This window comes from Bos taurus, chromosome 17, assembly GCF_002263795.3.
Source record: "Bos taurus isolate L1 Dominette 01449 registration number 42190680 breed Hereford chromosome 17, ARS-UCD2.0, whole genome shotgun sequence".
NCBI lineage: Eukaryota > Metazoa > Chordata > Mammalia > Artiodactyla > Bovidae > Bos > Bos taurus.
The window spans coordinates 53,965,410-54,201,548 of NC_037344.1; the positions used below are offsets into that span (position 1 = coordinate 53,965,410).

The window sequence follows — 236,139 nt, forward strand, 5'->3', positions numbered from 1 at the left end:
GTATTGATTAATATAATTGGTGTAAGTAGTAGCTTTAATGTTTGTAACCTTGGACCCTTGAGTTAACTCTTTTTTGTTGTAGCCCACCACACCTTTGCCCTATAGGAATGCAACTTTAATGCTTTTGGAGGGTGGCGCCTGCCTAATCACCTTTAGAGAAAAATAAGTTTTCTGAAGAAAGGGTCTTAAAATGTTAACAGGCCTCCGGGCCAGAAGATGATGCAAATCACCTAAACTTTTGCATATGATAAGTTTGCAGGAAGAAAGCCTGGCTTACTGTATGACTCTACCCCTTCCCCCATTATCCTCTATGCATAACTTAAGGTATAAAAACTACTTTGAAAAATAAAGTGCGGGCCTTGTTCACGGAAACTTGGTCTCCCCATGTCGTTCTTTCTCTCACCTTCTGGCTGAGTTATTTCAGCCTCTTTTCTCCACTGAATTTCCTCACTGAGCTATCCTTATTTCAGCCGCTTTTCTCCACTGAATTTCCTCACTGAGCTATCCTTATTTAACCACTCTTTATATCTTTAATTAACGCTTAATTGATCTATTGTTTCCTGATGATCCGCGATGCCGTCTCTCCTTCGAATACCCTGGATCAGCCGGGGCTGGACCCCGGCAAATGCCTAAAAGAAAACTCCTGTTTACGTGTAGTCTGCTCATAGCACTTCTGACACCAAATGTGTGTGAGGTTTTCCAACACAAGCAATTCTCCAAAACTCTCTAGACACCAACTGGGTGTCTTGCAATTCAGTTATGACATGAATTACCTGGAGTTAGCCTAAACCTCACAGGTTAAGGGCTCAGTGCCACAAGATTGTCCCCCACTTCAGACATCCAAGGCTGTCACCTGTATTTCTGACCAACTTGTTATAAATTGGGGGTTCCTATAACCCCCTCCTCAGGTTCAATAGTGGCTCATAGAACTCAGGAAAACACATTTACTCACTTATTATAAAAGATATAATAAAAGATACAAATGAATAGCCAGATGAAGAGTTACATAGAGTGAGGGCCAGAAGGGTCCTTAGTATAGAAGCTTTTGTCCTTGTGGAGTTGGGGGTGTACCACTCTCCCCAAATGTGGATGTGTTCTTCAATATGAAAGGTTTCTTAATCCCATAAGGTAGGGATTTTTACAGAACCTTCATTACATAGTCAAAATCAGTGACTAACTGAATTTCCATCCCACCCCTCTCCCCCACTCTGGAGGATAAGGGAATAGGACTGAAAGTTCCAAGCTTCTAATCATGGCTTGGTCTTTTGGTGACCAGCCCCCTTCCTGAAGTTATCCAGGAGCCCACCAAGACTGGCCTCATTAGAATGCAAGACAGCTCTATCTCCAGGAAATTCTGGGGGATTTAGGAGATCTGTGTCAGGAACTGGGGGCAGAGACTAAAATACATCTTTGTGTCATAGTGCTTCAGGGTGTATATGTTGAATGAATGTGTCAGTGAATAAGACTGCTGATTTGGGGATCTTTTGAGAAAAGAAAGTAAAAGGAATACTTCAATAAATACAAATTGCACATTTTTTTTTTTATTATTATCAAAACAGTTAAGACATCTGCATTGCCAAGCTAGAATTAGGAAGGGTTTTAAGAAGGATTCCCTCTAAAGAGAGGAATACAAGTCTATAACCAATGCTACATGAAGTCAGGCAGGGTTACAAGAAAGCAGATCTCTGATACAGAGATGAAGCAGTGAATACTGTGCAATTACTATAACAGAAGAATGGATTTAAGTACAAAAACCAGACCCTATAAAATGTGACTTTAATTAGGATGCCTTTGGCGATGACACTGTTTTCTACAGTAGACTAAAAATAATATAAATGTGATGCATGTTATTCTAGGAAGTGTCAGACATGCAGTTGACGTAACACTTCACCCTCTCACCCAGAGCATCTGGGAAAGGTGAAGGAAAACAGTAGGTGGATCCAGTGATTATTTGTCATTCCAAATTCTGACTCCATCTGGGGCCTCCACAAGGTGAGAGAAACACACTAGGAATAAGGCACCAAAAAATTTCATGTGAAGGCTCAGAGGCTATCAGAATGTAAATCTGTAGCAGGTACATAGAATTCTTGGAGTAAAAAAGTTCAGTTCTGAAGAAGTCATATATAATTCACTTTTCAAAAATATCTCTGAAAGGTAGTAAAAATGAGAGTTAAATCTGGCCCAATTAACTTGATTCCTGAGTTTAAAGCCAGATAAAATGCTAGGTCAAAAAAGGAAGGTTTTTGTTCATATTATTTTACATTAATACAGTAGAAAGCTGGTGATTTTTAAAAAGTATCAAAACGCTAAATATTAAAGAGTATGTATAAAAACTCACACACCATTTATTAGTCACAGTTTTGAATAGTGCTCTGTATTTATTGTTTAAAATAGTTGTCATTTAGAAACAGTCTGTTCTAGTGCTAAAACCTTGAAAAGGAAATCCTGAGGAGGATCCTAAAACCTGCTATTCATTTTTATACTCTCAGTGGTTGATGGATAGAAATGGTAAGAGCTTTGAGTGTCAATTGCTTTTTAAGTAGCAATCAGACTGTATCCATTATAACTGGTTGCAAAGTACAGGATGTTAAAGGCATAAAGGTGGCTTTTATTTCTTCCAGTTTTTAACAGCAATAGTTACTTCCAGTCATAGAAATGTGATGTGGATTGCAATGTACTGGGTAGCTCAGCAGTTAGATTTGATGGATTCCAGAGCTGGTCTGGTGAGTTACCTGCTTTGGTCTGCAGTCACATATATATTGCTGAAGATATATATGGTGCATATATATACACACACATATATATTGCTGGCTTAAAACTCAACATTCAAAGAATGAAGATCATGGCATCCAGTCCCATCACTCCATGGAAAGTAGATAAGGAAACAATGGAAACAGTGACAGATTTTATTTTCTTAGGCTCCAAAATCATCGCAGATGGTGACTGCAACCACGAAATTAAAAGATGCTTGCTCCTTGGAGGAAAAGCTATGACAAACCTAGACAGTGTATTAAAAAGCAGAGACATTACTTTGCCAACAAAGGTCCATCTAGTCAAAGCTATGATTTTTCCAGGAGTCATGTATGGATGTGAGAGTTGCACCATAAAGAAGACTGAGCACTGAAGAATTGATGCTTTTGAACTGTGGTGTTGAAGAAGACTCTTGAGAGTCCCTTGGGCTGTAAGGAGATCAAACCAGTCAATCCTAAAGGAAATCAGTCCTGAATATTCATTGGAAGGACTGATGCTGAAGCTGAAGCTCCAATACTTCAGCCACCTGATGTGAAGAGCCAACTCATTAGAAAAGATCCTGATGTGGGGAAAGATTGAAGGCAGGAGAAAGGGAAGACAGAGGATGAGATGGTTGGATGGCATCACTGACTCAATGGACATGAGTTTGAGCAAGCTCTGGGAGATGGTGAAGGACAGGGAAGCCTGGCCTGCTGCAGTCCATGGGGTCACTAAAAGTCAGACACGACTGAGGAACTGAACAGTAACAATACATATATATATATATGTTATGGCTGATTCGCATTGTTTTACAGTAGAAACCAACACAACTTTGTAAAGCAAATATCCTCCAATTAAAATAAAAGGAAACCTAAGCCCTCGAGGGGCTCCAGGGATGTCTAGGCTGCCTAAGAACCTTAGAACCAGAGAGGGTGTAGGCTGAGTCTACATCCTATGAGTCGGGCTTGCTGTCTGTCCCAGTTATCTGTTGCTGTATAACAGACAACCCCAAACATAGTTTAAGATAACAATTCTGTTCTGTGGGTTCACTGGGAAACTCTCACTTAGGGTGTCTGTGCAGCTGCAGTCATATGTTAGCAGGATCTGAAATAGTCTAGAGGCTTCTTCTCTCCCATGTCTTGTGACAGGCTCAGATGTCTTGAGTGCTGGGCGCTGGTCAGGCATCTCTCCTCTCCACGTGACTGCTTGGGCTTCCTCACAGCAAGGTGGCCTCCAAATGGCCACGTTTTTACATGAGAGCTGGTTTTCTTTGCAGCAAGAGTTTCAAGGGACAGGAAATGGAAGCTATCAGCATCTTAGGACCAAGACCCTGAATCAGATACAGTATCACTTTATCATTGGATAAAGTGAGCAAAGCTGTCAAGACCCAAGGGGAGGAGATATAACCCTCAGGTCCTGTGTAACAGATGTCAAAAAAATTTGTGGCCACTTGTATCCCTCCTCATTCTTTAACCAGGACCCAAAGGGTTGGGCATTATCCTAGTCTCACCTCAAAATGATCTGCTTCGTATTCATCTAGTTAAAAAAAAAAAAAACATTATTTTTTAAAAAATTCATTTTTGGCTGTTCTGGGGTCTTCATTGCTATGCATGCACGGGCTTTCTCTAGTTGCAGAGAGCAGGGGCTACTCTTTGTTGCAGTATGCGGGCTTCTCATTGCGGTGGCTTCTCGTTGCGGAGCATGGGCTCTAGGGCATGGGCTTCAGTAGTTGTGGTGCATGGGCTTAGTTGCTCTGCAGCATGTGGGGTCTTCCTGAATCAGGGATTGAACCCATATCCCCTGCATTGGCAGGTGGATTCTTAACCACTTGGCCACCAGGGAAGCCCATATTTATGTAGCTTTTATGCATTAATAAGAAAATTTGTGTACACTGTCTCAATTTGCTCTCCTAATTGTGAAACAGTAGCTTGGCTAATAAGGCAACTAAGGCACAGAGGTTAAAGGCCTGGGATCGCAACCTCCTAGGGATAGAATGGAGAAATGAATCTGAATCTCTTGACTTTCATCCATGCTGAGGGATTCTGGTTTATCTGTTGTTTGTTTACCCCGTCACTTTGCTCTCTGACACACGAAGAGCTGGGGGAGAGGAAAGCCCATTTCCCTTTGGCTGACAATCTGGACATACATCCTTGCAGGTGAAGCTCAAGGTGCAAGCAAAGGCAATGTTCTGTGACTGCTCAGCGCATCAGTAAGGACTCTTGAAGCCGCTGTACTGGCCTTCACTCTTGGGGAACTCTCTCCGGATCCTCCAGCGGCAGCAACTGGGCAGGATGGCAAAGTCAGCCAGGTCCTGGGAGCCAAAGCGCCAGGCAGTGTAGCTCCTGTAGGCACAGTGCCGCAGCCGGCTGTTGGCAGAATCTGCATCCAGCACCAGCAAGGGCTCCTGGTACTGCAGTAGGAACTGCAAGGCCCGCCTGGACAGCACAAGGTCCCTGAAGAGCTCTGAGGTGGTGATACAGGCACCCGGCTTTTTCCGGCAGCACAGCTCCTCCAGGCATCTTTGGTTCTCAGGGAGTTGCGATGGAAGGCAGTTCCCGCACTGGCACCAATCCGGGCAGTCCCTGGATTTAAGGTGCACCTCTTCACTGAGCAGCTGGATCTCCTCTGGTTGTCCGGGAATGGGGGGTGAGTCGTGAAGAGACAGATGCAGCCAGGACAAGTCTGCAAAGTCCAGCTGGGGTCTCTGAAAAAGGCAAGTTTCCAAACCCATCAGCAGTGACAACCCCTAGGGTCCTGGGTTCTTTAATTTTCTTATGAACTTATAAAATTACATTTAATACTACATTAATACTAGTAGCTCTCTTTTTTTTTTCTTTTGTACCGTTTATTTTATTATTTTTTTAGGTTTATTTTAATTTTATTTATTATTATTATTATTTTTTACTTTACAATATTGTATCGGTTTTGCCATACATCAATATGCATCCGCCATGGGTGTGCACGTGTTCCCAATCCTGAACCCCCCTCCCACCTCCCTCCCCATACCATCTCTCTGGGTCATTCCAGTGCACCAGCCCCAAGCTTCCTGTATCCTGCATCGAACCTGGACTGGCGATTCATTTCTTATGTGATATTATACATGTTTTAATGCCATTCTCCCAAATCATCCCCCCTCCCTCTCCCACAGAGTCCAAAAGACATACAGATGGCTAACAAACACATGAAAAGATGCTCAACATCACTCATTATCAGAGAAATACAAATCAAAACCACAATGAGGTACCATTTCACGCCAGTCAGAATGGCTGTGATCCACAAGTCTACAAGCAATAAATGCTGGAGAGGATGTGGAGAAAAGGGAACCCTCTTACACTGTTGGTGGGAATGCAAACTAGTACAGCCACTATGGAGAACAGTGTGGAGATTCCTTAAAAAACTGAAAATAGAACTGCCATATGACCCAGCAATCCCACTGCTGGGCATACACACCGAGGAAACCAGAATTGAAAGAGACACGTGTATCCCAATGTTCATCGCAGCACTGTTTATAATAGCCAGGACATGGAAGCAACCTAGATGTCCATCAGCAGATGAATAGATAGGAAAGCTGTGGTACATATACACAATGGAGTATTACTCAGCCATTAAAAAGAATACATTTGAATCAGTTCTAATGAGGTGGATGAAACTGGAGCCTATTATACAGAGTGAAGTAAGCCAGAAAGAAAAACACCAATACAGTATACTAACGCATATATATGGAATTTTAAAAGATGGTAATGACAACCCTGAATGCAAGACAGCAAAAGAGACACACATATATAGCTCTCATTTATTAAATGTACACGTCAAGTCTGTGTTTTGCAAGCATCGCCTCATTTAAGCTTTCGAAAAACCGCATGAGGGCTTCCCTGGTAGGGCAGTGGGTGAGAATCTGCCTGCCGATGCAAGGGACAAGGTTTGATTCCTGGTCTGTGAAGATTCCACATGCCACGGAGCAACTAAAGCCCGTGAGCCCCAACTTCTGAGCCCATGTGCCTGGAGCCTGTGCTCCGAAACAGGAGAAGCCACTGCAGTGAGAGGCCGGTGCACCTCGGCGAAGAGTGGCCCCTGTTCACTGAAACTGCAGAGGGCCAGCATGTAGCAACGAAGGCCCAGAGCAACCAAAAATAAATAAGTAAATTTTTTTTTAAAAAAAGGAAAACCTCATGAGCTATGTGTCCTGATCTCTATTTTACAGGTTTGGAAAGTGAAATTCAGAAAAGCCAGGGCTTAGTGCCTATATCCTCTGTCAGAGACCTCTGGGCCCTGCCCACCTGATCTAGGCAGTTCCCCTCCTCTCAGGTCCTTCTCTTACCACATGATGATGTTCTATGCTCTTCATTAGTACTTACCACCATCTGAAATGATCTTATGAACTGGTATGTTTCCTGGATGATTCTTCTTCCACAGGAAAACAGGGGCCCTGTTTGCTTTGTTTATTGCCTGTGTCCCCAGTGCCTAGGACAGTGCCCAGCACATGGTAGACAATAAATATTTGCTGACTTAGCTCTCCTTTCTCACCATGCTCCCTTTTCTGAAAAGTCCCTTTGTTATCCTCCAAGGGAATTTGCCATAATTGCCATCATTTATGTCTATGTGACATATACCTTCATTCACCAGACAGAGTGTGAGTTGAGTACATTAAAACTAAATGGTTCATGTACATGACTGTACACAGCACCAGTATTATAATAGCCAAAGGGTGAAAATAACCCATGTCCGTCAGTGAATGAATGGATAAAAAACTGTTATGTTCAGGACTTCCCTGGTGGTACAGTGGTTGAGAATCCACCTGCCAGTGCAGGGGACGTGGGTTTGATCCCTGGTCTGGGAAGATCTCATATGCCACAGGGCAACTAAGCCTGAGCACCACAACTACTGAACCCATGCTCTGCAACAAGAGAAGCCACCACAGTGAGAAGCCCACACGCCACAAGAGAGTAGCCCTTGCTTGCCACAGCTAGAGAAAGCCCACATGCAGCAACAAGACCTACACAGACAAAAAAAAAAATTGTGTTCATACAGCTGTGAAAAGGAATAAATTACTGACACATACTAAACGTGGCTGTTTAGCTAAACATAGATGTAACCTTGAAGACATTATGCTAAATGAAAGGAACCAGACATAAGGAGACAAGTAAGATTCAATTTACATGAAATGTCCAAAATAGGCAAATTCATGGATACAGAAAGCAGATTAGTGGTTGCACAGGGCCTGGGGAGAAGTGAGTGGGAGTGGCTGCTGAATGGATTCAAAGTTTCCTTTTGGGGTGATGAAAAAGTTCTGGAGCAAGGCAGTGGTGATGGTTGCTCAGCATTGTGATATATTAATGTCACTGAATTGTACTCTGTAAAATGGTTTAAAAGGTAAATTTTATGTTGTGTGTCTTTTACTGCCCTTCCCCAGTATATGAGAGTTCACTTTATACCCAGACCTGATAAAAACATTACAAGAATGGAAAAATTTTGGCCAGTCTCTCTCAAGAAGAGATGTGAAGTTCTTAAATATTAGTGAATTGAATTCAGCAGTAAATACAAAGAATAATACATTGCATTCAATGTATTTTATTGCAGCAATGAAAGGTTGGCTTAATCTTTGAAAACCAATCAGTGTAATGTACTAAAAAACAACAAAAAAAGAAAACTCATTATTTGAAAAGCCTGAAAAAATACATTATTTAAAACTCAGGATTCAGTCATGATAAAAATTCTTAGTGAACTAGGAGCAGAGGGGAATTTTCTTAATCTGATAGGGTATTCTTTAAAAACCCACAACAGGGAATTGCTGGGACTCAGCACTTTAACTGCAGTGGGCCAGGTTCAACCCCTGGTCAGGGAACTAGGATCCCTGCAAGCCATGAGGGAAGCCAAAAAACAAAAACCCTACAGCAAATACAATAGTAAAATAAAAAAAAAACTTTATTCCTGAGATAGGAAATGAGACAAAGATGCCTGCTCTTATCATTTCTGATCAGTATCCTGCTGGACATCCTAACAGGTGAAATAAGCATCTGGAGCTGGAATAAACAAGAAAGGAGCCTCCCCTAGAGCCTTCAGAGAGAGTACAGCCCTTCTGACACCTTATTTCAGACTTCTAACCTCCAGAACTGTGAGAGAATACACTTCTGTTGTTCTAGGCTCCCTAGTTTGTGGTAATGTATTACAGCAGCTGGAGAAAACTAATGCAGTCAGTGAAGATGTCCAGCAGCCAGAACTGCTGGGGAGAGTGTGAATGAGAACACCCCCTTTAGAGAACTTATAAGCAGTAACTATGAAAGCTGCACACAGGCCTGCCTCATGACTTGGCAGTTCCGTTCTCAGGTGCCATATGTTTACTGTAGCGGCAGCATTGGCATGAACCCCAAAGTGGAAACTAACCAAATGGGTAGTTCATTCAACAATTGAATGGATAAATAAATTGAATGTTTATAAAACAAAAAATTATACAACAATGAGAATGAACCACTGCTACACACAACATCATGGATGACTCTCACAAAAATAATGTTGAGTGAGGGAAGCCGCTCAACAGGGTATGTACTGAATACATACTATAGGATTCAAATTTTGTAAAATTCTATAAGAGGTAAAATGTTTGAATGCAGGGTAACGTCTACTTTTAAGGGAAGATAGTAATTGGGTAGAGGCATTAAAGGGCCTTCTGCTAGTAATATTCACTTTTAAAGTCTGGGTGCTGGTACCATGTGTTGCATGGTGTTTACTTTGTCATCAGTTATGATTTATACACATTTCTAGATATATTTACATTTAATAGTAAGTATTCTTTTAAAAAGACTTGGATTTCCCTGGTTGTCTAGTGGTTAAGAATCCACCTTGCAATGCAGGAGACACAGGTTCGATACCTGGTCGGAGAGCTAAGATCCCATATGCGGCGGGGCAGCTAAGCCCACACACTGCAACTGCTGAAGCCAGAGCACCACAACTAGAGAGGCCGTGAGCCTTGACGAAAGATCCCACATGACGCAAGGAAGATCCTGTGTGCCACAGCTAGACCCCACACAACCAAATTAATCAATTAATTAGTTTGAAAAGACTAATGAGAATTCCCTGGGGGTCCAGTGGTTAGGACTCCAGGCCTCCACTGCAGGGCGTGTGGGTTCCATCAGGGAACTTAAAATCCCGCAGGCTGTGCTGCGCAGCCGAAAAACAAAAAGCAAGCACTAAACAACTTACCAGGACTTTTTCACCTTTGACAGCTTGCAGACTTGTCCCAAGCAGTCTTTCATTTACCATCCTAATACAGGGTTCATCCACAAAGGACACATATTTTAATGTCTAGAAGATAAAAATTAAAGGGTTAGCCATTTTAGTACAGCGTTACACCTACTGTGTATCTGAACATATCTAAAGGCAACTGTTATTCCTACTTGCCAAATGACAACCCGTTAAACAAGCTAACCAGAAACTCTTGCTAACTAAGAAAGAATTGATTATGAGTATCAGAAATGGAGCCCCCGCCACCTTAATTTGTAGACTTAGAGGATCCACAGCTTACTGCCTATTATCTCCAGGTACCCCAAGTGCTATATAAAAATTCCTTTGTTATGTTCCCTCAATTTCAGTTATGCTAAGGTTGAATATCTCCTGAAAGTTATACTATTGCAACTTAAATTATTTATATCTTCGTTAAATTGCCTCCCATCTTGGGCCGTGAAATGGTGATTAATTTTAGTTGCAAAGATGAACTTTGATTTTAATTGCAAATACATGTACAATGAACAATGAATTGTGCATTCAGCCGCTACAAAAGGACAGCAGTGTTCTTGGTCAAGGGAAAGAAACCCTCTTTATTGTTTTTAAAGTACCAGAAATTTCTCTTTGATTGGAGGAAATCATGGATTCCAAAATTAATCAAATTCCAAATGAATCAAATCAAAACCATACAGGTGAACTAAAATTTCCTTTGACTACTCCCCTATCCGAGGCTCCTTTCCGTAAGCAATCACTGTGAGTGATTTGTGAGTGTCCCAACCTTTTTGTATACATTTATTACTTCCCCACACACATTTACATGTGTGTGTATAATGCACATAAAAATATACAGAATATATATGTATATATATAAATAGACATATATACGTGTAGAAAATACATTAAATAGTTTTTGTGTATAGTTGCTTTTTAGCCTATATATCATACCACAGATATTGTTCCATAGTTTGCTTTTTCACTTTCAGCAATCTTGGATATTTGCTCATGTCAGTACCTCTAACATAATAGTTATCAACATGGATTCTGAAACCAGCCTGCCTGAGTTAGAATTCGATCTCTGCCAACTATATGACTTTGGGCAAATAATTTATCCTTCCTGTGCCTCAGTTTCCTCATCTGCAGAAAGATAACAGTAGTACCTATCTAGAATTCTACTGATGATCACACAATCCTATAAACCCACCTATAAGGCTGTGTGAAGGTTCAGTGAGTTAACGTATACATAGCACTGGCAACTCTATATGAGCATTTGCTTTTATAATTATCTGCGTCATGTTTTAAAACTGGTGCCAGGCATTCCCTACTATGGACTTATCATAGTTCATTTCACCATTCACCTGTTGGGCATTTGGGCAGATGCTCTTCATCACCGTCACACATAGCACTGTGATAGACATCTTGTACACGTGCACCACTTGGGTACCCATGTGAGTGTTTCTCTAGGGCAGGTATGGAGAAGTAGAAATGCCAGGGTGTAAAGAATATCCTGTTTAAATGTTACTAGATTAACAAATTGTTCTCCAAAGTTATTATACTTTTATTGCACAACCAGTTTAATAAATCTGACCAAACTGACAAATCCTGGAACACAAACATTTGTTTTCCCTATATCATGCTTCTCCATTTTTGCCTCTTTTCTTCACTACAATGAAAGGATTCATCTGACGGAGAATGTGGATTGGGGTAGGGTCCTGATACTTATCCACCACGGGATTGACTGCACCTGTGATCGTGGCCTTGTTTCTGCACTCTCCTCAGTGATCCAATAGGCCCTTCAGGTGTTTTGATTTTGATATCCCGTAGACATATCGAGTCTTACCCGTGTTGGCTCCACAATGGATTCATACTTCTTCTTGTAGTAGTATTCATTGACTGCGCAGGGTTGACAGCACTTGCACCAGGGATAAACATGCGATCGGCAGTATTTACTTGAATAAGTGTTGATGAGCATGTCAATGAACACGGTGGCCTGGAAAGAACCAGACAAGCACCTTGTCAGTGAAACTTTCTTTAGCCACATCATTTTCATAAAGTGTGAGAAAAAGAATCTCTTACCAAACCAAAGTAGGAGAGGGTTGAACCAATGTACACGATCAGCTGGATGATGTCAAATTTCCCCCCCTTGAAAACAGAGTACAAAAGATTACTTGGTTGAAATTCAGAATCATGCTTTTCTGCTCTAACATGTAATTGTAAGTTCCAGCAGAGGAGGGAGTCTAGTGCCATGAATTTGACAACTGCATCCAGTGTGTTCACAGCAACAAAGATTAAGGAGACTGAAAAATGAATCCTATTCCTTCTGCTTCTGTCTCTCAGGATGTGCTTGAAAACAGGGGTGTTTTAAACTAAGAAGTGTTTTAAACTAAGAAGTTTTAAACTAAGAAACACTGAGAGGAGAGCCACTGAAAGTTTATTTTTCCATTCGAGGTGAGGGTTTCAGGAGAGCTTTCCCTAAAAGTGATTTGAAATTACTTTGGAAACAGAGGGAAGGAATGTCTGCACAAAGTCTCCCCTTAGATGTCCTTGTGATTTTTATTCTCAGTATCTTTGTATCTTCTCACTATATCTCATTGATTCTTGTGGGGCTTATTACCACGTTAGGTAAATAATATGCTGTCAGACAAGATATGTGGGCATCCATTGGTTTTTGCATCTCTCCTCCTTCTGGAGACAGCATGCCAGTTTTCCTTTGGAGAACCATCTCTGTGCATACTCAGTCCCTGTAGTTTGCAGGGAAGAGGCTGGTTCCGGGCTGGTCTAGGACCGTTGGGAGTGACCCTAGTCATAGTGATTAGTTCATCAGTGAGTATGTGGCTCATACTGGGCCAGTCAAAGCCAGTGGCATCTGCTGAGGCTTTTGCTGAGATGTTCTCTTTCCATAGAGGTTGCTAAATTGCAAAGATATAAGTAGCTGCTGACACTACCACCTAGAGATGACCCACCGGGAATGACGCCAGAACAGAGGAGAAAAATGTAAGAGATGGAGGCGGGCAGGTTCCTCATGATGTTATTAAAACATCTGGATTCAGCAATATCTGAAGCCTGAAAATTGCCTCTGGATTTATCAGTTATATGAACTAAAAAAAAAAGGACTTTTTTCCTAACCCAATTTGAACTGGGTTCTGTTCCTTACAAACTGTTTTACAGAGGGATCTCTCTCTCCTTTTTTAAAAAATTATTTTTAATGAAAGGATAATTGTTTTACAGTATTGAGTTTGTTTCTGCAACCCATCAGCATGAATCAGCCATAGGTATACATACGTCCCCTCCCTCCTGAATCTCCCTCCCACGTCCCGCCCCTTCCCACCCTTCTGGGTTGTTGCAGAGCTCCAATGTGAGCTCCCTGCGTCATGCAGCAAATTCCCACTGGCTACCTGTTTTACATATGGCAGTGTATGTGTTTCCATGCTTCTCTCCCCATCCATCCTGCCATCTCCTTCCTCCCCCCTCCACGTCCATAAGTCTGTTGTCTATGAATGTGTCTCCATTCAGTTCAGTTCAGTTGTTCAGTCGTGTCCGACTCTTTGCGACCCCATGAACCACAGCCCGCCAGGCCTCCCTGTCTCCATCGCTGCCCTATAAATAGGTTCGTCACTACCATCTTTCTAGATTCCGTATATATGCATTAATATATGATTTCTCTCTCCTTTTTAAGCATCAGAGTATTTTTAAAGTTGAGTTATTAGGTTTTTTCCCCAAGCCCACTCTTGTACTCATTAGATGACTTGTCCAGGAACAAGGACATTTCTTCCCCTTTTATATCCCACATGCAAAGTGCATAGTGCCAGCTAATGACTATGACCAAAGCATTCACCCTTTGAGATACTATGGCAGTAATTTAAGACACAGTCATAGGAATGGAGATGCCAGTGGCTGAGAGCGGAGAAGAGACTTACGGTGCCGAAAACCAGGATGTCAAATCGGATCCCGTAAGCTTTTATTAGGGTCCGCTTTTCAGTGTTATTTTCCTTATAGTACTTGGCATATCTGTAGGAGGAAAAAGATCCATATTTATAAAGACCTATCTGAAACTGCTGGTATTTTATGAAAAGAAAAACCAAAACAGTAGCCGATCTAGTCTTCTAGTCTTCTTTCAGCTCTGCTGTTGTTAGCAAAGGGAAGAACACAAATTTCTCTCTCTCTTCACCTGGAACCAAAGCACCACCTCCCCACATCACCTCCTCTGCTTTTGGCAAAACAGAGTGATGGAAAGTCTGCTTTAAAAAAAAAATTATTTTTGTATATTTATTTAGCTTCCTTTGTGGCTCAGCTGGTAAAGAATCTGCCTGCAATGCAGGAGACCTGGGTTCGATCCCTGGGTTGGGAAGAGACCCTGGAGAAGGGAAGGGCTACCCATTCCAGTATTCTGGCCTGGAGAATTCCATGGACTGTATAGTCCATGGGGTCATAAAGAGTCCAACACAACTGAATGACTTTCACTTGGCTGCTCCAGATCTTAGTTGCAGCATGCAGGATCGCTAGTTGTGATCTTCGAACTCTTAGTTGTGGCATATGGGATCTAGTTCCCTGACCAGAGAGACTGAAGCCAGGCCATCTGCGTTGGGAGTTCAGAGTGTTACAGACATTTACAGCAAAGATATAAGTAGCTACTGACACCACTGCATAGAGATGACCCACTAAAGATGGACCACCAGGGAAGTCCCAGGACATTTTTTTTTTTTTTAGTTTTCTGAATGTTGAGTTTTATTTATTTTTTATTTTTTTTCTTTGAGTTATTAACTCATAATCTACTTATAGGTGTGGGGAGAGAAGAAAACAAAAAAATGAATGCTCTGCCAAAATATAGTATGGAACATCTGAAATTCTTATTTTTATCTTTTTTTAAGCTCTCCGGATCTGACATAGAGATGAATTAGATGTTCTCAGCACTTTCCGTGCCTGTTTCTGGCCAAAGAGGTTTCAGTTTCTTTGCATCTGAATGTTCTCATTTAATGACAGCACTTTCTTTTGCTCTATTAACTGATTTGCTTTTTAAAATGCAAAGCAAGCATGCATCACCACTCCATGCCCCAGGGTTGCATAATCTCTCCATGCAAGCTGTTTTTCCTGGAAGGTTAACACTAGTAAATACTTGAATTTCAGTTTTCAGGGGCTTGGTATGGTGGTTCTCATACTGAGGGCAAGAATCACTTGGGAAGCATTTTCAAAAGGCAGATTCCAGGGCCTCACCCCCAAAGGGTGGTTTCAAATGGTGTGAAATGTTTCTGGGAACCTGTATGTCTAGGAAAGGGACCAGCTGGTTCTGATACAGGTGAACAGTGGACCACACTCAGAAATACCAGGCCCTCATGGGCAAGGATGCTTTTGCGTGCTGTAGTGGGTTGAATAATGCCCCCGCCAAAGGCAAGTCTCAAGTGCTTAACCCCTGCACCTGCGAATGTGACCTTATTTGGAAATAGGATCTTTGCAAGTGCAGATGAGTTAAGGATCTCAAGATGAGATCATCCTGGATTTAGGGTGGGCCTTAAATGCAATGACTGTATCCTTATAAGAGGAAAGAGAGGGAGAGTTGAAACAGAAACACAGAGGGGAAGCCCATGTAAAGAGGGAGGCAGATACTGGAGGGAGGCAGCCACGAGTTAAAAACTAAGCAGTTTCATCTCGTTGGAATTGGCTTGAAACAATGTTTTGGGTCAATCAAGTTTTCTGTCTTAGGAATTTGAAATTAAAAAAACCACTAGAATTGGCCTATTTAAAAAAAAAATTGAAGTTCTAGATGTAGTGCTGGTGCTAGAAAGGCTATGGAGTTAACTTTTGAACAGCACAGGGGTTGGGGTGCCCACCCTCTGCCCAGTGGAAAATCCACTTTAACTTACAGTTGGCCCTTCATATCCATACTCCCTCTGCATCTGTGCATTCAACCAACTGCAGATTGTATAGTACTATAGTATTAATATTTATTATTTAAAATAGTGTGTGTGAATGGACCCATGCAATTCAAACTCATATTGTTCGAGGGTCAGTTGTATATTGCAAGCTGATATCCTTGATAAGCAGAAAAAATAAGCATTAGTCACATTAAAAGCAGAGTACCAGTGAAGATCTGTAATTCCCTGGTGGCTCAGTGGTAAAGAATCTGCTTGCCAGTGCAGGGAACTCGGATTCCATTCCTGAGTCAGGAAGATCCCTTGGAGTCGAAGATGGCTGCCTACTCCAGTATTCTTGCCTGGAGAATCTCATGGACAGAGGAGTCTGGCGGGTTACAGTCCATGGAGTCGCAGAGTCGGACGCGACTAAGTACAACAAGAGCCATCGGAAGCCAGAAGAAGCAAGGAGAGATCCTCCCCTGGGGCCTTTATAGAGAGTATGTCCCTGCTGACACCTTGATTTTGGACTTCTGGCCTCCAGAACTGTGAAGTTTCTGTTGTTTAAAGCCACCAAGTTTGTGGTAATTTGTTAAAGCAGCCACAGGAAATGAATATACATATATACCTGTTCTGAGAGCAGAGAAGCCCATCAGGCATTCTGTCCTGCTTTACACGTCTTGTAAATAAACTGAATCATTGCCTAAGGACCTTTGGCCACAGATCTTTAAAGGATGAAATTTCTGCAACGTGATCAATTCCTTCAACTTCCTGTATTTTAGAAAGCTTATATTTTCTCATATACCTCATATAACCTCTAATTTCCTTCTCTTTTCTGTGGCTATTTGAAAATAAAGTTACCCATCAGGTCTCCACAATTTATTTTTGGTTACAGATTTCTTCTGGTGCTTGATTCCAGAGAACAAATGCTCTAATACTTTGAGCTGAAAGATCAACCAGTTCTTCAGAAAGCTCAGATCTCTCCAGGAGCTAATGTTCTTAGGCTCAGCTCAGAGACTTGAAGGACATTTGCTAACATCTGATGGGTACATTGCCCTGCATGCGTCTGCTGGCCGCTGGAAAAACAGCCTGTGAGGGCAGTCGGGGACCACTGACCCAGGCCTTGCTTCCTACTAATGGCCACAAGCCTATTCAGTAGAGCAGCAGGGAATGATCAAAACATTACCTAAACTAGGAGCTGGTTTCAGGGCCCTGGATGAGACTCCATGGCCCCAGAGAAGGCAAAAAGCCTCTTATGGGACTTCCCTGGTGGTCCAGTGGTTAAGATTCCAAGCTCCTGATGAAGGGGGCTCATGTTCGATCTTTGGTCAGGGGACTAGATCCTACATACTATAACTAAAAAGATCCCACATGCTGCAACGATGTTTCCGCTTGCAGCAACTAAGACTCAGGGCAGGAGGGGGAGAAGCCATATAAATAAATATGAAAAAAATAAAGTCATTGGAGCAAAGACAGTGTTCTTTAAAAATGCCTCTTGTGTGTTGATCTCAGCCAGCTCTTAGTCAGGAGTTTCAAACTCAGATGCCTGTAGGGGCCAGACAGATGAGTGAAATGAGTGATGCAGCCAGATATGAGGCAATAAAGAGTGGTGAGGACTGTGGCAAACCAAGAGGGGACCACTGATACTCAGCTCCAGCTGCGTGCTCTCCTGTGGGATACGAAGCCAGTGTTACATGGTTTGATTTTTTTCCAAATAGTTTAATTTTTCAGAAAAAGCAGGAAGTCCATACTTCTATGTAGAATATCTCAACATTCAAAACATTGTACAGGCAACAACAATAACAACAACAACAAAAAAGTTTGAAGTCTGCTTGCCAGTTAATCATGCTGCTTTACCTAAAATATGAATAGATCCATTTGCTTGAGTGGATAACAAAAAGTCAATAAGAATGCTAGCAGAAGGGTTAGGAGGCAGTGAATGAGTGTGTGTGTGTGTTTGTACATGTACTTTGGCCTGTATTTGCATGCTCAGATTAACTATAGACACCTCATTTTATTCATTCTCCTGGGCAACTAGCAACCTGGTTGTAAGAAACAAAATATAGTCAAACAAAACATCAAAGAAGAAAGCATGTTTGGGATGCTAGATGACATAGCCTAGACCAGTGCTTCTCAAATTTTAATGTGCACATGAATCTTTTGGGAATCATAAGATGTAGATTCTAGGCACTAATGGTAAAGAAACTGCCTGCCAATGCAGGAGACATAAGAGAGTAAATTAAGAGTGGAAGCTGAGATTTTTACATCATAACAAGCTCCCATGTTGAGGCAAGGCCCATGTTCCTGGTAACAGGATCACATTTTGAGTATCGAGGGTCTAGATTAGTGATTCTCAAATGAGTTTGCGTACAAATAACCTGGGAGGGACAATCCCCAGTGTCTAATTCAGTAGGTCTGAGGAGAGCCTGAGAATCTGCATTTCTAACAAGGTCCCATGTGATGCTGATGTGGGGACTCCCACTTTCAGAGTCCAGACCATTAGTAGTAAAAGTATTCAGGGAAGCTAATATGTTTGCAAGTTGATTCCCTAAGATGGACTCCTATGTGTGCAGTTTCCCTTCTTAACTAGGAAAGCTCACTCTTCAGGAAAGTGCACAGTGCCTATGGGGGGTTCCTATCCCGTCCTTGGAGAGGCCTTTTCTGGTTGCATTCCCGCTCCCCACCCTATCAAACTATCTTGTTTGATTTTCTTTGAAGCATGTATCATCATGTGAAATGGTCTTATTGGATTTCTTTGTTTGTTCTATTGAGATATAATAAACATATCATAAAATGCACGTAAAACGCTTACTCCTTGGAAGAAAAGTTATGACCAACCTAGAGAGCATATTAAAAAGCAGAGACGTTACTTTGCCAACATAGGTCCATCTAGTCAAGGCTATGGTTTTTCCAGTATTCATGTGTGAATGTGAGAGTTGGACCATAAGGAAAGCTAAGCCCTGAAGAATTGATGCTTTTGAACTGTGGTGTTGAAGAAGACTCTCTAGAGTCCCCTGGGCTGTAAGGAGATCCAATCAGTCTATCCTAAAGGAAATTAGTCGTGAATATTCATTGGAAGGACTGATGCTGAAGCTGAAACGCCAATACCTTGGCCACCTGTTGCGAAGAGCTGACTCATTTCAAAAGACACTAATGCTGGGGAAGATTGAAGGCAGGGGGAGAAGGGGATGAAAGAAGATGAGATGGTTGGATGGCATCACCGACTCAGTGGACATGAGTTGGGTAAACTCCAGGAGTTGGTGATGGACAGGGAGGCCTGGCGTGCTGCGGTCCATGGGGTCGCAAAGAGTCGGACACGACTGAGCGACTGAACTGAACTGAACTGGTATATGAAGACACCTCACAGAATACCAGGTTATACATATATGATCTCATATAAGCCTCACAAGTGTTGGTTAGACAAAGGAAATTTCACCAGAAGGTTATCTTCAGTTATCTCAGGATAGAGGAATTATGGGTGATTTTTATCCTCTTTTCTATGGTTATCTCTGTTTCCCAAGTTTTGCTTTTTATCTTACAAAGAGAGTGCAGTTCTTTAATAATTCATACAAAAATTCAGTCACTGCCTAGCTCTCAGAGGAAGTGTTTTACATTCATCTTGTTGCCTTGGGAAACAAAACTAGTCTTACTGGCTGCTGGGGATACAACTCAGCAGGGTCTGGGAGGTCCCTGGGAGCCAAGGGCTAGTTACTGGGCAAATCTGACCTGGAGCACTGTTACCTGAAGTTGTAGCCAGGGTACAAGGACTCCTTGGCGGTCTTGTCATCAAGGCGACGGAAACTGTATTTTGGACGGCAGTGATGGAACCATCTGTCCAGGTTGCAGTCCCAGTAGATCTCAATGCCCATGATTCCTCCCTGGGGAAGAAAACAAGAGATAATCTCTAAGCCTCGCTGGACGTGGGTTATGCAGCTATCAGACATCTCCCTGCATAGTGATGATCACTGAAGGAAAAGTTTGCTTTTGAGGGTAAAAAATGCTGATAAAAAATTTCAGAGCTCTAAGTACCATCCAATTTAACTCATACAACGACTACTTTGGCAACTACAAATGCATCTCCCTGCTCCTCCTCCCGCCTGGAACATACTACCATTAAATTTACTTTCCTGAAATAGAACTTTCAACAAGTAGTAGTAATGTTAGTCGCTCAGTCGTGTCTGATTCTTTGCGACCCCATGGACTGTAGCCCACTAGGCTCCTCTGTCCATGGGATTCTCCAGGCAAGAATACTGGAGTAGGTTGCCATTCTCTTCTCCAGGGGATCTTCCTGATCCAGGGATCGAACCCAGGTCTGTGGTATTGTAGGCAGATCCTTTACCATCAGAGCCATCAGGGAAGCCCAACTTTCAACAAACCCCTCCTGTAATCAGACATTATTAATGCTTCCACCCCCATTAAAGATTATATGAAACGAGTTGCCAGTCCAGGTTCGATGCACGATACTGGATGCTTGGGGCTGGTGCGCTGGGACGACCCAGAGGGATGGTATGGGGAGGGAGGAGGGAGAAGGGTTCAGGATGGGGAACACATGTATACCTGTGGTGGATTCATTTTGATATATGGCAAAACCAATACAATATTGTAAAGTTTAAAAAAAAAAAGATTAAGTTGAAGCTTATCATACTGGAATTCAGCATGCTCCATCACTTCCTCTCTGCTTTTCTCCAAATTCTCCCTTGGAGAAAGCTGTTATGCCAGACTATGCTTTTCCCAGACACACTTTGCATTTTCACTTCTTTTTTTATTTTAAAATAAAGCTGTATCTCAACAGCTTTATTGAGATACAATTCACATACAATTCGCCCACCTAACATGTACAATTCCACACTTACATTCATGTATATGTGCAACTGCTACCACAGTCAATTTTACAGCATTTTCACTACCTCCAAAAAAGAAAAACCATATAAACTTTAATTACCCCTCTCAACACTAAGCAACCACTAATCTACTTTTTGTCTCTGCAGAGTTCCTTATACTGAACTTTCACATGAATGAAATCATGTAATACATGATCTTTTATGTCTGGCTTCTTTCGCTTAGCATAATGCTTTTAAAGTTCATCCATGTTGTAGCAAGTGTCAGTACTTCATTCCTTTCTGTGGTGAAAGAATATTCCATTGTATGAATACACTACAGTTTGTTGATCCGTTCATCCTTTGATGGACACTTGGGTCGTTTCTATCTTTTGACTATAATGAACAATACTGCTGTGAATGTTTACGTACAAGTTTTTGTGTGAATATAAGGTGTCATTTTTTGGGGGTACATACTTCGGAGTGGAATTGCTGGGTATACTTTGCATCTTTTAATCTTGGCCCTTGACCTTTTCTCCCAGTGAAACATTTCTCCCACCCACTTCTCTAGCTAAATTCTGCTCGTCCTCCAAGACCCAGCCAACATCCTTCCCCATCCACGCAAGCACGCCTATACTCCTCAATTCATGGTGACCTTTCTCTCCTCTAAACTTCTAAAGAATCTGCTCATCTCTTACCTATACTTGGTACTTCTTTTTTTTTTCTACAGACATTTTTTGAGCACTGGCCATCATATTTCACTGAAGCTTAGACACCATTGCTTGTAAGACACACAGGGTGTTTTTTTTGTTTGTTTGTTTTTTTTTAATGTTCCTCCAAGGAAAAAACTGGTGTCAATTAAACTGTGAGATTCCATCAACTGAAAGCACTTACTGATTTCAAAATTATTAAAAGTGAAAAAGATATCTCTTTGAATCGATGAAATTAGGCATTTCAAGACAGTATGCTAGATGTAGTATTCTGAGGATACAGAAATGAGTAACAAAGAGGTTCTGACTTGGAGAGAGGAGAAATAACACAGAAAAATCACAACTGCCTTTTTTGGGGGGTCAGGCACTAAGCCAAGCACTCTACTTACTATAGTGAATGTATTAATACCTTTGTCACTTGGCATCCATTTTGCTGGCTTCTGGGAAATCTACCTGAAATTCCCTTTGGGAAACACCTTTCCTAACTCTCCGTGGTTTGAATGGGGCTGTGACCTCTCCCAGGAGAGGGCACCTGACTCAGTCCTGGCCAATCAGGACAGTGCTTCCCTCTGGACCTGATGATGAGTTCAGATAGATTATGTGGCCCAAGGTAGGGTTAATCAGAACTCTCCTTGAGACATTTTGCCAGAACCATAGGGGAAAAGGTCCTCTATTGGTTGAGACCACTAGCTGTGGAGTGTGAAAGTCTAAAGCAGCACTATCTAATAGGATTTTCTCTGCTGATGGATATAGTCTGTATTCATGCCCTATAAGGCAGTAGCCAGTGGTTATTGAAATGAGGCTAGTATGATCAAGGAAATAAATTTTTAATTTCAATTAAGTTTAAGTTGCTGCATGTGACTTGTGGCTACCATATTGGATAGCAGAGTGCTAGAGCTTTGGTGGCTTTGACTTGACATGTGGAGAATATCATCATTAAGGAAACAGTCAAAAAATGAAAGGAGTCGGATTTCTGAAGACATCATTTGAGTTCTGGGATGCAGCTATGCCTAAATCTATAATACTCTTCATTCAGCCAACAAATATTTATTGACTGTCCATTATGTGCTGAATGTTATACAAAAATGAACCAAAAAAAAAAAAGAGCTACCTTCATGGAACTTACATTCTAGTCAGAGAAAATAGACAACAGACAAATGGATATGATGTAAAATATATAGTATGTCAGATAATGCTTGGTACCAGGGATAAAAATAAACCTGAAAAGGGCCTGCTGGGATAGAGGTGGGAATTGTCATTGTAAATGTAGCAGTAAGGGAAAGCTTCACTGGGCTGTATTTGAGTGAATACTGGAAGTAAGTGTAGAAGGCAGTTAATACTATGTCTGGGGATAGACTATTTCAGGCAGAGGGGACAGCAAGGGAAAACTCAAGGTAGGAAGATGCTTTGGGTATACTAGAATGTTCATTCCACCTGGTCTTTCTACGCAAGTTAATATGGTTCCTTTTTGGTTAAGTCACTTGAATTTTGTTTCTGTTATTTGCCTCTAAATTACTTTTTATTTTTTGCTTAAATCACTTGAGTTGGATTTCTATAATTTGCTACTGGAATAATCCTAAGTAACCAAAGTGTGGTAGTCTGGATAATTGTTGTTGTTAGTCTCTAAGTTGTGTCTGACTCTTTGCGACCCCATGTGCTGTAGCCTGCCAGGCTCTTCTATCTGTGGGATTTCCCAGGCAAGGATACTGGAGTAGGTTGCCATTTCCTTCTCCAGGGGATCTTCCTGACTCAAGGGTTGAACCCACATCTCCTGTATTGGCAGGCAGATTCTTTTCCACTGAGCCACCAGGGGAGCCCAGCCTGAGTAGTAGCCCCCCAGATATACCTAATCCTAGGTCCTAATCCCTGCATCTCTGAACATGTTACCTTAAATGGCCAAAGAGACTGCATGTGTGCACACTCAGTTGCTTCAGTCGTGTCCGACTCTTTGTGACTCTATGGACTGCAGCCCACCAGGCACCTCTGTCCTTTGGATTTTCCAGGCAAGAATTCTCCTGGAGTGGGTTGCCATGCCCTCCTCCAGGGGATCTTCCTGACCCAAGGATCAAACCCACATCTCCTGCTTTGCAGGCAGATGTTTTAGCACTGAGCCACTAGGGAACCCCCCAAAGAGATTCCCGCTGCTGCTGCTGCTAAGTTGCTTCAGTTGTGTCCGACTCTGTGCAACCTCATAGACAGCAGCCCACAAGGCTTCCCCGTCCCTGGGGATTCTCCAGGCAAGAACACTGGAGTGGGTTGCCATTTCCTTCTCCAATGCATGAAAGTGAAAAGTGAAAGTGAAGTCGCTCACTCGTGCCTGACTCATAGCGACTCCATGGACTGCAGCCCACCAGGCTCCTCCGTCCATGGGATTTTCTAGGCAAAAGTACTGGAGTGGGTTGCCATTGCTTTCTCCAAAGAGACTGCAGGTGTGATTAAAAAAAGATCTTGAGAAGAGGAAATCTGGATTATCTGGGTGGACCCTGTAAAGACATACTGATCTTTATGAACAGAGAGGCAGAGGGAGATTTAACACAGGATAAGAAATCAATGTAGGGGACTTCCCTGGTGGTCCAGTGGTTAAGACTCCATGCTTCCAGTGCAGGGGGCACAGGTTTGATCCCTGGTCAGGGAACTAAGATCCCACATGCCACATAGCAAATAGGCTTGCAGGCCACAGCAAAGGATCTCATGTGTTGCAACAAGGACCCAGTGCAGCCAAATAAACAAATATAAAAATATTTTTTTAAAGAAAAGAAAAATGAAATCAATGTGACCACTGAAGCAAGATGCTATGCTGGTGGCTTTGAAGCAGGAAGAAGGGGCTATGAGCTAAGAAATGCAAGGAATGCAGTTTTAAAAGGTGGAAAAGGCAAGGAAATGGATTCTCCCCTGGGGCCTCCAGAGAGAGCATGGCTCTGCCGGTATCTTTATTTCGGCCCAGTGATACTCATTTTGGACTTCTGACCTCCAGAAGTATAAAAAATGTGTTGTTTTAAGCCACAAAGTTTGTGTTAATTTGTTACAGCAGCCACAGGAAACTAATAGATGAATGGTCTCACACATAGGGTTGTTGTGGGATTAGATGTGGTGATGCAGGAAAAGTCCTTGTCATTGAACATGGATTTACAAAATCCTCCATAAATATGAGCATATTATTAAGACCCAGTGGTCCAGCCTCTTGGCCATTTGTCATCCTCCATCCCTTGACCCACCCTCCCCACATTCCACTTTACAAACAGGCATCACCAACCTGAATGGCCACTTCTGAAAAATTATCTCCTGTTTCTTGGAAGATATCTCCTAGTCGGAAAATGGGACACTGTGGATCCCGAGTCTTGTGAAAGGTGCAAGTGGTGTTTAAACCCGGCAAGATGTTTCTCCTGCACATGATGAAAAGCAAACAAGCATCTCAATTGAAAACTGGGATCCTTCTCTTTCATGGGAGTGAACCAGTGTGGCCCCTGGCACCGTGAGGGCCTCCAACGATCCTGCCTTCTGGATTCACACCCTTGTGTATTCCCCTCTTACACTGTCCATTGGTCTGTGTGGCCAGTAATATATGACAGAAGTGATGGTGTGTCACTTCTGAGATTAGATTATAAAATACAGTGGCTTCTCTCCTGGTTACTATCTGGCATGCTTGCTCTTTGGCTTGGATCACTTGCTCTGGGGAAGCCAGCCACCATGTCCCAAGGGGACTCAAGCAGTCTGAAGGAGAAGTCCACATGGTGAAGAACTGAGTTCTCCTGATGACAGTCACTTGAGTGAGCTTGGAAGAGGATTTTCCAGCCCCAGTCAAGTCTGGTGATGGCTGCAGCCCCTTTTGACAGCTTGACTGTATCCTGAAAGACCCCGAGCCAGAACCACCCAATGAAGTCATTCCCAGATGTCACTCTGGGATGCCCAGAAACTATGTGAGAAAATTAAAGTTTGTTGTTTTTAGCTTCTAAATGTTGGGGTGAATTGTTATGCAACAGTAGATAACAAATACAGCCAAACATTCTGGGCACTTACGTGGTGTAATTGTGGCCAGGGAAGTCGATATTATTCTTGATGAGTACAGTAAAGTTTTCAGCACTGACCAAGAGCGCAGGCCTGAGAGAGAGAAATGCAAAATGGGGATCAGTGACTACAGGGACCAAGGGAGTCAGTGAGCCAGTGACCAGAGGCTCTGATTTCTTGCTTGGGTCAATATGATGGTTGGAGAGAAATGCAATTCAGTGGGCAAAACCTTCCAAAATTCTCCAGCTTCTCCAGGAAGAATTTCTCCCTTCTTAAGACCCCATGGAAGGAGTTCCCGGGTGGTCCAGTGGTTGATAATCTTTGCTTCCACTGCAGGGGCATGGGTTTGATCCCTGGTTGGGGAACTAAGGTCCCACAGCTGTGTGAGGTGGCATAAAAAAAGACTTCGTGGCATTTACTGTAATACTTCTCACTCTGATATAATGGTATGTTTAGGTATGCACAGTGGTGTGTTGGTAAATGTTTAAAAACCAGCTCTCCAAGAAAACAATAAGCCCTGATACTGTAGCAGTTACTGACTATTGTGGTATAAATACCCCCACCATCACTGATTTCAAGCTACCAGTAGAACATCACTGAATTGGAACTGGGAAGGGATGAGCATAAATGGCTCAGAGCTGGTATAAGCCAGCTCCAGCACACTCCTGTTTGTATTTTCCACAATAAACTTGGTGATCCTGCAGGGCTGAGACAATAATTTTCTCATCTTGGCATCCTCAGCCTTTGGCACAGGGCCACACATACATACTTGACTCTATCATTCGCTCTCTAGAGGCTCTGAGTGGTATAAAATCCTCCATGAGTGAGAGGAGCCCAAATTCTAGACTGCCGGAAGGTCCACCCACCATCCATGCATTCATTCATTCAACAAATATTTATTGTACCGGGAATGGGGCTGGGCCCTTGGGATGCAGTGATGAAAAAGACAGTCGAGATTTTTGTCCTGGTGAGGTTGAGAATCTGTTAAAGATGGAGAGAACAGGCTCCACAAAATGATGCCACTGGTATCCTGTTGCCTGGCACACCTGAGTAGGTGGCAAATATACATTGGGAGAAGCACAGGCTAAAGGTGGAAAGTATTCGGAAGGGAACATCAAGAATAATCTGCTCTGGGGGCTTCCCCGGTGATCCAGTGGTTAAGACTCCATCTTCCAGGGCAGGGGACATGGGTTCCTTCCCTGGATGGGGAGCTAAGATTCCATATACCACAGAGCAACTAAGCTTGGGCGCTGCAACTACTGAGCCCACACACTGTGGAGCCCATGCTGTCACAAAGATCCCATGTACCGCAACTAAAATCCAATACAATCAAAAAATTTTTTAAAAAAGAATGATCTGCTTTTTATTTCAGGACTTCCAGAGCCCAACTTTGGCTCTACTGGGGATGTAATTATAGAGAACACTGTAATTTTTGCCTTTCCACATCAATTCCCCCCCTCTAGCAGTAGCACCTCAATTTTTTCCCTTTGGGAAAGCCAGGTCTCTTCCACTCTCAGTCCACTCTCATCTCCTGCCCATCCCTTACAGCTCCCAGGGTGGGCATATGACCTGGAGCTGGTTTAACAGTGTAATCCACAGTGTCCAAAAGTCTGTTTTTTACATCTGTGTCTCTTTTTCTGTCTTGCATATAGGGTCATCTCTGTGGGAGAAGGTGAGGGTGGGATGATTTGAGAGAATAGCATTGAAACATGTATATTATCATATGTGAAATAGATCACCAGTCCAGGTTCGATGCATGAGACAGGGCTTTCATGGCTGGTGCACTGGGATCACCCTGAGGGATGGGATGTGGAGGGAGGTGGGAGGAGGGCTCAGGATAGGGGACACATGTACACCCATGGCTGATTCATGTCAATGTATGGCAAAAACCACTACAATACTGCAAAGTAATTAGCCTCCAATTAAAATAAATTAATTAATTTTAAAAATCACATCCCAAATGAAGAAGCTTGAATTTCATGGTAGTCTTAATATAGTCTACATTTTTAATAAATCATCAATTAAAAAATATTTAATCAACCAGCTTTGTGATGAGCCATCTTGACAGAGATAAAATACCATTTTCACCTCAAAGAGTCCCTAATCTGATTAGAAAACACTAACATAAAAGCAATAATAAAACTATACAATAATGACAGAAAAAAACCAAGCCGTGTAATCTAATCCCCTTGGCTTCAGTGATTGATTCTTTGACTGTCACATGCCTTAGGCCATTGAGAACACCGCAGGATTATTGTGGGAACTATTGGGAAAGAAACACTTGTTTTCTCTAGGATTATTAGTAGCAAGGACAAGGTAAACCTGCAGTGCCCCAGACCACAGTGTGAGGCAAGCCAGCATGGAAGAAAAGAAGAGCTAGAGGCTGGGGAGAGGAGAAAGGTAGAGGAAGAGAGAGAGAGAATCTTAAGACATCATTTAAAGCCTTGATCAAGCCTTGCCCGAAACTAGTGTTTCTGGACTTCTCATTGACGTGAGTCAAAAACACAAGCCCAAAATTAACAGTCCCTTTTTTTTTTTTCTGAAGCCAGTTGAAGTTATATTGTCACTTGCACACACACAAAATCTTGTTTACAACAGATGCCTGCTATTTGCCAGACCCTTTGCCTTTAGAAGATTTCAAACTTCTGGGCAACATGCTCAGAATCAAAGGACTAAATGGTCCCCTTTACTTCTCTTTCATGACACTTAAAAATTTCATTTTCGGAATGACAGCCCTCTGTGCATGTGTCTTATCTCTTCTATTAGATTGCAAAACCCTTGGGACCTGCTCCATATCTGGGTCTTCTTGTATTTTACAAAAAAAAAAAAAGCACAGTTCTCCCTACTATCTGATAATGGATGTGCTGGAGAAACAATTAAATGAATCATCTTAGTAATGCTTTTGTATAACATATGAGAAACTGAAGGTAAGGGAGTTACTTGTCCAGGGTCATGTAAAATTGCAGCCCAGGTCACAAAACATCAGAGATACCCGGTATTTATGTGATGAATGAGTTGCTGGCAGAGCCAGGACTGAAAACCACAGGCAATCAAGAAGCCTCTTGCCTTGAACCAGGGCCTTCTTGAATGTAGGCTCATGTCCCCCCGGGTCTTGTATAATTTCTTCTGGGACCTACAAATGAACCTGCGCGGTGCCGTTAGCGAGTGAGAGCCGGACAAGCTGGCACTGCCTGGTGCTTCCCACTCTGACATCAGAAACTTTTGCCTGAAGCTTCTAAGAAGTTAGTTTGGGGAAGTTTTCTCTTTGCCCCACAGATGCTGATGGTGTGGCCCTGAGTCACATTTCTCTAGAACTACACTGTCCAACATCCCCTAGGCATGTGTGGTGTGTGTGACTATTTAAATTGTGTCTGTGTGTGCTCAGTCTCTCAGTCGTGTCCGACACTTTGTGACCCCGTGGACAGTAGTCCGCCAGGCTCCTCTGTCCATGGAATTCTCCAGGCAGGAATACTAAGTGGGTGGCCATTTCCTCCTCCAGGGGATCTTTCCGACCCAGGGATTGGACCCATGTCTCCTATGTCTCCTGCACTGGAGGCAGATTCTTTACCACTGAGCCACTGGGGAAGCCCGACTATTGAAATTAAATTAAACTCAAAATTCAGTTCAGTTGTGGTAACCACATTTCGCGTGCTAAATAGCCACATGTAGCTAGTGGCTACCAGATTGGATGGTGGAGGTACAGAATCTTTCTGCATTGCAGAAGGTTCCACTGGACAAGTCTGGTCTAGAACCACCACACGTCGAGGGGCAGATCCTGTGTGCATTTGTGTTATTGGGCACTTTACAGTGTGCCAAGCACAGGGTTCACTGTGCAATCACCATGCAATTATCATCTCATTTAATTCTCACCACAGCCCAGGAAGGTTGGTGCAGTTATTATCCTCATTTTATTTTTAACTGAAAAAAATATATTTTGGCCACGCTGCTTGTGGAATCTTAGTTCTCTGACCAGGGATGGAACCTGCGCCTCCTGCGTGGCAAGTGCAGAGTCTGAATCACTGGGCCTGCTGGGGAAGGCCTGTTATTCTCATTTTAAAGACAAGGAAACTGAAACCCAAAGGGCTTAAGGCACTTGTTCAAGGCCACATAGCAAGGGTGCATTAAAGCCCGGATTTGAATCCAGCTCTCCTTATCTTCTGCTGAAATGCAGCCCTCCCAGTGTTTTCTGAGGTTTAACATCAAGTTCTGCCTTCTGGGCCTGACCTTGAGAAGAATCAACACAGGGGAACACCAAATGTATACGTCACTGTGAACATTTAAGAAAACTTCCTTTGCCTTCCCTTCCTTCTCTCCTCCCTTCCCTTCTTCTTCCTTTTTCCTATTTCCCCTCCCACCTTCTCTTCCTTAATCACTCAGTACAGACACTGACAGAATGGACCCTGCTATAGCACTGGAGGTGGTGTCTGGAGGTGCCCTGGAAAGTGCTGGAACACTCAAGGGGCAGGGGACACCCACAGGTGCTCAAGGTAGTAGCTATTTATCAGCTGGTCCAGAATTATGTCAATATTTTGACCACAAGCAAGGCCCTCCCAGAGACCGCTAGTGTGTCTGGCCTGGGAGTCACTAAGCCAGTAGGACCCGGGACTTGGGGAGGGAGGGTGGTGCTGAGAAGGGAAGCTGGGGCAGTGCCTCGCAGGGCTTCATCTGCTTGAAGCTGCGGGCCACTGTGTCTGTCCCCTCTCTACAACTCACTCCGGAGCCTTTTCCTCTGCCTCGACAGGACACCAGGTGAAGACTTCACAGGTCTTCTGCTTCTCATTATAATGTATACACCTGCCGGTCTGGATTCCTGTGAAGGGTCAAGGGGTTGTAGAAGCACAGGTGTGAAAGAACCGTGGGAGGAAACTCCACTCCACTCAAGCAAGAGGCTGTTTCTCAATCCAAGCAGTTTTAGTTTCTGTGTAACCTCATCCAAACCACAGGCTTACATAAGAAAAACCAAGCAAGCAACACATCGAACGGTAAGGTTTTCAAAGAAGGATCAAAGAGAAGACATAAAGACCACAGATGCTGTTAGGTTTTTGCTTGCTTGTTTGTTTCTTCACAAGAAAAGATGCCTGAGAGGGAGGCAGAACAGGGTGTATTATTTTGCCTGGTACAAATGGACTAGCACATGGCTTCTGAACAGACAGCAGAGTTCCTCTAGGTGTGTACAGCATGGACCAGGATGGACAGGGCCATGCAGTAAGCGTGGCGCATCTTCCTGGAGTGTCAGTGTCACTAACGGATATTTAAGGGGAAAGGTAAATAGTAAATAGTGTTAGTTAACTCTCCTCCAACTCAAATGCACAAGCATTATGGAATGGAATTGAATGTTAATATGCCTTTCTGTGTACATGTATGTTATAAACTGGCTTTTAAGGCAATGGCACCCCACTCCAGTACTCTTGCCTGGAAAATCCCATGGATGGAGGAGCCTGGTGGGCTGCAGTCCATGGGGTCGCGAAAAGTCAGACACAATTAAGTGACTTCACTTTCACTTTTCACTTTCATGCATTGGAGAAGGAAATGGCAACTCACTCCAGTGTTCTTGCCTGGAGAACCCCAGGGACGGGGGAGCCTGGTGGGCTGCCGTCTATGGGGTCGCACAGAGTCGGACACGACTGAAGCGACTTAGTGGCAGCAGCAGCAGCAGCAGCAGTGATAAAGAACCCACCTGCCAACGCAGGAGACATAAGAAACATGGGTTCGATCCCTGGGTTGGGAAGACCCCCTGGAGGAGAGCATGGCAACCCACTCCAGTAGTCTTGCCTGGAAAATCCCCATGGATAGAGGAGCCTGGAAGGCTACAGTCCATAGGGTTGCAAAGAGTTGGACACAACTAAAGTGACTTAGCACATGTTATAAACACTGATGGCTGGAGAGGATGTGGAGGAAAGGGAACCCTCCTACACTGTTGCTGGGAATGTAAACTGATATAACCATTATGGACAACATACAACCATTATGGGGAACAGTGTGAGATTCCTTAAAAAACTAGGAATAAATCTATCATATGACCCAGCAATCCCAGTACTGGGCATATGCCCTGAGAAAGTCACAGTTCTAAAAGACATGTGCACCCCAGTGTTCATTGCAGCACTGTTTAGAATAGCCAAGGTATAGAAGCAACCTAGATGTCCATCTACAGATGAATGGATAAAGAAGATGTATATACACAATGGAATATTACTCAGCCATATAAAAGAACAAATGAGTCAGGTCTACTGAGCTGGGTGAACCTAGAGCCTGTTATACAGAGTGAAGTAAGTCAGAAAGAGAAAAACAAATATCATATATTAACTCACATATATGGAATCTAGAAAAATGATATCAATGAACCTATTTGAAGGGAAGGAATGGAGAAGCAGATGTAGAAAATGGACTTGTGGACACAGTGGGCTAAAGAGAGAGTGGGACGAATGGAGTAAGTAGCACTGACATATCTACACTGTCATGTGTGAAATAGATAGCTGATGAAAAGTTGCTGTATAACACAGGGAGCCCAGCCGGGTGCTGTGTGATGACCTAGAGGGATGTAAAGGAGGGAGGGGAGAGAGGCTCAGGAGGGAGAGGATATATGTATATCATGGCTGATTCAAGTTGTTATACGACAGAAACTAACACAACATTGTAAAGCAGTTTTCCTCCACTTAAAACAATGATATTTTACTTTTTCTTGTTCTTTTTTGGGAAATTTGTTTTAATTTTATGTGCCTTTTTAAGTTAAAACAAGATCTCTGGAAACTCTGAAGGTTGATTTTGCCTCCAGGGGCCCTGGGCGGGGTACACATTCATGCTTCTCAACCTTTGGGGAAATTCAAGAGGAAACGTGTAGAATACTCAGATGATGCTACTGGGCCGTTCAAATTTTCTATCAGTGAGAACCCTGAAGGGGCTAATTCTGTGAGGTTTTCAGGAGCTGCCCTCACTGGGAATTAGAGTCACATTCATAGTCAGCAGTTGGTCCTCTGGGTTCAGAGTCGAGGCATGGGGCAGGCACAGGCTCATCCATGGCCCAAGGAAGGTGGAAGAAGCCAGCTGAGAGCCAGAAGCTAAAGAGCTGGGCTTCTCAAACATCACCAGGATCCCAGACCATCCCCCTGCAGGTCTCAGAAAAAGAAACAGAACATACCTTTGCTCCGCGGGCCCAACCATCCCTTTTTACAACCCCGATCAGAGGAACAGAGCGTCCTGGGGGTGGGGTACTGCAGAAAGAAGGACAAAATAGTGGGGAATTAGTTGTGCCTCTAAGATATAGGAGAAGGCAATGGCACCCCACTCCAGTACTCTTGACTGGAAAATCCCGTGGATGGAGGAGCCTGGTAGGCTGCAGTCCATGGGGTCTCGAAGAGTCAGACACGACTGAGCGACTTCACTTTCACTTTTCACTTTCATGCATTGGAGGAGGAAATGGCAACCCACTCCAGTATTCTTGCCTGGAGAATCCCAGGGATGGGGGAGCCTGGTGGGCTGCCGTCTATGGGGTCGCATAGAGTCGGACATGACTGAAGCGACTTAGCAGCAGCAGCAGCGGCAGATATAGGAGAGCAGATGTCTATGTTCACACAAACATTTGTGTGAAGATAATGCCCCAAAATCCAAACAGCCCAAACAGCCACCAATAGATGAACGGATAACTAAAATCTAGGACATTCATGCAATGGAAAGGAATGAATGAGTACTGATACCTGCTACAGTGTAGATGAAACTTGAAACATGATGCTAAGTGAAAGAAGCCAGACAGGAAAGACCACGTATTGTATGATTCTGTGTATATGAAATGTTCTGAACAGGCAAGTCCATAGACAGAAGGGTGATCGGTGGTTGCCAGAAGCTAAGGGAAGTAGGGTACTGAGAGTGACTGCTAGTGGGTATGATGTTCCTTTTTGGAATGATGAAAATGTTCTGAAAACTGACTGAGATGATGTTTGCCCAATTCGGTGAATATACTAAAAACCACTGAGCTAAACGCTTGAAAATAGTGTGTTTTATGGTACATGACTTATATCTCAATAAAAAATAAAAATAGGGACTTCCTTGGTGGTCAAGTGGCTAAGACTCCGCACTCCCAATACAGGAGGCCAGGGTTCGATCCCTGGTAAGGAAACTAAATCCCTCTCACTGCTACAAAGATTTCACATGCAGCAATGAAGATCCTGCATGCTGCAACTAAGACCTGATGCAGCCAAATAAATGAATATTTTTTAAATTAATAAATATATAAAAATAAGTAAAAGTCTAAGAAGCATATGCCAGGGACCACTTTCAGGGAACAGCCTTTGGTTTGGAGAGCGGGGTCCTGGATCATGCAGCCTTGTGGCTGAGGAACCAAGTGAAGCAGACAGGTGCAATGGCTCAGCAGGAAATGTGGAAATAAAGGACTCCAGCCAGCTCTCTCTCCTGGCCTGAGAAAAATGAGGTCAGTCAGCTTCCAAGACTAAGAGCTGAGGGCAGAATGAGGAAAAGAAAAGTGAGATGGCTTGGTTTATGCATTCTCGACTTCCCGATTTCTGAGGACCAGGTTTAATGGCCAGTCTTAGGGAGACCAGGAGTTTCGTGAAAATAGGCTGTTACAGAAATTCAGGGGAGGGTCCAGGCTTGGGCGCAGGTGCAACCAGGTCTGGCAATAGCTGCACCATTTTCTGGCTGAGTCGCCTCAGCCAGGTTACTTTGCCTCTCTGCACCTCAGTTTCCTCACCCGTAGAAGGGAAATTGTCTTATATGGTTTTAGTGAAGATTAAATGAGTTATGATGAGAAAGGGGTTAGCCCATGGCTTTTGCTTAGTGAATGTTTCCTGTAGTTTTCAATCTCTTTCACTTTCATGTTCTCTCTTCTTCCCAAGTTACCTTCTTCCTGTCACCCAGTATGTCCTTGGTTTGCTGCTCTTGTGATCCCCGACTATACTGTGAACCCTTTGAACAAAAAGCCTGGGTTGTGTCTTTGTAGTCTGAGTGCCTGACACATAGTCGGTCTGGATAAACGTGGAAAGAATGAATGAATGATCATTCACTGTGGCTCATGGGAAGTTACGTTATTTTGATTATCAACTGGAAAGAAATCTCAGGAAAGAAGATAAACCGACTCTATCTTACTCTCAAGGTGAAATTCCAAAATTAAAAAAAAAAGAAAAAACAATAGACATTCGAATCATCTCTTTTGTGATTGTCACATGCATCAACGATGGCCTCAAATTCTTTGTCACTCTTGCTGCTGGGAGGCAGAGCATCTTCCCTTCCCTTTGAAGCTAGGTCTGACGCTGAGTGAATAACCAACAGAAGGCAGTGGGAGTAACGCTGTGTCAGCTCTAGTCCTGAGCCTGGGAGGCCTGGAAGCTTCTTTTGGTCTGGCGGATCCTGAGCTGCTGTGAGGAAGTTTGGAAAGACTACATGGAGAGACCCTGAAAGGAGGAGAAGCCTTAAGAGTCCCCAGAGAGGAAGAGAAGGCCAGCCAAGCCCAGGCCATGAGAGCCCCCACACAGATCCCAAGATCAGCAGAACTGCCCAGCAGAGCTCTGTCAACCACTGAACTATGAGAGTCCCTAAAATGCTCATGGCTTTAGGGACTTCCCTAATGGTTGAGTGGTTGAGACTTCACCTTCTAATGCAAGGGGTACAGGTTCCATGCCTGGTCAGGGAGCTAAAATCCCATATATCTCACTGCCAGAAACACAAAACATAAAACAGAAGCAATATTGTAACAAATTCAGAAAAGACTTTTTTAAAAATGGTCCACATCAAAAAAAAAAATTAAAAAAAAGAAATGCTTATGGCTTTAAGTCCAGCAGGTTCAGGGCAGTTTGTTATGCAGCAATAGATTATTAGGACCAGTGTCTCTTCATTTTGGTGTACACCTGGGGCTTGGCCATATTTACTGCAGACAGATGTCAAGCCATATCCTTGACTTCCACCTTCTGGTAAGGGTTGCGGGGCCGGGGCTGCGAAGAGGGGACTGTGGGGGGGGGTGGCTGTCGATATGCAAAGAGAGGAGGCAAATTTCCCATTAGAGCAACCCAAATGCAAAGAGAGGAGGCAAATTTCCCATTAGAGCAACCCAAACCACCTCAGATCGCAGATAAAAATCTCAAGAGTTACATAGTATTTTCCAGGCTGGCACTGCCTCCACAGAGCTCAGTCTGAGGGACATCCTGTCTGAGAAGGAGTAACTTGTCATTTGGGTCATAATGGCTCGAATTGGAGTGCTTTTTACAATGTATCATGCTTTGTTTCCAGCCTGTCACAGAGATGTGCTCATTTGTTTCAATAATCCCAAGACCTAGGTTTTGCAATCAGCCCCGTCTTGCAAATGAATACACCAGCTCACAGAGACATGAAGTTACCTGCCCAGAGTCACAAAGGTTATAAGTCAAGCTTTGAACCATTTGCAGTCTAGCTCCTAAAACCCAGGCTCTTAATCTCTGCGCTATCCTGACTCTCTTCCTTGACTTCTTTTACAAGTCTCTGTATTGATTTCTTGTAAGTCTCAATAACTTGAAAAGTATCTGTGAAAAGTGCCCTGGCGCGGGGGTGGGGGTGGGGGTGGGGAGGAGTGTGAGTAGCAATTTCAGAGTATGGGACAGGAGGGAACCAAAGGCCCCAAATTGGATTCAACTTCAGATGCTGCTGGGTAGGGAGATGGAAGGGAATATTTAGTTGGACAGGCACCTGGCTACTTCATTAGAGTAGCAGGGACATTTAAGGGGAAATGGAGGCAAAATAAACGTAGAGAGGTCTCTTTTTAGGGGTGCATTATTGAGACAGACCTGAAGGGAATGTTCGCTTATTTCCAAATTTAGGTAGAAATGATGGCAAGGACTGTAGTGCAAGAGAGCATATCCACACTGAGTTCTCAGACACTCAGAAATCTAGGCCTTGTTACCAGAGAGGGCCGATGAGCAAGACCCACAGGCAAGGCTGGTCTTCCCCACAGGCGCTGCACCTCACCTCTCAGTGTTGGGACAGTCCCTGGTAAAACACAGGTGTCTTACTTGAGAGGGGAACAACAGGAGGGTGTTGCCTAGGAAGACATCACTATAGACAAACTTATCAGAATAGCTAGTTTTCATTTTACAGAGCAGTGAACAAGACTGGGGTGGGACAGAATAAGATACACATGTTTTTATAGGGAAGAAAGTTTTCCAGAAGAAGGCAGAAGGTTGAGAGAGAGTACGGAGAGGGCAAAGCAAGGTGGGGAGAGTGAGTGGATGGTGGTAGTGAGGGTGGGAGATGTCAGGGCTTCCCCACTTCACGTAGAGCCTAAAACTAAAGAAGTGCAATGAAATATCAAACTTGCACTGTCTGACATCTGCCCTGGCTGGCCCTGCAGGCAGTTCACAGTGAACAGTGGGAGAAGTTGTGAATGAGGACAGCTGGATTCTAAGTCTGGCTCTGCCTCCAGCAAGCTGTGTGATATTGGGAAGGTCCCTGATCCCAATATGAGTGCTGATCTTTGTGCTGACCTGTAAAATAAGGCTGGGAGGGCTGTTACCCCCCTAAAGTTGTTGTGAGGCTCTGTTAAAACATGAGACACTATGCAAACGCCAAGGTTCCACGCTGTCCCAAGCTGCTCCGGGAGCAAGCAACGGAGAAAGCAGGCCTTGAGCTGCACAGGCTCCTAGTGCTACAGCTGGAGACTCAGGGCAACAGAGATCTGGTGGTTACAGAGCGAGAAATGCAGGGTCTTCTCACCCTTTCCAGCCAGCCCAGATCTACACCCCTGCTCTGTAACAAGCAGAGGCTCAGTCAGTATTTGTGGGCTCCACAACATCCCTGGTCCCAATTTCCATTTCCTCTGACCTACGCTGCCTCCAGGATCTCTTATCACCCATCCCTCTCTCCTTACCTCGGGACACAACCCTTGCTCTTGGCCTTCTGTCTTGAGAAAGTTTGTCATCATAAAAAAGGAGTTCCCCTGTAGAGAAAAAGGAGAGAAGGCAAAATGGCAAGCCCTTTGAGAACACAACTACTTAATCATAGTAATCCAACTGGCTAAGTGCCTGGGGGCGAACCTTTCCACTCTTCTAAGCTTCAGTCTAGAAATCTGGGTCTGGAAGCAAATCGACTACCCAGAGCGCTTAATATCCAAGCTGGATGAGCTGCCCTGCTGAGCTGAGGGAGAGCGGAGGAACATTCAAATTGATTGAGCATTCATTTTCCATTCCAGCCTCAAAAGCAGCCTTTTCATTTTGGGGGACACAGTAAGTCCCATTACGTTGAAAACCAAAAGATGTGGGGAGGCAGAGGTGGAGGTGTTACCTCCATCAGAACGCTGTTCAGATTATCCAGGACTTTAATGAAAGGGTCATCGGGCATCCCACCACCTGGGCAATAGGTGGAGATTTTAATGACCCTCTGTTAGAAACAAATGGATAGCAGCTTGGCTTTTATGGTTTTTCAAAGCTTTCCAGCTTCCAGGGGCTGCCAATGGGCCCTTTTGTCCCTCTTACCACCCCCCTCCATCTGTTCTTTGGTGTTCTCAACTCCACTTCAATCTTTCCTTTTTGAGAATTCTACGTTCGTTTTATCCTTTTGCAGATTGAGACAATGTCAAGCCCTTTCGCTATGGTCCAGACCTTTCCATTCTTTGTCATCTATAGCCTTCCCTTCTGCAAAACTGTAGCCAAGAGTTTTCCTGGAGACATTTTTGTTGATAAAATGCTGCACAAACAATATAGAAGGGCTGGTCCCCTCAAGGTAGAAAGTTCTTTGCCTTTCTGGATCTAGGCAAAACTTGCTGACTTGATGGCCCTGCTTCTGAAAAGCTATGTATAAATAAAGTTTGAGTGAATCAAATCATGTTTTCAATGCACCAGGACACACTGCTATTTTGAGAAACCCTGTAGGAATTGATAAAGCAAAGTGTCATCTCCTTTGAGTTGCTGCATCTGACCCAATTTTGCAATTTTTAGGTTTTCTCAGTTGAGATTTTCACAGAGCTTTTTAAATGGGGCCAGTGTTTTTCTGGAGCGAGTCTCTAGGTCCCAGGGGAGGAGGAAGAGGCCCTGGGGACAGTGACCGGGGACAAGTCCTGGGAGGATGCTGACAGGTGCTCACCTGCAAGGGGAAGGTGTAATCCGCCATATCAAAGACACTCTGCACAACCTTCGTCTGCCCGTTCTCCATAATCTCCTTTTTCACCTCTGCTATCCCTTTTATCTTGCTGTGCACAGAACTGATGACAGGCTCTTTCCGTTGGTACCGCTTGTCACTCACCAAAGCAAAGCTAAATGACAGACACAGAAAAGCATCAGTGATTTTCTCATGGGAGACACAGTGCCATGGTTTAGGATGCAGGAACTGAGAGCCAGCTCCATTAAAATCCAGGCTTTGCTGGGTGACTTTGGGCAAGTGACTCACCTTCTCTGTGACTCATTTTCCTTACCTGTAAAATGGGAAGAATAGTCATACCTACCTCATGGGGTTGTTTTGAGGATGAACTGAGATACCCATGCAAACTCCTCAGCAGTGTATCTGGCTCATAGTGAGCTTTCACCATGTGGAAACTGTTGTCCCCAATACCAGTCTCTAATATCACGTAATATAGGCCTTAATTTATAGATTGCCTTCTCAAATAGCGAAGTCCACCCCAGGTCAGTCCACCAGCTTTGTTCTGGGACTCAGCAACACATTAGCATCTACCTAAGGGTTTGTTGTTTGGAGAAGGAAATGGCAACCCACTCCAGTGTTCTTGCCTGGAGAATCCCAGGGACGGGGGAGCCTGGTGGGCTGCTGTCTATGGGGTTGCACAGAGTCGGACACAACTGAAGCGACTTAGCAGCAGCAGCAGCAAGAGTTTGTTCCAGGTTTCCCAGATGGCGCTAGTGGTAGAGAACCTGCCTGCCTAATGCAGGAGACCTAAGAGACCTGGGTTCAATCCCTGGGTCAGGAAGATCCTCTGGAGGAGAGCATGGCAACCCACTCTAGTATTCTTGCCTGGAGAATCCCATGGACAGAGGAGCCTGACAAGCTACAGTCCATAGTGTCACAAAGAGTCAGACACGACTGAAGTGACTTAACATGCACACACATATGTAAGGGTCTATCCAGCAGGTCAGCTTCCTGTTTTCCAGAAACACCTGCCTAGTTTAAAATAGCATTGGTAATAGCAGCTTACCCTTTATTGAGTACTTAGTACATGTTCTAAATGCATCACCTCCTTTAGTGCTCACAACAGTGATAGGAAACAGTTCCCGAAATCATCCCCTTTTGTAGATGAGAGAATGGGCTCAAAGAGGTGAAGGAACTTGCCCAAGATCGCACAGGTCATCAGTGGCAGGCCTGAGGTCTTTGACTGGTCTACTGTAGAGCCCAGAGCAAGATCTCTTAATCATGTGCTATATTTGTTCATACATGATGTGGCTTTGCCTCTGGTTTCCTGCCTTCTGATCTATTCATAAGCTATTAAGGCCTTCTTTAGAATATGACTCTAAGTGATTATGGTGAGGGGAAGAGAGGGAAAAAGTAGAATTGATAACTAAAAATGGTAGATTCCATCTCCATTTATCCATTTCCTGTTTCCCATTGCCCTGAATAATTGAATTGAATTTATTTTATTTATTTATTTTTTGCTGTCCCGTGCATCATATGGGATCCTAGTTCCCAGACCAGGGATCAAACACATACCTCCCCTGCAGTAGAAGTATGGAGTCTTAACCACTGGACCACCAAGGAAATCCCTTAAGAGTTTGTTTTAAATGCTTTGTTTATTCATTGGGCATGTATCTATTTGGTCTCTTCCCTCTGCTCAGCCTCTAATATCTGAATGTTGTTAGGCAGTCAGTAGCTGTCCTCTATGAGCTGACCTTGGGAAACCGAGATACTGTGGGCCAAGGCTTGGTCCCAGCTGTTCTCAACCTTGGCTGTACAGTGTAATTACTTAGGGAGCTTTCAAAATTGCAGCTCCCTGGTCTCATCCCTGGAAACTCTGATTCAATAGGTCTGGGGAGTTATCCAGGTGCCTATATATTTTTCTAAAATTGATTCTAATACACAGTCAGGGTTGAAAACCCCTAAGAGACTCATGGAAAAACAGCTCACATTTGGCAATATGAAGTACTGCACATTTGAGGTGCATTCCCCACGCCCCAGCGATTTCACTCTTAGGTGTATGCCCCAGAGGAACCCCTCAAAGATGGTGCCCAACAAGTTATGTACAGGAAATTGTAAAGCTGCACTATTTATAATAGGGAAAACTGGAAATCATGGAAATATCCTCGAACACTGAATGGGTGAATAAATTGTTGGATTTATTTGCTGGAATGTTCTGTAAGAGTGAAAGTGAATGGAGAACTGCTTGCATCAATGTGGAAATAACATAACATTGAGTAAGGAAAGCATGCCACAGAACGAGATACAGGTTAAAGAAATTAAAAATGACATTATATGCTTAAACAAATACCTGTTCACACATATTCATGGCAGCACTATTCACAATAGTCAAAAGGTGGAAACAACCCACACATTCATTAAAAGATGATGGACAATCATCTACCCATGAAAAGGAATGAAATGAGACACATGCTGTACTGTGGAAGAACCTCAAAAAACTTTGTGCTAAGTGAAAAAAGACAGACACAAAAGACCATGTAGTGTATGACCCCACTTATGTGAAACATCCAGAATAGGCAAATCCACCGAGACAGTAGACTGATGGCTCCCTGGGGCTGGCGGAAGGGGTACATGGGAAGTAAGTGCATAATGAGGTTGTCATTGGGTTTTAAATTTATTTTTGGCTCTGCTGGGTCTCCACTGTTGTGGGAGGGTTTCGTCTAGTTGTGGCGGGCAGAATAGGGGGCTCCTCTCTGGTTGCGGTGTGCTGGCTTCTCATCACGGTGGCTTCTCTTGTTGTGGTGCGTGGGTTTAGTTGCCCCACAGCATGTGGAATCTTCCCAGACCAAGGACTGAACCCATGTCCCCTGCATTGGCAGGCGGATTCTTAACCATTGGACCCCCACAGGGAAATCCACATAATGAGGTTTGCAGAGAGCCCAATTTGAGATCCAATGAGCATATATGAGACAGAGCTAGCCAGTGTAATTCCATAGACAAATATGATGATGCTTATTCAACAGTGTATTTCAGCCTATCATCACAAAGTGCAATGTTCTTCCGTGTTGGGTATTGCAACAGTCTCCCAGAATAACTGTGTCCATTTGACCCTCCATTTTGGAAGCTCAGTCTCTCGTTAGTTAGTCACTCTGTCACATCCAACTCTTCTGTGATCATATGGGCTGTAGCCCACCAAGCTCCTCTGTCCATGGGATTCCCAGGCAAGAATACTGGAGTGGGTTGCCATTTCCTTCTCTAGGGGATCTTCCAGACCCAGGGATCGAACCTGAGTCTCCTGCATTGGCAGGCAGGTTCTTTACTACTGAGACACCTGGGAAGCCCTTAGTCTCTCATATTCATCCCCAAATGTATGATGTGGTGTAGATCAGCCTTAATGGAATCCAACCCTCTCAGAAATCAGAAAACTTGTCTTTATATATTCATGGTTCAGTGTCTTAAGACTCCACACTCCCAATGCAAGGGCCTAGGTTTGGTCCCTGGTCAGGAAACTAGATCCCACATGCCACAGCTAAAAGGTCTAAAGATCTTAACATGACTGAAAGGTCCTAATGCAACAAAAACTGAAGATCCTATGTGCTGCAACTAAGAACTGATGTAGCCAAATAAAGAAATAAATGTTCTTCAAGGAGAATCAAAATGCTCCAGAGATGCATCAAGAAAATAAAGAGGAAATGAAAGAGTCTGCATATGGAAAGAACATTCTAACGGTTGCCCCAGCAGCTGTCTCCCGATCTCCTTGGTGAATCAGACAAGCCATGCCACCTCTCTGGGAAATGGATTTAGTCCCTGAATGGGGAGATAACTTGGACAGCAAAGAGATCAAACCAAATAATCCTAGTGGAAATCAACCCTGAATATTCATTGGAAGGACTGATGCTGAAGCTGAAGCTCCAGTACTTTGGCCATTTGATGCAAAGAGCCTACTCATTGGAAAAGACCTTGATGCTGAAAAGATTGAACGCAAAAGGAGCAGGGGTCAGCAGAGGATGAGATGGTTAGATAGTATCACCGACTCAATGGAAGTGAATTTGAGCAAACTCCCAGAGATAGTGATGGACAGGGAAGCCTGGCATGCTACAGTCCATGGGGTGGCAAAATGTCAGACATGACTTAGCGACTGAACAGCAACAACAACAACAGGGGGATAACTCCCTGGCTCTCTAATCCCTATGACTGTGCAGCTCTAAGAAGCTACAATTCTCTGCATTCAGAAGAGGGCAAAACCACTGGTCCCTGGAGTGAACAGGGGCATGAAGGAGCTGGGGGATTCAGCTGGGCCTTGAAGGATGGATAGGTGGAGATGGGGGAGAAGAAAGCTGAAGAGTCTGGGAAGATGGAAGAGAATAAAAGTGAGAGAAGCCTGGGTCCTCACAGACCAGTCTAGCTGAAGAGGAGGGCTGTGGAGGGGCAGCAGGAGGACAGAAGGATGGAGGGAAAGGTCCGCTGGGGGAGTCCCCAGACTGGCACACTGCACCTGACTCACCAGTTGTAGACCACGATGCCCACCATAAAGAGGTTTTTCAGAAACCCAATCCACGAATTCTCAATGAGAAGGACTTTCACAGACATGAACTGGCATCTTAGCGGGGGTTGGCTGCATCCACCCATGGTGAGAGTCCTCAACGTGCCACGGGAAGGAAGTGCCTCTCAGCAAAGCCAGACTTCACTGGCACGGTGCCTGAGCTCACGGAACAAAGGTAAAGCTAGAGTGAAAGGGCGTGACCTGAAAGTGAACTGTCCTCCCATCCGGTTAACTGATACCTACCCCAGGGCCCACAGAACCCTAAGAGAACTGTGGGTCCTGGGCCCTCTGTGCCTCATGGAGTAGTCGAGCCTGCAGCCTCTGTATCTTACAGTTAAAATCTCAAGAGAAGAATCTGATTGTGTCCAACCCTGGTCCACTCAGCTGTGTGTGTGTGTGTGTGCAGGGGTGGTCAGAAAGGGGCCAGGGGCAGTCAGAGATGTCCTGCGAAGAAAGTGGAGGAGAGCCTGCACCCTGAAAGGCAAGTTAAATGCTGGCTTCCTGTGGCTGCTGTAATAAGCCACCAAGAACTTAGAGACTTAAAATAACACAAACATTTTTTCTCTTAGTTCTGGGGAGTCAGATGCTTAAAATCATTCTTAGAGGATTCAGATCAAGGGGACAGCAGGCCTGCTCCCTTCTGGAGTCTCCACTAGACAGTCTGTTCTCACCTCTCCCAGCTTCTAGACCATCCCTGGGTTCCCAACCACAACTCTCTACCCTCAACTCTTCTTGGCACATTTTCTTTTTTCCACTTCAACTCTCTTGCCCCTCCCCCCTTATAAGGACTCTTGTGATCATGCCGGGGCCATTCAGATAATCAAGAATAAGCTCTCTGTCTCAAGACCTTGAACTTAATCACATCTGCAGAGTTCCTTTCGCCACATAAATTACCATGTTTACAAGTTCCAGAGTTCAGGACATGGAGATTTGGCACGGGGTGGGGAGCATTATCCAGCCTCCTACAATATAGTCAGGGCTTTCCTGGTGGTTCAGCAGTAAAGAATCCACCTGCTGATGCAGGAGACGTGGGTTTGATTCCTGGGTCAGGAGGATCCCCTGGAGAAGGAAATGGTGACCCACTTCAGTATTCTTGCCTGGGAAAATCCAATGGGGAGAGGAGACTGGTGGGCTATCATCCATGAAGTCGCTAAGGAGTGGGACACGACTTAGCTACTAAACAACAACAATATACCAAGCCCGTTCTACTCTGCTACACCATTCCTTGAGCTAGCTAATGAAGGGGGTTCAGTTTCTTGTTACTCACAGCTTGGCTAAGACATCATCTGTTCTTCCAATTCTCTTTGACTATTGCACTTCTTATCCACTATCTAGTTCATTTGGAAAAACCTTCCTTTTCATACTTCTTAAACTCTCTCTCTCTCATTCCAAAAGCTCCTACTCCAGAACACAATACTTTCTACACATCCTACTATATGGAGAGAAGAGAGTGAGTCCTAATCTATTAGTTAATGTTTACCAATTAGAGGAAATATTGGACTGGTCAAAATTTTCATTTGGGTTTTTCCAGAACACAGTATGGGGAAATCCAAACGAACTTTTTGACCAACCCAATATAATGGATAGGTGTAAAGGCATTGAGCTCAAAAACTCAGTTATACAGATACAGGCCATGGACCACCCAAATTGGCAGAGGTTTATCTTAGAGACCCAACGTTTTAAATAAGTCCAAACCCAAATTAGCCAAAATTGTGTTATATCCTCTAGTAAACAAAACCCAAAAAACTAGTGTCGTCTTAAGCTTTGGTGAGAGAAGTAAAATATTCTCCTTGAGGGTGGTGATAAGCTAATGACCTATGCCCTAATTAGGCAAGAAGCAGAAGGAGTCTTGTGTTCAGGTCTTATGAGACACACATTTAAAGAGAATCCTTTTGGTGTTTGTAAAAGTGTAAACTTCACAGAAAAGCACAAAGAACATGAAAATGTTCTAACGTTCTCCCTCTCAGAGGTTATCACTGTTGAAAATTTGTGCACATGTTCCTGAAGCCTCTTTATGCCCCCACCTAGACACACAAACATGGCTACACTCTACATGCTATTAAATAATGCTGGTTTTGCTCAATAATATGTTATTAACTCTTCACAATAGTAGTGCAAAATGGAAGATAAAGATGGATCTATGATATGTACCCACTTTGAATGGTTACAGGGTATTCTAGTGTTTAGGTTGGAACATATGAAATTGCCCATTTTGCAGACAAAACAATAGAATATTGGCAATTCTATACGGTTCAGCCTAAGAAGTGAATTGTGAAAATTTGCCAGCTGTTCTCTTACTGATGGATATTGAACTAGAACTTTTGTTCAGTTTTGTAAACATTTTCGGTAGTCTTGATATAGCTTTTACTATGTGTCAAGCACTCTTCTAAGCATATATTAAGAACAAATACTAACTCTTTCCACCCTCACCTGCCCAAAAGTAACCCTGTAAAGAAGGAACAGTCTTACCATCACCTTGCTGCTGCTGCTGCTGCTAAGTCGCTTCAGTTGTGTCCAACTCTGTGTGACCCCATAGACGGCAGCCCACCAGGCTCCCCCATCCCTGGGATTCTCCAGGCAAGAACACTGGAGTGGGTTACCATTTCCTTCTCCAATGCATGAAAGTGAAAAGTGAAAGTGAAGTCGCTCAGTCGTGTCTGACTCTTAGTGACCCCATGGACTGCAGCCTACCAGGCTCCTCCATCCATGGGATTTTCCAGGCAAGAGTACTGGAGTGGGTTGCCATTGCCTTCTCCGTACCCTCACCTTATAGCTGAGCAAACTGTGACACCAATAAAGTGAGCCCAAGTTCACATAGTGCTGTAGACTCAATGTTTGTGACCCCCCACCGAAATTCATAAGTTGAAACCTAACCCCGATGCAATGCTATGAGAAGGTGGGGCCTTTGGGAAGTGAGTAGGTCACAAAGATGGAGCACTTATGAATGAGAGTAGTGCCCTTATAAGAGGCCCCTGAAACAGCTTACCTCTTCTGCTGTGTGAGAATACAGCAGAAAGATGGCCATCTGTGAACCAGGAAGTGGGTTTTTACCAGAAAACATATCTGATGTTGCACTGACCTTAGAATTTCCAGCTTCTCGAACCATGAGAAATAAATTTCTGTTGTTTACAAGCCACTCGGTCTTTGGTATTTGTTACAGTGAACTAAGACATGTGGTAAGTAGCAGCATTAACTCCTAGCTCATGCTCTGTGTGCTATTGTAAATGGAAGTGCTTTCTTCATTTCTTTTTTAGGTTGCTCATTATTGGTATGTGGAAACATGACTGATTTTTGTGTGTTGATCTTGTGGCGTGAGACTTTACTGATTGGTTTATTAACTTTAATGAGTTTTTTGTGAATTCTTTGTGATTCTCCATATATAGTATTTTTTTTTTTTTTTTGGCTATACCAGGTCTTCATTCCAGCTCACAGGATCTTTAGTTTCAGTATGCAGACTTCTTAATTGTGGCATGCGTGGGGGATATAGTTCCCTGACCAGGGATTGAACCGGGGGCCCCTGCGTTGGAAGCCCACAGTCTTATCTACTGGACCCTCCAGGGAAGTCCCCTATATATATGATCTTATCATCAAAGTATAGTTTATGTCTTCCTTTCCAACTTGGATGCCTTTTATTTCTTTTTGTTGCTTAATTGCACTGGCTAGAATGTCGAATATAATTTTGAATAACAGGCATTTCAGTGGTAAAAACCCTCATCTTTGTCTTGCTCCTGATCTTTGTCGGTGGGGGAAACCCTCAGTCTTTTGAGGCTCAGTCTGTTCTCTTCAACACTATACTTCAATAATTCTCTACTCTCCCCTTTCATGTTGCCAGGCACATGTTTACCCAAGAATCTTATCACACCTCAGGTAAATTTTACACCTTAAGATAAGTCTCTGAGTCAAAGGTCATGCACATGTATTTTATGTCAGTTCACTTTACCAGACCACAACAGCTTGAACCATTTCATGTTTCTACCAACAATGCAAGAGTGCAGGCATCACCTTTTAAAAGAGCCTTGACAAACCAGTGTGTGGTTGTGTGGGCTTGGCTGGGATACTAAAGAGTCTGGATACTGTCTTAGGAGTACAGGGCCAGAGGGACTTCGGCTATTATTTTGGCTGCTGCTACTACGTCGCTTCAGTCGTGTCCGACTCTGTGTGACCCCATAGACGGCAGCCCACCAGGCTCTCCCGCCCCTGGGATTCTCCAGGCAAGAACACTGGAGTGGGTTGCCATTTCCTTCTCCAATGCATGAAAGTGAAAAGTGAAAGTGAAGTTGCTCAGTCGTGTCCGACTCTTAGTGACCCCATGGACTGCAGCCTTCCAGGCTCCTCTGTCCGTGGGATTTTCCAGACAAGAGTACTGGAGTGGGGTGCCATTGCCTTCTCCGATTATTTTGGAGAAGTGGAGAAATGTAATAGCAGGCTGAAGCCATTTGGAAAGTGTCAAGTAGAAAATGGACCACAGGGCAGAACTCTAACCAAAAGGGAAAAATTACAGGGAGATAAATTTTGGTTCAGTGTAAGGAAGAAATGTCTAATAATTAGAACAGCCCTAGAACAGAACAAGCTTTCCCTGTAGCTGCTAGCTGGTGACACTGATGATACTGACAACAATGATGATAATTTTCATTTATCCCATGATCTCCCTTTCTCTTGAGTCTCCTCTCCATCTACATTTCAGCATCAATTTCCCATCTTAAAAATAAAGCTTCCCTTGACCCCACATTCTTCTCCCACTACTTGCTGCCTCTCTCCTCCTTTGTATCCAAGTCCCTTGAAAAAGTGAGTCACCACATCCATTTCCGAGTCTCCATTCACTCCTCTGCTCACTCCAAACTGGCTCCCATCCCTGGAACTTCTATAAATCCTCTCTTGTCAAGTAAACAACAACACCATCACTGAATCCAGTAGACATGCCATGGACCTGATCTTCCTGGAATTCTCAGCAGCATTTGATACCAGTGACCATGCCTCCACTTTTCCCCTCGCCTTCCCAAATCCACATTCTCCTGACCTTCTTTGGATCTCCATGTTTGCCCTTTCTGAGAATCCTTTGGTGACCTCTGTGCTTTTCATCACTTAAAGGTTAGAATTCCTCAGGGGTCTGTTCTAAGCCCTCTTGTCTTCTCATCTACATCCTCTCTTGCTGGTCAGTTGCAGCTACTGCCATGGTTCTAGTTAACCATTTTTATGCTGGTGATATAGAAATCTACATCTCTAGCTCCATATTCACATATCCATCTATCAAATAAGTATCTACATTTGTTTGTCGCATAGACTTGCGCCTGTAGTGCCTTCAGTTCTGAATTCATCTTCCACCCTAGATGGGCATTTTCCCCGCTTCACATTTCCTATCCCCCATAAGTTCTTCTACCACCCATCAGTGGCCCAAGCCAGAACATGGCGAACCGCCTAATTTATCCTTTCCCTCATCCCCCCCATCCATTCCATTGTCAAATCTTATTGTTATGTCTTCCTAGCATTATTCAAAACCATCTACTTTTCTCGTCTAACTCCTCATTCCAAATCACTGTGAACTCTCACCTGGATGGCCCGATATTCTCCTAAATGGTCTCCCTCCCTCTGTTTGTACTCTTACCTCCTCCATTTTCTACGGTACTTCATGGGGAGCTTGGGCTCTGGGTTCAACATCGGCTCTATCACTTACTACTTACATGATCTTGTGTAAGTTACTTAGCCTTTCTTTATTTTTTCTTTAATTTTTAGTTGCAGTGGATCTTCATTGCTGCTCCATGGCTTTCTCTAGTTTCAGTTCATGGGCTTATCATTAGGTGGCTTCTCTGGTAGCAGAGCACAGGCTCTAGGTGCACGAGCTTCAGTTGTTGCAGCATGGAAGCTCAGTAGTTGTGGCACACGGGTTTAGTTACTCCTGGCCCAGGAATCGAACCTATGTCACCTGCCTTGGCAGGTGGATTCTTATCTACTGTACCACCAGGGAAGTCCTACTTAGCCTTTCTGAGTCATCGGTTCTTCTTCTATAATTAGGGGATATTAGATTTATATTGGGCTTCCCTGTTGGCTCAACTGGTAAAGAACCTGCCTGCCAATGCAGGAGATGCAAGAGACGTGGGTTCAATACCTGGGTCAGGAAGATCCCCTGGAGAAGGAAATGACAACCCACTCCAGTATTCTTTTTTTTTTTTGATGGAAAAACTATGGGCTTCTACATTGGCCTTATGACTCCTCAGCTTTGTGTATAGGTGTATGTCCGTGTGTGTGTGTCTGTGAGTGCACTTGCACTCACATACATGGGGAAGCTTCTTAACTGCTTTGAACCTCAGATTCCTTGCTTGTGAAAAGGGGATATTAAAGTTTATCTCATAGATCTGTTGGAAGATTAGATGACCAAAGAAGCACTCCAGTATTCTTGCCTGGAAAATTCCATGGACAGAGGAGCCTGGTGGGCTACAGTCCACAAAGTTGCAAAAAGTCAGACATGACAGAATTATATTGGCCAGGGTTCGTAGTTCTAAACAACAGAGTCCACTCTGCCAAGTTTAAGAAGATTGTCTAGAAAACGCAAATCTATACAGGTAGGGTATAAGTTAGTGTTTGCCTGGATCCAGTGGGTAGGACTGGGGAGTGACTGCAAATGGGAATGAGGGATCTTATTGGAGTAATGAAATATTCCAAAACTGAATTGTGATGATGGTTATCCATCTTGCAAATTTATTAAAAAATCATTGAAGTATATGCTTTAAATGGGTGACTTTTATGATATAATAAATTATACCTCTGTTGGATCACAATAAACTGTGGAAAATCCTGAAAGAGATGGGAATACCAGACCACCTGACCTGCCTCTTGAGAAACCTACATGCAGGTCAGGAAGCAACAGTTAGAACTGGACATGGAACAACAGACTGGTTCCAAATAGGAAAAGGAGTACATCAAGGCTGTATATTGTCATCCTGCTTATTTAACTTATATGCAGAGTACATCATGAGAAATGCTGGGCTGGAAGAAGCACAAGCTGGAATCAAGATTGCCGGGAAAAATTTCAATCACCTCAGGTATGCAGATGACACCACCCTTATGGCAGAAAGTGAAGAAGAACTAAAGAACCTCTTGATGAAAGTGAAAGAGGAGAGTGAAAAAGTTGGCTTAAAGCTCAACATTCAGAAAACTAAGATCATGGCATCCAGTCCCATCACTTCATGGCAAATAGATGGGGAAACAGTGGAAACAGTGGCTGACTTTATTTTTGGGGGCTCCAAAATCACTGCAGATGGTGATTGCAGCCATGAAATTAAAAGATGCTTACTCCTTGGAAGAAAAGTTATGACCAACCTAGATAGCATATTAAAAAGCAGAGGCATTACTTTGCCAACAAAGGTCCGTCTAGTCAAGGCTATGGTTTTTCCAGTAGTCATGTATGGATGTAAGAGTTGGACTATAAAGAAAGCTGAGTGCAAAAGAATTGTGCTTTTGAATGTGGTGTTGGAGAAGACTCTTGAGAGTCCCTTGGACTGCAAGAAGATCTAACCAGTCCATCCTAAAGGAGATCAGTCCTGGGTGTTCATTGGAAGGACTGATGTTGAAGCTGAAACTCCAATACTTTGGCCACCTCATGTGAAGAGCTGACTCATTGGAAAAGACCCTGATGCTGGGAAAGATCGAGGGGAGGAGGAGAAGGGGACGACAGAAGATGAGATGGTTGGATGGCATCACTGACTCAATGGACAGGAGTTTGGGTGAACTCCAGGAGTTGGTGATGGACAGGGAGGCCTGGCGTGCTGCAGTTCATGGGGTCGCAGAGTTGGACATGACTGAGTGACTGAACTTAAACTGAACTGAAAGTTGTTTTAAAAAATAAAGGAAGAAGGAGATTTTAAAATGACATTAGGTAATTCATACAGTCTCTTGGTAGACCAAAAACCCAGCTTGCTGAAACAATGCACAGCTAGGAACAACACCCAGAGAACAGGTACTGTTCCAGAGAAAAGACTCTGCCAGCCACTGCCGAGCCATAGGTAGAAATTCATGCCAATAGTGTTTGAGTGCCAGAATCTTAGTCACTGCCATGCCCCAGTGAGCTCAATGCCTGGGGCCACATCTGCTATAGGAGGCTGAATAATGACCCCAAAGCTATCATGTCCTAATCCCCAGAATTTATAACTGTTACCCTGTTTGGGGAAAAGGTCTTTACAGATGTGATTAAGGATTTTGAGATGGTGAGATTATCCTGAATTAGGTAGGCCCTACATGCCATCATATGTGTTCTTATAACAGAGAGACAGAGGGACTTCCCTGGTGGTCCAGTGGTTGAGAGTCCACCTGCAAATGCAGGGGACACAGGTTTGATCCCTGATTCAGGAAGATTCCACATGCTGCAGGGCAACTAAGCCTGTGAGCCGCTACTACTGAGACTGTGCTCTAGAGCCCTTTAGCCACAGCTACTGTGAGCCCCTCATGTCCTAGAGCCTGTGTTCTGCAACAAGAGAAGCCATTGCCTTGAGAAACCCATGGACCGCAACTAGAGAGTAGCCCCCACTCTTTGCAACTAGAGAAAGCCCGTGTGCAGCAAAGAAGACCCAGCACAGCCAAAAATCCAAAAAATTTTAATTAAAAAATTTAAAAAAAAAGAAGATTTCATGCACACATACATACACACATACAGGAGAAAGGTTCATGAAGGTGAAGCAGAGAGTCAGAGATGCAGGCCTTGAAGACTGGTGTGATGTGACTACAAGCCAAGGAATACAGGCCACCCCTAGAAACTGGAAGAAGCAAAAAAGTCTTCTGTAGGGCCTCTGGAGGGAGCATGGCCCTGCTGACCTCTCAGTTTTGACCTAGTGATACTGATTTTAGGTATCTCCAGAACTTGGAGAGAATAAATTGTTGTTTTATGTTACCAGGTTTGTGGTTGGATTGTTCCAGCAGTGACGGGAAATTAACAACTGAGAACAAGTGGAGGCAGGGGAACAAGTGGAGGCCCACATACTGCTTATTTAAACATTTGAAAGTCATAACAGACTTTCTGGGGATTCCCTTATGTGCTTTTTATTTTTGCTTTTTCCTCTCTGCTTTTAATATTTTTTCTTTGTATTTAATTTTTGATAGTTTGACTGATATGTGTCTTGGCATATTTCTTCTTGGGTTTATCCCATATGGGACTCTGTGCTTCCTGGACTTGATTGACTATTTCCTCTCCCATGTTAGGTAAGTTTTTGACTATATACTCTTCAAATATTTTCTCAAATTCTTTCTCTTTCTCTTCTTCTTCTGGGACCCCTATAATTTGAATGCAGTGCATTGAATGTTGTCCCAGAGGTCTCTGAGACTACCGTCAGTTCTTTTTTCTTTTTTCTGTTTCATGGCAGTTCCTTCCGTCATTCTATCTTCCAGCTCACTTATCTATTCCTCTGTCTCCTTTATTTTGCAATTGATTCCTTCTAGTGTATTTTTAAAGATATTTATTTACTTTTGACTGCACTGGGTCTTATTGCTGCTCCGGGGCTTTCTCTAGTTGTGGTAAGCTAGTTGCTAGTTATACTCTGTAGTTGCCATGTGCAGGCTTCTCATTGCAGTGGCTCCTCTTGTTGCACTGGCTCTAGGGTGCACTGGCTTCTGTAGTTGTGGTGCGTGGGCTCAGTAGTTGTGGCACCCAGGCTCTAGAGTGCTGGCATCAGTACTTGTGGCCCACAGGTTTAGATGCCCTGTGGCATGTGAGATCTTCCTGGACCAGGGATTGAACCCATGTCTCCTTCATTGGCAAGCAGATTCTTAACCACTGGACCATGAGGGAAGTCCCTGAGCCTTTAAAAGTAGGGAATTTCCTTTGGCTGGTCCCAGAAGAGAGGTCAGAGATTTGAGGCATGAAAACATTGTGCCATCACTGGCTTGAAGATAGAGGGGAGCCACACGATAAAAAATGCAAGTGGTCTCTAGGATCTGAGAGTGGCCCCTGGCTAGCAGAGCTCTGAGTCCCATGATGGCACAGAATTGAACTCTACCAACAGGGAGAATGAGCTTGGAAGTGAATTTTCCCCTGAGTCCCAAAGTGAGAACTCAGCACAGCATAACACTCTGATTTCAACCTTGTGAGACCCTGAGCAGAGAACCCAGCCACGCCAGGCCCAAACTACTGACCTACAGAACTGTGAGCTAATAAGTGGCAGTATTTTAGGTGAGTTTGTAGTAATTTGTTATGCAGCAATAGAAAACTAATACAGTCCCACAGGCTCCTTACTCCATAGGGAAGCTCACAGCTAGCAGAGGGCCAGGGTGGGATCTCTAAACATGGGGTCCAGGAAGTGGCCCCTATGGTGTCGGTCAAGGCTGGTATCAGCCCCATACATTCCTTCAGATGAAGTCTGCTCATGCTCACCACCCCATGTTATTTCCTGTGTACCGAACCACTGTTGCATGGTGCATATGTTTGAAAAGCTTGGGTCTCATGCCTGTGTCCTAGCTGCAAGGGAAGCTGGGAAATTAAGTTGTGACATACAGTCAAGAGGTGGAATCCATTACCTGGGAATTTCCCAGTAGTTACGCTGTTCAAATCATGGTTACACATTATGAGGACCAATTCTGTAGGGTTATTTACAAGGATCAAACAGGCTAATACATGTCATAAGCTAAGAACAGAATCTTAGCCCATGCTAAGCACTCAGTAGTACTCAATAGATGTTGCCATATTGAAAGTAGAACGCTTCCTTTAAAATGAAATTATGAACCCTCAGTATGAACTCTGAATCTATAAAACCCTTAATGTTTCCTTTATGGTTGGAATTTGTCATAATAAAATGTTGACAGTGGGGTAGGAAAGACTCTTCTTCCTTTCTCAGTGTCCTCAGGATGAAGTTCAAGCCTGTTCCCAGTTGGATTCCTGCTGGCTTCTCTAGTTCCACTTCTCTGGCATTTTGCACACCAGTCAGTTGACATGTGTAGTAGTGTGAATAATCTATGTAATCTGGTCCTTGCTCTTCCCAGCATGGTGCTCAAAACCCAGGGGGGCTGGGAGAGCTCTACCCTGGTGGGAAGCGGGGCTCGAGTGTGGTGCCCAGAAGCCTGTCGGTACATGATAGCCGGTCCACAGAGAGGCCTCTGCCATTCTGCACTGAAATAAGAAAACCAGGACAACAGGACAAGCTCTTCATAAAGTGAAAATCATTCACTTAAAAAGACCATCTTTTTTTTTTTTTTAAAGACTCTGTGCTTCTAGCTTTTTCAATGTTTTGGTTTAGACATTAGTGAAGGGAAGCTGAAATATGGTAGTAGTCGAGGTGTTTTAATAGTTTGACATAGTTAACAATGTTGCGTTAGTTGGCAATCTAGCCTCTTCTTGGTCTTTTATGTTGATAAAAGGCATCATCATCCACCAATGAACCTAGATTCATCTTTGCCTTCTAGAAAATCTGTCAGTTCCACCTCTAAAACATAGCCTGTTTGCTCACTTCTCTCCAGCTGCACTGCCCCATTCTAGTCCAAGTCACCACCTTCTCTCCTCTGGGTGGCTCCAACAGCCTTCTTACTGGTCCCATCACTGCCCCTTTTGCCCCCCAACAATCTACAGTCTGCACAGTGGCCTGACAGTGCTTTTAAAAGCGTGAATCAAATGGTTTCACTCCCTTGTATAAAACTTTCTAGTGGCTTCCCATGGCATTGAGAAACAAATCCCAACCCTGGCCCCTGCCTACCTTTGTCCTCAGCTCCTGCTCCTTCCTTCTCACTCACCAGGTTCTGGAACACGCTGACCCTCTGACTGTTCCTCTTTTTTGCTTCCATTCATTTGTGTTTGCTGGTCTCTTGGCCTCATATATAAGGTGGCTCAATTCTTCTCCTGGAGGGGGTCTCCTCCTGAAGTAGGTCTTCTCTGGGCCTTCCCATCTCTGTTTCATCACCCAGGAGCCCAGGGTGGGTTGAGAACATGGCAGATATCTTATGTTTCTGTCGCCCTCAAGTGGCAGGGGCCATGCCTGAGTTGGATTTGCCGCTCTCTGGCCTCTGGTGACTCTTTCCATTTAACAAGAGGAAATCCAGCCACACACGTGTGTGGTCACCCTCCAGTAATGGGCAGCCAGCCAGGAGCTACATTTAGTGATTGCAAATTAGCACAACAGCACCATCTCCATGGTGACAGACAGCCTAAGGCTGTGCAGGACAATGTTGCTTTTGCTACTGGCCTGGGCAGAGGCTAACTTGAGGGAGAAGAAGCAGTGGTGAGTAGAGTTTGTTCTCCTGTTTCTCTCTCAACCTTCCCTGCTCTTCTGTATTTATTGGAAAAGCTTCTGAGAGGACTAGTCTCTAGTGAAGAGGGATATCTTCCCAAGAAAACACCAATATCTTTTACTTCTCAGCTTTAAATCTTCCTATGACTTCGCAACTCATTCAGAATAAAATCCAAATAACTCAGAGTGGGCCTTCAAGGACTTGAATGATCTGTCCTCCCATTTCCACCCAGGTTACCTCTCCTTCAATGTGTTGTTCACTCTGCTTATACCACTCTGACCTCCTTGCTTTTCTTTGAATACCCTATCAAGTCCTCACCTCAGGGCCTTTGCACTTCCTATTCCCTCGATCAGAAACACTCTTCTTCCAGATATTTCGTGACTTGTTCCCTTTCTTTGGGCAGATCTCAGCCCATATGCCTCTATCAGACATATGCTCATTCTCTGTCCTCTTCCCTAATTTATTATTCTTCATAGCACTTAACACCATCAGACATTTTATTATGTTTCTGCATTTTCATATCATGTCTCTTTCCTCCATTAGAATATAATGCAATGAGTTGCCAGAACTTTGTTTCACTGACTGTTATTAATATAATCTCTATTATATTAATATTAACAGAGTCTGACTCATAGTAGATACTCTAAAATTTGGGGAATGGGGACTTTTCTGGTGGGCCAGTGGCTAGGACTCTGTGCTCCAAATGGAGGGGGCCCAGGTTCAATCCCTGGTTGGGGAACTAGATCCCACATGCCGCAACTGAGAGTTTGCACGCTGCAAGTAAAGATCCCGCATGCCACAACTAAGACCTGATGCAGCCACATAAATAAATATACAAAATAAATAAATATGCAAAATAAAATAATAACATTGAGGGAATGAATAAACAGTGGAGAAAGACAAAATGATGGGATGCTCATCCCAGCCTCCATCATCATCCTTCACTTGCCCTGGTCAACTCAGAAAGACAAAGAAGAGCCTGGTGAAAAGGAAGAATGATTGGCTAAATATTGAGGAGACCCAGTGCCTGGGCTTTCAAAGTCTGACAGATAAGTACTTTAGCAGTATGGTTTGTGGGTTAAGGACATTGGTTTTGGACTGAAATGTGGCTTAGACGGTAAAGTGTCCGCCTACCATGTGGGAGACCTGGGTTCAATCCCTGGGTCAGGAAGATCTCCTGGAGAAGGAAATGGCAACCCACTCCAGTATTCTTGCCTGGAAAATCCCATGGACAGAGGAGCCTGGAGTTCATGGGGTCGCAAAGAGTTGGACACGACTAAGTGACTTCACTCACTCACTTTCTAACTGGATGACTTTTAATAATGTAACTCTATCTTTCATAGCTTCCATTTCCTTATCTGTGAAATAATGAAGAGAATACTTAAGTCCCAGCACATCAAATGAGATGATATAAATAAAGCTAACAGTAGAAAGAAGTTATCTTTATTGTCATTCAGGTGTTTGAATCTCAGTTTTCCTGGAGTGTAGTCATCATTATCCCATTCTTCCCATCTCATTGAGGCCAGAAGATGAAACAGAGTATGTCTTGGAAAACCAGGAGCTGATTCTCAGAGGCACTTTCTGTTGAGAATACCAATGTCCCAGCCTTGACAATAATTTGGGGTAGAGTCTCCACAGGCCAGGTGCTGGGTTGAGACAAGCCAGGGATAGACCTGTAGCCTTCAGAAGTCCCTGGAATTCCTGGCTTTTGGAAAGACTTGTAGTGGCTCTTTGGTTTTTGTCTGTCTCTTCCTTCCACCCACTTTTCCTACTTCCTTTGGGATCCCCTGGAGTAGAAAATGGTAACCCACTGCAGTATTCTTGCTTGGAAAATTCCATGGACAGAGAAGCCTGGCGGGCTACAGTTCATAAGGTCGCAGAGAGTCAGACATGACTGAAGCAATTGAGCATAGCACAGCACAACCAATCAGAGTCTTTTCAGTGAATTTTTTGCCAGAGCTATCAGAAAAGACTTGTTTGTTCCTCTGGGATTGCTAAAAGGGGAGGATGTGGGGATTTGAATGTGACATCTAGCTACATAGAGAGCCTATTCAAGAAACAGAGCCAAGATGTGGGGAGAGAAATATAAATGAGGGAAAAAAAGTGTGTGGAGAGAGACCCAGCCCCCACAGTTTCACAAAGCTTGAACTTTTATAACCATCCATGTCTGAGAACAGTTCCGTCTCTTCCACTGCCCAGTTACGTGAGAATAAATCCCCCTATGTGCCTTGGTGGCTAACATGACTTAGGTTTCTGTCACTTAGTAGCCGAACAATTCCGCCTAACACAGTCCTATTCAGTATCCTCTTCACGCACTCCTGGAGCCCTGGAGTCTGGAGCTACATGATCTTGCCTGTAGCTACAGCCTTTGCCTTTGATTCTAAATCTGAACCCAGTTGCGAGGGACTGTGAGATGCTGATCAGCCTCTTGTCATATTTCCTCTATTGCCTGCCTTGTACCTCCCTGTCTTCTTTCATTATCCTGACCCTGCCTTTTCAGCCAGTGTGTAGACAGCCTCTGAACCCAGGACCCCATGACCAGAATCCTCCCCCTGTTGCTATATATATCCTGAGTATTACCTAAAGCTGTCTGGATTTCCGCCTCTGGTCCACATCAGTCCTATTTGATGTCAACTACCTCCCCCCAATCCCTGTGCATCGTGGGTCTACCCATTTCACAGATGGCCTAGCTGCAGTTATATCAGCTTGAGGCCTCACAGTACATTGTAAGGCAGCATTTTCCAAGCTGTGTTCTATGGCAGGGGTCCCCAAACTCTGGGCCACTGACCCATACTTGCCGCGGCCTTCGGAAGCAGGCCGCACAGCAGGAGGTGAGCTGTGGGCCACTGAAGGAAGCTTCATCTGCTGTTCTCCATAGCTTGCATTACCACCTGAAACACAGCCTCCCACCCCGCACACCCACCCCCCATCCATGGGAAAACTGTCTTTCACAAAACGAGTCCCTGTGCCAAAAAGGTTGGAGACCAGTGTTCTATGGGACTTCATTCAGTGGGATGTAAATAACTATACGGTTAACATAGACGGGGGAGAAAGCAAAGCTGGAAATACTTTTTCTTCAGTTTTATATTTTAAAATATAAACAGTGGAGAAGCATTTTGTGTGGGGGTTATCTTGTAAAGTCATCACTTAAGGTAAAACTTGTGTCTTGTTAAAGTTGCCTATGTTTTAAATCCTTGAATTGTTCACTGCTATTGCTGCTGCTGCTGAGTCACTTCAGTCGTGTCCAACTCTGTGTGACCCTATGAACTGCAGCCCACCAGGCTTCTCTGTCCATGGTATTCTCTAGGCAAGGGTATTGGAGTGGGTTGCTGTGCCCTCCTGCAGGGGATCTTCCCAACCCAGCGATCAAACCTGGGTCTCCTGCGTTTCAGGCAGATTCTTTACCACTGAGCCACCAGGTAAGACCCTAAATTGTCCACAAAGCATAGCAAACAGATCTTCACTTCCCCACGAGTTCATCAGAGCCAGTTTTCCCTTCAGCTCTGGAACAAGCTGCTGTTTTTCCAGTTTTGCTCTCGGTGAAGGAGTTGGCTTATTTTAGGGGATATTTTGGGTGGAAAACATTCACAGGTAGAGTGGCAAGATGCTCACTTATGAGAAGTATGTGGGAACAGAGACTGAGGGAACCCCATCGCGAGGTTAGTCCTGGGCACCCAATTGTTGAATCATTGCACTGTTTAAATTGTGCTGTCTCCACAGATGTATAGAACAGTCTTTTGGACTCTGTGGGAGAAGGTGAGGGTGGGATGATCTGAGAGAATAGCACTGAAACATTTATATTATCATATGTGAAACAGATCACCAGTCCAGGTTCGATGCATGAGACAGGGTGCTCAGGGCTGGTGCACTGGGATGAACCAGAGGGATGGGATGGGGAAGGAGGTGGGAGGGAGGGTCAGGATGGGGAACACATGTACACCCATGGCTGATTCATGTCAATGTATAGCAAAAACCACCACAATACTGTAAAGTAATTAGCCTCCAATTGAAATAAATAAATTTAAAAAATAAATAAATTATGCTCTCTCTCCATGCTCCTGTGGATCATGTACAGCTGAACTTGAGGGACTTAAATGCTCTTAAGATAAAATTCCACCATATGAAAGAAAAATATTTATCATTGTAAGATGTTCATATAATAATCTGTTCTTATATGTACAATAATCTGCTTTTAAGACGTTGTGTGCTAGACCCAAGAATATGGGAAACCACATCACAGTGTGGAACTGTGATACGTGATCTATGTATTGACTCATAAGGGAGCATTTGCTAACTATGTTCTTTATTATCTGTTCAGTGATATCTGGTCTAAGTAATATGTTTTATTTTAGAATTTTAACATACATGCTTATTATTTGCCTGGAAAGTCCCATGGACAGAGGAGCCTGGTAGGCTGCAGTCCACGGGGTCTCGAAGAGTCGGACACCACTGAGCGACTTCACTTTCACTTTTCACTTTCATGCATTGGAGAAGGAAAGGGCAACCCACTCCAATATTCTTGCCTGGAGAATCCCAGGGACAGGGGAGCCTGGTGGGCTGCCGTCTATGGAGTCGCACAGAGTCGGACATGACTGAAGCGACTTAGCAGCAGCAGCAGCAGCAGCTTATTCTTTATTGAATAGTAAACATATGACTCAAATAATGATAATCCTGGTAATATTATTAAGAAGAAGAACTAACACTTTGGCCTGGCCATATGTTGAGTATTTTTCACAGCCGTTTTACATTTTATTAATTCTTTTCATTCTCACAACCATTATCCCCATTTTACAGATGAGGGATCAGACTCAAAAAAGTGAAGGATATTTGAATCCACATTTCCAGATCTCAAATCCAAGCATGGGCATGGTTACTTTAAAAGTCAAAGGAGAGAGCGTTTGTGAAAGTACCTATTATATTCAAAAAGATTATTTTTAAAAAAGAGCTATCATTTGTGAAGCTCTTACCCTGTGCTAGGCATCGATAAGGGCTTGTCAGGCCTTTTCTCGTGTGATTATCACAACAGTGCTATGCACAGATGCAGAAACTGAGGCTCTGAGAGGTTAAGTGACTTAGTCAAGGAAACTTAGCCAGGCTTATGAAGTAAGTTGCTTTAACCTTTAACTGGTAAACTACATTGTCTCCCTAGTAGATTCAAGTTATCATCATCACCACCATCATCACAGAGAGCAAGGGGGCTTTAGCCATTAGGGAATTGTGAGTCAAAAATCAAAGTGAAAACTTCACTGGTGACACAGTGGATAAGAATCTGCCTGCCAATGCTGGGGACATGGTTCAGTCACTAGTCTGGGAAGATTCCACATGCCGGGAGCATCTAAGCCAGTGGGCCACAACTACTGAGCCCACAAGCCACAACTGCTGAAGCCCATGAGCTTGTGCTCTGAAACAATAGAAGCCAGTGCAGTAAGAAAGCCTGCACGCAGCCATGGAGACCCAGCACAACCAAAAATAACAATAAAATAAATTATTTTTAAAAATCACAATGAGTTAATAACTCACTAGGATGCCTATGCTCCAAAAGACAGACACTATCAAGTAATGATGAGGATGTGGGGAAAATGGAACATACATTGTTGGTGGGAATACGAAATGGTGCAGCTGCTGTGAAACACAACTGGGTAGTTTCTCCAAAGGTTAAAAATAGAGTTTACCGAAAGTGCAAGTGAAGTTGCTCAGTTGTGTCCGACTCTTTGCGACCTCATGGACACCAGGCTCCTCCGTCCGTGGGATTTTCTAGGCAAGAGTACTGGAGTGGGTTGCCATTTCCTTCTCCAGGGATTGAACCTAGGTCTCTCGCATTGTAGACAGATGCTTTACCGTCTGAGCCACCAGGGAAGTAAAGGATCCATCAATTCCATTCATAGGTACATACCCAAGAAAACTGAAGACATGTTCATACACAAACATTCATAGCAGCATCATTCATCATAGCCTGAAACTGGAAACAACCCAGATTTCCACCCCACAGTGGTATATCCATATAATGAAGTATTACTCAGCCAAAAAAGGGAATGCAGTAAAGATACATGTTCCAGCATGGATGAACCTTGAAAACACGATGCTAAGTAGAAGAAGCCAGACACAGAGGACCATATATTGCATGATTCCATTTATATGAAATATCCAGAATAGACAGATCCATAGAGACTGAAAATACAATAGTGGGTGCTTAGAGCTGCAGGGAAATAGATGGATGAAAGTGATGGTTAAGGGATGTGGGAGTGGTTTTTTTGAAGTGATGAAAATATTCTGAAATTGATTATGGTGATGGTTGCACAACTCTGACTATACTAAGAACTACTGAATCATATATACACTTTAAATGAGTGACTTGTTTGGTATGTGAATTCTACCTCAATAAGATGTTTTTTTAAAAAAATCAAAGAAGGTCTTCTTGACCCCTGGGAGGGCCTAAAGTGAATTTAGGTCTGATCCTATTCCTCCCTGGAGTGGTGATGACTCACATAGATGCCAGCCTTATACCAGGCGCACCCTGAATCCTTGATTCCTCTGCTGGAATCCAGGGTGTTGCCCTGCATTTTCCCACCTTTCCCGGCCATGCCCTGGCCCAGCTTGCCCCAGCAGGCCTGGGTTAGAACCCAAAGTGTCACCCTCCCTTCCCGTGGCTTTTTCTTGCAGCTGACTAGCACTGCTTCCTCCTGCCTGCTGCTTCCTCCCTCAACTCCCACTCCTCCCCAGCTGGCTGTCAGCCTCACATCTCAGATTTTAAAACCTCAAGGAATTCAGGATGTGCCCCAGAAGCTGAACCTTGAGGTTTTCTGTGCTGCCAGCCACTGCAGAGACTTAGGGTCATCCCACACCCTACTTACCCAATGTAAGAAAAGAGCACCACGTGGAAGAGCCATTTAATGGTGCCATAAGTCTTGCTTTGGATCCAGATGATTTTGTTTGTCTCATACTGGAAAACATCATTCCAGCTGCAGCAGGCTGTCATGGTGAGAGGCTTGCTCTCCACTTAGGGCTGAACCAGGGCTCAACCCTCCCAGTCCGGCCACAGCAGACCCTCCAGGACAAGGAGAGTGAAATGTCCGGATTCTTAGCAGAAGGTTTTGAGTTCCTCCAATGACGGCAGAGAGGGGGCGGGTCCTGGCAATGGCCCCAGAAGTGTCAGGGAATAAACAAGTGAAGCCAAGTGCTACGGATGTCCACGCCTTATCTGGCCTCCCCCAGATGCCTACACAAAGATGGTGTTCAAAGGAAGGGCATTTTAAGAATTCTGCCTTATCCCCTTTTTCCTTTCACTATTTTTTGGCTCATTTCAGCTGGGTTAAAGGGACAGCCCTTTAAATGTCAGGAGACCCAGTGCTTCCACTGTGCCTTAGTAAAGAGCCCAGATCTTTCCATTGCCTCAAGGCCCACTCAGAGACAGATGAGTTCATTTCTAGAACCCTTTATTCAGCCCTAGATGTATGTGAATGCTGGATGAATGAGGTATCCCCATTCCTCACTCCCTCACATCTTCAAAACACTCTGTTCTGTTTTGCTGGGGGCTGGGTTTGGGAGAGGACTTTATTTCTATGGGTAATATTTCCTGCCAACCCTCTAGATCGACTTTCCACTCTGCTCTATGCCCTGGAGGTCAACCCATGACCTACCCAGTCAGCCTAAAAGAAACAAACCTGCCATCCAACAAAATTAGATTTATTAATCCATTCGATGAGGGCGTGCACATCATCAATCAAAGGGATGGAGTTCTCATCAGATTCTGGGAAAGGTGGAGTTTAGAGCAAATTCAAATGAAAGCAAGTTTCCCAGGTGGCTCAGTGGTAAAGAATCTGCCTGCCAATGCAGGAGCCACAGGGTTGATCCCTGGATTCCATAAGATCCCTGGAGAAGGGCATGGCAACCCACTCCAGTATTCTTGCCTGGAAAATCCCATGGACAGAGGAGCCTGGAGAGCTACAGCCTGTGGGGTTGCAAAGCGTTAGACGTGACTGAGCAACTGAGCACGAGCACGCACAAGTTTTCACAGGCTCAGAGCAAAGCAGGTTTCTACAAAACAGCCAACTTCAGACCTGGATTTCAAAATGGACCCAGGGCCCTGTTTCCTCGGAAGCAATAAAGCTAAGATAGATGTCGATTGTTGTTTCCAGAAACACTTTATTGGAAGTTCTATACCTGAGCTGAAAATCAAGGCTGCCTTTCTGTGTCAAGATGACTTAGGTTCTCCAGGCAAAACAGGAACTTTCATCCTTTTTTATTAATATTTATTTGTTTGGCTGTGTTGGGTCTCAGTTGCAGCACGCAGGATCTTCGTTGCATCATGGAGGATCTTTCATTGTGATGCATGGACTCTCTAAATGTGGTGCATGGGCTCTAGAGCACTCAGGCTCGCTTGCTGCAGTACACAGGCTTAGTTGCCCGGAGACGTGTGGGATCTTAGTTCCCCAGCCAGGGATCCAACCCACATCCCCTGCATTGCAAGGCAGATTCTTAACCTCTGGACCACCAGTGAACTCCCAGGAACATTTCATTCTTACTGATGTAATTTCAAATAGCAAAGTTTCTGATAGTCTGTGATTTTAGAGGATGACGTTTCTCATTGAATAACAAAGCAGCAGCCACTCACTCAAAGATGGGGAGTATTATTACCTTGTGCATGCTAAGTCGCTTCAGTCGTGTACGATTCTTTGCGACCCCATGGACTGTAGCCTGCCAGGCTCCTCTGTCCATTGAATTCTCCAGGCAGGAATACTGAAGTGGGTTGCCATTTCCTTCTCCATTATTACCTTGTAGCTATACAGAAATGCTGTTTCTTGTTCCCTTTGCAGTGGAATTTATCCATTTCTGCTCTTCCTGCCTGCTAAGTAGCCGGGCAGATTTTTACTTTTCCAATCTGAGCTGATTTTTACTTTCTCACCTGCTGTGTCAGGGACTCCCTTACCTCCCAGCTCCCAGTCCAGGAGGCAGGAGAACAGGAGGACAGTGAGGTTAGATATGTGTTTCCTTGGCTTCTCTCCACCCAACTGCACATGGTAGGGCTTCTGGGCACCACTCCCTCCTTTCCCCTTCAGGCTCAGATTTGATTGCCAGCCCTAGGGGGCTCACCATCCCTTACTGGTTTTTCTGAACTCTGCCCACACCTCCATAAATGGTCCCATCATTAGTTATCTTGCTGGAGTACACCATTGCTTTCCTGGCAGGACTCTGAATAATACAGTTATCTTCATCTGTGTGAAGAGGAGATCCACAGTAAAGCTTGATGGTTAGAGCACAGGTGCTGAGGGACGAGGGACTAATTGTCTAGCTTCTTTTTAAAATTAAAAATGTTTTTAAATTTGGCTGCTCTTCGTCTTGGGCTTCCTTGATAACTCAGTTGGTAAAGAATCTGCCTGCAACGCCTGAGACCCCAGTTCGATCCCTGGGTTGGGAATATCCCCTAGAGAAAGGAAGAGTACCCACTCCAGTATTCTGGCCTGGAGAATCCCAGGGACAGGGGAGCCTGGTGGGTTGCCATCTATGTGGTCGCACAGAGTCGGACATGACTGAAGCGATTTAGCAGCAGCAGCAGCAGTACCTCAAACTCTTGAATGGGCATTTAAATGCTCTCTTGACCCCATCCAACCGCTGGGGAACCAGAAAATTCAGTCTCACTCTATATCCCTCATGTGCCCAGAAACAGAAGCAGAAATATTTAGTGAACAGTATTGATAACTTTTGCATCTTCTCTCTGGAAAATTTAATTCACACATATTGTTTTAAGAATCACCAAAAGCTAAAAAAAACGGGGGGCGGAAGGGTGAGAGGAGCAAATATGTCTATTATTTGTCTAACTCTGCGATATATAGCTAGAAACAGGTCCTCCTGCCTAACTTGGGGAGAGGCAGTGCAAATTTAAAATGTAGGTTCCCTTATTCAAAAATGAAGAATTTCAGGATGGCATCTGCAGGGCATCAATCCAACTCAGATCTGTTCTAAGCCTAGGTTCCTATGTGACTATACAGGTCTCATGTCCGTGCAGTTGGCCATGTCTGAAACGATATGAGATGGTCTCCAGGGAGAGAATTGAGTATTAGTCCTTGTTGAGAGACTTACTTATTACCTTTCTGTGAAGTTTTCTCCACCCTATATATGCATTACCTTACCAAAACAAAACAAAACGCTGACAGATTTTAAAAAGTTGTGTCTCCAGACCAAACCTGCCTTTGGAATTCCACATCTGTAGTCTATGAAACTCCAGATCCAAATATCCCACAGATCCTTCAAATCACAACTTCAAAATGGGATACTTTCCCATGAAATAATAGAGCAAATAAGGATTAATGAGCGTGGAGACAGTAGAGATGGGCTACAGTGGTCTGTTGCCTGGTGAAGTAGGAGCTTAAGTCTTGAATGGAACAGAGGCTGGAGGGCTTGGGTGAATTTCTCTTAGTCAAGGGTGTTTGTGTGTGTTCCTGGTTACAGAATCAGAAAATCAAATGACTTCCTTCAGAAAAAAAAAAGAAGGTTTTGTTGTTGTTGCTGTTGTTGTTTCTAGGAAAGACTGTTATCTCACAGAACTGAAATGCATAAAATGTGGCCTCAAATGGTGAGAACCCATCAGGAGAATAGGAAAAAAAATGTCCTGTGCTGAGGTTGCTCTTCCAATTTGTCTAAAGCTGTGAGGTTCCCTGCTCTGCATTTCTCTCTTTCCACCCACTGCATCTCTCTCTAAACGCTGGCCACCTCTGCTTCTCAGACGCTGTCATGGATAGAGGTCCACCATTCAAGTGATGGCTTCCCTGATAGTTCGTAAAGAATCTACCTGTAATGGATTGCAGGAGACCCCAGTTCGATTCCTGGATCGGGAAGATCCACTGGAGAAGGGATAGGCTACCCACTCAAGTACTCTTGGGTTTCTCTTTTGGCTCAGCTAGTAAAGAATCCACCTGCAATGCGAGAGACCTGGGTTTGATCCATGGGTTGGGAAGATCCCTTGGAGAAGGGAAACGCTACCCACTCCAGTATTCTGGCCTGGAGATTTCCATGAACTGTATAGTCCATGGTGTTGCAAAGTCACTACTGAGTGACTTTCACTTTCACTTTCACATTCAAGTGAAAGCCCAGATGAGTGCCAACTCCAGAATTCCAGGGGAGTGAATCTTAGGGTATTGGCTACCTTCCCTTCTTTCGCTATGCCACTTCCCCACTCCCCTTCCTGGGCTCACATCCCACATAAGCTACTTTCACCCAGATTCTGTCTCAGGGTCTACTTTGGGAAAACCAGTCTATTTCACCCTTCTCTACTGTTAAGGAGTCAGAAACTTATTCTGAGAGCAATAGGTCAATTTCTAAGCAGTGCTGTGACATGATCTTGTTTTCACTTTAGTAAAATCACCCTGGCTGCACTGTGGAAAGTGGATAGAAGGGGCAAGAGTGGAGGCAGGCATTCGACCCAGAGAGGGGGCATCGTGACATAGAGAGGGGCTGAGGACAGATCCCCAAAGAACCCAATACCATGGAGACTAAGCAGAGGCATCAGGGAAGGAGCGGAAGACCAAGGGCATGCGTGCACTCTGAAGGCAAGGAGAGAGTGGTTCACAAAGAAGCCAGTGGCCACAGGAGATATTAAGAGCAATTATAATGCTGCAGGATTAAAGGGCACTAGTTAGGAGGCTGACGCACAGAGTCGGACACGACTTAGCAGCAGCAGCAGCAGCAGCAGTTAGGAGGCTGACAGGTAAATTAATGGAACAGAATAGAGTCAAGTATTAAACACAGGATAGGCAGGAACTTAGTGTATGATAAAAGCATTTACAATCAGAGGAGAAAGAAATTACTCAAAAATGTGATCTCAGAGCATTTGGCCAGCCATTTAGAGGAGGTCGGTGGTGGGAGAGGGATGTGGTATTCTAACCTTTCATATTAAAAAAGATGTTCAGCTGTTTGAAATATGATAGAATCATCAAAAGTGAACAGAATCGGCTACACAAAAGAGATCATCAAGCCACCATTCTGTTCACGTTGCACACACTTTGTGTTATGGTAGAAATGCAAAGATAATTGGCTGATTGTTTTGTTTTTTGAAATAACTGATAACTACACTACACCGGTAGCCGGCTGGTGCTTGGTTATTTCTTTCACTTAAACTTTGCCTTGGTGTCAAGCCTAGCATGGATTTGCAATGATAATAGCTGATAAGATGATGATGCAAGCCTCTTACTCTCCTTCAGGAATGCATTGTTTTAGCCAAGATTCACAGTGGTTTCTTTCCTGGTAACTGGAGCTACTAAAAGCAGCAAATCAATATGATATTTATTTTACCTTTATTTCTCCATAGCGGTTTCCTGTGAACCTGCCTCTCTAACCCTCACTTCCTTCCTTCTTATCCCCCAGTTCATAATTCTCATAAGTTGGTCAAGAGTCTACTGCTCAGGGATGTCACAGAGTTAGAAATCCTAGTGCCCTCTTATTCGACAATGTTTTTCTTTGAGTTACACTAAGTTGGTGTTGTCTAATACGGTGGCCAGGAGCCATGCATGGCTGTTTAAATTTAAATCAAATGAAATTTAAAATTCAGTTCCTCAATCTCACCTGCCATAATTCAAGTGCTCAACAGCCACATGTGGCCAGTGGCTGCCATATTGAAAATGTAGAATGTTTCCGTTACTGTAAGGTTTTATTGGACCACACTGCTGACTAATCTGTGAAATAGAGGAGAAATTGATGTACAGTTGCAGGTAAGTGAGAAAGGTCAGGGCAGTCCCAGTCAGATGGCATCTATTTTTTGTGTGAAATAAGAGGCAGAGAGAATAGGATGTGAGAGAATGGGAGGCAGAGCGGTAAGAGGTTCTGTGAAATAGAAGACGATTCAAAACAGTTGCTATGGTAACCAGGAAAAGAGAGCCAACAAGGAAAACAGGAATTCCAAGGTAATATTGAGAATCAAAGACTATGAATGTCTTATTGCAACAGTCTACATTGACTAAAATTATGATAAAGGCCTGGGGGCCTTCCCACCTACAGGATTCACCTCCCACATCCACACCCAGAGACCAACCAGTGCTTGCCAAGTGGCTCAGATAGTTTTAGAGTTTGTAATCATTGATATCTACTGCCTTTATTCTGGTCTTTGACATTTGTTCCAGAAACGTGAGCAAAGCTACATCTCTGCCTCTCCTTCCACCAAAGTCACCCTTCTGCTGGGGCTTGTATCCTTTGCTAGCCCCACAGTGCAGGGCAAGAAGCTTCCTCTTTTCCCCCTAACTCAACCAGAGCCCTAAGAATGACTTGGTTCACTCAATGTATTCTGGGTGTAATTCCTGTATCCTTCTCATGGGTGCTGGATTTCTTTTATCCTAAGATCTTCTCTCCCAACCAAATACACATGCTCTTCTTGGGAGCTTTTAAAATCCATTTCCTAGTCAAGAACTGGCCACTTCAGGGACTTCTCTGGTGGTCCAGTAGCTGCACCCAATGCAGGAGACCCAGGTTTGATCCCTGTTCAGGACACTAGATCCCACATGCTGCAACTAAGATCTGATGCAGCCAAGTAAATATATACATATATTTGATTTTAAGAGCTGCCCAATTCAGGTGATAACTGAGATGTTCTGTAAACCTAAACACAGAGGATAGGGAAAGGGTGGGGGAAACTGGCATTCTTCTAATGGTGGATGGGAGAGAGGTGTGTGGGGTTTCTTCAAGACCATGGCCCATTGTTTTCTCCATCAGTCTTAGCAGGACAGGTATGAACACAGTACAGAAGGATATGTACATTGATCCAGGGCTGATCTTTTGCTGGGAGTTAAAAATTATGTCATTTAAGGTGATTTTTATGTGAAAGAAATAGAATGTTTGACTCAAACTGGCTTCATATGAAATAAATTATTATCTCATATAATAGGGTATTGAGAGGGAAGACAAATTTCAGAGTGGGTTGATTTTGTGGCTTGGCAACATCGTCAAGGTTCTTTCTACATCTCTGCCCTACGATCTTTGTTGCTGGGTTAATTCTCAGAAGGGGCTTCCCTGGTGGGTCAGACGATAATGAGTCTGCCTGAAATGCAGGAGACCCTGGTTCGATCCCTGGGTTGCAAATATCCAATATCATCCCCTAGAGAAAGAGATGGCAACCCACTCCAGTATTCTTGCCTGGAGGATTCCAAGGACAGAAGAGCCTGGCTGGCTGTAGTCCATGGGGTCACAAAGAGTTGGACACAACTAAGCAACTAACGGGAGAAGGCAATGGCACCCCACTCCAGTACTCTTGCCTGGAAAATTTCATGGACGGAGGAGCCTGGTAGGCTGCAGTCCATGGGGTCGCTAAGAGTCGGACACCACTGAGCGACTTCACTTTCACTTTTCACTTTCCTGCATTGGAGGAGGAAATGGCAACCCACTCCAGTGTTCTTGCCTGGAGAATCCCAGGGACGGGGGAGCCTGGTGGGCTGCCGTCTATGGGGTCGCACAGAGTCGGACATGACTGAAGCGACTTAGCAGCAGCAGCAGCAGCAAGCAACTAACACTTTCACTTTTCAGAAAGAAAGATCGATTCTTTGTCTCTTTCATGGAAAAATCTTTTCTGGAGCCCTTATCCCCACCTTACTCTACCTTCTAGTAATAGAAGTTAGTCACATGTCTTTTCCTTTACTGACAAGAGAGAAGAAATGACCGTGAGCAGCTTGGACCAATCACCTGGGTTTAAGTAGATGTATATATATAATGTTTATGTGTAATCTGAATTACTTTGCTGTACACCAGAAACTAACACATGTTATAAATCAGCTATACTTCAGTTTTTAAAAAAGTTTCATTCCTTTTAAAATGTGAATAATTCTGTCTCTCTCTTTGTATATTTTATTTATCCAGTCACCCACCAGTGGACATTTAGGCTGTTTCCACCTTTTTAGCTATTGTGAAAAGTCTTGCTCGTTTTACAAATTTCTGGTCATGTCTCTGTTTTCAGTTCTTCAGGGTATATGGCCAGAAGTGAAATTGCTAGATCATGGTAATTGCATGTTTAATTCTTTTTAGAAACCAAGTTTTTTTTTTTTTTTTTTTTTTAACTTAACAGGATATCCACATGAAAGCGTCTCCTTTTTAACCCCAAAGCTGAATATTTCACCCTCAGGAGGGCAAATACTTCCCTCGTATCAATGAGTTACCTTCTCTCTCATTAAAGCAGAGATAAAAACCATTAATTCCAACAGGGCATTCTGTTACAGAGAATAGAGGGAAACACTGAATAAGGTTATGCTGCATAGATGGAAATTTAGGACATGAAATGGAAAGTAGAAGTAGAGAGACAGAGAGAAAGCAGCTAGAAGATGAGTGTGTGACTGTGGCATGAAGACCCACCAGCTCTAAGGGTCCCTGGAGTGACCCTGAACAGAGAATTCTTCGTTAATTCTGGAGTCCAAAAAGCCTGACCCATTTACAACTGCTTGGTTTTTTTTTTTTTTTTTTTTTCATGAAATCCCATGTTACATATTTTTCTCTGATCACATGCATAATAATTGTCACTAAAAGGAAAAACCTCTGTCTATCTCTATATTCACAACACTCCTGACACCAAATGTGTAGGTGTTCCACACCAATCAATTTTCCAAGTCTCTCTTGTCTCTCCCCAACTAGATATCCTACAATTCAATTATGACACTAACTGCTGACGGTTAGCACAGGCCCCGAGGTTAAGCATTCAGTCCCACAAAGCTGCCCCTAGCTTCAGACACCAGTCACAAGTAGTGGGTCCAGGTTTTGACTTGACTACAGACTGGGGTTCCTGTGACCCCTTCCCCAGGTTCAGTAATTTAGTATAATCGCTCACAGAACTCAGGGAAACATGTTTACTGACTGCTTGTAAGGGATAAGAGACAAGAACAGTCAGGTGAAGAGGTACACAGGGCAAAGTCTGGCAGGGGCCCAAGTGCAGGAGCTTCTGTCCCCGTGGAGTTGGGGTGTGCCACTCTCCCAGCACGTGGATGTGTCCGCCAACCCAGAAGTTCTCCAAGCTCCATAGTTCAGGTTTTTATGGAGGCTTCATCACATAGGCATGATGGGTTATTAACTCAATATCCAGCCCCTCTTCTTTCCCTGGAAGATGAGGGGGTGGGACTGAAAGTTTCAAGCCTCTAATCATGACTTGGTCTTTCTGGTGACCATCCCCTATCCTGAACCTATCGAGTACCCCACCAAGAATGGCCTCATTAGGACAAAAGTTGTTCCTATCACCCAGGGGATTCCAAGAAATTTAGGAGTTCTGTGTCAGGAACCAGGAGCTGAGACCTAACATATATATTTCTTATTATATCACAGTGACCCAGTGTGACTGAGTATTTATTCCTCACAATCAAACAAGCTTACTAAAATAGTCTCATTATCTTGGCCCCTGTCAAATTGACAGCATCTTCATGTCAAAGATGTTGACCTGCTTCTGCCCTTTCTGTGGAGTCACTGATGTGGCTTTCATCAGGGTAGTCTCAGTCCGGCTCAAGAGCTCCAAGCCACATGAAGAAGTCAATGGAATGGATAGAAACTGGGATCAGTTCACCAGGCTGGGGCCGGACACATGGAGATGGTGACATGTAACAGGGCAGGAACAACAAACAGGAAGTGAGGACCCGAGCTGAGAGTGGACCAGGAGGCTGAGCCCCAGGAGGTTCCATGAGGAAGAGGTGGGGACATCACCCCAACTCTCTCCTGCTAAAAGAGGGAGAGGGGTTGGGGGAGTCCGTGATTTGAAGATCTATGAACCTCTCCCTGCCCATTTCATTGCTCTTATCAAAACGCTCACTGTCCACTTTATCCAGTCAAACTTAATTTCCCTTGTCTGTCTCTTTTTCATTCCCACCCCCGTTTCTCTTATGCCTAAACGGCCTCCTACTTAGCATCTGCCTACCCAGGAAATTGCCTTCCTTTCAATTGCACCTACCACTTAGTTTCTCCAAATAAGTGAAAGTTGAATAATTATACTTCTCCCAAAGCATACCTCTTCATCCCAAATGTCTCTGGGTTGCCATACATGATAAAAGGTCTCTGATTGACTGATTTTCCTGAAAGGAATTAACATGAGATTACTCATTAAAAGCACCATGCCTGGTACATAGTAGTGTTTGGTGAATTGCAGCTGTTAATTAATAGTGATATGTTCCTAATTATAGTAACAATAATAATAAGAGAATATAAGATCCTAGAAGACAGGGACAGTGGTTGCTCTTTGCCCAGGTTCAATAAGTCAATATTTAAAGATTTAATTTTAGCAGAGGTAATACATTTTTCTGCCATGCCTAACTTCTTCTAGCTCAACCTGAAACCAGCAGCCCCTGCCCTTCATATCCCTGCTACTGCTGCCGCTAAGTTGCTTCAGTTGTGTCCGACTCTGTGCGACCCCATAGACGGCAGCCCACCAGGCTCCCCTGTCCCTGGGACTCTCCAGGCAAGAGTACTGGAGTGGGGTGCCAGGGCTGATTTGACGAGGATGGGCAACTGCCAAGCAGAGCCAGACCATTGGCTGGCCAGTGACCAATTGGGGTCTCTCTATCAAGAGTATAAATTAGATTTCCCTGATGGTCCAGTGGTTAAAAATTCACCTGTCAATGCAGGGGGCACGAGTTCAATCCCTGGGCCAGGAGGATCCCACATGCTGGGGAGCAGCTAAGCCCATGCCCCACAACAGCTGAGCCCATGCTTTAGAGCCCATGCTCCAAAACAAGAGAAGCCACCACAATGAGAAGCTCATCTCCCATAATGAAGAGTAGCCGCTGTTCTCTGCAACTAGAGACAGCCTGTGCACAGCAACAAAGACCCAGCGCAGCTAAAAATAAAGACACATTTTTTTAACGTTTTTAAATTTTTAAAAATGAGTATAAATCAAGAGGCAGTGACATTAAGAGATCAAGCAAAAAGAAGAGCAATAGAGTAAAAGTCCTCCAACTCTAACTGATGTGGTCCCTGAAATCACTCTGGTTCTTGCCCTTCCTAAGGCTATAGCTTTTCTAGGACATACCATTAGAACTATGTCTTTAATATGCAAATCATTTTCTGGAGCTAACCTGAATAGGTGGTTCTGGGCACACCTCACAACTCTGCTACTTCTCTGTGATTGGAAGAAAGTTATTTAACCTCCTTAAGCCTTATTTTCCCCATCTGTAAAAGGCGATGCTAATACCTACCTTACGGTGCCCTGGTGATTAAATGAGACACTGCACTCTCAAACTAGCATTTAGCAAGGATGGACATCCTTGTTTTATTTTTTTCCCTTCTCTGCCTAAAGGCCATTGAAAATGTCCTGATACAGTCACTGTTATCAGTTAGGATAAGATCTCAACTGCATGCGTTAAAGACATCAAATAACAGTGGCCTAAATAAGGTAAGGGAAAAGGCAATGGCACCCCACTCCAGTACTCCTGCCTGGAAAATCCCATGGACGGAGGAGCCTGGTAGGCTGCAGTTCATGGGGTCGCTAAGAGTCGGACACCACTGAGCGACTTCACTTTCACTTTTCACTTTCATGACTGGAGAAGGAAATGGCAGTCCATTCCAGTATTCTTGCCTGGAGAATCCCAGGGACAGAGGAGCATGTTGGGCTGCTGTCTATGGGGTCCCACATAGTCGGACATAGTCGGACTGACACGACTTAGCGGCAGCAGTAGCAGCAAATAAGGTAAAAATGGATTTCTTTCTCACATACAGTCTGGATGACAATGGTCGAGGGCTGGTATGGCAACTCTGAGCAATGAGTTCATCAGGGATCCATCTCTAGGCTCCCTTACTAGCATCGTCCAAAATGACTCCCCATCAGAGTCAGATTCCAAATAGAAGGATGGAAAAAGGAGGAAAGGAGAAAGAAAGGGAATGGCGTGTTCTTCCCCTCAAGAGCACAGCCTGTCACTGCCACTTGTGGCTCATTAGTTAGAACTTAGTCACATGGCCACACCTCCTTGCAATAGAACATAGAAATGTAGTCCTTATTCTCTTTGACCATGTTTCTTGCTTAAAATCTGATGGGGGGTTTTCTTACTTTTATTGAGAAAGGAGAATGGATATTGAAGGACAACCAAGAGTTCCTGCCAGTGGTACCAATGAAATGGTCTTTTGACCTGGAGCTGAGTAGCCTGAATGACTAGCCTCTTCCATGTATGAGCTTCCCTAGTAGTTCAGTTGGTAAAGAATCTGCCTGTAATGCAGGAGACCCGGGTTTGATCCCTGGGTTGGGAAGATCCCCTGGAGAAGGAAATGGCAACCCACTCTAGTACTCTTGCCTGGAGAATTCCATGGACAGAGGAGCCTGGCAGACCACAGTCCATGGGATCGCAGAGTCAGACACTACTGTGTGACTATGTTCATGCTCATGTCCATGCGTGGAAGGAAATCTTTATGTTCATAGGGAACCTGGTCAGCTATAAGGCTTGTCATATGGCCCAGCCAGGGAAGAGCTCTATAGAGAATTTATTTGCCCAGGTAAAATGACCTGATAGTGTTTTTGCAGAGGAAATTGTTGTTGTTCAGTCGCTCACTTGTGTCCGACTCTTTGCCACCCCATGCACTGCAGTATGCCAGGCTTCCCTGTCCTTCACTATCTCCTGGAGTTTGCTCAGACTCATGTCCATTGAGTTAATGATACCATCCAACCATCTCATCTTCTGTTGCCCCCTTCTCCTCCTGCCCTCAATCTTTCCCAGCATCAGAGTCTTTACCAATGAATTGACTCTTCACATCAGGTGGCCAAAGTATTGGAGCTTCAACTTCAGCATCAGTCCTTCCAATGAGTATTCAGGTTGATTTCCTTTAAGATTGACTGATTTGATCTCCTTGCTGGCCAAGGAACTCTCTAGAGTCTTCTTCAGCAACACAGTTGGAAAGTGTCAGTTCTTCGGCACTGGGCCCATATGATTTCATCTAGCTTGGCACCTTTCTCACAATCCTTTCCCCATCTTTTTGTTTATTAATTCAGACAACACATGTTTATTGAACACCTACTATGTGAAAGGCTCTGTGTTGAGAGCTGGGTGTATGCAGTGTGGTGGTATAGTCTGGCCGGCTACAGTCCATATGGTTGCAAAGAGTTGGACATAACTGAGCAATTAAGCAACAGCAACTTATCTAAACCAGTGGTTTATTACAGGGGTAATTGTGTACCCTCAGGGAACATTTGGCAATGTTTGGAGACATTTTTAGTTGTCATGATTGTGGGAGTGCTGAGTGAGTAAAAGTCACTCAGTCGTATCTGACTCTGTGTGACCCTGTGGACTTTATAGTCCATGGAATTCTCCAGGCCAGAATACTGGAGTGGATAGCCATTCCCTTCTCCAGGACATCTTCCAAACCTAGAGATCGAACCCAGGTCTCATGCATTGCAGGCAGATTCTTTACCAGCTGAGCCACCAGGGAAATGCTACTGGCATCTAATGGTCAGGGATGGTGCTAAACATCTGACAATACACAGATCAACCCCCTACACAAAGAATTTTCTGGTCCAAAATGTCAGTAGTGCCCAGAACTGAGAAAATCTGGTCTATATGGTGTTGTCGCCTCAGCTGTAAGTTCAACTGTAAATGGTGAAACCAAGGGCCACAGTGTAAGATACATAGTAGGTGCTCAATGAGTGTTTGAAAACCACATGAATGAGTGAATGATCAAATCTTATGTTTGTAATTTGGCCAAGTGCTTGGTACAGGGCTGTGTTAGAATGGCTGTTCAAAATGGTTATTGACTCATTTCTCTAAATGTCCCCGCTGAAGAGCACCTGGGCAGCAGCTGGGAACGACGTCTTGCTGGCTGGGGGCCAAGATGGCCTCACAGCACCGGTTTGGGGTTACAATCAATTGCTGCGGGCAGCCACAGAGTGATGGAGCTGACAGTGTTTCTCCACATAGTGATGGATTCATTGTCTTCTCTCCTGCCCTTCTTCTCTCAGACTCTCTGCAGAGAAGGGTTTATAGGGCTGAGCTGAGAGCTTGTGGATTTTGCTCTTTAGGAAAAGGAGGAAAAAATGAACCCGGACTGAGGATTATTGTTCATATGTTTGAGGATCAAGAGCCAGTCAGAATTAAAGACAGGGATGGAGGGGAGGGGGCTTCCCAGGTGGCTCAATGGAAAAGAATCCACCTGCCAAGGCAGGAGACTCAGGTTCCACCTCTGGGTTGGAAAGATCCCCTGGAGAAGGAAATGGCAACCCACTCGAGTGTTCTTGCCTGGGAAATCACATGGACAGAGGAGCCTGGCAGGATACAGTCCATGGGGTTGCAAAAAGAATTAGATACGACTTAGTGACCAAACAACAACAACATCATAGAAGGCTGGGGGAGCCAGACTCTGCTCATCACTATACTTTTTCTAATTCATTTATAAAACAAATATTTAATGAGTGTCAGCAACTCTTTGGGGGGTTTATGTGAGTTAACTAAAGAGATCAAAATCCCTTTCCTCTTGGAGTTTATATTCTAAAGAAACAGGCTGAACAGTAGATCCTAATATAGTGTATGTGTGTGATTTTCCTATGGAGAAAATTCAAATGAGGTAGGGAGATAAGATGTATTGAGGGATGAACTTAACACTACCTCTATCTAGTTCCAAAATGTATTCTTTTAAAAATATTATTTATTTACATATTTATTTGGCTATACCAGGTCTTAGTTGCAGCACGTAAGGTCTTTAGTTGTGGCATGCGAACTCTTAATTGTGGCATGAGGGATCTAGTTCCCTGACCCGGAATTGAATCCTGGCCCCCTGCTTTGGGAGCATGGAATCTTAGTCACTGGACCACCAGAGAAGTCCCCCTGTTTTCAGTTCTTTCAGGTGAAAACCTAAGAGTGGAATTGCTGGGCCGTATATTTAACTTTTTGAAGAACCACCAACTATTTTCTCCAGCAGCTGCACTGTTTTACATTCCCACCAGCAATGTCTGAGGGCTCTAATTTCTCCACAATGCCAACACTTGTAATTTTCCATTTTGTAAATAACAGCCATCTTAGTGGTATGAAGTGGTATCTCATGTGGCTTTGATTTTGAACTGAACTGAATGCAGATTATTAGGTGTTGAGCCTTTTTTCATGTGCTTATTGGCCATTTTTATGTCTTCTTGGAGAAACATCTATTTAAGTCTTCTGTCCATTTTTGAATTGGGTTTTCTGTCTTTTGTCATTGAGATGTAAGATTTGAGGGTGAATTTTTAAATAGGACAGTCGCAAAAGGCCTCCCTTAGGAAGATGACATTGTTTTTTTAAAACGATATTTATTCATTTGGCAGCACTGGGTCTTAGTTGCGTCATGCAGGATCTTTGATCTTCATTGGAGCATGTGGGATCTTTAGTTATGGCCGGCGAACTCTTAGTTCCACGACCAGGGATTGAACCTTAGCCACCTGCATTGGGAGTGGGAAGTCTTAGCCACTGGATCACCAGAGAAGTCCAGAAGTGTTACCAAAAGAGTGTGTGGGGTCCAGCTGCTCGACACTCAAAAGCCAATAAACAGGCCAGGTTGGTGAAAAGGAAAGTTTGCTTTATTTCAGATGTCGGCAACTGGGTGGAGGGGAGGGCAGACATCTGTCCAAAGGCCAACTCCCTCCCCCTACGCTGAAAACCAGTGGGGCAAGAGCTTTTATAGACAGAAGGACGGGCCTACATGTAGAAACAGCACAGTCACCTCTTACAGGCATCTTCAAATTGGTCATTGGGGTCTGACCAGCATCATCTTGATTGTTTTAGACACAGTTAGTCTTCAATTCCAGGATCCATTTGTTCCCATTTCTTTGAGGCCAGTTCTCAGAATTGTGGCAGCTTATGTCGTGGGTACAATCTGGTCATCATATAGTTAATGTCTTCACCCTGGTGTTCTAGTATATATAAGACAGGTCACAGGATGTGGCTCAGAATATTATCTATAGCCCTTGAGAAAGAACTAAAGGTCCTGGACTATGTTTAATGACTACATTATTATTTTTTGGTCTCCATTGTTTTCCTTTGTTTCTGTATTTCTCATTTCTCTAATTAAACTTATTCTTTGACTAAAGTTTTCTACAGACAAAAGGCAGACAGAGGACATGGGGTGGTGGGGGTGGGGCAGGAAGGACCACAGGGTCCCGTTCCATTTTAGAAGATGACTTTTAAAAAATTTTTATTTATTTATTTTGGCCTGTGCTGGGTCTTTGTTGCTGTGCTCAGGCTGCTCTCTAGTTGTGATGTGTGGGCTTCTCGTTGTGGTGGCTTCTCTTGTTGCGAGCACAGACTCTAGAGTGCAGCCTCAGTCGTTGGGGCTCCCAGGCTTAGCTGCCCAGACGCATGTGGAGTCTTCCTGGAGCAGGGGTCAAACCCATGTTGCCTGCATTGGCAAGTGGATTCTCAGCCGCTGGACCACGAGGGAAATCCAGAAGATGACTAAGTGAAGACCTTGGGAGGTGAGGGAGCAAGCCCTCCGGATGCCTGGGAAGAGCATTGCCCACAGAGGTAACAGTGAGTACAAAGGCCCTGAGGAAAGTCATTTTCACTTGTCTTTAACTCTATTTTCCTGTCTGTTAATGGGGAAGAATAAGACCATGAAGACAATATCACATAAAATATTGGCAAATTATCAACACCTGGGTTTGCTCACACTTGAATAAGGTACAGCTAACCCTTCAATGGGGGCTTCCTAGGTGGCTCAGTGGGTAAAGAACCTGCCTGCAATGCAGGAGATGCCAGAGATATGGGTTCGATTCCTGGGTTGGAACGATCCCCTGGAGGAGGGCACGGCAAACCACTTCAGTACTCTTACCTGGAGAATCCCATGGACAGAGGAGTCTGGCGGGCTACTGTCCATAGATCTCAAAGAGTTGGATGCCACTGAGCACAGCACAGCACACAGCCCTTCAATAACACAGGAGTTAGAGGCACCGACCCTGTGCATAGCTGAAAATCCCAGTGTAACTCATAGTCAACTCTCCATATCTGTGGTTCATCCACATCTGCAGGTTCAATCAACGACAGTATTCACTATTGAACAAAGTCCTCATGGAAGTGGGTGAGGGCAGTTCAAACCTATTCAAAGGTCAACTATACTTCACAGAGCTTCAATCTGTTCACTTGTAAAACAGGAATAATAATTGCTATCAACCTCACAGTATTCTTTCAAGAATCAAATGAAATAATATACCCAATCAGGGCCTGGCACATAGTCATGCTCAGAAATGGGTTTGAACCTAGATCAGGAGGACTTCAAATCCTGAAGCCTCCAGGAATAAAATGATTTGTAGGAGAGTCTGAGGGGTTTAGTGGCTGAAGGCCTGCAGTCGAGCCTGACACAGACTACCATATACCCTCCTCTGTGCTCCTTATGTTTTTAAGAATGTGATTTGTTTATATACTAACACCAGTCAGGGGGATTAGAGTCTGAATGCTAGCTTTTACCAAGTGACTTTAGGCAAATTTCTTAATCTCTTTGAACTCAATTTTCTCATTTGTGCCTCAATATTGTCAACAGAATTGAAGAGCATATGTGTGTCATAGGAGAATTGACAGATAATGTATATGAGTGTCAATGGCATGTGTTAGGTGCTCAAATAATTTCTTTCTTTCATTGCTTCATCCTGTGTCTGTCCGCCCAGCAAATGCCATCTGAGGCATTAAAAAACGCCACAAGATTACCTTTAATCATCCCTTCAATACATGTTGCCATGACGTTTTGCTTTTTTTTTTTTTTTTGGTGGCAGGCATACTGTGGGCTTTGGGGTCTCACGTGAGAGTTGAGATCACGGTTCCTGTTCTTACCAGCTGTTGGACCTTGAGCAAGAGTCTTAACCTCTCTGAGCTTTAGTTTCCTGGCCTACCTTACAAAGCAGTTGTAAGGATCTGAGATCATTTTTTGTAAAGCATCCAGCATCCAACAGGACTCATAGCCTCAGGGCCAATGGAGGGCACCTTGGTATGAAGAAAAGCTTGGGAGTTCCAAGCAGTTTGGGTGGTGAGGGAAGAACAGGAGAGAAAAATCCCAGACTATCTAGAAAATCTGAGAACCTAGCAAGACTGAAGCATAATGAATGAGTTTCTAGTCCTCATTTTTCTCCCTTTGGAAAAGGCTAAGAATCAGGAGTCCCTAGTGTTCTGTCCAAGGCTAGCTCTGTGCCCTCAGGCAAGTTCGGTTCCCTCTCTGAACCTCAGTTCCCTGGGGTCGCTCTGGGACCCTCTTCTCTTTATCCATCTGTGGCACCACTAATGACCAGTAGAGGGTAGCGGTGAACTGTGGAGTCTTTGCCTCCAAGTCTGTTCTGCTTGCCTTCTTTCTATAGTCCCACCTGGGACAAGAAAATTGTGGGAAATAATAATAGTAATATGTTTCTCTTTTTCAAAGAGCCACATTTTATCCTCAGTGCACAGTCAGAATGAGGTCTTGCCATAGTACAAAAACGAGAAAGCAGAACCTCAGAAGCATAAGAAATTTAATCAACAGAAGATTTTGGTCATACCACATCTGAAATTTAGAACATTCCAGTGCTAGAAACAGCTTTGCTGTATGTCTTGTCTGCTTAGTATTGATAACTTACTACCTACTTTATGGTTCAGGAAATGTTTTCTGATCCTCAGTATCAGGGGATTCTCCTCTTGTTCTCCCCAGCTTACAGATTAGCAAACTGAGGCGTCTAGAGGTTATGTTATTTGGCTTAGTATTTTCTTAACTTAAAAGCACCATCTGAGAGACTGTTTGGTAGACTCCCAAAAATATTAGCTTAACAACTATAGACATTGGTGTTTTGCAGCAGTTTTCATATGGTGGGACTTAGTGGGTTCAACTCTAGATATTGCTCGTTTTGCAAAAGAAATTAAGCTCCTCTCGTTGTCTCAGCATCTCTACAGGTTATCAGCAATTTCACATGGCACTAGAAACTGTTTTAGATCAGCAGTGGTACTCAAAAGAGGCTATCAAGTGATACATCTGTCCCAAACTCCAGATTCTGATATTTACCCTCAACCACCCTTTTGGCCTTACCCCGTGGCATGTGGGATCTTAGTTCCTTAACCAGGGTTGGAACCTCCACCCCCTGTGCTGGAAGCACAGAGTCTTAATCACTGGACCACCAGGGAAGTCCCCAGATTATCACTTTTTGGATGGGCCTTTTATTGTATGTGTGTGCAGTGTCTTTAACAGACCCCTGGGTTGGTTAAGATGCTGTAACAGAAAAGCACAACTCACATGCTTAAACATTAAGGAAAGTTTTTACTTCATACAACAAGTAAACTCCAAGTTGGCACATGCAACAACTCAACATTAGCAGAATTATCCTGCCTCCGAACGTCAGTAGTGCTGAGGTTGAGAAACCCTGGGTTGGACTGATCAGTGCAGGGCTTGGGGCTGGAATCTTCTTCCATGAAGCTCGTGGCAGTGAGGAAGAGGCAAAGGACGCCACATAAAATCGAGGTTTGGAGAGTCTGAAGGAGGAAAGGAGGACTGGCTTTGGGGAAGGGAGTGGACAGTCTCTAAGCCCTGTTGCTGTTATTACTAACATGGCTTCCAGTGAGCTCCAACTAGCTCTTACACTATCTGTGCCCTGTTGCGGGGAGTTAGGAGGCGTATCAGAATTAACCCTTAGTCCTTGCCTTCACTGTGCTTATAGTCTAGATGTTTAAACCAGACTCACATTACTGCCTTTTATCATCATCTTTTTCTTAATTGTAGAAAATACTGAAAGGAATTAAGAAAAGCCAGAATCACCCATAACCCATCAAAATAGCTACCACTAACATTTTTGTTTATTTCATTCTAGTCTTGACCCCGCTTTCTAATTATCGCAATTCATGTAAATTATCTCTGCATTCATTCATTCAACAGCTATGGAGTTGAGTGCGTGTATGTTTCATTCAGATCCTCACTGTATTAGGAGTTCCCAGAAGAACAATTTCACTGAAGCCCAGAATGCTTGAATAGGTGAGGCTTTACCTGGGTCTTGAAGTCAGTTTGAATGAAGAAAGAGCGTCTGAAGATGGCCTTCCAGTGAGAGGAAGGGAATGACCCAGGAAAAAGGCAGGGCAGGTGGGAGTAGAGAAGAAAACTGATGCATATTGGGAAGGCTAGAGGGAAGGAGTCAGTGGTGGGGAAGAGCCTAGGTGTAATGAACATGGTTCTTCGTCCGTCTAGAATTCATCTCCTTTCTGATAACAGCACCTGCTTTTCCTTTGGGGCATCTCTCCTCCACTGTCAAACAGAAGCTTCTGTTTGGTTGTAGCTAACCCACCCCCTTGTTTGGAGGTGGTCAATCAAAACACCACATTTCTCTGGCCAGTGATTGGCTCAGGGGTGCATGGCTAGATCAGGCCAATCAGGATCAATGAGACTTAGTTCCTGTTTGTCCCTGCTGGTCTCAAAAAAGCAGCTCCTTTTCCATTGGATTGGAAAGTAACAGATGAAGCTTATCTTGCCGTTTTGAGTGGAATGGCTGCCTGAGAATAATGGCAACACAGTAAATCGTCGATAAAGAGAAATGGAGAAGGATTGACAGAGTCCTTGGGACAACATTTGAGCTCCTACATCCAGTTATGCTTAAAGCCTATGGCTCATTTGGATTAGCTCATTAGTTACATGAGCTAATAACTTGTCTTCTTGCTTAAGCTGGTTTCAGCAAACTTTCTGTCTTTTGCAACTAAAAGCTCTAAAACACTTTGCAGCCTAAAGTAATGGATAAAGTATCAAACTTAGAGTCAGAAGGACTTTGCTCTGCCACTAAGCAGCTGTGTTCTTGGGCACTGCCCTTCACCCCTCTAAGACAACTCCTATCAAAAATGGAAAAAATAGGACTTCCCTGGTGGTTCAGTGGATAAGATCCACCTGCCAATTCAGGGAACACGGGTTCGATCTCTGGATTGGGAAGATCCCGCATGCTCTGGGGAGTGGGCCACAACTCCACATGCCCTAAAGCCCATGCCCTGCAACAAGAGAAGCCACTGCAGAGAAGCCAGCGCACCATAGAGAAGAGTAGCCTCCACTTACTGCAGCCAGAGAAAGCCTGTGTGCTGCAACAAAGACCCAGCACAGCCAAAAAAAAAATTTTTTTAAACAAAGAAGTATTTTTTTAAACTACACTTAAATAAATGGAGGAAATATGAGCCTCTTGGGTTATTAGAAGTGAATGACAGTGCTTTGCCAACTGAAAGGAAATAAAAATGTAGAGACCTGTTATAAAATTGCAGGGACAATTTTAGGAAGAAGATTTGAGAAGGGCTAAAAAAGGATGACAAGCTTAAAGGTAAGCTTGGATGCTACGGGCAGCAGAAGATGATTTAAGTGACTGATATAGGAGCAGGTACAAGAAAGAACGTAGGGTTCCTCGCCTACACTCTCCGCTTCAATAGGTGCATGAGACGAAGGAACGTCATTCTGTGAAGAACGGCAGCACAAAGGTGATGGTAATCAGCAACTGACAGCAGCTTCATGGTAGGAAGTGATGGGCACTGTGACAAACAGGTCAGTGCACGTCCCATCTGAAGGAGGCAGCCTCTTCTCAACTTCAGCCAGTCTGCCATACAGTATATCCCGATTTCCTAAAATTTCAATGGAACCCAGAAATCCAGACAGTCCCAATGAATAGAACTGAGTGTCACTGGTTTTGACTCTTCTCTTCCTGAAATATCTCAATGTTGGTTTGTTTGTTTAGCATTCTGTGAGCCAAACACAACTAGTCTATCTGTCAGACTTAGCCCTGGAGGTGCTAGTTTTTTGTTTCTTGGGTAGATGCCAAGATGAATCTTAGTGGGAAGGATGAGAGGGTGGCTAGTAGGGAGATATCTGTACAAAACAGAAAGTTTGTGCAGGAGGAGCTCCATCTTCTCTTGAGAAGCAATTCTGTGAACATCTGTTGAATCCTCACATGAACCTTATGAGATAAGGCAAGTTAATTCTATTACGTGGATGGGGAAACTGAGGCTCAGAGAGTGCTCACATCCATAGACTACAAACTGGACCCTCAAGGCTGCACTCTTTACCTCCTCACTGATGGTACCCAAGTTGAGGCTGACTTCGAAGTTCACCAAGAAGCTCAAGACATTGCAGAGAAAAAGGAACCCTTTTGCTTCAAGGATGCCCAGCTGGAATTGTTACCCACTGCATCTCCAGTGCCTTTTCAATCTCCTTGTCTTAAGGAGAATGTAGCTACTGGGCAGCACTTCTCTGAGGACGTGGCAGCCATGGAGCGCACCCCTCAGAGCTCCTTCAGGAGAGCTCTGCTTTGAAGAGCATGGTTGACTGACAGCACTAGTTACCCCTCTGGATCCACCAAGTTCATGGCAAGGTCATACCTCCCCGGGGCTGCTCCCAGACAATGACGGTGCTAGTGAAGCCTCACTGCTGCCTGACCTGGAATCCCTCTTCAGCTGACTGTGGCTGGGGAACTCCCGCTGAGCATGGCCAAAACTTTCTTAGAACCGTGCTGCTGTCCAAGGCTCTTCCTACCCTATCCTCCCGTCCCCTTCTCCTGCCAAAGGTATCAGACCAGCCTCACAATCTGAACAGTCTCTTGCCTACCCTCCCTCCCTTCCCCTTTATCCTTCATAGGCATAAATAAATAAATCCTCAGTACGTCTCTTGCAAATCTATGCCCATCTTAGCACCTGCTTCTCAGGGGATCTGAACACAGATGACTTCCATTTTGTGAAATGAACCAGTGAAGTCTACAATCATATAAATCGAGAGTCATCTGTTAGAACAAGGAAACAGGGTTTTGCACTGTAATGATTAGGCCCATGGGCTTTGGAATCAGAATGATCAGGGTGTAAGCCCTACTCTCCAGTGGTATGACCTTAAGGAAGTTTTATAACCCACTCTGAGTCTCTACTTCCTCATCTGTTGAAAAAAGTGATTCTCAAAAAAAGAAGTGATTCTCAACCGAAGTGATTTGTCCCCCAGGAATATCTGACAATGTCTAGAGGTGTTTTTTGGTTGTTACAACTGGAGGAACTGGAGGGGGGTGAGTATCGCTACTGATGTCTAGTGGGTAGAGGCCAGCGTGTGCATGCTAAGTCGCTTCAGTTGTGTCCGACTCTGTGCGACCCCATGGACTGCAACCTGTCAGCGCCTCCATCCATAGGATTCTCCAGGCAAGAATACTGCATTGGGTTGCTATGCCCACCTCCAGGGATCCTCCTGACCAGTGTCTCCTATATCTCCTGCACTGGCAGGCAGGTTCTTTAACCACTAGCGCCATCTGGAAAGCCCTGGGTAGAGGCCAGGGATATTGGGAAGTATCCTACAGTGCAAAGAGCAGTCTCCCCAACAAACACACAGCAAAGAATAATCCAACTCCAAATGTCCATAGCTCTGAGGCTGAAAACCCTGTATGCAATGGAGATGGTAAGGGTAGCTAATTCTAAAAGCTGTTGTAAGAATCCAGTGGGATCATATGTTCAATATCTGTCATTTCTGTTCCCCTCAGTTCAGTTCTGTTCAGTCGCTCAGTTGTGTCCGACTCTTTGTGACCCCATGAATCGCAGCACACCAGGCCTCCCTGTCCATCACCAACTCCCAGAGTTCACTTAAACTTACGTCCATCGAGTTGGTGATGCCATCCAGCCATCTCCCTTGTAAACTCCACAATGGCAGGGACCGGATGATTCAAGATCAACATTCGGTATCACTAATGACTAGAACATGGAAGGTACTAAGTAAATTATTATGAATTAAAATACTTATCAGATGAGTGCAGATCAACAAATGGTAACTGTTATTATTATTGATGTTATTATTTTTACAATTATCATCATCATCAATACAGTCTTTTCAGACCTTGGCTCAATGCATGGGGCATAACTGGTCCTCAGTATTTGTTGAATGAGTGAATGAATGAATGAATGAAAAGTGAAGGGGTATTTACTCATTAACTGCTAATTTATGTGCTTTGGAGAGATATTGGAAACTCTTGGGAAATAAGCCCAGTCTTTTCTTTTTTTTTCCAAAGAGGAATTTCTGTTCGTCAAAGAAATGACTTGAGAGGATTGAGACCTCAGCCAGCCAGAGTCACGGGCCTGACTCAAAGTCATGTAGAGTTTAGGACGCACATCTTGCTTGGCTTAGGCAAAAAAGGAAAACGGGCCAGGTTTTGTGCGAACTTGCTGTGAAACAAGAGCTGTTTTCAGGGCTCAGGAACACGCTCTGTCCCATGTTTAATTTCTTCCATCTGTCTGGTATCTGACCTCTGCTGCCCTCTAAGCCATTGCCACATATTGTCTGCGCACGTTCCCATATAAGGTGATCTCTCTCTTTCTTTCTCTTCCTCTCTTCCCCTCTCCCTCTCTTTCTCAGGGTTGGGCTGCCGCAGCACTTCCTCCACCCTGCTCTCTCTCAGCCTTCCCTGGCAAGCTCTGCAGTGAGGATGGATGGCTGGAGAGCGGGAAGGGGCAGGGGGCTGCCAAGGAATGTGGCAGGTTTATTTTTGTTCGGGCTGCATTCTTTGCCAGGCCTGCAGTCCCCAGCCACTTGGGGATGTCACATGCCGATAAGACAGTGGGGGGTGACTGAGACCTGTGGCTCAGATCTGCAACACCCCAGGTGTGAGACATCGTCACGGAATGGGGAGGGCAGGGAGTGGGGTAGGCAGGGACTCTGAGGTCATGGGACTTGCCTCTTCCCACTGCCCTGTGCCTGATTCCCGGAAAGAAGTCTAATCCTTCAGAGAAGCAATTGCAGGAATTGAGATCTGTAACCACGTAGGCCGATCTCTGGGCAAAACCCAACATCTGTGGCTGAGTGGAGAAGAGCCCGGTGTCAGGGTGAAATTATTAGCTGTGTGACCTTGGGTAAACTGACTGACTTCTCTGACTCTCAGTTTCCTTATCTGTCAAAATAATATCAACAAATCTACTTGATAGTATTCTAGTATCATAGTGTAATGTAAACTTCATGTGGCAGCAATTATTATCTATTTTGTTCACTGTTGTTTCACCAGCACACAATAGCAGCTCAAGTGCATTAAACAAATTAAGTGACATAGTTCTTTTAAATGCTCAGCACCCAGTAAATGATAACTTATTATTATTCAACAACAGATGCTTATTAAGCACCTATTAAGAGCCAGGCCTTGATAGGTACTGGGGATATAATGGTGAACAAGACAGACAAGGTCCCTGCCCTCAGAGAGCTTATATTCTAATGGGAGAGATATGTAGTAAAGTAAATTAAATTCTGAGAGTACCAAGTGCTATAGAAGATATTTAGAAAATGAATGTGGAGAAGTGTGGAGTTTTAAAATATATATATTTACTTATTTGGCTGCGTCAGATCTTAGTTATGGCATGAGGGCTTCTCTCTAGTTGTGGCGCGTGGGTTCCAGAGCAGTTGGGCCCAGTAGTTGCAGCATGCAGGCCTCGTTGCTCTATGGCATGAGGGATCTTAGTCCCCTGACCAGGGATCGAACCCAAGTCACCTGCACTGGAAGGCGGATTCTTAACCACTGGACCACCAGGGAAGTCCCAGAGTGTGTTTTTTTAAACCTTTTGACCGTGACTCACAGTAAGAAATATGTTTATTGTGTCACCCAATGAACACACATGCACGTTTACTAAGCTGAAATAAAACTTTCACATAGTTGTGGTAGATTGTCTGTGAAGATGACTACCAGGAATCTGGCGAACATCATTCCTGGTATGCACATGCCACTCCTGAGTCAAGAGGTGGAGTCTAGAGAATTCCCTGGTAGTCCAGTGGTCAGGACTCTGCACCTAATAGGGTCCTGTGACTAAGCTTTGACCAATAGAATGTGATGGAAATGACACTGTACTTGTTCTGGGCCTCAGCTTTAAGAGGCCTGGTGGCTTTCACTTTTATGCCCCTACTCTACAGCTGCCATGTGAAGAAGCCCAGGTTAGACCACTGAATGGTGAGGGACCACAAGGAGAAAGAGAAAGTCCACTTGAGGGAGAAATGGTAGCCAGTACTGAGGCCTCAGAAGGAATGTAAACCATCTTGGATGTTCCAGCCCCCTCCCAGCTGAACTCAGTAACATGGTGACCCCAGGAGATACTACACGGAGCAGAAGAACTGCCCAGCTGAGCCCAGCTGACTCACAGACTTGTCGGGGGGAAAGGTGTTGTTTTTAAGCCAATAAATTTGGACTGGTTTGTTATGCAGCAAGTAATATTTCTGACCAAAGAAGCATTTGCCCTTGTTCTGTGTGATATGTTCTATTTCACTTCATTTCAGTTTTTTAAAATTCTAATCAAGACCCATTAACCCAGGTTTACCTGGTGGTCCAGTGGTTAAGAATCTGCCTCGCCGTGCAGGGGACACCCATTCCACCCCTGGTCAGGTAAGATACCACATGCCCCGGGGTGGCTAAGCCCGTGTGCAACAACTACTGAACCTAAGCGCTTGAGCCCAGGAACCGCAACTACTGAGCCTGTGTGCCGCAACTACTGAAGCCCACACGCCTTAGTGCCCATGCTTTGCAACAGGAGAAGCCACTGCAACGAGAAGCCCGCTCACTGCAACTAAGAGTAACTCCCTGCTCTCTGCAACTAGAGAAGGCCCGCACAGCCACAAAGACCCAGCGCAGCCAAAAATAATTTTTTTTTTTTTTTTAAAGAGCTGGGCATCCCCCTTTCTTAAAAAAAAAAAAAAAAAAAAAACCCATTAAACTGATTTCAATACCCACTAGTAATGGGCCATAACCGACAGTCTGAAAAACACAGTGAAGGAAAATGACCCATAGATGTATCACTTTAAGTAACGGCATCAGAAAAGGCCTCCCTGAAAATCTAACATCTGAGCTGTGATCTGGATGGGGAGAAAGAGCCAGGCTGGTGAAGATCTGGGGAAAGAACAACCAGGCGCAAAGGTCTTGAGACGGGGACAGGTTTGGTGTGTCTGAGCAACTGAACGGAAACCAGTGGTCAGAAGAGCAGAGAAAGAAGGGAAGTCTAGTGTGAAATCAGACCTTATCCCAGGCAGCACCTGAGACTTCAGCCATTGAGAGCAAACAGCTTGGAAGATGTAGGGTGACCTCCTAAGGGCCTAACTGCCCATCATTTTCTTTAAAAAATTGAAGTGAGATCCATGTAACATAAAACTAACCTTTTTAAAGGGAAAACACAGCAGCATTTGGTACATTCACAATATTGTGCAACCACTACCCTGGTCTGTTTCCAGATTTCCATCACCCCAAAGGAAATCCTGTCCCCAAGAAGCAGTTGCTCCACAATCTCTCTAGTTCCCAGCCCCTGGTGATCACCAGCCTGCATAGTGTCTCTACAGGTTTGCCTTCTCTAGATATTCTGTATAAATGGAGTCATACAATAGGTGGCCTTTGGTGTCTCTAGCTTCTTTCGCTGAAAGTGTTTTCAGGGTTCATCCCTGTTGCAACCTGTATCCATACTTCATTTCTTGTTGTGGCTGAATAATATTCTGCTGTGTGGTTATACCACCAGTTCTTTAGCCATCCATCCATTTGCCTGTCATTTTGATTCTATAATTTCATCTGTAGCACTCTTATAGACCTTGATTTGACGTCATCAGCCCAGAAAGGAGAAAAGGTCTTGGCAACATGAAGAAGCTTCATGCCCTGCTGCTCCTGGCCTTTTCTTGTCCCCTCCCATCAACGTTTTCCTGCATGATTCTGAGCTTTCTGATGGCCCAAAATGCAGCTTCACTGCTGGTTACCCTTAAATACTCCCCCTGAATTCTATAAATACACCAACACTCAGCTGGGAAAAAAAGAACTTGAAAGGCATCTGAAATGAAAATATACTTTTTTCCCATCATCAGCCAAGCATTTTCTCTCCATCTTCTCTCTCTCTTTGATTCCAGGATAAGTGCTTGGATTTCAAACCATTAGCCCTACCTGGGAAAGAAAAGAACTTCCTTGGCAAAGCCCTCATAGGCAGAGAAAGCCAGACAGCGTGTTAACCCTGGCCCTCCCACACAGAAAATCCCTTTGCCTCACACAAAAAATCATTTTGCCTCATCAGTGTGATTTACGGCCCTTTTTCCAGACTCCACTGATCTGGTTTTGAGCCAGTTTAGCCAGGCTGGTAACAATGGCTTTGGGATCAAGCAGACTGGTGTTCGAATCTTGTGTGATCTTGGGCCTTCTATTAACTCTCCAGGACTCAGTTTCCTTCGTTACAATGGACTCTGTGGGAGAGGGAGAGGGTGGGAAGATTTGGGAGAATGACATTGAAACATGTAAAATATCATGTAAGAAACGAGTTGCCAGTCCAGGTTCGATACACGATACTGGATGCTTGGGGCTAGTGCACTGGGACGACCCAGAGGGATGGTATGGGGAGGGAGGAGGGAGGAGGGTTCAGGATGGGGAACACATGTATACCTGTGGCGGATTCATTTTGATATTTGGCAAAACTAATACAATTGTGTAAAGTTTAAAAATAAAATAAAATTTAAAAAAAAATGGAAAAAGCAATACTGTCCTTGCAAATCTATCATGAAGGTTAAATGAGATGATGTGGGTGTGGGCAGTGTGCAGAAATGAAATTAGACCTAACTCAAGGAGATGCCTGGAACTTCAGCTGGAGAATCAGGGCAGCTTGGCCATGTGGAGGTGATTTGGTTGACCTGACAAGGCCTTTCTGCCCATCATTTTGATTGTATAATTTGCTTTATAATTCAGTCCATCTGCCCCTCCAGATCTCCACCCTGCCATTTTCTCCCTTGGAAGGCCAGTCTGCATGGATAATCTCAAGTGGTTGCCTGCTCCTTTGGTTCCCTGTCAGGTTTAGCCAACAGGAGGCCAAGCAGGAGATCAGAGGGTGGGAGGAGACTGAGGCCAAGACTGGCTGCACCTAGAGGTTGCTCCTCTTGAGCAACCTTACCCCCACAGGGGCCGGGTTGGGCTTCTGGTACCTGGTCCCTTCTCTCGCTGCTTCAGGCTTAGGGACGCATGACTGCCTTTGTTGCTGGATGCTTGTTGGTTTCCCTAAACCCTGCCCACACCTTTATAAATAGTCCTTTGTTAAGCTCTCCACCATTGCCCAGAATGTGCCATCTTTATCCTGCCAGGGAACTGACTGATACAGAGGTCACCCATTTTAGTTCACGTCTCAGATTTGTTGGAGGAAGTATGTTGTTTGATAATCAGCTGAAATCCAACTCTGAGCCCCCATTCTGTCAGTGCTGAGTTTCTCTGCCTCACACAGTTCCTGGGGGATGCCAAGGTTCTGGGTTTTTTGCCGTGACAAAAGCCTCGGGGAATCACTCATAGTCTTTTGTCAATGGCCCATCACAGTGACTTACTGTGAGGTCACCCACCCATCATCCTGGGGTGCCTGGTCCTTTTAGGTCCAATGGAATTGATGCTTCCATGTAAGACCTGGGACAAGGTAAGCTTAGGTCACACTGGAAGCCACCAGATGGATGAAGTGGCCTCCTTGCGGGTATTTCCACCTTCTTAAGAGCTACCCCAAACCTACCACCTGTGCTGCTTTCCCAATCTTCTCAGCATCTCTCTTCTCTATTCTTACTCTGAACTTCCCTGTCTGCACTCACCCTGAGGACAACCAGTATAAGCTCCCCTAAAGACTTCAGACCTTTATGAAAGATGTAAGGGCAACTTCTAATTTTGGCCTGTAAAACTCAAGGTGATGCAGATTGTTTCAAGAGGAGGGGAAACAGAAGGAGTACACACATAAATTAATATTTTAATAAATTCTGACACATACATGAATTATTTAACAAAGTTCCTAACATACAGTAAGCACTCAATAAGTGATGCTATACTTATTATTTGAGCCCAGTAAGAATGTTAGGTGCATTCTATATTTCAAGCCATAATTATAACCAAGGAACTAATATGAATTGCATATTATTTTGGCTTCTCTGCATTCCCCATTAATCTCACAAAACCCATTTTAAAAAACCATGTGACAAAAATGTCGTACCAGGCATGCACTTAATAAGATCTCTGGAATCTCATCCATTCAGTTTAATGTTTCACATATGATTTACCTTTTAACCTTTCAGGAAAGCACATTCTGCTACTAAACATACCCACAAGATTAAATTGCCAGAGCAGAGACAATTTAGCCTCTCTGCAAAACTGAATAGGTTTCCATTTAATTTTAATTTCTTTCATCTCCAAATAACCTAGATGGCAAAGGCATTAAATGGATAACATTAATGGATAACAGAATACCCCACTTCTGAATTTGTTCCTGTGTCTGGGTCATTTTTCTCCGGTTTAAGAAAATGAGATAAAGTGGGCAGTATGCAGAGTAGCCCCAGATGGGATAGCATCTTGAAAACTGGCATTCACTGAATACTCATGAAGAATCCAGAAATATCTCATGGTCAGAATGAAAGGTCTAAATTTAATACCCAAAACAGAAAATTGGCTTGGCTTCCCTGTACTCTGCACAGGAAAGTTCTTGTTGGAAAGTTCTGAAATGAGAAGGGGCTGGAGACATTAAGTTCATAGGATTGTCAGATTTTTATGGGGATGTTGAGGGTCTGCTGTTATCCCAAGATCTCATTTGGCCCATGCTGGAGGCTTGCATTGAAGGAAGATAATTTGTTGGAAGGAAATCAGGGAGAAGGTTTACACTGATACACAAACACCCCACAATAAGTACAGACTCATTTCTTCCTCTTCTGGTTGTGCTTACCCAGCTTTTAAGATTTAACCACCTTCCCAGACCACCTGAACAGGACATCTGTTGTTCTTGTTTGAACAGTATCTATACCTCTGGTAAGAAAATCCAGCCCTTTCTTTTGGGAAACTGCCCTTACCCCATCTATTACTATGTTTATCAGAGCCATAACAACTGATTCAAGAATGATCAGACACACTTAAGACCATTGAGAGTTTGCCCTGGGAATTTTCTGGAACCATGGAAGCAAAGATCCTCCTTTTTTTTTTTCTCCCCTACCACACTATGTGACTTGTGGGGGAATGGCTTGTGGGATCTTAGTTCGCCGACCAGAGATCAAATCTGGGTCCGTGGCAATGAGAAGACCAGGGAATTCCCCTAAAGATTCTTTTATTGAGGTTGCTAGGTTTGAAGAATGTAAGCCTCTTGCTACTAACAGCCCATTCAGAGAAAAGTGGGAATGAGAAACAGTTAAGACAGAGTGAGAAAGAAAGTTAAGATGACATCACTGAGCTCCTAGATCAAGCCATACCTGATGGTAGTAATTTCCTTGGACTTCACAATTACATGAAATAATGACCAATCTCCTTATTTTTACTTTAATATTAAACTCAGTCTTGAAAAGGCACTTGACTAAGAGTGATTTTTTCCCCCTCTGAATAACCAGAGCAGAGGTGCATAACTGTTGATGGACCTTGTAGTATCTAGAAGGTTAAATAAGGGAGCTAGAAGGGGCAGCTTCCAGTTTCTGTCTCATCTCCTCCACACTTCTTCCCACCTTCTCCTCCACTGGAGGCTGGTGATAATACCAAATAATAGCATTTTCTTATTAGGGGACTTTGAGAAGCAGATTGGGAATTTTAGTGCTTTGATAGCAAGGGAAGAGTAGGTTTCAACAACAGTCTGTTTTACAACCAAAAACTCTAAAGAATCTACACCTTGGGTCCTATAGTCTGCAACAACGAGCAACCAAGAGGCCAAAATTAACAATAATTGAAAGGAAAAGACAAATCCAAGAAAGGCCACCCCTTCATTAACCCATGTCCCCGATGTGCATACACTGCTTATCTGATTTAGCCAATGGAAGTGCTTTATCCATGAGAGTGGAGGTATGTACATACATGTTCATAGCAACACTGTTTATTGTAGCCAAAAAGTGGAAACAATCCAAATGTCTATTAATAGATAAACAGATGAACAAAAATCCATACCATGAAATGTTATTCTGCCATAGAATGGAAGTACTGATATTTGCTGCAATATGGATGAACCTTGAAAATACTGCAACTAAGTGAAAGAAACCGGACACAAAGAACCACATACTTTATGGTTCCATTTATATGAAATGTCCAGAAAAGACAAATCCATAGAGAAGGAAAGCAGATGGATGGTTTCCAGGGGCTGAGAAGTGGTGGGTTGTTTTTTTTTTTTTTAATTGCAAACTGGGAGATAATGGCTAAAGAGAATGGGGTTTCTTTCAGGGACAGTGAAAATGTTTTGGGGTTGGATAGAGGTAATGGTTGCACAACTTTGCAAATATGGTAAAAGCAATGGAATCGTATACTTAAATGAGTGGATTGTATGTATGTGGGCTTTATCTTAATAAGCTATTAAAAAGAGAGAGGGTCAGGGTAGGAGGAGGAATCTCTCAGAGAGGCTGTCTCATGTGACTGGGACTTCCTTTCACTTATTAAAAATGTCAACTATAGTTCAGCCAAGTGGCATCTTCTTTACAGGGAAGACTCAATATAGAACCTAAGGGGAAAAAAAGAATACATGTGGGTGGCTTAACTTGGGATATAATCAGCAATGCCTTCATAGTTGTGAAATTATTGCTGATAGGTTCTTCTTGGATCCCTCAGTGAATCTTTTTATCTTAAATGAATCAAAGGATGGTTGCAAAATCTTCCTTTGTCCTGTGTGTGGGCCTGATAGATAGGCGGGGACCCAACATGTTCAAGGCCGCTCTATGCCTGTCTTCTTTGCTTCTAGTTGGAATAATAACTTCCCAGTATATGGATCCCAGGCAGCATGCAGACTGGCTTCAAATTCTTTCCTGTGTTTCAAAGCAATCACATTAAGCATAAAATCAATTCAAGTTTGAGAACAAAGAGTAGATTCCATTGCTCACTTGAATTTACACAGGATTGCATTCTTTTTAAATATCACTTTATTTCTTTATTTATTGGCTGGGCTGGGTTTTTGTTGCCACGTGGGCTCTTCTCAAGTTGTGGCAAGCCTGGTACGAGGGTTTCTCATGGGGGTGGCTTCTCTCGTTGTGAAGCACAGGCTCTAGGACCTGTTGGCTTCAGTAGTTATGGTCCCTGGGCTCTGGAGCACAGGTTCAATAGTTATGGCACACAGGTTTACTTGCCCTGAAGCATGTGGGATCTTCCTGGACCAGGGACCAAACCCGTATCTCCTGCATTGGCAGGCAAGATTCTTTACCACTGAGGTACCAGGGAAGCCCAGGATTGCATTCTTATAACTGACATGTATAGTGTTTTCATAATAGCAGCAGTAGGCAGAGAAGGACTAAAAACTACTGGAAAAGTCACTCATCTTTGTATAGCCTACATCCGTAGACTATAGAAGGAGCAAATCTAACTGTATCTTTTATTTATTTTTTTAAAATTAAAAAAAATTTATTTAATTGGAGGCTGATTACTTTACAATATTGTAGTGGTTTTGCAGTACATTGACATGAATCTACCACGGGTGTACATGTGTTCCCCATCCTGAACTCCCCTCCCACCTCCCTCCCCATACCGTCCCTCTGGGTCATCCCAGTGCACCAGCCCTGAGCACCCTATATCATGCATCGAACCTGGACTGGTGATTCGTTTCACATATGATAATGTACATGTTTCAATGCCATTCTCCCAAATCATCCCACCCTCGCCCTCTCCCACAGAGTCCAAAAGACTGTTCTATACATCTCTGTCTCTTTTGCTGTCTCACATATAGGGTATCTTTAAAAAAAAAATTGGTGGGGGGTGGTAAGATGTCTTTATCTTGGGCTTCCCAGGTGGCACAGTGGTAAGGAATCCACCTGTCAATGTAGGAACCTCTAGTTCGACCTCTGGGTTGGGAAGATCCAACCCAGAAGGAAATGGCAATCCACTCCAGTATTCTTGCCGGGATGATCCCATGGACAGATGAGCCTGGTAGGCTTCAGTCCATGGGGTTGCAAAGAGTTGGACACGACTGAGCAACTGAGCATGCATGCATGTACTTATCTCTTCTAATATCAGGCACTGTTCTAATCTCAAAACCCATATCAACTCACTTAATCTTCACATCAACCCTTTTAGGAAAGAATTATATGGCCACATTTTATAGATGAGGAAATGAAATCTCAAGTGAAGCCATACAATGGCAATCCAAGCTCCAAATCCAGGTAGCCAGGAAAATCTCCTAACATACCCAATAGGGTCAAGTAATCACATCATCCCTTGTATGCATCTTTTGGGCTTCTCAGGTGGTGCAGTGGTAAAAGAATCTACCTGCCAGTGCAGGAGGTGCAGGAGACATGGGTTCGATTCCTGGGGTGGAAAGATCCTCTGGAGAAGAAAATGGCAACCCACTCCAGTATTCTTGCCTGGGAAATTTCACGGACAGAGGAGCCTGGAGGGCAATAGTCCGTGGGGTCGCAAAGACATGACAATGGCATGCATCTTTTATTGTTGTTTACCATCCAGAGTTAACTTTTCAAGGTTAACTGTCCAGAGTTAACTTTTCAAGGTTTTCAGTGTTGCCTTCTTTAACTAGTCTTGAGCATCTGTGAGATGGGACCTGTCTTTAATTTCTCTCCAAGCGCCCTGCAGCCAGTGATGTACCCATCTTGGAATGTTCTGTTCCCTCTGCCCAAAAAAACCTCTCCCCTTTCTTGTTTGGCTACTTTTTACTAACCCTTAAACATCTTTTTGTCTGATGGAACCTCTCCTGACAGTACAATCCCTTCAGCTCCAAATAAACTCGAGACCCTTCATCTGGACTCTCCCATCATTGGATCCTTCTTTATAGCATTTATTGTTGTTGTATTGGTGTTGCCCATTTAACTGTCACTCTTCCTGCATAGACTGTCAGCTCCATGAAGTCAGGGGCCAGGTAATTCCCTGCCCTCCATTGCATTCCCAGAAGCCAGCACAGAGCAGGGCATACAGGAGATGCCTAATATGGAATTTGTTTTGTTTTGCTTTATTTTGTAAGTCTGATGCTAAATCCGTAGTTGGTTTCTTCCAAGATGTTTGAGCGGGCTATTAAGTTTTCAGAGGGTGAGGAGTTTCATTTTTTTCCTTCTTCTTCTCATTTCTTCACTGCCAGCTGACATCACAAAGTACAGTGGTGTCCATTCTGATAGGCGCAGTTCAAAATACCATTCACCAACTAAGTTCTTTCCTAACACCAGTTAGTAAAATCCTAGGGTTCTGTCTGCTTCTGTAGACTTCCTGGCCTCCTCTGTGACCTGGGCATTAAGATCTCCTCTCCCCTATCTCATAGAATGTGAACTCCTTGGAAAGGTAAGGAGGACTTTATTCATTTCTGCAGGTGCCTAAAAATAGGCTCTCAGAAACCAAAGAGCCTTGGGCCATTTACTTTTTTTTTTTTTTGGTTTCTCTCCATATTAAATTGTGGAAGAAAAAAATTAATTCCCAATACAGGCTATGTGGCCCAATAATGTGACAAAGAAGCAGAAATCTCTATGATGAATGTGTCTTTTGTTAATCCCACCGGAGACTCTACAATTATTCCATGTATAACCCAATTCGGAGATATTTATGTCAAAAATCTAAATTTGAAGCCCAGGCCAAATGCTTCCTCAACCCAAATCCTGCTGGCCCTGCCTCAAAGAAGTCATCACCAGATGTTTGGTGAAGGAAGGAGGGAAGGCAGGAAAGAGGGAAGGAGGAGAGAGGGAAAGGGCACAGGAATTTTAAATGGGTTAATAATGAAGAGGGGCTTCCCTGATGCTTCAGGGATAAAGACCCTGCCTGCCAATGAGGAGACGCTGGTTCGATCCCTGGGTCGGGAAGATACCCTGGAGAAGGCGGTGGCAACCCATTCCAGGATTCTTGTCTGGGAAATGCCATGGACAGAGCCTGTCCATAGGGTCGCAGTCCATAGGGTCCAGTCCATAGGATTGCAGAGTCCTTAAGACTTATGGACTAAACAACATAATAATAATGAAAAGAGTATTTCGTAAACTGCAAACTGCAGGACATTTGCGAAAGTTTATTGCCACCGTAACAACTCCTAATTCTCTAGGCTGTCTGCAGTGGCTCAGAACCTGCGAAACCCTTTGAACTTGGGCCCCGCACTCTCCGCATTTCGCATCCGGAGCTTCGGCTTCACTGCGCGCGCCCGCCAAGGGCCTCGCGGAAACGCGCCAACCCTCCCCTCCGGAAGTGACGTGTCCACGGCCTAGCAACCGTTGCCAAGGAGCTCGTCTCTAGGAACCCACTAGAGCCTGGATGCCTCGTGTGGGGGTAAAGTGGTTTCGTGAGGAGAATTTGAGGTAACGTCGCCAAGTCGCGGTCGGAAACTCCCCTGAACCCCGGAATAGGAGAGAACTTCCTCCCCCTTCCCTTTCGCTTTCCAGTGCGGCACCTCGAGAGTGGAGGGGGTCGCAGCAGTTAAACCCCCCACTTCGGGGGTCAGCTCCTGTGGGGCCTCGCAGTGATCCAGGCGGCTCCCCAACAAGATGAACCGTAGGGGAGCCCAGAGCAGCCCTCGCGAGGTGCCTGGGTCAGACATGGGATCTTTTGTCCCCTCTCCCGAGCCCCAGGGGCGGGAAGCGGCGGGGGAACTATTTTGGGGAATCTTAGGAGGCTCGTGCCAGCCTGGGACCCGGACAGCGCTGATTCTGTCCTGAGTTGTGCCAGATAAACGCACGTCCTGGTTTTAATTCTCCCCCACCCCCTCGGGTTCTTATGTGGGTGAGTGCTTGTGAATTAGTGAGGCGACTTTCCGCTGGAACAGGGAGAGTAATTGCTTTTGCTAATTTTAGAGCGGAGAACCCACTGGGCATAGACAACCTACCTATTCAGTACATCTTTGTCCTTAGCGGGTGACCATCTGAAAGCTGGTGGGCAGCTAGGAGTGAAAATGAACTGGTTTCTTTTCCTCTCCTAGTAACGTTTTATGTGTTTATCCTAGTATTTTGGGTTTTGGAAGGGAAAAAAAGAATATATGTGTGTATGTGTTATGTTTTATATACATACAATTTTTACATATATATAATTTCTAAAGAATGAAAAATTGAGTATATCCATGTGTGGAGGTTGTGACGTGAACTTTTACTTAAAATACACAGTGGAAAATTTGCATCTCCAGTGTGGATTTTTATTTCTCTAAAGGTTTTCCTTTTATAGCTTAAAGGAAACCTTACAAATTTAAACCACATTGGTTATCTTTTTTTTTTTTTACCATCTTTTGGCTTATTTTTCAAAAATAATACAATCATTTACTCATAATTTTATCTTAATTATGAGAAAATGATGATACTTGTACATTTTGATGTTTTCTAAGTATCCAACTCTACCTACCCAATTTAAAAAATCTGTTTCAGAGCAAGATGCATGCAGCTCCAACTAATGTCTTAAGTAAATTAGCATCTCTTCATTTCATGGTTAAAAACTATTAGGGAACACTGAAATATCTTTTTCCTTATTTCTTTTTTTTGGCAGTTCACTGTTACATTCATTTTTTAAAACTGCTACTCTAAAAAACTGCCTGTCTGCAAATTTCTACCACTTTCCTCCATACTAAACACATGATGTCTGCATGCAAGAAACACTAGAAGCCATGGTTAAGTTGTTTCAGCCATTAAATAATCAGATAATCAATTTTAAAAAGTTACAATCTTCCTCACTGCCATCTTGTTTAGGCTTATGCTTATTTTCTGGCCTTGGGCCTGTGAACAAATTCATTCTAGTGGAAGAAGTCGCTGTTTTATATGCCATATTCAAAGATAGAATTAGGCACAGATATGTCTTCAGGTGGGCTTCCTGGTGGCTCAGAGGTAAAGAATCCATCTGCCAATGCAGGAGACTTGAATTTGATCTCTGGGTTGGGAAGATCCCCTGGAGAAGAAAATGGCAACCCACTCCAGTATTCTTGCCTGGCCTTGAACAGGGCTTGAAAAATGGTAAGGTTTTGCACCTCTGGAGATGGGGCAAAGGGAAAACAGCCCTAGGCAGAAAAAGCAGCATTAACTGAAGGCAAAGGTGGAAAAACTATGTAGGGAGTAGTGCTTATTTCTGTCAGCTGAAGTTTGAAAGGATGTAAGGAAAAGAAATGCAAAAAAGCAAAATGGCTGTCTGAGGAGGCCTTATAAATAGCTGTGAAAAGAAGAGAAGCAAAAAGCAAAGCAGAAAAGGAAAGATATAAGCATCTGAATGCAGAGTTCCAAAGAATAGCAAGGAGAGATAAGAAAGCCTTCCTCAGCGATCAATGCAAAGAAATAGAGGAAAACAACAGAATGGAAAAGACTAGAGATCTCTTCAAGAAAATTAGAGATACCAAGGGAACATTTCATGCAAAGATGGGCTCAATAAAGGACAGAAATGGTATGGACCTGACAGAAGCAGAAGATTTTAAGAAGAGGTGGCAAGAATACACAGAAGAACTGTACAAAAAAGATCTTCACGACCCAGATAATTACAATGGTGTGATCACTCACCTAGAGCCAGACATCCTGGAATGTGAAGTCAAGTGGGCCTTAGAAAGCATCACTACAAACAAAGCTAGTGGAGGTGATGGAATTCCAGTTGAGCTATTTCAGATCCTGAAAGATGATGCTGTGACAGTGCTGCACTCAATATGTCAGCAAATTTGGAAAACTCAGCAGTGGCCACAGGACTGGAAAAGGTCAGTTTTCATTCCAATCCCAAAGAAAGGCAATGCCAAAGAATGCTCAAACTACCACACAATTGCACTCATCTCACACGCTAGTAAAGTAATGCTCAAAATTCTCCAAGCCACGCTTCAGCAATGTGTGAACCGTGAACTTCCAGATGTTCAAGCTGGTTTTAGAAAAGGCAGAGGAACCAGAGACCAAATTGCCAACATCTGCTGGATCATGGAGAAAGCAAGAGAGTTCCAGAAAAACATCTATTTCTGCTTTATTGGCTATGCCAAAGCCTTTGACTGTGTGGATCACAATAAACTGTGGAAAATTCTGAAAGAGATGGGAATACCAGACCACCTGACCTGCCTCTTGAGAAACCTATATGCAGGTCAGGAAGCAACAGTTAGAACAGGACATGGAACAACAGACTGGTTCCAAATAGGAAAAGGAGTACATCAAGGCTGTATATTGTCACCCTGCTTATTTAACTTCTATGCAGAGTACATCATGGGAAACGCTGGGCTGGAAGAAGCACAAGTTGGAATCAAGATTGCCGGGAGAAATATCAGTCACCTCACATAAGCAGATGACACCACCCTTATGGCAGAAAGTGATGAGGAACTAAAGGGCCTCTTGATGAAGGTGAAAGAGGAGAGTGAAAAAGTTGGCTTAAAGCTCAACATTCAGAAAACTAAGATCATGGCATCTGGTCCCATCACTTCATGGGAAATGGATGGGGAAGCAGTGGAAACAGTGTCAGACTTTATTTTTTTGGGCTCCCAAATCACTGCAGATGGTGATTGCAGCCATGAAATTAAAAGATGCTTACTCCTTGGAAGGAAAGTTATGACCAACCTAGATAGCATATTCAAAAGCAGAGACATTACTTTGCCAACAAAGGTCCATCTAGTCAAGGCTATGGTTTTTCCAGTGGCCATGTATGGATGTGAGAGTTGGACTGTGAAGAAAGCTGAGTGTCAAGGAATTGATGCTTTTAAACTTTGGTGTTGGAGAAGACTCTTGAGAGTCCCTTGGACTGCAAGGAGATCCAACCAGTCTGTTCTAAAGGAGATCAGTCCTGGGTGTTCCTTGGAAGGACTGATGATAAAGCTGAAACTCCAATATTTTGGCCACCTCATGCGAAGAGTTGACTCATTGGAAAAGACCCTGATGCTGGAAGGGATTGGGGGCAGGAGGAGAAGGGGACGACAGAGGATGAGATGGCTGAATGGCATCACCAACTCGATGGACATGGGTTTGGGTGGACTCTGGGAGTTGGTGATGGACAGGGAGGCCTGGCGTGCTGTGATTCATGGGGTCGCAAAGAGTCAGACACGACTGAGCAACTGAACTGTAATGAACTGAACTGAAGGTAACAATTTGGAAACAAAACTGAGGAATGCTAAATTGAGCTTGAGTTTCCCAGGTGGCGCTAGTGGCAAAGAACCTGCCTGTCAGTGCTGGAGAGGAAAGAGATGTAGGTTTGATCCCTGGGTCAGGAGGAACAGAGGAAGGCATGGCAACCCACTCCAATATTCTTGCCTGGAGAATTCCATGGTTGGAGGATCCTGGTGGGCTACAGTCCATAGGGTCGCAAAGAGTTGGACACAACTAAAGTGACTTCAGTCAGTTCAGTTCAGTCGCTCAGTTGTGCCCAACTCTTTGCGACCCCATGGATCGCAGCATGCCAGGCTTCCCTGTTCATCAAACTCCTGGAGCTTGCTCAAACTCATGTCCATTGAGTCGGTGATGCCATCCAACCATCTCATCTTCTGTTGTCCCCTTCTCCTCCTGCCTTCGATGTTTCCCAGCATCAGGGTCTTTTCCAGTGAGTCAATTCTTTACATCAAGTGGCCCAAGTATTGCAGTTTTAGCATCAGCATCAGTCCTTCCAATATGTGAAGAGCACATATTGTTTAGTCCCTAAGTCATGTCTGACTCTTTCATGACCCGATGGACCTCTAGGCTCCTCTGTCCATGGGATTTCCCAGGCAAGAAGACTGGAGTGGGTATCCATTTCTTTCTCCAGGGGATTTTCCTGACCCACATCTCTTGCATTGGCAGGTGGATTCTTTACCACTGAGCTACCTGGGAAGCTCAAAGAAGGCATACCTAAGGCTGAAGTTTGTAACCTCTACCCAGCTTCCCTTGTGGCTCAGCTGGTAAAGAATCCACCTGTAATGCAGGAGACCTGGGTTTGATCCCAAAATCCCCTGGAGAAGAAAAAGGCTACCCACTCCAGTATTCTGGCCTGGAGAATTCCATGGACTATATAGTCCATGGGGTCGCAAAGAGTTGGACATGACTGAGCAACTTTCACTCACTCACCCAGCTTCAGTTGATTGTGGCCATATAATGGGTCCAGGGTTCCCAGATCTGATTATCTAGAGAATTTGGAAACTTGGATTAATGTGGGCTGCTAATTAAAAAAAAATATTGAAGCATGTCTACAGGCTGAGTTTTACCCCTGGGTAGAAATTGTGGAGCTGAATGGAAGAAATGTTAATGTGGGTGGGTTTTATATTCATTTGTCCATGTTAATTCAGATGATTGCTATCAGATGCATATACAAAAACGTGTTGTTGAATATTATCAATATGTACTATAGCATTCCTAATAAAGTCCGCATACTCTTTCAATAAAATAACTCTTTTCACAGCATTTTGTATTCCATGTAGAATATATTCCATGCCTACTTCCTATGAACTTAATATTGACCTTCTGGTGACTATATTTTGTTAATACAGAATTTTTGTTTCCAATATTGAGGATTTTTTTCCTGTATTTTTACTGTTTAGTTTAAATTATAAGACCTAATTATGAGTGATCAAATCAAATTCATCGTGGACAATCTCAATAAGGAACCTTTTAGGAAGAACTATAATTTAATCACATTTGATTCCTTGGAGCCAATGCAACTATTACAAGTTCTCAATGATGTTCTGGCTGAGATTGATCCAAAGGTAAGAGTTTTCTTTTTCTCTGTGATGAAAAGGGTGGCAAGAAAGCAAGTTTCTGCCACTAAATATCTGTAACTTTGGGGCAAATTATTTAACCTCTCTGGGCCTAGTTTTCCATTCCTATAAAGTGATAGTAGATGATCTTTAAAATTTCTCTACTAGCTCAAAAATTAAATTACCTCCTTGTACCTTACTTAGAAATTATTTGTGCAGTTCCAAACATAAATAGATTTGGTTCCGGAATGAAAATGCTTTTACAAAAGGTTTTATTGTGTTGCAAGTTAGCTCATGTCTCATATACACTGGTCTTTTCCACTGGAGACTTTCTTAAGCTTGGCATTCTTAGTATGAATCCTGATCTAGCTTGTATGTACCCTCCCTTGGAATCTGGAAGCCTCCATACTTAATCTGTTTTATGAAGAGACCATTGTGACTGTTATGCTCTAGCAGAACAATTTTGTCAGTGAGTTTCAATATTGTACTTTGCTATATTTGCATAATAACATTTTTTCAATTTCTTTATTTGTTAGCAAGTTGTTGATATCAGAGAGGAGATGCCAGAGCAAACAGCCAAAAGGATGTTGAGCCTTCTTGGTATCCTTAAATACAAACCTCCAGGAAATGCTGCAGACATGTAAGGAGCTGACCAAGTGTTGCTTTCTTAGAGCTGTACTTTAATATCCAAACCTTCATAGTCAGTCTTTCTGACAATGCTTGTTTTCCCTAAGTCAGTGGCCTCATGAAATCACTGGATTTCAAAATAATCTTGATTTTTTTAATGTTATTTTGTCATGTAGGAGTCTTAAGTGAGTCAGTTCTTTCTCTTAATCAAAAAAGTCAGGCAAATCCATGTTTCTATTTTATCATTTATCTGCCATCCTATACAAAAGCTACAATTTAAACCTGTCCAGTCAGTGAAGTGAAGTATTAGGGCTGACCAGTTAATGGTTCCAAAACAACCTCCTCATATATTCCAGTGATGTATTAAGGGACTAATTTTATGATTATTGTCAATGTGCAGACTTACTTTAGAATAGCCTTGGTTTTATCTTTTTAAAATAGTCAAGGAAAAGTGTAAATTGGATTTGAGCAAATGTTAACTCTTTTCAAGGTTTACTTATAAGCCTCTGTGTGTGTGTGTGTGTGTGTGTGTGTATTTTCTTTTTATAGGAGTACCTTTCGTCAGGGTCTGGTGATTGGAAGTAAACCTGTAATTTACCCAGTGCTCCACTGGCTTCTTCAGAGAACTAATGAACTGAAGAAAAGAGCATATTTAGCTCGTTTTTTAATAAAACTTGAGGTACCAAGTGAGTTTCTCCAGGATGAAACCGTGGCTGATACCAATAAACAGGTATACAATATATAAATGGTATTTTTAAGCTATATGTAATGACTTTCAAGGTTTCAAATATATATTGATCTCACTTTAGTTTATTTGCTGTTTCTGTATTTCCATTGGATATAGTATTATCCAAAAGGATAAATTATTATCAATAATTTTCACCTGTAATTACTCTATGAAAATATTGACTTCTGAACACCAGTACCTTTTTGGTGATAGAGTATGTGGATAGAAAAAATCCTGAAATTAGGATTTTAGAATAATTTATTACTTAGGAATTGTGCATAGTTAAATGAACTTTTTGACCAACTCAGTACCATGAGGGTGGGGGTTCAATAAAGGGCATGTGGACTTTCTTTGTACTGTTTCTTACAACTGAATCTGCCATTACCTCAAAAGTTTAACTAAATTTTTAAAATGTCCTTGAATGAATAAACACATGGATTTAAAAAAAAAAAAAATAATTGTGGGTAGATAGGATCCTGGGCTTGGAACTGCAGAATACTTTGTTAATTATTTAGGTGATATATAATTTGTCATCCAAATCATAATAATTACACCAGAGCAAAAGGTATAAATTGGCACTATACCAGGTGAATTGGGACTTGTGAGCACCTTCAAAAATTGTGTGTAGGCAAAGAAGCCGGGGTTATGATCTCAAAGGATGTCCTAATCAGGCAAAAGGTAGAGAAAGAACCGGGAATTTGCAATTTCAGTGTACTTTCCTCACCAGAGTGTTGATGTGATATTGGGTTTCTGGCCTTAAGACGTTAAAGCTCTTCACTATACAGGATTTTGGCTGGTCAGGCTCCTGGTCCTGGGATTTCAAAGCATGTTGCTGATTGAAGACTGTCTAAACCACTCAATGGAAACAGACTATGGAAGTTAGAGAATTTAGGCTTGAGATTTAAAAGAAAAAATTTGCTTCTCTTTAGCATTTGTACTTTTGTTTTATAGTAGGTCTTTAGACCAATTTGTGCCAGTTTGTTGTGAATTTTAATAGTTTGTCAATCTGTCTCTCCCAGTAGATTTATGAGATCTCTAAGGACAGGTGTCATGTCTTATCCATCTTTGTTTTCCTCCAGAATTTTGTAGGGTTGCTTCTGTATGATATGGCTCAAAATTTGGTTGAGTTGAAACAATCTACTAAATGTTTTTTATCCATGTATTTTGTTATTTTGGGTAGCCATGACAGTAACTCAAAATAGAGTCAGTATTGATCTCTTAAGACATTTCAAGGGTTGAAAGGTTTATGCAAATAATTACGTCAAATAATACAGTAGACGCCTTGAGAAAGCACAGCACCATTGCAGCCCCTGCCTTTGAAGGCTTTACACAATGTAAGCAGTAGAGAGTGTACACATGAACTATTTTCTCCTCCCTACCCTCCCCTATCAATAAATCTGATAGAAACTAATTCCTCTGAAGGAAGTTTATTAATAGTTTTTATCAACCATGGCAAACTAATTATTAATGGAAGAATTAATAATACTAAAGTCATATTTGTTCTTGAAGCATGTTTGAAGTGTATGTATGAAATGATTTACATGTTTAGCCAGTCTTTTAGCGGAGGACCTAATAAAAAATTCACATTGCCTTTCTAAATGAAGAGTTTTAGAACGATTGATTTATAGACTTGCAGAATATATGTCAAGAAAAAATATTAATTTTCTGTCACTATCCACAAAAAAACCTATTTTAAAAAATTTGGGGGTAAGAGTTGTGACTTTTTTCACTCCTTTAACTGCTTTTTTATTGAACACCTGTATTGGTTAAGTACGATGCTAGGCCCTAGGGATACAAAAGCCTCCACAAGTAATATGATTCTTATCCTCCTGACTGTCAGTGTCCAAAGGTGGAGACAGATAGTTCAGTCGCTCAGTTGTGTCCAACTCTTTGCGACCCCGTGAATCGCAGCATGCCAGGCCTCCCTGTCCATCACCAACTCCCGGAGTTCACCCAAATTCACGTCCATTGAGTTGGTGATGCCATCCAGCCATCTCATCCTCTGTTGTCCCCTTCTCCTCCTGCCCCCAATCCCTTCCAGCATCAGGGTCTTTTCCAATGAGTCAACTCTTCACATGAGGTGGCCAAAATATTGGAGTTTCAGCTTTATCATCAGTCCTTCCAAGGAACACCCAGGACTGATCTCCTTCAGAATGGACTGGTTGGATCTCCTTGCAGTCCAAGGAACTCTCAAGAGTCTTCTTCAACACCACAGTTCAAAAGCATCAATTCCTTGACACTCAGCTTTCTTCACAGTCCAACTCTCACATCCATACATGACCACTGGAAAAACCATAGCCTTGACCAGACGGACCTTTGTTGGCAAAGTAATGTCTCTGCTTTTGAATATGCTATCTAGGTTGGTCATAACTTTCCTTCCAAGGAGTAAGCGTCTTTTAATTTCATGGCTGCAATCACCATCTGCAGTGATTTTGGAGGCCCAAAACATAAAGTCTGACACTGTATCCACTGCTTCCCCATCCATTTCCCATGAAGTGATGGGACCAGATGCCATGATCTTAGTTTTCTGAATGTTGAGCTTTAAGCCAACTTTTTCACTCTCCTCTTTCACCTTCATCAAGAGGCCCTTTAGTTCCTCATCACTTTCTGCCATAAGGGTGGTGTCATCTGCATATCTGAGGTTATTGGTATTTCTCCCAGAAATCTTGATTCCAGCTTGTGCTTCTTCCAGCCCAGCGTTTCTCATGATGTACTCTGTATAGAAGTTAAATAAGCAGGGTGACAATATACAGCCTTGACGTACTCCTTTTCCTATTTGGAACCAGTCTGTTGTTCCATGTCCTGTTCTAACTGTTGCTTCTTGACCTGCATATAGGTTTCTCAAGAGGCAGGTCAGGTAGTCTGGTATTCCCATCTGTTTCAGAATTTTCCACAGTTTATTGTGATCCACACAGTCAAAGGCTTTGGCATAGTCAATAAAGCAGAAATAGATGTTTTTCTGGAACTCTCTTGCTTTCTCCATGATCCAGCAGATGTTGGCAATTTGGTCTCTGGTTCCTCTGCCTTTTCTAAAACCAGCTTGAACATCTGGAAGTTCACGGTTCACACATTGCTGAAGCGTGGCTTGGAGAATTTTGAGCATTACTTTACTAGCGTGTGAGATGAGTGCAATTGTGTGGTAGTTTGAGCATTCTTTGGCATTGCCTTTCTTTGGGATTGGAATGAAAACTGACCTTTTCCAGTCCTGTGGCCACTGCTGAGTTTTCCAAATTTGCTGACATATTGAGTGCAGCACGTTCACAGCATCATCTTTTAGGATTTGAAATAGCTCAACTGGAATTCCATCACCTCCACTAGCTTTGTTTGTAGTGATGCTTTCTAAGGCCCACTTGACTTCACATTCCAGGATGTCTGGCTCTAGGTGAGTGATCACACCATTGTGATTATCTGGGTCATGAAGCTCTTTTTTGTACAGTTCTTCTGTGTATTCTTGCCACCTCTTTTTAATATCTTCTGCTTCTGTTAGGTCCATACCATTTCTGTCCTTTATTGAGCCCATCTTTGCATGAAATGTTCCCTTGGTATCTCTAATTTTCTTGAAGAGATCTCTAGTCTTTTCCATTCTGTTGTTTTCCTCTATTTCTTTGCATTGATCACTGAGGAAGGCTTTCTTATCTCTCCTTGCTATTCTTTGGAACTCTGCATTCAGATGCTTATATCTTTCCTTTTCTGCTTTGCTTTTTGCTTCTCTTCTTTTCACAGCTATTTGTAAGGCCTCCCCTGACAGCATTTTGTCTTTTTGCATTTCTTTTCCATGGGGATGGTCTTGATCACTGTCTCCTATACAATGTCACGAACCTCCATCCATAGTTCATCAGGCACTCTATCTATCAGATCTAGTCCCTTAAATCTATTTCTCACTTCCACTGTATGAAGTGAAGTAAAATGAAGTGAAGTTGCTCAGTCGTGTCTGACTCTTTGCGACCCCGTGGACTGTAGCCTGCCAGGCTCCTCTTTCCATGGGATTCTCCAGGCAAGAATACTGGAGTGGGTTGCCATTTCCTTTTCCAGGGAATCTTTCAACCCAGGGATGGAACCCGGGTCTCCTGCATTGCAGGCAGATGCTTTATCCTCTGAGCCACCAGGGAAGATACCCCTCCACTGTATAATCATAAGGAATTTGATTTAGGTCATACTTGAATGATCTAGTGGTTTTCCCTACTTTCTTCAATTTAAGTCTGAATAAGGAGTTCATGATCTGAGCCACAGTCAGATCAGATAAGTAACTAGCAATTACAAGTTTATATGATATTTACTCTGATATCATGGTACTCATATAGAATAGGTACAGGGCTAAAGAAGGCTTCTTTGGGGATACTGAGATCTGAAGGATGAGTAAGTTATCCAGGAAAGGGATGAGGGAGTCATAGAGTGTTGTTCTCAGACGGAATAGGGTGTGTAAAGTGATGTGGATGGAATAGGATGTGTAAAGTGAAAGTGGACTATACCAGGAATTTAAAGAAGGTCAAGCCCTTTTACTTCATTGCAGCTGAGAAGGCAACATGGGTCACCAGCAGCTTTACTGGAGCCATCCGAGAAAGTTCGGCCAGGGTTCTCGCTCTTGCCGGGTCTGCTCAAACCGGCATGGTCTGATCCGGAAATACAGCCTCAATATGTGCCGCCAGTGTTTCCACCAGTATGAGAAGGACATCGGCTTCATTAAGTTGGACTAACCAAACTTCCTTAGATGGCTCATCCAGCACATCAACCTTAGGTGGAAATAATACTAGCTCTTTGTATATAAAATAAAAGTTTTCAAAACTTCAAAAAAAAAAAAAATAAAGAAGGTCGACATAGCTGGCATATGGAGTGTTGGTTAGGAAAGTAATCAGGGAAGTCTTTAGAGGCCAGATTATATACACCAAAATTTTTGTGTCCCGTATGAATATTTAAGGATATATTTTAATGGTGTTATATACTGATTAAATAATAACTATAAGTTAGTAGATGACCTGATTAAGGAAACCTACTGGATCTAGTCAGTTTATAATTTTTTAACTTGTTCTTTTAGTATGAAGATTTGATGGAAGCCTTTAAAACTTTGCATAAAGAATGTGAGCAGCTCAAGATATCCGGATTTTCTACAGCAGAAATAAGAAGGGTAAAGAAAAAACAATAATGATTTTGGTGGGGATTTGAATTAAATTCAGAATGTCTTAAGACTATAGAAACTAATGATAGCAAATGGCAAATTTTCTTTTGTAGGACCTTTGCTGATTCTTTGCTGATTCTTTACCGAAGAAATTAATGAGGCCAGGGTTAATTCGTAGTTAATTCTTATGTTATTATATACTATATATATATATTATATATATATATTATATACTATTGTTATATAGAGCACTTTGTTGTTGTTCAGTCACTAAGTCATGTCCGACCTTTTTGCAACCCCATGGACCAGAGCCCACCAGGCTCCTCTGTCCATCGGATTTCCCAGGCAAGAATACTAGAGTGGATTACCATGTCCTCTTCCTGGGGATCTTCCCAATCCACAGATCAAACCCAAGTCTCCTGAATTGGCAGGCAGATTCTTTACCACTGAGCCACCAGGGAAGCCCGTATAGATCACTGCCATGGATTAAAAGTAATTATGTTTTGGGTCTTTATCTAATATATATGTGTATACAAACACACACACACATATATATATGAAGTCTGTGTCATAGAAGAAAGAAAAATAGAAGGAAAAAAATCTAATTGTTAACATTTGTTGCACTATATCCTTTTGGATTTTGTGTGTGTGTGTGTATGTATGTATGTATGTATTTGGGATCACACTATACATAATTATTTGTATCTTGTTTTTTTAATCATTGCATTGTGAATATATTCCCATTGTTATCTTTCTACAATGTGATTTTCAATGAGTAAATAGTATTCTATGGTATGGATAGTTTTACAGTTTTTGGTGTTTTGTTTTCATAATTTGCTATTATAGATAATGCTATAATTTATCTTCTACATAAATTTATTTTGGGCTATCTGTGATTATTTCCTTAGAATAAATTTCTAGAAGTAGAAAGCATATGAGGATTTTTATGTCTTTCTTGATGCATGTTATTTAGTGTTCTCCAAAAAATATTTTTGTACGCTCACCAGACATATAAGTTCTTTCTCTAGAAAATTGCTAATTCTCGCTTTCTTGAATTTTATATTTTTAGAAATAACATCTTTATCTTCTCAAACAAGAATCATTAGAAGTTGCTTCCTCAGGGAGGCCCTTCCCTGATTCTCTAGATGGATTAGTTCACCCCAATTCTTTTTGTTTTATAACACTCATTGTACTTACAATTATTTTAATGTCTGTCTTCCCAGACATTTTAAACTCTGTGAGGGCGAGGACCATGTCTATATATCTTATTTACCACAATATCCCCAGTCCCCTGCATGTAGTATGTCTCCAGTAAGAGTTTATTGACTGTATTAGAAATGAAAGATGAGGTCACATCTAATAGAAAAGAAAGACCCATAAGTAGATACTTATCACGAAGTATGGAATAAGGGTGATAGATACCCATCTACTGTTCCTCCATTATGCCATGTGAGTAACCAGAAATGATAAAATAACCTAGAGTCTGTGATTTTAATTTTATTAATTATTACCAGAGTGTTTTTCAATATATTCTTTGTAAGGAAATACGATTAAGCAAAAAATAGAAACTAATTCACTTAAAATCTCTTGGTCTTGTGGTAACTTTTACTGCGATTTTAGTGACTATATGTAAACTTTTTTCTTGGTATTGTATTATATATAAATGTCATAGTCTGCTTCCAAGTAATGCCGTATCATGACTTCTTCTCATGTTATCCAACATTTTTCTGAATAATTTTTAGTAACTTTCATTGTGTTGTGCCATAATTCACTTAGTAGTCCTTAGACATTTGGGTCATTTCCAAATTTTAGATATAATTAGCATCTATGAGAATCCTTATAGATTCCCATGGGTAAAATTACTGATCCACAAGGTATGTACATTTATTTTAAGACTTTTGAAATTATTCTTCAGTGCAATATCACCAATAGTAACAGTCCCTGTTTCCCCAGATCCTGGCAATCCTGACCACCATGTGTATTTTTCCTTTCATTATTACTGTGAGAGTTAGCCTGTTAGTTTTTGGGGTTTAGCAAGGATTTTTTTGCTTGTTTTGTTTTCACTAGAAAATATTGTGGAGCTGGTGGAATTTTTTTTTTTTGAAATCTTTTATTTTTAGAAAGGGAATTGGTTAATTGACAAAACCAGACACAAATTTATATATTGAAAACACCATAGCCTTAAAAATAATTTCCCTGGAAAACTGACAGAATATAAAGTCTGGTGTTTAACAGAGCACATGGGACGTCAGCAGCTGTTGCTCATGATTTTAGACCTGCACACTATCCATTATAAAAGGTTTTTGACAAACCGTGTGTCCATATTGGAATTAGAACACAAATGGGCTGGTTGGCAGCTTCACCTTACTATTTTATAACCTGTTGCTTTTCTAAATGAATACCAAGCTACCAAATAAATTACTCTGCATAAAGAACCCTGGAGAGGAAGGGCAGGTGGTAAATAGAAATGCACTTCTTCCAAAAGAGGATCTTTGTTTCTTACTGCTCTGGTTATAAGTGATGGAAGTGCTAAATGTGTAATCATATAAAAACCTTATCTGAATTCTACAGACAAAGAATATTTTTTCTTATAATGTCTTCTTGACTGCTTTTTAGGATATCAGTGCAATGGAGGAAGAAAAGGATCAGCTTATTAAGAGAGTTGAACGTTTGAAGAAAAGGGTAAGGCAAGAATTAGCACTGTAAAACTTTGACCCTCAGTCCCAAGAACTTGCAAAGAATTAGGAATTGCAAGTAAAGATTAAGCAAGGCATAAGTGTACATCTGAAGAGGGAGTCAAATAACATGAACGGAAAGGGAATCTCCCTAGGCAGTAGCCCAAAGCTTTCAAGGACCTGGAGTTTGAAACTTTAGTGTCATCTCTAGGGAATGCTGTTTACCAAAAGGAAATGATAAGTGAATGTCTGAGTCACATGACATGCTAATGTCTCTCTTAAATCTGACAGTAACATATACTACTTATTCCCTTACTGTAGGTGGAGACAGTTCAGAATCATCAGAGGATGCTGAAAATAGCAAGGCAACTTCGAGTTGAGAAAGAGAGAGAAGAATTTCTTGCACAACAGAAACAGGAACAAAAAAATCAGGTACCCACATAAAAGTTTATATTGTCATGATGAAAGAAATAGTTCCTTCTGATCATTCAAGTGCTAAGAGGAAGATTTTTAGAATTGAGGACGTTCCTGTTTCCCTTTGTTAACATGATGAAATACTCTTTTTAAGAGTATTGCACAGCACCAACAGCAAAAACAAAACCATCTTTTGGGTTTCTATTCTTCATGCGTATCTATGCACTATCTCTTGGGCTGTGCTTAACTCATGTTGTTCCAGCATTACAGAATATCCATTGTAATGTTAAGCAGTAAGATTAACTGTTAATAGAACTTCTAGAATCTCTGCTGCTGGGTCACTTCAGTCGTGTCCGACTCTGTGCGACCCCATAGACGGCAGCCCTAAAGGGTGTCTTAAGATTCAGACTGTATGAGAATGTCTATTTTATTCCATGAATCATGGTATTTTTTATGTTTTCCTCCAGTGGCAAATAAGCAAATCATGAAAAGACTCAAAATCACATATACTCCACATTTTTAGATTTTGCCTTAAAGAAAAAAATAATTTGGCCAGAAAGTATTTATTTTATTTTATTAAAAATCTATCTTAAAACTGAGTGGACTTGTGTATTAGAATGATATTTCAAATCAGCTTCATTTCCTACTAAATGGGCAGTTTAGGTTTTTGGCTCTTCTGGATCTTGGCTTGGCATCATAATATTAGTGCAGTAAGCTGCATTTGCCTGTGTCCTGAATGGTTACTTAGCTTCACTTTCTGATTCTCAAACATCATTTCTGAGAATGTTAGCATTCCTTGGAATTGAGAAAACCATGTTTTAACAGAAAAGCCTAGTACAAATATTTCTTTAACATGCATTTTTCCTTGATCACCAAATTCAACAAATAACTAAATAAAACATTTCCGAAAGCTTTTTAAGTTTTACTTGAAAATGTATTGAGCAAACCAGTTACATTTTTGGCTTAGCTTAGTAATTTCTTAGTTATTATTTATTTTCTTTATAAGAATTATGTAGAACTTGTATTTTTCATTGCTTGTCTATATAAATGGTAGGTTTCAGCAGAATAAGCAAGTAATAGATGTAATTGTATTTTAAAGCTATTTCATGCAGTGCAGAGACTGCAAAGAATACAAAACCAGCTGAAAAGTATGCGACATGCAGCAGCAGATGCGACACCTGAAAGTAAGTGGAAATTACTGTATGATATAGGTGATCATATTAGTGAGAATATTAGTTTGAATCAGTAGTCTTCCTTACTAATGGGAATTGATTATTCTCAAGCGATAGGTCAGCATTTTGGGGCATCATTTCCTAGCTAGTAAGGGACAGCCTGGTGAAGACACCCTTAAGTGTTCACCTAGGGTCTTTTAATTCCCTTTCAGTGTTTTGTCAGAGAGTGAAGGTAGTGGAAACCATGGTGGAGGGAGGCTCTCTGGTGTGTGAATGTATAAAATACTTAGAATGGATGCTATGAAAAAGTTGGACAGAAAAAGTGTAAATATCATTTTATAGCCAGGGCTATAAAGAAAAAGAATAAAATGCTAGAGCCTTAAAACTGAGTGCTTTTCATATTTTGGGTTGTGCCAGTGAAATGGGTATCTCTGGCTCTGTTATCACATTAGCTTTATATAGAGGATGGATGGCAGGAGAAGAAGGGGGCAACAGAGGATGAAATGGGTGGACGGCATCATCGACTTAATGAACATGAGTTTGAGCAAACTCTGGGAGATAGTGAAGGACAGGGAAGCCTGGCGTGCTGCGGTCCATGGGGCTGCAAAGAGTTGGACATGACTGAGCGACTGAACAGCAATCCCAGATTATACCACCAAACCCATCCTAGGCATTTTTAAAACCATCCTAGGTTTTTGTTCATCAGAAGGGAGATGATGTAAACTGACAGAGCAGTAAAAAATTCTCATTTGTACTGGAGAAATATTTCAATGTAAATATCCAGCTCTTGGAGGATATTTTTCAAGCGTTCTAGGAAACATTCTACTCTAATATATAATACATAGAATGACTATAATAAAAAAGACAGTCAATAACAAGTGTTGACAAGGTTGTGAAGAAATTGGAACCTGCATACAGTGCTGGTGGAAATGTAAAATGATTCATCTACTTTGGAAAACAGTTCGGCAGTTCCTCGAAATGTTAAACCTAGAGTTACCATGTGATTCAGCAATTTTATTCCTGGATATCTACCCAAAAGAGTTGAAAACATATGTCCACACAAAAACTTGTACACACATGTTCATAGCAACATTGTTCATAATGTTGTTCAGTTGCAAAGTCATGTCCAGCTCTTTGCTATGGACTGCAGCAGGCAGGCTTCCCTGTCCTTCACTTTCTCCTGGAGTTTGCTCAAATTCATATCCACTGAATCAGTGATGCTATCTAACCATCTCATCCTCTGCTGCTCTTGGTTCTCCTCTTGCCTTCAATCTTTGCCAGCATCAGGGTCTTTTCATAATAGCCAAATATAAAAACAATACCAATGTCCCTAAACTGATGAATGAATAAACAAATTATAGCATAACCATACAATGGAATTTTATTCAACAATAAAAGGAATGAAGTATTGATACATGCTACAATATGGATGAACTCTCAAATCATCCTAAGTGAAACAAAGACAACTTATTATGTGACCCCATTTGTATGAAATTTCCAGAATAAGCAAATACATAGAGACAGAAATCAATGATGAGTGCCTAGGGCTGGGGAATTATAGGCGAGGACAACTGTGTTGGTTGGTGGGTGGGTGACGGGGATAGGAGACTGCTAGTGGGTATAGAGGCTTCTTTTGAAACCTGATTGAGATGGTGTAAAATTGATTGTGGTAGTCATACAATTCTGTGAATATACTAAAAGCCATTGAGCGTATGCTTTAAGTAGATGAATTTTATGGCTATATGGTAAATTATATCTCAGTAAATCTGTTAAAGAGATAATATAGTACTTCCTTGATTCTAGACACATGATCTTTAACATTTTAATTGTTTTTGCAGTTGGGGTATATCTTGCACTTTATGTATACATTTCACAAGGTATTTGTTAATTTAGTTGATGTCTTATAATTAATTGCATCTTAAAATCAAAGAAATATGGCACATGTAATTGATATGTAAGAAACCACTATAGTATTCCCCATAAAATGTATGGTTAATACATGTTAATTAATGACTTTCCATAGAATCTCTTGGGCTTCCCTGGTAGCTCAGATGGTAAATAATCTGCCTGTAATGCAGGAGTTTGGATCCCTGGATCCCTGGATTGGGAAGATCACCTGGAGAAGGCAGTGGCTACCCACTCCAATATTATTGTCTGGAGAATTCCATGGACAGAGGAGCCTGGGACACAACTGAGTTGTTTAACCATATGAAATCTCTCACTCCTCTCAGTCATAAATTCAGATTCAAGCAATACCTGGAAGTTGCTGTGCATGAAGTTGTTGGCATCATTTGATTCTTTATTCACTAGGTTTTCACTTTTTAGGAGAATGTTTAGGACAAAAGAAAATAATTTTTAGTGCTTTTTTACTCCTTAGTACAGTATACAGTATAACTTTTTAGTATATGTTCTCTGGATTTGATGTAGGTTCCTTCACATCTTTAGTGTAAAAAATTAAGATAAATCTTCAAAAGAAATTCATTAAATTATACACATTTAAAAATGTATGGCAAAACCAATACAATATTGTAAGGTAAATAAATAAAATAATCTGTTTAAAAAAATGAATATCAACAAAAAATTTGTTTGCATAGTCTATCTTTGCTAAGAAATTTTTAGAACTTACAATTAATAGTGAATTTTTGAAAAGGAAAGCAATGTGTAGAAGAATTGAAAGATTTAGTAAGCAGAAAAATAACTTATTGATCAGCACAGTTTACTACAATTTAAAATGTTAGCTTGAACATGTGTTTCTCCAGTGTCTGTTATCCTCAATTTTATTAGGTTAAATATTTCATGCTATTATGGTTTAATTCTGGTAACTAAGAATATCCAAAGGTATTTATAGTGTTAGTAATATTTCATTTTTTATTTGAGCAGATAGACTTTATTTTGCTTTGGCTTTATAGACTAAATAGAATTTTGAGGTCAGGAAATACATATTTAGTAATAAAATGGACAAATAAAATTTGTTCTCTTTGGGGGCATCTCTTGAGATGGTTTAGTAGATTCTGCTAAATAATAAAATCAATTGTATTGCTAAGTAGTAATAGAAATAATTGGCTCAGAACCAGTCCATTAATTCAGTGTTTATTGAACATCTGCTCCATGTCCAGTACTGTGCTAAGTACTGGGAATAGAAAGGAAAGCTATGTCTATTAAAGTGCTCACAGGCTAATGGTGAAATGACAAGCAGTAGACAATGATAATGCAGCATGACAAATAAACTGATGGAGCCAGCTTCGATGAAAACAAAGAGGCAAAGCACACCAAACTCCAGCACGTCTGTTAGTTGCTCAGTCATGCCGACTCTTTGCAACCCCATGGACTGTTACCCGCCAGGCTCCTCTGTTCATGGAATTCTCTGGACAAGAATACTGGAGTGGGTTGCCATGCCCTCCTCCAGGGGATCTTCCCAACCCAGGGATTGAACCTGGGTCTCCCGCATTGCAGGCAGGTTCTTTACCGTCTGAGCTACTCTCACACAGAGTCAAATGGCTTCCTGGAGGTGTGGTGATTGAGTAACTTAATGCTGCAGAGGTGGAGGAATGGAAGACATTCCATGCTAAAGCACAGTGACTGAAACAACAATGCTGTGGGCTGAGCAGATGATGGAGGAAGTAGAGATAAAAGGCCAGGCTTATTCTGACTGCTTGTCTTTGAAAAGAAGGCAAGGGAGGGAGTGTGGGAATGATTGAGAAATCTGTGCATAGATTGAGGGACGGTAGTGGTGTAGTGGTGTTTACATTACTGAGGAGTCGGTCAGACCACGGAAGATGTGAAGATTTGGGAGGAAAAGGTGAGAACCGGTAGCAACCTTTCCTGTGTGCTCCCATTGTATCCCAGGTATGTCATTGAATGTTCTATAGCAGTTACCATAACATGTTAATTGTTGGCATACCTGACTGACTCAGCTAAACTCTGGGCTAGTCACGAAGTCATAATTATTCTATTTTCAGGCCTTAGCACACAGATTTGCACAGTAAGCATTTAGTAAATAATCTGTTAAATAGTTGGGAGGAGGAAGTAGAGACCGTAACCCTGCATAGGAAGGAAATTATCTTTTCCACAGGTAGGAGGGGAATCAAAGAAGAAAGAACTGCTAAAAATATTGAAATAAGGTATTATTTGTGCAATATGTGTTTTTTGTGGGTTGACAGGGAATGGGGAGCAGGAAGTTCAGTCCCTGCTTTGTTGACATTTTTCTGGGAAGCAGAGTCTTAAGGATTATATTCAGCAGACTAGGAAAAGAGTAAATTAAACAGATGTTCAATTGCTTCAGGTATTTAGTTTAATAAGGTCCATCTAAATATTTTAGTAACAAAAAATGGCTTACAAAAAAATTCTATTTGCTTAAATAACATGAAAGTATTTTTAGTGTCACAGCGTAATTTGTATTTTTTCCGAGTAACAGCCATATTATAAAACATTCACTGAAGTTAATTAATCTTTATATTCTACATATTCCTGAGATTTGTTATATAAAAGAAGCTTCTTATTCAGTTGTAAAAGGATCAGCAAGATGTTTTCAGAGGGTTTTTAATCACAATGTTTGCTGAGATCTTAGTGACCTTATATTTATCTCATCAGCATGTTTTTATCGAACTTTTTGTTTTGTATTGGGGTATAGTCAATTTACAATGTTGTGGTAGTTTCAGGTGAACAGTGAGGGGACTCAGCCATACATATACATGTTCACCAGGATTTTGAAAGATAATTTTTTTAAAACTGCTTAGAAATATGCCCACTTTTCAAAGTATAAGTTAAAATTTTTAAGAGAAGGATTTAAAATGTGACAGAAACTGTTTTTATGTTGACCTTATCTCAGCTTTACTGAGGTTAAATGGATATATTATAAACTGCAAATGTTTAGAGTATACACTTGTTAAGTATTGACATATGTGTACCCTGATGAAACTATCACCTTAATCAAAATATAAATATTGCTATATCCATCACTGTAAAGCATTTCCTTTGTAATGTCTCATTCCTGTCCCTCTCACCCTCCTCAGACAACCATTGACCTGCTTTCTGTTACTATAGATTAGTTTGTATTTTCTAGAATTAGGAACTTTTTTAACAGGCAAAATAATATTTAAGAATTTAAAATCTTTTAAAAACATTTTAGACTTTATTTCTTGCATCTCTGGATTATATGTGGTATGTTTTAAGAACTTGAAGATGGAAAAACTGGTCATCTAACACCCAAAGAAGCCAGGGTGTAGAGTTAATTGGAAACCATATAGGAACGATTGCCTAATTATAGTGATTCATGAAACACTCTCTTCCCTTCCATTCCCCAGTCCCTAAAAAAAGAGATGGGAAATTGTAGGGATGAATGGAAAACTCATGAATTTGCCATTAATAAATTTTTACCCATTAATACATGGTTAGCTCAGGAAAACTAAAAATAATTTTAAGGCTTTGGTCCAAATTTATTATGCAATCTACGTACGTAGATTACTTAAACCGGAAATCCAGTGTTTTAAAAAGTCAAGCCAGAATTTGTAGATGTGTAATGGAAAGATCTGAAATAAACTTTTTAAAGCTCTTGAGGCTGGGAATTTATAACAAAATCATTATTCACTGAAAATCTGTGTATGTGTACAATTGTGCTCTCTGCCAGAATAAGAAAACTATCAAATCTTAAAAATATAATTTAAGTTGTCACTTAACTGTAAACTTAATACTTTGTGAAATCAAAACTACCAAATGTGGAAAACTGAAAATGTTTATGAATGTAGATAATTTCTCTTTTTCAAAATTTAACTTGTACCTTTAATAATGTCTTCATTAGTTTAAACCTAAAAATTACGATATATTATTACTGTTATTATTACTGAAGTATTAGAATAGAAATATAAATTGCATAAGTACTGCAAAAGAAAAAGAATAAATGATTACTTACAGAGGAAGTAAGCTGGATTAGATTTCATTTGTGTTGTCATTTGGTTCATGGGTTCCTTAAATACATAGAAGACAAAATATGATCCAGCAATATATTTGGCTCTGTAAACGTTATTTTTGCATAATGTGGAGTATAAAAGAATTAGATAGTAATTTGGGAATATCATAATATTACTTTTTCTGTAATTTAAATATTCTTCTATGTAAATTGTCCTTTATTATCATTCTGATTAACCTCAAAAAGTTTCAGTGGCCAATCCTTTATTGTTCTGTAATGGCAGCCCACTGCAGTATTCTTTCCTGGAAAATTCCTTGGACAGAGGAGCCTGTGGGCTACAGTCCATGGGGTCACAGAATCAGACCTACTCTCTCCAGGTTTTATGTTTTAAAATGTAGAAAGCATCACTGTACCTACTCTGTTGGGCTGAATAATCGCTTATTTAATTTTCATAGGTTTAATGAAGAGGCTAGAGGAGGAGATAAAGTTTAATTCATATATGGTAACTGAAAAATTTCCTAAAGAATTAGAGAACAAGAAAAAAGAATTACATTTTTTACAAAAAGTGGTTTCAGAGCCTGCTATGGGCCATTCTGATCTTCTTGAACTTGAATCTAAAGTAAGTAACAATCACCTTTTTTTTATAAGCTCCCAATTTTATCTCATCTCCAGTCCCATGAAAATTATGTGAACTGCTTCTATAGTGTTCTGCTCTTGACTCTGAAATTAACCTGTGCTAAGAGTTGACAGCTCTTATAAGGAATTGTTCTTTATGAGAAATTATAACACATTATGTTGTTTCTTAATCCACAACTGATTAGGAAACTGGGTAACTTGGAGAAATAAATTAATGCATATGGTTGACTCATAGGTTTATATGTTTATAATATAATAATTTAGATGACAAATTTTAAAAAATATTTTAAATGATTACTTTTTATTTCCAAAAATAATATAGCAATTTTGTACTTAAAGCTAATGTTTTTTATTAGCTTTTTATACCTGCTTTGGAATTATTAAACTTTCTTGTAATGTTCATTGAAACCTAATATTATAGCATTTTTGTTTCTTAAAAGTAAAATACTAATCAAGTGTTTATTTATTTAAATAATAATTAAATATCATGAAAATTGATTGAAGGATTTTGACATTAATAGGCTTAATAGCCACTGCAGTTAAATAGATAATTCTTTTAATTTATGTATAGAAATTAGTTGTCCAACTCAGATTTGGCTTAAATTTAATGTTATAGGATTAGCAGGAAAATTCTAGTCTTTTCAAAGGATAGTTATACTGAAAGTCATATAATTAAAAAAAAACTTATAGGACTATATGCTTCTGTTGCCTTTATTCAGTTTTATTACATTTGAGAAAAGTTTAGATTAATGAACGGGATAAATGACAGCTGTTATAGAATCACAGATCATTCATTCGAACAGAAAGCGTTTTTAGATGTCATTCAAGTCAACTCTCAGCTGGATTCATAAATTCCTTGTACTAAATCCCTGGGTAATGTTAGTCCAGATCTGTTTTATCACTTAATTACTTGAAAAGTCACAGCCTAGGTGAAGGGATAACTTCAGATTTTTAGAAATTGTCTTTCAAAATAATTTAAATACTTCATGTAGAATAGGATAATTTAGACATGGATGGTAAAATCCATGTAACTAATCCAATTCTGTAAATATGTAGCATGAACCATGAAATGCAGATTGTCTCAAAGTAATTGTAACAACCCATCAATGGTATTAATAGGACTGATCCTCCTATCAAAATCACTGATAATAACAACTGTCAATTCAAAGCTTTGATTGACCAGATGTCCCTTAATTTAGGTAATCATAGCCATAGTTTTAACCTTTTTTATTTTCATACTGTTTTAGATAAATGAAATAAACACACAGATCAATCAGCTGATTGAAAAGAAAATGATGAGAAATGAACCAATTGAAGGCAAACTGTCACTATATAGGCAACAGGTAAGACCTCTCTTTTTGACTTACAAACCCATGTCTCCTGCATTGCAGGTGGATTCTTTATTGTCTGAGCTACCAGGGAAGCCCAACAATACACTTAAGTGAAGTGAAGTCGCTCAGTCGTGTCCGACTCTTAGTGACCCAGTGGACTGTAGCCTACCAGGCTTCTCTGTCCATGGGATTCTCCAGGCAAGAATACTGGAATGGGTTACCAGTTCCTTCTCCAAGGAATCTTCCCGACCCAGGGATCGAACCCGGGTCTCCTGCATTGGAGGCAGACACTTTAACCTCTGAGCCACCAGGGAAGCTAACACACATAAGACCACTCTTTTTGGCTCACATACTTTGATCTGTAATCTTGTTGGTGAATATCTTCATAAACATATAGTCTTAAAATGAGAAGGAAGTAAAGAATAAATGTTCTTCTGTCATTGTTAATCTCCAGATTAAATCAGAGAATTTCTGGAAATGCCACAAAGATGCATGTTCAAGTCTGAAATCTGATATATCTGATAATGCTCAGCTTCCTCAGTTCAGTTCAGTTCAGTCGCTCAGTCGTGTCCGACTCTTTGCGACCCCATGAATTGCAGCACGCCAGGCCTCCCTGTCTATCACCAACTCCTGGAGTTCACTCAGACTCACGCCCATAGAGTCAGTGATGCCATCCAGCCATCTCATCCTCTGTTGTCCCCTTCTCCTCCTGCCCCCAACCCCTCCCAGCATCAGAGTCTTTTCCAATGAGTCAACTCTTCGCGTGAGGTGGCCAAAGTACTGGAGTTTCAGCTTTAGCATCAGTCCTTCCAAAGAAATCCCAGGGCTGATCTCCTTCAGAATGGAATGGTTGGATCTCCTTGCAGTCCAAGGGACTCTCAAGAGTCTTCTCCAACACCACGGTTCAAGAGCATCAATTCTTCGGCGTTCAGCCTTCTTCACAGTCCAACTCTCACATCCACACATGACCACTGGAAAAACCATAGCCTTGACTAGACGGACCTTTGTTGGCAAAGTAATGTCTCTGCTTTTGAATATGCTATCTAGGTTGGTCATAACTTTCCTTCCAAGGAGTAAGCATCTTTTAATTTCATGGCTGCAGTCACCATCTGCAGTGATTTGGGAGCCCCCCAAAATAAAGTCTGACACTGTTTCCCCATCTATTTCCCATGAAGTGATGAGACCAGATGCCATGATCTTAGTTTTCTGAATGTTGAGCTTTAAGCCAACTTTTTCCACTCTCCTCTTTCACCTTCATCAAGAGGCCCTTTAGTTCCTCATCACTTTCTGCCATAAGGGTGGTGTCATCTGCATAACTGAGGTTATTGATATTTCTCCCAGCAATCTTGATTCCAGCTTGTGCTTCTTCCAGCCCAGCGTTTCTCATGATGTACTCTGTATAGAAGTTAAATAAGCAGGGTGACAATATACAACCTTGATGTACTCCTTTTCCTATTTGGAACCAGTCTGTTGTTCCATGTCTAGTTCTAACTGTTGCTTCCTGACCTGCATACAAATTTCTCAAGAGGCAGGTCAGGTAGTCTGGTATTCCCATCTGTTTCAGAATTTTCCACAGTTTATTGTGATCCACACAGTCAAAGGCTTTGGCATAGTCAATAAAGCAGAAATAGATGTTTTTCTTGAACTCTCTTGCTTTTTCAATGATACAGCAGATGTTGGCAATTTGGTCTCTGGTTCCTCTGCCTTTTCTAAAACCAGCTTGAACAACTGGAAATTCACGGTTCACATATTGCTGAAGCGTGGCTTGGAGAATTTTGAGCATCACTAGCGTGTGAGATTAGTGCAGTTGTGCGGTAGTTTGAGCATTCTTTGGCATTGCCTTTGGGATTGGAATGAAAACTGACCTTTTCCAGTCGTGTGGCCACTGCTGAGTTTTCCAAATTTGCTGGCATATTGAGTGCACCACTTTCACAGCATCATCTTTCAGGATTTGAAATAGCTCAACTGGAATTCTATCACCTCCACTAGCTTTGTTTGTAGTGATGCTTTCTAAGGCCCACTTGACTTCACATTCCAGGATGTCTGGCTCTAGGTGAGTGATCACACCATCGTGATTATCTGAGTCGTGAAGATCTTTTTTGTCAGCTTCCTCAGTATCTGCCAACTGTGGAGAGAGCGTGAAATTTGATTTTTTTATGTGAATGCTTACCTCAAGTGATAGAAATAAATATTTAAAATCTTTGATGAACTAAAGTCAAAGTGTTAGCAGCTCAGTCGTGTCCGACTCAGTGATCCCATGGACTGTAGCCCACCAGGCTCCTCTGTCCATGGAATTCTCCAAGCAAGAATACTGGAGTGAGTTGCCATGCCCTTCTCCAGGGATCTTCCCAATCCAGGGATTGAACCTAGGTGTCTCCTACAATGTAGGCAGATTCTTTACTGCTTGAGCCACAAGGGAAGTCCTAATGAACTAAAGGCAATATACTTTTTCAGGTTTAAAGTTAGCTTGAAATAATACAGAATAAATTAAATTTTAGAGCTAAGGCATTTATCATTTTATACAGAAGTATTAAATCATGAGGATATATATTTTGTTATGTATTGCTAGACAGAAGATTCAAATGACAGCCAATTTGAAAATACTGAGCTACATAACAAAGCATTATTCAAGGATGCTAGAATTTTTGGAAAACCTTTTTATAATGGAAAAATTTGATCATATACAAAGGTAGAGAAAATAGTCTAAATAAATCCTTGTGTGTCCTTCAGCTATAGCTATTATGGCCATTCTTATTCCATCATAGCCCGCAGCCGCATCTGGATTATTTGAAATAAATATAAGATTTCATATTATTTCACATGTAAATATTTCAGAATGTATCTCTAAAAAATAAAAGCTTTTAAAAAGCTTAACAACATACCATATTTAAAATTTTTAATAATTCCTTAATACTGGCAAATATCCAGTCCATGTTCAGATTTCCTGATCTCTTTTTCTTTTCTTTTTTTTTTTAGTTGCTTTTTTTAAGTAGGATCCATACAGGATTTATACATTGCATTTGTTTGATGTTTAAATCTCTCTTAATCTATAGACTCTCTTCCTTCCTTATTTATCCATTTATTTAATAATTTTTTGTAATTTTTTATTGAAGAAATTTACTTTTCCTATAGCATTTCCCATAGTTGATGTTTTGCTGATTGCAACTGAATGGTGTCCTTTTAAAATGTTCCTCTGTGTCCTGTATTTCCTATATATTAGAACTAGAAACTTGAACAGGTTGTTTTTTTTTAAGAATACTTTCTAGTTGGTATTTTGCCATTCCCTGGAGTATAGAGGAGTTGAAGTTAGGCCAGCCTCTTTTTTATCTTTACTTTGCTGTCAGACAGGACTATTCTGACCAATATTTGTTTATAGAAAAGCAGTCTTGCTCAATTATTTATGGCGAGCAGTCTTTTTGATATAGCTTCTCTGAATAAGACTAAATTCCACGATATTCATTCATGCTGAGTAGATGGCCTCATATCAGAGCAGAGAAGCACAGCTCATGATTGGAATAAGACATCGGCTCCTCAGAGAACAACTTTAGAGTGAAAGAAATATGTAGAAGAGTATATAAAGCTCTATCCAGAAAATATTGGGTAATTATTATGATTCTTTTCTAAGCACTCTTTCACTGACTGCTTAGAGGATGTTTGTCCTGTAGGATAGAGTGTGGAAAAGAGCCAGAATGATTAGGTTAATCTCTCTGTGGTTTATGACATCCCACAGTAAACCCCTCTTCCCACTTGTTTACTCTGGAAGGAAAAGCCCCACCCACTTTAATGTGATGGTCCCTGGCCTCCTGTAGTGTGACCAACTGTGGATATTCTTCATCCTTTTAAATTGACCCATGACTAGACACTGGAATCTGTGTCTTGAAAGTGCAGGGTTGTCTATTCTCCTGGGAACCAAATCCCCTAATGACATCAACATTATTCATCATTTGCTTTAGTCCATATGTTACACACAAGTTTATTATTACACTAAAAATAATATTATATATACATATATTCATATATTTCCAACCTTAGAGGAAGAAGAGCATATTATACACACTTTTGTTCACAGTGCTTTTTTTCTCGATATATGCTGTTGAATAGTATAGTAGAATAATCTTTATTCCTTTATAACTTTGTTGAGATACAATTCATATACTATACAATTCACCCTTTTAAGGTGTAAATTCAGTGATATTTAGTATCAGAGCTGTACAACCATTACCCAATCAATTTTAGAACATTTTTATCATGTCAAAAAAGAAACCCTGAACCCATTAGCAGTCACTTCCCATTTTCCCCCACATCCTCAGCCCCAGTCAACTACAAAAGACCAAACTAGCTGTGTAAATTTCCCTGTTGTGGACATTTCATATAAATGGAATCATATGATATGTCGTCCTTTGTGACTGGCTTCTTATACTTAACATACTGTTTTTAAAGTTCCTTCATGTATGGTGACTCAGACAGCAAAGAATTTCCTTCTGTGTAGGAGACAGGGTTCGATCTCTGGGTCAGGAAGATACCCTAGGGAAGGGAATGGCAACCTAGTCCAGTATTCTTGCCTGGAGACTTCCACAGGCAGAGGAGCATGGCAGGCTACAGTCGATAGGGTTCCAAAGAGTCGGACATGACTGAACAACTGACACTTTCGCTTCATGTTGTTAACATGTATTTCTACATGCTTAAACCTTTTTATTACTGAATAGTATTCCATTATACAGATATATCACATTTTGTTTTTCTGTTCGTCAGTTAATGAGCGTTTGGGTTGTCCCTACTTTTTTGGCTATTATAAATAATGCTGGTAGGAATATTCTTATACAGGTTTTTGTTTGAAAATAAATTTTCATGTCTCATGAGTATACTTGTAGGAGTGCAATTGTTGGTTCAATGATAATTCTGTCTGTAACATTTTGAGGAAATGCCAGACTACTTTCCAAAGAAGCTATACCACTTTACATTGCCACCAACAGTGTATGAAGGTTCTGATTTCTCCACATTTGTACCAACACTTGTTATTATCTGTCCTTTTTGTATCCACTGTAGTGGATGCTTATTTCTGTTCACAGACATACTCCATTGGGTATGGAGTGGGTATATCACAGTTTATTCAACCAGTCCCCAGTTGATGAACATTTGGGTTGTTGCCATTCTTGTGCTGTTGCCAATCATACATCAATAAATAGCTTTTTGTTTATGTCTTTGCATTTTTTGTCAGTGTGTCTTTGGGATATAGTCTCAGAAGTGAGATTGCTACATCAAACAGTAATTGCGTATGTGAGTTTGCTAGATATTGCCAAATTTCTTTTCATAGGGTTTTAGCATTTTACATCCCTGTGGCAGTATATGAGAGTGCCTATTTCCTTACAGCCTCACCAGTAGAGTATGTTGTCAAACTTTTAGATTTTTGCTATCCTTGTAGATAAGAAATGGCATTTTATGATAGTTTTAATGTTTATTTATCTTACTATAAATAAGTTTGATCATCTTTTCACATAATCTTACTATAAGCAAGGTTGAACATCTGTATTTTCATATCACGTGTATTTTCATTTTTTAAACGGAGAATTGTTTAAAGGGTTTGCACTAAAGATTTCCCTCTCTTATAAAATTTGTTTGATAAAAATATTTGTACTATTTCACTGGAGAAGACAGTTTGGCTAATGTCTTTCTTAAACTAGTACAGTCGTGGTTCATTTAAGGAAATCCCCCACAAGTTGCTAATGCTACATTATCCATAAATGCTGCGTTTATGGCTAAGAGCAGCCATCTGGGTTGTGTAAACATTTGCATAATTCTGGTGAATCAGATGTTTAATTTTCAATCTGCATTTCATTTATTAGAATGCCCCAAATATAATAAGTATTTTAACATTTTATTTTAAAAGTATGGATATTGAATTTAGATAGGATGATCTATATTGTAGTTTTGGGAATAAAGCATTCTTGTTTTATTCCTGTGAAAGGAAACCAACCATACAGAAAAACAGCAGACTTAGTGTTAGCTTCTGGGTTTACCTAGAAGATATTTTCATTAGCATTTCAGTGTTAGTTGACAAGATTTTAATATTTTTTTTATTACTATTGCATTTCTGTTTCTCTGCTGATATATTCTATATTTTGCCTTCCAAAATGCTTTAAGGTTGCTATTTAATGCACATTGCAGGGGATTCCCTCATGGCGGTGTGGAGTGGTTTGAACTTGGTGCTTTCGCTGCCGGGGCCCAGGTTCAACCCCTGGTAGAAGGAAATGGCAACCCACTCCAGTGTTCTTGCCTAGAGAATCCCAGGGACAGCGGGGCCTTGGTGGGCTGCCGTCTATGGGGTTGCACAGAGTCGGACATGACTGAAGTGACTTAGCAGCAGCAGGGAAGATAAGATCCCACAAGCCATGTGGTGCAGCCAGATACATATATAAATATACATATATGTGTATATTATTGTTGTTGTTTAGTCGCCCAGTTATGTCTGACTCTTTGTGACCCCATGGACTGTAGCACGCCAGGCCTCCCTGTCCCTCAGCATCTCCCAGAGTTTGCCCAAGCTCATGTTCATTGCATCTCATCCTCTGATGCCCTGTTCTTCTGCCCTCAATCTTTCCCAGCATCAGAGACTTCCAATCAGTCGTCTGTATGCATCAGATGACCAAAATACTGGAGCTTTTGCTTCAGCATCAGTCCTTCCAGTGAATATTCAGAGTTGATCTCCCTTAAGATTCACTGGTTTGATCTTACTATCCACGGGATTTTCAGGAGTCTTCTCCAGCACCATAGTTTGAAGGCATCATAGTTCTTTGGCATTCTGTCTTCTTTACGGTCCAGCTCTCACAACCAAATGTGACCACTGGGAAGACCATAGCCTTGACTATATGGACCTTTGTTGGCAGAGTAATGTCTCTGCTTTTCAACGCTCTCTCTAGGTTTATCATTGCTTTCCTGCCAAGAAGTACGTGTCTTCTGATTTCATGGCTGCAGTCACCATCTGCAGTTATTTTGGAGCCCAAGAAGAGGAAATCTGTCACTACTTCCACCTTTTCCTCTTCTGTTTGCCATGCAGTAATGGGGCTGGATACCATGATCTTAGTTTTTTTAATATTTAGTCTTAAGCTGGCTCATTCATTTTCCGCCTTCACCCTCATCAAGAAGCTCTTTAGTTCCTCTTTGCTTTCTGCCATTAGAGTGGTATCATGTGCATATCTGAGGTTATTGATGTTTCTCCTGCCTGTCTTGATTCCAGCTTGTAACTCATCCAGCCCAGCACTTCTTGTGATGTGCTCACAAGAAATAGATTAAACAAACAAGGTGACAGCAGACAGACCTGTTGTACTCCTTTCTCAATCTTGAACCAATCATTTATTTCATACAGGGTTCTAACTGTTGCTTCTTGATCCGCATACAGATTTCTCAGGAGACAGGGGAGATGGTCTGGTATTCCCATCTCTCTAAGAACTTTCTTTTTTTCCCACAGTTTGTCATGATCTACATAGTCAAAGGCTTCAGCTCAGTCAGTGAAACAGAGATAGATGTTTTTCTGAAATTCCCTTGCTTTTTCTATAATCCAGTGAATTTGATCTTTAGTTCCTCTTCCTTTTCTAAACCCAGCTTGGACATCTGGAAGTTTTTGGTTCACATAATGCTGAAGCCTAGCATGCAAGATTTTAAGCATGACCTTATTACCATGGGAAATGAGTGCAATTGTCTGATGGTTAGCACATTCTTTGGTACTACTCTTCTTGAGAATTGGGGTGAGAGGATTGACCTTTTCTAGTCCTGTGGCTCCTGCTGGGTCTTCCAGATTTGCTAACATAATGAATGCCAAGGGCTTCCCTGGTGGCTCAGATGGTAAAGAATCTGTCTGCAATGCAGGAGACCCAGATTCGCTCCTTGGGTCAGGAAGATCCCCTGGAGAAGGGAATAGCAACCCATTTCAGTATTCTTGGCTGAAGAATTCCATGGACAGAGGAGCCTGGTGGGTTACAGTCCATAGGGTCGCCAAGAGTTGGACATGACTGAGCAACTAACACAGCTATCTGGGGCCAGCATCCTACATTTTCCCATCCCTTTGTCCTTAGGGAATGGCAGCAGCTATATTGCAGGCATTGTTCTGCAATGAATGCCAAACCTTGATGGCATCATCCTTTAGGGGTTTGAATAGTTCTGCTGGAATTTCATTGCATCTACTAGCTTTATGGCAACCCACTCCAGTACTCTTGCCTGGAAAATCCCATGGACAGAGGAGCCTGGTAGGCTGCAGTCCATGGGGTCGCTAAGAGTTGGACACGACTGAGTGATTTCACTTTCACACATTGGAGAAGGAAATGGCAACCCACTCCAGTGTTCTTGCCTGGAGAATCCCAGGGATGGGGGAGCCTGGTGGGCTGCTGTCTATGGGGTTGCACAGAGTTAGACATGACTGAAGCGACTTAGCAGCAGTAGCAGCAGCAGCTTTATTAACAGCAGTGCTTCTTAAGGTCCACTTGACTTCACACTCCAGAATGTCTGGCTCTGGGTGACTAACCACACCATCATAGTAATCCAGTTCATTAAGATCTTTTTTATACAGCTCTTCGATGGATTCTTTTCATCTCTTCTTGATCTCTTCAGCATCTACTCGGTCTCTACCATTTTTACCCTTTATTGTGCCCATCTTTGGGTGGAATTCTTCCTTGATGTTCCCAATTTTCCTGAGGAGATCTCTAATCTTTCCTCTTTTGTTGTTTCCTTCTATTATTAAGCATTGTTCATCGAAGAAGGCCTTCTTGTCTCTTCTAGCTATTTTTTGGAACTCTGATTTTAATTGAATGTACCTTTCCCCTCTCTCCCTTGCTTTTTCACTTCTCTTCATTCTTCCGCTATTTGTAAAGCCTCCTCAGATAACCACTTTGCCTTCTTGCTTTTCTTTTTCTTTGGGATGGTTTTGTTCACCGCCTCCTGTACAATATTACGGACTTCAGGCACGTCGTTAGCTAGATCTAGTCCCTTGAATCTATTGGTTACCTCTACTGTGAATTCATATGGATTTAAGGCTGGCCTAGTGTTTTTCCCAGCTTTCTTTAGTTTAAGCCTGAATTTGCTGTGAGAAGCTGATGATCTGAGCCACAGTCAGCTCCAGGTCTTGTTTTGCTGACTGTATGCAGCTTCTCCTACATCTTTGTCTACAAAGAATGTAATCAATTTGATTTTGGTATTGACCATTTGGTGGTATCCATGTGTAAAGTTGTCTTTCGTGTTGTTGAAAAAAGTATTTGCTATGACTTGTGCATTCTCTTGGCAGAATTCAGTTAACCTTTGCCCTGCTTCATTTTGTTCTCCAAGGCCAAGCTTGCCTGTCACTCCAGGTTTATCTTGACTTCCTACTTTTACATTCCAATCCCTGATGATGAATAGAATATCTTTTTTAGGTGTTAGTTCTAGAAGATCTTCCAGGCCTTCATAGAGCTGATCAACTTCAGTTTCTTCAGCATCGGTGGTAGGGGCAGAGACTTGAATTACTGTGATATTGAATGGCTTGCCTTGGAAACAAACAGAGATCATTCTGTCATTTTTGATGTTGCACCTAAGTACCATATTTTTGACTCTTTTGTCGACTATATGGGCTACTCCATTTCTTCTATGGGATTCTTGCCCACAGTAGTAGATATAACGGTCATCCGAATTAAATTCACCCGTTCCCGTCAATTTTAGTTCACTGATTCCTAGGACGTCGATGTGTATTCTTACTGTCTCCTGCTTGACCACATCCAATTTTCCTTGATTCATGGACCTAACATTCCAGGTTCCTATACAGTACTGTTCTTTGCAGCATTGGATTTTACTTTCATCAGCAGACACATCCACAACTGAGTGTTATATCTGCCTTGGCCTAGCCTCTTCATTCATTCTGGGTCTATTGGTAATTCTTCTCCATTCTTCCCCAGTAGCATATTGGATACCTTCACACCCAAGGGACTCATCTTTTGGTGTCATATCTTTTTGGCTTTTTATACAGTTCATGAGGTTCTCATGGCAAGTATACTGGGATGGTTTGCCATTCCCTTCTCCAGTGGATCACTTTTTGTCAGAACTCTCTGCTAAGATCTGCCCATCTGATTGGCCCTGCATAGCATGGCTTATAGATTCAGAGTTAGGCAAGCCTCTCTGCCATGACAAGGCAGTAATCTGTGAAGGGGATATGTGTATATATATGTGTGTGTGTGTGTGTATATAGCATACTCATACTAAATATAAAACTTGTGATAGCAGGTGGTAGGGCAAAGGAGAAGTTAACCTGATATTGAAAATTTAGCTCAGTCAGTAAAATCTAAAAAATACATAATTTCAGAAAATAATAGAAAGTTGATTGTCTCATTTTACATTCTTATTTAATGCTTAATTAGGCATCTATCATTTCTCGTAAAAAAGAAGCCAAAGCTGAGGAACTTCAAGAAGCAAAGGAAAAGTTAGCCAACCTAGAGAGAGAAGTGTCAGTGAAGACAAGTCAGACCCGTGAATATGACGGCACTGAAGTTTTGAAGGGAGATGAGGTAAGTTGAGATATCTAATGGGACGAGAATATGGTTATTGCTTTTGTTTGAAACCATTAATGTTTTTTACTTTTTAGCTTGTCAGTAATGGGATATTCATCATGTTGATGTTTGGTAGAAACCAACACAATTCTGTAAAGCATTTATCCTTCAACTAAAAAATAATTTTAAAAAAGAAAGATAAAAAAATAGGAAGTTCATTTATTTTATGAAACTTATTTATTTAAAACTGAAAACTCTGCGACTTCCCTGGTGATCCAGTGGTTAAGACTCCATGCTCACAATGCAGAGGGCGCAGGTTCAGTCTCTGGTCAGGGATCCCACATGTGCAACTAAAGATCCTGCATGCTGCAATGAAGATTCTGCATGCCGCAGCTAAGACCTAATGCAGCCAAATAAATAAAATAAAAATAAATATTTTTTAAAAATAAGAATAAAACTGAAAGCTCTTTTCAGTAATACTGAGATATGCTTGATATATAATGACAGAGATTTTAGTGATTTTATGAAATAATGTTCCAAATTTTCACTTTTTAAGTGGATTTATATTGGATTTATTATAAATATTAGGTTATAAAAGTGAAACCAAATGAGTAGGAACTGTCAGGTAAGCAAATATTCATATTTTTTGATAAATATAATTCCATAAAGAGCTGAGAAAGTATTACTAAGTTGCTTCATCAATAATGTGTACTTGGCCTGTGGGACTGGCATCATTAAAATGACTTCATTTAAAAATGCTTACAAATTTAAAAAATATAATTATGTCTTACATTGCTGTCTCTTTACATTTGGAACAATGATTTGGCAGCTCTTATTTTACTTATCCTTCTGTCAGACTCATGAAATGAGTAGGACAAGTAATATTGTCATTTATAGATGGTGGAAGTTAAGCATCAAAAATATAAACCCCATCTCCTTTTTATGAAGTTATCTCAAGAAAGAGTAAATAAATGAAGCAAAATATCTTGCCTTCAGCTCAGTGCTTTTTTTTTTCTTTTAGCAAAACAAGTGATAGGTCATATTTTAATTCATAAACATTGCATCTCTTTACCACCTCTAACAGCTTTTTTATGTTATATTAGCTACTGCTGCTAAGTCACTTCAGTCGTGTCCAACTCTGTGCGACCCCATAGACGGCAGCCCACTAGGCTCTTCTGTCCCTGGGATTCTCCAGGCAAGAATACTGGAGTGGGTTGCCATTTCCTTCTCCAATGCATGAAAGTGAAAAGTGAAAGTAAAGTCACTCAGTCATGTCCAGCTCTTAGCGACCCCATGGACTTCAGCCTACCAGGCTCCTCCGTCCATGGGATTTTCCAGGCAAGAGTACTGGAGCGGGTTGCCATTGCCTTCTCTGATATTAGCTACTAGTTCTCAGCAAAAGCTACTTTGAAAAGCTGCTCTGATCCAGACCTCATTTTTGGCTTTGAAAAGTTATTGAATTCATACTGTTACAAATTGGCAGTGAATCTTCACTATGCCAAACACAAATGAATTGTTTGCATAGCACCACTTTCCTCTGGGGCTTTTGATTGTAGCTTCTCTATATGCCTTCTAGTTTATTGGGGAGGTAGAATTCATAAATCAACACCTGATTGAAAAACTTCTTTGGATTTTAACATCCACTTCCAGGGGAATTCCCTGGCAGTTCGGTGTTTAGGACTGAAGGCTTTCATTGCAGGGGGCATGGGTTCAATCTCTGGTCGGGTAACTGAAGACTGCCTGCTGAGTAGTGAAGCAAAAAAAAAAAAAGACATTAACTTACAGATTGCTTTAAGAAATGGGAGTGTTTTACACCTAAAACAGCTGGAAAAAGAACTTAAAAACCCCAAAATTAGCAGAAGGAAAGAAATCATAAAGATCAGAGCAGAAATAAATGAAAAAGAAATGAAAGAAACAATAATAAAGATTAATAAAACTAAAATCTGGCTCTTTGAGAAGATAAAATTGGCAAACCTTTAGCCAGACTCATCAAGGAAAAAAGAGAGAGAAGAATCAAATCAACAAAATTAGAAAAGAAAAAGGAGAGGTTACAACAGACAGTGCAGAAATACAAAGGATGATAAGAGACTGTTATGAACAACTATATGGCAATAAAATGGATAACCTGGAAGAAATGGACAGATTCTTAGAAAAGTTCAATTTTCCAAGACTGAACCAGGAAGAAATAGAAATTATGAACAACCCAATTACAAGCACTGAAATAAAAACTGTAATCAGAAATCTCCCAAAAAACAGCCCAGGACCAGATGGCTTCACAGGTGAATTCTGTCAAGCATTTAGATTAGAACTAATGCCTATCCTTCTAAATCTCTTTCAAAAAATTGCAGAGGAAGGAACACTTCCAAACTCATTCTACACAGCCACCATCACCCCAATACCAAAACCAGACAAAGACAACACTAAAAAAGAAAACTACAGGCCAATATCACTGATGAACATATATGCAAAAATACTCAACAAAATTCTAGCAAACATAATTCAACAACATATTAAAAAGTTCATACACCATGATCAAGTTGGGTTTATTCCAGGGATGCAAGAAATCTTCAATATATGCAAATCAATCAATGTGCTACACCATATTAACAAACTGAAAGATAAAAACTATGTGATAATCTCAATGGATGCAGAAAAGGCCTTTGACAAAATTCAGCACCCATTTATGATTAAAACTCTTCAAAAAATGGGCATAGAAGTACCATTTACTCAACATAGAAAAGGCCATATATGATAAGCCCACAGCAAACATAATTCTCAATTGTGAAGAACTGAAAGCATTCCTCCTAAGATCAGGAACAAAACAAGGGTGTCTACTCTCACGACTATAATTCAACATAGTTTTGGAAGTCCTAGTTACAGCAATCAGAGAAGAAAAAGAAATAAAAGGAATCTATATCAGAAAAGAAGAAGTAAAGCTCTCACTGTTTACAGATGACATGATGCAGATGACAAGAAAACCCTAAAGATACTATCAGAAAATTACTAGAGCTAATCAATGAGTTTAGCAAATTCACAGGACACAAAATCAATACACAGAAGTCACTTGCAGGCCACTTAATTCCATTATAGTCCTTTTTATATTGACTATTTTATTAGATACATGTTATTTCTTTCCTTTTCCCTTTTTTAGTCAATATTGTGTATCAGAATGGTGAGATGATCTGTAAAATCTAAACTGCATGCTCTGGAAACATTTTTTTCAGATGCATTTGGTTTAAAAGGGTAGGTCTCTGAACACTTCCAGAATCCAAAAGGCCAAAAGTTATTGTAAATCCATTTGTTTTCCTTTCATGTGGGCAATAATGTCAAATGTGCTATGCAGCCAGGTAACATTTTAGATAAACTTGATTGACTTTTAATAAAAACTGTTACAATGCACACTTATTGTATATAAAAACCTTATATATGACAAATTAAATTTAAGAAAAAGGAAAAAAAAAAAAAAGAAGTCACTTGCATTCCTATATACTAACAATGAAAAATCAGAAAGAGAAATTAAGGAATCAGTCCTATTCACCATTGCAACAAAAAGAATAAAATATCTAGGAATAAGCCTACCTAAGGAGACAAAAGAACTGTATACAGAAAATTATAAGACACCCATGAAAGAAATCAAAGATGACATAAACAGATGGAGAGAGATTCCATGTTTCTGAGTAGAAAGAATCAATATTGTAAAAATGACTGTACTACCAAATGCAGTCTACAGATTCATTGTGAACTCTATCAAATTACCAAAGGCATTTTTCACAGAGGTAGAACAAAAAATTTCACAATTCACATGGAAGCACAAAAGACCCCTAATAGCCAAAGCAGTCTTGAGAAAGAAGAATGGAGCTAGAGGAATCAACCTTCCGGACTTCACATTATCCTGCAAAGCTACAGTCATCAAGACAGTATGGTACTGGCACAAAAACAGAACAATATAGACTAATGAAACAACATAGAAAGCCCAGAAATAAAGCCATGCACCTATGCTGCTGCTGCTGCTAAGTCACCTCAGTCATATCTGACTCTGTGCAACCCCGTAGACGGCAGCCCACCAGGCTCCCCCATCCCTGGGATTCTCCAGGCAAGAACACTGGAGTGGGTTGCCATTTCCTTCTCCAATGTGTGAAAGTGAAGTCACTCAGTCGTATCTGACTCTTTGCAACCCCATGGACTGCAGCCTACCAGGCTCCTCCGTCAATGGGATTTTCCAGGCAAGAGTACTGGAGTGAGTTGCCATTGCCTTCTCCACATGTACCTATGGGTACCTTATTTTTGACAAAGGAGGCAAGAATATACAATGGGGCAAAGACAGCCTCTTCAATAAGTGGTGCTGGAAAAACTGGACAGCTACATGTAAAAGAATGAAATTAGAACACTTCCTAACACCATACACAAAGATAAACTCAAAATGGATTAAAGACCTAAATGTAAGACCAGAAACTATAAAACTCTTAGAGGAAAACATAGGCAGAACACTTGATGACATAAATCAAACCAAGATCCTCTATGACCCACTTCCTAGAATGATGGAAATAAAAACAAAAGTAAACAAGCAGGACCTGATTAAACCTAAAAGCTTTTGCACAACAAAGCAAACTATAAGCAAAGTGAAAAGACAAGTGAAGTGAAAAGACAACCCTCAGAATGGGAGAAAATAATAGCAAATGAAACAACTGACAAAAGATTAATTTCTAAAATATACAAGCAGCTGATACAACTCAATACCAGAAAAACAACCCAATCAAAAAGTGGGCAAAAGATCTGAACAGACATTTCTCCGAAGAAGACATAGATGGCTAACAAACAGATGAAAAGATGCTCAACATTGCTCATTATTAGAGAAATACGAATCAAAACTACAGTGAGATATCACCTCACACCGGTCAGAATGGCCATCTTCGAAAAGTCTACAAGCAATAAATGCTGGAGAGGGTGTGGAGAAAAGGGAACCCTCTCGCACTGTTGGTGGGAATGTAAATTGATACAGCCTCTATGGAAGACAGTATGGAGATTCCTTTAAAAAGTAGGAACAAACCACCATATGACCCAGCAATCCAACTCCTAGGCATATACCCTGAGGAAACCAAAACTGAAAAAGACACATGTACCCCAGTGTTCATTGCAGCACTATTTACAATAGCTAGAACATGGAATAAACGTAGATGTCCATCAACAGATGAATGGATAAAGAAATTGTGGTACATGTACACAATTGAATATTACTCAACCATAAAAAGTACCCATTTGAGTCAGTTCTAATGAGGTGGATAAATCTAGAGCCTGTTACACAGAGTGAAGTAAGTCAGAAAGAGAAAGATAAATATTGTATATCAATGCATATATATGGAATCTTAGAAAGATGGTACCAAAGAGTTTATTTGCAGGGCAACAATGGAGAAACAGACATAGAGAACAGACTTATGGACGTGGGGAGAGGAGAGGAGAGGGTAAGATGCATGGAGAGAGTAACATGGAAACTTACATTACCATATGTAAAATAAATAGCCAATGGGAATTTGCTGCGTGTCTCAGGAAACTCAGAGGCTCTGTATCAACCTAGAGGGGTGACTAGGGATGGAGAGGGAGATGGGAGAGAGGGGATATATGTATACCTATAGCTGATTCATGTTGAGGTTTGACAGAAAACAACAAAATTCTGAAAAGTAGTTATCCTTCAATTAAAAAAAAACCCAAACCAAGAAAAAAAAGAAATGGGAGTATTTTAAATGATACTTGGAAGCCAGCAGAGTGTGCTTCATGATATCCTTGCTATCCAGGAAATAAAGATTAATTATGCAGCAACTTTGCTTTATAAGAGAACAGTCTATCTCCTAGCATTTTTATCTTTTCTTAGGAAAATACTGCCTGTTTGACAAATACCAATTGCGATGGCCATATTTGGCACTGAATAGTGGTTATAACTCAGTATTAAATATTCCCTCTATGCAAATGTGATGGAAAAGAACCTCGTGCCAAGCTATTAGCTTTTATCTTTGACAAATTGTAGTGAATAGGAAAAGTATCTGATGACAGAAAAGAGCACATTTTTTAAGGGGAAAAAGATAATTTTGGATATGGATAAGGTCAACTTAATTTTTAAATAATGTTTGGTCAGAAACTAGAACAAATCAAGTAAATCATTTGGCAGTTACCTAAAAGAACAGAAGGTATTGGGGAACATTAAGCATAATTTTATTAAGAACAAATCTTGGTAGACCAATTTTGTTTTCTACTCTGATAAAGTGGTAGACCATATGGACAAAAGGGAGGAAGTTTGTTCTACTTAAAATTATATAATACAGCTGGACTTCACTGAGGTTTCATTTGGTATCACATGGTAATTGCCAAAAAATCATGTTCTTTGCCACCCATCTGTTAACACAGTTGGTGAGAGGGTATCAAGAAATGGTAGCATGGTGTTCAAAAAGAATATTGTGCCCAGAGTCACAAATAGAAGAATGAGGAAAGGTAGGGCTAACATTTATTGAGCAACTTTTATGTAAGGCTCTGTGCTAGATGATTTGCAAACATATATTTCCCTTCTTCTTGAGAGAGAGATTACTATTATTTCCATTTTTACAACTAGTTGAAACTCAGGAAAATTATAGATTTACACAACTAATAAGTGGCCACGCAGGATCTAGGTCTCTCTAACATGTTCCTGTTGACCTTAAGCAAATCACTTCTCCATTTATAAAATAATGGATGTCCAAGCTTCTGAGAAACTCAAAGGCTAAGTCAACATGTAACATCTGGCATCCAAAAGTGATCATTCCTCTGGGACCCATGTTGGTGCACCTGGAAGAGGCAGGGTGGCAGACTAGTTAAGTCATGGTCTCTATAACTTGGTCTGAGTGCACATCCTGGCTTTCTCAGCCTACTTACTAGCTGGGTGACCTTGGCCAGCTTCCTTAATGCTTAGAGAGAGTAAGTAACTTGCCTGAAGTCACACAGTGAGTTGCAGAGCAAGGATTTGAATCCAAATCTGAATGCCTCTGCAGCTGTGCTCCAAAATGAATACTGAACTATTCTTCAAGGTACTATTAGAATGAGTTAATTTTAAAATTCATATTTGACTCTGAATAGGACCACATTGTACACAGTCATTAACTGGAAACAATAGTTTGCTAGAAACTGTATGACAGCCATTTATTTGGAAATAAACCTTCATTCCTTGATTGTCCATATGTAGTTGTTTGACTAATCTTTTCTTGGAAAAATTGAGGAATGTGACTGTGTTAGGATGAATGTAACAAATATTATACATATAGTAATTTATATTCCTTTGTCATTTTTTTCTTTAGAGATCATTTAGAGTTCATTTTTAAAATTCAGTATCAAAGTGTGTATTTTGATGCTTCCTACTGCCATTAAAGTCAATATTCCAGATGTTACATTTTGTCTAAGAATTTTAGCTCTTCTAATTGCAGATGACAAGTGCTACAGGCATTTGTTCTTTACTAGATTTTTCATTTGTGTTCCTTTGATTTTTCTTATTAAAAAAGATGGGGACCTCCCTGCCCGTCCAGTGGATGAGACTCTGTGCTCCCAATGCAGGGGGCCTGGGTTCAATCCCTAGTCAGGCAACTTGATCCTGAGTGCTGCATCTAAGACCTGGAGCAGCCAAATAAATAAATATTTTTTAAAAAACAGGTGAAGAGCCTAAAAACACTTGTTTTTTTTCCTGATACTTTGGTTAACAGTTTATTTTCAATGATTTACTTGGCAATATATAGGGGTAAGCACAGCAAAATCTTATTCTGCCAGACTTCTGACATAGGTAGGAATTTCTTGCACAGTTGGAAGTATCTTCTTAGTGATAGAGATTTTCTTGCCAGTCTAGTCTATCTTGATTTCTTTCTCTTCAAACAAGTGTTTGGTAGGTGATAAAGAGGTTAAGTTTAGAGACTACAGTTTCTAACATAGCTGAAAATTGATAATAATAATGAGTCTCTAACTCTCCTTTATATTTTGAAGTTTTCTGTACTGGATTTAAGTACATAAAGTACATACATAAGTACATAAAGTAGAAGTCTCACTAAATGATATTCTCAAAGAATTTTGATTGCTTTCATCTCTGAGAGAAGTCACCCCCAAAATGCCATGGAGCTTTGCCCTTGATCCTAACCTGCTTATTATTCTCATCAGTAATTTAAATTAATAATGTTTATTATGTAATTGAATGTGCCAGACACTATATTAGGTTTATTATGTACATTATCTCATTTATTCCACTGAACAACTCTATGAGATAGGTATGATTATTATTCCTAGTTTTTACAGATAAGGAAACCAGCACACAGAGGACTTAGGCTAACTTATCTAAGGTCATATTGCTAGTAAGTTTTGGCACCATGATTTGAATTGAGGTAGGTCGCACAGAGTCAGACATGACTGAAGCGACTTAGCATGCATGCATGCATTGGAGAAGGAAATGGCAATCCACTCTAGTATTCTTGCCTGGAGAATCCCAGGGACAAAGGAGCCTGGTGGGCTGTTGTCTATGGGGTCACACAGAGTTGGACACAACTGAAATGACTTAGCAGCAGCAGCAGTCTAGCTCCACAAACCTTAATAATTTTCACATGGCAGAAAGCTAGAAGGAACAGTCAGTCTGAGACAGGTGATAGCATTATAATTCAAAATCATCTTGGTAGTTAGGAGCCTTGTACTTAAGCAAACAAAATGCCATTAATGGGATTATAAATAATAATAATGTAGAATCTGAGTTTTATCTGCAGCTCAAAAATTATCCATTAGTTGTTGTTGCAGCCTGTATGGGAAGGGAGTTTAGGGGAGAATGAATACATGTATATGTATGACTGAGTCTCTTTGCTGTCCACCTGAAACTCACAATACTGTTAATCAGCTGTGCGTGTATGCTCAGTCGCTTCAGTTGTGTTCAACTCTTTGTGACCCTATGGACTGTAGCTGTTAATTAGCTATGCTGCTGCTGCAGCTGCTAAGTTGCTTCAGTCATGTCCGACTCTGTGGGACCCCAGAGATGGCAGCCCACCAGGCTCCCCTATCCCTGGGATTCTCCAGGCAAGAACACTGGAGTGGGTTGCCATTTCCTGCTCCAATGCATGAACATGAAAAGTGAAAGTGAAGTTGCTCAGTCATGTCTGACTCTTCGAGACCCCATGGACTGCAGCCTACCAGGCTCCTCCGCCCATGGGATTTTCCAGGCAAGAATACTGGAGTGGGGTGCCATTGCCTTCTCCTGTTAATCAGCTATACTCCAATATAAAATAAAAAGTTTAAAAAAATCATCCAGTTGTAATGCAGCTTTAAAAAGACAAAATGCTGAGAATTGCCCGACAGTCCAGTGGTTAGGACTCAGTACTGTCACTGCCAGGGCCCCAGATTCAATCACTGGTAGGGAAACTAAAATCCCATAAGCTACCTAGCTTGGCCAAGAAAAAAATTTTTTAAATTATACTCTGTTAATAAAAATGTAATATCCCATTTATGTGAAATTATGCTTAGAATATTATTTTACATTTTTGGCATCATGTTTTAAGAAAGACATAAAAACAAGCCAGAGTCCAGATGAAGGTGACCAAAACAAATGAAAAGTCTGGAAACATTCATGTAAAGAATTCATTATGAATTAGCTGAGAACAAAAAGCTAGGATTATGGAAGGATTTGCAGAAAAGAGTTAAAACAGTGGACCTGAATCTGCTATTTTTAGAAAAACTTGCTTGCAAGATTGGCCCTTGGCTGGCATCTAGGAAGTTGGATTTTAGAAGAATTCCCACCATTCCTTGATAAGAGTGGCTCACGTGCCTAAACTATATGTACAAAGAGTGTGGTTTATGTTGAACACCTGCTTTCCTTCTTGGAGTCTGGAATTTTGGTATGGGCTAGGCAGAATATGCCTACGTGATCAGCCCCCAGTAAAAACTCTGGGCTCTGAGTCTCTAATGAGCTTCCCTGGTTGGCAGCATTTCACACGTGTTGTTTTACCTCTTTGTTGGAGGAATTAAGGGAGAAGACTCTTGGAAGCTTGCCCCTGGTTTCCTCCTGACTTCACCCCATGTGCCTTTTCCTTTTGCTGGTTTTGCTTTGTACCATTTCACTGTAATAAAGCACGGCCAAGAGCATGGTTTTATGCAGAGTCCTGTGAATTCTCCTGGCATATCATTGAACCTGGGGGTTATCTTGGGGACCCCTGATTCAGATGGATTAGTATTACTCTTGTTTTGGGATGGAATGTTCTTGCTAGATCTATTAAATCCATCCAGTCTAATGGGTCATTTAAGGCCAGTGTTTCCTTATTAAATTTCTGTCTAGATGATCTGTCCATTGATGTAGGTGGGTGATAAAGTCCCCTACTATTATCATGTTACTGTCAGTTTCTCCTTTCATGTTTGTTAATATTAGCTTTGTATATTTAGGTTCTCCTGTCTTGGATGCCTCTATGACTGTTGTATCTCCTTGTTGGAGTGATCCCTTTATCATTATGTAATGTCCTTTTTCTTTGTTTTAAAGTCTATTTTGTCTGATACTAATGTTGCTACCTCAACTTTCCTTTTGTTTCTATTTGCATTGAATACCTTTTTCCATCTTCAGATCAAGTTGAATTCAACAACATAGTGTACATCATACACCATGATCAAGTATGATTTATTCCAGGGTATATAAAATAATAATAATAAAATAATATTTTGAAAATCAGATTGTGCAACTAATATCTGGATACATTTTCATGAAATGAAAAGCAAACAGCATACATAAAGCAGAAGTCCCCATTGATTACCTTCTACCTCCAGTCCTCAGACTCTTTGTCAGAGAGAAACCACTGCTACTAATTTTGTAAACCCTTTTAGTCCTTTCTTTGGAGAGAGACACAGATTGGATAATACTGCTTTGTGGGTTTTTTAAAATGTGAATGGTATTGTACTGTGTGTGTTGTGTGACTTACTTTTAATAACATGTGTCAGAAATTTTTCCACGTAAGTAAATGAAGAGGCTTTTCTCTAGAGGTTTAGAAAATCAGCTCTGGAGGCAGAACACCTGGGTGCAGAACTCAGCTTTGCCACCTCTCAGCTGTTCAACCTAACAGCTAATGTCAGTAGTTACCTAACTGCTCTGTGCCTCAGTTTCTTTATCTGTAAAGTGGGGACAATAATAGTACCCACCTTGTATGGTGGCTGTGAGGGCTAAATGATTTAATATAACTAAGCAGTATACAATAGTGGCTGGCTTATAGGAAGTACTTCATAAATACAAACTACAGTTATAATAATTATTGTCATGTACAAAATTTAATTGCTATGTTGTGTTCTATAGAATGTACAATTTTTTTATTCCAACCAAGAGTGTACAAAAGGATCTGTTTCCTCTGTTATTTAAAACAGCACTTGATCCTCATTCTTTTGATTTTTTTGTCATTCTGACAGTATTATGTTTTAATTTTCGTTTCTCTTAAGATTGAACAGCTGTCCACATACATGTTTGGTCATTTATATTTCTTCTGTCATTTGCCCTTTTATTGTCTTTCTTCATTTTTTTCTAATGGAGTGAATGTTTTTTATCTCTTTATCATATTTTTACCTGGATTTTAGTTGTTAATCTGGATAATTGTTCTAGTCTGTCATCTATCTCTGAACTTTGTATATGCTGTCTTTTGTCACACTGAGGGTTTCCTCTCCTTTTTTCCAAACAGTTTTATTGGTATATAATTTATGATAAAGTACAAATTGTTGCTGTTGTTCCACTCTATGATAACTTCATATATTGGGACAGAATTTTAGTAATAAATGACCTTGGTTTTCCATAGTTTGAGGTACTATAAAAATGTTTACATAGAATTATCTTGCTTTATGCAAAATTCAGTGTCAGAGGAGATTTAAAAAGTGTTAGAGCAGAGTATAATAGTAAATGTTCATAATTATGAATCTGAGTTGTCAATAAAAGGTTGATGTGATCAGTACGATTTTAAGATAACAAAGCTGGAATAGCATCTCTCCCAGTAATCATACCATGTTATTATTTTCCCAGCTCACACCCCACAACCCTGAAACATTCCCATACCACTCTGTTCACATGTGTTCCAAGATGTGCATGCTCAGTCACTCAAGTTATGTTCAACTCTTTGCAGCCTCATGGACTGTAGCCCTCCAGGCTCCTCTGTACATGGGATTCTCCAGGCCAGAATACTGGAGTGGGTTGCAGTGTCCTCCTCCACATGGTCTTTCCAACCCAGGGATTGAACTCATGTCTCCTGCATTGACATGCCAACTGTTTACCACTGAGCCACCTGCAAAGCCTGTGTTCTAAGATACAGCTCATTTAAGATCACTTGTTAAATTTCTGCCTCCCCTAAGAAACCAGTAAGCTCCATTATGGCAGGGCCATATCTCTTTTTCGCCACCATTTACTTAATAGCTGGCATGTAATAAACACTTGGTAAATGTGTAGAAAACCTGAATAGAAGTGTATAATCTAATCTACATACAGATTTTTTCATTAGAAAATTGATAATATTTTAAAATGTTACGGCACTTCAATTGATAACAAAAATTATTTTTATAAAGTCTTCATCCTAACCATAGTTGTTTATTATATGAAGTTATTTTTAAATACCTGATCAAAAACCTAAATTTGCCATTTAATACAGTAGTCCTCAGTCACTTCTTTTGTTAAATATGATCTTTACCCTTTCACGGGCAATAATCTGAGCTTGGTGACTTTGTCTCACTAATGGAAGAGCAGAGAATAGAGGCTGTACCTAAGGTAGTATTGCCACATGGCTTCCAATCTTTACCATCTTTGCCACCTTGATATCTCTGAATCTCTGCTTTAATTATTTGAAAAGCAAAACAAAAAACTAGCCACAGTGATTCAGTGCTAGTACCCTTCTCGGAGCTGTCATTCAAATGAATGCATGCCTTTTGAATCTGAACTTTTTTTATAGCAACAACTGAACCTTTGGTTAAGGTTGCATTGGCATTTCATGCATTGAAAGGTCACTCCTGGTTTATGGTGTACGGGTTTAGAGTTCATTATATTTTCTTCCCTAACCGTTAAAAGAAGCTCAGCTGTTTTGCAGTTAATGGCTACTTTAAAAATGTGCTTGATCAAATAATATGTATAAGTAGCTTTAGAAAGAACCAACCGGCTCATTCTACAGCTACTGACGGAAATCCTAGAGCTAAATTGCAAAGATTATGAAATCTTTAAATACTTCAAAGAGAAGCACAATGAAGATAAGGGAATCCTGGCAAGATTAGCTGCAGCTGTCAGATCCTGAAAAATTAGGAATCAAATTTTGACACTTGTAATTGAATCATCCACCCTTCTAAGTGAGTCCAGGCAAACTTGTGATATTTTTAGAACCTTTCAAATCACATTACCCTCTTTAGAGTTCATAGCAGGACTTGAGGCCCCTAAAATTTCCCAGGAGATGGAACAAAACAGAATCAAATAAATTTGCCTCATTTCACTGCAATAGAAGGTAGACTATTATATATGCAGTCCATGTAATCCCACATCTTTAACTCCAAATGTGAAAACTTTTCATAGAAAATTTTTTTGAGAGTTAACTGCTTGGACAGCAGTTGAAAACCCCATTAGAGATATAGTAACAGCTGTGTGGTGGTGATTTGATTTATAATAGAAGCATGGAGACCTTGGATGATATGATTAACTGTGTTTCCCAGATGGATATTCCTATGCCACAAGTTTTTATTAAGACAGATTTCTACTAGCATATATCACATTGCTTATTATAGACCCTCCCAAGAGAATCAGCACTTAACTATCCACTACCATATGTAGGTAATTATGTTGTTTACGCTTGGCTTAGTGAGATTTTCTAATTTAAAGTTGAAAACATAAAACTAACAGGTTGGAAAAGGTTAGAATAGTGTTTGTATGTCTATATTTATATATTGCGCTAGTTACGATGAGTGATTTGAAAAGACTAACATTTTAGCAGAAAACAAAGGTTGCTTAAAACATTTTTTTTCTTGACTTAAAACAAATAACCACTCTGATACCAGACTTCAGGGAATCCAGATGATTTATGACATGAAGCATGACTTGAAAAGATGGCCTTTTCAGGTTTTCTGCAAGTCTGAATTCAGACAGAATAGAAGTGGGCAAAAAATTATGGCCATTTGGGCATATTCATTCTACTCTTGAACAGTTGGTGTTATCCATCTCACATATAACTTTCTTGGGCCTATTTCTATAGTTTTCTATGGCTAAACGTCATTTGATAAAATAACTGACAAAGATGTGATTTAATTAAGAAATGGATAATATCATGTATGAAACGAGTTGCCAGTCCAGGTTCCATGCACGATACTGGATGCTTGGGGCTGGTGCATTGGGACGACCCAGAGGGATGGTATGGGGAGGGAGGAGGGAGGAGGGTTCAGGATGGGGAACACATGTATACCTGTGGCGGATTTATTTCCATATTTGGCAAAACTAATACAATATTGTAAAGTTTAAAAATTAAAAAAAAAAAAAGAAGTGGAAAATAGCATGGATAGTGCACTAACAGGATTTGAGGACACAAGTATTCATTCTAATCCAGTTTTTTTCTAACTTTCTGAACTTCGGTGAGTTGCTTTAATTTCTAAATAGGTTTTCTCCTCTGTAAAAGGAGGAATAGTGTTAAAAAATAGCTCTTTGTGATTCTTGACCATATAAAGTGCTTATTATACGGTTGTCTTATAAAGTCTTCACAGCTTAAGCACTGTGAAAATAGCTTCATGCCCGATATTGAGTTGGAAATTTGCAACAGAAGCAGCGATTCTTGTTTCCACATAAATATCCAGAATGATATCTGGAATCCAGTAATACTTTTGAGTTCCAGATAAGCTTGAAAAATATTTGTAAATGATTACATACATAGGAAAATAAACTGCCTTGTCCTTTTAAAAAGCTTGCTCAGATTTTGACCATTACTATTAAAGGTTCCAAAACATATTAAATGGGCAAAAGGAGAAAGAAGATCTGTCAAATTCCATTTTGATCACAAAGGAATTGAGTCTGTAAAATTGGTCCTGAAGCCAGAATCTAGCACTATTAAAACATTAATCTTACTAATCTCAGCATCTGAAATGATGACTGCTCTTTCATAGATGACAAATTTAGATTACAGTTGTGTATTGGACCAAATGATTAGTAATAGCTGCTATAATGGGCCTTCCTGCACAGTGGCAATCTTTATAGTTTACTTTCATGACAAATTGACTTGATTGGCCTGCTCTATGTGGTGCACTGTTGAAAGCTTTTTCCTTAATGTTCTAAGGATTTATTGTTTATCTCGTGCCAAAGTTCCTTCAAAATATTTTTAATTTTTAAATATCTAAGAAATCTCAAAGAATTCACATATGACCCTACATACCCAACACAACATTTATCTTTATTTCTTCATTCTTTCCCAATCTCAGTTTATAAACATACATACAAAAATTTTAGTTGTACTCAGAGTATGTAGATTTGTAGTTTCTTGCAGTAGTGATTGTTCTGTTTTACTTCTAAAGAGCACTATATTACACCTAGATCTTTACTCTTCTGTTCGTCCTAATTATTTGACATTTCTTTGTTTCTTAGTGTTTAAAAGGAATAGTAAATTATCTCATCTTCCGTGTAATCTTTGTTGTTATTGTTCAGTCACTACGTGTCCAATTCTTTGTGACCCCATGGGCTGCAGCATGCCAGGCTCATCTGTCCTCCACTATCTCCCAGAGTTTGCTCAAATTCATGTCCATTGAATCGGTGATGCTATCTAACCATGTCATCCTCTGCTGCCCCTTTCTCCTTTTGCCTTCAATGTTTCCCAGCATCAGAGTTTGTTCCACTGAGTCGGCTCTTCACATCAGATGGCCAAAGTATTGGAATTACAGCCTCAGTAGCAGTTCAAGCAAAATGACAGACATTATTAATCATTATCCATCATTCAATTTTGTAGAACATTAGTACATTTTATGGATCTTATTTAAATACCTCCCCAAGGTCACTTTAAGTGGTGTAGCAAAGATTTGAAATTGTTTCTCTGATTGCAAAGCCCGTGATCTCAACAATTCTCTGAACTGCTTCTGCAACCCTGTTGTACTTCTCCTAGGACTTTTAATGATTAATTTATAAGTTTAAAAATTTTTTCCCAGATAAGTCATTATAACACAATTATGAGTAAATTTAATTTTTAATACTCAGAGTCTATTCAAATTAAAGTCTATCAGCTGTAAGGTTTTTGTTGGTGATGGGCTTTTTTGAGGTGGAGTGTTCTTTTCATTATAATTTTTTAGAATAACACAAATATGTGGTTTAAAAACTAAAACAGGGGACTTCCCTGGTGGTCCAGAGGTTAAGAATCTGCCTGCCAGTGCAGGGGACACATGTTCAATCCCTGGTCTGGGAAGTAAGATCATACATGCTGCAGGGCAGCTAAGCCCATGCACCAGGACTACTGAGCCTGTGCACTGTAGAGCCAGTGCTCTGTAACGATAAGCCCACACACTGCAGCTAGAGAGTAGCCCCCACTCACCACAACCAGAGAGAGCCTGTGCGCTGCAATAAAGACCCAGTGCAGCCAAATAAAAGTACCACAGTACTACAAAGCTCATAATGAAAATAATGATACCCTTCCATGCTCCCAAGTCATGCTTCCTGGAGGCAACCACTTTTAATGCTTTTAGTTGTTTCTTCTAATATTTACCTTTGTATTTCTAAACAACAAAATTTCTTGATTTTTAAAAAAATTTTGGGCAGGCTATGACCAACCTAGACAGCAGAGACAATACTTTGCCGACAAAGGTCCATCTAGCCAAAGCTATGGTTTTTCCAGTGGTCATGTATGGATGTGAGAGTTGGACTATAAAAGAAAGCTGAAAGCCGAAGAATTGATGCTTTTGAACTGTAGTGTTGGAGAAGACTCTTGAGAGTCCCTTGGAATGCAAGGAGATCCAACCAGTCAATTCTAAAGGAAATCAGTCCTGAATATTCATTGGAAAGACTGATGCTGAAGCTGAAACTCCAATACTTGGGCCACTTGATGGGAAGAACTGACTCACTGGAAAAGACCCTGATTCTGGGAAGGATAGAAGGCAGGAGGAGAAGGGGACAACAGAGGATGAGATGGTTGGATGGCATCACCAACTCAAAAATGGACATGAGTTTGAGCAAGCTCCAGGAGTTAGTGATGGACAGGGAAGCCTGGCGTGCTGCAGTCCATGGGGTCACAAAGAGTTGGACAGGACTGAGCAACTGAACTGAACCATAGGAAATGAGGATTTAGCTCTACATTCTCCATTTCCTGTCTACCCTCCATATCCACCCTTATGTTCTTTATAGCCTCCCAATATAATTATAATTTCTGGTTATGTCACTATTTGCTATATTCATTATGATGATTGTATAAACATGTTGTTTATAGCTAAGCCACACAGCGTATTATGATTACATATCCTTTCTTGTACACTTTTTTTTTCTTCTTAATACTGACCTCATTTTTTTGTTTTTGTTTGGTTTAGTTTTTTATATACCTATCACTCACTTAACTCTGAACTTTCTGGTAGAACTGTACAATTTCTCAATATGGGATTATGGTCATCCACAGTAATCTAGTAATTATATTTCTTAAACCTTGGGACTAATTCTTTCTGGAGCCCCTCTCATTCTTCTGTTCCAGTGTAGGGAAATTAATTTCTAGGCTTGCTATACAATGGTAATCTCAGGCTTCACAGTTGGAATCCTGAAAATTTCTTTTACCGCTCTTGTTTTGGATCTCCTGTTTGCCAAACCTCAAGTCTTCTCTTCCTTGGTTTATTTCCTTGTTATAATAGAGAATGTTCCTGAAAATAGGAACTTGGATAATACGTTTTTGTGAATCTTGCTTGTTTCAAATTGTCTTTATTCCGTCTTTATACATGATCAATAATTTGACTAAATAATGAATTCTGGTTGAAAATCTTTTTCCCTGAGAAATTTGAAGGCATTATTCTATTGTCTTCTGGTATTCATTGGGCTTCCCTGGTGGCTCAGTGATAAAGAATTGCCTGCCAATGCAAGAGACTAAGAGACTCAGGTTTGATCCCTGTGTGGAGAAGATCCCCTGGCGGAGGGCATGGCAACCCACTCCAGTATTCTTGCTTGCAGAATCCCATGGACAGAAGAGACTGGGCGGCTACAGTTCAAAGGGTCCCAAAGTGTAGGACATGACTGAAGCAACTGAGTATGTGCACACTCTCTAGTATTCATTGTTGGTATCTGAGGCTCTTCTGATTCCCAGTCCTTTGATGTGATCTTTCATTGTTATTATTGCCATTTACCTCTTCTTGAAACTTTTAGAATCCTCTCTTTATCTGTGGTTTTCTAAATTTTTAAGATTGTATACTTAAGTATAGCTCTTTCTTTCATTGAACTGTGCATTCTGTTGGCTCTTCTAATTTAGAATCTTTTGTTCTTCGGTTTTGGAAAATTTTCTTGTATTATTTCTACCTTTTTTGTTTCTGTTGTCTTCTGGAACTCATTGGTTAGATTTGGGACCTTCTTGATTGATTCTTTAATGTTTATTTACTTTCAAAATGTTTAATTTTTTAAAATTATGTTAAGAATAGTGAAAGTTTGTGTTTGTGTGTGCATGTTGTGTATGAAAGGCATCCCTTATGGCTCAGACAGTGAAGAATTTGCCTGCCATGTGGGAGACCTGGGTTCTGTCCCTGGGTTGGGAAGAGCCCCTGGAAGAGTGCATGGCAACCCACTCCAGTATTCTTGCCTGGAGAATCCCCATGGACAGAGGAGCCTCAGTTCAGTTCAGTGGTTCAGTCGTGTCTGACTCTTTGCAACCCTGTGGACTGCAGCACTCCAGGCTTCCCTGTCCATCACCAAAAAACTTTGTGCACATCAGGACTCAGGAGAAAGGAGCAGTGACCCCACAAGAGACTGAGCCTGTGAGTGTCCAGCAGTCTCCAGCAGAGGCGTGGGTCAACAGTGGCCTGCTGTGAGGTCAGTGGCACTGAATACAACAGTCCTGGGAGCCTTGGGGCATGCTGGCATAAGTCCTTTTGAAGGAGGACTGCCATTGCTGCCATTACCCCTACCATAGTTTGGCCTCAGGCCAAACTACAGGGGGGAGAAGAGTTCTACCCATCAACAGAAAATTGGATTAAAGATTTACTGAGCATGGCCCCGCCCATCAGAGCAAGGCCAGATTCCCCCACAGTGAGTCCCTCCCATCAAGAAGCTTCCACCAGCCTCTTATCCTTATCCATCAGAGGGCAGACAGAATGAAAACCACAATCACAGAAAACTAACCAAACTGATCACATGGATCACAGCCTTGTCTCTCTCAATGAAACTATGAGCCAAGCCATGTAGGGACACCCAAGATGGATGGGTCATGGTAGAGAGTTCTGACAAAATGTGATCCACTGGAGAAGTGGCAAACCACTTCAGTATTCTTGCCTTGAGAACCCCACAAACAGTATGAAATGGACAGGGACAGAGGAGCCTGGCGGGCTACAGTCCATGGGGTTGCAAATAGTTGGACACGCCTGAGTGACTAAGCACATACTTTTATTACTCAGCTTAAAAAAACAACACTTTTGAGATTCCTTTTATGCCTCTACCTTATCCCTGCCTACAGCCTGAAGCAGGCATCTTCACTGCTCAGAGGAGTTCAGGGTTCCCGTTCTCTGGGTGGAGGCAGCCATCTAGGGTTCCCACTGCTGTGGCCAGGCTTGACTGGGGCCATCATTCCAGAGCTGGGTGAGCTTCTGACCCTGTTTACTGCTTTCCTCCAAGCACACACTGTAAACAGTACTGACAGCTGGGGGCAATCTAAGCAAAGGGACATTTAAATGTTTTGCCATTCCTTAATAAAAACACCCAGAAAAGAAAAGCAAGCAAGTATAACCTCTAGATAGAGAGGAACTTCTCACAGACACTTTGCAAACATCACACATCCTCTTTCCTCGCTGCAACACCTAGATTGTCTTCTGAGAAAGATCACAGATCTTGGTGAAATCTACTTAAGAATAAGAACAAGTGAAAAGATCTTTTTTCTACCTGTTTCTCACGAGAAAGGGGGGGAAACCAATGTGGGAGCTGTCAAAGGGTCCTCGGAGCTTTCCTGACTGTCCCCATAGCAGGACTCTGGCCTGGCAGTCAGGAGACGGGGGTGAGGAGTTGGTGTGACTGTGGAAAAAACGCTTCCCTTCCTAGGCACCATCGGCACAAGGAGGTGACCCCAGTGTTCCTCTGTAGAGGTTGGAATTAAACAGGAGTAGTAGGAGGTCTTGGAGAAGACAATGGCACCCCACTCCAGTGCTCTTGCCTGGAAAACCCCATGGACGGAGGAGCCTGGTGGGCTGCAGTCCATGGGGTTGCTAAGAGTCGGACACGACTGAGCGACTTCACTTTCACTTTTCACTTTCCTGCATTGGAGAAGGAAATGGCACCCCACTCCAGTGTTCTTGCCTGGAGAATCCCAGGGACAGGGGAGCCTGATGGGCTGCCGTCTATGGGGTCACACAGAATCAGACACAACTGAAGCAACTTAGCAGCAGCAGCAGCAGCAGTAGGAGGTCTCAGAGAAGGCAGTGGCACCCCACTTCAGTACTCTTGCCTAGAAAACCCCATGGACGGAGGAGCCTGGTGGGCTGCAGTCCATGGGGTCGCTAAAAGTCGGACACGACTGAGTGACTTCACTTTATCCCATCCAGTTTCCACCCCTCTCAGAGGTTACTCCCATCATGAGTTAGGTTTTTATCCTTCTGTGATTTTTATTTACTGTTTGACAACCCATTTGTATCCCTAAACAGTATATTATTTAGTTTCCCTAAGCAATACTACTAATGGGAGCATTCTCTGTTTATTCTGTAACTTGCTTTTTTGGCTCTACATTATTTCTTGAACCTATAATTGTTTATTTTGATTGTATATACTATATTGTATGAATATAAAACAATTAGTTATGGCATGTTTTCCGACTTTTTGGTATTGCAGGTTTTTATCAATATTATTATGTATGTCTCCCTGTGACTATGAGCAAGGATTTTTGGAGGGTAATGTTTCCTAACTTTTTTCACAACATGGCACTTAAAGTAAATAGTTACTGTTTAGCATACTGAGATCAAAGGACAAGGCTGCTTATAGCTGAGGATGACTGGCCTGGGATTTCTTTATAATATCTTGCCCAGCTGCTGCAGAGGCTAAGTTGATTAATATGTGGGCACACCTGTACTGTTTGTGCCACATGAGTGTCCTGGAGCACACCCCATTTAGGAAGACCTGCTCTGGAGCAGTGCTTCTCAGAGTGTGGTCTGAAGACCTGTTCTAGTACACAAACCGTTAGTTACTAATCCACAACCATGTAAATTAGGAGGAAGCATTTAGGAACATCTAAATAGGAAGTCAAGAATCACCTGGAGTAACAGGCAAATTTGGCCTTGGAGTAAGGAATGAAGCAGGGCAAAGGCTATTAAAGTTTTGCCAAGAGAACGTACTAGTCATAGCAAACACCCTCTTCCAACAACAAAAGAGAAGACTCTACACATGGACATCACTAGATGGCCAACACTGGAATCAGATTGATTATATACTTTTCATGCAACCAAAGATGGAGAAGCTCTTTACAGTCAGCAAAAACAAGACCGGGAGCTGACTGTCGCTCAGATCATGAACTCCTTACTGCCAAATTCAGACTTAGATTGAAGAAAGAGGGGAAAACCACTAGACCATACAGGTATAACCTAAATCAAATCCCTTATGATTATACAATGGAAGTGAGAAATAGATTTAAGGGACTAGATCTGATAGAGTGCCTGATGAACTATGGACGGAGGTTCGTGACATTGTACAGGAGACAGGGATCAAGACAATCCCCAAGAAAAAGAAATGCAAAAAAGCAGATGGCTGTCTGAGGAGGCCTTACAAATAGCTGTGAAAAGAAGAGAAGTGAAAAGCAAAGGAGAAAAGGAAAGATATACCCAAATGAATGCAGAGTTCCAAAGAATAGCAAGGAGAGATAAGAAAGCCTTCCTCAGCGATCGGTGCAAATAAATAGAGGAAAACAACAGAAAGGGAAAGACTAGAGATCTTTTCAAGAAAATTAGAGATACCAAGGGAACATTTCATGCAAAGATGGGCTCGATAAAGGACAGAAATGGTATGGACCTGACAGAAGCAAAAGATATTAAGAAGAGCAAGAATACACAGAAGAACTGCACAAAAAAGATCTTCACGACCCAGATAATCACGATGGTGTGATCACTCACCTAGAGCCAGACATCCTGGAATGTGAAGTCAAGTGGGCCTTAGGAAGCATCACTACAAACAAAGCTAGTGGAGGTGATGGAATTCCAGTTGAGCTATTTCAAATCCTAAAAGATGATGCTGTGAACGTGCTGCACTCAATATATCAGCAAATTTGGAAAACTCAGCAATGGCCACAGGCCTGGAAAAGGTCAGTTTTCATTCCAATCCCAAAGAAAGGCAATGCCAAGGAATGCTCAACTACTGCACAATTGCACTCATCTCACACGCTAGTAAAGTAATGCTCAAAATTCTTCAAGCCAGGCTTCAGCAATATGTGAACTGTGAACTTTCAGATATTCAAGCTGGTTTTAGAAAAGGCAGAGGAACCAGAGATCAAATTGCCAACGTCCACTGGATCATGGAGAAAGCAAGAGAGTTCCAGAAAAACATCTATTTCTGCTTTATTGACTATGCTAAAGCCTTTGACTGTGTGGATCACAATAAACTGGAAAATTCTGAAAGAAATGGGAATACCAGACCACCTGACCTGCCTCTTGAGAAACCTGTATCCAGGTCAGGTAGCAACAGTTAGAACTGGACATGGAACAACAGACTGATTCCAAATAGGTAAAGGAGTACGTCAAGGCTGTATATTGTTACCTTGCTTATTTAACTTATATGCAGGGTACATCATGAGAAACGCTGGGATGAATTAAGCACAAGCTGGAAGCAAGATTGCCGGAAGAAATATCAATAATCTCAGATATGCAGATGACACCACCCTTATGGCAGAAAGTGAAAAAGAACTAAAGAGCCTCTTGATGAAAGTGAAAGAGGAGAGTGAAAAAGTTGGCTTAAAGCTCAACATTCAGAAAACTAAGATCATGGCATCCAGTCCCATCACTTCATGGCAAATAGGTGGGGAAACAGTGGAAGCAGTGGCTGACTTTATTTTTGGGGGCTCCAAAATCACTGCAGACGGTGACTGCAGCCATGAAATTAAAAGACGCTTACTCCTTGGAAGGAAAGTTATGACCAACCTAGACCACATATTAAAAAGCAGAGACATTACTTTGCCAACAAAGTTCTGTCTAGTCAAGGCTATGGATTTTCCAGTAGTCATGTATGGATGTGAGAGTTGGACTATAAAGAAAGCTGAGCACCAAAGAATTGATGCTTTTGAACTGTGGTGTTGGAGAAGACTCTTGATAAGAGTCTATTGGACAGCAAGGAGATCCAACCAGTCCATCCTAAAGGAGATCAGTCCTGGGTGTTCATTGGAAGGACGGATGTTGAAGCTGAAACTCCAATACTTTGGCCATCTGTCGTGAAGAGCTAACTCATTTGAAAAGACCCTGATGCTGGGAAAGATGGAAGGCAGGAGGAGAAGGGGACGACACAAAATGAGGTTCTTGGATGACATCACCAACTCAATGGACATGGGTTTGGGTAAACTCCGGGAGTTGGTAATGGACAGGGAGGCCTGGCGTGCTGCGATTCATGGGGTCGTAAAGAGTCGGACACAACTGAGCGACTGAACTGAACTGATAGACACTGAACTGAACTGATAGATTTGGTACTGTATAAACATTTTTATTATTTTATAAAAGTATGCAGTTTACAAACAATTAGAAAGTTTGAAAAACTGGTCAATCACCATAGAAAAGTGTGAGAAACACTGCTGTTTATGGGAGTTGGTGGGGGATGGGAGGTACATGATCAACCTTAGTAGCTATGCCCAGTTGACTTACAAATTATGGTTCCAAATTTATATCCCTCACTGTCAGTGGTGTATAGGTGTTCTACTTCCTCCACATCTTCAACAACACTTAGTATGGAAGGGCTTTTTATTTCTACTAATCAGATGGGCATTATAATGGTATCTTACTATGGTTTTAATTTGCATCACTGACTATAAATGAGGTCAGACATCTTTTAATATGCTTATTGGCCACTTTGGGTTTTGTTTTCTATGAAGTGACTATTCAAGTATTTTATCCATTTTTCTATTGGGTTATTTGCCTTTCTCTCATTGATTTGTGGGTTTAATTTATGTATTTTTGGATATAAATTCTTTATTGGATTAACATGTTACAAATATATTCTTCCGAACTTGTGGCTTATATTCTTAATCTCTTAATATATATTTTGATGAACAGAAGTTCTCAATTTTAGCAAAGTCAAGTTTATCAACATCCATTTTCAATGTGTGTTTTGTTTCAGAAATCCTTTCCTATCTCAATAATCATAGTGATATTGTCCTATATTCTAGATTTTTAGTTCTCATTTTCACATTTCACATTTCTATATAATCCAGTTGGTATTGATTTTTATACATTATGAAGTAAGGGCTCCATTAATTGAGCATTTTATTCTTTTCTTAAATTGAAGCATAGTTGTTAGTTTCAGTGTTAGTTTATTGTATAGCAGAATGATTCAGTTACACATATATTTTCAGATTCTTTTCCATTATAGGTCATTATAAGATATACTCAATATATCCCTGTGCTATAGTAAATCCTTGTTTTTTATCTGACCCTGACTACTTTTCCCCTAGGTAGTTTGTCCAGTGAATGTCAAATAACCAATCAACATAGAGCACATTGAGTAATCAGTAGGTTTGTTCTTTCACAAAACATTTATAGCTTTTAGCTTTTAAAAATAGTTCCAGAGCCCAGCAAGACAGAGAAAGGGAAGATTGGCCTAGATAATACAGAGGATAGCAGATGAACAGGATTGATTTCATTTTGGGCACTTTGCCCAGGACACTTTTAATAGAACATATAGTTACTCTGAGGATTCTGAATTTGTGGTTGTGTCAGACTTACACATTTATTCTTTTAAAGGAAAAATTGCAAGTTATTAGATTCTAGGTACATTGGTCTGACTTAAATTTTTTAAAACAGTTTCTGTAATCCAGCCATTGATAATTTTGCTGTGTGTGGGCTAGATTCCTTAATATTAAAACTAACTCAATCATGGATAGAGAAATATTTTGAACTTCCTTCTTCTAAATCACAATGTGTTCGTCATTTCTTTCAAAGTTTAAGTCATTTAAAAAGATGTCTAAACAATGAATTAGCGGGTTATTTTTATGTGAAGAATTTTTAATCTTACTGGTTTTAAGGACTTTCTTTGCATATTCAGGAATCAATCAAGTCTTTAAGGAAAAAAAAAAACAAACCTTAATTTTAGAAATGTTCTCCTTCCTGTTTTGCTACCTTATAGTTTATTGGGTTGGCCAAAAAGTTTGTTTGGATTTTTCCATAACATCCTAGAGAAAAACCCAAACTAACTTTTTGACCAACCCAAGAGAATTACTGACCTTAGATTTAGCCTATTTTTAGGAGGTAAAATGCCACATGGTAATAGAGTTTGCATTAAATAGTGGCTTTGAATGAATTTTCCTTTTTTTCTGTTTTCTAAAGCTTCAGTAATACATTCATTTACTTTTATTACTTATAAAATTATTTATTACCCCCCTAATTATCCTTATAAAGAACTGGGCATTACAAAGGTTAAGATTATTAAAGAATTTTCACACTGTAGGTAATATGGAGGTTTACTTTTGTTTTGAAGTGATACATTTAAGTATAATAGGCCAGATTCTTACTATGAACATTTTTAAAAGAATGTAGTTAAAAGGTAGGAGCAGAAAAATTATTTTATGTAGTAAAAAAGAAATCTGAAAATTCTTAGTACTAATGGTGCATAAGAGAAAGTGATTTTTAAAAGTATTCTGTTCTGTTTTAGAAATACCAGAAAATTTTTGCATTTGTCTCTTATATTGAGCAATACTTTTAATGAGCCAGTGCCTCAGGACCTTTACACCTGCTGCTTCTACTACTTGGAATGCTCTTCCCTGCTTCTTTTTCCTTTCTCTAACATACTCCTGCTACTTCAGTCTTGCTTAAATTATTTTAGAGAAATTTGTCATAACTCACCTCTCTAAAATTCCAACACCCCCCCCCCCCACCTTTTCTACCTTGGTCCCAACCCAGGTTAAACTCCTGTTATTTATTTTCAGGGCCCCTTCACTGTTTCATAATGTTCATTGTGGTTGTGAACATCAGTTCAGTGTTCATTTTCCCCACTATTTCTTAAGTTTGTTAAGGGCAGGATGTGTATCTTGTTTAGAGTTGTATTCTCAGTGTCTGCCCAGTGCCTATGTAATAGTTAATAAGTAGTACTTGATAAATAAATTCCTTTAAATATTCATTTCATGTGCTTTTCTGAACTCTAGTTGGTATTGTTTAACAATGGAGTCTTTCCATTAGAGTAGTTACAATTATTAGTAGGTCAACAGCTGAATTAAGCAACTATGAGTTCCCACTAATTTGGAGTATTTTTAGCTTTTGAACATTTGGGATGAGTTTCAGATGCTTCTTAGGGTATATGGTCATAGTACCTTTCTTAAATGATAAATGGTAACTGCAAATGTTGACTGTTCTGCTTGGTTATATTAATCCCAGTAGATCCAGGGTCACCAAAATAGTACAATGCATAAGAGATAAAATGATAAGACCATAGCCAGAATTGATCTTCCACTTTTTTCTTTTTTTTAACCTGTTTAACTTTTATAGGATTGAAGTTGCTGTTTTCCAAATCCTTATTGTAAAGCTCACAATGAATAGCTTTTATATAAGGATTTCCAGTATTTAATGGGTCCAAAAAATCAAAATGTACACAAAGTATTTTAATTAAGCAGTTAGTCTTTCCAACTTTTTAATAAAACTAAGCTATTGTTCTGTATTTGTGACACGCATGTTGGACAGTAGAAAAGAAAATGTTTGTAATACGTTGAGGTTATATATAATATTTAGCAACTACTTTTCTACTTATTAAACTACACATTGTGTTCTTTTGCAGTTCAAGCGATATGTCAGTAAACTTCGAAGCAAAAGTACAGTTTTCAAAAAGAAGCATCAAATAATAGCTGAATTTAAAGCTGAATTTGGTCTCTTGCAGAGGACAGAAGAACTTCTTAAGCAACGTCATGAAAATATTCAACATCAACTGGTAATACAAAATTATATTGGGGTTCTAAAAGTACAAATGCCTAGAAGTTTATAAGTTGTAGCTTCATACTGAAGTCATTGTTTTTATTAGAAAAACCATAAAATTATTCATTTTTGCTGATTAATTATTGAGGTGATCTTTAAGCTGATTCATGTACTTTACTGTAACAATGAGTGCTTTTTTATCTGTGCTGGACTTTGGGATAATTAATAGAAGTTGAATTGCAAGTAGCTTTTTCTTTTGGATAGCTAACTAATATAACAAAAATAATCATACCAGGAGATTGACTGTAATTTATTTATTTATCATGGCCTACTAGTCAGAAATCTAAGCAGCCACTTCCGTGGAGCTATGGAAAGATGTATTCAGGGAAGATTCTATATGGAAGTTTGCCTGCAGGCTTGGTTCCCTGTATGTTTGTGCCTTGGTTGTCAAAAAAAGTTCAACCCAGAGAAATCTCTCTAGCAACAAAGCTGTTCTTGTTGTGGGTGCCAGTTTCTCTGAGTTTTCTTGATTTGGCTTTTTTTTTTTCCTTTCACCCATGTGGAAATTATGTCATCATATGATGTTGGCTTGCATGCATGCATGCTAACTTGATTCAGTCATATCTGACTCTTTGTGACCCCATGGACTGTAGCCCACCAGGCTTGCTGTCCATGGGATCCTCCAGGCAAGAATATTGAAGTGGGTTGGATGTTGGCTTACCAGCTAGCAATAATCTGTTAGAGGTTAATGAAATTTCAACCAGTTGTGGTTAGCTGGCAATATGAACTTTTCTGTCTCATGCTGTTGAATATTGTTTGGTTCTAGGGAACTAAAGATTGAACATTTACAGACATCAAACATAGGTTCTAACAGCAGTAACTTTTAAAATTGATATGTAGCAACTGCATTATTGCTCACTTCAAAATACTTTCTAATTTTCATTGTGATTTCTTTGACCTATGGTTACTGCTTAAAACCAAACATTTGGGGATTTTCTAGTTACCTTTCTGTTATTGATTTCTAGTTTATTTCTGCTATGACCAAAGAACATACTCTGTGATTTCAGTTCTTTGAAAAATTTGAATGTTGCATTATGGCCTAGTATGTGGTCTATCTTGATCATTGTTCCATGCACAGTTGAGAAGAATATATATTATGTTGAGGATGGTGTTCCATATATGTCAATTCAGTCCAGTATGTTAACCATGATACTCAAATCTTCTGTGTTTCTATTGACATTTTCATCTGCTTGTCCCATCAATTATTGAGAAAGATGTTTTACAATATCTATGCTCTTTCTCTTTTTAGTTCCATCAGTTTTTGCTGTACATCTTTCCTTAAGCTTCTTAGAAGCACAGCCGGAGAAGGGAATACTTGGTACAAGTGATTTTCTGAGGGAGGGAGTACCTTCAGAAGAAAGGGAATGAGGGAAACAAGTGGGGCAGTAGAAAAAAGCCAAATAAGGGTGTATTTTTTAATTTTATTTTTAATTAGAGGATAATTGTTTTACAATACTGTGTTGGTTTCTGCCATACATCAACACGAATCAGCCATAGGTATACATATGAAGGGTGTATTCTTGACTGAAAACAGCTTCATTTTGATCCTGTGAGGAACATTTGGGCACAGATTGTACCATGGAGTTGATTCCACCTTGAGGCAAGGGGTCTGGCCTTTTATACTCCCATATCAGTCAGTCATCAGCTGTGGTAGGGTGATGAAGCCTAGATGAGGCAGCTCCCATTGGGCAAAGGGCATGTTCTAAAGAAGGGGCAACTGTGAGGCATTAGCAATCAGCACTCATAGCAGCTTGCAGATAAGGTCTGAGTGGTGCACCAACAACATCCTCTATAACCCATCCCTTGCACTGAGATCTGCTTGTGTCTCATGTTAAAGTCACTCCATCCTGGTATTTCTTCTATAGGATTACAGTTGGTCAAAATTTCTAGGAAAATTTAGGAGAGTTTGTGGGACAAATTAAAACTCTCTTTGCTGCATTTGGTCCCAAAGACATAACTAATATTCAGTATCTCCTTTCTCTACCATCCATCCTAGATTCCCCACACGTTTAGCTAGTACCTCCAGTGGTCTAGATGACTTACTTGGTGGGATGACTCAGTCCCTCATTCCTCAGAGCTATGAGATTCTAGTAACAATGCCCTTCTCAGGTTGTGGTTGCTAAACCTACCCATTTACTGGTAAAACTGGGTAGGAGAGTACCAAGATATGCCATAATGGATCACATGAATGCCAAGTATATTCCTATCTGTCCCCCATTATATAGCACCATCAGTATAGCCTTAAGGTATCCTGCCAATAAATCACTCCTTCTTTTGCCCACTGGTCTTTGGGCATGAGGAGCCCATGCGACAGGATGGTGGCCAGAGGATTAAGTTTAGAGGGCCTGTCAGTGTGCCTTCTGGTAAAAGCAAGTCCATCTGGAAATTAGAACATTTATACTCACAGAGCCTAAAGTTGTGCCTCTTCTGTTGTGGGCATTCTCTAGTGGCTATATACATGTGATGAAGAGATCTTCACATTTAGTGTTAATTCTTATAGCTCAGTCCACATGCCTTCTCCCCAGACCTCCTTGTCCCTAGTCATTCAGTCTTGCTCTCTTGTTTCCTCCAGGCCCCTGACCAACAAGCTAAGCCATTTGTCACTGCCCAGAGGATACAAGATAATCTGGGGTTTTAAGATTCTCAAGTGAATCTATCCAGTTATCCCCCTTTCAGATTCAGCACACATTCTCTTCCCTATCACAGCCCTGACTTTAACATGGGATATATTCAGCCTTCTATGAAGTTTTGCCAGGATTAAGTCCTGTCCCTTGTTTTCAGCTTTCTCTGCTCTGTAGCCATAGGAAATGAGGGTTTCTTTAAACCTTCTAAGGAAGTTCTCTGACCTTATTGCTTTGCATTAAATCACTGATTAATGGATTTGAGCCTGTCAGTTGAGCTTAGCAACAGCCACCCTGACTGTTGCTAAGTGACTATTTATTTATGCTTCTCAAATACCAGCAACATTGCACCAGCTAGTACCTTCCTGTGATCGTTCAGGTCCTCCAAGAAGCATCATCCAGATTGGTTTAAATGTACAAGAGATTTATGAAGGAAGTATTTGTGAAGGGTAGAGGGAATTGGGCAGGAGGAGGCAGGGAAAGATGTTAGGCTCTAATGCAAGTCTGATATCTATGAAGGAAGAAGGAGGAAGGAAGATTGGGGATAGGATATAGGATATTTTAAGGACATTTTCGTTAGGAAGATGGGGACTTCCTGAGCCAGTCACCAGTAAGAGAAGTTCCCTGTCAAGAAGGAATGGGTTAGCTGCTGGTAACAGCCTGGGGGAAGCATGGCCTTGGTATGAACATGATGGTAGAGACAGAGGGCCAACAGTAGTGGCTGTCATTCAGCTTTGTTCCTCTCTTTAAGGAGATTCTCTTTAGCAAACTCTCTTTAAGGAGATTCAGGCAATCCATTGTCATGACCACTATAATCACTTCCACCTATTTTCTGCCTTAGTTGACAGGTCTTAACAATTGTACTGCTATAACATGCCCAAGACTAATATTACTCTACTTGCCCCCAGTCAGAGGGCCCTCTGCCTTGTTCATCCAGTTGAGTGATCCAACCCTAGAAGCCAGGTTTGATCAGGTTCTCTAGAAGCAGAATCTGAAACAAGAATTCTTGTTCTTCTTCACATGATTAATTCAGTGAGTGCTCTTAGGAGAAAGGAAGTGAAGGAAACAGGATGAAGCAAAGAGGAAGAAGTAGATTCAGTTGGAGTCCAGTTTCATGCTGATTGCACAAGGAGCTCTGAGCATAAATTGCATCACAAAGTTGGTCTCATTTTTAGGCAAGAGGGCTGCCCCCTTTGGGCCCCTATGTCAGTCACTTGCTGTGGATCCTCTTAACACTCAAGAGGTGGTGTGACACAGTTTCTGTTCAGCCAAGGGTACACTTTGAGGAAGGGACAACTGTAAACCATCAAAATACCAATTCTCACAAGATCTAGGGGCTGGGTACACTGACACAGTAAGCAGTTCAGGGCAGAGCAGCCACAGTATCCACTGCAGGTATCCTGAGATTAGTCCATGTGAATTTATTATAGTTACCTTCCTATTGGCAGTGTTTGACATGATAGACAACTCCCTCTTCCTGTAAAATTGTTCTTTACTTGTCTTCTGGCACACTACACTCTCCTTGTTTTTCCTTACTAACACTACTGTTCCTACTCCATGGCTGATTTCTTCCCACTTCTTCAAAGCCTAGATGTCAGAGTCCCCCAGGCTTAGGCCTTGGATCTCTTCTCTGCCCTCAGTCCCTTGGTGATCTTATTCTCTTGTGGCTTTAAAGACATTGGCTGTGCAGACAACTCACAAATTTGTATCTCCAGCCTAGATCGCTTCTCAAATTCCAATCTTGTGCATATAACATCTTGAACTGTCTATTGGATTTCTACTAGAGAGTATAGGTTTTTTTTTTAACACATCCAAACTTAAACTTCTGACCTTCACTACTCCCTCACCTGTCCTCCTGAGTCTTCCTCATCTCAACAAATAGCAACTCCATTCTCTCAGTTCTTCAGGCCAAAACCCCCTGGAGTCATCTTTACCCCTCACTTTCCTTCACATCCTAACCTGTCATAATATCTTCTTGGAGGGACTTCCCTGGCAGTCCAGTGGTTGAGAATCCACCTGCCAGTGCAGGGAACTTGGATTCAATCCCTGGTCTGGGAACTAAGATCCCACATGCCACAGAGCAGCTAAGCCTGTGTGCCACAACTTCTGAGTTCGAGCTCTAGAGCCTGTGAGCCGCAACTACTGAGCCTTTGTGCTGCAGCTACTGAAGCCCACATGCTGTAGAGCCTGTGCTTCACAATAAGAGAAGCCCACAGACCACAACTAGAGAGTAGCCCCGGCTTGCTGCAACTTATAGAAGCCCAAGCGCAGCAATGAAGACCCAATGTAGCCAGGAATTATATTTTAAATGTGTACATACACACACACACACACACACACACACACACACACACACAGACATATCTTGTTGGATCTATCTTTAAAATATATACAGAACCACTTCTCATCACCTCTGTTGCCCCCATCTGCTTCATACTACCATCATCTCTAACTTGAATTATTGAAATTGTCTTCTGACTGATTTCTCTGCCCCTCCGCTTGTCCCTCTATAGTTTGAGCTCAGTCAGCATAGATGTTAAAGTTTTCACTTAAAAACTCCTTTACTCTGAACCTTCCAACAAGTCTCCCATTCTATTTAAAGTAAGTCCAAGCTCTTTCACTGGCCTAAAACACAACAATATAATTTATCATCAAAACTAGGACACTTTTCAGAATGCAAAGGACAATAAATGTAAACTGATACTGTCTCAGCTAACCAGCTAAGTCCTATATGATCCCTCCCCTATCTCCACCTCTATTTTAAGCTCCCCCCCCCCGCCCCCGTCTAGTTGTTTATTGAAAGGGCCAAGCATGCTCTTGTGCTGGGCTGTTCTCAGTCATGTCCAAGGATTGTAGTCCCCCAGTCCCCAGGACTATGACCCCAAGGACTGTAATTCACCAGGCTCCTCTGTCTGTGGGATTTCCCAGGCAAGGATACTGGAGTAGATAGCCATTTCCTACTCCAGGGGATCTTCCCAACCCAGGGATTGAACCTATGTCTTCTGCACTGGCAGGCAGATTCTTTACCACTGCGCCACCTGGGAATTCCCCAAGTACGTGCCTACCTCATGTCTTTTGCACTTGTTGATCCCCTGGGTATCTCTATGACTTGCTCCCTCACTTCCTTCAGAGCTTCACTTAGGTGTCATCTGCTCAGGGAGACCTTATCTAACCACCTTCTTAAGATTCCAACCCTACTCTTCCCTCACACTGTATATATTTTAGTTGTTTACCTATTGCCCATTTGCTCTCACTAGAAGTTAGCTCTGTGAGGGAAGGGATTTTTTCCCCTGGTTTTTTCTTTTTTTCACTGCAGTATATGTGGTGCCTAGAACTGTGTTCTTGTTCAATTTCTAAGTTGTGTCTTACTCATTGACTGCAGAACACCAGGCTTCCCTGTCCTTCACTTTCTCTCAAAGCTTCCTCAGGTTCATCTCCATTGAGTCAGTGATGCTATCTAACCATCCATTCTCTGCCACCCCTGTCTCCTTTTGTCTTCAGTCTTTCCCAGCATCAGTCTTTTCCAATGAATCAGCTCTTTGCATCAGGTGGCTAAAGTATTAGAGCTTTAGCTGATGCTGAAGTGAATATTCAAGGTTGATTTCCTTTAGGATTGACTGGTTTGATCTCCTTGCAGGCTAAGGACTCTTAAGAGTCTTCTCCAGCACCACAATTTGAAAGCATCAATTCTTTGGCACTCAGCCTTCTTTATAGTCCAACCCTCACATTCATACATGACTACTGAAAAAAACCATAGCTTTGACTCTATCGACCTTTATTGGCAAAGTGATGTCTCTGCTTTTTCATTCGCTGCCTAGGTCTGTCATAGGTTTCCTTCCAAGGAGCAAGCACCTTTTAATTTTACGGCTACAGTCACCATCCACAGTGATTCAAGAGCATAAGAAAATAAAACCTGTCACTGCTTCCACTTTTTCCCCTTCTATTTGCTGTGAAGTGATGGGACCAGATGCCATGATCTGTGTTTTTTGAATGTTGAGTTTTAAGCCAGCTTTTTCCACTCTCCTCTTTTGCCCTCATCAAGAGACCATTTAGTTCTTCTAAAGAGCCTAGATCTGTACTTGGCACATTAATAAATACTAGATCAGTGAGCAAATATGTACAGTTTTTCACTTGAGATCATTCATTCACCAAATATTTAATGAGTGCATCCTGTGTTTTAGCTTCTATGCCAAGTACATAGCATTATGCTGAAGTCTAAAATTATAATTACTTCCTATGCCCCTGAAGATGCTATAGTAAAATTTAGTATAAGTTTATAAAATATAAAGGAATATAATTATTGTTGAAGTCAATGAAGATTGTTGACTAAATTCCTTTATTTTACTTACAACTTTATTGTTATGTATTAAATCTATATACTTCTTAGGGAATCATCAAGGTTAGACATCAGTTTTGTGGACTCTTGTTTTTTATGCCTATTTTTATTCTCTACTTTCAGCAAACTATTGAGGAGAAAAGGGGTATATCTGGATATAGTTATACCCAAGAAGAACTAGAACGAGTATCTGCTCTGAAGAGTGAAGTTGATGAAATGAAAGGACGAACACTGGATGACATGTCTGAAATGGTGATTACACAGGCTTTGTTTTACACATAGGCTCTAAGGCAGATATTTCTGTGTTTGTTCTGTTTTTCAGTACAACATTCATTTCTGTGTATTGTTTCATTATATTCTTTCATCTGTCTTTATCACTCTCTTAAATTTTTCCATTCTTAGGAGGTTGTTCAATTTGTAATACTTTACATGTTTTGTGGTTTTTGAAGTGTGTAAAAGTTACATAGCATTAAAGAAATATTTAAGATAAAAAATTAAGTTTTCCCAAATTATACTACTTAACTTAATACAGTTATTTCATTTTTGTGTACGTCCTTAGTTTCTTTCCATGTTTAGGACTGCTATTTAACCAGAATGCACAGGTAGAGCTTCATCAGACTTTAAAATGTTGAAATCTTTCATTATTTATTGGTAAATAGCTGCTGCCCCAAACTCTCAGAGTACCTACCTCCACCTGTCTTGTCCACATTGTTCCCAGAGCCCTCTGGATTTCACAACATTCTAACTCCTAAAAAGATTAACATTTTGCACAGCAGATGCCTCCAAGACCTGATTCATCTCTACGGCTGGTGTCCATTGTGATTGGTCATTGCTATACCTTTTGGGTTATTAAGTAGTTTGACTATCACTTCATCCATGTTTATGTGCATTTTATATAACCTACATAATTTACATACTTTTTAAACTTAATACAGAGTTGTATATTAGCAACTTTGTAATTTCTTTTATCCTTCAGCTAGATTATAAATATTTTCCCATAATGGTTTGCAGTCTTAATAATTGACATTTTGAATAGTTACATCATATTCTGTCTTACTGAGAAGTCAGTACTAATTAAATGACTTCCCTTTCGTTGGCGTTGAAATAATTTATAGTTTTATTCACTTATATTAATACTTCAGTAAATGTCTTCGTACATATAGTATTTTAGTTCTTTTGAATTCTTTTCTTAGATGTCATATATTTTGTTTAAATGGCAGGTAAAAAAACTAAATTCCCTGGTATCTGAAAAGAAGTCAGCTCTAGCTCCAATTATAAAAGAACTACGACAATTGCGTCAGAAATGCCAAGTAAGATAATTTAGTTCTGTGATACTTTTAATACTCTCTCATGTTCAAATGTATTAGTTAAAATCCTAGATATTTTACTTGGATAATTCCTGGCAAACAAATCATTATTTTTATATGATTCTGTGAAAGAGAATAATAATGTGACCATCAATGGTTTTTGTTTAGTTTATGTTGTTTGTTTTGTCATAAATTTTTGCACTGGGGAGAGAAGGAGAAGAACGAGTTTAAGCTAAAGTCAGAAGTGCAGCCAAATGAGATTTGTGCTTTAAATAATGTTCATGTCAGAGCTATAAATATGAAGTCACATTCTTCAGTGGCCAGGTGAAAGTTCAGAGTGTGCCAACAAGTGGTGACAAGTTAATGTTAGATTAATGAACTTGCTTTGCTGGGGAGCAGGATGGGGGGCAAATCATGATAACTTATGCTTAAGTGATGAAATACAGTTACTTGGAAGCTAATTCTAGACACTGCTCTAAAGATAAACTGTAAGAAGGTAAATGCCCAGATCGGGTGGCCTTCACCATTTGACATTAACAATTGTTATTTTATCATTCTCCATGAAGTAATTTTAGGTTTGAATGTGAGCAGTACTGCATGTGCCTAAGGATGAACTATAAAACTCTTCATAAATGCTATCCATCAGAGACAAGAGAACCACAGTGAGAGATCACATGGACCTTGAAATCAGATAGACATTGTTTCCTTTTTTATAGAAAATGCCATGGAGTCTGAGACAGGTTTCAGTTCAGTTCATTTGTTCAGTCGTGTCCAGCTCCTTGCGATCCCACGGACTGCAGCACACCAGGCCTCCCTGTCCATCACCAACTCCCGGAGTCTACTCAAACTCATGTCCATTGAGTCAGTGATGCCATCCAACCATCTCATCCTCTGTCGTCCTGTTCTCCTCCCGCTTTCAGTCTTTCCCAGCATCAGGGTCTTTTCTAACGAGTCAGTTCTTTGCATCAGGTGGCCCAAGTATTGCAGTTTCAGCTTCAGCATCAGTCCTTCCAATGAATATTCAGGACTGATTTCCTTTAGGATGGACTGGTTGGATCTCCTTGAAAACCACAGTTCAAAAGCATTAATTCTTCGGTGCTCAGCTTTCTTTACAGTCCCACTCTCAGGTTGGTGACAGGTTTAGTGACTTGTCCAAATAGAGGAGGAAATGAGAGAGTTGGAGCTTCACTCTAGCATCTCTAGCATATTTTACATCTTCTGCTTATTTCATTGTACACTCCTGCTGTCACAAGAGAAATGGAAGAGAAAAGTCCCAGTCCTCAGGACTTCATACTGTAATAGGAGAGGTGGAACAAACACAAAAGAAATTAGGAAACACAAAAGAAATTAGGAAAAACAAAAGATAACCCAACTTAAGAACAGTATAGAAAAAATATAATCAAAATCATACTCCTAACTGATGAGGAAATAGGAAGGAAATGAAGGAAATGAGGAAATGATTGTCAGGAAGAAAAGTTTCAGAAAGGAGATTAAAAGAAAAACTGTAGGTTGAAGATATCAAGAATTATTTTCATGGGTATATTCTAGTAATTGATTTTCTTAGTGCTTTTCTTGTGCCAGCAACTTGCAGATAAAAAGTGAAAGTGAAAGTCACTCAGTCATGTCCAACACTTTGCATGCAACCCCATGGACTGTAGCCCACCACGATCCTCTGTCCATGATATTCTCCAGGCCAGAATACTGGAGTGAGTAGCCATTCCTGTCTCCAGGGGATCTTGCCAACCCAGGGATCGAACCCAGGTCTACCGAATTGCAGGCAGATTCTTTATTGTCTGAGCCATCAGGGAAACCCAAAGGGAACAGTTATATGTATTTCTAGTGATGAAAAAATTTCTTTATAATAGTATTAATAAAATACAGTAAAAGTAAATGTTTGTAAAGACTGTGGCTCAGATGATGAACTCCTTATTGCCAAATTCAGACTTAAATTGAAGAAAGTGGGGAAAACCACTAGATCATTCAGGTATGACCTAAACCAAATCCCTTATGATTATACAGTGGAAATGAGAAATAAATTTAAGGGATTAGATCTGATAGACAGAGTGCCTGATGAACTATGGACGGAGGTTCATGACACTGTACAGGAGACAGGGATCAAGACCATCCACATGGAAAAGAAAAGCAAAAAAGCAAAATGGCTGTCTGAGGAGGCCTTACAAATAGCTGTGAAGAGAAGAGAAGTGAAAAGTAAAGGAGAAAAGGAAAGATATAAGCATCTGAATGCAGAGTTCCAAAGAATAGCAAGGAGAGGTAATAAAGCCTTCCTCAGCGATCAATGCAAAGAAATAGAGGAAAACAACAGAAAGGGAAAGACTAGAGATCTCTTCAAGAAAATTAGAGATACTAAGGAAACATTTCATGCAAAGATGGGCTCGATAAAGGACAGAAATGGTATGGACCTAACAGAAGCAGAAGATACTAAGAAAACGTGGCAAGAATACACTGAAGAACTACACAAAAAGAGCTTCATGACCCAGATAATCATGATGGTGTGATCACTCACCTAGAGCCAGACCTCCTGGAATGTGAAGTCAAGTGGGCCTTAGAAAGCTTCATTACGAACAAAGCTAGTGTAGGTGATGGAATTCCAGTTGAGCTATTTCAAACCCTGAAAGATGATGCTGTGAAAGTGCTACACTCAATATGCCAGCAAATTTGGAAACCTCAGCAGTGGCCACAGGACTGGAAAAGGTCAGTTTTCATTCCAATCCCAAAGAAAGGCAATGCCAAAGAATGCTCAAACTACCACACAATTGCACTCATCTCACACGCTAGTAAAAAATGCTCAAAATTCTCCAACCCAGGCTTTAGCAATATGTGAACCGTGAACTTCCAGATGTCTAAGCTGGTTTTAGAAAAGGCAGAGGAACCAGAGATCAAACTGCCAACATCCACTGGATCATGGAAAAAGCAAGAGAGTTCCAGAAAAACATCTATTTCTGCTTTACTGACTATGCCAAAGCCTTTGACTATGTGGATCACAATAACTGTGGAAAATTCTGAAAGAGATGGGAATACCAGACCACCTGACCTGCCTCTTGAGAAACCTATATGCAGGTCAGGAAGCAACAGTTAGAACTGGACATGGAATAACAGACTGGTTCCATACAGGAAAAGGAGTATGTCAAGGCTGTATATTGTCACCCTGCTTATTTAACTTATATGCAGAGTACATCGTGAGAAACACTGGGCTCGAAGAAGCACAAGCTGGAATCAAGATTTCCGGGAGAAATATCAATAACCTCAGATATGCAGATGACACCACCCTTATGGCAAAAACCTAAGAGGAACTAAAGCCTCTTGATGAAAGTGAAAGAGGAGAGTGAAAAAGTTGGCTTAAAGCTCAACATTCAGAAAACTAACATCATGGCATCTGGTCCCATCACTTCATGGGAAATGGATGGGGAAACAGTGGAAACAGTGTCAGACTTTATTTTTTTGGGCCTCCAAAATCACTGCAGATGGTGATTGCAGCCATGAAATTAAAAGATGCTTACTCCTTGGAAGGAAAGTTATAACCAACCTAGATAGCATATTCAAAAGCAGGGGTATTATCTTGCCAACAAAGGTCCGTTTGTCTAGTCAAGGCTATGGTTTTTCCAATGGTCATGTATGGATGTGAAAGTTGGACTGTGAAGAAAGTTGAGCACCAAAGAATTGATGCTTTTGAACTGTGGTGTTGGAGAAGACTCTTGAGAGTCCCTTGCACTGCAAGGAGATCCAACCATTCCATTCTGAAGGAGATCAGCCCTGGGATTTCTTTGGAAGGAATGATGCTAAAGCTGAAACTCCAGTACTTTGGCCACCTCATGCGAAGAGTTGATTCATTGGAAAAGACCCTGATGCTGGGAGGGATTGGGGGCAGGAGGAAAAGGGGATGACAGAGGATGAGATGGCTGGATGGCATCACTGACTCAATGGACATGAGTTTGAGTGAACTCCGGAGTTGGTGATGGACAGGGAGGCCTGGCATGCTGTGATTCATGGGGTTGCAAAGAGTCGGACACAACTGAGCGACTGAACTGAACTGAATAGTCATACTTTATTGCATTTTTTACAAATTAAGGATTTGTAGCAACCCTGCGGTGAGTAAGTCTGTTGGTGCCATTTTTCCAACATTTGCTTACTTCATGTCTTTGATTTTGGTAATTCTTGCAGGATTTCCAACTTTTTCATTATGTTTGTTATGGTAATCTGTGCTCAGTGATCTTTGATGTTACTATTGCCAAAAGATTGACTTCCTGAAGGCTCAGGTGATGGTTAGCATTTTTTAGCAATAAAGTATTTTAAAATTAAGGTATATACGTTTTTTAGACATAATGCTATTGCACACTTAGCAGACAATAGTATAGGGTAAACATAACTTTATATATACTGGGAAACCAAGACATTCATGTGATTCACTTTACTGTGATATTCACTTTTTTGCAGTGGTCTGAGGCAGTATACAGTCAGCAAAAATAAGACCAGGAGCTGACTGTGGCTCAGATCATGAACTCCTTATTGCCAAATTCAGACTTAAATCGAAGAAAGTAGGGGAAACCACTAGACCATTCAGGTATGACCTAAAACAAATCCCTTATGATTATACAGTGAAAGTGATAAATAGATTCAAGGAATTAGATCTGATAGACAGAGTGCCTGATGAACTATGAATGGAGGTTCGTGACATTGTACTGGAGGCAGTGATCAAGACCATTCCCAAGAAAAAGAAATGCCAAAAGGTAAAATGGTTGTCTGAGGAGGCCTTACAAATAGCTAAGAAAAAAAAAGAAGCTAAACGCAAAGGAGAAAAGGAAAGATATATCCATTTGAATGCAGAGTTCCAAAGAATACCAAGGAGAGATAAGAAAGCCTTCCTCAGCGATCAATGCAAAGAAATAGAGGAAAACAATGGAATGGGAAAGACTAGACATCTCTTCAAGAAAATTAGAGATACCAAGGAAACATTTCATATAAAGATGGGCATAATAAAGGACAGAAATGGTATGGACCTAACAGAAGCAGAAGATGTTAAGAAAAAGGTGGCAAGAATATACAGAAGAACTGTACAAAGATCTTCATGACCCAGATAACCATGATGGTGTGATCACTCACCTAGAGCCAGACATCCTGAAATGCAAAGTCAAGTGGGCCTTAGGAAGCATCACTATGAACAAAGCTAGTGGAGGTGATGGAATTCCTGTTGAACTATTTCAGATCCTAAAAGATGATGCTGTGAAAGTGCTGCACTTAATATATCAGCAAATTTGGAAAACTCAGCAGTGACCACAGGACTGGAAAATGTCAGTTTTCATTCCAGTCCCAAAGGCAATGCCAAAGAATTCTCAAACTAGTGCACAATTACATTCATCTCACATGCTAGCAAAGTAATGCTCAAAATTCTCCAACCCAGGCTTCAGCAATATGTGAACCGTGAACTTTCAGATGTTCAAACTGGATTTAGAAAAGGCAGAGGAACCAAAGATCAAATTTCCAACATCCATTGGATCATCGAAAAGGTGAGAGAGTTCCAGAAAAACATCTACTTCTGCTTTATTGACTATACCAAAGCCTTTGACTGTGTGGATCACAACAAACTGTGGAAAATTCTTAAAGTGATGGGAATACCAGACCACCTGACCTGCCTCCTGAGAAACCTGTATACAGGTCAAGAAGCAACGTTAGAACTGGACATGGAACAATGGACTGGTTCCAAATCAGGAAAGGAGTACATCAAGGCTGTATATTGTCACCCTGCTTATTTAACTTATATGCAGAGTACATCATGAGAATTGCTGGACTGGATGAAGCACAAGCTGGAATCAAGATTGCCAGGTTAAATATCAATAACCTCAGCTACACAGATGACACCACCCTTATGGCAGAAAGTGAAGAACTAAAGAGTCTCTTGATGAAAGTGAAAGAAGAGAGTGAAAAAATTGGCTTAAACTATGGAGAACAGTGTGGAGATTCCTTAAAAAACAACAACAAAAAAGAAAAAGTTGGCTTAAAACTCAGCATTCAGAAAACGAAGCTGATGGCATCTGGTCCCATCACTTCATGGCCAATAGATGGGGAAACAATGGAAACAGTGACAGGCTTTATTTTGGGGGGCTCCAAAATCACTGCAGATGGTGACTGCAACCATGAAATTAAAAGACGCTTGCTCCTTGGAAGGAAAGTTATGACCAACCTAGACAGCATATTAAAAAGCAGAGACATTACTTTGCCAACAAAGGTTCAGGGTATGGTTTTTCCAGTAGTCATGTATATATGTGAAAGTTGAACTATGAAGAAAGCTGAGTTCTGAAGAATTGATGCTTTTGAACTGTGATGTTGGAGAAGACTCTTGAGAGTCCCTTGGACTGCAATGAGATCCAACCAGTGTATCCTAAAAGAAATCAGTCCTAAATATTCATTGGAAGGACTGATGCTGAAGCTGAAACTGAAATACTTGGGCCACCTGATGTCAAGAACTGACTCACTGGAAAAGACCCTGACGCTGGAAAGATTGAAGGTAGGAGGAGAAGGGGACAACAGTGGATTAGATCGTTGGATGGCATCACCGACTCAATGGCCATGATTCTGAGCAAGCTCCAGGAGTTGGTGATGGACAGGGAGGCCTGGTGTGCTGCAGTCCACGGGGACACAAAGAGTCAGACATGACTGAGCGACTGAAATGAACTGAACTGAACTGAGGCAGTATGCCTGTAGTTCTTTCCTTAATTCCATTTACATTTTAAATGGGAAGAGTTATTGAAAGAGCATTTAGTGCATTAAAGGAAATGCTTCCTGGGTAGCTCAAATGGTCAAGAATTTGCCTGCAGTGTGGGAGACCTGGGTTCAATTCCTGGATCAGGAGGATCCCCTGGAGAAGGGAGTGGCAACCCACTCCCATATTCTTGCTTGGGAAATCCCACGGATAGAGAAGCCTCATGAGCTACAGTCCATGGGGTCACAAAGAGTTGGACACGACTGAGCAACTAACGCACACACACACAAAGGAAATGCACTGTTATGGAAATCCAAAGATCAAAACTATAGTCTGTCTGGAGCAGTTGGAGGTACTACTGCCTGAGCATTTGGGTTCAGGGAAGCTTCAGGGACTTTAGCGGGAGCTTGCGGATAGGATCAATGAATGTGATAGTAAGAGGGTTTCTCAGGTGGCGCAGCATTAAAGCATCTGCCTGCCAATGTAGGAGATGCAGGTTTGACCCCTAGTCAGAAAGATCCCCTGGAGAAGGAAATGGTAACCCACTCCAGTGTTCTTGCCTGAAAAACTCATGGACAGAGGAGCCTGGTGGACTACAGTCCAGGAGGTTGCAAAAGAGTCAGACACTACCTAGTGACTGAACAGCAGCAACAGCAGCAGCAGTGATAATAAGAGCATTTATCGAGTGCTTTCTGTGTGCCAGGCACTATTACGTTTTTCATTCAGGCCTCGTAACCACCTAGTTAGATAAACCACCCTTTACACAAAGGAGCAAAAAAGCACACAGGGTAAAGGACTTGCCCAAGATCACACAGCTGGTACATAGCAGAGCAAAGTTCTAAAGAAAGGGAACCCTCTTACACTGGTGGTGGGAATCAAACTAGTACAGCCACTATGGAGAACAGTGTGGAGATTCCTTAAAAAACTGGAAATAGAACTGCCTTATGATCCAGCAATCCCACTACTGGGAATACACACTGAGGAAACCAGAATCGAAAGAGACACGTGTACCCCAATGTTCATTGCAGCACTGTTTATAATAGCCAGGACATGGAAGCAACCTAGATGTCCATCAGCAGACGAATGGATAAGAAAGCTGTGGTACATATACACTGTGGAATATTACTCAGCCATTAAAAGGAATACATTTGAATCAGTTCTAATGAGGTGGATGACACTGGAGCCTATTATACAGAATGAAGTAAGCCAGAAAGAAAAACACCAATACAGTATACTAATGTATATATATGGAATTTAGAAAGATGGTAACAATAACTCTATATGCAAGACAGCAAAACAGACACAGATGTATAGAACACTCTTTTGGACTCTGTGGGAGAGGGCGAGGGTGGGATGATTTGGGAGAATGGCATTGAAACATGTACATTATCATATGTGAAACAAATCGCCAGTCCATGTTCGATGCATGAGACAGGATGCTTGGGGCTGGTGCACAGGGATGACCCAGAGGGATGGGATGGGGAGGGAGGTGGGAGGGGGGTTCAAGATGGGGAACATGTACATCCATGGCAGATTCATATCAATATATGGCAAAACCACTACAATATTGTAAAGTAATTAGCCTCCAATTAAAATAAATAAATTTATATTTAAAAAAAAAGAACTCATACTCATACTACACCAATAACATGACTCAGTGAATCACTTCGTGTTGGCTTCTCACTGTTCCTGCCACAGCCATGTGTCTGCCTGTGTGCTGGTTTTTTTCCTCCATTTTTTAGTTTCTCCTCATTCTTTGGATTGGCATAGTTGTAAGCTTAGCTTGCTTATGGCTCCTCAGTGTTCACATCTCACACTGTAGCCTTTCTCTACATATGTGTTGAAGTTGTGAACTTATAATTCCCATTTTCTCTGCATTTTCTAATTTAAATTCCTGGTGCAGTGCCTCTCTTTGAAGAGCAGTTTTCCATGCCAGACCAACTCAGAGATTACTGCTATCTTCAGGTCAGATCAAGGATCCATCCTTAGTTGAACCGGCTATGCTTGTGGGTAAGGATCAGAAGAAAGGAGGGTAATATAGAACTAAGTATGGCTGCCTAGAGAATTTTCCTTCTGGAGAAGCTACAGAATCAGGCAGACCCTAAATAACCTTAGGTAGATGACTTCATCTCTATATTGTATCCTCACCTGTAAACCAATCCCTTCTTAATAGAGTGGTTGTAAAATTATGAAATAACACATGTAAGGTACTTTGCAATCAGTTCAGTTCAGTTGCTCAGTTGAGTCCGACTCTTTGCGACCCCATGGACTGCAGCATGCCAGGCCTCCCTGTCCATCACCAACTCCCGGAGTTCACTCAAACTCATGTCCATCTAGTCAGTGATGCCATCCAGCCATCTCATCCTCTGTCATCCCCTTCTCCTCCTGCCTCCAATCCCTCCCGGCATCAGAGTCTTTTCCAATGAGTCAACTCTTCGCATGAGGTGGCCAAAGTATTGAGTTTCAGCTTCAGCATCATTCCCTCCAAAGAAATCCCAGGGCTGATCTCCTTCAGAATGGAATGGTTGGATCTCCTTGCAGTGCAAGGGACTCTCAAGAGTCTTCTCCAACACCACAGTTCAAAAGCATCAATTCTTTGGCATTCAACTTTCTTCACAGTCCAACTCTCACATCCATACATGACCACAGGAAAAACCATAGCCTTGACTAGATGGACCTTTGTTGGCAAAGTAATGTCTCTGCTTTTTAATATGCTCTCTAGGTTGGTTATAACTTTCCTTCCAAGGAGTAAGCATCTTTTAATTTCATGGCTGCAATCACCATCTGCAGTGATTTGGGAGCCCAAAAAAATAAAGTTTGACACTGTTTCCACTGTTTCCCCATCTATTTCCCATGAAGTGATGGGACCAGATGCCATGATGTTAGTTTTCTGAATGTTGAGCTTTAAGCCAACTGTTTCACTCTCCTCTTTCACTTTCATCAAGATGCTTTAGTTCCTCTTCACTTTCTGCCATAAGGGTGGTGTCATCTGCCTATCTGAGGTTATTGATATTTCTCCCTGAAATCTTGATTCCAGCTTGTGCTTCTTCCAGCCCAGCATTTCTCTTGATGTACTCTGCATATAAGTTAAATAAGCAGGGTGACAATATACAGCCTTGATGTACTCCTTTTCCTATTTGGAACCAGTCTGTTGTTCCATGTCCAGTTCTAACTGTTGCTTCCTGACCTGCATGTAGGTTTCTCAAGAGGCAGGTCAGGTGATCTGGTATTCCCATCTCTTTCAGAATTTTCTAGTTTATTGTGATCCACACAGTCAAAGGCTTTGGCACAGTCAATAAAGCAGAAATAGATGTTTTTCTGGAACTCTCTTGCTTTTTCCATGATCCAGCAGATGTTGGCAGTTTGATCTCTGATTCCTCTGCCTTTTCTAAAACCAGCTTGAACATCTGGAAGTTCATGATTCATGTATTGCTGAAGCCTGGGTTGGAGAATTTTGAGCATTTTTTACTAGCGTGTGAGATGAGTACAATTGTGCAGTAGTTTGAACATTCTTTGGCATTGCCTTTCTTTGGGATTGGAATGAAAACTGACCTTTTCCAGTCCTGTGGCCACTGCTGAGGTTTCCAAATTTGCTGGCATCTTGAGCGCAGCACTTTCACAGCATCATCTTTCAGGGTTTGAAATAACTCAATGTCCATCACCTCCACTAGCTTTGTTCGTGGTGATGCTTTAGCAATTCAATGACTAATAACACAGAACTGTTTTTTAAAAGTTATTTATCATTATAACTATTAGAAATAGTTTTAAAGGAAGGAATACTATTGCCTTTCAAAAAAATTGATTTTCTCAGTAAAACCATATACTAAATTCTATAAAGTCATTTATTATAAAATATAACCAGAACCTGAAATTCATTTTTATGTGTTTTAACTGTATTTCTCTGTATGTCAAGTCCTTCCTGCCTGTTCCATTTCAAAGAAATATAGCTATCTCACCACCATTCCCAGATAATACAGCTCTTCAGTTATTAACATATTCATCAAATCAAAGGGGCACCGAAGTCCTGTAAGCTTTTCATTTCTGTCTTCTGCCGTGTTGAAAAGTAATGGGGACAGAGTTCCAATTTTAGAAGATAGAAAGAGTTCTGCAGATAGATGGTGGTGATGGTTGTACAACAGTGTGAATATATTTAACACCACTGAACTGTGCACTTGAAAATGGTTTAAGTGGGACTTTCCTGGTGGTCCAGTAGATAAGAATCTGCCTTCCAATGCATGGGTGTGGGTTCAATCCCTGGTCGAGGAACTAAGATCCCACATGTGGCAGGGCAACTAAGCCCATACACCACAACTAGAGAGAAGTCAGCTTGTCACAGCTGAGACCTAACACAGCCAAAAAATAATAAATAAGTATTTTTATTTATTGTGATTATTTTCATTTTATGTGTATTTTACCAGTTTTAAAAGTCTAAAAAAAAGAAGAGTATAGAACTTGCCCACGTTTTTATTAACCATTTGGTTTTTTTAAACGTTTGAGTTCAATGACCTTATTGAGTCCCTAATGTTCATTTTGTTTATCTCCATATGTCAGTCTCCTACATCCCTGTATAGTTTATTTTTACCCAGAAACCTTTTGTAATGAAAAGTAGACTGGAAAAAAAGCCACTTCATTGACTTTGAGTTATTTCCAAATAGTAACTGAAATTCTTAATTGTTCTCTAGTTTGAATGGTATTTATTTTTAACTTGTGTAAGTATATCTAACACTTGAAACTACATGGATGTATTACATTTTTTAAATAATTTACTTTCTTTATTTATGGGTCTTCTTTGTGAGCGGGCTTTCTCTAGTTGTGGTGGGAGGGCTTCTCATCGCGGTGGCTCCTCTTGCTGCGGAGCACCAGCTCTAGGGAGCACAGGTTTCATAGCTGCAGCTGGTGGGTTCCGTAATTGCGACTCCCAGGCTCTAGAGCACAGGCTCAATAGTTGTGACGCACGTGCTTAGTTGCTCTGCGGCAAGTGGGATCTTCCTGGATCAGGAATTGAACCCGTGCCTCCTGTATTGGCAGGAAAAATCTTTACCACTGAGATACCAGGGAGGCCCCTATCATATTGTTAAAGTGCAGGAGTACTTAAAAAATACTTTACACTTCTTGTTTTAATGGACAGCTCTCAAAATTTAGGAAATTTTATAGTGAAGTATTAATATATTTCCCTTCTTTTGTATTTGTTTTGTTATAAATTGAATATTCATAATCATTTGAAAATTGGAGCTTCACAACTTAAGATGTACAGCTTATATTTATCTAAATCTTCTATAATTATCTGGAATTAGCTAGCATCTTGAAGTTTCATGTTTGTTTTTTAGAAGCTGTTCCTTAAATTATATGTAATTAAATGGCATAATACATGTAATTGCTAAAGCTAAAATACTTGTTTTAGAGTATATAATATGGTAATTATTGATTTCACTGAAATATTTCTTATTGTTTTTTCTTATAAAAGTAAAACCATGCTCTTGGCAAGAATTCAAACTCTAAAGAATTATTTTAAGGGAAAGAACTGAAATTATTTCTCTCTCTACATCCCACCCCAGCACACTCCCTAGAAATAATGTTAACAGCTCTTTGTGTGTTTTCTAGAAATTTTCTGAAAATTAATGAATAGGTAATTATTTATTGGCTTCCTGAAGTTTGCTCTCCACACCTTTGTTCTACTTTCATAGAAAAAGACAAAGGCTTTTTGGGGTGAGGGGGCAGAAGTTAACTCTGACATATTAATGTCTGCTTCCTTTGTTTTCATTGTTCCTGCTATACTTTTGCCCATCTTTTGCTTTCAACTTTTAAAAAGTTGCTTTGTTTTAGGTATGTCTCTGAATAGATCTTGAATTGTGTTTTGTTATATGATATAATCTAACAGGTTTATTTTAAGAAATAAGTTTAGCCAGTTCATATTTATTGATATGCAAACGTATTTGGTCTTTGTGTACTTTATTATGTTTTGCTTCTGACTTTAAAGCCTATAAAAATAAATTCCTCTGTTCATTCTCTGTCTCTGTCTCTCTTTCATATTTTCTGGCTTGTGGTTTTGCTCTACTGGTTGTATCTGTAATGCCACCATTAATATTTCATTACTGTTGATAGTATCTATTAATTCCCACTATGAGTAGTGATGAAATTGATATTTTTCCTCCAACTTCTTCTTCCCTCTCCTTTAGCACCTCATTTTGGTCATTTGTCTTTCTTACTGTTTGCCTTTATACATGTAATATGCTTATACTATGACTTGATTCATCAGCTTTAAATTATATCTGTTGCCCTTCCCCTACCATCCACAGCAGTGGAAAACTGCTTGCTGAGGAGACCAGCTTACTCATTCTACCTTCCACCTTCATTTTCCCTTCCCCTCCCTGCAGATTTTATATATCATGTCTACATTGTCAGAGCGTATAACATTTACTTTCTGTTCTGTTACACTAGTTCTCCCTTTTGTCTTTAGTATCATACTTGTACTTGTTAGACTCAGTGCTCATTACTAATCCTCTCATACCCATTTTCCTACTTTTTATTGTCTCTCATTTGTTTTCTAGTAGAGTCCTCAAAGCTTAGAAGAACAATATTCCCTGATGAGTTTCTAGAGTTTGTTGCCTTAAATATTTCAATCACTGCTTGATTGGGCATAAAAATCATTACATCATGCTTTCTTTCCTTGAGAATTTTTAAAGAGTAGCTCCATAGTCTTCAGGAGTTAAGGGTGGCCATGGAGAGAGCTGAGGCCAACATAATTTTTTTAATGACTTGATCTGGAAAAGAATATATTTTCCAGTTGTTGAGTACTGAGTTCTCCATGTGTTTATCAGATCAAGGCTGTTGAATGTGCCTGTTCAAAAATTCCTGGTGAATGGGGACTCCTGGTGTAATGGATGTAGAGTTTAAGTTTTGCAAGATAAAAAGAGTTTTGGAGATTGGTTGTACAATAATGTGAATGTTTTAATACTTCTGAACTGCAGCCTTAAAAATAGTTAAAATAGTTAAGTTTTAGATTATGTGTATTTTACCACAATTTAGAAAGAGATTCCTGGTTTTAAAAAAAAAACAAAATAAAACTTCCTGGTAAATTATTCATTTTATCATTATTTTATGACTCTATTCCTTGCAGTGCTTTTTATTTAAGGGTCTTATTTTGTTTGCTATTAATATAAGTGTGCCAACTTTCTTATGTTTAGTATTGCTTGGTATGTCTTTCTTTAATTTCAGCTGTCTGCATCCTTATTTTTGTCCTTTATATGTCTCTTAAATATCATATAGGGGATTTTGTGTAGGTATAGTTTCTTACATCCAGTTTGAGAACTTGTCTTTTAATTAGTGAGTTTAGTCCCGTTTATATTTTCTCTTATTATTGATACTTTGGAATTTATTTCTGTTTTGCACATCCTATTGACTGTGCTTTTCCTATGTTTCTTTTTCTTTTTCTACTTTCCATTGTACCAATCCTGTTTTCTTTATCTTCTTTTTTCCCTTTATTTCCTTTTCTATTCCTGTTCTGATATTGTTTACTCTTATATTTTTAGCACACTTTTCTTGCCTAAAGTTAATCAGCTGAACAATTGTTAATCTCCTGAACAACACAAGGGCCTCAGAATGATTTCATACCCTCTCTTGCCTTACACATGTGTTTCTATCCTCTGGTATTTAATTTCCATTTTATTTCTTCAACTCTAAAATTGGCTGTCATGGTGGTCATTACTGTTATAATAATTACTACTTCATACAGTCTTTTCCTGTTTAGATTTACCCACATATTTAGCAATTCTTACCATTGCCTCATGTACTTTATTCCTTGCTTCTGGATTCAGTTTCCTTCTTCCTGAAATGAAATTTCCTTGTTTTGTTTTCTTTTAGTAGTTCTCTCAGTAAAGAATCATTGCCGAAAGTAAACCGTCTTTGTTTTTCCTCCTCAATAGTCACTTGGTCAGAAAAAAACTATTTTCATTGCTTTCTCTTTTCTCATGTTGAAGGATATGCTATTGATTTAATTCTCATTTCTTTTTAGGTAATGTCTTCCCTATAATGGGTTTTAATTTTTGTTGTTATATTCACTAGTTTGTTTTAGACTCCACATATAAGTAATATCATATAGTGTTTGTCTTTCTCTTTTTGACTTATTTCAATAAGCATAATACCCTCCAGGTTCATCATGTTGTTATAAATGGCAAAATTTCTTTGTTTTTAAGGACAGAGTAGTATTCCATAGTGTGTGTGTGTGTGTGTGTGTATCTCACATCTTCTTTTTCCATTCATCTCTTGATGGACGTTTTGGTTGCTTGCATATCTTGGCTATTGTAAATAATACTGCTGTGAACATTGGTGTGCATATATCTTTTCAAATTAATATACTTTCTTTGGATATATACTCAGAAATGGAATTGCTGGATCATATGGTGGTTCTGTTTTTAGTTTTTTGAGGAACCTCCGCACTATTTTCCATGGTAGCTACATCAATTTACATTCTCACCAAATGTGTACAAGGGTTCCCTTTTCTCTACATCCTCATGAATAACAAATTATTTGTGGTCTTTTTTGGTGGTAGCCATTCTGACAGGTGTAAGGTGATATCTCACTGTGCTTTTGATGTGTATTTCTCTGGTGGTTAATGATGATGAGCGTCTTTTCATGTGCTGTTGACCATTTGTATGTCTTTGGAAAAAACCTGACTCTTCAGGTCTTCTATTTTTCAACTGGGCCTTTTTTTTTTTTTTTGATACTGAGTTGTATGAGCTATTTATATATTTTGGATATTAACCTTTTATCACCAATATAATTTTAAAATATTTTCTGCCACTCAGTGGGTTATCTTTTGTTTTGCTGATGGTTTCCTTTGCTATGCAAAAGATTTTAAATTTAATTAAGTTCCATTTGTTCATTTTTGCCTTTGTTACCTTTGTTTTAGGAGACAGATCCAAAAGATATTGCTATGATTTATTAATGTTAGAAAGTGTTCTACCTATGTTCTCTAAGTTTTATGATTTCTTACATTTAGGTCTTTAATCCATTTTGAGTTTATTTTTGTACATGGTGTGAGAAAATGTTCTAATTTCATTCTTTTACATGTAGTTGTCCAGTTTTCCCAGCACCACTTATTGAAGAGACTGTCTTTTCTCAATTGTATATTCTTTGTCATAGATTAATTGACCATAAGTGTGGGTTTATTTCTGGGCTTTTTTTCTGTTCCATTGATCTGTGTGTCTCTCATTGGTGCCAACATCATACTGTTTTGATTACTGTAGTTTTGTAGTATAGTCTGAGGTCAGGGCATGTGGTACCTCCAGCTCTGTTCTACTTTCTTAAGATTGTTTTGGCTATTCAGGGTCTTTTGTGTTTCCATGCAAGTTTTATAATTATTTGTTCTAGTTCTGTGAAAAGTACCATTGGTATTTTGATAGGGATTCCCTTGAATCTATAGATAGTTTTAGTATTTTTATCTTTGGTGTTGTCCAATTTCACTGACATGATCTAACTATAGATTTAGTGTTATTTGCTCTGCTAGAATTCGTGCTTTTTGTCTCATTAATTCTGGACATATTCTACATGTCTTCAAATATTCTCTCCCCTGGTCTTTCTAGTCTGTTCTTCAGCAATTTTGTTAAATATATGTCAGATGTATTTATTCTGTTCTCTGTTGTTTAACCTCGTTTTCATTTTTTCATCTCTTTGTCTCTTTGTGATGAATTTTTGATAATTTCTTCAGCTCTGTTTTCTAATTCATTCTTTTATCTCCTGAACTAATATTATATTTATGTCACCTACTTAGTTTTTAATTTCAGTGACTTCTTTTTCATTTTTGTCTGTTTTTTTACTCACTGTACCTTTTTCAGTCTTTTGTTTTCAGTTCCTCCTTTAATAAAATATTAAGTATGCTTATTTAATAGATTTATTTCTAGTATTCTCCTGCTAGAGGAGGTTTACTCCTGCTGTTTTATATATTCTAATTCTCACTCATAATGGATTGATCATTCCCTGCATATTTATAGTTTTGGATTGTGAGCTTATGTTTAGTAGGGTTTTGTCTCTTGAATCCTGGCAGCTAGGACAGAGGGTTTGTCCCTCCAGGGTGTTTTTGCTGTTGTTCTGCTGATATTCTGTGTTCTGAATGTCACAAGTTTGGAGCTAATTTTGAGTTAATGTCTCAGCTTGGAAGTTCTTAGATCACATACATAGGGTAAATCCAAATCCCAAACTTGCTGAGGACAGGCACCTTTGTTCCATCTGCCTCTGAAGCAACATAGCTACATTTACTAATCGGTTTGTCCATCAGACTCACAGACAAAAAAAGTCCTTTGTCTACTATAGTATCTTCATCTCATTTACAGGCCCAACAGCTACCCAAGTACATAGCCTCTATTGCCCCTTCTCCTATTTGGGGTGTGTGTGACTGTCAACCACAAGAGCCTCAGATGTCTGTAGGTCACTTTGATACATAAAAGCCATGCCATCTTTTTCCCACCAATCTTTTATACTTTGCTAGTCACCCCAACCCAGATGCAGTCCCATCCAGCAATGGAAGCACCACACAACATTACCCAGTAATGTTAACTCTCTTGTTTCCAAGGAAACTGCTATGTAAAACCAAGGTCATTCCCAGGCTGGCCTGATGTTAACCCTTTACTCACAGATTTCAAGGTCTTTGCCCTGCCTAGCCATTCTAATCATTCTGTTATCAAGATTGAATCCTAACTCCCTTCACCAAGGGTATCCACAGGCTGTCATCCTTCGTTTCTAACTCTGGTAATTCATTTTACTTCTTTGAGAGTTCAGTTAGCTCTCAATTTGAAAGGATGCTAACCCTACCTTATCAAGCATTTGTTGATACTTTTAGCATTTCTAGGTGTTGGTAGCAAATTTTCAGATTATCTGCTTCAAAATATTACATTAGAAAAAAGCGTAAAACTACTCAAACAGCCTGAGTTCAAATTCTAACACCTCTTTCCAGTCATATAATCTTTTGCAAGATACTTGTCCTCTGTGAACTTTCTCTAAGCACAATGTGGGGATATTAGTATGTACCTTAAGGGGTTGTTGTGAGATTCAGTTATTGTCAAGGGTAAAGCTCAAACAGCCTTAACATGGTTTACAAAGTTCTGATCAGGCCTCTGCCAAAGTCTTCAGCCCCTTCTCACACTTCCCAGACGTGCTCCAGTATAATAAACTACTTACACGTCCTAAATTGTCCTTCTTTTCTCTAATCTTCCAAGACTTCATACATAGTGCTCCTTTTTTCTGAACACTCTCCTCCTTGTCTGTCCCTTCTAACTATTCTTACTAATCCTTGGTACCTCAGCTTAGATATCAGTTTCTCCAGGAAGTTGTCCCTACTGATCCCCAAGCCTGGGTTAAGTCCAGTGAGAGTTGCATGTGCTCCTGTAACACCTTGCGTTTGTCTCTCGTAGCAGTCAGCCTGTTTACTTGTCTGAGCATTACTTGAGAGGAAGGAATTTTGACTCTTTTGTTCACTCTTGTATCCCTAGCTTCTAACAGAGAGCCTGGCACACAGCTCAATACATGGCAGCTATTCTTTTATCAGCACCTTCATCTGTCATAATGCTCAAATATCTGGTTGTTGTATAAATAACTCGTTAGTATGCCAAGAAGCTTAGAGTTAAGTTACAAGACTGACAAGGGCATGTATTGTTTCAGAGTCACCTTTTAGGCCTTCGTTTTTTTTTTATTTATTCAATCAATCACTCTTTTCATATTAGGAGTTAACCCAAGAGTGTGATGAAAAGAAATCCCAGTATGATAGCTGTGCCGCAGGCCTTGAAAGCAATCGGTCCAAATTAGAACAGGTAAGAAGATAGTTCTTATTTTAACAACCTAGCAGAAACTGACTTTGTATGCATGTTTTTACTACACCAATGTCAAAAGATTCCCAGATCTTTGCCCTCATGCCTTGAGTCTGTCTACCAAGTTGCAGAGATTTTTATTTCTTCAAACTTGATGTACACACCCTAAATTCTCCATCATGCCAGAGTCCAGGCCCCATCATGTCTTTCCTTGATTACCACAGTAACCTACAACCTCCTGTCCCCTCCCACACTTGCCTTTCCTTAAGGTTTATTCTCCATAGAGCAGCCAAAGAAACTGGTACAACACTTAAACCACCTTCTACCAGCTTCCTGTTGCACTTAAAATCTAACTTCAAAACTTTGGTTTTCAAGACCCTACCTGCTCCATGAACTTCATATCCACATGCTCTCCTCTTCACCCACAGACCCCAGACATACTAGCCTTCTTCTTGTACTTCAAACAGGCCAAGCTTGTTTTCTCCTCAGGGGCAGATTTGCATATATTCTTCTCTCTCTGGGATACTCTACTGCCAGCTCTTTGCCTTTCTCTCTCTTTTTCTTTCACCATTTTAGGTCTCAGCCTAAATGTTACCGCCTCCTAGAGATCTTCTCTAATCACTTGTCTAACTTCACCCACTCAGTACCCCTATCACATTGTACTGCAGAATTTTCTTCATAGCACTTACCCCATCTGAAACTGCCTTCATTACACATTTCCTTGTTTACATCTGTCTGCTCTACTTGAATGAGAGCAGGGACCTGTCTTGTTCGCTTCTCTGTCCCCAGCACCTAGCACCAAGCTAGGCACACAGTAGTTACTTAATAACTGAACTTACAGGTTGTAGAGTGGTATGCATGGTCTCTAGAAAAGATTGCAACCTAGTCTGATACAATAAAGTTTTGGCACAGAAGAGGAAATACTCTGATAGTATTTCTTTTGTTGTACATTTGGCTATCCTTTCTGTATCTAATTATTCTTTCGATAATATTGCGCATTTAAAATTATGTTTTAGGAAGTCAGAGGGCTCCGTGAGGAGTGTCTTCAAGAAGAAAGTAGATACCATTATATAAATTGTATGATTAAGGTAAGACAAAGAAAATTGGATCAGAAACTTTTCTGAGATTTTTCTGTATCAAGGACTTACGTAGTCTTCCCACTTAGAACCTAGAAGTACAACTTCGTCGTGCTACTGATGAAATGAAGGCGTATGTCTCCTCTGATCAACAAGAAAAAAGAAAAGCAATTAGGCAAGTAATTTTGTTGTTTTTATATTGAGTTACTTAATGTTTTCATCTATAGAAGATAAAATGGAATTATACAGAGTACCTAAATAAGCAAATAGTAAGATATTATTTAGAATTAAATCTTGTTGAACATCCTCTGGGTAGTCCAGCCCTCCTGACTAAGTGAGAATATGGGGAGGGAGGAGGGAGGATGGTTCAGGATGGGGAACACAGGTATACCTGTGGCGGATTCATTTCAATATTTGGCAAAACTAATACAATATTGTAAAGTTTAAAAATAAAATAAAATTTTAAAAAAATCTAAAAAAAAAAATAAATAAATAAAATGGAAAGCATTCAAAACTTGAAAAAAAAAAGCATACATATAATTTTTCTTGTTTGCTTGCTTTTAATTGTGGCAAAAGACATAAAATTTGCCATTTTAACCAATTTTAAGTGTATAATCAGTTGTATTCGTTACATTCAAAATATTATGTAACCATCACCACTATAGATTACCAAAACGTTTTCATCACCTGAAATAGAAACTCTTAAAGCCATTAAGCCACTTAATCCCCATTACCCCCTCCTCAGGAATATGTTGCGCTTCCCAGGTGGCTCAGTGGTAAACAATCTGCCTGCCAATGCAGGGGACACAAGAGACGTAGGTTCAATCCCTGGGTTGGGAAGATCCCTTGGAGTAAGAAATGACAACCCACTCCAGTGTTCTTGCCTCGAAAATTCCATGGGGTCACAAAGAGTCAGACACAACTGAGTATGTATGCATGTAGCATTACATATAATTTCATAGTTGCTTTTTTATAAGCACTAAATTTGGTCTATTTTTAAAGTCCCACATGTCCTGGACTCTGGTCATTGGTGTGCTCATTGTTGCAGTGTGAGCAGCTGCAATTCAGCTAGAAATTCTGTGATTGCAGAGTGCCAGCCTTTGAAACAAGGAATGTATAAATACTACTAGTCCTTACATGGTGATTTTTTCTTTTTGTAATCCTAGCATACTATAACATAATAAATGCTGCCTTAAAAATGCATTTATAGTTGAATTGCTAGCTTTGAAAAAAATGCAGTAGTGAACAAGATAAACTTTCTTTGCCCTTTATCACAATTCAAATGCTTTGCTTTTACCATTCAATAAGAACTCAAATGAAGTGTAGGATTCACATTTATTCAAGATTGCAGTTGAGATTTTTAGTAGCTTATACATTGATATTCATGACTCAATAGACATGAGTTTGAGCAAACTCAAGGAGATAGTGAAATGGGAAAACCTGGCCTGCTGTAATGCATGGGGTCACAAAGAGTCCGACATGTCTTAGCAACTGAACAACAGCAGTACATTTATATTATAAAAAGGAATCTAAGAAATAGAATGTTTTGCAAAGTCTACATTTTTTAATATAATGCAAGCCAGGCTGAAAATATCCTATAAATAGGATATTATTTTTAATACTCTAGCATATTAAACATACTGAATGTATTTATTCAAATTCTTTTATTGCATGTAAATTTTGCTCATTAAATCTATGTAGTCAATACTAATGTTCACTTATGTGAGAAGTAATTTTGTTCTTGAAAAATAAAAGTTTTAGAAATTGTTTCTTTTTTTTTTCTCTTTGTTTTTTTTTTCCTAATTTTATTTTATTTTTAAACTTTACACAATTGTATTAGTCCTGCCAAACATCAAAATGAATCCGCCACAGGTATACATGTGTTCCCCATCCCGAACCCTCCTCTTCTTCCAAAGTTATCAATACAATTAGTAACAAAGGAAACATTGCTCCTGAGCTATTGGTTTTCTGATCTGAGCTATTTTTTTTCTAGATATTCCTCTTCATCGTTTTTATTTATTTATTTTTTTGGCCACACAGTGCACCATGTGGGATTTTAGTTTCCCAACTAGGGATGGAACCAGTGCCCCCTGCACTGGTTGGGAGTGAGAAGTCTTAACCACTGGCCTTCCAAGGAGGTCTCCATTATTTTAAAAATCATTATAAATCTTTACCATTCCTCAGTTTTCCAATAGAAAAATATTGCACCCTGACTAGAGAAGTACATGATAAGAATATTTAGGAATAAAATGGAGTTATACTCTAAACTCACTGATATATATTTAAAATTTATTACTAGTGTAGACACAATATTTTTGATGTCATTTCATTTTCTACTTTTATGGTACTTTCTGATAAGGCCAAAGGTCTAAGAAATTAGCTTGTTTTTGAAAGATCACCTGTAAAATGTAATTTTATTTAAAGAGGCAGGATGTTATATATCAAAGTTCTAGAAAGGGACTCAATAAAATTTTGTTTCTAACCTGATTTTTCCAGTTCTAGTTTTGTGACCTTGGATATATCACTTTTTCATCTATAAAATAAAGAGAACAATATATGCCATAGGAGCTCAAGTTCAATGTAATGTTTGCAGCAGTATTTTAGAAATGATATAGTATGAGTTCCTGAAGAGTGAGGACTCTGTCTGTCCCTGTTTTCTTCTTGAAATCCCAGGACATGCTTGGTATAGGACAGGTGCTCTGTAATTACTACTTGAATAAATCAATTGAATAAAATTACATATTAGTGTTGAGCATGCGCCTATTGATTTCTTAATAAAATAGAAATGGAAATCCTAAAACAATTTGGACATTCCTTAGACCTGGGGTAATAAATGAATTATTTAAAGTTCTCTTAATTATAATCATACATTATTCTGAGTAATATGTCATTTATATCCTCTGAGCTGTTTTTCACTGGAGAGCTAGGAAGGCAAATAACATTGACTTAGTGTCTCATAAATTTTATGGGCAAAATGAAGGTTCATCCAGACTGGGTCTGTTCCCTTTCACTTTTATTCTTTTTTTTTTTTTTAATTTTATTTTATTTTTATTTATTTTTATTTTTTTAAAAATTAATTTTATTTTATTTTTAAACTTTACATAATTGTATTAGTTTTGCCAAATATCAAAATGAATCCACCACAGGTATACATGTGTTCCCCATCCTGAACCCTCCTCCCTCCTCCCTCCCCATACCATCCCTCTGGATCCTTCCAGTGCACCAGTCCCAAGCATCCAGTATCGTGCATCGAACCTGGACTGGCATCTCGTTTCATACATGATATTTTACATGTTTCAGTTGCATTCTCCCAAATCTTCCCACCCTCTCCCTCTCCCACAGAGTCCATAAGACTGTTCTATACATCAGTGTCTCTTTTGCTGTCTCGTACACAGGGTTATTGTTACCATCTTTCTAAATTCCATATATATGCGTTAGTATACTGTATTGGTGTTTTTCCTTCTGGCTTACTTCACTCTGTATAATAGGCTCCAGTTTCATCCACCTCATTAGAATTGATTCAAATGTATTCTTGTGCACAAATTCTACCTTCACTTCATCTCTGTAAGGACTTCGGGTACTTCTGATTGCCATTCTTTTGTTCTAAAGACGTTAACCTCCCTTTTTTACACCAATGCAAATCTATCTTCACTTAAGCTGCTAGAGTTTGTCTTTGTGGTTTATGATTTCGTAGATTCCCAATTTTGTGTTATGTAATTTCTTCTTGAGTACTGCTGTGTAGCTTTTCACAGAAATATAGTCTTTTTCCATACAAATTTGAGGTCTAAAGTTTCTCTTCTTATCATTGGTTCCGTTGTCCTCATTCTTCAGTCTTTGTCCTTAACACTTTAAATCTCACTTTTTGTCTTAAAATATAATTATACTTTTGTTTAAAAATACCATATGATATGATTTATATTTTTTACATTAAAAATTTATAATTTTTTAGCATACAAAAGAAATATTTATAAAAACAAAGAGTAACCATTATCAAGTATAGTACACAAAAATTAAATGTTGTCTACATTGCCATACCTCATTTATCTAGAATTCTGTCCAGTTTAGTATTTATAAATCTACCTCATTCTTTTTTCACAACTCTGTATTATTCTTTTGAATGCATGTACCATAATTTATTTAAACATTTCCCCATCTATCAACATTTAGTTGGTTGTAGATTTTTACTATTGTAAGCAATGGTGAAGTGAATAGTCTTTGCTTTTATTTTTATTAAGTTTTAAGAGTTTTTCTATAGGAAAGCTTTGTAGAAGTTGGATTGCAGGGTTAGATGATATTTATTGTGGTTTGTTATTTTTTTAATGTGTATTCTCTCTCTGTTCTGCAAGCCTCTTCCAAAAAAGTGTAATTTAAGCAAATGTATTTCTATTGTTTTAAGTGTAGATTAACCACAAATAGTACTTAATTTCTTACATGATATTTTGCCTTGTTTTTTTTTACTTATATTATTGTTTATTAGATGAACTGACTAAAGATTAGAAAAGGGACTATTTGATAATGAGTTTCATTCTGACTCTAGTACTCTAAACTGTATTATCTAATATATTTAGATAGATATGTTGATTTATAATTTAGTTGTATGATAAAATCAATTGAAGTAAATGTAAACTATATCATTATATTGACTTCCTAGGGAACAATATACCAAAAATATTGCTGAACAGGAAAATCTTGGAAAGGTAAGAATATTTGTTTGTTTTTTAATGTGTGCATAATTCAGGTTTACAGGACACGGTTATGTCATTGTTAGTTTTTTTTAAGGTTATAGGGGAAATTAGAACTTTCTTACTCCCTTTCAAAAATGAAGACTCTTCCTTAGAAATTTATTTTTATAAAACTGAAGGCACATAGATTTGGGGGGAAAGGGAGAAATCTAGTTTTAAATAAAAAGTTCATGCATAACAAAATGCCACGTGTAATGAGTGAACTACAAGTTTCACATTATTCCCAGGTATCTCTGTTTATAAGATAAGTATAAACTTACACATTTATTTTATTTAATAAGCACAAAGCTCTTACTATGAGCCGGGGCCTGGTCTAAGTCCTTTACAAACATTGACTCAGTTAAAAATAATCGAAAAACTTTTCTTAAGAAACCCACTCCCTACCTGCCAGTCTTATATGAGGACTACTAAAAATAGGAGTGTATGATTGAGCTTTGTTTTTTCAGTTCTCTAAGACACTCCTAGTGGAAGACGTGGTAGGGGCCTTGACCATCAGGACATAAATGACTAACTGATTTCTCTAATTGATTCTAATCTTCAATGATTTTAAGACCATGTTACATAGTGAATGCTAACCATGCTTCACTATATGCCATTTTATCTGTTTCTTACTGAGTTTCACTACTGAAAATTGAAGTTTCCTCTTAGTTTTTCTAGTAGGAGTATCCAGTTTGTATTATCATTTGTTAGGAATTGTTAGCTGCAGTTTTTCTTTTAAAATACTAACTATATGTCAGTGTCTCATTTCAGTGTTCAAATATTCTTGAGTCTGCAGCCTGGAAATGATTTTATATAAATATGGGCTTTTCTGTTCTAAAAGTACAAATTAACAATATGGCTTTGCTTCAATCAATATATTGTACAGTTTAGCTATTGGATACTTTCATGTTCAAATGTATGTATTTGAATCAAGTTGTACACACATTTGTACACTATTTTAACTAGATATTTGGGGGGCTTTAGGATTTAGTATGATTGTCAATAATAGACTTTCATCCAGATATTTCTTAAGTGAAGTAATGTACTTTTTCATATGAAAATATTCCTCCACATCATTTGTTTAGTATCTGAATGGATGTTGTATATAGAGAAATATTTGCCAAACCTTGAATCCTTTCAAAGACTCAAACTTAATGGCTAAATATGATTATTCTTTCCCCTCCCAGTATAGTGTTTTATTATATTGCAAGATTTGAGGAGAAAGCAGTAGCAACAGTCTGACATCAAGCATGTTTGAGCAAAATGAGCCATTGATTAGCTCATGCCCTGATTGTCTGGCTGTATCACTTAAGAAACAAAGCTTCTTGATCCTCTCACTCTTAGAACAGATCTAAATTTTCAAAGCAAACACAGAATATACCTAGGCTTTCAAACTCACAATAGCATAAGTCTTCCAAACCAGCAGACTGGACATCCACAGACCTCCTCAGGCCAGCTTGAGTTTCTGAAATTAGACCAAACTATAGCGCTACAATTCACACTATCGTATACTAGACTTTGCCTTACCAAGTGCTGTGGAATATGATGCTCAAAGTTGTAACTTTCCCTCTCCTGTACCACCTCCTCCTTTTAAGAAGAGTGAAATCTGTGACAAGTATTTTTTGTGCATTACAACTATCCATAAAATAAATCTGTAGTACATGACAGTAACATTAAAAATAAATTACAAAGTCAGTTGTATTCATAAAGTTAAAGGTTTCAAACACATATGGTTATGAAGCAAATTAAATTTAATATTTTTGATACAGACAATGCTCGCATCCTGTCTTTGGTTCTTTAAATAGCTTTTATAGGTTGTTAGGATTTTTTAGAAAGAAATTATTCCAATAATATAAGAAAAGTTACAGTTAAGTAGTACCTTAATCTTAAAATCATGTTCAATACTCTTAAAACTCTTGATCTGACTTACTACTTTTGTTTTAGTTTATGAGGATAAAAATATTTGTTGTAAGATACTTTATTTGTAACATAGACTTAAATAGATGTATTTGCATGCCAGGCATTGTGTCAAAAATTTGCTATTTATATTTAAATTATATTTTCTTCATTCTGTTTTGTTTTGCTATCTGCTGTTAACTTTGCTTTTCTTAGCCATAGGTGGGAAGGGCAGTCTTTAATAAGCATTTTGAATCTGGCCTCAGTTTAGTTTAGCCTCTTATTTGGGCAAGTACCGACCTCTGGCCTTCTCACTTGTGTCCTTAGATCAACTGTTAGATCAACCCTGCATACTAAAAGAGGAAAAGATGGGGATGTTCCCATGTAATCTGTTTGTGTCTTTGCTTGTTTTTCTGCGCTTCTTGGTGATTACTGTTACTCTGTGCTTCCTTATGTGTGTACTGTCATCTCTGTTTTTCTCTTCTTTCCTTCCTACTTTTCTTTCCTCTCATTGTCTCTCTGACTTTGTGCGATCTTTTCTTTGTCACTCTTCCTTGATTTGCCATAACACAGAGCCAAAGAACAGTTCACAGTTTACTTAAAAATGTTCCTATTCCTGTTTATGATTTTAGCCAGTAAGTAGAACAATATTGGAAGGTGGAACTATATATGTGGGCTATTAGTAACAAAAATAATTATGATAAGGATCTGAACCTTTTTAAAATATCACTGGACCTTCTCCTTGAAGAATATTTGCATACAATTTGATTTATTTGGGCATAGAGCATACCCTTAGAGTATACTGATTCAGGAAAGAATATAATGTTTAATAATAATAACATATATAACACATGATAGTTTGTAATTATTTCTATATCTATTGTCATGTGAAAAAAATAGTATTATAAAGCAGTTACTTTTATAATTACTCCTGTTATTAACCTTAATTGACAATTGAACAAACTACAGTCCAGAGAAATTGTCTTCCTTATGGCTAGTGACAAAGCCAAGGCTGGAACTCAAGTCTTCTGACTTCCAAAATCTGCACTTTTTATATACCATGATACTGCTCCACTTTCCTGATTTCCTTTATTTTCCCCTTCTTTTCTATTTTTCTGTCCTTTTTAGCTTCAGGTTGTCTTAGATCTATCGTAAATTTAATTAACTTTTATCATCTTAGCTTTCATATATCATGTGGTTTAGCTATTATTTATCAGATATACAAAGCATACCATATTCTTCTGATTAGAGCAGTAGAAGTAAATCCCTATATGATATTTAATTACTCTTATTTTTTTTATTCTAGAAACTCCGGGAAAAACAAAAAGCTGTACGAGAAAGTCATGGTCCAAATATGAAACAAGCAAAAATGTGGCATGATTTTGAACAATTGATGGAATGTAAGAAACAGTGCTTTCTGAAACAACAAACCCAAACTTCCATTGGTCAGGTAATTCAGGAGGGAGGAGAGGACCGGCTGATACTCTGAGTTCATGTGCCATTGTTTGGGGCGTTAGTTGATGCTGCTAGCTATAAGTAAAATCCCATGATGTGTTTCTTTTTTTTTTGAAAGTGATTTGTTCAACATTTTGCTTTCAGATTAGCCATTCCCTATTAAGTTTTCATGGAAAATAATGCTAAGGTAGATTTAGGTTTTAAAAGGTTCTAATATGAAAAAGAGGCTTTTATTATTTCGCTTAGTTTATACATCAGTGGTGTCTTCTGTTTTATAAGACAAGAGACTGAGTTTACTATCTGTAAATGTAAACACATGTCCATTAAGAAACATGTAAGTTTTTGTTTGAACATAATAACCCAGTGGCTTAATGTTTTTCTTAATCTTTTTTTAACTTTAGAGAAATCTTTTAGGAACTAATATCTCTTGTTTTGAAGAAACATTTATCTGAAGTTCAGCAATTCCTACAGTTTCACTTCAGTTTCTTTTTCTTCTGTACAATTCAAGAACATTTAATATTTTGAATCACATATTTGTTCTATTTGTATTGTTTTCCAGGCAAATAAAACTTGGTGCACATATCATGGCTATTTAAAATTTATATAGTGTAAATTTTAATCTTTTTTAAGTAAGTATTCATGTATAGTACTGTACTAAATTTAAGATTATTGCTTATTTTCACCAAAAATCTAACACAGTAGGTTCTGGGCATTATTTTAAATATAAGAAACTGTCAGAGTGCCTCCAATCTCTGCTTCATCTGGACAAGGTATCTGAAGATGTCTTTAATTTTTCCTTAAAGATACTAAATTCATATGCCACCCTTTACTTCATTTCAGTTTCAATATACTTTTCAAATTTTCTTTATTTTAGATTTGAAAACTCAGATTTCAAATGGTTAGCATGTCCTTCTTGGGTTCGTTCTTCTTAGCTTTCCTGGAGAAAACAAAGCAAAAACATTTTGATGAAAAAAATTGTTTCCACCCTTACAAAATATACAAACTTGATTAATGGCCTTGGGTGTCTGTTCCCAAATGTGTCCTACCCTTTTTTGTGAAATTACTTACATTTCTAGGAGCTATCACCAGAATAGATGGGATCCATTCGAGTATGGAAGAACTTACCAGGAAAGTATTGAAACTTCTTTTAACATATTGTAAGAAAAAAATAGAGAAGTATTTCAATGTTATTAAGTGGTTTGGATCAGGTCCTCAGCTTACTTTGGCTACTTATTTGGACAAATTTCAGTTATCAGAATTCTTACTTGGCCCTTAGATCAACTATTGGATCAACCATGTACTAAAAGAGCAAAGACTGTGTTCAGTGTGGAAACAAACCCTTACTAATTCAGTAATCAGTTTTTGGACATTGTATTTGTTCAGAGTTGGCTACTGGCTTGTTATTTTTAAGCCAGTAGTAAGTGATGTTCCTTTTAGAGTATGAATTCCTTTGCAAATATTTGAAAAAGACTAGATGCCCTTCCCAGAAACAGCATTTTATTCCCCAAAGGAATGTCAATTTGTAAGATTATTAAGCCTAGTGACTAGTTTTTTCAGTCTTTGCTATCTTTGGTGCTCTTAATTTTTAAAATTGTTAGCAAGAGATACATCAAGGAATGCTTAAAATTCTGATTTGATTACTGCTTGCTTTCATTCCACACAGAAAGAGTATGTGGATTAAACACTAAGGCAGCTCCAAAATTATTTTATTCACTGAAGCAGAACATCATTACTACTTCAAGAAAAGCAAATTGAAAAAAAGACCTAGAAGTGCAAAGCTATTTATAGTTTTTATGCAGCATTGGACATTTAGTAACATAGCTTAATGGGTTTTGTACAGTGACTTTCCACTCGTTTTATGATTTGATTGGGACAGTAAAAAGCTTTGACTAACTCTGACAGTTTTTGACAGATGGCACTTACAAAAGAAGAGCTTATTACATTTTTCCTTCAGGATTGATACTTTAGCTGGCTAATTGATGAGAATGACTAATCATTTTGGAAAATAATCTTGTCTTCCACATGATAACCCAAATAAAGGAAAAAAATGTAGCCTGTGAAATCTGCTTCTATGTTCACAGATTTTCTCCTCCTAGGACCCACTATTGCCAGCTGTTGCATGGGACTGACTAAACCATAAATTTCAAAAAGCCACTGCCTATCTTGCTTCCTGTATTAGTTAAGGAAATAATCCAACTTTAAAGGTTGTCCTTTAAGAAGAATTTTATAATATAATATCTTTTCTGTTATAAATCTGTTAATAACTGAATCTAAGGTCATGTGTTTTCCAGGTCTAGAAAGTGTTAGCAGAATTACCTTAGAGCATTGTTCAGAGGCACATGGAGATTAAACCAAATCTTAGGAAATTGTAGAATATTTAACTTTCTTCTTTAGATTAGTATTTTACATCATATTGCTTTAATACAGTGGACAGCAGCAATAAAAGAAACCATTTCATTAAACTATCAAGTAATTAGTTTATATAACATATATAATTTGGGGGAAAATTTTAAGCTCTGTGAATTTTCCAGGTGTCTTTCTTAAATTTTTAGGCTAAACATGATACAGAGCACTTTTTGGTAATTTGAGTAAGAGACTGACTATGTTCCTTAAACTAAAAATACATGAACTTGCAGAATTCTTCTGCAAATTGAAAATATATGTACAAATGGGGAAATTGCCAAAGCTGCCTTTACAAAAGCAGCAATCAAATTTGTATTGAAACAATGACTTTGTAGGGATATGTGTGTCTTATAGAAACCTCCTTGTCTTACACAGGCTTTCACTCAATGTTAGTGACTAATGAGTGTGAATCTCAGACTTGTTTCTACAAAAGGTTCTCGGAGCTTACATCATTCCTCTTGCTTGGCACCAAGGAGTGTTTAGCCTTAGGGAGTGAGTAACTTGGCACCCTGATGATTAACTTTCATTAAACTTGGTTATTTCAATAACTTCTCCATTGTTGTAGTAAAGGTGAGATCTAGATTATATATACAATGAATCCTTCTTTTTTAAATAATCCACGGCAGCCAGGAGAGAAAGTTGCACTTTTATTAAATATGTGATTGCTTCCCTATTCAGGAGAACTGCTGGCCTGAGCTCCTCCTTCCTTTCCTTTTAATGAGAGCAGTTTAATTAGAGCTGTTTGATGTGTGGCAGCCAGGCATAAGGTGAATGTTTTGTCTGGGGAAGATAGAGATCGTTTAAAGTTATGTGTCTATTTTCAATCTTGGACCTTTCTGTCTTAAGACAGTCTTAAAAAGAAAATATTGTCTGTAACTGTCATTTAGTTTCATCCAATCCTTGCGAAAGAAATAAAAAACTAAAAAACAGAATCCAAACAAACATTTTTTTTTTAAAGACTTGGACAAACGTGTTGTCTGCTCCCATGCTCCCTCTTTTGGCAAACTGTAAGTACTGTCTCAGCAAACAGCGATAATTTCACAATTTCCTCTCTAGAATTGCTGAGAGACTTGAGTCACCAAACGTGGTTCACTACTGTGGAAATGCATTGTTCAGAACACAGAAAGAAATTTAAGATTTCTGCTTTTCTGTGACAGTATTTGTTTCCGCCTCAGTTCAGAGTGTGAACTGCAGGTTCCTGGCAAGACTGCTATTTAACATTGCATGTGAGAACCTGGTAAATAGGCAGAAAATCTTGGAGCTTGAAAGGAACCTCAGAATGATTCATATGGTCATTCATTAGATTGGGACCTTTAAGGGATCTCTTTCAGCCTCTCTCAGTGCAGAAATCAGGACAGGGGTGCTTGTGGCAAATGGCTTTCCAACCTCGGTAGAGTAACTGCAATGCAGTTCACTCCTCACGAGGGAGCCGGTCCCATTGTTAAAGAGCAAAGACTGATTGCTTTATTGGTTCTAGAAGCAAAGCCAACTTACAGAGGAAGGGGATTTCTTTAAACAGCAGTTCAGCAAAGCCAGATTGAACAAATTTTGCTCCCTGAAAAAAATTTTACTTCAGGGGAGTAATATTGTGGTTATTATAATAATCAGAATCGTGAGAATGATGAAAATATAATGATGCTAGCAGCTAGTCCATTAGTAAGCACTGATTATGTACCACACACTGTCCTAAGTGCTTTATGTGTATGAGCCAGTGTAACTCTCAAAATAACCCTATGAGATGGATACCATTATCCTCACTTTATAAATGAAGAAACTGAGGCACAGAAAGGCTTTTACAGTATTACACAGCTAATAACTGTAGCAGGTGGAGCCAGGGTCCAAGACCTGCGCTCTTAACTACTGTGCTGTCCTGCAGTGTGACCCATGGTTGTATGTATCCATAAAGGTTGCTGTCCATTTATGAACTGCAGTATATGTGAAATTTTTTTTTGCTTTTATAATGTATTTTCAATACTATATTTCCTCAACTGTAGCTGAAAAACAAACTTCATTACTTTACTAAATGATTAAAAATAAACTCTGCTGGGACTTAGGTGGTGGTCCAGTGGTTAAGAATCCACCTGCCAGTGCAGGGGACATGGGTTGTATCCCTGCTCCAGGAAAATCCCACATGCCTTGTGGCAACTAAGCCCATGTACCACAACTGTGGCATACAGATTGCAACTACTGAGCCTGTGTACAGCAACAAAGACTCAGCACAGCCAAAAATAAATAAAATAAATCAATAAATATTTTAAAGTCAATAAACTCTACCAACCAGATTAGGGAATTATAGTAAAAATGATGGTCGAGTAAATGCATAAAAGAAGTGAGTAATAGTTTTAGGTAAAGAAAGAATAGAAACTTTATAGGTTATAATTTAAAAGTTTCTCTGTGAAGAGTTTCAGTGTGGGATGATGAAAAAGTTCTGGAGGTAGATGGTGATGAAAAAGAAAAGAAAAACAACTTTCTCTGTGAAAGTCTTAAACTCATATATGTCTCCTGTTGCTGGACGTTTAGATCGATTCCAGTTTTTTACTTTATAAACAATGCTGCCATCAAACTTTAAGATTGAAATAAGATAAAATATTAAGCAAAACCACAATATTTCATCAAATCCAGAATTCATTGAATAGTTTTATGGACTTTTCTCATCTCATCTATGAAAATGCCAAGGCTAAACCAAAGATATTAACAAGATGTTACTTGATTAACTGGAGAATAAAATTGTAAGTTCATTCATTTATTTATATGTGAATATTTAATTTCTGCATGCTTGACACTATGCTACATGCTAAAATAGAAAATGAACATGACCTGGTTTTTTCTCTCAAAGAGCACACAGTCTAGAAGATTCTAATATTAAGCAGCAAAAAGAAAAGTTTTTTTTTTTAATGTATAAAACAAGGAGCTCAGAGGAAGAAGCAGTTAATTTTGACATGGGGGCTTGGAGAAAGATTAATGGGAGAGGTGGGACTTGAGCTGGATTTATAAGAATGAATTAAGATTTTGATAGTAGAAGACAAAGGCATTTAAGTACATGACATGTTCAGGAAATGACAAGTCTAGAATGGCTCAGTAAGTTACCTAGTTGTGTGAGGCCAGGGTAAGGAGTTCCTAATATGGGCTAAGCTCGTGTGCTCTGTAATTTGACATGCTGGGCACTCAGCTGGACTCCATGAAAGGTGCAGTAAAAGGATAAGACATGGCCCCTGTCATTAACCAGTCTAACAGTATGATACAGCAAATATGTTGAATCCTAAAACCTAGTGCTAAATTTTGTGTGCTGTCGAAGTTCAGTCAAAACGGACTGCTGCTGCTGCTGCTAAGTTGCTTCAGTCGTGTCCAACCCTGTGCGACCCCATACACAGCAGCCCACCAGGCTCCCCCGTCCCTGGGATTCTCCAGGCAAGAATACTAGAATGGGTTGCCATTTCCTTCTCCAGTGCATGAGACTGAAAAGTGAAAGTGAAGTCGCTCAGTCATGTCTGACTCTTCGCGACCCCGTGGACTGCAGCCCACCAGGCTCCTCTGTCCATGGGATTTTCCAGGCAAGAGTACTGGAGTGTGTTGCCATTTCCGTCTCCCAAAATGGACTAGGGAAGACTAAAAGGTCAAAGGGGAGTCCGGGAGGTTTCATCAAAGAAGAGGGAATGATCTGGGCCTGGAAAGATGAGTAAAATTTGGATAGGAACCAGCAATTGAAGCAATTTACAGCACTGGATTATCAAACAGATATACCCCAATATTTGATATTTCAGAAATCAAAGAAGTTTTCATAAGAAAAATCAAAACTCAGACTTCCTTACACTCTCTTTAGAGTTTAGGGTCTCTAAAAGTTTCAGTTTAGCTTTTTGGAATGCCATCAACAGTACTAGTCCAGTGGGAAATCAGAGGGGAGAAAAACACTGTGGGCTGGAGCAATCTGGGCAGACTGGAGAAAGAGATGGTACAAGTTTAAAACCACTCTGGAAGCATGGGTAGAATTTGGCTTAGGGAGGAAACAAGAGCTCCATGGGGATGAGGAAGCCCCAAGAAAGGAATACCCTGAGGTACGAGCCAGGCAAGGCTGCAGAGAGTAAGAGAGTTAAAGCTGGAAAAGGAGTTGGAAACCAAATCGATGAGCTTTTTTGAGTTGGTGCAGTTGTTGGAGCTGTTCTTAATATCCTAATTCCTTTTGGACCCTTGATGAAATGAGAGATTCACTGCATTGTAGGGAATCATAGATTATCATCTCCACAAGAGACTGCTATCATGGACTAAGTTTGATTTGTTTTTTATGACAAAAGAGAGCAGTATAGGTAATAAGTCAGTTGTTTGTTTCATTATCTTTGGGGGAATATTTTTTTACACTAACTCAGAGATTCAATATTTTATTCTTTGATTCAGTTTACAACTCTTTGTCGTCTCATTTGTACAATCACTTTTTTGTTTCATGTCACATTTTCAGATACGTAGAAAAGATTTGCTAATTTGAAGGAATTTAGATGAGAAACAGAATATTTTAAAGTTACAGTTTTGTTGAGAGACATTTTTATAAGTTTATTTGATCTTCTATGTATCCAGAAATGTGAGAAAAAAAATTCAAAGCTGGTGTTTAACAGTCCTTGATTGCTTTTTCTTGAGAGTAAGAAAAAACTGTTTTATGTTGTAATAATTGCCAAGTAGCCAAGGAGAGCCTCAGCCCTTGAAGAGACCCACTTGCTAGTGACTTGGCAGTGTCAAACAAATGTTCAACTTTTATTCTGACACTTCTTGAAGAATTTGATTGAAACTATATATGTCCAGATAACACTCAGCAAAGTGCCCTTCTTGCATTTGTTTCAAGATATATTTGGAAACAAGAGAGATGACCTTGGACTCAGCTGCTTTTCCAATTTAGGACTTCTCTCTGGGTCTACTGAATAATATTCCTGAACATTGAAAATTCAACGAATGGAAAAACATTTTAGTTACTATATGCCATAAGTCCTGTGATAGAGAATTTTTTTCCCCCAGCAATATGTTCTGCCTCTAAAAGAATGATATATTTAGACTGCAAGCTCTATATTAGCTTTCTAACCATCTACTTCAAAATACATTTAGGAACACATTTGCTTTTCATCAGAGTGCCTTTTTTATAATCTAAATCGAGCTGTCCTTGCTTTTTAAAATATTTTAGCATGTAAGAAATTTTGAAAAAAAAAATGAGCAGTTAACCCTTCGCCTTTGCCTTTTGGCATTCAAAGTTTGTTCAGAAGCCAGGGTTCATTGTAGCTTGATGTCAGATCTAAAAGAAGACTTCGGAGGCTCTGACATCCCCGTCTAAGGTTATTGCCACCTGTCCAGATGACAATAGAAGTCCTGCTAGTCTAACCTCAAGCCTGAAAGCCAAGGTTAGCTTCCAAATGCATCTACATTTAGCCCATGGAGATGGATGGTTTTAACTGTCATTAAAGCGATATTCTTTCAGTTACCATTTGCATATTTTGGAGGTTTAAGCAGTTCCATTTTTAATCTGTTGTCACAGTCACAGGACAAGACTTAGGTAACCTTTCTGATAAAGCAATTTTACTTTTAAGTAAATAAATAACTACGAGTTATAGTTTGATCATTGTCCTCCATAGCATATTATCAGGGAGCATAACGCTTTTTATTTTCACGTGGTTTCCTAAGCTGTCATAGTCAATCAGAGCATTTATAGAGATGATTATGTTGTTAGCAACAGCCTCCAGCATGCACAATTCATTAATCCCCAGTAAAATGTTGTGTTACACACATGCACACATTTAACATGCACATGTAGAAATAGGAAGACACATCATATTATAATACTTCAAAGCATATCGTGTTCTTGAGCATTCTTTGTCACTTGATTTTTTAATTTTATTTTATTTTTAATTGGAGGATAATTGCTTTACAATATTGTGATGATTTCTGCCATACATCAACATAGTCAGCCATAGGTATACATATGTCCCCTCCCTCTTGAAGCTTCCTCCCACCTCCTTCCCCATCCCACCCCTCTAGGCTGTCCAGAGCACTGTCCTCGGGTTCCCTGCATCCCACTGGCTATCTGTTTTACATATGGTAATGTATACTTTCAGTGCTACTGTCTCAAATCATCCCACCCTCTCCTTCTGCCCCTGTGTCCGAAAGTCTGTCCTTTATGTCTTGTTGCTTGATTTTGAATCAAGTATTGTATCAATTGTGAGCCACAAGGTGAGTGATTTTGCAACTGTTAACACTTAAGCTACTTTTAAAGATGATGGGTACTATCAGATAACAGATTGATCTTAAATTTTTAATTGTTATAAATTATTGCACCAGCAGGAATTCCCTGATGGTCCAGTGGTTAGGACTCCCTGCTGTCACTGCTGAGGACTCAGGTTCAATCCCTGGTCAGGGAACTAAGATCCTTCGAGTTGCCACACAGTAACTGATAGCTCAGTTGGTAAAGAATCTGCTTGCAATGCAGGAGACCTGGTTCGATTCCTGGGTCAGGAAGATCCCCTGGAGAACGGATAGGCTACCCACTCCAGTATTCTTGGGCTTCCCTCGTGGCTCAGCTGGTAAAGAATCTGCCTGCAATGTGGGAGACCTGGGTTTGATCCCTGGGTGCTACCCACTCCAGTATTCTGGCCTGGAGAATTCTATGCAGTCCATGGGGTCTCAAAGACTGAGCAACTTTCAGGAGGATCACCAAAAAAATTATTATACCACTGTTACTTTGTAGTTTCCTAATTCAAAACTGGTGACCTTTTTTAATCGAACATTTACTTCTTTATAAAAACAGGTTTTGCATGAGTGTGGGTATCTTGCATACATTTCCATTATTTTATTGATGTTGAACCAGATCAGTTGCTACAGTCTCTTCAGTGCCCTAATTATTATAGATAAGAGCTCATTGTACCCAAGCTAATTGATTCATAGGATAATCAGTAAAGTTCGCCTTTCCTGGTTCCAGAGAATCCTCTAACCTCACAACTTTTGAACTGCATTTTTTAAGGATACGAAAGAGGAAAATAGGTGATATTCTACAAAGTGTTCCTAAGATCTGTAGTGCTCAGGGAAGATTTTAATGAGGGAAAGTCTCAGAGAAAAAGTAATTTTAAATAGTACAGAGATTAAATGTGAGTTTTGCTGAATGTTTTCATAAAATATTATCTTTCAAATGTATGTTTTCTCATCCATCTTCTAAAAACATATATAAAACTTTGAGTCAGAGTCAGAATGAATATTTCTACATGGTGTTTGTTTATTAAGTTTATGTTTCAGGAGCTCTTTTCTCTACCCAAGTCTTCCGGTTCTCTGGTATTCTTATGTAAATCAGACCACTGTTGAGTTCAGTAAGTGTTCATTGCTCAAGACTTAGTATTTCTCTGCCATTTTCCTAAGACAGGAGAGATTTCTAGCAACTACAAAGTAAATATATTTCTCTAAATTCTCTTGATCTGTGTCTTCCATAGATGGAATTCATATCCAGCTGTCTGCAGATTTATATAGAATCTGGTTTATCCAAATATTTGTAGTACCATCAAATCAAGGATTTCTTTCTTTTTTCTTATCATGCCTGAATGTCTTACCTTGATCTTGTTCTTACAGAATCCAGATGTGTTGATTTAATGAAGGGAGATCTAACACATCCCTAGTTAAAACTCGGTTTAACGTCTTTATTTATTTTCTGTCTCAGATCCTTTCCATCATTTTTTTTCTCCCTGTTTATGTTTACCATTCCCTTACTATTCAAACTTTTTATTTTATATATTTACTTGACTTCACCAGGTCTTATTTGCAGCATGTGAGATCTTTAGTTGCAGCATGCCACCTCTTAGTTGCGGCATGTGGGTTCTAGTTTCCTGATCAGAAATCAAACCCAGGCCCCCTGCATTGGGAGTGCAGAGTCTTAGCCTCTGGACCAGCAGGGAAGTCCCTCAGATTTTTTTCTGATGCTATCTCAAACATGTATTCTCTTACTACTACTAAGTTTACTTTTAGAGCATTTCTCAAAATATTTTTCATTTAAAAAATCACGCACTGTGATAATGATTTTACAACTCTATGAATATGCTAAAGAAATAACGAATGTGTACATACACAAAAATCACTTTAAATTGGTGAATTGTACGGTATGTGAATTATGTGCCAATAAAGCTGTTAGAAATACAAGCTCAGTGTAACAATTTCAGATAATATCAGTAGTTTAAAAAAAAAACCCTCACCTGTCTCAGTTTTCTCACTTCTCAGAGATGTTTCCACAGTTAGGTTTTAGAGTATTCTTCCAGACATTTTAATTGCATACACAAACACGTGTATGTATTTACAGCCTTTTAAAATTATGTACAAAAAGGGTTATATTCAGTATTCTGAAACTTGCTTTTTGCACTAAACAGTAAATTGTAATCATATGTACATATGGAGCTATCTTATTCTTAATAGTTTCAGAGTATTCCACTATATCCACTACATAAATATAGTACAGTTTTACAAGTTCTTTATTGAACATCCTTCTACTTATATCTTTGCACTGTTGTGCAAGTATATCTTCAGAGAAAAATATCTTAGAATTGTTGGATTCAGATTTGCATTTAAATTTTTAGATAGATATTTTAGATCAGTATTGCCAAATCACCCTGCAAAAAGCTGGTGACAATTTGTAATCCCATCAGTCATGTATGACAGTGCCTGTTAGCTGTCCCCTTACCTATGCTATGTATATTAGCTTCATAACATCTTTGTCAATATGATAGGTTTAAATAATTATTTTAATTTGCATTTTTAAATTATGTGACGTTGAGTTTTTACAGTCTCTTTTTTAGTTGCTTAAGTAATGTTTTTTATAATTTTATTTATTTTTGGCTGTTCTGGGTCTTCATTGCTGCACCAGCTTTTCTCTAGTTACAGCAAGAGGGAGCTACTCTTTGCTGCAGCAGCATGCAGGCTTCTCACTGCAGTGGCTTCTCTTGTTGCAGAGCACAGGCTCTAGATGCTCTGGGCTTCAGTAGTTGTGGGGTGTGGGCTCAGTAGCTGTGGGTCCTGGGCTCTAGAACACAGGCCAAGTATTTGGGGCCCTGGGCTTTGTTGCTCCAACATGTGAGATCTTCCTGAACCAGGGGACCGGGAATCAAACCCATGTCTCCTGCATTGGAAAGCAGATTCTTTACCACTGAGACACCAGGGAAGCCTCAGTAGTAGTTTTTTTTCTAAATGAGAAGTCCATAATGTCAACTGTAGAAATTTTGAATACAGAAGATAATTAAAATAACCTGTAATCCTACCACCCAGGGATTCTCACCATTTACAGTTTTATTTCTAGTCTTCTTTCTGTGAAACTTATCTCATGATTATTTTTAACATTGGTAAAGGAGCTTATTTTTGTATTTAAAATACAAAGTTTACAAAATGAGGTTATAATACAGCTGCTTAGAATACTGCTTTGAGCTGTTTTAATCAAGGTGCTATATAAATATTCAGTGGACTGAGCTCCCCTCTGCCAAGCTTTTGGGATCAGCTAGTGGAAAAATCATTAGCATTCTTTCCTTGACACTGTCCTGTCACTACCAGGGCTCAAACTGGAGGCGATTTCCTAGGAGCCAATAGGTCTCTTAGTGGAGGAAAAGGAGCTGTATAATCCCTTAATGGCATGGAAGATAGAGGAGTCTGAATATATATAATCATTGTTCTCTCTCACACACACATAAAACAGGAGATGAGATTAGTGAGCCAGGGTAAGAACCTTCAGGAAGTATGGTAGACACCTGGAGAACAGTAAAATATGTAACAGACAGGGTCAGCCAATTAAAGGTACAAGTCCTGTATGGTAATCACACGTATCCTTACCTGATTCTCCTTTGGGGCTGTACAAGCATGGCATGCAGAACTGGTTTCCATTCACAGCTGCATTTCCTGTACCTACTTGCACATAAGCAACTTTGATCACTAAATACTAGTTAAATGAATAATGAATGAGTGAAAGTAAAAGAGAGTGACCTTAAGTAAATCACTTAATTGCTTTGGACCTTAGTTTCTTTCTCTGAAAACTTCAAAGGAAAGTCACCCTTCAGGTAGAGCTTACTGTAGCAACTGCCCGAGTGTCATCTTGATTAACCAGATACAGAGTAAAATAAATATAACATAGCTCTATAATTAGAAATAATTGCCAGTATGATCTGGAGACTCTGACATCTTAACCACTGCTTCATTCTCATTATTTAAGAGTATGTTGTATAATTCGAGTGTAATACTAGAAGACTCATCAGACTTAGGATGAAGGTTATAGAAAATGACTGTTATCAGGCCTTTAACACACTTAGAAATGCATATGTATGATTATTGTCTAAAAGCAGAGAGGATAACTAAGGAATGCACATAGGCCCTATGCAAATTGGGCTTAGCCAGGAGTGCTGTTTGTTCTGCCTGAAGTCTTCACTCTGGTCCTTGGACCTTCCTTTGACCTTCCTTATCTTTTAGCCACCGCCATTTTGGACTCCTTTTCCCTATTCTACCTACCTAACAATGTCATTTTGTTCCTTTATTGGTGTTGCTGTTTGATAATTTTATTATGAAATCACCAGATTTTTCCATCATAATGGTGTATTTGAAATTAATAAATGCCCAGTGGAGCGAAACTTGGAAATTTTGTAAATAACTTGTTTTCCAACATTGTTTCCCCCAATATTTATGGCATCTACCGATGATGATTGTTCTGTAGAAGTTTTAAAATCTGCCCATTTATTTTTAGGCAGATCTAAGTGGTTTTTTTTCCTCCTTGAGTTTGAAATGGTGACTGTTTCCTATTTTGAGAAGATGTTGGGTAAACTTTGTCATTTTATTTTTGCTTTTGAACCTAGACTAATTAAAACATACTTTTAACGTTCTAATTTATAGGTTATATACTTTGTAATTTTTATCTTTAGTGGAAAACATTGCCAAAGCTGCTTAAATAATTGGGTTTAATTTTTAAAGGCTTGTGGTATAAAAGCTGTATCAGAAGTTCCTGGAAGGCCTGTATTTTCCATTCCATAGGTCTGGAGTAGAGCCTGAAAACTTGCATTTCTCACTAGTTTCAGATGATGCGTCTGGTTCTGGAATCACAGATTGAGAAAGGAAACGGCAGCCCACTCCAGTATTCATGCCTGGAAAATCCCATGGACCAAGGAGCCTGGTGGGCTACAAGTCAGACATGACTGAGCAACTTCTGTGTGTGGCTTCTTTAGGCCTTTCTCGGCAATTTGCTTGTAATTATTTGGGCTTCCCCCCACTTGTTTGCTTTCTCTGGTAGACATGAGAGTAGTGTGGATATAGAATAGTGGAATTATTTGAAGTTTGTATTAGTTGATTTTGGTTAATGTTGGAAAAATTGTGGGAATTGGCTAACTTACTGAATCAGATCAGTTGTTCAGTCATGTCCAACTCTTTGCGACCCCATGAATCTCAGCACTCCAGGCCTCCCTGTCCATCACCAACTCCCAGAGTTCACCCAGACTCACGTCCATCGAGTCAGTGATGCCATCCAGCCATCTCATCCTCTGTCGTCCCCTTCTCCTCTTGCCCCCAATCCCTCCCAGCATCAGAGTCTTTTCCAATGAGTCAACTCTTCGCATGAGGTGGCCAAAGTACTGGAGTTTCAGCTTTAGCATCATTCCTTCCAAAGAAATTCCAGGGCTGATCTCCTTCAGAATGGACTGGTTGGATCTCCTTGCAGTCCAAGGGACTCTCAAGAGTCTTCTCCAACACCACAGTTCAAAAGCATCAATTCTTCGGCACTCAGCCTTCTTCACAGTCCAACTCTCACATCCATACATGACCACAGGAAAAACCACAGCCTTGACTAGACGGACCTTTGTTGGCAAAGTAATGTCTCTGCTTTTGAATATGCTATCTAGGTTGGTCATAACTTTCCTTCCAAGGAGTAAGCGTCTTTTAATTTCATGGCTGCAGTCACCATCTGCAGTGATTTTGGAGCCCCAAAAAATAAAGTCTGACACTGTTTCCACCATTTCCCCATCTATAAAAAAAAAAAGGAATGCACATAGTACAAGTATGGAATAGTTGGTCACTGTTCTCAGAGTGACCCATTGTACATAATTGTAATGAACATCTGTCCTTTTTGGCTTATCTTGTATCAAATTATCATAGACAGTTCCAAGCAATGGTTACATTTTGGAGTTAATGTGATGAAACTTTTAAAATCTATGAAATATTTTATGTATTACTCAAGATAGATTCTATGACCTTTTAAGTTTGTTGAAAGGAAGCTAAATTAGCATCACCTCATAGTTCTTAAGGAAGATTCCTTACCTTCCAAAATTTCAATTTATTTAGAAACAAATTTGAATAAAACTTACGTAAGCAGAAATATCTCTTAGTCCATGCCTCTTTAATGTAATACCATAAAAATACTAGCACATAACCTTTTTTTTTCCTATTTGTAATCAAAAGCAGTACATAATCAGGCAGGAACCAGGAAGTAAAAATAATCACAAAATTAAACCAAGTGATCTGTTTTCATTATACCCCAGCAGGAGTAAAAGGTAAAGATAAACACAACCAGCAAGTTTCTTTATCAAATTTGAAAATTCTTTCCAAGTCAGTCATATCTTAGTAGAATAAAAATGAAAATTTATTAAGGCTTATAACTCAGCACTGTCCTATTTTAATTTTTTTAAATTATGGGAAGAATTTGTTATTGTTCAGTCGCTAAGTCATATCTGCCTCTTTGTGTTCCCTGGACTGCAGCACACCAGACTTCCCTGTTCTTCACTATCTCCCAGAGTTTGCTCAAACTCACATCCATTGAGTTGATGATGCCATCCAATCATCTCATCCTCTGTTGCCCCCTTCTCCTACTCTGTCGCCCCCTTCTCCTCCTGCTGTCAATCTTTCCTGGTATCAGGGTCTTTTCCAGTAAGTTGGCCCTTCGCATCAGGTGGCCAAAGTTGGAGCTTCAGCTTCAGCATCAGTCCTTCCAGTGAATATTCAGGGTTGATTTCCTTCAGGATTGACTGATTTGATCTCTTGCAGTCCAAGGGACTCTCAAGAGTCTTCTCCAGTACCACAGTTCTCAAATATCAATTCTTTGAAACTCGTCCTTCTTTATGGTGAAGAATACATAACCTAAAATTTACCATCTTAACCACCTTTAAGTTGGACTATAAAGAAAGCTGAGCGCTGAAAAATTGATGGTTTTGAACTGTGGTGTTGGAGAAGACTCTTGAGAGTCCCTTGGACTGCAAGGAGATCCAACCAGTCCATCCTAAAGGAGATCAGTCCTGGGTGTTCATTGGAAGGACTGATGTTGAAGCTGAGACTGCAGTACTTTGGCCACCTGATGCAAAGAGCTGACTCATTTGAAAAGACCCTGATGCTGGGAAAGATTGAGGGCAGAAGGAGAAGGGAACGACAGAGGATGAGATGGTTGGATGGCATCACCGACTTGATGGACATGGGTTTTGTGGACTCTGGGAGTTGGTGATAGACAGGGAGGCCTGGCGTGCTGCAGTTCATGGGGTCGTAAAGAGTCGGACATGACTGAGCAACTGAACTAAACAGAACTGAACCACCTTTAAGTGTATGGTTTAGAAAATTCACATTGTTGCACAGTAGATCTCCAGAACAAACTGAAACTCTATACCCATTAAACACTTAACTCCCCATCCTTCTTCTCCCAGCTGGCAACTGCCATTCTACTTTCTGTCTCTGAATTTGGATATTCTAGGGTCCTTAAGTAAGTAGAATCATAAAGTATTTATCTTTTTGTGACCAGCTTACTTCACTTAGCATGTCCTCAAGCTGTAGTATGTGACAGGATTTCTTTCCTGTTTAAGGCAGACCATTGTCCCTTTTTTTTTTTTTTTGGGCTATGCTGGGTCTCTCTTGCTGCTTGAACTTTTCTCTAGTTGCAGAAAATGGGGGTTACTCTCTAATTGTGGTTCCTGGGCTTCTCATTGCGATGGTTTCTTTTGTTACAGAGCATAGCCTCTAGGGGACTTCAGAAGTTGTGGTTCTCGGGCTTGAGAGCACAAGCTCAAAGGTTGTGGCACGCAGGATTAGTTGCTCCGCATGTGGGATCTTCCTGGATCAGGGATTGAACTTGTGTTTCCTGCATTGGCAGGCAGATTCTTACCACAGAGCCACCAAGGAAGCCCCACTGTCCTTTTCAATGTCATTTTTATGGTACAGTCTATTTTACTCTTAAACATCTTTGCAGTATTGTCTATTTTAATGTCCCAGACCTGGTCAAATACAGAATGATGAGAAGCAAGTTGAAATACACATTTGAACTTCCAAATTATCTTGTCAAGAACTCAAAAGAGGTTATAAAGTGATTAAACAATGTAGGGCTTAGTTTGAGAAAAACGTTAAAGACTTTTTGCAAGCCCCTTGTATTGAAGGGGCTTTTTCTAAAAATGTATTTGACCTATTACAACTTTTTTTAAAGTATCTTTAAAAAAATCTCTGCTGCTGCATTATTTTTTTCTTTCCAGCCTGCACATATTCTTTCTAAGTTCTTCGACTGAGTTAGCTGTATTCCTATTTGTGAATAACACTTCTCCTGCATTCTGTCATAGCAACAGCCTCATGTTCCCACAGTTCATTAAGATATTGTTAGATCACAGAACCTAACAATAATAATTTTTTAAAAAAAGAAGCAGTTCATTCATTTTCAGTCTGCCTACCTTAATTTTGTAACAACTTTATTGAGATGTAATTCACATACACACAGTGCACCATTCAAAACCTCGGTGATTTTCAGTGTATTTCTAGAGTCGTGCAGCCATTACTCCATTCATTTTGAGAACATCTCAGTGCCCTGAAAAGAGACCCTATACCCATTAGCAGTCCCTCCCCATTTCCCCCAGACACCTCAGTCTGGGAAATGACAATGTCTCATTTAATTGGTACCATGTAATATGTGGTCTTTTGTGTCTGGCTTCTTTCCCTTAGTATAATGTTTTCAAGGTCATCCATGTCACAGTATGTATCATTACTTTTTTTTTTAATTGTGGGAAAATACACATAGCATAAAATTTACCATCTTAACCTTTTATTTTTTGGCTGTATGGCGTGTCTTACAGGGTCTTATTATAGTTCCCCAGCCAACCAGGGATCAAACCTGGGCCCACAGCAGTGAAAGCATGGAGCCCTAACCACTGGACTGCCAGGGAATTCCCTTAACCATTTTTATCTATTTGACCATGCCAGGTCTTAGTTGAGGCACGCAGGATCTCTGATCTTTGTTGCAGTATGCAAGATCTTTGCTTACGGCATGTAAACTCTTAGCTGCAGCAGGTGGGATCTAACTCCCCAGCCAGGGATCTAACACAGACAGCCTGCATTGGGAGCATGGAGTACCAGCCACTGGACCACCAGAGAAGTCACCCTGACGGCTAATATTCTTATATTTATTGGCCATTTGCATATCTTCTTTGACAAAATGTCTATTCAGATCCTTCCTTATATTTTTATTTGTCCTTTTAAAATATTTATTTGTATATTTGGTTCGTTGGTTGTGCTAGGTCTTAGTTGCGGCTTATGGGATCTAGTTTCTTGACCAGGGATTGAACCTCGGCTCCCTGCTTTGGGAGCATGGAGTCTTGGTCACAGACTTCCAAGGAAGTCCCTTGCATTTGTCTTTTTTTTTAATTAATTAATTAATTGGACTGCACTGAGTGCTTTCTTTTGTTGCGGCGAGTGGGAATTGCAGAGGCTTCTCACTGCGGTGGCTTCTCTTGTGGCAGAGCACAGGCTGTAGAGCATGTGGGCTTCAATAGTTGTGCTGCATGGGCTTAGGTTGCCCTGTGGCATCATGTGGAATCTTCCAGCCCTTGGTCAAATCCACCTGCACTGGCAGGTGGATTCCTAACCATTGAATCACCAGGAGAAGTCCTCCATCTGTCTTTTTCTTGTTGAGTTGTAGGAGTTTTTTATTCTAAATACAAGTCCCTTGTCAGACATATGACTTAGAAATGTTTTCTCCTGTGCTGTAGGTTGCCTTATATTATACTTTCTTAATGGTGTCCTTTGAAGTACAAAGATTTTTTACTTCAATGAAGTCAAAGTTACTTTTTCTTTTGACACTTGTACCTTTGGTGTTATATCTAAAAAGGCTTTTGCCTAACCAAAGAGCACAATGATTTACTCCTATTTTCTTCTAAGAGCTTTTTTTATAGTTTTAGCTCTTGTATTTAGGTCTATGATCCATTTTTAGTTAATTTTTGAGTATGATATAAGGAAGAAATCCAACTTCATTATTTTGCATGTGGATATCCATTTGTCCCAGCACCATTTGTTGAAAGGCTATAATTTCCCCAATGAATTTTCATAGTGCGTGCTGTGTGCTGTCGCTCAGTCTTATCCAGCTCTTTGCGACCCCATGGACTGTAGCCTGCCAGGTTCCTCTGTCCATAGGATTTCCCAGACCAGAATACTGGAGTGGATTGCCATTTGCTTCTCCTGCATTGCAGGTGGATTCTTTACCACTGAGCCCCTGGGGAAGCCCCTGAATTGTCTTAGCATCCTTATTTAAAGTCAGTTGATCATAATTGTGATGGTTTACTTCTGGACTTCTCAGAGTTAACCTTATAACAAGGTTCTGGTTCCCATCTGATCCTTTGCCCTGGGTACCAGTCTTCCTGTCTCACTTCACCTCACCAGTATCTGTATCCTGTCATCCCTGTGTATGCATAGTTGTAGCATAAGGCAAGGAGACTCAGGGGCATTGGTTATTTTTCATGTAGGACTAATACAAGGTTGAGGGACAGTCAGTCAAACCCAAACCCAGGGGACGTCCATGGTGGTAGACTTCCAATGCAGGGGACATGGGTTCAGTGCCGGGTCAGGGAAGGAACTAAGATCCCACATGCAGTAGGGCAGCTAAGCCCAAGTGCTGCAGCTACTGAACTCTCGAGCTCTAGAGTCCGCACTCTGCAACAAGAGAAACCCGCGTGCCACAACTAGAGAGCAGCCCCTGCATATTGCAGTGAAGACCCACTACAGCCAATAAATAAATAAATAACTTAAAACAAAATCTGAGTACATTAGTAGCCCAGATTTTAAAAAGCACTAACCAGGGAATTCCCTGGTGGTCCAGTGGTTAGGACTCTGAGCTTTCACTGCCAGGTGCCCCCATTCGATCTGTGGCAGAGAAACCAGCCCCCTGTGTGTCAAAGGGCAGTAGAACGGTGGAGTTTGTGTAGAGCTGGTCAGCATCACACTGAGCTGGGGCATCTGTAGATCTGGCTCTGAAGCCAAAGTCACCGTTTCAGTACAAGCCAGTGCGATCCCCTTGCGGTGAGCTTGGAAAGTCTATTAGATTTGCTCCTAAAGTTAGATTTCAGATTCTCATAGAAGAATGGTCGGAGAAGGCAATGGCATCCCACTCCGGTACTCTTGCCTGGAAAATCCCATGGACGGAGGAGCCTGGTAGGCTGCAGTCCATGGGGTCGCTAAGGGTTGGACACGACTGAGCGACTTCACTTTCACTTTTCACTTGCATGCGTTGGAGAAGGAAATGGCAACCCACTCCAGTGTTCTTGCCTGGAGAATCCCAGGGACGGGGGAGCCTGGTGGGCTGCTGTCTATGGGGTCGCACAGAGTCGGACATGACTGAAGAGAGTTAGCAGCAGCAACAGCAGCAGCAGAAGAATGGTAGAGGGAGGGGGAGAAGGGACAAATGAGAGAGAAGCTAGAAAAAGATTTGTTTTGATGGTAGAAAAAAATGAAACCTCGTCATGAGTTTACTTAGGTAAGGTAGAGTGTACATACCTTGACCTGACAGTTGTTTCAAACCCCTGACTACCTTCCAGATTCACACACACACACACACACATACCAGACATACAGAGCAGTTCCTAGCTCTGTTCTGGTCTGGAAAATCTTTCCCCTGGGGCGTCAGTAGCTTGCCATGTGATGACAGGCTTAATGGTTTGATATCTCTGCATTCCACTGAGACCACCTACCCAGAGGCCACACCCTAGTGACCTGGTTCACCAGGACCCAAGACTAAGCATGAGGACAGGAGGGCAGCGCCAGTCTAGGAGTAGGGGGAGCTGTGTTCTGGTTTGGGCAAATCGCTTCCACTTGCTGGGTGACCGTATCCATGTTGCTGCCCTTTCCGTAATACTCAGGGTCCCAAAATATAAAATGGGGGCCAGATCAATGGTTCTTATCTCCTCGAAATGTCATAAGACAGAGTGAGTTGCTATCTTCCAGTACTTATGCTTCTAGGAGGCACAGAACTGGGGAAATTCTGTGCTTTTCTCTCTCTTTTTTTTTTCTGTTTTTAAAATAGGGTTTCCTAGGCACTCTATGCAAACCCTAGGAACACATTAATCAGCGAATACTCTGGAAAAAAGCAAAACTGCTCACAAAAGAAGAGAGCCTTGAAATTTCTGAAGTGTTTCCTTCAAAGAGGTCTAAGAGATTCTCTTCTAGTTTCTGGCCAGCTTCCTGGAGTAGAGAAATAGAGGTGGTTCATTTTTCCTTCTGCCAGTTTGCCTTTCTGGTCTGCTCTGAGTGATGCTGGTTGGGGTCGGGCCACAAGTTAAGGGAGAAAACCACGTCTCAGCTGCTCCAGTCTGCCTACTGGATAATAGATTGATCAGCCTGCAGTGTTAATGGGTAAAAATAAAAGAGCAGCCTTTTTTGTTTTTTTGTGATCTTTGGCTGTGTTGAGTCTTAGCTGTGGCCCAGGGATGGTGCAGGGCCTCTGTAGTTTTGGCATGTGGGCTCTAGAGCGCATGTGCTCTGTAGTTTGCAGCATGTGGGCTTAGTTGCCTCTCAGCATGTAGGATCTTAGTTCCTCAACCAGTTCCTGCACCCCCTGTATTGCAAGGTGGATTCTTAACCACTGGGCCACCAGGAAAGTCCCCAAAGAGCAGCCTTTTTATTGATTTGAGTTTAATTGTGAATCAGCCCACCTGATTCAGTGCCCCTTGATGATCTGGTCATCTGTGGTAAATACATCAGGAAGGAACCACCTTGGTTTCCCAGTCACCTGCCTGCAATACTAGAGTGTGGAGGACCCAAGAACTAATGGAAGGCTTCTTGTCCTTGGAAAAGATCCTTGGATTTTCACCTGCTATATTAGTGACCTGTTGTTGCTGTAAAAAATTATCACAAACTTAAAACAACACAAGTGTATTTTCTTAACTTTTTTGGAGGTCAGAAGTCTTATGAGGCTAAAGTTAGGGTGTCGGCAAGGCTACGTTCCTCCTGGGGCTCTTGGGGAGAATGCAACTCCTTGCCTTTTCCAGCTTCTGGAGGCCACCTGCATTCCTTGGCTTGTGGTCCCTTCAACTGTCTTCCAAATGCATCATTCTCACCTTTCCTTCCATCATCACATTACTGTCTAACTCTGAGCTCTGCCTTCCTGGCACAGGACGTTATGGTTGAGCCTGAGCCCTCTTCTTTCTTGGGTTTCTAAGGACTTCTCAGGAATAGAAGTTGCAATCATTGTCAGGGCTGGGAGCTAGTAGGGCAGTACATTGATTAGAACCACTGTAACTTTCGTAGGACAGGAGACAGCCTGATATTACAGGCTTTTTGAGCATCCTCCCTTCCCTCATAAAGGTGTTGATGACCATAGAAAGAACTAAGTCCAATGTGTGTGGATTATAAGAAACTCGGTGAAGGGCGAAAGCTGGCAAATGGGCTAACATGACATAACAGCAGCTTAGCCGACAGCTTTCTCCTTCACCCCAGTTTTGGAATTACTTCCCCAAGATACCACCATGCTTTCGATCCTTCAATGCCTGTATTTTTAGTTTGGGGTATTTTCTATTGTTTGAAGGTTGCCTTGTAACCCATTTGCCTGGAGGATTTAAACAATATAGAGTTTCTTTGCTGAGCAGCAACAGTAGCCAAGAGAGACCGAATATAAACTTTTAAGTCTATTTTCTCAGAGTTCGTACATCAGCAATGGCTTTAAACAGAATAGCTCATGCCCCCTGGCTTGCCTCTCCCTGGGGGAGGGGAGAAGGGTGACTAGTGGAGAACATTTTGTGTTCTCTTATCTTTCATACTAGTGGACGGGGATAAGCACCAGAATAGGAAAACAAAATATCTGGCTATTAATATACCCTAAGTCCTCTAGCACATGGATTGGATTTGTTTATTTGTGAAAGAGAAGGATGCTTCTCTCTGACCGTGGGCTCCCCTGCCAGCTGGACGGGAACTAGCAGGCGTAGTGCCCTCCATAAGGTGAAGGGGATAGGCAACCGGGGCCTAACTTCTTACTCCAAAGAGCAAACTTTCAGACTTTTTCTCAAGAAAAATTGACGTTCCGGCCCAACCTCCCTCAACCCCCAGCAGCATCATTCCGGGAAACTAAGAAAGAAAGGGGAAAAAGAAGGCAGATTTACCCTGAACCAACCAGAGAGTACCCCCACCTGCCCACTAGACATGTGCGTTCCTCACCCTCCTCGTGTCCAGCCTGGGGAGCCAGAGGACTGGAGGACCTTGCTGGAAGAAAGAACACGGTTTCCTCAGAACCAGCACTTAGCTGACAGTGCTGACAGTGAGCACGGCAGCAACAGGAGCATTTCCCTCCCCAGAGGACAAGCCCTGCAAAGAGGAAGGCAGTCCTGCTGAGCTCAAAGTCAGGGGCACTGACCTCTAATCTGTTCCCTTGGATCCCTTAGCGGTCTGAATGAAGGAGTGCCCAGAGTGGATAGTTTTCTAGAGGAGTAAATGGCTAGTTAATGATAAGCCTTCTAGCTGGGAGAAAGCCAGAAGGGAATAGATTTCTTTCAGGAGCAGCACACGCACGCCTAGGAGCCCTGTGCCTGCCGTGTCTGGACAGAGGTTCAGAGCGCCCTTCGGCTGCCAGAAGAGGTCTCTGCTTGCCACCAACAAGGGTCAGGCTTTCTGAGGTCCCTGAGAACATTGTGATTAGCAGGAGTGCCCGGCGGCCATGGAGAGAAAGAAGAGAGCCTTGGCAGGGTCCCCCCTCTCCCAGAGCAAACGGGGACAAAGGTCAGTGTACTTACAGCTGCCTCTCCCAGCCTGCCCGCCTGTCTGCCAGGCCAGATGCCCCAGGTTGTCCCGGCGTTGCTACACGATGTAGGAATCTGTCATCTCTGTGCCTGCTGGGTCACCCATTACCCCAGATCCAGTTCCCAGGCAGGGATGGTTAGAACAACCTGAGCAGAAGCAGAGGAGTTGGCATTCAATAGCTTTGTCCTGTCTTTACCTGTTCAGTTGGGAGCAAAACCACAAAACCACGTTTGTTACGTTTGTTATGGGCATGATGCTGCTGTTGTGGAATAACCATGAGAAGAAAGAATCTGTGAGCCTCCCATGTGAGAGGAGGGCTCTCTGTGCAAACCACAGCGCTTCAGACACTCTTAGAATGTGAACACACTGTCTTTGATTTCTTATCCTCCATTTCACTGCCAGCCCGGCATGTCTGAATTTGTCTCTCCGTCAGCAGGTCTAAGTATCCACTGGGATTCTCTGTGAGAATTTAAACAAGTTGGAGGCCACTGAGGTTGCCAAGTATAACCAGGTCTGTCCCAGATTTGGCTTAAGAGTGAGCAGGAGACAGAAGCCTTGTGTGTTGTGAAATCACTGAGGCTCTAGTGCACAGCCCTTCTTATTTGGGATTACAATTAGAATTGCTATTATGTGTTTGCCTTTCTTCTTTGGCCCTCAAACAATGACACGATAATATAGAAGCTAATATTCAAGGCACTGAACTAAGCACTCTCCTTGAATTATCTCCCTTAATTGCCACCTCAAACCCACAACATGATTCCTCATTTAATGGTGAGGATCCAGGTTCAGCGAAATTGAGTAGCACAGTTAAGGTGATCTGCTGTATTCCTCTGGCATTATGACTTGCTGGCACCCTATTCTGAACATAGAGGAAGAAAATATGAGGACAAGTATTTCTGAGGGCTACAGTTGTGTACAGGTTTCTCCTAAGCCAGGGCCGTCTTGATTTATGTTCCGTGGGGCCATCTGAGGAAGTTGTTTAGCTTCAGAGGTGATAGATGAGGGCTGGGTCACTTCTGTTTGCAGAGCGAGGGTTGAAGGGTAAGTCAGGACAACATTTCTTCTCTGGTCCCCATCAGGGACTTCACAGGCCAACCTCTGTGGCTGTGTTTATATCATTATTTTTAAGGCACCAGCACAACAGCTCTAAGCTCTCTCTTCCTTTAGCCATCCTCCACGTGGAAAGAAGCCAAATGGGAGAATTTCCCCAACCATTTCCCTTCAGTGCAGCTGGTACCAACTTGAAACCTAAGACATTTAATGCTGCAGCCTACTGAAGCCTGGCTAAGCCGTATTTCTTTAGACACAGCGGGAAGCCATTCCACGCTCTAGTATCCAGAACCAATTCAGGGCCCAGGGGGGCTCTGCTTCCTTGGTTTGACCCCAGGAGGTCAGCTGGCTGATGAAGCCCATCAGAAGTACTCCTGTAGTCTGGGACTGTCAGCTGCAACTTACTAGAAAAGAGGGGAAAGGATACCCAGGATTTTCATATTTAATTGAAAAGTAGTGTCTTTGGGAAAGGCGGCTGGTAAAGAAGTTCTGAGAGAGCTCCCTCTACTTGTTGCTGACAGAGGGGGGTGTCGACCCAATGCCTTGTCCCACCCTTACTAGGATTCCTCCAGCTGCTTCAGAGCCATTCATTATCGTTCATCCTGGCGGATGGAACTCCACTATGAATAGACAGTGTTGGTAGTGAACCCCTGAGTCGCCTGCCTGCCCCCACAGGCCACAGGATCCTCCAATCTGATGGCCCAGCATGCTGACCAGAGTCTGGTTCCATCCCCCACCACTCAGACCGCACACATCATTTTGCTCCATTCTGCACTTGTGAATTCCACTCCCTGGCAACTGGCACTGGCTCTCCCCTCCCAGTGCCCTGATATCCTCTGGTTAATAAGCAGCTCACATAAAGACACCAAGAACTATTGCAAGAGGGGGAAAAAAGCTGAGGCTCTCCGAACACAGGCCAGGAAGCCCTGGACTTGGCCCAAGAACTTGCCGGCTGTTTCTGTTCTCTGCCCTTTGGTAGCCGTGCTCACAGGTTGTAGAAGGAAGAGAAGCATGAATGCTTCCTCTAAAGCTGTAGTGGACCGTAAAGCACTATGGTGTTTGTTTAGCAATGAGAGACTCTTGCTGAAGCCTGAGGTCCCTTCCTGGAGGATATTAGTCCTCTCCAGAAGAGGAGAACTTTCTGCCCTTTATCCTTTCAAACCTATTTCTAGAAGAGTCTTAGGTCCCTGTTAATGAAAGCACTAAGCTCTCCCCACTTCCTTTTCTCTCCTGTCTGTCTTCCTGAGCTGCTCAGGTGGCACTCTTCTTGCCCTCACCTTCATCTGCCATACTGTGCTTTATCCCCCAAGATTGGGAGGTGTCCTTGAGACGTCCCTGTGGAAGGAAGCAGTGGGAGCATGTGCCAATCCCTGCCTCATTGCCACTGAAGTCTGAATCCAATCCTTCCAGGAGAGTTGGAGCCCTCTCCCTGGGCCTACCCATTGTCAAGGTCCTGGTCACCTTTAAAGCCTCCTGCAGGGATTCCCACTGCCAACGGATCCTTTTCTGAAGCCCAGCACTGTGACATTTTAGCCTTGGAAATCCCTAGACAAATATGTCTCACTTAATCCTCACCACGCTGGCCCTCGGTGGAGACTCCCGCTTGGCCAAACTTAACAAGTACCATTAGTTCTTGCGGCAGACGTTCCCCGTGTTCCAGGCGTTGTGTTCAGGGACTGAGAGAAGGATAAACAAGGTAAGGTCCCTGTCCTTGAGGATCAACCAGCTATTAGAAAAGACACATGAAACAGGAGCCCCTCCCCAACCCCCAAAACACCTCATACCCCGTGTTCCTTTACTTGCCCAGGCTCTCCAAGACCCTGCTCTCTCACCATTTATCTGCTCTGTAACGTTAGCTCAGTTGCTTACTCCAAACCTCAGGTTGCTCATCTGTAAAATGGGTTTAATAGTATCTACCTTGTAGAAATATCATGAAACCACTTCTTGGTAAAGCACAAGAAAATAAGTCCTGGATGTGAAGATAACACTTGCCAGGGAAAGTGGTCAAAGCAGGGAGGGCTCGATTTGAACCCCAGTTTCCCCACACCCCCCTGACACTGTCTGCTTACGAGCAAAAAAACCATTCTCTCTGAGCATCAGCCTCATGGGCGATAATTTACTTCGTTGGAGTAAATTAGTTGATACATGTGAAAATTCCTCCCTCATAGCGGTTCAACATATTAACCCCTTGGAACTTCTTAAGGATCTGAAGACCCTGAAGCTCCAGGAATCCAGAAGAGGGGGAGGAAGATGCTAATGCCTCCTCTAGCGAATGTCGAATGTCGCCCACTCTCCCCATTAACCCTTGAAGCTTGCCCCTCCCCAGTTTGATTCTCCCGAAGCCAGAGAGACTGCTCCGTGACCAATTGTGTCCCTCCCTCTGTCCTCTGTGCCTCTGTACTAAGTACCTGGAGGCCCTTGTCCTGTCCACACTCAGGCGTCACTCCGCCTGAGATAGCCATTGAGCTCCTCTAATCTTTCCCCACAACTCAATCTCCCCCTCTGCTCACCCCCCACTTCATCCCTTGTTCCCCTAGCTTCTTAATCAAATTAAGGGAAAGAAGAGGATTTAGATAGGGTTACTAAATATATTCTTGTTCAGGGGGAGGGAGAAACAGAGGACTTTGGAGGAGGAGGCATAGTGTGAAATTCCTTAATGGAATGTGCTCAGAGAGCCTCCTTTCTCTAGAATAAGCCCCAGAATCGCCTATCTGGATAGAGTTTTCTCTTTGGCAAAGTGCTTTCACAAACATTATCTCATTATGATACAGGCCCAGGTGGCAGAGTGCCCACTCCCCGGAAAGGTCTGCTGAGGCCATCGTGCCTCACAAGCTGCTGTGACCCTGGTCTATATATTTCACAGGACACCCTGGCCCCACAGGGGTGACTCGGCTTTCTGCGGAGCATGACACCCCCAGAGGGGCCACTCACAGCTGGAGGTCACAGTTTTCCCTTCTGTGTGCTTCCCACATCAGATTCAGAATCTTTGACAAATTTTACTTAAAAAAAAAAAGATAAAACATTTATTGTAGAATTTTTTGAAAACACACTAACTTATAAAAGAGAGAACAAAAACTACTGTAGATTAGGTTGTAATCTACGACCTAACTGCTGGTAATATTTTGAGGTAGCTCCTTTAAGTGTTTCTGAAATGCAGTTTGTGTATATGTGTGCATTTGCAAAATGGGATTACAGCTACATGCATTATTTGTAGTCTGCTTTTATATTTAATATTATTTTTGTTTCCCATTTCATCAGAAATTCTTCTAAAATATTATTTTAAAATAGCATGAACTAGAAATTTTTTCCTTATTAAAAAATTACACGTCTGCTATGAAATAATCATTGCTCATATTGGTTGAGTCTCTTGAATAGCCAGAAACCCTGGTCGCATAAACACATTTAATTCTCATAACAGCTGTCCTGGGTAGATATTGATAAACCCATTTTACAGGTGAAGAGACTGAGACTTTGGAGAGGCAAAGAACTTGCCCAACTAGCAAAGACTTAAAACATCCATGGGATTTCACACACATTTTTGGACCAAACTGCCTATACCAATGACCACATTCAATGACTTATACCATATTGTCCAAAGTGGATTAATTATAATTAACTATTCTCTTTTTGCTGGACATTTTAGTTTTTTTGTTGTTATAATGAAGCAGTGATCATCTTTGCACATAGTCATCTTTGTTCACATCTCTTGTTATTTCTTTAGTCATTTCCTAGAAGAATGACTGAATCATCATTTTCAAGTCTTATTACTTACTAACAAGTGACTTTCCAGAAAACCAGTATGCCCTCCCACCAGCATGTGTCAGAGAAGACCCTCTTTAAAGACTGTTCAGGTTCCTCTTTGATTTGATTTACATTTCCTTGATTGCTCACCAGGTTGAACTTTTCTCTCACGCACTCATGAGTCAGTTGTAGATTTGTGAGTCAGCCTCGCAGAGAGCAACTCACCCTTCCTGCTGGCCCTTAACTTCTCTCCTGCTTTTTACTAGCTGTTTCTCTTTGAGTTTCATTCTGGACCCAGATAACTTAGGGTTGCATCAGCAAGGAGAAATTGTTTCATATTCAACACACCCAGGAGGACTTGGGCCTTGATGAGCCTTTGGGTCCCCATCTTGCCCCCCACTTCCTCTCACCCACAGCCCCAGGTGTAGCTCCCTCAGAATTGCCCCACCTCAGAGCAAAGGTGAGAGCTCAAGATTTCTCAGACCCTTCTAGAGATGGTATAGTTTTGTTCTCTTCCCAAGAAACTTCAGTTCCTGTTGTTCTCAGGGGAGGTGAGAAAGGGATGGGGACAGGAAGAAGAAACCCCTGGGCTGAGGCAGCCTGCGTCCCCCCTACAGAGCTTTGTGACAGGGACCAAGCCCCCCCGCCCCCCCACCTCCCGCGTCTTTGAAGAGCCCTTTGATCCTCTGAGTTAGGGAGGAATGCACTGTCATTTCCGATAGGTTGTGTAATCCCCTCTTCTGCCCAGAGCCTGAGAGGCACAGAAGGTGCAGCCAGCGCTGAGGAAGGGCAGGTGCCAGCGGGTTAGTCACGTGTGCCCTCAGAGTCCAGGAGTTCCTGGATTTGGGCTCCAGCCTGAAATGCTATCCGACAGGTGTGTTCACTTAGGGTTCAGGCCTGCACTGCAGTCACCCGCCGCACCTCCAGACGCTGCCTGCCACGCTCCATGTCGGGTTGTCCTCTGGACACCAATTTCTCTTCTATGGACTCTCTCTTCCAAGCTCCAGGTTTTAGCCCCCCACGTCCCACATCCTCACCTCCATTTAGATCTTCCACTCAGGGTGTTGCACATTGAGTTCTCTCAGGTGTTCTCTGCATAGAGCCAGAGGAGACTTCAAGTCACTCTAGGCAGGGAAAGTAGAAAAAGCAGGAGTCTGGCCTAAGGACTGGACAATAAGACCTTTCCTCAGCGTCTTGACATAACTCCATTTGCTTTTACATCAAAATCGTGTCTTTGATTCAATTACCTATTTGAAGTTGATGTTACAGAAGGCTTCCTTCTGTTATTCTAGCATATCTGAGCCCCAGCACATGGATAGGGATACTCCACACCACGAAAAATTGGCACTTGTGAAGGGACAGGAATTATGAAAAGCATCAGAAAGCCCAAAATGGCATCCTGCTTGTGCTGATAGAATTGCAGAAGCATCAGTTCAGTTCAGTTCAGTCGCTCAGTCGTGTCCAACTCTTTGCAACCCCATGAATCGTAGCACGCCAGGCCTCCCTATCCATCACCAACTCCCAGAGTTCACTGAGACTCAGGATCATCAAGTCAGTGATGCCATACAGCCATCTCATCCTCTGTCGTCCCCTTCTCCTCCTGCCCCCAATCCCTCCCAGCATCACAGTTTTTTCCAATGAGTCAACTCTTCGCATGAGGTGGCCAAAGTACTGGAGTTTCAGCTTTAGCATCATTCCCTCCAAAGAAATCCCAGGGCTGATCTCCTTCAGAATGGACTGGTTGGATCTCCTTGCAGTCCAAGGGACTCTCAAGAGTCTTCTCCAACACCACAGTTCAAAAGCATCAATTCTTCGGCACTCAGCCTTCTTCACAGTCCAACTCGCACATCCATACATGACCACAGGGAAAACCATAGACTTACAGCAGTTAGGATTAGGGAAACAAAGGTTTAGACCTTTGACCTTCTGACCCTTCTGAGGTCATAACAAGATAAAGTTGGACTGCAGGCCAAACAAGTGGTAACCCACAATGCTGTATGAATTCAGAGGAGGGGGCACTAACAGACCCCAGGCAGCCAGTAAGGCTTCACAGAGGCAGCTATTCAAGTTGGACCTTAAAGACAAGACATAAGATTTGAAAAGTGGCCTCGTGGAAGAGAACATTCCAACAAAAGCTAAGGAACAAGATGAAACATAGAAGTGGAAATGCAGTTGGCACATTTGGGAATTGCAAGATTCATTTAGCTGCTCCAGACCATGTGTGCAGGGTACCATATCCGTCAGGGTTCCACCAGACAAACAACTAGTGAGTGAAGTGAATGGAAGTCGCTCAGTTGTGTCCGACTCTTTGCAACCCATGGATTATATTGTCCATGGAATTCCCTAGGCCAGAATATTGGAGAGGGTAGCCTTTCCCTTCTCCAGGGGATCTTCCCAACCCAGGGATTGAACCCAGATCTCCCACATTATAGGCAGATTCTTTACCAGCTGAGCCACAAGGGAAGCCCAAGAATACTGGAGTGGGTAACCTATCCCTTCTTCAGCAGATCTTCCTGACCCAGGGATTGAACCAGGGTCTCCTGCATTGCAGGCAGACTCTTTACCAACTAAGCTATCAGGGAAGCACCCCAGTAGGATATACAATAAAGACATTGCAAGCAACTGGTTTCTGTGATGGGGGCCATCTGGGAAAATCTGAAATCCATAGGTCGGGCTGTCAGGAAGGGCAGGCGGAAGGAAACTTTCACACAAGAAGTGAAGCTACTCTCCACACATGGAATTTCTACTTCAAGGAAGCCTCAACTTTGCTCTCAAGGCTTTTCAACTGATTAGATCAAGCGTATCCAGATTATCTAGAATACATTCATTTACCTAAAGTCAGCTGATTCTTTTTTCAGCTTTATTGAGGTATAATTGACAAATTGTTAGATATTAAAAGTGTACATCATGATGATTTTTACTGTATGCACTATAAAAGGATTCCTTCCCATCTAGTAAGTTAATACATCTATACAACACTATATATACATGTGTATATATATAGTGTGTGAGAGAATATTTGTTTACTCCTTTTGTAAATTTCAGTTATGGAATTGTTATCAACTATAGCTTCCCTGGTGACTCAGACGGTGAAGAATCTGCCCACAATGTGGGAGACCCAGGTTCAATACCTGGGTCAGGAAGATCCCCTGGAGAAAGGAATGGCTACTCACTCCAGTATTCTTGCCTGAAGAATCCTATGGACAGAGGAGCCTGGCAGGCTACTGAGTGACTAACACTTTCACTTTCATAGATACTATATTATACATTAGATCCTCACACTTTACTAATATTATAACTGAAAGTTTATACTTTTTTACCAACCTCTCCCTATTTCTCACACCCCTCTCCCCCAGCCCCTGGCAACCACTTTTCTACTTCCTGTTTCTTTGAGTTTGACTTTTTTTTAAGATTCCACATATAAATGATACCACACAGTATTTGTCTTTCCCTATCTGGTTTATTTCAGTTAGCATAATGCCCTGAAGGTCCATGCATATTGTTGAAAATTGCAGGATTTCCTTCTTTCTCATGGCTGGATAGTATTCCTCTGTGTGTGTGTGTGTGTGTGTGTGTGTGTGTGTGTGTGGCCACATCTTCCTTATCCGTTCATCATCCATTGACTGGCACTTAGGTTGTTTCTTTCTCTTGGCTATTGTGAATAAAGCTGCAGTGACCATGGGAGTGCAAGGAATCAATATCCTGTTTTCATTTCCCTTGGATATATACCCAGAAGTAGAGTTGCTGGATCATATGGTAGTTCTATTTTCAATTTTTTGAGGCACCTCCATACTGTTTTCCATAGCGGCTGCACCAATTTACACTCCTACCAGCACTGCCCCAGTGTACGCCTTTCCCCATATCCTCATCAACCCTTGCTATCTCTTGTTGTTTTGATGACAGCCATTCTAAGAGGTGTGAGGTTAAAGTTCAATATGGTTCTCACTTGCATTTCCCTGATGTGAGTAATATTTGAGCACCTTTTCATATACCTGTTGGCCATTTGTATGCCTTTGGAAAATGTCTGTCCATTTTCAAATAGGGTTGTTTAGGTTTTTTTGCAGTTGTGTTGTATGAATTCTTTATATAATTTAAAAATTACTCCTTATCCAGATACATGATTTACAGATATTTTCTCCCATTCTGTTGCTTGCCTTTTCATTTCATCAATGGTTTGCTTTGCTGTACAGAAGCTTTTTGGTTTGATGTAGTCCCACTTGTCTAGTTTTGCTTTCATTGATTTTGCTTTTGGTGTCAAATCCAAAAAAATCATTGCCAAGACCAAAATGTCAAGGAGATAACCCCCTATGTTTTATCCTATGAGTTTTACAGTTTCATGTCTTAAATTTAATTCTTTAATCCATTTTGAGCTGATTTTTGTGTATGATACAAGATAGGAATTCAGTTTTATTCTTTTGCATGTGGCTCTTCAGTTTTCCCAATACCAGTTACTGAACAAATTACCCTTTCCCTATTGTATATTCTTGATTCCTTTGTTGTCAATTAATTGACCATTTATCCACGGATTTATGTCTGGGCTCTCTATTCTGTTCTGCTGATCTATTTGTCTCTTTTTATGAATACTATACTGTTTTATTATAGTTTTGTAATATAATTTGAAATTATGACCTGTGATGTCTCCAGTAAATTCAACTGATTATGAATGTTAATCCCTTCTACAAAATACCTTCACAACAATAGCTAGATTAATGCTTGACTGAATAACTTGAAACTGTAATCCAGCCAAAATGACACATAAAACTGACCATCTAATTGTACTAATTATAATGAAAATAGAAAATTGAGTCAGCATGATTTTTCAAGGCATGAGACTGACATATATAAAGTAAATTTATTATTTATTACTTCCCCATGGAATCAGATCCCCATTATCTTTACTGATTTCCAAATTCTCTGTTATCTCTTTAGGGGAAACTTAAGACCCAGAGAGGGACAGGTTTATCATGAACCCCATTTAGAGATGAACCTCATTTTTCCAAGGCTAAAATCTAGATAGGTCAGTTAATTGGTCCAGGCTCCAGCCTACCTGTTTCCAGCAGACAGCCTCAATAAGTACTCAGCCTGAGAATTCTGGGCTGAGGGAGAAGACTGTTTTGAACCTTTTTTCCCTCCTCTCTGTCCAACTCTATCCATCACTGAAACTAGAGAATATAGTTCCAAAAGGTCTTTATGTCTCCTTCTGTACCTGCCGCCCTTCCTCACAAGTCTAAAGTGGACTTCTGAACACCAGCAGGTTGAATCTACAACTGAAGCTGAATAAATCAGGCATGGGTGGGAAGTTATTTGTACTAGACCAACCCTGGTTAGAAGATGATTCACAATACCCAGGCTCAGGATTAGCAGTGAGCCAGTTTGCCCAGTGAGGTGGTTTTACAAAGAAACTACAACTTTTTGGTCTGATATGGAGCTTAAGGGAAAGATCTGAGCACTCTATCCTTTTGTGACTTGGGACTTGAACTGTGCATGACTCTGGGCTTTTCAGGCTTCCTTGGTGGCTCAGCAGCAAAGAACCCACCTGAAACGCAGGAGACGCGGGTTTGCTCCCTGGGTCGGGAAGATCCCCTGGAGAAGGAAATGTAAACCCACTCCAGTATTCTTACCTGGAGAATTCCATGGACAGGGGAGGCTAACAGGCTACAATCCTTGGGGTCGCAAAAAAGTTGGACATGACTTAATGACTAAAACAACAACAACAATTGGGCTTTTCCCTTTAAGAGTTCTGTGCTATCAAACCCTTAGAGCCACAGGTGACCCTGAGGAGCAGAGAAAGGAGACAAAGTTTTTACTAAAGTTTAGATTCTATGTACCTGGGCTTCTGAGAGCCCATTTCATCCACTTCAGTGGCCTCAAGAGCAGAAAAATGACAGAATGAGGCTGACAAACTCCTGCTGACAGTTACATATCCTTTCCTAGATGAAAGAGGAGGAAAATAAGAAACAAGTGGCAATGCTTCCCAGATTTAGAAAGTAAAAAGCAACCAATAGGGGATCTGAGATGGTTTGGTGACCAGGAACCTGGGGTCTTTGCCTGAGCCCCACTCCATCTGGAATCACTCTTGGAGGCTTAACTGAGCGGGGGCGAATAGGCTGGGGCTGCCAGAGTGCTGAGCACCTCCTGTGGTGAGCTGAACTAGCAGGATAGAGAGAACAGGTAAAAGGTGAATTCACCAAACTGGTGGGACAAAGCTGTGCTGAGTGTTCACTGCTGCATGGGCTTTCTGTAGTTGTGGTGAGCAGGAGCTACTCTAGATGCAATGTGCAGGCTTCTTATCGTAGTGGTTTCTGTAGTTGCAGCTCCTGGGCTCAGGAGTTGTGAGTCTTGGGCTCTAGAGCATTGGCACAGAACCTGTGATGCACAGGCTTAGTTATGGAATCTTCCTGGACCAGGGATCAAACTTGTGTCCCCTGCATTGGAAAGTGGATTCCTTACCACTGGACTACCAGGGAAGTCCCAGTGGAGCACTACTGTTGATGGGAATGTAAAATGGGACAGCCTCTCTGAAAAACAGTATAGAGGTTCCTAAAAAAATTAAAAATAGAACTACCATATGATCCAGCAATCTCCTTTTGGGGATATGTCCAAAAGAATTGAAAGTGGAATCTTGCAGAGATTGGCACACCCATGTTCACTGCAGCATTATTCACAATAGCCAAGAGGTGGAAGCAACCTAAAGTCCATCAGCAGATGAGCAGGTAAAGAAAATATGGTCTATCCAAACAATGGAATGTTATTCAGCCTTTTAAAAAAAAATAAGGAAATTCTGGCACCTGCTACAGTGTATATGAACCTTGAGGACACTACGCTAAGTGAAATAAGCCAATCATAAAAAGACAAGTGCAGCATGATTCCACTTATATGAGATACTCTTAGAAACAGAAAATGTATGTTTTTCTGCCCCTCTCCTCTGAATGGCCAGGTGCTGGGGGGAGGGGAAAGAGGAGCAATGTTGTTCAATGGGTATAGAGTCTTAGAGGATGAAAATGTCTTAGAGACCTGTTGTCTGTCAATGTGCATGTAGTTAATACTACTGTACTCTACACTTTAAAAATGGTTACAATCGTAAACCATTTTACCATGCTTTTTACCACAATTATTTTAAAAAGAGGGAGGGCACCGTAAAATCCAATTATACACGTGCCAGAGGTTAACGTACTAAGCCACTTCAGTTGTGTCCGACTCTTTGTGACCCTATGGACTGTAGCCCACCAGGCTCCCCTGTCCATTGTATTCTCCAGGCAAGAATACTGGAGTGGCTTGCTGTGCCCTCCTTCAGGGGATCTTCCCTACCCAGGGGTCGAACCCTCATCTCTTATGCCTCCTGCATTGGCAGGTGGGTTCTTTACCACCAGTGCCACCTGGGAAGCCAAAGTTTAGCTCAGTAACAAAACAAGGTGAAAGCCTGTCTGCTCTGTAGTGGACCCCACATGTATGGTATGGCAGGCTCACCTGTCACATCTCATCAGGCCACCTGGTCCACCCCAGAACACAGTATCTGGAAGACCCAAAGCATCATCTTCATACATACTGGCCATTTTTCATGATACCACAGGTCAATTTTGTCCTTCCACTAGTTTTGCAAATTTTTGTTATATACTTCAATAATAACAATACTACTAGCATTTACTGAAAACTTAAACAAAGGAAAGACATCATATATATGACAAGCAAAGTGAAAACTAACTATAGTCAGAACCACTCCTGGGGACTTTCCCAGTGGTCCAGTGGTTGAGAATCCGTCTTGCAGTGCAGGGGACCCGGGTTTGATCCCTGGTCAGGGAACTAAGATCCCACATGCCATGGGGCAGCTATACCCACAACTAGAGAAGCCTGTGCCCCACAAGGAAGACCTAGCACAGCCAAAAAAACCCTCAAAATCAAGCAAGAAAATACCCCTGAAAGTCTCTTCAGTTGCCAAAAAGTGTAAAATATATGATTTAATGTAAACAACCCTCCTATACAGTATTTCTCAGGCAAACTAAAGCATAAGAGTTATTGTAGTAGCTCAGGGGAAAGACCAAAAGGAAAGTTTATATGCAGATATCTGGGCATTCTGCCTTTCAGATAACTGAAATATTCCCAATGGGAAAGGAGGGTGGAGGTGAGTGAAAAATTCCTGCTGACCCACAGGTTTTTCTTGATTCTCTTTTAATATTAAGACTCTGTCAAAAGCCTGACAGTCGAGAAATTGTCATCAGCCAAGTTCCCTGCCGTGCCAGATCCCATGGCAATGCTGACTTCCATTTTCTTCAAGCAGCATTCTCAGTCTGAAATTGGGGGTAGGACCTGACTGTTACACAAAGATGAATTCTCTACAGTGCAAACCAGACAGTCTGTGTACAGGCACCTGCAGTGTAAAATTTTGCAGCTTTAAATGAAATCTCATCAATTTTGAAAGCAGAGGAAAAAACAGAGTTAAGTGTTTTGGGAAGAGAGAAAGTGGAATCCTCATCTTTGATTTTACCTGGGAAACCTAACATTGGAAACTACGTATAAGATGGACTCTGGAGGAAAGGGAGCAATGAGGATCTCAGCTTTATCTATGTTGTTTTACTTGTTTATTTAAAAAATGTAGGTAACGGCATAGCAAGTTACAAGTTACAAGTGAAATAACTAGAGCTACATAAGAAACGGCTCCATAATGGTGAGTCAAAGAAAGCCAGATGCAGGACATGCACAGAATTGGTGAGGTTTATGTACAAGCTAAAAAGTGCAAAATAGTACAGTTTGCAAAATTGTTTGGGGATCTGTATGTCTGTAGTCAAAAATATAAAAATATGTGTACAAAGTACCCTCTGAGAGAGACATTAGTCTGATGTCTAACACTAAGCCCTTTCCCTTCCCTCCCCACCCCACACTCTTTTGTAATTGACATTCATTTGCCTGCAACCAGGTATCTTTCAATCCCAGTGCCCATGGGCCCCTGAGCTTGCGGGACTGGAAGAGCTAGACCTAACTTTTCTTAGATTTCCACTGACTTCTCAAGTTTTTAATTCTTGGTTATGAGGCGCTCCATGTGCAGGTCTTGCTTTAGATCCCTTTTTCTGTGCACATGGCTTTAGTTGGGCAATTGCGCCTTTCTCCCATTATCGTTGGTAGGGAAGTGAGTAATCAAACTGTCAATTCTAAACTTCAGGGAGATAAGGTCAACAGCATGTGTGGTATTGGGATGGCACCCCACAGAGGAAAAATGACTCTCGGTGGCTCACGTTGTTTTGGGGCTTGTTTGCGTTGCCGTGCAGTTGTAATGGAAAACGAATAAAAATAAAAATCCCAGGGCCCATTTTGGCCAGCGCTTGGGAATCTAATCCCACTGTCCTGGCAGAGTTCCAGCTCAGGTCACTGCATTCTGCTGGCAGAAGCCGTCTTGTGCAGTTTTCAGTGGATGTAACTTTCTGCTTTGCCTGTTTCTCAGCTCCCTGTGCAATGAATTAATCAGCCATCCCTTCCCCACCCTGGGGAGGATGTAGTTCTGCAGAATGATCTCCTCCCCTTACCTCAGTGGGCCTGATCTGGGACCAGGTAAGTAACCTGGTCTAGGGACCAGCCACAGAGATATTTGCACCAGTTGAGACCTCTGTGCCTATGTCTTTCTCTGTGTGCATCTCTGCAGTCATTGACTCAGACTCCTGGCAGGAAAAGTTTTTTCATCTAGTTTTTTTCAAAACTCTATGCATACCAATACAATATTGTAAAGTAATTAGCCTCCAATTAAAATAAATAAATTTATATTAAAAAAACCCTCTATTCATATATTCCCTCAGTTTGTTTCATAACACTTTGTTATGCAAATTTAAAACGTTCCTTTATCTGAAGTACTTATGAATTTATCTCCCTTCCACACATTTATGGTTTTGTTGCTTCTTTTAATTGTCCCCACCCCACTCCACCCCCACTGCTTAACTCTCTTTCCCATACAAAATTGATTGCATTTCATGGAATGAGGAATAGCTCCAATCTAACTCTTCTCTGTACACATAATCTTCTATTCCCACCACACTGTTTATTGAATGGTGATTTCTAATTGTATGACTTCTGCAAATGACTTAACCTCTCTGAGAATCAGCCATCAGTGTCTGGAAAACAGAGATGATAATGATACCTACCAGACAGGCTTGTCCTGAGGATGGAGTGAGACAACAACATCACATGCTTGGCAAATAAGGGTCTGATAAATGATGTCTTCCTTTTTGTCTCCTTTCCTTTCTTTTTATCTGTATCTGCCTATTTCTTTTTTCCAGAACCTTTGTACCTACCACCACTGAAATCAAGCCAGACTAGACCGACCCAAATGTTGTCTATCCCAGGTTTTGTATTAGGAAGGCTACTAAATAGAAAGGTTGGGGAAAGTGAGGGAGAGGGTGGTGAAAGTGCTTTTCTTAAAAAGACCCATCCTGACAACACATGCACTTTCTTTGCTTTCAAGTCACCAGGCTGCTTCTGCAGCCACCTCTTTCTCCGGTCAGAGAATACTCTTAGAAGGCTGTTCTTCTGAGGCCTCAAAATGCCCACCTCTCCAAGCTGCCATGTCAGATCTTTGGGGTGGGGGTGGGGGATCTGATTTCTGAGACCAAAACTCTATATGTGGGTGGTTTTATTTGGGGGGTCGGATGGCGGTAGGAGTTGGCCATGGGTTTGCTGCATTCCAGGAAGAGGGAGGACTCTGCTCTCCTCTGATGAGTCATGGAAGAGAAATGTCTGATGTTTGCAAACAACTCGGGCCAAGCTTCTGCTTTCTTCTACTCCACCCAGCCCCCATCTAGCAGATTGGACCCACCTGAGAAGTTTCACATGTTAAGCTTGATGACTAGAGCAGATGACCTGATCCTACCACCCTTGGAGATGGCAAGCAGCTAAGAGAATGGGAGGCGGTTGTCTTTAGCTCTGGACTCCAGCAAGTGAGACACGACGGGACCTTACAATGGATGTATCGGTCTCCAAACCAGGACAAGATCTGGGTGGTGCCAGAGGACTAATGAACTGACAGGACTGTCCCCAGGGCACCCACATGAGAGCACTTGACAGGTGGACTGTCAACCCCACCTCACAGAGGGGTGGCAGATGGAGAGGAGCCCCGGGTGGGAGAAAGGAGCCAAGGGATTGTGGAAAAGAAGCCAAGGCCTAGGAAGTGAGGGGAAGTCTTACAAATGAGAGAAGCCGAGAGCGTCTCCTTTCAGGGGAAGACGAAGGCCGGGCAGGCTGCAGAGGGACTGGAGAGGTGGGGGTGTTCGGCAGAGGATCATTGCCTCGGCCTCAGCAGGCTGCTGGAGCCAGGTGGGGCCCTGATGCATCATCCCAGATGGAGTGGATCAGGCTCGTCAGACATGCTTCCCTCTGGATACTCGGTGTCCCGCTCCCTTCCCTTATCCCAAATCAGAAGAGAATCACAAGGTGACTTGGGAGGGCGGCCAGCCTCCTGGGAGCTTTTGTGAACTATCAGGTAACTCCAGAGGGATCATAGTAGGAGACCTAAACATGCCTCTGCCACCTCCACATCCCCCCTCCCTTTTTTCCTATTGTGAGACAACCAGGGAGCAAGCTGGTCAGCTTGGGAACAGAGATCCTGTTCTAGAAATTTGTCCATTGCAACCTATCCGCTGCATTCACAGTCCTTGAATCCATGTCCGGACGGAAATTGTGCCACCACTACAGCTAAAGCAACACCCTGGTGCCCCGGCGGGGAAGGCAGAACCAGAGTAACTCATCATTTAAAATTAAAAATTGCATTTAATCACCGTTCATTTTTCTACCAGGCTCAGGAGGCCCTGTCATCTCTGCATTTTAAGTGTTTTGCTGTTTAAGTTCTGAGCACGCTGCAGGGCGGGGCGGGGTGGGGTGGGGTGGGGTAGGGTGGGTGGGGGTTGAGGAAGGAGAGCAGTGGAGGAGAACTTTTGAAGTCTTTCCACAAAAATCAAAGAACAAACCGACTGGAGGGGAAAATAGCTGCTATATTTAAACTACATTATCCCATCAGGGAGCTATGGTTTTGAAAACCATTCCACAGTACTTTGGCACTGTGCTGTATGGGTTTCTTTTCCTTAATTTTTTTTAAATGGCAACTTTTTTTTTCCCCCTGAGCAGTAATAGCAAAGGAAGTGAAGGGCCTCGTTAATTGATGTGGTATATAGACATGTGCTGAGCGCTTGCCACAGGGCCCCCCCCGCTGTGCTAGGCACTGGGGACACAAGGGACCCGC

The 236,139-nt window shown here is 41.0% G+C and overlaps 3 protein-coding genes and 2 non-coding genes across 12 annotated transcripts; 3 read left to right on the forward strand and 2 right to left on the reverse strand.

The window, feature by feature from the left end:
• Positions 1-1,519: 1,519 nt before the first annotated feature.
• P2RX7 (purinergic receptor P2X 7) lies at positions 1,520-62,087 on the reverse strand. Of its 2 annotated transcripts, none has more exons than XM_005217740.5 (13): positions 42,875-44,299; positions 38,377-38,545; positions 37,166-37,234; positions 32,459-32,531; positions 30,037-30,133; positions 25,336-25,416; positions 24,572-24,701; positions 19,533-19,669; positions 13,863-13,953; positions 12,022-12,087; positions 11,786-11,935; positions 9,928-10,029; positions 1,520-5,434 (listed from the first exon to the last, which is right to left on the reverse strand). In XM_005217740.5, exons 1-13 carry the CDS (start codon positions 42,997-42,999, stop codon positions 4,937-4,939), a joined length of 1,788 nt encoding a protein of 595 aa, XP_005217797.1. In that variant the 5' UTR covers positions 43,000-44,299; the 3' UTR covers positions 1,520-4,936. The 2 variants fall into 2 exon arrangements, with proteins under 2 accessions (XP_005217797.1, NP_001193445.1); NM_001206516.1 differs by lacking the exon at positions 42,875-44,299 and adding an exon at positions 61,963-62,087 and having other exon boundaries at positions 4,937-5,434.
• Positions 62,088-98,087: 36,000 nt separating this feature from the next.
• On the forward strand, positions 98,088-210,495 carry IFT81 (intraflagellar transport 81). 7 transcript variants are annotated; one of them, XM_059876013.1, is made up of 20 exons: positions 98,088-98,143; positions 103,276-103,440; positions 103,968-104,071; positions 104,608-104,788; positions 109,818-109,907; positions 112,515-112,580; positions 112,895-113,005; positions 114,087-114,171; positions 120,520-120,683; positions 121,948-122,043; positions 132,405-132,551; positions 159,637-159,786; positions 166,911-167,039; positions 168,008-168,097; positions 186,524-186,610; positions 187,624-187,695; positions 187,773-187,858; positions 192,335-192,380; positions 195,607-195,750; positions 209,201-210,495. In XM_059876013.1, the coding sequence occupies exons 2-20, from the start codon at positions 103,297-103,299 to the stop codon at positions 209,321-209,323; spliced, it is 2,115 nt and encodes a 704-aa protein (XP_059731996.1). In that variant the 5' UTR covers positions 98,088-98,143; positions 103,276-103,296; the 3' UTR covers positions 209,324-210,495.
• Positions 109,256-109,592, forward strand: LOC112442039 (small ribosomal subunit protein uS14-like). The gene has a single exon (XM_059876188.1). It carries the CDS (start codon positions 109,309-109,311, stop codon positions 109,477-109,479), a length of 171 nt encoding a protein of 56 aa, XP_059732171.1. The 5' UTR covers positions 109,256-109,308; the 3' UTR covers positions 109,480-109,592.
• Positions 122,274-122,345, reverse strand: TRNAW-CCA (transfer RNA tryptophan (anticodon CCA)). Its single transcript has one exon. It is a non-coding gene; the product is annotated as a tRNA-Trp (tRNA).
• TRNAD-GUC (transfer RNA aspartic acid (anticodon GUC)) lies at positions 204,475-204,547 on the forward strand. Its single transcript has one exon. It is a non-coding gene; the product is annotated as a tRNA-Asp (tRNA).
• Positions 210,496-236,139: the final 25,644 nt, after the last annotated feature.

Coding starts and splice junctions, on each gene's coding strand:
- P2RX7 (XM_005217740.5), bottom strand. CDS start 42,999: ATGGGTGGATGCAGCCAACCCCCGCTAAGATGCCAGTTCATGTCTGTG. Junction 38,546..42,874: donor GGCATCGTGGTCTACAACTG/GTGAGTCAGGTG, acceptor TCTGTCATTTAG/CTTTGCTTTGGTGAGTGACA. Junction 37,235..38,376: donor ATTACACCTTCCCCTTGCAG/GTGAGCACCTGT, acceptor TTTTCTCTACAG/GGGAACTCCTTTTTTATGAT.
- IFT81 (XM_059876013.1), top strand. CDS start 103,297: ATGAGTGATCAAATCAAATTCATCGTGGACAATCTCAATAAGGAACCT. Junction 104,789..109,817: donor TGGCTGATACCAATAAACAG/GTATACAATATA, acceptor TTGTTCTTTTAG/TATGAAGATTTGATGGAAGC. Junction 186,611..187,623: donor ATCGGTCCAAATTAGAACAG/GTAAGAAGATAG, acceptor ATTATGTTTTAG/GAAGTCAGAGGGCTCCGTGA.
- LOC112442039 (XM_059876188.1), top strand. CDS start 109,309: ATGGGTCACCAGCAGCTTTACTGGAGCCATCCGAGAAAGTTCGGCCAG.